The 288,358-nt window shown below is 35.5% G+C and overlaps 2 protein-coding genes across 18 annotated transcripts; one reads left to right on the top strand and one right to left on the bottom strand.

Annotated features, from left to right (window-relative positions):
* Positions 1-19,213: 19,213 nt before the first annotated feature.
* FANCL (FA complementation group L) lies at positions 19,214-97,959 on the top strand. 8 transcript variants are annotated; one of them, XM_073791364.1, is made up of 14 exons: positions 19,214-19,344; positions 27,155-27,252; positions 28,747-28,805; positions 30,805-30,865; positions 33,321-33,377; positions 38,421-38,521; positions 51,710-51,806; positions 56,785-56,853; positions 91,567-91,717; positions 93,931-94,014; positions 94,536-94,581; positions 94,659-94,740; positions 95,618-95,734; positions 97,040-97,407. In XM_073791364.1, exons 2-14 carry the CDS (start codon positions 27,172-27,174, stop codon positions 97,169-97,171), a joined length of 1,137 nt encoding a protein of 378 aa, XP_073647465.1. In that variant the 5' UTR covers positions 19,214-19,344; positions 27,155-27,171; the 3' UTR covers positions 97,172-97,407. The 8 variants fall into 8 exon arrangements, 7 of the variants coding, with proteins under 7 accessions (XP_073647465.1, XP_019798382.2, XP_073647464.1 ...); XR_002177856.3 differs by lacking the exon at positions 27,155-27,252 and adding an exon at positions 97,414-97,959 and having other exon boundaries at positions 19,215-19,344; positions 95,682-95,734; positions 97,040-97,111; XM_019942823.3 differs by lacking the exon at positions 27,155-27,252 and adding an exon at positions 97,414-97,959 and having other exon boundaries at positions 19,215-19,344; positions 97,040-97,111.
* Positions 97,491-194,489, bottom strand: VRK2 (VRK serine/threonine kinase 2). 10 transcript variants are annotated; one of them, XM_019942816.3, is made up of 15 exons: positions 194,220-194,489; positions 192,001-192,141; positions 171,840-171,911; positions 153,732-153,781; positions 152,988-153,057; positions 151,294-151,381; positions 149,566-149,671; positions 148,272-148,364; positions 124,910-125,042; positions 116,446-116,566; positions 114,010-114,068; positions 109,986-110,152; positions 106,173-106,328; positions 104,676-104,837; positions 97,491-97,862 (listed from the first exon to the last, which is right to left on the bottom strand). In XM_019942816.3, the coding sequence occupies exons 2-15, from the start codon at positions 192,134-192,136 to the stop codon at positions 97,518-97,520; spliced, it is 1,758 nt and encodes a 585-aa protein (XP_019798375.2). In that variant the 5' UTR covers positions 192,137-192,141; positions 194,220-194,489; the 3' UTR covers positions 97,491-97,517. The 10 variants fall into 10 exon arrangements, with proteins under 10 accessions (XP_019798375.2, XP_019798373.2, XP_019798374.2 ...); XM_019942814.3 differs by having other exon boundaries at positions 114,001-114,068; XM_019942815.3 differs by lacking the exon at positions 194,220-194,489 and adding an exon at positions 193,728-194,082 and having other exon boundaries at positions 114,001-114,068.
* Between the last annotated feature and the right edge of the window lie 93,869 nt (positions 194,490-288,358).

Genomic DNA, 288,358 nt, shown 5'->3' on the forward strand with positions numbered 1-288,358 from the left:
TAGGCTAGATGGGATCACTAAGGGAAGAGAGTAGATGGAGAAGAGGGTCCAGTAGTGAGCAATGAGTCACCCCAACTATTACAATTGGATGAAGAGAAGGAGCTAAAAGAGAGCTGAAAGGGAGGATCTACTTCTTTAATATCAATTCTCATAACTTTTCCCTCAGCATCTGCCCTGGACTATGGTAATTAACTCCTACACGATCTCACTGCCTCTAGCTTTGTCTCTCCTAATTCATGTTCCACAGAGCTCTCTGATAAACTTTTCTAAAAGTTAAATCTATCAGATTAGTTTCCAGATTAAAATCCTTTAATAGCTCTACGTTGTCTTTAGGATAAAGTCCAAATGTATACTGAGATTCTTTCTGACATTTTTCTTTCCTACCTGCTCAGCCTTATATCTTACCAATCCCCATCCCTTACCTGTCAGCACCTCATGGCAGTTCCCCAAACATTCTAAGCTCTTTAATGTTTCTGTAACTTTTATTCAGCTTCTTTGTGGGATAATTTATTTCACTCGGTGAACACCTAACTCATAGTTTAGGACTGAGCTAAATGTAACTCACTTATTAAACCTTTCCTGACCCGTGAGGTAGAATTGACAACAATTATTCTGCCCCCACTGTAGTGTGTGTGTGTGTGTGTGTGTGTGTGTGTGTCTCAAAATGTGACCTTAATTCACTACTCCACAAACTGAGCACAAATATGATCACATTTTATTTCCAGTTAATTACATAAAGTAGACCTTAAATGCCATACTAGGGGTAAAAAAGCATTTCCCTCTTTGATCGCTCCCTCAAATTTTCCAAGGTTCTACAGGTTTACATAACCTAAAAAGAATAATCAGAAGGATATTCACTATGTGACAGTCATTAGAGCTGTTCAAAAAAAATCCTGTTCTTCTAAACATGTAGTGCAACGCTCCCCAACGTTTTGGCACCAGGGACCGGTTTCGTGGAAAGACAATTTTTCCACTGACGGGTGGGGGGCATCGGGAGGGAGAATGGTTCAGGCGGTAATGCGAGTGATGGGGAGAGGAGGATGGAGTTTGGCCCACTCGCCCGCTGTTCACCTCCTGCTGTGCAGCCCGGTTCCTAACAGACTGCTACAGGCCTGCAGCCTGGAGGTTGGCTTCGTAGGAGGCTTTAAGGTCTGTTATTTGTCCTTACCTTCCTTCTGCTGCAGTGATTGTGCAAGCATGTGTTGAAATGGTCTTCATCAGCCTGGGTCCCTGGTGTGATAAGCATTTCAACCTGTGATGGAATGTAACATGAATAAGAAATAAACTTTTTTGGTATTCAGCCATTAAGATTTTGGAATTATTTGTTCCAGGGAATAATATAGCCATTCAGGCGGACATATACACTAAGCAGGGAGAGTGGAGAGTCTGATAATTCTAGTAAGTAAGACTGGCAACCCAGCCTAGATGCTGAAGAGTCTTACTACACATTCCTATAGAAGAGAGTTTTTCACCTTTGGCATATTTGGCATTTTGGTCTGGAAAAATCTTTGTTGAAGGGGGCCATCCTATGTATTGTGAGATGTTTAATAACATCCCTGGCTTCCAGCTACTAGGTGCCAGCGGTACCTGCCACCCCAAGTTGTAACAATCAAAATGTCTCCAAGCATTGCCAAATATGCCCTGGGGGTCAACATTGTTCCCCATGGAAAACTACTGCCTTAGACAATGTACATCTGCTTTTGATGCAACTTTTTACTCAGGCTGCTGTAGCTTTGAGAGAGAAATGTCACTTGATCAGAGCTGAATTTTGCTAGTGTGTCTTTGATGGGTTCCCAAAGTCACAATTTTTAAGTCTTGGCTCTTACAAGACCACAGGACTCAAAACACCTCCCTGTGACAACCCCAGAAATACAGCTGGTTCAGATGTCTGCTTCCTGTGATCTTGGATCTGCTATCCTTGGACATCAATACCATCAGGGGTGGGGCAGCTATCACCTTTTGATCCTGAAAAAATATATCAGTATAATTTATATATGCCCTTTCTGGGACAATGGACGTACCAAGCTCTGTTGGCCCAGCTGACATGATGGGACTCCAGAGAAGCTACACACTTCCCTTTGGGAAGGGAACTTCAGTGCATCAGAGTAACTTGTCCTCTATGGAAATCTCTGTCACTAGGAAAGTGAGAGAAAAAAAGCCACACCAGTTTAATTTTTGGTGGAACATCCTAATGACAATAGTTATTTTTAACATGATTATTACTAATAATTGCTAACATCTATTGAGAGCTATGTACTAAGCCATGTTACTCAAATCTCATTAATCCTCACAATTGTAAAGGTAGATATTTTTTATTCCATATTTTCTAGCTAAGGAAATAGAAACACAGAAGAGTTATGTAACTTGCCCAAAGTTTACTGTACACTGACAACTTTGAAAGTCTGGACTTAAATTCATTCTGTTTGACTCTTAAAGACGCCCTGCTCTTAACTACTTACATTGAAAATGTAATCAAGTGAGAGTTCCATTTCTAGAAAAGAGTCAGGAAGACCCACTGGAGACCCTTCCCCAGGGAAACAATCACAGCTGGTGAAAATTATAAAAAAATAAAAGCATTTAATGTCTCTGGGAATTGTCCTAAGGGAATACATTAAAGGAAGAAAGAGTTATTCAGAAAAATCTACTTGAGCCATGATTTGCTTGCTCTCTCTGTCCCAGCTTCCTAGCTCAGCATGATGGAATCTCTAGTTTGGACAGGTGTTACCAAGAAGATGGGGCTCCTTTTCCCCTCAGCTCACAGTCAAGGGATACGATATTTCACTGGGAGGGGCAGGCTACCGGCATTTCTTACTCCCGCCAGCTCTGAGCCACAGAGGCTAAATCCTGGCAAGTGTAGCTGAGAAGTCACAAGCTCCCTTCTTCCATCCGCCCCCACTCATAGGGTGGAGGTTGTACCTTAGACTCAGCATGGCCCAGGATATCGGCCCCTGATCACCTTCACCCCAGCTTGCTTGTGGTGTGGAGGTACCATCCTGGGAACCAGAAAATGAAAAAAAAGATATACAAATGACCAACAAGCACATGAAAAGATGCTCAATATCATTAGCCACAGAGGAAATGCAAGTATACCACAATGAGATACCACTGCACACCCACTAAAGGGACTATAGTGAATAGGAATATAATAACAAGTGTGGAGGAGAATGTGGAGAAGTTGGAACACTTATACACTGCTGGTGAGAATGTAAAATGCTGCATTTTAGAAAATAGGCTGGTAGTTCTTAAAAGGTGAAATATCTCTAGAATTACCATATGACTCAGCAATTCCACCTGGGTATATGCCTGAGAGAAATGAGAACATATATCTACATAAAATCTTATACATGTATGTTCACAGCAGCACTACGCTTAATAGTTTAAAATGGAAACAACCCAAGCGCCTATCAACTGATGATTGGGTAAATAAACAAAATGTAGCATCTTCATACCATGGAATAATATTCAGCCCTTAAAGCTGGTTCACCCTAGTTCATGAGGGCCAATTGTTAAACAGCAATTTGTGAGTCAAGTGTCAAACTGTTGGTAGCTTAAAATGAACCATTAAGAGAGTATTTACATCATTAATTTAACAAAAATTACAAATGAGCAATTTTTCTTTTCCCAAACTGCATGTATTTCTGTTATACTGCAATAAAAAAACGTTAAAAAAATATTCAGCCCTAATTGAAGTACTCATGGATGCTACGGCATGGATAAACCTTGAAAAATTAGGTTAAGTGTAAGAAGCCGGCTACAAAAGACCACATATTGTATGATTCCATTTGTATGAAATGTCCAGAATAGGTAAATAGATAGAGACAGAAAGTGGGTTAGTGGTTTCCCAGGACTAGAGTTGGCAGTGGGAGAAATGAGTAGTCACTGCTAATAGGTATGGAATTGCACAATTCAAATTGGTGAGTTATATGTGAATTGTATCTCAATAAAGCCGTTATAAAATATAATCAAGTATTACAGCATCTTCCTATACTAGATAGTGAATCCTTAAGAAGAGGAGCCATGTCTCATTCATCTATCTTCTTTATTTATCAGACAGGCCTAGTGCAGAGGTGAAGAGTATGGATTTTGGAATTAGGACAGCCTGAGTTTTGTAGCCTTGGGGAAATTATTTTAGCTACCTAAGCATCAGTTTCCTCAGCTGCATAATGGAAATGATAGAACTAACATCACAGAGTTTTCACAGGAGTTCATTGAGATAATGCATGAGAAGCATTTACTGCAGTGCCTGACACATAGTGAGTTCTCAAGAAATGTTATGTCTCATTTATAGCAGGTGCTTGAGAAACGTATGTCGAAAGGACAAAAGGAAAGAAGGTAATAAAATGTATGTGTGGGCAATGCGGTTTGGGGATAAGAGCTTGAAAAAACCTGAATATGTTTCTGGTGTTGAATTTCGTACTGCCAGGATGACTAGGAAGTTACTACATATTCTTGAATTGGCAAATAAAATAAAAACTTTTGAGAATGAGTTTTGGAGCAATTGTGGAGAAGAATCTTTTAGAGAAGGGGGGTTATAGGCAATGAAGCAAATTAGAAGAAAACATGGATAGTAACTTTTGTCTGGAATCAAGAAGCCATTTCTCTCCAAGTCTCAGTCTACAAAGCTATAAAAGGTGGATAGTAATCCTTGTGCCGGCCACCTCACAGAATTACTGGAAAGCCCAGTTGAGATAACAGATATGAATGGGTTTGGAAAACTATGTAAATGAAAGTAATCCCCCTTATTAAATTATTAGTTCTTTACAAGAATAGCAGCTATCCTGCACAAACATTTATTCAAATATTAATTGATGATTGCCACAGGTTGGATTCCCCATGAAGCAGACGCTGAGGAGAAAATTTATTAGGAGGAAGTTTATTAGGGAGTTTTCTGGGGATCAACACTTATGGGGGATGGAAGGAAGCCGGATTGGGTAGAGGGAGAAATAGGAATGTAATTCGGGCACAAGAAGGCCTCAGCTGATTAGAAGAGGAGCTCTGAAGCTGAGCTAGCCCTTCAGAGTGTCCCTCACTGTGGGGAGAGAGGGAGAGAAGACTTTGGACCCCTATGTTAGCAATCGTTAGATGGTTCGGTTTAAAATAAGTCACTACCTTGGGCCAGTCAGCTCACTGTTCAGCAGAGGGCAATTCAGAGAAAGGGCTGACAGCTGAGAGATGGCCGGCCTTCTCAACAGGCCGAGGGATGTCAGTCAGTCCTGCAGGGACATTTGGCTAGCACAGCACAGCACCCCAACAATGACAGGGTTATTGATATTGGTATTGGTATTGGTTATTGGAGAGTTGGTAGTCAATGGGTACAACCTACCAAAAGATCTCCAGTTTGGATAAATCAGGCCAGTGGTGTTGGTTTTACTCTGATTATTTAATTGAGAAAAAAAGCCACACTTTTCTTTTTGCCTCAATGACTAAGATAATTCAGCTATGTCCGTAATTGACCATTTCTAATAGAAAGACTTTCGGTAATCGGTCCGACTGAGAAGTCAAGCAGTCAAAATATCTAAATGTAATCATTAGATGATTTTGGTTGCTAAAAGAAGAATTTCTTTTCATGGAATAAGTTTATTAGGAAGGTTTGGGACAGAGGAATTATTGATTACATCAAGTACACATTTATATTTTACTGCCATTAAGTTACTTTGATGTTAAAACATTGTACACAGAATAAACTTTAAAATCATTGGAATAGCAAAACGATGCAGATTTCAAAAATATTTTGATAATGAACCAAATACAGCAAGGCACACGGAAATTTGTTTGATTATATCATGAGCAAAATTAATTTACTTTTGACACAAAGTCTTTTTCCAGACGTCTTACACAGTGAAAATATGCTGACATTTTTGTCCATTGGAATCAGACATTGTAACTGCTATTTGAAAGACTTAAAAAGTTGGTTTAAAATTTATTTTTTTCCCCCAAAGCTTAAAAACGTAACTCTTGAAAAACTTTTCACTTTTTAATGACTTTCTTTCCTTCTGATATTTTTAAATATCCAGAATTATTGGCCTTAGAAATAAGAGAAAGAAAGGTAAGAACACATTTATGTACAATAAAATGTTATTGAAATTCAGTATGGATTTGTTCCTAGTCTGTAGTACCAGCTATTCTTAAAGGTATTCAATTTTATTACTCCTCAGTAAGAAGAAGCTGATAAAATGTCTGCAAACAGAAGTTCGGCAGAAAAAAAACTTTGATAAATAGATAAAATGAGTTATAATTGTTTATCCCAGGGTAGATGTTTCAGATTTGTTGAATGTGTTTATGTGCATATTCTTCATCTGCATAGTATCACCTGGGCTTTGTCACAGATGTACAGTGAAGAATAGTGGCGCCTCAGAGAAGTGGTCTTCATATTTTCAGCTCAACTATCCCCCAGGTTAAAAATTTTAATTGCACAGATTTCTGTTGACATCTAAAATTTTTCATTTTAAGTTTAATTAGTTCCAAAGGATAAAATTTGGTATATTGTAAATATTGGACTTTCTACAGTAAAGCTTTTACTTCACTCTTTTAAATGGTGAAATGAAATCTAAATACCATAGCAATTTGCTACCCACTGTATTAGTTAGAATAATGCATACTACATGCTAGTGTAACAAATGAGCCCCACAATTGCAGTGCCTTAACTATAATAAAGTTTATTTCTCTTCCATATGAAGTCAATTGGAAGACATTTCAGACACAGCTTATCTCTACCTCATGCCTCCATCATTCCTGAGGGCTTCAGAATCCTTTGATTCAAGCCAGTGGACAGGAGAAGAGAATGTTGGATCATGCATTGAAGGTTCCATTGACTACAACTCAGTCACTTGGCCACATCAAACAGCAAAAGAGGCTGGAAATGTATAGTTATAGACCCAGGAGAAAGAGGAAATGGGTTTGGTGAGCACACATAGTAGTCTCTACTGTAGTTTGCCCTTCTTATCGTCAAATATCCTTCTTCTTCTCAGACAAAAAAACATACTCACCACCTCCCCCAAGTGGACAAGCCAAAGTTTTATCTGTCATTGCACTGGTCTGAAATTCCAGGATTTCTCAGTACACATCCTCTCTCTTAGAATCTGGATTTAGATTCCTCTGGTCACTGTCACCACCCCTTCCCACCTCAACACACACACACACACACACACACACACACACACACACACACACACACACACTACAATGGTGGAGCCCGGACAGGATAAATATAATAAGTTTACCCATTCGGGAAAGGGAGTAGAAAATAAGATCAGTTACTGTGTTCGTAAAGGTTAGGAAATCTTGCAGGATAGGTACTGTAAGGAGCCCTACCCTGGCAGCAGAAGACATTTCTTGATTGGGTTTTGATTCTGCTTTTCATGAAGAATTCCATTGTTCTCTGTGGCCTCTGGCCCTACAGGTTCATTTTTATCCATTTTCGCCTATAGTCACATCTCACATGGGTATGGCTTCATTTAGATGGCCTAAGGACTATGGGTTTTAGCTCAATATGTCCTATACAGTATATGAAGTTGTATTTGGCTAAAATGAGGTTAGTTGAAATTTAATTAAATAAAGCATAGCTAAGAGTATTTGGCAGAGGGGTTCTCTGTGGGGCTTTACCTTTGTTGGATGAACTTGTTTGCTTATCCAAGGAGACGATTCAATTTTTATATTCTTCTGAGTTTACATCTATTTTTCAGAGTCTCAGGACAGTTGAGGAAGAGAGTAAAATTTAGGTTGTGACTCCTACCAAATCATGTATACTATGGTGAGGAAAGATACTCTTTTTCAAAGAATTGAACAAATTTTAAATATAGAAAATACTTTTACACTATTACAATTTATATGAAACATACTAGTACAAAACTATAAATATATTTATATTAATGTATAAGTCTAGTGAATAATACTCTAAAGAGTCCTACAAACTTGTATGATTTCACCTTTTATCTTTGTCAGTCAGGTTTTCAAATGAAGTCCCAGCTATAAAACTTTGACTAGCCAACCTCGACATATGACACTTTTTCCTTTGTGCCTTTTTCCTTTCACAGTGTCTTTTCCTTTGTACCTTTTTTAGGCTATAAAGGAAAATGAGATTAAAATGAATCTTCCTCAGATAGACTATTTGAAGATTATAACTATTTTACAAGAAACAATTTTATATACTTAAGAGGATATTGAAATATATTTTTAAAGTCCTGCAATTTTCTATAGTTATTTAAAATGTTTTTGTCATTTTGAAATAGCTATATATGTGTATATAAAATTACCTTGAATTTTGGAATGATGCTATATAATCATTTCTGAATGATAAACACCTACAGAAGGGAGATTATCTACATCTGGATTGATAAGGTTTATAGCGCATAATTTGAACACGAGCATCTTAAGGATATGGGGAATTCTTAATTCATCAAGCAAAATAATACTTATGTAAAGATGTTTTGCTACAGCTCTTTGTTGCTGTTCACCATAGACTGAACACGAACTTCATCTCCTGCTGCGATAATTGGTTCATAACTTTCCATCATTTCCTGAAAGCATTTATTGCCTACCTAAAAGTATACAAAATTAACTTCCTAATTGTTGACAAAACAGTAAAAACGTCCAATTTCAATATTCCACTTTAGATATCACAAACATTCTTATTAGGGAGATAACTGACAATATGAATAAAATTTTCAAAGTAAGTTTATTTCAGGTTTATTATTCAGATAATCCAAACTTAATTGTGTGTAGTTTTTGTTTTTGAACCCCAAATTTCTTAGAAATCCACTTTTAGAATTGCAAAGGACCTTAGAGATCATTAGGTGACTTATACAAAGTAAAGCATTTGAACTGAAGTTTCTTGACTCTCTTTTCATTATACTGCGTTTCCTCCAGCTCAATAGATGATTTTAAATCTGACAGCATTTACTTTTATAAAAATCTTTGTTAATGCCTTCTTTTTAAAAATTCGTGGTACTGTTAAGTAACTGGCTTTACAAAGAGAAATGAAGAGTGCTTTACCTTTAAAATATTAACTAATTATGCAAGTTTCTTCTCTTTCTGTTGACATTGATTTGCTCTTTTCATATACTGGGATTTCATATACACTTTTTATACACCAATATTTTATACACACATACATACATATCTCTGTAATTTTAATGGCTTTTAGACATTTTATCATGTTATATAACTTGACTATTTCCAACTTACTGGACATTAGGTCATTTCTTGGTTCTATAAACTTTTTAAAATTACTTTTTGGGATATACTCCCATAAGTGGTACTTTCTCAAAAGAAAATAACTTTTATGGTTCCTGCTATGTATAAGTAGATTGCTTTTTAGAAACATTTTACAAATTACACATAACTAACAGCAATGGATGACTATATCTGTTTTCCCATAGACCTGCTAACATTGATGTTATATAATTAAGATTTTGAAGAATAAAGAGTGTTACTATTTCTTATTAAGATATTTGAAATGGTTTTATTTTGAAATGAAATGTATAAAATCACTTCTGAATTTTAGAGTGATTTTAATTTATTTTTATTTAGTTATTTCTCAAAATTTTATAAAATCAGCTATGTTCACATTATAGACAATTCATGTTATTTTACTTGCTTTGCCTATTGATAAAACAGCAACATTAAATAGAAACCAAATTACAATTTTAATAAATGCTATCCTATCAGCAAAGGATTCTTTAAAGGAATGGCATAAACCACACCATATATTATTTATTTTTCAAAGCTGAAAGACATTTTCTGATGGAAAATATACTTATAATTTCATGGCTTCCTCATTCTATTTGTAGCATATCTCATTACTATATAAATCACACACAAATTTCCAAAATGCGAAACTGGTTCTTTATTCCTTCTTAAAATGTTACCTATTCATCTGATTTCTAATCCTTAATACTTTTATAGATAATATTCAGTTAGCCAATAAAATATAAATTAATTTTATTATTATCATGAAAAAATAGAAGATACAGGAAAACATACTATTATATCTTTGGAAGTACACATATTTATAATAGATCTTTAGTCTGAAGATTTGTCATATAAAGTATGCATTTCATTAATAATGCGATACCAATAAGGTTCAAATCTTTTTTGTTGTTGGGGGATGAGGGTTCACAATGCTGCAGAAATGGAAAATGGCCCATCTCAACCATTCTCTTCTTTATTCTAACAGAATTCTAGGCAATGTATTTAGCTGAAAAACGACATTTCTCAGACCTTTTGCATATGGCATGGCCAATCTGACATAAGACTTGTTCAAATGAGCCTCTGGGAAAGCTATCATTGCCCTTCCATCTGATGATGGCTAGAGCTCCAGCAATGATCTTGGGACTATGAGAGAAAAGGCAAGAAAATTTCAGCTCCCTAGTATCAGACCCAATTGGGATTAATCTTTCAGCTTTAAAAATATATATTTCTCTTTTTATAATTAAAATGATCTCTGTATTGAGGGTCATTTAAATATAGGCTTGACACTAATAAACTATGTTTATTCCTTTAGCTAATATCCTCTGAGCCTTAAATATGTGGCCAGCTAACTCTGAGCCTGGAACTGTAAAACATCTGTGTGAACAATTATCCATTTTATTAGTGCAAAGACTTCAACTGGCTGCACTATAGAATCACAAGTAAAAATGTAGACTTACTAAGTCTAAGGTAATGGTTTCAAACTTTAGCTTGTATCAGAATCCCTTGTGAAAACACAGACTTGTTAACCATATGCTTGTTAAAACATGGATTGTTGAGCTCGTCTGCCAAAATTAAGAGATTCTGGCAGGTCTGGGGCGACATGTTCCCAGGTGTTGCCAATGCTGCTGGTCCAAGGACCACAATTTGAGAAACACTAGTCGAGGATACAACCTGGACACCTGTGTGTTATAATAGTTTAACATGATTATGATGGTTCAAAGCAGGATCAGAAACCCATAATTGAGAACTGGTAAGATTACAGCTGTTCTCTCTCACCCGCTTTTATTCCTCAGCTTCAGTTTTCCAGAATAAAAGTGAGAGCTTTTTTATCTTCTCTGTGTATGCACTTTTCTATTGCTTTCCTTTCGGTTTCTTAGGGTAAATGGGGTTGACTAGCTGTAGGTCAGATTTTGAAACAAACAGTCATTTTCCCTTCAGGTTTTCTTTCTGCACCCTTCATTCTCCTCTTAACAACTACGCTTTCCTAGCCCTACGTATTTATCAGTCTCTTCCTTCCACAGCCTCAACTCTGTGGCCTAAGTTTGCACCCCCTGTGAGTAGTTCTCATCTATTCTCCCAGCCTTATCTGAAACACTCATTACCTGAGTTGCAATCTTTGTTAGGTGTTAGCTATTTGAGGACGTTTCTTGCAGTTGTTCACCAAAATATATGAGCTGTTAATCTATCAGTGGCTTTGGTGTGGGGAAAATGTTTCCAAGGAAGAGGCTCTCACTGTACTTTGCTGAAGAAGAGGGTTGTCTAACAACCTGGATTCTCCTTTTTTCACAGGAATTCAGGAGTCTTCAGAGACTTTTTTTGAATAATCCATTTACTTCCTATCCTTCTTTAGATGATGACCTCATAAATTTTTTCCTGATTCTAGCCCACCCCTGTAACCCATGAACACTTTTAGCAGATTTAGCCCTTCAATGCTCCTTTTTTGACCTGAGGTTGGGTTGTGGGTGTCATTGCTCCTCAACTTTACTGCCTGGATTGAAGCGGAAATTATTATTCTGGACCGTCCATGGCTCTAGACTCCTTATTGGGCAAACCTACCTAACAAGGGAATTTGCTTCCAGAGAGTTTGGATAGGGTTGTAGGAGCTGGGATATCCCTGCCAATATATCACCTACCAAACTCTGGTCACATAATGAAGTCTTTATGGTTTATTTATCATGAACATGGTCTTCTCAAAGCTTTACACTTAAAAGTAATGCCAAAATTATTCACTACATCACCATTTATGAACTGCTTCTGCATGTTTGGATAGAAAAATAGGCAAGAACAAACTGCTCTTTAAAGTTTATCAGTACGTTTTCTAATCCAAAGGCCTCCCCATAACTCTCAACTTCTTCAGTCTTTGTGTAGCATTCCAGACTGCTGACCATGCCTTAGTCTTTTTTTTTTAATTCGTTAAGCTGAAGTTTATATTTTTTCCAGTTTCCTTTTTATTTTAATAAAGTATAGTTGACACACAATATTATATTAGTTTCAGGTGTATAACACAGTGGCTCGACATTTATACATTATGAAATGATCACCACAATAAGTCTAGCAACCACCTCTACCCACACAAAGTTATTACAGTATTGTTGACTACAATCCCTATGCTATACATTACATCCCCATAACTTATTTATTTCATGACTGGAATTTGTACCTCTTAATCCCCTTCACCTATTTCATCAATTTCCCCACACTCCTCCCCTCTGGCAACCACCAGTTTCTTCTCTGTATCTGTAAGTTTCTTTCTGTTTTGTTTCTTTATTGTTGCTTTTTAGATTTCACATATGAATCATATGGTATTTGTCATTCTCTAATTTATTTCACTTAGAATAATACCCTCAAGGTCCTTCCGTGTTGTTACAGATGGCAAGATTTCATTATTTTTTATGACTGGATAATATTCCATTGTGTATATATACATCCTCTTTATCCGTTCATCTATCAATGGACACTTAAGTTGCTTCCATATCTTAACTATTATAAACAATAGTAAACATAGTGATGCATGTATCTTTTCAAATTAGTGTTTTGGGTTTTGTGTGTGTGTGTGTGGGGGGGGGGGGAATACCTAGTAGTGGAACTGCTAAATCGTACGGTAGTTATATTTTTAATTTTAAAAATTCTGTTTTTAAATTTAAAATTTTTAAATTAAAAAATTCTGTTTCTCCATTCTGCTTTCCATAGTGGCTATGCCAATTTACTTTCCTACTAAGAGTGCACCAGGGTACCCTTTTCTCCACATCCTCATCAACAATTGTTATTTGCTGTCCTTTTTATAATAGCCATTCTGACAGGTGTGAGGTGATACCTCATTGTAATCTTGATAGGCATTTCCCTGATGATTAGCGATATTGAGTATTATTTCATGGTCTGTTGGCCATCTGTTTGTTTTCTTTGGGAAAATGTCAGTTCAGGTCCTCTGCCCGTTTTTTAATTGGGTTGTTTGCTTTTTTGATGTTGAGTTGTATGAGTTCTTTGTATATTTTGGATGTTAAGCCCTTATTTGTTGTATTGTTTGCAAATACCTTCTCCCATTCACTGGGTGGCCTAATAATTTTGTTGATAGTGTTTTTTACTGTGCAAAACCTTTTTAGTTTGATGTAGTCCCATTTGTTTATTTTTGCTTTTGTTTCCCTTGCCTGAGGAGACATATCAAAAAAATGTTGCTAAGACCAGTGTCAAAGAGTTTGTATTTTCCTCTAGGAGTTTTATAGCTTCAGGTCTCACATTTAAGTCTTTAATCCATTTTGAATTTATTTCTGTGCATGGTGTGAGAGAGTAGTACAGTTTGATACTTTTTCATGTAGCTGTCTAGTTTTCCCAACACCATTTATTGAAGAGGCTCTCTTTTCCCCACTGCATTTTCTTGCCTCCTTTGTCATGGATTAATTGAGCATATGTGTGTGAGTTTATTTCAGGCTGTCTATTCTGTTCCATTGATCTATGTGTCTGTCTTGTGCCAGCACTATACTGTTTTGATTACTGTAGCTTTGTAGTACAGTTTGAAATCAGGGAGCATTATACCTCCAGATTTGTTCTTCTTTCTCAAGATTGTTTTGGCTATTCAGGGTCTTTTATGTTTCCATACAAATTTTAAAATTATTTGTTCTAGTTCTGTGAAAAATGCCATTGGTATATTTGATAGGGATTGCATTGAATCTATAGATTGCAACAATCCCAGAGGTCTCTTAAACTATACTCATTTTTTTTTTTTTTTGCGGTACGCGGACCTCTCACTGTTGTGGTCTCTCCCGCCGCAGAGCACAGGCTCTGGACGCGCAGGCTCAGTGGCCATGGCTCACGGGCCCCCCGCTCCGTGGCATGTGGGATCTTCCCGGACCGGGGCACGAATCCGTGTCCCCTGCATTGGCAAGTGGACTCAACCACTGAGCCACCAGGGAAGCCCTATACTCATTTTTTAAAATTCTTTTTTTCTTTTCTCTGTTCAGCAGGGGTGATTTCCACCACTCTATATTCTAGTTCACTGACTGATCCATTCCTTTCTATCATCTAATCTACTGTTGAGTCCTTCTAGTGTATTTTTTAATTTCAGCTGCTATATTCTTCAGCTCTGTTTAGTTCCTCTTTATATTTTCTAACTTTTTGTTTAATCTTCTCCCCAGTTCATTGAGCATCTTTATAATCATTCCCTTGAACTTATTGGGTAGATTGCTTATCTCCACTTCACTTAGTTCTTCTTCTGAGGTTTTGTCTTGTTTCTTTGTTTAAAACATATTCCTATCTCTCCTCATTTTACCCAAATTTCTGTGTTTATTTCTCCTGCTCTTGGAGAAATGGACTTATGTCAGAGATGTTTTATGGGGCCCAAAATCTCACTCCCCTCTGTTTACCAGAGCTATATGTTCCAGAGGTGCCCCCTATGTGGGCTGTGTGGACCCCTCTGTTGTGATGGGGATGACTACCGTGGGCACAGTGGTAAGCAGGGCCGGGCTTAGGCCTGCTTGGCTGCCAGTGCCTGCCTTGTGTGGTAGCTGCTGGCCCACTGGTGGTCAGGGCTGGGTCTCTACACTGTGAACTGCTTGGCCCAGGGGGTGTGAGGACTGGTGCTGGCCCACTGGTGGATGCATAAGCTCCTTCACTAACAGGCTAGAGGGAGGACTCCAAGGTGGTGCTTGCCAACACCAGCATCCTTGTGGTAGAACATGTTCCCCCAAATGGCTGCCACCAGCATCATTGTCCCCAGAGCAAGTCCCAGTTGCCTCTTGCCTCTCTGAGAGGCTCTCCAAGGTTAGCAAGTGGGTCTGACCAGGATTCTTTCAAATTACTGTCTCTGTGTGGGAACTTAGAGCATGTGAGATTTTGTGTGCACCCTTTAAGAGCAGAGTGTCTGTTTCCTACACACCTCTGGCTCTTTAATATGCATGCCCTGCTGGCTTTCAGTGCCAGACGTTCTGGGGTTTCATCTTCCCAGTGCAGGACCCCTGGGCTGGGGAGCTCAATGTGGGGCTTGGACCCCTTGTTCCTTGCAGAGAACCTCTGCATTTGTGATTATCTTCCCATTTGTGGTTGATATCTACTCAGGAGTGTGTGTACTGACACATGGATATATCCCTCCTACTTGTCTTATTGTGGTTCCTTCTTTACAACTTTAGTTGTGGAAAATCTTTTCTGCTAGTCTTCACATTGTTCTTATCGATAATTGCTCTGTAAATAGTTGTAATTTTTGTGTGCCCACGGGAGGATATGAGCTCAGGATCTTTCTACTCGACCATCTTTGCCATCAACCTAGAGGACTCTTAAATGGCTGTTTCTACTCCATTATTCCTTAATGTTGGCATTTCCCATCATTCTTCCCATATTTTTTCAGTACTCTCAAGCAACCTCTCCCTTATTATTCTCATTAATGTTAATGCCTGGCCTCCTATTTTCTTCCATACTGATGGGAACTGGGAGAAGAAACACCTGGGACAAAGCTGAAAATTTAGGCAATAACATAGTGATAGATGCTAATTGGAATGGTATAAGTATTTAAAATTTTAAGGCTAATAATCTCCTTTAAATTTTTTTAACATAACAGATAAGGTGAAAGTCTCCTCAGGCCATTACTCCCATTCCTTGTCTCCTATCTTCCACCCCAAAAGTAACTACTGCTAGTAGTTTATTTTCCATTTACAATATTTAAAGTTTATTTCTTTATTTAAACATAAATGGTATATTAGTAAACATACCATTCTGGAACTTGTGTTTTTCATTCATGAAAATGTTTTGAGATTTTTCCATGTTAGAACGTATAGTTCTCCCTTAAGAAATAGCATTTAAATACTACTAATTTTTGCAGCAGAATATATAAAATAAGTCATGCCAAGGATGCCTTGAAGAGCTTGAACTTTTGTGAGGGTCTGTCAGAGTAATTCCATAATTAAAACAATGCTGATGGTGGTAACAGTTCATTGGCTTTCTGAGTTTTAAACATATTGAGTATTCTCCGTGAATTTGAGAGTGACGTCTTAGACTGGGCTACATGTAAACAGTGGTCCCAACATACCACATATGAGTTGATGACAGTGAGATCCATCACTCAGTCTTGAACATCTGAGGAGAATGATTGACTCATTGAATTAAGAAGACCTTATATGATATCTCTCTTTGCTCTTTGATGGTTGGTTTCCTTATTACAGACTTTATCAATGTGGAATGCTCAATTACAAATTCAACTACCATGAATCAGTAGTTGAATTTGAATATCTTTTCCTTAGGGACCAAGATGATATCTAGCAATAAATTTTGTGAAAATTTCTAAATCTGTAAGTTAGTTATGAGGATTCAGAGGCAAGAAACCAACTGTTTGGCTGTTAACTACACAGTCCAGTGTATCGATGGTAGGGGGAGTGAGTGTAATAAAGATGGCTTGTCTAGACAAGGGTGCATGTCTATTCATGGAAGACTCAACTGATATTTAGGAAGTCTCCAGAAGCTTATAAGTCCAGAAAGTCCTTTTTGAATAGGTGATATCAGGAAGCCAAAGACATTTAGGCTGTTAACCAAAAGCTCAGCGTAGTAAATTAGGACAGTAAGTTTTTTGGACTTCATTTCCCTAATGTATGTAATGAGGATGCTGGAATATAAAATCGCCAAGGTTTCTTTCATGGAAAGACTTTAGCTCCTGAGGAACCTATTGGGCAAAATGTTCTTAGCCTCTTTCCTCACAATATGTGAATTAGGCAGAAAATGTTATGATTATATTCAGAAGAAATATATTATTTTGGTAAATCTATTATCAAACTATCAAAATCAAATTCTTGAAGCCCCACTGTTAGCATGAGTCATTAACGCCTTTAGATTAACTTCTCCTGAGTTTCATGGTGGGAAGTCCATCTCTGCCATGATTTAATGGAAAGATTATTGAATCTAAAATTTAGAAGACTTGAGTTTAATCTTCATTGTACAAGTCACTAAGTCACTGTCTTGAGCAACTTATTTAATATCCCTGAATCTCAATTTAATTGCATACAAAATAGACATTATAAAAAATACATACCTAAAGAACACTGCCATCAAGACTAAATAAAATAAAATGTGGAAGCGCTTTACACATGTTGTATTATTATTATTTTTTTACTTCTAAAAAAATAATGTTGGGGGTAGGAGTTTATTAATTTATTAATTTATTTTTGCTGTGTTGGGTCTTCGTTTCTGTGCGAGGGCTTTCTCTAGTTGTGGCAAGCGGGGGCCACTCTTCATCACGGTGCGCGGGCCTCTCACTATCGCGGCCTCTCCTGTTGCGGAGCACAGGCTCAGTAGTTGTGGCTCACGGGCCCAGTTGCTCCGCAGCATGTGGGATCCTCCCAGACCAGGGCTCGAACCCGTGTCCCCTGCACTAGCTGGCAGATTCTCAACCGCTGAGCCACCAGGGAAGCCCTGTTGTATTATAATTTAAATAAATCCTATAAAGTCTATAATAGTGCTATACAGTGTATTATGATATTGTAAATGGAAACCAATTCAAATATCTTGTGAAAAATTCCTTCATTCCTCTGAATTCTTGTAATACCTATTTGTAATTTGCCTATAGGACTAGTGGATATTTATTTTAGTAAATAGTTAATGAATACCAACACTGTACCAAGAAATATACCAAGTGATTAGGGAGAGCAATACTTTTCAGCAGATAAGAAAGTTTTCCAAAAAAAGGTAGCCATTGAGAAGCTCTTTGAAGGAAGGGTAGAGGTTCCGTAGGGAATATGGTGGTGGGAAGTTTGAAATACTGGAAACAGCAAATGTCTTAAGTTGCAGAAAAGTTATAAAGTCCTTGAGGGCAGTGACTGTATGTCCTAATAATCTTTGTGTTGGTCCTATTGTTGTACAACCTTGACTTTATGCCCATCACAAAACACGTAGCCTGTCATCCTTAATAAATGAATTGCATAATTGAGTGGATGGTATGTCGTGCCTCTGAGGAGGTTCTCAAACTTCAGCCCGTGCATCGTTAACACCTGGAGGGCTGTGGTAGCACAGATGGTTGGGCCTCACTCCCAGAATTTGGGATTCCCTTGGTCTGAGACAGATGCGTGAAAATTTGCCTTTCTTAAAGTTCCCAGGTGATGCTAATGGTTCCAGGATCACATTCTGAAAACCACTGCATTATTGTAATTTTTTTTTTTTTTTGCGGTACGCGGGCCTCTCCCGTTGCGGAGCACAGGCTCCGGACGCGCAGGCTCCACGGCATGTGGGATCTTTCCGGACCGGGGCATGAACCCGTGTCTCCTGCATCGGCAGGCAGACTCTCAACCACTGTGCCACCAGGGAAGCCCTGCATTATTGTAATTTATATTTAACCACTGAGGCAACATTCTTGTTTTTCCCTAAGCATCCAGAATACTCTTATAATTCTTGTCAAACTTAAAGAATCTTCAAGAAGTCTAACCCCATTCTGAGGGCAATAAAAATGGTAGAGTGTATGTCTTATTTTTGCACAGCCTGCAGCCCCTTATAATGATGTTTTGCAAATACTTGGGTTCAAAAATGTAATGCACTGAGTATGATTGGAATCAAGTAACTGTGCAGTAAATATTAAGTTCTTTATTTAACCACCCCTTAGTAAAAGGAATGGATAATTACCATTCCTCAGTTAGAAATATGTTCAGGAAGTGTTGTTAAAGAAAAATTAACTTCGGTTCATTAAGTCCATCAGCAATTTTCCCTCCTGTTTTGCCTTGGATATTTGTGAGTGCAGTGCAGCAGAACTAAGTCTGGTGTTGACTTGAGTGTGGATTAATATACATATCCAAAAGGGTTCTTGGGACAATCAAGGCTAGTATGAGCTTGTTCGGTCAGAGCTGTGAACCTAAAAACAAGCTTCCCTCCTGCCTCCAGTTGGCGCCAATTCTGCCTCCCGCCAAGCCGCATCTATTCTGGCTGACCCTGAGCTCAGGTGTCCCGAGTAGCCTCAGACCTTCATTTCTGCCCGCGGAAGGCTCGAAGTTTCTTCCCGCCAATGGCACGGGTTTCCGCCTCCCTGCGCCCTAGGCGCAGGCAGGACTGCGCATGTGCGGGGCCCGGCGGCCGCTGGTGCGTCTCCGCGGACCGAAAGCCATGGCGGAGACGGAAGCGAGCTTGCTGCGCCAGTTCCCACTGCTTCTACCCCAGAACCGGGCGAAAACCGTGTATGAAGGATTCATTTCAGCTCAGGTACTCGCCCGGGTGTTGCTCTTTCGCTAGGAGAGCCTCCTTCTGGCGGCGCAGCCCCGGCCCTGAAGTCTGTGACCGGAGGGGTTAGGGGCTCGAGTTTGTGGGGATTGAGGGGGGCGGCCAGTAAGGACTCTTAGGAGACTAGAAGTTTGAGAACCGTGGGCCGTTGCTGGAAACCCGTTCCTGGCTGTCGCCTCCACGCCTGGGCCTGGGTCGCTGCCCGGGACAGGACGCTGGGAGGCCCGCGTACGCGCCCGGGCGGGGAGAGGACTGGGCGAAGGGCCACGCCCCCTCGTCCCCGCCACTCGCGGAGTTTTGCCTCGCTCCTAACTGTGTTTGTCCCACGTTTGAACTTTTGTTTTAATTGGTCAGTTTTTTGCTTGTCTTTATTCTAACATGCCCCACCCCCACGAAGGTTGGAGGCTATTCAGAGGGGAGTCTGCGCTCCCTCATTATATTCGTGTTTCCTGCAGAAAGAACGTTTTGGAGGAAAACCTGATTTTGGCTCTCTGCCAAGTCCTGGCTACCGGGTCTCATCAGTTGGCGATGTTTTTGTAGGAAATCTTGACAACCGAAGTAATTACCTTTGCTGATTCCAAGTGGCCTCTCTTGTGGAGTTTATTACCCATAGTAAACACGTGTAGAGCTTTGAAGCTTACAAAGCGCTTTCCAAGTACAATATCTCACTTAATCCTCAGGCCTCGGAGGCAGAAAAATTTTTTAAAAAGTCATTATTCTCGTTTTATAGTTGAGTAGGTCAAGGCATGGGAAAGTGGAGAGATTGTTACTTGTCCATGATCGCAACGGACTCCCTTAAACTCAGGCTATCTGATTCCACTCCTGGGTTTTCCCCCTCTACACTGCATCAAGCTACCTTAGGTGAGAATTTTGAGTATAGACTTTGCTTCCTGGCCATTACATTCAACATTGTGCCCTCTCCCTGAACAGCGCACTTACTTTTTGAGAATAGGGGCCATATTCTAGGAATTAACATGTGTTTTGAAGTTTCCTCAAAACACATAGTAATCTCTCAAAAATATTGAGTGAATTATTAAATTCACATGTTAGATGAAAATTTTACCTACCCCTAAGAATATTAAGTGTAGAACTAATCCTAATACACTGATTAAGGAAAGGTTAAAGACCATACACTTGGACTTCATTTGTTTTCAGATTCATTGTGACTCTCACAGAAAGTAGAGGTTAAACGTCATTGTTACTTCTGGAATAAAGTTAATCCACGTTTTCCTTCCCCAATTGGAAGTATTGATCTTGAATTACCTAGTTGGAAACTTTCACAGCATTTAGAAAAACTGAAGAGATGATACTAAGTTCCATTTTTATCAGAACCATGTTATACCTAATTTTAGGCATTTTAAGGAAAGTATTTTGTATTATATGTCTGTATCTGCTAAAGCCTCTTAGAAAATATGTGTAGCCATCAAAATTCAGATTAGATGAAATTATTTTATCCTGGCTATAGCTACAATTCTCATTTGTACTTGCTTTAAGCAGCTTGTTGAAATCCTAACCTAAAGATTTTATTTAACATTGTTTTGTTTTGGTGGAGCTGGTTTTGTCTAAAAATGTGTCTTGTATATAATTGCAAATTTATAGAAAAATAGCAAGGATGTAGGAAGAATTTGAGTATACTCTTTAAGGGGGTTCACCATTTTACATTTGCCCCTTTTGATTTATTATTCTGAGTCTGTGTATGTGGGTGGATGTGTACACACATTATTTCCTTGAACAGTTTCAGATTAAGTTGCAGACATAGTGTTCCTTTATTCCTGTATACTTAAGTGTATATTTCATGAGAACAAGGACATACCCATACATAACCACAATTGTCAAAATCAGGAAATTTAATCATCATATGATACCATTACCTAATCTGGAGTCCAAATTCACATTTTGTTAATGTTGCAATTATACATTTTTTATACCCCTTCCCAGCCCCTAACCATCTGATGTAAAATCTCACATTACATTTAGTTGTTGTGTCTCTTTAATCTGGAATAGTTCCTTAGTCTTTCTTCGTTTTTCATGAACTTGACATTTTTTGAGTACATGTTGGTCATTAGGTAGAATGTCCCTCAATTTAGATTTGTCTGATGTTTCTTCATCATTAAATTCAGGTTATGCAATTTTGACAGATATGCCACAGAAAGAATATTGTATCCTTTTTAGGGAGCGAGATGTCAGCAGGTGTCATTATTGATGATGTTCTCTCTGATCACCTGTTTAAGGTAGCATCTGCCAGATTTTCCTATTGTAATTATTAAGTACTTATAGGAAGCTACTGTGAGGCATCAAACCCCCACCTCCCCCACCCTGTTGTAGCAGCCATTGACTCTTGTTTGAATCAGTTAATTGATGTTTGCCAATGATGATTTTCTAACTCTGTCATTTCTTCTATATTTGTTCATTGGCATTCTGTGATAAAGAGTGGCTTTCCCTTTACCATTTATATCAGGCTCATGGATTTTAAAAATAATTTATCTAATGGATTATAATCCTTACTTCCCTATTTGATGTTTAAATTGTCCCAGATTTGGCCAGTGAGAGCACATTTTTATTGATATGTTTTTAACGATTTGCATTTTCCTGTCAGCACTGTTTTAAAAGTGTCCTGTAAATACTGACATGTAGTGTTTTATCATCATTTTTTAGAACTTAATTTTAATTTGTAGTTCCCCTGCACCTGGGAGTTACTTAATAGAATATTAAAATTTTTGCTCATGGAAGGTCTTTTTTCATTTTAATTTTGTCAGTTCTAGTTTTATTGCATCATGATTAGACAGTGATGTTTATAAAACGTCAACTCTTTGTAACTTAATTGATCCTTTAATTTTAAATTTTATTTATTTGTTAGTGATCTGTGTGAATAAAAGTGTTTTCTCTATTATCGGGTTCTTTCTTTTCTCTTGAGTGAGCTTTGGTAGTCTGTTTCCTTCAATGACTTTTCATTTCATCTGAGTTTTTGAATTTATTGGTTTAAAAGTTGTTTTTAATATTCTCATTATCCTTTTAATGGCTTTAGGATCTTAATGATGCTCCCTATATTGGTTACCTTTTGCTGTATTCCACACCTTAGTGGCTTAAAACAACAAACATTCATTATCTCACCTTTTTTATGGATCAGGAATTTGGATGTGACTTAGCTGGATGTTCGTGGATAAGTGTTTCTCCTGAACTTGCAGTGAAGCTGTTGGCCAGGATGTTTCTTATCTAAAGACTTGACTAGAGCTGGAAAATTTGCTGCCAAGATTGCTCATTCACATAGCTATTGACTTCAGGCCTCAGTTTTTGACTTCTGCTAGAGTCCTCAGTTCCTCACCACGTGGACCTCCATAGTGTTGTTTGACCGTCATTACAGCGTGGCAGCTAGCTTTCCCTGAGTAAGTGATAAAACAGAGATCAAGCAGAAAGCTGCACAGTGCTTTTTCTCCCCCAGCCTCTAAAGTTACACATTTACTTCTGTTTTATGCCGTTTATTAGAGGCAAGTCTCAAATCCAGTCCATGTTCAAAAGGAGATGAGGCACCAACACTTAAAGGTAGAAGTATCAAAGAAATTATTAATATATTTTATAGATATCTCCTATGCCCATTCCTGATATTGGTATTTTGTGTCTTTTTTTTCCCTGATGCATCTGGATAGAGACCTATAAGTTTATTGATCTCTTCAGAGAACCTACTTTGATTTCATTGATTTTTCTCTATTTTTCTGTTTCTGTTTCATTGATTCCTGATCTTAAATTTCCTAATTTGTTTGGGTGGAAGATTAGGTCATTGATAATGAGACCTTTTTCTTTTATAATGTAGATGTTCAGTGCTATATGTTTTCTTTCAAGCATTGCTTTAGCTGTATCACACAAATTTTGGTATATTTTCTTTTTTTTTTTTTTTTACAGTTCAAAATACTTACTAATATCTTCTTTGACCTATAGGTTACTTAGAAGAACAATATATCTCTTAATATTTGAGGATTTTCCAGATATCTTTTTGATATTGATTTATAATTTAGTCCCAGTATAATTCGTATGATTTGAATTCTTTTAAATTTATTGGAACTTATTTTATGGCCTAGAGTATGGTCTATTTTGGTAAACGTTCTGTGCATACTTGAAAAGAATGTATATTATGCTGCTCTTGGGTAGAGTGTTCTATAAATGTCAGGTCAAATTGGTTCATAACACAATTCAAGTTTTCTATATACTTACTGATTTTCTGTCTATTTGTTCAGTTAATGAAAGCGGGTGTTGAAATTTCCACCTACATTAGTCCCCCTTTATCTGCAGGGGATATATTATTCCAAGGCCCCAGTAGATGCCTGAAACTGTGGATAGTACCAAATCCTATATGTACTATGTTTTTTCCTATATATTCATACCTATGATAAAGTTCAATTTATAAATTAGGCACAGTAAAAGAATATCTAAATTGCCAGTGTCACTACTCTTGCGTTTTGGGGTCATTTTTTTTTTTTTTTTTTTTTTTTTTTTTTGCGTTCCGCGGGCCTCTCACTGTCGTGGCCTCTCCCGCTGCAGAGCACAGGCTCCGGACGCACAGGCCCAGCGGCCATGGCTCACGGGCCCAGCCACTCCACGGCATGTGGGATCCTCCCGGACCGGGGCACGAAACCCCGTCCCCCGCATCGGCAGGCGGACTCTCAACCACTGCGCCACCAGGGAAGCCCTGAGGTCGTTATTAACTAAAAGAAGGGTTACTTGAATACAAGCACTTAGATAGTAGGACAGTGGATCTTATAACCGAGACAGCTATTAAGTGACTAACAGGCCGATACCCTGGACAGAGTGATTCACATCCTGGGTGGGATGGAGTGTAGCAGCGTGAGATTCCATCATACTACTCAGAATGATGCCCAATTTACGACTTAAAAATTGTTTGTTTCTGGAATTTTTCATCTAATATTTTCAGTTGACCACAAGTGACTGAAACTGCAGAAAGTGAGACTGTGGATAAGGGGGGGCTACTTTATAATTTTTTTTTTCAATTTCTACTTTCATTTCTGTCAGTTCTTCATATATTTTGAAGTTTTTTAGGTACATAAACTTTTAGGATTGTAAGCACTCTTGCTGAACTGACTCCTTTATGATTCTGAAATGATCCTTTTTATCCTTGGTAATAATCTTTGGAATTTATATTTTTTGTACTAATGTAGTGACTCCAGCTTTTTTTTTGATTAGTGTGACATGGTTTATCTTCTTCCATTCTTTATTTTATGCTTATTTGTGTCTTCATATTTAAAGGGGATTTCTTCTGGGCCTTGCTTTTTTATCCAATCTGATAATCATTGCTTTTTACTTGGGGGTTGTTTAATTAACCCTTTACATTTAATGTGACTGTTGATATGGTTGGGCTTAAATCTAGTATCTACCTGTTTGTTTTGTATGTGTTCCATGTGTTCTTTTATTTATTTTTTATATTTTCCCTATTTTCTGCATTTTACATTAATTGAGTTTTATAATTTTGTTTTATCTCCTCTGTCAGCTTATTACCTTTTTTTTTTTTTTTTTCCCTTAAGTAGTTGCTATATTTTGTCTCTCTTTTCTGGTGTTTGCTCTAGGGTTTACAATACGTATCTTTAATTTATCATAATCTACTTTCAAGTATACCTCTTCCCTTATGGTGTAAGAATCTTACAGTAGTTTACTTGTATTTCTAGTCTCCTGGTTTTGTGCTGCTGTTGCCATATATTTTATTTCTGTTTATCTTATAACCTTCCCAATACAGTATTAATTCTCTTTGAAGCAGCTGATTAGCTTTTTTTTTTTAATTAATAGACTTTTATTTTTTAAGAACAGTGTAGAGTTACTGAAGAGTTGAACAGATGGTAAGGAGAGTTCCCATGTACCGTCTCCTTCCCCACACAAACACAGTTTGTCCTATTATTAACATATTAGTATGGTACATTGTTACAATGAATGAACTAATATTGGTACATTATTATTAACTCAGGTCTGTACTTTATTCATATTTCCTTTGCTTTTACCTAATAAGTTTTTTTCTGTTCTGGGTTCCCATCCAAGATACCATGTTATTATGTCTCTTTAGGCTTCTCTTAGCTGTCATGGTTTCCTTGTTTTTGCTGACTCTGACTTTATGATTGTGAAATGACCTGCTTCATTGAGGAATACTAGTCAAGTATATTGTAGGATACTACTCTACTAGGATTTGTCTGATGTATTTCTCATGAATAGGCTGGGGTTATGTGTTTTTGAGAGGAACATCACAGAGTTTAAGTACCATTTCATCACATCATTTTAAGGGTACACATTGTCAATATGATTTATGACTGTTGATATTAACCTTGATCACTTGGCTGAAGTTGGGTTTGTCAGGTTTCTCTACTGGGAAGTTACTCTTTTTTCCCCCCTTTCCGTACTGTACTCTTTGGAAGGAAGTCACTATGCGCAGCCCTCACTAAGGAGTGGGGAATTATGCTCCCCCTCTTTCAGGTGGAGTATCTATGTACAGTTGACCCTTGAACAATGCAAGGGTTGGGGTGCCAACCCTCATGTGCTCGAAAATCGACATATCACTTTACAGTCCGCTCTCTGTATCCATGGTTCTGCTTCTGTGGATTCAGCCAACTGCAGACGTATACAGTATGTATTTATTGTAAAAAAAAAAAAAAAATCCATGTATAAGTGGAACTGCCCAGTTCAAACCCATGTTGTTCAAGGGTCAACTTAATTTATCTGGAGTTCTTCTGTATGGGAGATTCATTTCTCCATTAATTCAATCATATCAGTATGGACGTATGGATATTTTACATTTTGAGTTATATTCCAATACTACTTTATTTGTTGCTCAAGTTGTTCCAGCTTTGGCACAGTCAGTTATCCTTTAAAGAGATTTTAAAAAATAAGAAAAAAGGTCTTTTATATTTACCTGTATATTTACTGTTTCTGATACTCTTGTATATCCAGATTTTTTACCTTGTTTCATTTACTTTCTTCCTGAAGTTCTTCCTTTAACATTTCTTGTAGTGCATGTCTGCTAGTGATGAATTCTTTCAGTTGTTTTCTGTCTCAAAAAATTGTTGATTTGGCCTTTTGAAAGATACTTTCACTGGGTATAAAGTTCTAGGTTGACTGTTTTTATTTTAGTGCTTTAGCAATGTTGCTTCGCTGTCTTACATTATTATGTATGAGAAATCTCTACTTTTTATCTTTATTTCAGGAGTTGTGGCACATGGGCTCAGTAATTGTGGCTCATGGGCTCTAGAGCGCAGGCTCAGTAGTTGTGGCGCACGGGCTTAGTTGCTCCGTGGCGTGTGGCATCTTCCCAGACCAGGATCGAACCCGTGTCCCCTGAAGTGGCAGGTGGATTCTTAACCACTGTGCCACCAGGGAAGTCCCAGTAGCTTAGTATTGATGGAGACATTATCTTTGTGTCTGTGAACGATTGCAATAGTTTATTAAATTCCTCATTCAAGAATACCCTCTTTTGTCTGCAAAGTGCAGTTTACTTTATGGATGAGTTTTTTTGGTAGTGTTGAAGGAGGAGTTGAGTGTTTTTATTTTGTTACAGAAGATCCTAAGTCTACCATAGTTGGTACTTTTTCCTCCTAACACCCAGTTTCCAAAGGATATCTCTTTTACCGTCTTCTTCTCCTACATTTCTTATCGAAGATGAGATCCTTGACTTTTGTGTTGATAATAAGTCCCCTCCCTGTAATTAGTGCTCTGATTTACCAGAAGTGTTTATTATTGTTATTTGCACATAGTCCAGTCCCCTCTTCTGTCTTCCATGTATTTTTTTTTTTCCTGAATCCCCTAGCTCTCTAAAAGGACTTGATGTGGGGGCCCCAGGGTGGAAACCACTGGAGCCCCAGGATGGAAGACACTGGAAAGTGGTTTAAATTTTTCTTCTTAGAGGTAATTTTGAAGTTTATGGTATTCTCTTTCTTCTGATTCTGCCGAAGACATGGGATTTTTGTGGTTCTGTTTGTTCTTAATTTTGATGTATATAGTTTTTTGGAATGATATGTAGAGAGATTCAGATTTAGGCAACTGTCAGTACTTTTGTTCCCTGTAAGTCTGGAAAATCTGCTTCATGAGAGCAATTAACATTTTTTCTATGGTTTAACTAAAAAAAGATAATTTTGGACATTTTCTTGAATCAGAAAAGTATTATGGCATGTGACATGGCATTTGCCCTTTTAAAATGGTTGGATTTTGCAAATAAGGGACTTTGGAATTTTATTCTTTCACATAACAGATCAGTAGAGTAGTTTTACTATTTTTCATGTAAATTTTGAATTCCAGATTGTTCTTACACGTATGTGTGGGATGTCTGTAAAGTTAGGTTAAAGTTACTACATAATACCTTTTAGCGCTTTAATGAAATAGTGAATTATTGTTACTTGACCTTTTGAAAAGGTCAGTAGTACATTTTGTTTCATTTTTTTAAAGGACATTTGAATGTAATGAAAGTCAGAACTGCAATATTACCATGAAAGTAAAGGTTATGGGGTACATTTAATTGTGTTCCTCTATTTTTGAAACTGCTTTGAGGGAGACTGCTAAAATTCTCGTGGTAATTGTTTTTCAAGAATTTTATTACTCTTTTTCATTTTATACTGTTGGAGTAAAAGATTATATTTCTGTTTGTCTTTTTCTGCTTACCTTTGCTCAGACTTCATGTGTCTTATCCTATTTAAGGTACAAAGTTTAAGCTGCTTACCCATTCACTTTCTCAAGAAAGTAAAACTGAATATATTTCTCAGAGAACTGTCCTTCTTTCCTTGGAAAGATTCTTGAGTAAAATTTGGTCTTTTCAAATGTATAGTTAATGAATATTTAAATTAAAATAACTTAATATTTTAGGGGTTTTATTAAAGTTCTGCGAGTGTGGGAGAATTAAACATACTCTGAGTTATGAAAATATTTCTGTCTATATATTTAGATTATTTAAATATATTTTCTCTTTATTGAACTCTGGAAAATTACAAATATGAAGCCTATAATTATTATATATTTATGATTTTTTCTTCTGTATTCAAAGCAATTTGAAGGAATTTCCTTTTTATTTCCTAAGAAATAACGTTTAAATTTCTTCTTTATGTCTACATTAACAATTTCTTAGTATTTCTTATTTATGTGAGTAACTTTTTCTTTAAAAACAAAATCCTATCTTAGTGTTTTGATTACCCAACAATCACAAAGTTTCTGACAGACATTTTTGAGTTATTTTCCCTCAAATGCACTATTCTGTTGCTTATATTTTAGCAAGTATTTGGATAAAGTTGATACCTTTTAGAAAATAAAGGAAAATGTTGCCTTTTTTATGTGATTCTGTTTGACTTCTCTTTAAGTGAAAGATGAAATGAACCTTCTTTTTTGAATGAACCTTCTTAATGTTTCCCACAGGGAAGAGATTTCCATCTTAAAATATTGCTGCCCAAAGATTTACAACTGAGGAATGCAAGGTGATGTGGTGTTTTGTTATATACTGTACATGCATCTTGGTGGGATGAGCAGTCGTTAATCTGGTATAAGCTGATTCTAGTCATCAGAGTTCTGCCTAAAATGCTTATTAATCAGTTAACCAGAAGCATTTCTGATTTTTCCACATCAGCGTGCTTTGTAAATGATTTTCCCTGGTGTTGAAGTGTTTTTCAGTGGTAACACATTCTCTAATTTATTTATTTTTTAGTTAAAGCAGTGAACAACAAGTGAGAATATTTGGAGAATACAAAAGAATTAGAAAACTTTGTTTCCAGCTTTTGACTGATGTTAATTATGTGTATGTTCAGTCGTGGGAAGACCCCCAGTTCGGTCCTGATAGAAATTAGGTGTCAACATGGGCTGTTGGTATGGACAGCCCTTCAAGGAATGTCAAGAGACAAAATTAGAAATTTAGGATTTAGGTAGCACCTAAAATCTCTTTTCTGCTCCAGAATATCTGAGGGTAGGAAGGGAGGAAGAATCCAGAGACAGTAGAACTGACAGGATTTTGTGACTGGTTAGAAGTGGCAGGTAAGGCAGAAAGAGGAGTGGAGGATCCTTTTCAAGTTCCTAACTTGGATCACTAAGCTAGAGAAGAGATAACAGATGGAAGAAGTAGAAGAGGAGTTGTTTTAAGACATATCAGATGTTAAATATCAAGAGGAGATTTTTAGTAGGTAGTAGTGGTTTGGTGTGGAACTTGAGCATGAAACTTGGAATGGAGACGTATGTAGAAGTCACAGTAGGCGTAGGATTTGGGGCCATGAGTATGGATAGACTTTCTAGTGGCTGCATGGATAGAGTGAGAAGAGAAGAGAAAGCCAGTGACAGAATCTTGAGGGCATAGCAGTGTTTAAAGGACTGGTAAATAAAGAGGACCTTGGAAGAAAACAAAGGATTGACCAGAGAAGTAATAGGAAAACCTCAACAGTTGTCTCTGAAGCCAAAGAAAGAGAGGCTTAGAAAGGGAATGGTTAACAGTGCTGACTGTTGCAAAGGGATCAGGTTAGATTGCATAGGTTTCATGTAGTGGTTGAAGCCAGCTTTTACTGGAGTTTTGGGAGTGGGTAAGTGGGTAGAAAGGAAATGTAAACAGTATAAACTACTTTGAAAAACAGGAGTGGCCAGAGAAGGGTGTGTAGTCAAGGAGGAGTTATAATTATGTGGTTTTTTTAAAAAATAAGATTTGCTTGAACAAGTTAATATTACGGAGGAAAAAAAAACTAGCAGAAAATAAGTTAAGGATACCACAGTAAAGGGATAATTAGTGAATTGATGCGATTGAATTGGTGGGAAGGGGTGGAAAGCACATTTGATGAAGGGGGCTGTTGAATGAACTACTCTGCCTCTATGATAGGAGATAGCAGTGGAAATGAGGGTTAGCAGACCAAAAATGGAGGGTCATGATGGTTTGAAAAGATCATGGTTGGGAAAACTCTGAGGGGCTTTCTACTTCTAGGTAAGTAAAAGCAATTCCTAGAAGAGTTACTTACCTAGTAACATTGAGAGTGCAACTGAGGTGAGCCAGTAGATAGATGAACATTAACTTATCACTACTTACACAATTAAAAGTATGTCCTTAATCTGGAATTGAAAGAAGAATAGATTGCTACATATGCTTCCGCAAATACAAGTTCTGTATATTATGATCAAAACTGTTGTTTTTATTTAACCTCTCTTGGAGAAGAATCCAATTCAAGAAAACTTTGCTTTGGATATGTTAAAATTTTTTTTAAAAAGTACTGTTTTGTTTGCATGTTGTTTGCTGATTGCAGTTATTTATATTTTGAATAAAATTAGTACCGACAGTTGGAAGACATGATTTTCAACAGTATCCGTGATAAAAATTTTATTAACTTGTCAGCATTATCTTTATGTCATTCTTTTCTGTGTGTGTACATGTTTGAGTTAGCATACAAATAAGTTTTTTCTTTTAATTCTGAACAATGAATAAACCATGTTGTTCCATTAAAATTTTAGATTACTATGTAGTTGGCAGCTGAAAGCAATACTTAATGGATATCATCATGTAGTGCAACAGGTAAGTCCTTTAAAAGGTTTGTTTTAAGCGAGGGTAAGAAGTTACTAAATATACTATTTTAAAGACCTATTTTGCAGAGTGTTACAACTGGTTTAGTAGTTGCTGAATTCTGTAAGTTTCACCTCTATCTAGCAAATATTTTAAGGATCCATATTTTATATAAAGTGTTTCCTGTCTTAGAATCCTCAGCACATCTCCAGCCAGCATTTGTGTCGAAACTTTATTTCCATCCTTGAGACTTTAGGGTCTTCAAATGCATACACCCTATCCACCTGAATAGTGGTGGTACCAAAAAATCCCAGGACCCATTTAGGAGTTGAAGGATATCTGTGGCAAAAATGCGATTGTAGTTCAAGATTAGCAACAGAAAAGGTGAAATGGAAATCACTTAGGATCATGCATGCATATGTAATGATAGTAGATGTAAAGGCAGCATAGGTGAGATATAGGCAGGATTTATTTAGTTATTCTTTATTTTTAAAAAATTTTATAACTGTAAGTTTGTACTTTTGACATCCTTCACCCACCATCCACCTTTCCATCCCAGTTCAGTTATTCTTAATGTTTACGTTCCTCTACCTGAAAATTCCTTTAAAGATTTTTGTTTGTTTCTCTAATCAATTACTGAAGGAACTGAAAATAATGAAATGCCTCTTGTAGGAAAATAAATGGAAGTAGAACTGCCTTTCTTTTAATGCTTTATTCATTTGTGTGTTTTTCCTGATTTCCTATACTTTCTCTCTTAAAGCAGGTTATTATCTATGAAACTGACAATGACAGTTACTCTCATTTTAAAGCAGTACTGAACCACAAAGAAATATAGGAAATAAACTATTTGTAGAATGTAGGCTGTCACTGCTGGCAGTATAATTACAGCAGATTTTTAAGGGGATGTTTACATTATTTCTCTCTATTTTCTCTTCACCACCCCTTCCCCATCCACTGAGACTATATTGTATACTAAAGTTTAAGAAATGAATCTAATGAAATATCTAAATAGCTTGAAGAAAAACTGTTAATGAAGACTAATAATAATAATAAATTCTATAACAGTTTTTCTCCACCAATTCGCCAAGAGAATTCCTAGAAAAAGTTCTAATTACTTATCTCCTACCTGCCCTCCAGTTGGTCATGTAGAACCCAGTATTAGTTTCAGTCTTTGTTTTATTCCAAAGTCCAGTTCAATGTTACTATTCTTTCCTTGTATCATTTTTAACTTTAGTAAATATGGGTTGGGTGTGGTCAGCAATTTTTTTCTGTGAAGGACTGGATAGTAAATTTTTCAGGTTTTGTGGACCCTTAAGATCTCCATCATAACTACTCTACTGTGCCCTTGTAGCACCAGAGCAGCCTCGACAAGAGGTAAATGAATAGGTGTGGTTGCATTTCATTATGACTCTGTTTACAAAAACAGCTATTGGGCTGGATTTAGCCTCTGAGCTGTAGTTTGCACACTTTGGTATAATTTATTATTCCTCTCTAGTAAACTACAGGGGAAATATTGTACAGAAGAAGGGAAAGTCAAAGACTTGTTCTACAAACATGTGCCCACACAAAGCTGTGTTAAGATGTGAATCATATGTGTCATGTATTGTTGAAATATCTTCGATTATTATTTTTCTTATGTAAAGACAGAAATTTACATATCCACTTCAGAACTGTGTGGTGGTAGTGCAGTGCATCAGAAAAAGTAACAAAAATAACATTTTGATTTCAAGCAGAGAAATGATGTAGAGATTTGTCTAAGAAAGCAATTTTAAATGAGAATTTTTTTTGCTTTCTTTAATTCTATAATAATTTTCTTTTAAGAATCAAAGATTTCTAGGAAATGGAGCCATGACACTTTAATTCATTATACTTCAGAAGTTATTTCCTTTTTGCCATTTTATTGTAACTGTTCTACCTTATTGAAAGATTGACTCTTTTTGAATGAATACGGGTTAATTGTGAAAGGACAAAATTAACAATTATAGGTAGTCTTTATTAAGGTAAAGGAAAAAAATTAAAATAGACAGTTTTATTGATTAGTTGTTAATTCATTGCTCTGACTAGATTCTTTTAATTGTATAGATTTCCTGATTTTTATGCTCCTCTTAACACTCCATTCGTACTTTTTTCTTTTTGGTAAATAGTGCTGTGGTTTGCTAGATTACTAAACTTGACAATAGTCAGTGCTGAAGAAATAGAGGAATGTGTGAGATTTTAAGTGACATTCTTACATAATTCAGTATATCTCACCAAAATAGATTTGAGGGCTTTAATTACTCTTTCAGAATGAAATTGGTAGGAATAATAGGGTTGATGACCAACACTTTAATTCTTATACTTTTAAGATGTAGATATAGCTAATACTTTTTTTTTCCATATTCACATGGACTTGGATTTTATTTCCATTTCAGCACGTGGAGTATTCATTGTACACATGAAATTAATTGGAAATGTTGTTTTGATCTAGAGAATGCAGCACTCTCCTGATCTAACGAGCTTTTTAGTGGAGTTGAAGATGGTTTTGGTAAGAATTTGTTTCCTAACACTGTCACCATATGCTGTAAATCTTGAATGTTTTTGTAATTCCTTTAAAAACTGAATGATTAGAACTTAAAACTTCACAACTCCCAATCATTAATGTCTTATTTTACTCTGTGCATAAATGCAGATGGTACTTTTCTGAAAGTAAAGGAGTAGGAGTAGAACTATGTGTAAGAACCAATTTGATTGTATCCTAAACTGGGCACACTTGACACTAGTCTTGCACAGGTGGTGAAGAAACAAAATGTACTTCTGGTCTGTTAGAGAATGTCACATCTACAGAGAGATTAAAAAGTCACACATAAAGATATAATACAATGTATAAATAATTTTGTATACAACTACAGATTTCTGAAAAATTTGTTAGGCTTCATTCCATACATACAGTTACATATAATTGATTATTCAGTTAACTATACATAAAATACTTGATTAACAGAAGAGGGAAGACTACAGGAGATACCCACGGGCCCATGACCTAACTTCAAAGTTTTGCCAATCATATTTCTTCCCCTGCTCTTTTAGGAGAAAGGAACTGGAGCATTTTAAAAGAAACCCTGGATGTTGTATCCATTTCTCCATAATATGTCAGATTATACGTCTAACACCTAAGTGTTTTTTTGTCTGTTTTAAAATATGCTGTTATAATGCCAATAAAGTTAGTGCTAATTCTTTATAGCTGCTCTGTTTGTATCAGTAGGCAAACACAGTCCACACGTTATATTAAGTTGATATGTCTCTTAAAGTTTCTTAATTACTTCCTATAGCAGCGTCTCCTCTTCCCCTCACCATTTTTTTTTCTTCTTCTCGTGCCATCTACTCATTGAAAAGCCAGATTATGTGTCCTATAAAATTTCCTGCATTCTGGATTTGGTTTATTAGATATTCATGGCGTCTTTTAACATATTCTTCTACCTTTTTTGTAATCTGGCAGTTAGATCTGAGGGTCTCCACAGAATTGGGTTCATTTGCTCTGGTAAGAATACTTTGTGCTCTGTACTTCTCACCCTGCATCAGGAGGTACATGGTGTCTGATAGTTCCTCGTTTAGAGGAGTTAAGATTGATCAATAGGTTTAGATCCATCTAATATAAAGTTTCCCATCAGTCTATCACCTACTGATTTTAGCTTCCAATGGCAGTCATTGACTACATCCACTATTTCATTAGGGATTGCAAATGGTGATTTTTAAAAATCCATCATCTATATTTATTAGCTGAAAATCTTTTACAGAGAAGAATTTCCCTTCATCAGTTATTTGGTTAATTTGAGGCATAACTTATACTGGAGAGATAGGATAAATGCTTGTTTCTTTTTCCTTTTTTTAAAAAGTCAATTTTTAGAATAATCAGTTGGTGCCTAGCAACTCGAAACTAATGCTTTTTTAAAAAAAATTATTATGAACCTGTGAGTTTTTTAATATTTTATTAACGTTAGTCCATTGCAGTCATTATTCAGTGCTTAAACTGTACCATTTTTGGTCAGTGTAAGCCCCTTCATGTTGGCTCCTGAGTTCTTTTAACACAACCCAAGCTTTGCTTTATGACACCATTTGCCCCAGTTTCATTAAGTCATCCTATTTTTCAGAAGACCTATGGTTTTTTTGTAGGAAATGGTATTTGAATGCCACAGTCTCAAAACTGGAGTGTTCATTGGTATTAATTCTAGGCCTTTTCAGTGGACAAAGCCTGAAAAAAATGCTTTTTAGAAAGAAAACAATCATGAGTTCATTTCAAAATTTTCATTTCAAATTTGGCATAGGGATTTTACTTGTTTGACTTTATGCTTATATCTCTTTTTAATCTGAAAAATTTCATTTCGAATATTAACAGTCATTTTATTATGTTTTTACTTGTATGTTTCACTTACGCTTTTCCCATATCTATAAAATGTTTCTTTATATTTGTTTTACAAAATTACAGTACCAATATATAGCTACTAACAACTGAAAGCAGTTTGATATTTCTTTGTGGTTCTTTTTTGAGGCCTTCTTATTGTTAGGAGCAGCTGCCACATATTCAGAGCTTATTTACTTGCTAGATTTGTCTTGAGTCCTTTATTTAATCCTCATAACAACCTGCTGAGGTGGAGCTTTGGTGAAAAGTTTGGGATCAAAATAAAGAGTATAAAAAAATATCAGATTCTAAAGTTTAAATTTTGACTAATAAATTTGTAAACCCTAATTAATAAGGATTATCAACATTCATTATCAATTTCGTCAAAGGCCACAACAGGATAACCTTAAAAAATGTAAGGTGAAGAAGTGAAGCGTATTTTGGTTTACATCTCCTTGACATTGAACAAATTTGAAAAGTTCCTTTTGTCTTTTTATCATAATTTTGATAACCTGTACAAATAGGACGAAGGCCGTGGTCCCCAACCTTTTTGGCACCAGGGACTGGTCTTGTGGAGGACAATTTTTCCATGAAGCTGGGGGGTGGGGGGGTGGGGGAGATGGGGGGATGGTTCAGGCGGTAATGCGAGCCATGGGGAGCCGCAGATGAAGCCTTGCTCACTCCCCGCTCCGCTCACCTCCTGCTGTGCATCACCACCTCCTGTGTGGCCCTGTTCCTAACAGGCCTCAGACCAGTCCACGGCCTGGGGGTTGGGGATCCCTGGAGTAAGGGAACCAGAGTAAAAACTGTATATACTGTGGCTCATTACTACTGAAGCTAACTTTTAAGCTCTATCGGTCATTTAATTTTGAAGAAATACTCATTAGTTTAAAATAATTGGAGATTGATCTCCAGTTCACAATATTCTATTTAGTACATTTGTTATTGCATTTCTGAGTAAAATGAGATCCTATACTTTAGCTTTCTGAAGAAATTGTGGACAGAGTTGGTGATGCTATTGCACATGTATGGCACTGTACCTAAAAATGTAAGAATTTGTAGTTTATTGGGTTGTATTGTTAGTAATAGCGTTCATTTAATGTAATCACTGGTGAAAGTATTGAGAATGTTGCCCAAATGAAATCAGTAGGTGTGGATCTTATTTCAGGAAATTTTGTTAAATCTCTCATGGAGTTTCCTTAATAACTAGGCGAATAGTAGGAGCTTGTACATATCTGATAAATGAACAGTTGTTTTTTTGTGGTACGCGGGCCTCCCACTGTTGTGGCTTCTCCCGTTGCGGAGCACAGGCTCCGGACGCACAGGCTCAGCGGCCATGGCTCACGGGCCCAGCCGCTCCGCGGCATGTGGGATCTTCCCAGACCGGGGCATGAACCCACGTCCCCAGCATCGGCAGGCGGACTCTAAACCCCTGCGCCACCAGGGAAGCTCTGAACAGTTGTTTTAAAAGAACTCAACAGGGTAAATTATTTTATTCCTTTTTTATGGCTGAGTCACTGAGTGCCTAAGGCCTCAAAACTTGGAAATGTTTAAAATTAGGAATTAAAACCTGTTTGTAAAGCCTGTGTTCTTTCTACTATGTACCTTTGCTTCCTTGTCCACAAAGAACACTTTGCTTCTCTGCCTTTGCCCTTTTCTCTGTTACAGTTCTAAAATAGGAATAACTTGTCTGACCCAAGGTAGAAGGCAGAGTTTACAAATGTCATATACCTAGATTAAAGTACATTTTTATTATTATCCAAGTTTATTTTTAACCTTCAGTATACGTGAATAGTAGTAATTAATATTTTTGAATTAAAAAAATTTGCAAATAAATACTGTATAGCTATTACATCTATAAGTCCAGGAACAATATTGACATTAGTAGTAGTATTAGTAACAGGATAATCTTAATAGTACAAATTTATTTCTGTGGACCATCAGGCTATCTATATACAGCATTAGGTATTTAGTTGATAAAAAAGCAGTGTCCTTTTTGTCTTGTGGGAGCTTCCCTTCTAATTCACATTGACGTTCTGGGCTTTACAAACCTGCTTTCACAGTTTGGTTTGTTTGCTTGTTTTTATCCTAAAGCAGATTTGGAACTCTATTAAAGTAGTTTCAGTAAACAGTCCTGATTTTGAAACGCTGTTTTGTAAAAATCTATTCTTTCTAGTGTTACCTCAATTTAATTGTCTCCTATCCTTGTTTAAAAAAAAAAAAGGATAAGGACTAATAAATATATACTTAAATAAAAATTTAAACTTATTATTAGGGTTACCAGAAGTATTTATAATTTTTATACGTCTTCCCATCTGGTTTTGTTATGTATTATATCTGGTTTTTAATTTCTTTATTGGTTTTTATTAATTAATTTCTGGTTTTATTATTTCTTTTTATAATAACCTTTTGATAATCCAGACCATATGAACATCTGTATAGATACATTTATTTTTACTTTCCAAATAAGATATTGGTCTAGGTTAGCACCTTTGAAATAACTGGTAATTTTCAGCCTCAGCAACTCTAGTGATATTTGTATTGCTTGTAAAAATGTAAATTTTAGTTTTGTTTGGGGGACCATAAACCATCTTAAAGATATCATAGGTGGGCTTAGCAGGGAAAGGAGCTGTGATCTAGCCAGATAGATGACAAAACACTTAGCTGGTCTGGGAGTAATACAGCATGTAAGTCAGTGAAAGAAATTAACAGGTATATATTTATTGTGATAATGAAGGGTTTTTGTAAGAATGTGATTCACAAAGGTGTGCAAATGTATCAGTCTAGGCAATATACATAGAGTTCAGGCTTTTCTTTAAAGGTACATGTTTCTTTATATCAACAGGAGTAGAAAAATAGTGAAGCCTTGAGAATGAGGAGGTTTTGTGTGTGTGTGTTTGTGTGTGTGTGTGAATTTTTTTCATCTCTGATAGGCATAATAGTCTAGGAGAACATGAGAGTCTTAAGTTTGTATGGTGTAATAACTAACAGTTTTACATGACCTTCAGTACAGTCCTTTACCCTTTTCATGTTTTTTTTTTATGAGAAGGGGAATCATTCAGCTGGATTTTCCATAAAAATAATGGATACTTTAGTTAGGCTCAAAGATTACAGAATTGTGTTTTGTAATCAGGTACTAATAATTCATTGTGTAGCATTCCGAAGCTGATTCAAGTTTTTTCTTTTAAACAGGAAGTTGCTTTAAAGAATAAAAAAGAGCTGTATGTACTACCTCCTCCTCCCCAGTTCTACTCAAGCCTTATTGAAGAGATAGGAACTCTTGGTTGGGATAAGTATGTCCATTTTAAAATGTTTTAGAAATGCCTTTGTCTTATGCATTTCAATTTAAGATATGTGCAGTTTTAGCAATTTATTTTGCACTGTTTTTAGTCAAAAGTGTCATGTAGTTAGAGTATCTGATCCTTATTGTGGCTGTGAATTAAAGGTATATCATCATAAAAAAATTGACCTACAAGGTAGCATTCTAAATATAATTTGGAAAAAAATAACATTTTTATGTACACAGTAAATTAAGATGTTACCATATTTTCACTGAACATATAACGTTATTTTCTTTTTTCTTTTAGTTTTAGTGAGATATAATTGACAAAATTTTTACATACTTAAAGTGTGATGATTTGATATACCTATACATTGTGAAAGGATTGCCACAATTGTATTAATTAACATTCATCACCTCACATATTTGCCTTTTTTTCTGACAGTTTTTTTGTGTTGGTTTTCTTGTTGCTATTATATGGAGGGGAGAATTTTAGGAACTTCTGACTGCCATTTTCACTGACATCACCCAATATATTTAGTTTTATGTCTATTATCTTGCATATATTATATAAATATATAATATATATATATTATATATATTATATATATATTATATATATTATATATATATAATATATATATTATATATATATTATATATATATAATATATATATTATATGTTTTCTATATTTGTCTCATGTATTTTGTGTTTTATTTCTTCATCTGCCTTTATTTGAATTAATCACAATTTTTATTATATTTTTCTTTCTATTAACTTTTTAGGTTTTTTTTTTTATTATTTTAGAGGTTACCTCAGAGATCACAACATACACATAGCAAAATATACATTGTTATCTTTACCAATTTTCTTATATTGCGAGGATCTAAAACTCTTGAATGCATTTTCTCCACTTTGTTGTGTTGTTGTTATAATGCATTTTAATTCCATATTTAAATTTGACAAACATTATTGTTGTTTTTAAAGTCAGTATTATACACACACAATTATTTCTCCCAGTGTTCTTCATTCCTTCCTTACTGCATTTCTCTCCTGTCTAGTTTTCCTCCTGACTAAAGAATTCCCTTTAATGTTTGTTTATTGAGATAAAATTGACACAGAACATTATATTAGTTTCAGATGTACAACATACTGATTCAATATATGTATATATTATGAAATAATTACCACAAGAAGTCTAGTTAACATGCATAAGTACACAGTTACATATTTTTTTCTTGTGATGAGAACATTGAAGATTTATTCTCTTAGCAGCTTTCACATATACAATCCAGTTGACCCTTGAGCGTCACGGGGTCTCATATGCAGATTTTTTTTCAATAAATATGTACTACAGTACTATCCGATCTGCCGTTGGTTTAATGTGTGGATGTGGAACTGCAGATATGGAGGGTCAACTGTGAAGTTATAGGTGGATTTTTGACTGTGTTGGGGGTTGGTGCACCTAACTGCCATGTTGTTCACGTCAGCTGTTCAATATTATTAGCTGTAGTCACCATGCTGTACGTTACACTCCCACTAATTATTTTCTGACTGGAAGTTTGTGCCTGTTAACCTCTTCCACTCATTTCACCCACCCTCCACACCCATCTCTGGCAACCCCCAATCTTTTCTCTGTATTTATGAATTCAGTTTTTTGCTTGTTTGTTTTGCGGTGCGCGGGCCTCTCACTGTTGTGGCCTCTCCCGTTGCGGAGCACAGGCTCCAGACGCGCAGGCTCAGAGGCCATGGCTCACGGGCCCAGCTGCTCCGCGGCATGTGGGATCCTCCCAGACTGGGGCACGAACCCGTGTCCCCTGCATTGGCAGGCGGACTCTCAAGCACTGCGCCACCAGGGGAGCCCTATGAACTCAGTTTTTTAGGGTATGTTTTTAGATGCCACATTATAAGTGAGATCATACAGTATTTGTCTTTTTCTGTCTGACTTATTTCACTTAGCATAATGCCCATTATAGGTCATCCAGGTTGTTGCAAATGGCAGGATGTCCTTTTTTATGGCTGAGAAGTACTCCACTGTATATATATATATACACAACATTTTATTTATCTGTTCATCTGTCAGTAGACACTTGGGTTGTTTCCATGTTTTGGCTATTGTAAATAATGCTGTAGTGAACATGGGTGTGCAGCTATCTCTTTGACATTGTGATTTTGTTGCCTTCGGACATATACCCACAAGTGGAATTGCTGGATCATATTGAAGTTCTGTTTTTAATTTAGAGTGCATACACATTTATAATTGCTGTATCTTCCTTGTGGACTTTCCCTCATCATTAAATGTTTCTTTTTGTATCTAGCAATATTTCTTGCCTTAATGTCTACTTTGTTAGATATTAGTATAACTCTACTAGATTTTAATGCTCTGTTGAAATTCTCCATCTTTTTCTCTGTTTTTTTTTTTATGGTTGTTTTAAAATTTTTCTACCTACTCCCATAATCTAGATCTCCTTGAGTCTCTTTATTCTTTAATTTTTTTCTTGTGGTTTTCTGTCATATAGTCCTGGATCTTGGCATTCCTAGTGCTTTTATTAATTTTTGTTAATAGGCTTAATTTTTTTAGAGTGGTTTTAGGGTCATTGCAAAATTAGGAGGGTACAGAGATTGCCCATATACTTTCTGCCCCCAGATACACGCATAGACTCCACCATTATCAGCATCCCCCATCGGAGTGGTACGTTTGTTACAATAGATGAGCCTACATTGACACATTGTTATCACCATTGTTATCACCCCAAAACCATAGTTTATATTAGGATTTACTCTTAGTGATGTACATTTTATGGTTTTGGACAAATGTATAAAGGCGTGTATCTGTCATTATAATATTGTACAAAGTAGTTTCATTGCCCTAAAAATGCTTTATGCTCTACCTATTCATCCCTCCCTCTCCCCGACCCTTGGCAACCACTGTTCGTTTTACTGTCTCCATAGTTTTGCCTTTTCCAGAATATCATATGGCTGGAATCATACATTATGAAACCTTTTCAGATTGGCTTATTTCACTTAGTAATACGTATTTAAATTCCCCCTCAGTCTTTTCATGGCTCATTAGCTCATTTGTTTTTAGCACTGAGTAATAGTTCATTGTCTGGGTGAACCACAGTTTATTCACCTACTGAAGGACATCTTGGTTGCTTCCAAATTTTGGCAGTTATGAATAAAGCTGCTGTAAACATCTATGTGCAGGATTTTCATGTGGACGTTATTTTTCAACTTTGTTGGGTGAATACCAAGGCCTAGACTTTTTTTAACAGCAGAGAGTAAGGGTTTTTCTTTATTTTCACAATTGAATCAATACAAAATTGAATACTGTATAACAAAAAAAAATGTAAAACCTTAAATCTCTGTGTCTCTTCTCAATAACATGATTACTTTTTCTTTGGGGGGAAAAAAAGGCAAAACAACAAAAAATGCAAAACGGCAAAAGGGGAGAAATGAGGAAACTGGCTTAATTTGTAGGCGTTCTAGTTAATGCCCCTTTTTTCACTGTCTTGGCTGTTCTTCTGTACTTGCCCTTGGCCATTCAGGCTGCAGTGCTATGCCTAATAGTATTTGTTGAGTGTTGGAAATTGTGTATTAAAAAGTTTGGAAGCTCCAGATGATATTTTCTTCTACAAAGGGTTTACTTTTTTCTTTGCTAGGAATATAAAGTGGGGGCAGGTTGCCATAGAGACTGAAATGGTTCAGGGTGGATTGTCATTTTTGCAGGGTTCTTATTGCTCCTCTCCCTCTCCCAGGCTATAACCCTCCAGAGCTTTCAAGCAAGAGCCAAGTGTGCTCATTTGGATTTCTCCCTTGGTCGATCCTAAACTCTAATCTTTGTCTTCATTAGGCTAGTTTACCTTTAGCCCATTAGAGGCTGGGCTTCATTTTGGGCAGTGCTTCATATACCTCTTGTTTACTTTGCTTTGACCGGTAACCCTCCAGGGGTTCCCACTGAGAGCTTAGGGATGTTCACTGGGACTTTTTCCCACTGGTGGGTTCTAAATTCTAATAAATTTCTCCTCAGTATTATGAGATTTCTAAATATTATCCTTTGTTTTTCATTGGCTTACTGCTTGGCTTTTTATCCTCTTATCCCTTGCAGTTTATTAAAAGTTTTGATGGAAAATTGCCAGAATACATGGCCGCAGTCTCTGACCCTAACTTTTCACCGGATTCTGGCCCTTTAAGTCTGTTATTTTTATTTCTCTATCCTCAAGAGATTGCCAGAAATGCTGTTAGGGTTTTTTTTTGTTTTTTTGTTGTTGGTTTTTTTTGTTTGATTTTTTTGTTTTTTGTTTGCCACTTACTAGTAGCTCTCTGCCTGCGCCATTTACCCAGATCCTCCTTTTCTTGCCCTATGCCCAGAATTGCTAAATACCCTGAAGGAAAAATGGCTGAAGTGTTGGCTTACTTCTCCTCTGTTCCCCCTTCTTCAGGACCTTGGTCCTTCAAGTCCTGGTTGCTTTAGCAATTTTTTGACATCTTCAAACTTTTTTGTTTCTTTTCCCTTTCATCAGGCTACTTTAGTTGTTCTCAGTGGAAGTTTTGGTCTTCAGTAAGGTACTCCATTTTAGCCAGAAATGGATGTTACAGATAATTTTAAATGTACTATTATGGTGATATTGAGGACCGGTTAATGCGTATTCATGAAATTACATTTTATTTGATAAGATATCATTCCTGAATAGGATTTGGGATGGATGAAACCTTTTTTAGAAAATTTAGCAAAACAATGGAGGGGAGAGACAGAAGACAAGTAATGAATTGAGATGCACTCTTAACAATTCTGCTGAAGTTATGAAGATTTTTCTTGAGGCGTTGATGTTATGGACCTGATCATTCTTTGGATTTAAAGTGATAGAAAAGAGAAAAATTATTTTGACTTATTTTCTGATGCTTAAATGTTAAGATCTTAGTGTTTAGAGGATAGTTAGGAATGGAGGAAGGGTTTGGAAAGGGAAGAAGAAATGTTCTTCTAGTTTTATTTCTGTTATTTTGATATAGTCAGTTTGAGGCAGTTTTCTAAGCAGATGTGACATTATTGGGAGAACTCCAGTAATGAAAATCAGTTGAAGCATTGAGTATGCAAATATCAGATTTTTGAATTGTTCATTTTTTTCCACCTATTATTTATTGAATGCCTGTAATGTAAGGCAGTGAAGATACACAAGCAAGACTTAAGATTCCTCATGGAACTTATATCTAGTGGAAGAGTCAGAATTTAAGTAGATGGATCCCAGTAGTACTTAATTCTAACTCAGATAGGTACTATGGTATATACTTACAGGATTTTTGAGAGCTGTTAGCAACAAAGTTATAAGAGAAATAGTGCAAATATATAAAATATTTTATGGAATAAATGTTTTCATAGATAAATAGGAAGTACTGACATTGCTTTGCTTTATATACATTGTTCTGATAGTGGAGAAAAAGGAACAGGTCTCTAACTTAGGTAATAGATGAAAGCCAAAGGTAAGGATATGAATGCCTCCACCATAGCATTCATCACAATATAAATGTTTGTCTCCTCCTTAGATTATTATATATAGGAACTTCCAGTTTTAAGTTCCTGCTAGCTACTTTATAGAGTTCTTGTTTAATTCTCAGAATAAGTTTCAAGATACATATTTTCATCCCCAGCTTTGTATATAAGATGAGCGTACATTGCCAAGGCTGGCTGCATAACAGTGCTCAGGCTTTGGCGTGAATGATGGCTCCCTGGAGTTGTGCTGTGGGGATAGCTCTGGTATGGAGCCTTTAGTAAAGTTCCCTCAAGTACTTGGACATAGCTTTTATTAGTTTTCAGCCTCAAAGTGTGACTATCGCACCACGGATAAAATTGGCCATGTGCAAAATGATAGTTTTGAAATCTGTTGCTTAGATTGATGAAAGCTCATAGTTTAATTATAGTGACTAGGATGCATGATTGAATTAGAATATACCTGCTGTTACCTAATCATTAGTTTCATAGTCTTTACAAATAAACAGTGTGTTAGCAGAAGAGAAGTTGTCTGCATGGATTGATTGTGAGAAGCCAAATAGTATGATTTTGTCCGTATTTATCCAGCACTGTCTGGCGAAGTAAGAACATCTCCTTTCAGTTTTATTTTTGTGACTTAATTCTTAAATCGGGCCTGGTATACTTGGCACACTGATAATACTGGGTTTCAGGACCCTCAGAGCTACAAATGAGACCTGAACTGTGCTGTCCCCATGCTAGAATTGTTACTTTGTGAGGTGATGCCTGAGCAGCTGTCTAGCTTCTTAATTTAAAATATCTTTTAAAATGACACACATAATGATTTGCATGACAAATTGATTTAAATGGATTTTCAGAATCTTCGTGATTCCTAGACCAAATAAAATATCTGTATTTTACTTACACTCTAAATAATAATCTTGTAGATTTGTTAGTGGAATAGTAAAATCTGATAATAAAAGAAGGATTTTTTTTTTAAGGTAAGGAAAACCTTGCTGTGTTTTTAAATTACATACTTGACATATCTAATCAGTTCTATAGTATCAAGCTTTATAAAAAATTAAGTTAGAAGAAAGGAAATGTTTAAAATATGATTGAAATCTTTCCTTTTTCCTCTATATTCGTATACCTTTTTTTTTTAATAGAAATGACATTGAGAATTAGTAGCTGATCTTAAGTTTGATTGCTATTATTGTAATTTCTATACTTGTTTCAACTTCTTTAAAAACACACTAAAAACAGCAAGTTGTCCTAAGGGTAAGATGAAGTTGTGGATGATTTTGGGTGTTATACTGGCTCAGAAAGGTGGGTGCTGCAAAAAAGTGTCTTGATGGGTTTCTATCAACTTCTGCTTGTGTTATGTTACAGAATGGCTCATTAAAACAGTAAGAATTAAACAATTCTTGGGGTTTAATAGGATTTTCTGTTTGGTATTAAGAATGTCCTGAAGTTGAAAGCTTTGTTTGCTTTATAGAATGGCTGATTTATATCCCACTTTACCTAGGATAGTCCTAACTTATGCCTTTTATCGTGGCCCCTTTTAGTCTCAAAAGTGTCCCAGTTCAAAAGAAACGCATAGTCACTTTATTTATAGGATATCTTATGTTTGTTTTAGTAATCACATGGTCCTAGATAATTCAGAGCTTAAATGATTCAAACAGGGGTAGTGACCTGATGGTTTTGTCCTTTTTAATGTAGCATATTATTTATCGCTTAGAGTGAGTAGAATTAAACTATTTGGCCTTTTAAATTTATTTTGCGAAAGAGCTGAGTTTTACTAAATTTGTTGTGCTGCTGAAAGATTGTCAACATGTATTAAATTCGATTTTTAATTAAGTCCAATATTTTTGAAATGGACTTAATTCATTGATGGCGATATCTTCTATAATTTCTCAGTGCATTTCAAAGAATTATATAACATATTGGGAGAAATGGAGATACTTGTTAATACTAAATTAATTCCAGTAATGAGACAAGGGCTTTAATTCTGGCTTATCAGCTGTGTGACCTTGGGCAAGTCACATAACCTCTCAGAGCCACATACTCTTCATTTTTTAAATGCAACCAATGATGCTTAGTAATAAGGGTTGAAAAGAAGCATAAGTTATGTGACTCAAATAATTCCTTGTGTAAAGTAAATATAAAGTTGGTGAGATACTGGTTCACCAAAAGGTCCGACTATATATGAGTTTTACAACATATAATTAGTGTTATGATTTAATTATGATAATTTTGTTGTATAACGCATAAGAATATAGATGTGAAAAGTATGAATTTCATTCTAAATGACCTTTATAAATAGAGTGCTTTTACCTCATACATATATCCAAATCACTGAATGCAAATTATATGATAGTGAAAAAATTGTCCTTCTAAACATTGGTAATATGCTTAGAGTATCTAGTTAAACAGAATTTGCATTAGTTGTTTAAAACTTACATGCGAATCAGTAAATATGAACCAGTTTGACAGCAGCTTGTTTATGTTCATATAATACATAGAGCATTGACACATACATAGAAAAATAAAACTTTCATATTGCTTATTAAAAAAAAAGCTTATCTGATTGGGAGGCAAAACTCAACACGAAAAGGAGCAGTATGAGAGTTTAGAGAAAGGTGAAGTTCTTTTGCGCTACGGATAATTTAGGAAGTTCTGAGAGGAAGTAGATATTGGGAAAGCTTGGGAGGCATATAGAAAGCCTTAAAAGGGTAGGAATGGGGGAGGCAACTTTGTAGTGATGGAAATGTGCAGTTCATTTTTGGACTTCGGAGTGGATCAGTTGCTCACATAAGAGGATTAATATTAGGGCCGGACTGAAAGGTCTTGACTGTTAGGCTAAGGATTCTTTATATGCAGGTGATGGGGACTCACTGAGTATTTTTGAGCAAGTGGTTGATATGATTAAAAAGATATTTAGGGCCACAACAGTGAGAGGCCCGTGTAACGAAAAAAAAAAAAAAAAAAAAAAAAAGATATTTAGGAAGATTAATCTAGTTAACGGAAGGCAGGATAGACTGGTGTACAGAAAACACAGGGAGGAAAAATGTTAACTAGGGAGGTTGTTTTTTGAAGTAGTTAATGCTTAAAGTTGAGAGTGGAAATGGAAACTTTGGTGCTTTATTAAAACATGAAGGTCTTCAGTCTGCCTTTTGATGTTATTAGTACATAAATGCATCTAGATATTTAATGGAAAAAACTGTATAACTTAAGCTTTTGGTCAGAATTAAGTACAGTATTTCAAGAGGTATAAAGCACATTCATTCTGTTTTTCTATACTGATAACATTCACCTATTAAGAAGAACAACAAAAACCTCTCTGAAGCTTAAGTATTAATATCCCTTTCAAATGTTTAAAAAACTTAACTCTTGGGCTTCCCTGGTGGCGCAGTGGTTGAGAATCCACCTGCCAATGCAGGGGACACGGGTTCGAGCCCTGGTCCAGGAAGATCCCACATGCTGCGGAGCAACTAAGCCTGTGCGCCACAACTACTGAGCCTGTGCTCTAGAGCCCGCGAGCCACAACTACTGAAGCCCAGGCGCCTAGAGCCCGTGCTCCGCAGCAAGAGAAGCCACCGCAATGAGAAGCCCACGCCCCACAACAAAGAGCAGCCCCCGCTCACCACAGGTAGAGAAAGCCAGTGTGCAGCAACGAAGACCCAATGCAGCCAATAAATAAATAAATAAAATTAAAAAAAACCCTTAACTCTAAGTTTAGTGCCATTTTAGTTATTGCAAGCAGTAACTTATAAAGAAATGCAGCAAATGACAAATGCAAAGTAAAGTGCGAAAAAAAGTATAGTGTTTTATTTCTTTAGATTTTTATATTTATGTTTTTATAATTTCTTAGTCAGTTTTGGAATATGTCTAGCTAAGTAGTAAATACCTAAACTTATAAGTTTTAAATGTGTTTATAACTTTTCAAAAATTTGAGCTTTCCAATAATGAAAGTTGCCCAAATGTATTATTTTAATAAATGAGTAGAAATTATTTATTTCATGTTGTTTAAATTGAGATATCCAACTTACCAATAAAAGAGAACATTTGAAATAGCCTTTTTTTTTAAGACAAACTGATTTTAATATTACTTGTAAGAGCTTATTGCTGTTTTCTTCCCCTTTAATATCTCTTCTGTAGACCAAACATTAAGATATTCCTTTCTGTTGTGAATAGATACAAATATTGATTATCTAGTTAAGGTACAGGCTGAGCTGCTGTTAACAAAGAGAACTCCAAATCCTCAGTGTTTCAAACAAAATAGAATTTTATTCGTCTCTCATTTAACAGGTCACAGGTAGGCAGGTGGTCAAGAGTGAGTTGGTGGCTTTGTTTCACAGGGTCATACAAGAGCCCAGGTTTCTTTTGCTTTTCAACCATACACTGGTTGCGCTGTTCAGCATAGTAGCTACTAGCCACATGTGACTATTGATACTTACATTTAAATTAACTCAAATGAAAAATTTAGTATTCATACTAGCTACATTTTAAGTCCTCTGTAGCTACATATGATGAGTGGCTACTGTTTTGGATGGTGCAGATATAGAATACCTCCATCATCGCAGAAAGTTCTGTTGGTCAGAGCTGCACTAAGAGGTTGTTCTTGTTGGCATGGTCTTTGCTGGGTCATATTGGCCTAAGTTCCACTCTACGGGAAGGGAGAATGGGAGGGATTGGGGGAGGGGTAGCCATGATTTTCTTATAAATGATCCAAAAGGTGCACATATCACTTCTGCTTGCAGTACACTGGCCAAAATTTAGTGATACGCTGATACCCAAGGACAGTGGAAGGGTTGCTAGCTGGATAGAGTGTACCCAGCTAAAACTCGGTTTAGGTGGAGTGCTACAGTAGCTGGGATCCTGTTACCAAAAGGAAGAAGCTGAGAATAAATGCTAGAGCACATTTGCCAATCTCAGTCACATGTACCAAACGTGATAATAATCACAATTAATTTTCTCCTTCTTCCCCAAACAAAGTAGACAGGAATCAACATGGGTAAAATGTTTAATTTTAAATGACCATGCTGAGATTAACCTGAAATTATAAATTTTTAAAAGTTTGAATTTTGTCTTAAAGCTTAACAAAATTAACCTTATGATCCTTTTGACTGCAGGGCAGTATTTTGAGCATAAGCCTGTTTTTCTCTAATGTATTATTTCTACATCTTAAACTTTGTCTGTGTGATTGCAAACAAAAGACTAGAACTTCAGTTTATTTCTGTCTTATTTTATAGATGTGCCATAATGATTTTGAAAATGTTGATGTCAAGCAGCAATGAGAAGTATGAAAAGTGCTAGTTGGTGGTTTAGTTGTTCCTTCTCTCTCCCTATTCCTTCTTGCTCTCTGTCTCTGTATATATTCATCATGCTTCTAAACTATTTAGGGCTTATAATGAAAAGCAGCAGGCTTTTTCCATACCACATCCCATCCCTGGTCTTACACTTTGAGACAAACTCTCTGAAATGTTCATGTTTACAAGTAACTTCTGTATTTCTTAAAAATATGCCTATATTCAGCGTTGCTTGATTGATCAGAATTACATACTGATTAACTACTGTAATAAAAATGGATTTAGTTTATATACTGCCTTCTCTCTCCCTTCATCACTATTCTTTTATTCTTCTATTTGCTTTAATATTTCTTAAACTTCTTTCATGTCTGTTCAATTAAAGATGGTATCTCTTACTCTCAAATTAGCAATTACAAAATTTAATGTTTCTTATCTTCCCTCCTCATATCTTTCTCCTTCTCAATTTTTGTTGTCTCTGTTTTAAATTGCAATGATCAAATATATTTACATTAGTTTCTGTAACTATAATTAAGTCTGCTAGCTTTGTCTATTGCTGAATTCTAAAAATTGTAATTAGTAAGCAGTTTAACTTTTTATGACTACATAAATATTTTTCACTGAAAAGCTAATGGTAGAGCAATTACCATTTTTAACATAGCTTTATTGTTTATGATTTAGTTTAAAATTTCCTTTTCCGATTTTTGTTTCTCGTATTTTTAAAAAATTTCCTTAATTTCTTCCCACATATAAGTAATACCCTCTGTTCTGTAGACTTCCTTTTTTTGCCAGCTGTCTCCCTCCTGGAGCCCTCTTTCTCTCTCCTCTAATCTCTTTCGTTACTCAGTGCTCTTTTGACCACTTGACATCTTTATAAAGTTTGTTGAAAATTTGCTTTGATTGATGCTATTCCTTCTTGTGCTTTTTATAACTGTGGGATTATGCATATCTTTTTAAAATTCCTTTTTTCTGTGTGTGAGTAGAGAGAGGATATAAATGCATATGCTCATCTCAACATCTTGAATCTGAAGTGTTGATGTTTTCAAAGAGTCAGATGCCCATGTATCTAACCCTTACAGTCATACTGATAAAACTTGTGATAAAGTCTCAGGTTGTAAATTTTTGAGGGGAGGGGGATATGAGACATTTACAAATAAAGCTGAAAGAAAATAATGATTAACTGTATAGAGTCATTGGTATTTTTATGTAAATAAACATTTCTAGAATAATTTTCTTTTGTTTTCTCAGACTCGACTTTTTATAGATTATGATAAAAAAAATTTTCTGTTGATAAAGATTGTTCTGTTTTACTTTTTATTCTATTATTGAAGATATGTATCTTCAGATTTAGATCTGTTTTTCATTACAAATAGTGTTCCACAAGTTTATTGCCCAGAACTTCTTGAAACTGACCCATTTTACCATTATATCTGGCCAGTGACTAAACAGCATATAGTGTTGTTAAAAAAATGTTTCCTAGGTTAGGAGGCTAATGTTAGTTTTGAACCCTAACAGGTTTACCATCAGTCTGGGTGATAAGTTGTGCAATACTGTTAGGCTACTTTTTATCTTTACAAGAGAATGGTATTGTAAAAATGTCAAAAAAATACCCACATGCCCAGTTCACTAGTAAATATACTGCTAAATTTGAACCTTTTTGGCAGTAGCTTATGCTTCTCAAGGGACCGTATTTTTACAGAATGATATATTTCAAAGGGTATTGGTTTCCACTGTAAAAAATTCATGCATTTAGAGCAACTTAAAGCCAAAACAATTGTGCTTGTGGTATGTGTTTAAAATATTAGTCATCTTGAATACATGCCCAGGTTAAGTGTCAGAAGCTATATATTGCACAAAAAGAAAATTTATTGTTAGGAGACCAGGCTGTACCTGTGCTTATACAGCATTTTCCTTAGAGGATCAATTGGAGTATGTGAACTAATACTAGCCAGGCTTTTGTACAGTAACATTATTTATAATAAAGGAGAAGTTCATTGAGGAGAAAAACAAATAAAGGAAGCATAAAAGTCTCATATTGTATGAAACTACAGAAATGGATCAAAGAGTTTGACAGGAAGTTTAATGTGTACATAAGTAGAGTCTGACAGGAACATGCTGTGTGTGCCAAAGGTTCCGGTGATGGAAAACCGAAACATAGTGCTCACTGACCACAGCATGAGCCTTGACACACATTGTAAATAATCCAGAGATCTATGACTGCATTAAGCACTGGGCTGGTGTATTAACGGCAGTAAATCTATAGCAGCATAATGGGATAGCATACACAAATTCCTCTGATTAGTTTTTGTAATGGATTAATAGGAATATAGCAAATATTTTCATTTCAAATCCTACCATCCTCCAACCTCCCCCTCCCCCCAGCCCCACCCTCTCTATTGTGATCGTTTTTTATTCTCTTCTACTCACCAGGCTTGTGTATGTGGATACTTGCTTTAGTACCATCAAGTTAAAAGCCGAAGATGCTTCTGGTAGAGAGCATCTCATCACTGTCAAGTTGAAGGCGAAGGTATGTGCTTCGTTAAACTGTTACTGTGGCCAGGAAATACTTTGGGAAATGAACCCTGTGAATGTTTTCAATGTAAACGAGTGCTGGTTGCTTCTAAAAGTATATATATGACACTTAAAATTTATTTTGGGGGACTTCCCTGGCAGTCCAATGGTTAAGACTCTGCGCTTCCAAAGCAGGGGGTGCAGAATCGATCCCTGGTCAGGAAACTAAGATCCCACATGCTGTGCGACACGACCAAATAAATAAATTATTTGGGAACGCCTCAAAAAATGTATTCACTAAGTTTCCCAAAGCCTAGCTATAATTTCATGTCACTGTTTTAATTCAAATTTGATCAAAATATAGACTTTACAGTAAAGAAATACTACAAATAAGGTTTGGCAGCCTCAAAGTACCATAATGTTATTTTTGTAACATCCTATGTAGAAAAGAGTTGGAAGTGTCCACTATTCCAAGTAAAGTTCTACTGAAGAAAGTCTTTTGTCTTCAACTCCTACTGTGAATTACCTTTGTTGTTCTTATTTCTGACTTCCCCCGACCCCTCAGACACAGGCACACACATATGCATACTTTCTTCTGTTGTCTTGGCTGAAATTTTTTTACTTCTCTGTTTAAAAATTTTGCAAAGGTTATACACTTCTATTTATAGAGCCCTTACAGGCTAGTCGTCTATAACTACTCACTGATTTTATTGGCACAAAACATAGCTGTTTCGTCTTTATTTTTTAATTATAGATTGTGAATTTTGAGAAATAAGTGGAATAAGCAAGTTCGGGTTATTAATCATTTACTTAGTAATCACTGGGGAAACATTAGACTTTGAGAAAACCAGGTCATCTAACTTTTTTTTAATTGTCCCTAGGAGTCATCAATCAACTCTTTTTCATGAGATTGTAGTGATGAAAAGATGAGTTGTGTTTATCCTTTTTAAAAATGTGCCTGGCATTTAAGCTTTTCATGAGAGAAAATTAATATATAAAGCTGTACTGGGTGACACAGAAAAGTTGGTGTCTTATAGTGCCTCTATATCAGACAAATTGAGAAATGACTCATTCTCTTTCTTACACACAGAATGTTTATGTATAATTTCGAGATTTATATGTAATAAGTTTTGAGAAAAAATTAGTGGGATAGAAATCTTCTTTGTAAAATAAGTTACATGAATATTTTTATTAAATGAAAACGTTTTTATTTTCTTTTTTAATTTTTAAAGGTGTGTTTTTTTAAGATCAAGGAGAAATCTGCCTTTATCCTTCCAGAGTCATATACTGCCAGTGGCAAGGGTTCTGTCATTTTCTTCAAAGTTTTATTTGTTTATATTTTGTACATTGATAAAAGTTGCTTTGCTGCTATGAAGACCAAAATGAAAAATTTAAAATACATCCTGTCCCGATTCTTTTTTTTTTAAAGCCTCATTTTTGGAGTCTTTTCTACTAAGAGATAATGATTTAAGTCTACATTGCCTATCACTACAGCTACAAGACTTTATTATTAATTTTGATTAATGACATTATTGGTAGTATTGAGAGGGAGGATGTGTAGCCATTAGTATGGTCCATTCTGTCTGCTTTTTCTTATAACTTTTCAAGGTAGATAAGGTGACACTTTTAACATTTCTCTAGAAGATATTTTCAAGTGTCAGTTTTTGCAGCATCGATAGCTGTGAGCACTGTTATGGATGCCCTGGCAAGAGAGAAGAGAAAGCTGTATTTGAGTTAGTAAGAAAAAGACTTGCATTTAAAAAAAAAAGAAAAAAAAGACAGGCTGAAACTAAATGAATCTTGTGTTGGTATGATTTATTAGAGTCTTTATTTGTCCGTTTAGTTTGGTTTTCATAGAGACTAAAGTTGTCTTTTAGATGTGGTCATTTCTTTCTTAGGAATATTTGGGATTGCCAGTTAAAAACAGTGAAAGCTAAAACTTACATGTTAAAGAGTACATAATGCAAAATCTTAATCCAAACTGAATTTTAAAGGGTCAGGCTCTTTTTTGACAAACCTTACAACACGCTTGTTTTTGTAAATACACAAACCTCTATTTCTTTTATCTGATATTTTTTGATACGTAGTAAAGAAATGCATTTGTTTTGATTCTTGAATACATACTCTCCCAATTCTGCCACTCTACCTCACTGTCTCCCAAAACCCACAAGGAAAACAATACCAATTTTGTCTAGACATCCCCCATTAAAAGTAAGTATATAAATCAAAAAGAAATACAATGAGAAACAGTTGAATTTTGTCATTTTTATAGGTGTGTTTTTATGCAGTATTTACAGTTCATCCTAAACCATGGGATGAAATTTTTGTCTTCCTTCAAAAAAGAAGTAGCCTAGGGCTTCCTTAGCTTTGGCCAAGATCAGAACTACTTGAAAAACGAATCATAGATATGTTTCAGAGGCTGGGCACTCTGTCTCTGATGGCTGTTTTTGTAATCTGCCGTAATTTGTGTGTATTCTTTTGCTGGGGGGGGTCCAATCACAGTTTGGGTTGGGTTAAATTTTTCCATAGAAAAGTATACTATAGAGTCTAAAAAATATTGTTTGTGACAAAAATATATACTTAATATTATATAATAATTATTTTCTCTTACAGTTATTGATTTGATTGAATTGTTTCAACTGAGACTTGTAAAACTATATTAATGAAAAATTATAAATTACTCTGTTTTTCAATTAGTTTCTTTAGGTGGAGCTTTTGTTGTTCTTGTCGCCTGGATTTCTAAAGTGAAGCTTTTGGCAGTTAGTCTCTAGTGGCTTTGTATATACCTATAACTTACTGTTGAAAAATAATCTGAATTTTGACAGTCATTTTACAATATTCAGTTATCGCTGTTGTAGTTAGTACTACAATACAAACAACTCCAAAAATGAGTATCTAGGATGCTACTGCATAATTCATGTTAAATCATCCAGAAGTGTATAAATTTGTGCTTTTTAGGTTCAATACAGTTATGTAGCATTTATTATATTATATAAACAGAATTGATCTTGGAAGTGAATATAATTAACACAATATATATACATTTAACTCATAGACAGTAAAGCCACAAACATATGGATCAGTCTCATTTATTATATACATATTTGTATGTTTGCATAATTACACCTAAAATATATATTTGAATGTTATCTCAGATATGTGGCATCATATTATATTTATTATAACCTGCTTTTTGTTTAACTCCCTGTGGATCTCTTTCTTTATCAGTACATATGTGCCATTTACTACCCTGAGCCCTATTTGAATGTAGGATCATATTCTCTTTTAACATAATGTGCCCTACGTACTTAATGACTTCCAAAGTTAAGACACTTTACTTGGTTTATCTACTCTGTATACAGTAAACATTAAGTTCATACTCTTAACTGGGTTGATGATTGTTTAAGTTAGAGAGTTGATATTGTTCATTGTCAGCTCAGTAGATGATAAATAGCAACTCAAGGTGAACTAAATATTCCATTTTTGACCCAAGGAGGTTTTAAGTGTGCATTATTATTTTTGCAGAATATTAACATTTTTTAGAGGGAAAAGAGATTTTACAGTGCTTTTAGTTGAGTTCCATCATTTTTACATATAAAACAGCCAGAGAAGTTCAGTGACTTATCCAAGGTCACAAGTTAGTTAGCAGCACTAGAAACCAGAGAAAGCTAAGATCTCTGCCTGCATTTACTTTGAGATAATCACATGCCTTATAAAAAATAGTGTACAAGTAGTTTTTCCAGTGATTGCAGCAGTTATAATCTGACGTACATCATCTAATAGTTTGAATTGTCTGGAATAGGGCTTCTTCTGTAATCCCAGCCAGACCTTTCTTTCTTTTTTTCCTCTAACTTAGAGCACTGTTATATTTCTATATGGTTTCCTGTATATTTACCTTTGTGTTATCACTTCTGCATAGCTAGATACCATTAGTCAGAGTATACCTTGATAGGTTTATTTTTAACCAGACTGTCATTGTAACTAAATGTTAATTCTTTTCCAAGCATTGATTTCAAATGGGCTGATGTTTGTGACAAATACTATAGTGATAATTTTTTGTGCCCTTTTGCTATGCAACAAAGTAGTTAAAAATAAGAGGATGAAAAAAGTGAAAGTCTAAAACTTATTTTAAACATTTTGTCAAATGAGAGAAAGGAGTTTTCCTAAAACTAATTTTCATGTTAGTAAATTTAGCTTTGTATTGGAAAGAAATGAGCACTTTAAAAATTACGTGTGACTTTCAAGAATCCAGACTGAATCTTAGAGAAATCATGTAGTACAATTCTCTAATAACAAAATTGATTTTAAGAAAAACTACCTTTTGTCTTTCTTAACTTAGAAACCTGGTTAGTCCTATGACTATTATTTTTTGTATAAAACTATTGAGTAATTAATTTTCTATTTATCAACCATGAAAAGATTTTTCTTAAAACTATTGTTTTCCCTTAATAAGCCAGAGACATTTCATTGTTTCTTTTTATTTATCTTCTGCTAAAATTAAATGCTTTTTTGTGGAAGATACTTCTTTAATTGATAATTATATGTGTTCATTTTTGTGCATTTCTTGATTCTTTTAACAAATATTGTCTCTTTTAACAAGTGTCTGAGGCTATTCGAGGTTAAATTTTCGACTGAAAGGAAATTAAATATCAACCATTTTGATCTCTCACTTTAAAGATAAAGAAACTGAGATTCAGTGTGGTTTACCCCTCAAATCACATTAGCAGCTGACCTGACACTGACTTAATTCATTAGTCTTTTTTTCAAAACCGGTTGGTTTGGCACCCCCAAATCACCAAACTTTGTACCTTTTGAGCTTAACTTGACTGTTAATCAGCTCTTAATATCTCTATAGTAATAGAATGGAAATATTGATATATAATACATTTGCATTTATAATAATACTTTTTCTAATATATTCAGTTTTTTGAAAATATTTTATGTGAAATTGTCACACCGAAGCAAAAATGACCTAACTTTATGCTTTTTTATAGTACCCTGCAGAATCACCAGATTGTATTGTGGATTTTCCTGTTTCGTTTTCTGTTTCCTGGACACCACAGGTAAATTCTTAAATTTATTTTAAGTAGCTAAAAAGCACGTTCTGTTTACTTATAAGTGGCCATTATAGATTACAAGTGATTTTTTTCAGTTTTCTTTAAGCATTTATTTATAAACAGGACTTTGAGAGTGTTAAACTTGAAGAAGCTCTATTGACAGAAATTTTACTTTAAATTTAAATCCTAAGGAACTCTTTATAAAAGCAGTGAGCAGTAGGTTAAAAATTGGGTGACATTTTTCAGACATAATGTCAGAGAATCTTTTTCAGAGAATGAGTTACGACTGAAAATATAAACCCTGCCATTTCTATTCAGTTTTTATTGTTTTAAAGTGTTTGTCCTTAGTTCATCCTTGAACTTAGACTATATTGTTTTTGTAAGTGCTTTGGAACATTCTTACTTTGAGTAAAGAATATAGGAGATTCTTCTACTCCTGTCAATTTCTCAATACATTGCTGATATTTAACAAGTTAATGTATTTAGGAATGCATTGTAAATTGTACCATTATGTGGCTAAAATATGGTATGATTATCAACAGTTCTATCATCACCATTCACGTGTGTGATTTTTAAAGATCTGGCAGAATGGTGGTTAGATTCAAAGAACAGTCTAATGATGACAGGCATAGTCCTTGTCTCACCAAGTAAATTGATACCAAAATGAAGAGAAACTTTCTGTTCTTATGCAAAGCGAAACAAAAATTCCTAGTGACGTTTTACAAATGTTCTCTAAATAGAGACTACCCTTATTTTTGTTATGAAGTTTTGGTAGGTTCAAGTGAAAATTTATACTTATATTTTAAATTATAATATATAGAGTAAAGTAATAATTGTCTTGTATATGAAGTTAGTTTTAAAAAAAAAAAGCCTAACAGGATTTAAATGGTCTTGTGAAGGGTCAAATTTTAATCATACCATATATATTTTAAAAATAGTTTTCTTGTTTTCTTCTTTTAAAACAAAAATCTCCCTCCTTCCAATGGAAATCAAGAAAACACAGCAAAATAAAGGGGAGGAAAAACCCTGTGATTTGCTTTTGATATTCTGATATATGTTATAAGTGTATAAGAAATACTGTTTTGATTGTTTTTTAAAGAATTGGAATTATACATAAATTGCATACTTTTTAAAAAACATGAATATACATTTTCTATTTGGCTCTATAAACTTTATCTTTATGTATTATGTGAGGTCATGATATAACATTGTACCTAGATCGTATTACTCTTTCCAGATATGCTATCTCTAAATTATAATTTAATATTTATTAAAATCCCAAGATCCAACCTTGGGAATATGTTTTTGATGAGTTTCCTAGTTTTTTAAATTTAGATAATCATAAAAGTTTTCCCCAGACTTTAATCTGTGAAAAAGTTTGCATCTCCACAAAAAGACTGTTTAGCACTTACCTTATCCTGCCATTTAGCAAAACTAGTTTGTGACTTTAACACTAGAAAATCTTAGAGGGCAATTTCTTCTGAATTTTCTATCCCTACTTAACACCAGCTCAGTGCCTTGCACATGTAAGTATGGAATAAGTGTTTATAATATTAATTCAAATTCAGATTTAGATTTAATTGGGTCATACGTCAAGTTTTCTATTTTGTATTAGTTTTAAGAATACAGAATTAATTAGTAGTAACTGGAATGTCATAAATTCTTTTTTTAAATTAAAAGAACATACTAAAATTCTTAGTATAGTACAGATAAAAATTTGGTCACCATTTTAACCACAACTGAAATTTGACATGTTTAATATTTTGTCACATTTGCTTCAGATATCTCTCTCTCTGTCTCTCAGAAATAAAATATTCTGGGACCTAAAACTTTACCCCTCTTTTGCTTCTCTCCTTTCCTCTTTCTTTCCTTCTTTCCCTTTCTAGAGGTAAACCACTTGACTGGAATTGGTGTGTATGCTGTCCATGCATATTTTTTGCTACATTTGTTTATGCCATATTCTATAGTATTTTTGCAGTCTGACCTTTCTTATACAACATTGTTTCTGAGATTTACCCATGATCTTATATCATTTTAAATGCTTTATATCTTTTCATTATATGAATCCATCAGTTAATTTATTCATTGCCCTACTTATATGGTTGTTCACAATTTCTTTCTTAAACAGTGCTGCAGTGAACATTCTTCTGTGTTTCCTTTTACATATGTGAGACTTTTAGTGTGGTTTATGCCTAGAGGTGAAAATGCTGTATTGTAGGGAATGCATCTCTTTGAGATTACAAAATATTGCCAAGTTATCTTCTAAAATCGGTTGCATAACTTTATACTCCTACCCAGCAATGCATAGTAATTCCTACTTTCCCAAATCCTTTCTAAGCCTTAGTCTGATTTTAGTGTGACCTTAATTCTTATCAAAAACTGATACTCATTATTATTGTGTTTATCTTTGCCTACTTAAATTTTTGTGTTTTATTATAAGCATTTCTTACATATTTTGAATACTAGTTATTTATTGGTTATATGGGATATAAGTATCTTCTCCCTGTGGCATGTTTTTTAACTTTGTATATGATATATTTTTTCAATCAGAAGTTTAACGTTTCAGTGTGGTCACATTTATCACTCTCTTCTTCGTGATTTCTGCTTTTTGTGTATCGAATGAGAATATCTTCCATATCTTGTTCTGAAAAGATATTCTCCTAAAGTCTGTTATAAAAGTTATACTTTTTTTCATATTTAAGTATGAGATAGGAATTGTATTTACACTTGCCTATTTTATATATGCGCAAAGAATTTGGATTTATCTTCATTTGTGGCGGTCTGGGGTGATTTCAGTTTTTCTTTTACATAAACCACTAAAATTCAGAAAACTTTCAAAATATACTATTTGCCTCTTGTTAGAGTCTAGCTGTACATCGTAAGCGTTTTGGTGATACTGCCAGCAAGTATGAACTCTTGAGTCTTTTTAGATGTGATAAAAGTGTTGGCAATGTTAGTTTACATTTTGGAAATATGAAGCAACATCAAACTTCTTTGCTGTGTATCTTTTATCATTGACCTATTGGACACAATTCTGCTTGTGGGAGTTCCCATCTTTTTTCTTTTTAAACAATTTTTAAACAGATGTGGTTCTTAAGCGAAATAAATGTTACTATTGTAGTCTAATAGCAAACTTATATTTAAAAGATTGTAAATAGCTTCCAGATAATTGATTTTAAAAAATTCCTTGTCTGCTTTTTGTACATTTCCTCTTTGGATTCAGTGTTTCTGGACTTTAAACTTGGAAGATCTTTATTTTCCTTTCTTTTTGTAAAATAATAGGCATGGCTTTGTGGCATCCATATTAAAAATGGGTAATTTTCCTTATGGTCCCTGTCTTCCTGCTGGGTTGATAATGTTTTGATGTATTTTTCTTTTGCTCTGATGAGAGGTCTGCTGCTGCTGCTCTGACATATTCATTTGGATGAATAATTATAACTTGCACAATGTCAAGCTGAAGATGGTAGGGTTTTGTGCGTCATGACAAGCCTAGTAGCCAGTGCAGGTGTCTCACAGCATGATCAGCAACAGCCAGTGTATTCTGGCTCAGAGGAGGCATTTAGAGTAGTAAGAAATCAGCACCAAGGGCAAGGCTGCTGCTACTACTGCTGCCGTGATATGTGCCAAAGAAACACAAAGTGCTTCTCAAAGACAAGTGACTGCACACCTCTTCTCAGATACTTACTTGTTTACCCAGTCAATTTTGTCTTATAGATTTCAGGATAGAGTGTAAGAGCATGTCATGATTTTTATCTTATTCTACTTCCCAACATCACAAATGCTCTGAAATCTGCTACCCTTTCGACTTCTATATATAGGTCATATTTGTGAATATTGTTGACTGATGAGACCATAGAATGCTCTAATGTAAGATTTTAAGTGCACTGACATTAGTGATTCTATAAAAACAAAACTAATTTTCTCCAGGTCACTGACCAGCCCAAAATGGATGCTAAAATTGCAGTTTTACCTATAAATGTGCCATTAAGTGCAGGCTTGTGAACTGTCTGTGTCACACTGGTTGGAATTTTCAGATTTGGTATGATACATAAACAGTGGTCTTTATATTTTTTATCATGTAAATCTCATATTCTTGGAGTAATGCCATGAATACAAGAAGAGCAAAACCAATGATAAAGCCTCTGGCTGATAATCTGATGGTGAATGAAGAAATTGTAATTAAAGGAAACAGTCCTATTACATAGCAGGGAGCATGATCCATTAGTTAGAGCATCAGACTAGCAGTCGGGTATCCCTAGGTTCTGTTTACAGTTCAGCCATTGACTTAATTGTATAATTTCAAACAAGTCACATGACTGCTCTTTGCCTCAGTTCATATGTATATGGAAATAATAAACTTTTTCTCTTTCACGGAGATCTTAAAATAAATTTGGTTTAAAACAAACAGAATCCTAGGGGAAGAAAACTCTCAATATCACACTGTATGGATCCTGAGGAAGTTCTCCTTTTTTGACCTACTGGATTATCTTTCTTTCCATTTTTCTCTCTGCTGTCCTTGTTGGAGAACTCATAGTACTGGATTTTTGTTCATCCTTAAATTGGTTAATTAAATATACTTTTGCCTTCTTGGCCATCTTATTATTGCTATAATGGTATGGATAAAAAGACATCAACGGAATCAAAACAAAGAAACTTAGTTCATTATTGAGATTATGTGATATGGTAGATCTGTGTGATATGGTCTGAGCTATTGGACTCATTAACCTATTAACTGCCTTTCTTTTTTTTTTAAATAACATAATTTATTTTAAAAGTACTCCTACATTGATTTTAAAAAAGAGAAAATACAAATAAGCAAAATTAAGAAAATATAAAGTCACCCATAATGCCTTCATTTAGCATTGGGATCTCACTGGATAATAGTTCTGAACCTACGCTTATCACTTAGCAAAATATTTTTTGAAACATTGTTGATAATGCTGTGCATTTATTATTCCAGGTAATCCTTAGAATAATGTAGTTTTTAGTTATAATTGGGTTTACATTTATCCATCCAATTAAGAACTGATATGTTCACAGTCTAGGAACTGCTTATCTCTACATTTATTTAGGTCCCCCAGTTAAGTAGCAGTAGTTTCTTAATCCACATCTTGTACATTTTTGTTGAGTTTATTCCTAAGTATGAAGTTTTTTTTGCTATTGTGAATGTGATCTTTTTAAAAAAATCATATTTTCTAGTTTATTTTTATAATGTGGGCAAGCTATTAATTTTTTTAAGGTTATACTTTAATAAAAGTTGTATATGAACATAAAGAGTTAGGTTTACAAGGGTTTTTGTTGTTTGTTTTCTTTTTAGACAAAATGGCACGTCCTAGCCTCCTTCTCACCTTTTTCTCCCTCTCCAGGGTCAACTACTTTTAATTGTTAGTTGATCCTTTTGGTGTTATAATAAAATTTCTATCATTACATGCTCTTGTAATTATACTACTTTTTGTTTGTTGGTTTGGTTTAGGCATTATCTGTTAACTTTCCACTGTAGATAATGGGGAATTTGCTGTTTCTTCTACCTTTCCCCACTCCATACACACATATACTGCCTATCCTTCCCAGATAGTTATCTTGTAATTTTGATTATGTCAATATTCAGTGTTTACATTATTATTTTGAACATATATGTATACTATGCAGAGATAAGCCATGTAGTTAATTATTATTTTTCCTTTGTTGCCCCAGTTTTTGTTACCACCTAGAGTTAACAGTTGTCTTTTTCATTTCCTTAGTTTTGTGTGTACTTAAAACTCATTCAACCCACAGTTTTCCATCAGTTGTCTAAATCTGCTCTTAATCATCTACGCTGGGTTTTCTATTAGCTTTACTTTCTGGTAAATTTCATCAGCTTTTCCTAATAGCCTTCCTGTTGAGTTTTTTTTTACTTATACTATCATGTTCATTTCTAAGAGTTTACTTAATTGATAAATCTTCTCTTGTCCCCAGAGATACTAATAATATGTCTTTTTTTCCATCTGAGTAGTTTCTATTTCCTTGAGTTGCTCTTTTTCTAGGCTTATCGTCTTTGGTTACCTGCTCGTGATTAAAAGTCAGCTATTTGAAAGCTCTGAGTGTGAGTGGGGCTTGTCGACTGTGAACTTCATTGTAGAGTCACCTGAGTAGCTCTCATAATGGGGAACCCAAGTGTCAGTATTTTAGGTCTTTTTGATTAATTGGTCAGATTTCTTGGAGAAGACTCTTCCAGCCTTCTGCCTAGAAGTCACTGAGCAAGCAGAAAACGCTCCCTTGAGGCGAGAGTGGAGCAACACTGTTGGGCAGGAAACAGCAGTCTGAATTAGTAACATTTAACTCTATGGCATCCTCTACGGATAGGGCTGAACACCACGCAGCTGTAAAAGAGAAGTGCTTACAGAGTGAACCTCCATTATCACAGGCAGATAGTGAGAGTAGATTTGGAGTTGAGGGGCAAAAAATGATGTCCTAGCTACCCCATGGTATTTTCAGACTTTAAAAATTTGGCCATTCTTAGTTCTATGTAGCAGTAATTTTCAGTTTTATTGTTTCTTGCTGATGTCTACAAGTAGATTTTTTAGATGATTTTTTTATCCAGTGGCTTTGTTAAACTCTTTATCTAATAATCAGTAGTTCATTGAATTTTCTATGAACATAATCATATCATTTGTAAATGATAGTTTTATTTCCTCCTTTGCCATCTTTACGCCTTTCTTTCTTTCTTTTTTTTTTTTGCCTTACTGTTCTGGCTAGGATATCTAATAAACTGTGAAACGTGAATAGTAAACACAAGCATTCATGTTTTATTCCTGTTCTCAAAGAGAAGTCTTTGTTTTCATCATTAGGTAGATTTTTGCTCTATAGTTCTTGTACTGAAATCCTTAACCAATAATTAATAGAATTTATTTCTGTTTCTGGTTTGCTAAGAGTTTTGTTATAAATGAAAGTCGAATTTTTTCAAGTATATTTTCTCTATGTTAGATAATCAAATGGATTTTCTCCTTTATTCTGTTCATGTGGTGAATTATATTGTTCGATTTCCTAATGTTAAATAAATCTTGCCCTCTTGAAATAAACCCAGTTAGGTTGTGGAGTATTTTAAATCTATATGTTGATCAATCAGTTGATTGGTCAGTAGATACACACACATACATATGTTCGTATACACATATACAATTTCCAGTATAATATATTTCCACATTCTGTTTCTTTTGCATCTATGCTCATAAGAGCAATTCCTTTGTTTTCCTGCTTCCAAAATTTGGTTTTATTGCCTCTTTAGTTCTCCTTGTTTTTGTGAGATTATGCCTTAAAGGAAAAAACAACAACAATATAGTAAGTTTGGGGCTGGGGTAAAATTAGATCTGTGTGTTCAATCCACCTTCCTTACCAAGTAGCTGTAACCCTCTTTTTGCCTAATGTTAGATGTGTAGTTTATACTTTATTTGAATTCTAATGTATAAACTAGTTGTGAACATAATGTTAAAATCCTTTTCATTGCTTTCACCCATGGGCTGCTAGCTAAAGCTAGCAGCTTTAAAAATTTTAAATAAGTATGCTAACTATGAATGGGGTTCGACATTTCGAGCTAGAGGCAAGTGATGAAAGAAATAAATCCTCTGACTTATTTTCTTGCCTTCTTGTATAATTTGGAGGGGATTAGTGTGGGAAGTTTGGGGTTCTTTGGGCATTCATAGAACTTAGGTAAGATAAGTAAGAGACCTGACTCACGAAGATCTAGTAGGGAAGTTATATCCTATTTTTAGTGCTTCATTAGATGAAATTGTGATTCTGTCATGGTCAAGTCTTTCTTCTTTTTTCAGGTTACCTTGAAAGAGTACATAAACAGAAAATCAAGAAGCAACATTTTTTTCAGTGGGAAATAGTTTAAATGCAACAGGCATTTAATATCTACAGATGGTCCCTGACCTAATTTGACTTAGGATTTTTCAACTTTACAATGGTGCAAAAGTGATACACATTCAGTAGAAACCGTATTTTGAATTTTGATCTTTTTCCTGGTTGGTGATAGGCCAAATGATGCTCTGCGATGCAGGACGGCAGCAGCCAGCCACAGCTCCCCGTCAGCCACTCTGTCACAAGGGCAAACAACCGATACACTTAGAACCATTCTGTACCCATACAGTGATTCTGTTTTCACTTTCACAGTATTCAATAAATTACAGGAGATAGTCAACACTTTATTATAAAATAGGCTTGTGTTAGATGATTTTGCCCAACTGTAGGCTAATGTAAGTGTTCTGAGTGTGTTTAAGGTAGGCTCCGCTAAGCTATGATGTTCCATAGGTTTGGTGTATTAAATGCATTTTCAACCATTTAACTGGACATAACCCCATCATAAGTTGAGGAAGATGTGTACTGTATGTGTAGCACTGAACTGGCTCCTAAGGAATTTAAGGTGAGTTAACCAGGTTCTAACATCCTAGGGTAGGCTTTCAGGAGTAACTTGTCAGTCTGATAAGGAGATAGGTACTTAAAAAGATAATTTCAGTAAAATGTGTTGAGTGATGTGTGTGGTGAACCATTTTGATAAGATGGAGAAGAGGTACATAATTTAACCTGATGTGGTCAAGCAAGTTTTCTGGATAAAGTGTTACTTGAGTTCAGTGAGTCTTGAGAAGTGAGAAATTAGGCTTGGGAGGACACATGATACTTTAGGAGAGAACTGCTGGAGGCAAAGGACAAAGGCATAACATTGTAGGAGATAATACATGCATTACACATCGTTTGGAACTCTGTAGTCAGAGATAAGACTGGAGCTTTTGCTTAGAGTTAGGCAGGGTCTGCTATACCAGTTCTGATGGTCTTGGACTTTATCCCAAAGTGATGGGGTTATAAGGAAGAAAGGTGGCATGGTCACAATTTTTGTTTTATAATAGCATTTCTCAAAGTGTTTTTTTGTTTTGTTTTAGGCTATTAATAGGAAGGTGGAGAAAGGACTCTGATCTAATACACTTATGAAATTCTAGTTTTAAGTAAGTTCTGCTATTTCTTGATTTAGGATTTCTCATCTTTCTTGGTATGCCAAGTTGTATTATAAATCTCTGGCATGACTTTTGTTTTCCTTCCTCTCAGAGCACCTCTGCAGATTAGTTTTCAGCAAAACAAGTTTTTTTTTAATAGGTCACTCTGTGTAGAGGAAGGTTCTAAATGAGAATGGCAAGACTATAGTGAAGAAGACTGAGGGGCAGCTGTGTACTTACCCATGCAGACAGTAATTAGGGTCTGTTCTAGGTTAATGGTTGCAGGGAAGGATGAAAGGGGATTGTTTGGGAAAATTCCACAGATTATATTGATAGAACTTGGTGATGGATTGGGCATGAGATCCCATGGATAACTGCCACTGCTTCTGCTGGGGGTAACTAGATTAGATAGATTGTAGTACTGCCAAGTGAGGTAGAGAATGCAGTAAGAAGAGGTTTAGAGGCAGATTCAGTTTGGGATTTGATGAGCTTGGCATGCCTATGGTATGTCTAAATAAAATGTGTTTAGTGGGCAGTTGGAGATATAGCTTTCAATCTCATACAGTCAGTTACTTGCCAGATAAAGGAAGATCAGTATAATTTCAGTTGATTGCTAAGGTTATCAAACTTAGAAGATTTGAGATAAGTGCTTTGTGAGCACATGAGATACTTTTATGGTATGGTAAAATTCTTCCATGAATTTAAAGACCCAATGAGACTGTTAGTATGGAACAGGTTTTTTTATCAGATGATTTCAGTACCAATTTAAGGTACATTAAGTAATTTACTTGCTGATGTTAATAGATCTGACTTTGTTGCAGACCTTCATGGTAGGCTTCAGAGCTAATTCTGCTGGATCACTTGTAACATAGTAAAAAGAGAACACAGAGTCTTAAAGTCTGGGTTAAATTCTAGCTTTATCCCTACAGTGCATGACCTTGGGTAAATCATTTAACTTCATAAAAAGAGGGAAGGAATATTTAAGTCATAGATTGCATGACTTTGTAAGAGTAAATTGAGTTATTTGGTAGTGCTTTTGAATTGTAAAGTGCTGTATAGGTGTACAAAGTGATTTAGGGAGGTAACACAATTTGCAAATTGGTTAGCTTTTAAAATAGCAAGACTTAATATGGGCAAAGAAATGATACCTCTGAATATACATTTGTATTATATTGTGTAATGGTATATATAAACACACCCACGTTTTTATATAACAACACGTAATTGGTATCTCTCTCTTTGTATGTTGAACTACATGTACTCTAAAGACAATGTTTCCATTTATATGCAACAATCGAGAAGTATTCTGGTGTTGAAAAATGAAATAGGGATGATAAATGCAAAATGACCGTCAATCTCACCAGGCTATCTGGTTGTGGTAGATGACTCTGCATACATCGTACCATAAGTAACATAGATGAGAGGTGTTGAGAGAAATATTGTTTGGACTATAGTTTGGAGGAAACCAATAAAATATTCTTATATAGCAAGTGTCCCACGTAAAAGAAAATATATAAATATCAGTCTCCAAATGGCTTCTTAATGTTGTGATTTATATTTTAAATACTTTTGGGTAAAAAAGATTGTCTTAGCTAATATCAGTAAAGCAATTTTTCTTCAACACAAACACAGCTTGTTAACATTCTCTACCTTATGTTTTGTCCCTGTCAGGGACCCTGTCTGGCAAATTGATGTGCATGCACTATGTCTATTTATATTTTCTTTTAATCCAAGGGATAGTTTAAAATATGTGAGTATTGGTATACTTGTGTGTGTGTGTGTGTGTGTGTGTGTGTGTGTGTGTGTGTTTTAAACCATCCTTTTGGAAAAAATAGATGCCCATTATTGAAAATAAAGATCTAGTAGATTAAAGACAAATGATAATTCAGATCTGAAAGACATGTTAATTCAAATATGATCTGCTAGAATCACTGAGTAATACTTTCACCTATGAAATATACTTACTTTTACCCTCTTTTTGTGCTAAAAAAGTTGAATATTAGAAGCCAAACTAATTTGGCAGATGGATATAATGAAGCAAACTAGAATTTTGGAGTTGGTAGATAGCAGAAGCAATGGGACAGTGTTTTTTTTAAATGATGTCACTGCTGGTAGGTAGTTAGTTCCCTGGCTCTGGCTGTGAAGGGTAACATTGGTAGCTAGCAACACACATATTCTGTCATTAGTCTTGACCTTATCTGAAAGCAAAGATTTTTGTGACTATTTATTTCCTTATTTTGTTGTTTTTAGTGTAATTATTTTATTTTATTTTTTTATTTAGTAATAAAAATTAGAGTCAACTTTTTTGATGAGGGGAGTAGCACCCTCTTTTGGTATGACTTACCTGGAACAAAAAGCTAGAAGATGAGTTTGTTTTTTACTGATTGGCTTGATTTTTTTTAATTATGTAAAACTTTATTTTAATACAAAATAAAGGCAGTTTATTTTGTATTAAACGATTAACATAGCATATTAGAAATGTACTTGAACCAAATACTAAGGGTCTTAAGTAGCAATGTGCAAGACATGGTTTTTCTCAGAGTTAACATCTGAGAGATAAAGAAGAATGGATAAACAACCACAGGAGTTTATCAGTCGGGTCAAATTGCCACAATATCTAAGCCCTCTCCTGGCATTCTTAGCATCTTACTTTATTATTTTTTTAAATTGTGGTAAGATACACAAAATTTACTATCTTAGTCATTTTTAAAGGTGCAGTTCAGTGGTATTATTAATACATTCATAATGTTGTTGCTACCATTACCACCATCCATCTCCAGAACTCTTTTCAAATCTTGTAAAACTGAAATACTATACCCATTAAACAATAATTCCCTATTCTCCTCTTCCACCAGCCTCTAGTAACCACCATTCTACTTTCCGACTCTCTGGTTTTGACTATTCTAAGTACCTCACATAAGTGGAATCATACAGTATTTGTGTTTTTTTTTGCGGTACGTGAGCCTCTCACTGCTGCGGCCTCTCCCGCTGCGGAGCACAGGCTCCGGACGCGCAGGCCCCGGACGCGCAGGCTCAGCGGCCATGGCTCACAGGCAGCCACTCCACGGCATGTAGGATCTTCCCGGACCGGGGCACGAACCCGTGTCCCCTGCATCGGCAGGCGGACCCTCAACCACTGCGCCACCAGGGAAGCCCAGTATTTGTCTTTTTTGACTGGCTTACTTCACTTAGCATAATACCCTCAAGGTTCATACAAGTTGTAGCCTATGTCAGAGTTTTCTTCCTTTTTGAGACTGAAAAGAAGCCATTGCATGTATATACCACATTTTGTTTATCTGTTCCTCCATTGATGGACTTGAATTGCTTCCACATTTTAGCTCTTGGGAGTAGTGCTGCAGTGAACATTGATGTGCATTATGGCTCTTTGAGTCCCCACTTTCAGTTGCTGGATCATATGGTGATTCTGTTTTTAATTTTTTGAGAAACTGCCATACTGTTTTCCAGAGCTGCTGTACCATTTTACATTCCCACCAACAGTGCACAACAGTTCCAGTTTCTCCACATCCTCCAAAAAACTTACTTTCTGTTAATGGGTGTGAATGAAGTAGTATTTATTATAGTTTTGACTTGCATTTCCTTAAGTGATACTGAATATCTTTTCATGTACTTATTGACCGTTTGTATATCTTCTTTGGATAAATGTTTTATTCCGTTCCTTTGCCCATTTTTAAATTAGGTTATTTTTGTTGTTGAGTTTTAAAAGTTCTCTACATATTCTAGGTATTAATTCCTTATCAGATATATGATTTGCAAATATTTTCTCCCACCTTGTGTTGCTTTTTTACTCTGTTGCTATTGTCTTCTGATGCACACATTTTTTAAAAAATAAATTTATTTATTTTTGGCTGCTTTGGGCCTTTATTGCTGTGTGCAGGCTTTCTCTAGTTGCAGCGAGCAGGGGCTACTCTTCTTTGCGGTGCAGGGGTTTCTCATTGCGGTGGCTTCTCTTTGTTGCGGAACATGGGCTCTAGGTGCGCGGGCTTCAGTAGTTGTGGCTCACAGGCTCTAGAGTGCAGGCTCAGTAGCTGTGGTGCACGGGCTACATGCTACTCCGCGGCATGTGGGATCTTCCCAGACGAGGGATTGAACCTGTGTCCCCTGCATTGGCAGGCTGATTCTTAACCACTCTGCCAGCAGGGAAGTCCCCTGATGCACAAAATTTTTTAATTTTCATGAAGTCCAACTTATTTTTTCTATTGTTGCCAGTGCCTTCAGTGCTTTATTGAAGAAGTCATTGCCCAATCCAATGTCACGAAGCTTTTTTGCCCTGTGTTTTTTTCTGAGAGTGTTATACTTACAGCTCTTACATCTAGGTCTTTGATCCATTTTAAGTTACTTTTTATATACAGTGTTAGATAAGGAGCCAGCTTAATTACTTTGTATATTGATAGCCAGTTTTCCTAGCACCATTTGTTGAAAAGATTGTTCTTTTCTCATTGAATAGTCTTGGTAACCTTGTCAAAAATCATTTGATCATGTATATGAGGGTTTATTTCTAGGCTCTCTATTCTGTTCCATTTGTCTATATATAGACTGTCATATGCTAGTACCACACTGTTTTGATTACTGTAGCTTTGTAGTAAGTTTTGAAATCAGAAAATGTGATTTCCACTTTTTTCCTCCAGCTTTGTTGTTCTTTTTCAAGATTGTATGGCTATACAGGGTCTCTTAAGATTCTATATGAATTTTAAGATAGGATTTTCTATTTCTGCCCAAAAACATATCATTGGGATGTTGAAAAGGATTGCATTGTCTTTCAGTACATGAATCTGGCTTGAGATTCCTTTTTTTGATGTCTTCTTTAATTTTTTTCAGGAATGTTTTTTTGTTTTCATTTTATAAGTCCTTAACCTTCTTGGTTAATTCCTAAGTATTTTATTCTTTTTTGATGTTATTGTAAATGAAATTGTTTTCTTAATTTCCTTTTTGGATTGTTCATTGTTGCTGTTCAGAACGCAACTAATTTTTGTGTATTGACTTTGCTGGTGGTCAAAGTGGCCACTTTACTGAATTAATTTCTTAGTTCTAACAATTTTGAGGGGGGGAATATAGGTTTTTTACCTGTAACATTATATCATCTGCAAGCAGGGATAATTTTACTTCTTCCTTTCTAGTTTGGATGCTTTTAATTTCTTTTTCTTGCGTAATTGATCTGGCTAGAACTTCCAGTATTGTGTTGAATAGAAGTGATGAAAGTCGGTATCCTTGCCTTGTTCCTGATCTTAAAGGAAAAGCTTTTAGTCTTTCAACATTGAGTGTGATGTTTGCTGCAGTTTTTCATAATATGGCTTTTATTATGTTGCAGTAACTTTCTTTGATCCTAGTTTGTTGAGTGTTTTTATCATGAGAGGGTGTGAAATATTGTCAAATGCTTTTTGTGTGTCAGTTGAGATGATCATTTGGATTTCTTCATTCTGTTAGTATAGTGTATTACATTTTATTGATTTGCATATGTTGAGCCATCCTTGCATTCCAGGAATAAATCCCGCCTGATCTCAGTGTGTAATCTTTTTTGTGTGTGTGTGTGGTACGCGGGCCTCTCACTGTTGTGGCCTCTCCCGTTGCGGAGCACAGGCTCCAGACGCGCAGGCTCAGCGGCCATGGCTCACAGGCCCAGCCGCTCTGCGGCATGTGGGATCTTCCCGGACTGGGGCACGAACCCGTGTCCCCTGCATCGGCAGGTGGACTCTTAACCACTGCGCCACCAGGGAAGCCCTGTAATCTTTTTAATATGCTGCTAAATTTGGTTTGCTAGTATTTTGTTGAGGATTTTTTAATCAATATTCATAAGGGATCATGGTTTTTAAGTTTTCTTGGGGTTTTAGTATCAGGGTAAAGATGGCCTCATGAAATGAATTAGGAAGTATTTTCCCCTCTTCAATTTTTTGGAAAAGTTTGAGAAGGATTGGTGTTAGTTCTTCTTTAAAATGTTTGGTATAATTCACCAGTGACACTTCCAGGACTTTTTCTGTCGAGATCTTTTGATTAGTGATTCAGTCTCCTTACTCCTTATTATTCTGTTCAGATTTTCTATTTATTTGTGGTTTACTCTTGGAAGGTTTTGTGTCTCTAGGAATTTGTTCATTTCATCTAAGTTATCCAATTTGTTGCCATACATACAGTTTTTCATAGTTCTCTCTTACATTTCTTCTTGTTTTTGTAAATGGTAATAATGTCCCCACTTTTATAACCAATTTTGGTAGTTTGAATTCTCTTTTTTTTCTTAGTCCCATTTATTTAAAATTTGTCAACTTGTTGAACTTTTCAAAGAATCAACCTTTGGTTTCATTGATTTTCTCTATTGTCTTTCTATTCTCTACCTTATCTCTTCTCTAATCTTTGTTTCCTTCTGCTGGCTTTGGGTTTAGTTTGGTCCTGTAGTTGTAAAGTTAAGTTGTTGATGGTGAGATTTTTCTTGTTTTTTAATGTCTGCATTTATAGCTATAAATAGCCTCTTTAGTACTTTTGCTGCATTCTGTAAGTTTTTGTATGCTGTGTTTTCTTTTTTGTCTCTAAGTATTTTCGAATTACACTGTGATTTCTTGTTTGATCCATTGATTGTTTAAGAGTATGTTGTTCAATTTCCACAAATTTGTGGATTTTCCAGTTTTCTTTCTTTTATTGATTTCTAACTACATCCTGTTGTGGTGGGAAAAGATACTTTATATGATATCTATCTTTTAAAATTTATTTTGTATGTATTTTGTAGCCTAAAACATGATGTGTCCTGGAAAATATTCCATGTGCATTTGGGAAATATGTGTACTCTTTTGTTACTGTGTAGAGTGTTCAATATACGTCTGTTAGATCTTGTTGGTTTGTTGTGTTGCTCAAGTCCTCTGTTTCCTTATTTTCTGTCTGTTATTGGGAGTGGGGTATTGATGTCTCCCAAATATTATTATACAACTATTTCTCTTCAGTACTATTAATTTTTGTTTCATGTTTTGATAGTCTGTTATTAGCTGCATAAATGCTTATAATTGTTATATCTTCTTGCTGTATTGAACCTTTTATTAATATATTATGTCCTTCTTTGTCTCTTGTAACCTATTTTGATTTAAAGTCTATTTTGTCTGATACTAGTATAGCTACTCCTGCTCTCTTTTGGTGATTATTTGAATGGAATATCTTTTTCCATTCTTTCACTTTAAGCCTGTTTGTGTCTGTGGATCTAAAGTGATATTCTTGTAGACAGCATATAGTTGGATCATGTGTTTTTATCCATCCTGCCAATCTCTGTCTTTTGATTAGAGAGTTTAGCCTATTTACATTTATAGTTATTACTGATAAGGAGGGACTTAATCTGTCATTTTGCTGCTTTTTCTATATGCCTTATAGTTATTTTGTCCCTTATTTTCTGCATTACTGCTTTATTTAGAGTTCAGTTGATTTTTTTTGGAGTTAAATTCCTTTGTTATTTATTTTTGTATATATTCTATAGCCGTTTTCTCTGTGGTTGCCATCAGAATTACATTTAACATCCTGAAGTTATAACCTTCCAATCTATACCAGCTTAACTTCAATAACATACAAACTCTGGTCCTTTACAGCTCTGTACCTACCCTTCTCAGTTGTTGTTGTCACAAAGTTATATATTTACACAGTGTATGCACCAAACCGTAAACTAATAATTCTTTTAAATGCCTTTGTCTCTTAAGTTATGTAGAAAACAAAATGTGAAGTTACAAACCAAAGTTACTGTAACACTGGCATTGAGTTGAATAATTCTTAGTTTTAAAAAATACCTTAGTCTCTTAAATCATGTCGAAAACAAGGAGTGGAGTTAAAAACCATTTTTATAATAGTGCTAGCTTTTATAATTGCTCCATGTATTTACCTTTACTGAGATCTTTATTTCTTCATAGGGCTTCATGCTACTGTCTAGTGTCCTTTTATTTCAACCTACAGGACTTCCTATAACATTTTTTGCAGGGCAGGTCTAATGGTAGCAGACTTCTTTTGTTTGTCTGGGAATGTCTTCATTTCTCCTACACTGATGAAGGATAATTTTGCCAGCTATAGGATTTTTGGTTGACATTTTTTTTTTCCTTTAGCAGTTTGAATATATCAGCCCACAGTTTTCTGGTCATCAAAGTTTCTGATGAGAAATCTGCTAATAGTTTTTGAGGTTCCCTTTGTGTGTGATGAGTCACTTCTCAACTTCTTTCAAGATTCTCTTTTTGTCTTTGTCTTTTGAAAGCTTGATTGTAATGTGCCTCGGTGTGGATCTCTTTGAGTTCATCTTAGAGTTCATTGAGCTTCTTGGATGTGTATATTTATGTATTTCAGCGAATTTGGGAATTTGTCAACCATTATAGAAATATGCTCTCTGCCATTTTCGTTCTTCTTTTGGGACCCCACAGTCCATATATTGGTCAGCTTGATGGTATCATACAGTTCCCTTAGACTCATGCACTTTTCTTCAATCTTTTTTCTTCCTGCTTCTCAGCCATAATAACTTACGTCCTATCTTCATGTTCACAGATTTTTTTGCCTGTTCAAATTCACCTTTGGATTCTCTTAGTGAAGTTTTCGTTTTAGTTATTGTAATTTTTGGCTCCAGAATTTCTTTTTTGAAAGTCTTCTCTCTCTTTGTTGTTATTTCCATTTTGTTCATACATTGGTTTCTTGACTTGCTCTACATCTTACTTTAAAGCTTACGTATCAGTTGTTTCAAATTCTCTGTCTAGTAGAGATACTCTCAGGTCTATGTTTGGAACCTGTTAGTTTTTTTCCTTTGAATCAGGGCTACACTTTGTTTTGTTTTTAGTGCCCTGTGATTTTGTTGTTGTTGTTGAAAACTGGAAATTTTAGTCATATAATGTGGTAACTTTAGAAGTTGGATCCTCCCCTCTCTCCAGAGGAAAGATCAAAATTTCCCTATTTTTTTTGGTCTATGTTTTTGTGTTCTTGATTGTTGCAGGCTGTCTCTGCATCAAGGATCAGCCTGAGGTGTACTCTTAGGGTCTTTTCTGGTCTTTGTTGAGCCTTTCCCTGGGCATGCAGAGTGACTTCCAAAATTTTCCTATAAAGGCAGTTGCCTTTTTTTCCTCAGTTTTATTGAGATACAGTTGGCATACTGCACTGTATATCTGTGAGATATACTGCACTGCACTGTGAGCTCTGCAGCATATTGATTTGACTTATATGCATCATGAAATGAATACCACAATAAGTTTAGTGACTATCCATCTCATATAGATACAAATTAAAAGAAAAAGCAAAAGATATTTTTTCTCATGGTGAGAACTCTTAGGATTTACTCTTAACAACTTCATATATAACATACAACAGTGTTAATTATATCAATCATGTACATTACATCCCTAGCACTCATTTTTCTTGTAACTGGAAGTTTGTACCTTTTGACCACCTTCACCCAATTCCTCCTCCCCCCACCCCTCCCCTCTAGTAACCACAAATATGATCTCTTTTTCTATGAGCTTGTTTGAAGTATAATTGACCTGCAACACTTTGTTAGTTTCTAGTGCACAGTATAGTGATTCGATATTTCTATACATTTCAAAATCACCACCATTATGTCTAGTTTACGATCTGTCAACATATAAAGATATAACAATATTATTGACTATATTCCCCACGCTGTACATTTCACCCCCATGACTCATTTATTTTGTAATTGGAAGTTTGTACCTCATTTCACTCATCCCAGTTGCTTTCTCACTCATTGAGTTGCTTTTGAATGTTCTAGTCTTTAAAGTCTGACACTCAAAAGGGGAAAAAGAGAAAAATGAAGGGGGGGAGGGTCAGTGGCTCCTTAAGTACGCTGCAGGTCACTTCTGCAAGAGAGGGAAGGACTTGAAACAGTGGGAGGAAGTACAGCAGCAATATCCAACTGCCTGTTTGTGTATTCCTCTGAGATTAGAAGCAGCAATCAGTCATCAGAGCATAGATACCTGATATTTGGAAGACAGCTCCTTTTCTCCCACCCTGGCTCCTATAAGCTGTGTGCAGGGTGCTCCCGAAGTGTGTGCAGGGCTGCCTGTCAGGGAGCTGTGGGGCAGGGTGATGGGTAGCTAAGAGCTGAAATTAACCAAAGTTGCAAGCCTTCTGTAGACTCAAGAGTTCCAAAATAGTTTCTGTCAGTGCATTTATTGTCTAGGTGGGGAGACAGATTCCTGGTGCTTCCTACTCAGTCATCTACCCAGAATCTTCACCTAATTGGCCTGACATTTTTTCTTTTCTTTTTTTAATGACCTATAATATAGGATAGCTTAGGACCATGTTGGAAGTGCCTACTCATTTTCAACATACACTTGACAGACATTTATTTACTTCTCCCTCCCTCTCTCTCTTCCTTATCTTTTTTATTAAGAGAGTTGCTGCAGTCATTCTGTAATGGCTACACATGGAGTGAATGTGTTTCATTTAACTTTGTGGGCATATATACTTTCCACATGACTTAAGAACAGTAGCAAATCTTTTAAATCATCAGTGGTCAGTTATAGTAAAAATAAACTGTAAGAAGAGGTGATGCATTCTTTATGGATTGTGTGACAGAGAATAGCATTTGGTTTAATAGATTTAGTTACACCTACAGAAAGAGTTGAGAAAATTAATGAAGCTTGCAAATAAGATCAAATGAACTGAACATTTAAGAGATTTATCTCTTTAAAGATATCTGATTGGGAATATTGCAATTAATGTTAAAATTAAATTTCTTTAGAAGTTTAATCTCTTGATATTTGAATCAAGCCTTTTGAATCCCTCAGAGAAAAAGACAAAAATGATTATTAGAGGATTTATGTGCGCATATTATAGGAAAGTATAAAAAATCAGAATGGAAAGCAACTGTTGCAAGTACCAGAAAATTATGCTATTAATTTAAGTGTCATCAGAGCACAAAAGATCACATTCTGGGACTGTGAGAAAATTATTAAAATACTGGAAATAATAGTACTTAAGATGAAGATATTATACTCTAAGATCTGGTTAAGTGACTGACGTTATTATATCACTTCAGGTATTATAAAAGTAACAAAATGCTTTTAAAGATAATAAGCGTTACATTTTGAGATTGGCAGTGTTCACACTTTTCTGCTTAAGTGCTTTCCTAGTTTAACATAATCTAATAACAGTTATGGGGTAATAGCTAACATCTTTGTTCCCATGTATATCCTTTCTCCTTCCTTGCCCAATATATACATATAAAACTGATAAGCTTTTATTATCTAAGTGGTGGGTTTATGAACAGTTACTCTTCTGTCTTTGTCTTTGCTGTTAGAAATATAGCTGTTTTGTAAATTTTTTAGGTCCTAAAAGTTGAGAAATCTACTGCAGATCTACTGCAAAGAAGGTACTAATGTATAGATTAATTACTGTCCAGAAATCAGAATGAGTGTTTTGTTTGTTTTTTGTTTTGTTTTTTGTTTTGTTTTTTTTGTTTTGCGATACCTGAGCCTCTGACTGTTGTGGCCTCTCCCGTTGCGGAGCACAGGCTCCGGACGTGCAGGCTGAGCGGCCATGGCTCACGGGCCCAACCGCTCCGCGGCATGTGGGACCTTCCCAGACTGGGGCACGAACCCATGTCCCCTGCATCGGCAGGAGGACTCTCAACCACTGCGCCACCAGGGAAGCCCCAGAATGAGTGTTTTTTTAAACAGCTTTTTTGAGGTATAATTGATATACCATAAACTAAACATATTTAAAGCGTATGATCTGGTGAGCATTGACAAATGTTTACACCCGTGAAATCAACCCCACAATCAAGATAATAAACATTTCCACAACAACCAAGTTTCCCGCTTCGCCTTTTTAATCTCTCCCTTCTGTTCCTCGTGTCCTTCCTCCTGATCCCCAGGCAACTGCTGCTCTCCTTTCTAGAGTTTTATATAGTTCTATATACTTTTCTATGTCAGGTTTCTTTCCTCAGCAAAATTAGAGACTTATCAGTGTTGTAGCATGTAATAATATTTCATTGTTTTTAGGCTGAGTAGTACTCCTTTGTATGAATGTAACCATATATTGTTCATTTACCTGTTGATGGACAGATGGGGTGTTTCCAGGATGTGGCTGTTACAGATAAAGCTACTGTGAACATTATGTGAATGTCATTATATGAAGATATGCTTTCATTTCTCTTTGGCAAATACCTAGGGTTAGAATGGCTAGATCATCTAAGTGGTGTGTATTTAACTTTTTAAGAAACTGCTGAACGGTTTTTTTTAAGCGGTTGTGCTATTTTACATTCCTAACAATAGTGCTTGAGGCTTCTGGTTTCTCTGCATCCTTACTGACATTTGGTATGTCCAGTCATTTTCATTTTAGCCATTCTAATAGGTGTGTAGTGGTAGCTCATTTTGATTTTAATTTGCGTTTCCTTAATGACAAGTGATGTTGAACGTATTAAATGCTTGTCATCATATATCTTCTTTGGTGAAGCATCTACAAATCTTTTGTGTAAAGACCTGAATTAATGGAGAGATAAACTATATTCATGAGTTAGAAGACTCAGTATTGTTAACTTGTTAGATCTCTCCAAATTGATCTATAGATTCAATGCAATCTCAATCAAAATCCCCGTAGATTTTTTAATTGACAAAATGATTCTAAAATTCATATGGAAATGCAGAGAACTTAGAGTAGTCCAAAAAACTGAAAAAGAACAAAATTGGAGGACTAATACCACCTGATTTCAAGACTTATAAATTTACCTTTAAGACAAACCTATCTATCAAGGCACTGTAGTATTAATATAAAGTATGAAAAAAAGATCACTGGAATAGAGAATTTAGAAGTATACCCATATAACTGTGTATGCATACAGCTGTTCCCAGTGAAGGTGCAAAGATAATTCAGTGGAAGAAAGAGTCTATTCAATAAATGGGACAAATCATTTGCTATATATATACATATATACAAAACAGATGAACTTCAATCCATATGTAAAAATTAACTCAAAATGAATCATAAACTTAATGTAAAACCTAAAACAATGAAACTTCTGGAAAAAACAAGGAAAAGCTTTGTGACTTTGGGATAGGCAAAGATTTCTTAACACAATACAGAAAACAAGATCCTTATAAAAACAGGTTGAGAAATTGGACTTAATCAAAATTAAAACTTGTTGCTCTTGAAAAATACTGTTAAAAGAGTGAAAAGGCAAGGTATAGACTAGGAGAAAATATTTGCAAATTATGTATCTGATAATGGACTTGTGCTTAGAATATATATAAAGAGCTCTGAAAGCTCAATAATAAGACAACAACACAAAATAGGCAGAATATTTTATATAGATATATATTTTGGGTATTTCAAATATATCCCTTTTATTACTATTAAAGCTTTATATAAATTAATTTCATGAGGAAAGTTTTTTCAAAATAGGTTTATTTAACTCTTGGAGAATTGACCATATGTTACTTCCCTGTTTGGCAAATGGCTTAGGAATCAGATAATTCTTGCTCCTTACTTCACTTCCTTCGCATCCACTTTTTACTCAGCCATATTGCTTCAGTTTGTTTCATGATTGTGTATCTTGACAAAACACCTCACCTAAGCTCTACCACTTCTCTCTTTCTTTGCCCCACAGCTCTTCTGATGCTAGGACCAGTGATGTTTATGGGAGCCATTAGGGATACATATGTATGCAGATCTGGAAATGTGAGAGAATTCATAACCCTCCTAGGGCAACTCGACCAGTCAGGAATAGAAGACAGTGAATAAATGCTCCTGAATTCTGTTTCTTGGGTGGCAGTTCTGAGGAGCTTTCTCTAGAACTTCTCACGGAGCTGCCATTGACCACAGTAACCATCTTGAAAGTACACCCTTATTTTAGCTTTCTCTCCTCGCTTATACTGTTTCCAGTCCCTACTCCCTCTCAGTCCCTGAGATTACTTCCAATAACCTATCTGTACACAAGCCCTGGCCTCAGGCTTTGCTTTTTGGGGGAGATCCCAAGCTCAAATTATCATTGCATATATCACTTAACGTTATAGCTACAAATATAGATGACGTAGGACAAGGGTCCAAATATACCAGTTATACTTACGGCGCAGAAATTTACCTTCTTTAAAAAAATCCTGATGGTTGCCTTTTGCTTGTTTGATTTGTTTTTCAAGACTGAACAAAACTTTTGCAGCTATACGTGACCTTCTAAGCAATATAACTTGACGGGCCTTTTTAAAACTCTGTTTATAATTCAAAGAGTGTACTAGTCTTCTCTCAAATGATGTCCTTACCCCTACAGAACTTTCTTTACAGTTGCTATCAGCTTCCTTTGGCTTGTCACCACCATTTGAAAAATTTTATGCAACTTCTATAATGGCCACAGCCACTAACTTCTTAGCTTGTACTTGTTACCCAGTTTCTTTGTCGAATATAAAAAAAATTATTAACATTTCAGTAATCGGGACTAGCATGTTTTGAAAAGAGTTTAGACTTAAGCATATAAGCAATTCGTCAGTGGATGGTGACAGTGGAAACCAGAGCACCGATTTCTTTCACGAACTATATATCCTCTAGCCATGGAGTTAATAAGAACATTTTCATCTCCTTCTCTGTTTATTGGCTGTGTGTCATGAGAAAATGTGATACCCTTCAAGATTTCTGTAGAATACTGATATAACCTAGTTTTCTGATGGTTTATTTATTTATTAAACATAAACAAGAATAACCAGCTTGACCTTCCTCTGGTCAAATATTGGGGTACTTGATTCATCACACTTGCCAGCAATAAAAATTGGCAAGCATTTCCAAAATAGACTGTGTTTCAGTAATATAAAACTAGTCGGGAGATAGAATATGCCTTGTAATATTTTTGGAAAGGTCATGATTTGGTGACATTTGACCAGATGAACTTTCTACTGGTTCAATGATCTAAAGGTTTAAATGCCAAATCTATCATACCAAACAGACTGTTCAGCATTGGGATTATTCAGAAATTTTCAGTGCATCAACACAGGGATCTCACATACAGATCTTCTCACCGAGAAGCCTATATATAGAACAGTCCAGGTATCCTGATTTCAGTGCAGAGAATTTCATTAAATGCCTTAGGTGAACCTAATATTAAATTGATCTCTTATTAATATCTTTATGCCTGCTCTTTTCAAATCATGTCGAGATGTCTGGTTTTTTTCCCCTCAAGATTAATACATTCTTTTTAATCTTCTGACCTTTGCTTTTCACACGGGAAGATTGGACTCCATATCAGGAATATCTTCCCTGTTAAACCTAGCTCTTGTGCTCCCAGTGCATGGAATGTTACAGATACAGTTTTCCAATGTCTGGTGGTTAGTCTGTGCCTTTTTTTTTAGTGATTGCCTTACCCCACATAAAAATAGACGGAAAGATACATAGATAAAATAATGAATGTTGTGGTTGTTATGCCTTCAACATGGTATGCTGCAAATCTTTGGAGTAGGTAGAGTGGAATATAGAATATACTCTTTTCTCCTTGTTTTATGTTTTCTAACTTTCTCAGTGTTTCTCCTTTTTAAAAAATTTTTTTTGGCGCTTTAAGGACAAGAGGTGGTTTAGCATCACATCCTCTCCCTTCCGACAGCAAGGCTTAGGTGAGAGGCTCCTACATTGTTATCTTGGTTACTGGGATACTTTTCTTCTCTGTAGGATAGTTTATTGCTTTTGGGACACTAAGCCTTTTCTGTGTTTGTTTTTTGTTTAATTTATTTTATTTAATTATTTTTAGCTGCATTGGGTCTTTGTTGCTGCGTGCGGGCTTTCTCTAGTTGCGGCAAGTGGGAGCTACTCTCTGTTGCGGTGCGCGGGCTTCTCATTGCGGTGGCTTCTCTTGTTGCAGAGCATGGGCTCTAGGCGTGTGGGCTTCAGTAGTTGTGGCTCGTGGGCTCTAGAGCACAGGCTCAGTCGTTGTGGGGCATGGGCTTAGTTGCTCCGCGGCATGTGGGATCTTCCCGGACCAGGGCTTGAACCCGTATCTCCTGCGTTGGCAGGTGGATTCTTAACCACTGCGCCACCAGGGAAACCCCTGCTTTTGAGGTTTTAAAATTTTTATTTTTTTGGTTTTGCTGATAATTTCTTTTGTCTTCCTTCTACAGTTTTTTTTTTCCTCTATTTTATTTCTTTAAATTATATATGTGCTAAAAAGGTTGACATTTTCCTTTGATTAATGAATTAACCAGTTTCAGTGTTCTGGGTGTAATTTTTGGATCTTCATCATATTTGAGCTGTGTAGTTGCTTTTCTATACCTGCTAGAAATTTGTGGTTTCAAACCTATTCCCAAACTCAGAAGTTTTAGAAGACTGAAATCTTGTCCCTATATTTTAGAAAAAAACAGTAGTTGTATAATGCATGTTTGACTTCTGCCCTTAAATACATGGGGATATGAAGTGTAATCCAAATATTTTGATTCTGGTATAAAAGTTCTTTTGATTAAAGAGGAAATGATTGTTCTACAGTGAATCATATAAGTTATTTATAATTTATATATAATTTGAATGAGAAAATGTTTATAAACATGATTTGGAAATAAATGGGAGTATGTTATAGTAATTGGCATCTTGAAAGGAAGTATACCTACTTTTAATTGGACAGAATCACCTACTTCATGGATTTTCAAAGTTATATTTAGAGTTCTTGACTTTTAGAGCTGGAAGTCACCTTAGAAGTTATCTACCACACACTCACATTTATAGATGTAATATTAAGTCTTTAAGAGGCTGGGTATGTCTTGATATCAGATACTTTGTTACCCGTCAAGATTAGAATGGTGACCTGTGTACTGGGTTCTTTTATCTTTGTATTGGAGTTCCTAACATAGTCTTGACACATGGTTGAAATATTAGTTTCATTGGATTGAGTTTAGTATGTTTTTCACTATACACATTCATGAAATGAAAGGATAGCTGACAGACCATTTACTTCTAGTTCTACATGTGCTCCTTTATGATTATACAAATAATATATGTTATTGTAGGAAGTATGGAAAAGTACAAAGAAGGAAATAAAAATTTTTATATAAAGTGGGTTGTTTTTAAAACCACACTACCCAGGGACTAGTGAAGCCTTGGAACAAAATCATTGGTGCTGAATTAGAACAAAACCACTCTTGATTATTCTGGAATGGATTAAGGGCATGTACCATGGTCCCATAGGACCTATAGAATGCTCACCTCTTCAGTGATGTTCTGTAATAAAGCAGTGACTAGTAATGGGAGTGCTGTAAGAAAGAAGCCACACCATGGAATTGAGCTACCTCAGTTATTAAAGGAAAAGTTACTCTGGGAAAGCAGACGCCCATCCTGTATACCTCATTATTCTCACCATCCTCTAACTCTGAGGCTTTGCTCATCTCTTCTCTTTCTGTTACCTGAAATTTTGCAATTAGAAATAATGTCTAAACTTAGGAAGTTGAGTATTTTTTATGTGATTATGTGAATTTTTTCTCTAGGAAACTGTCTTTAATCCCCTATTTTTAAAAATACATATGTATTTTTTAAATTGATTTTCAGTAACTTTTTATATTAAGGGTGTTAATCCTTTGTCTAATATGGTACAAATATTTTTTGATTTGATAGAATTTCTCTAGGTCAGGGACCATATGTCTTTTAATTATAGTGGCTATCAATTTTAAGCACATACTGTATCCTGAGCACTTAGCATTTTATATACATCATCTCACTCAAATCTTGTAAGGATTAACAGTATTTCCATATTGCAGAAGCTAAGTGAGATTAAGTAATTTGCTGAGAAAGATGCAACTAGTTTTAAGTAGTGGAACTAGGAATGAGACTAAATATTTGACTACAAGTCTATGAACTTAACTAACATACTCTATTGTATCTTATATCAATCAGTATTTACTGTAGAGCATAACACCTACACATTATACACATTTGCTGTATTGAATTGTATTAAGACATAATTCATTTTGTAGTATTACTTAGTTTTGTATAACTTGGTATGCTATAAATGAGGACATGCATTCGTTGATTCTTGACCCAGATAGTTTGTTGTATATGGCTACAAATTGACTATTTTAAGTTAAAGTTAAAACTTTTCTCCATAAGTCTAATTTTATAAACTGTGTTCCATTTTTACAAATTCATTGTATGCTTCCCTAAATCCCAAAGTTGGTTGCAAAAATAAATAAAATATTAAACATCAACAGTGAAAAAAGAGTGAAATTAAAGTTATCACGTAAATGTTCATAAGGATGCCTTTCTTTTCCCTCATGAGCTTGAATCTTTTAGAAATATGTCTGGTAACATTTAGACTGTAACAGGGATGGCTGTTGTTCATTGTTCCACCTGTGGTTCTCAACTTTGCACATTAGAATCACTTGGGGAACTTTTGAAATTCCTAGTGCTAAGGCTGCATTGTAACAAGATCAATTAAAAAGGAATGGCTGAGAATGGAATGTAGATATTAGTGTTTAAGTTCTCTAAGTGATTGCAGTGTGATTTTTATTGTAGAGAAAGTTACAGGTAGTGATACCATTTGTGTGGTTTGTTATCTATGTCCATAGTTGAGTGAAATGCTATATTTTACTTAGAGAATATAAAATGCATTTTTTTAACCCAACCTTATGATACTCTGATTAAGAACACCTATTACAGACATTTCAAAGATTATAACTTGCCACATACAGTGAGCCGATTTTCTCAGAAGGCATATTTATGTTTTGTTTTAGAGATGGTTTTAAATATATAGATTTAAAGATGTATGTAAAGAGATCAGTTGTTAAATATTTGAAAAAAATTAGTCTATAACCTAATCCAGAAAAAATAGTTTTAATTAACTTTCTTAGTTATAATAAATAACTCATATAAGTTATATAATTCCTCCCAGTATTTTATTATAAAATTTCAAACATACAGAAACATTGAAAAGGTTTATGGTGAATATTCATATATACACCACCCAGACTCTATAGTTAACATTTACTGTACTTGCTTTAACACTTATATTTCCATTTGTACCTCTTTCCGTCCATAAATCCATCTGATTTTTGAGGCCTTTCACAGTAATTTGCATGTATCAGATCTTTCCCCCAAATACTTACTTCAGTATGCATACCTTTAACTAGAGTTCAGTTCTTTGTAAAATTTGGGAATAATAAAATGCATAAATCCTAAGTGTATCATACATTTCAGTAAATGAATATACTGGTGCAGTCCATACTCAACATGCAGAACATTACCATCATTCAGTCTCCTCTCTTCCCAGTAAATATCCATTGTTTTTTTCCCAACCATACCTTAGCTATGCCTGTTCCAGACTTCATATCAACAGAAGCATATAGTATGTACTCTTTATGTACGTAGGCTTCTTTCACTCAACATAGTTTTGAAATTTCCATGTTGTGACATGTATTAGTAGTTTTTTCTTTTTATTCCTGAGTAGTATTCCATTGCATGAATATACTAGAGTTTATCATTTCTCCTATTGATGGACATCTGGACTTATACCAATTTTTGACATTTATGAATAAACTATGAACATCCTTACATAAGTCTTTTTATGGACAGCTAAGTTACAAATAAGGATATATTTAGTTTTTAAAGAAATCGCCAAATCTTTTCAAAAATGGTTGTGCCATTTTATACACTCACCCACAGAATGTGAGAGTTCATGTTGATTTACATCCTTACCAACATTTTGTATTTTAATGTTACCTCTTAAAATTAACTTTCTCACCTTTTATCAGAGTTTTTCTTTATATGATTCACATGTTATTTTACATTGCATAGTGTCTCCCCCCCCCCACCCTCTAAAGAAAGAAAGAAAACTTAAGGCAGTTGCACAGTAGTTTTGGTGTGATGTGAGACGGCTCATATTAAAAAACGAGGACTTGGCAATTTTTATTTTTGAAAAAAAAATTTTTAGAGAACTTTTCTCCTTGCAAAATACTTACTGAACTTTGATATCAAATTTGGTCATATTATAGGGTACTTCCTTGGCATTTATGGTGATGTATATAGAATATTTAATTGCACTGTTAACATTTAGACTTTTTTCCCCCATTTTCAGTAGGGTAATCAATTGAAAATTAAGAGTTTGTGAATGATTTAATAGACAAAATAAGCAGTTGTAGAAAATTTTTTTTTCAGAGGCTTATTGATAGAATAGTTTTAATGTCCACTTCATTAAAATTGCTAAGAGAAATGTTTCTGTGTCTCACTTTTCACTTTTTCAGACTTTCTTTATTTGGAACATAAAAATACTGTGTAAAATTTGATTATGACTTTTTAGAAAATTTATTTTTTTGAAGCATAGCTAATTTACAATGTGTTAATTTCTGCAGTACAGCAGATACATATTCTTTTTCATATTCTTTTCCATTATGGTTTATCACAGGATATTGAATATAGTTCCCTGTGCTGTATAGTAGGACCTTGTTGTTTATCCATTCTATGCATAATAGTTTGCATCTGCTAATCCCAAACTCCCAATCCATCCCTCTCCCACCCCGCTTCCCCCTTGGCAACCACAAGTCTATTCTCTATGTCTGTGAGTCTGTTTCATAGATAAGTTCATTTGTGTCATATTTTAGGTCCCACATATAAGTGATATTATTTGGTATTTGTCTTTCTTTTTCTGACACTCCTCACTTACTATGATAATCTGTAGGTCCATCCATGTTGCTGCAAATGGCATTATTTCATTCTTTTTTATGGCTGAGTAGTATTCCATTGTATATTTATACCACATCTTTATCCATTCATCTGTCAATGGACATTAACGTGGTGTCCGTGTCTTGACTACTGTAAAACGTGCTGTAATGAACATTGGGGTGCACGTATCTTTTCGAATTATAGTTTTCTCCAGATATATAATCCCAGGAGTGGGATTGCAGGATCATATGGCAAATCTATTTTTAGTTTTATGAGGAACCTCCATACTGTTTTCCATAGTGGCTGCACCAATTTACATTCCCACCAACAGTGTGGGAGGGTCCCCTTTTCTTCACACCCTCTCTGGCATTTATTGTTTGTCAATTTTTTAATCATGGCCATTCTGACTGGTGTGAGGTGATACCTCATTGTAGTTTTGACTTGCATTTCCCTAATAATTAGCGATGTTGAGCATCTTTTCATGTTGCCCATCTGTATGTCTTCTTTGGAAAAATATCTATTTAGGTCTTCTGCCCATTTTTTGATTGCATTGTTGATTTTTTGATATTGAGTTATATGAGCTGTTTGTATATTTTGGAAATTAAGTCCTTGTTGGTCAAATCATTGCAAATATTTTCCCTGACTCTGTAGGTTGTCTTTTTGTTTTTTTTATGGTTTCCTTTGCTGTACAAAAGCTTGTAAGTTTGATTAGGTCCCATTTGTTTATTTTTGCTTTTATTTCTGTTACCTTGGGAGACTGATGATGACTTTTAGGATTTGAAATTCACTTCTTCCGTAATTATCAACTGACTTCTAGTTTCAGGGTGGTTGTTTTATGGGTTTTTTGTGTTTTTATTTTGCTGTCATTTTTTTTTTTTTTAAAACATACCTTTTCTGTTTAAAATACAGAGTTAGCATTTTAAGCAGAGCTGTGTTTAGGATTTTATTTACATTCAAGCATACAAGAAATGGACAGTGTGTTTGGGGGAACTTACTTTCAAATGAAAGATACCATGTGACAGCATTTTATGACTTTTTTTGGTTAACTTTTCCTTGGATTTTCAATGAAATAGGTAATTATAGATTTTAAAATATAGATATAGATGGAGAGAAAGGAGAGGGACACTACTATACTGATTCTTAAAAAGAGTTGTCTTTTCAACAAACAGTGTTGGGAAAATTGGATATCCATATGCAAAAAGGTGAAATTAGACGCCTGCCTCATACTGTATACAAAACTCAACTCAAAACTAATTAAAAACTTGAACATGAGACCTGAAACTGTAAAACTACTAGATGAAAACATAGGGGAAAAGCTTCTTGATATTGGTTTTGGCAGTGATCTCTTAAATATGACACTGAAAGTACAGGCAACAAAGCAAAAATAGACAAGTGGAACTGCATCATACCTTTAAAAGGAAGCAATCAACAAAATGAAAAAAGCAGCCTATGAAATGAGAGAAAATATTTGCAGACTATCTGATAAAGGGTTAATATCCAAAATATACAAGGAACTCCTGCAACTCAACAGCAAAAAAACAACCTGATTAAAAAAATGAGCAAAGAACTTGAACATACGTTTCTCCAAAGAAGACATACCAATGGCCAACCAGTATATAAAAAGATGCTGAACATCATTAATTATCAGGGAAATAAAAATCAAAACTAGAACATGGTATCATGTCATAGTTTTGATCTGTTAGGATGGCTATTATCAAAAACAAAACAAACCAACAAACACTCCCACAAAGTAGCCAGTATTGGCAAGGATGTGGAAGAACTGGAACCCTTGTACACTGTTGGTGAGAGAGTAAAATGGTGCAGCAACTATGGAAAACAGTATGGAATGTCCTCAAAAAAGTAAAAAATATAACCACCATATGATCCAGCAATCCCGCTTCTGGGTATATTCCAAAAGAACTGAAATCAGAGTCTTGAAGAGATACCTGCACTCCCATGTTCATTGTAGTGTTACTCATAATAGCAAAGATATGAAAAAATCCAACTGTCATAAACAGATGAATGGGCAAAGAAAATGTGGTATATACAAGACAGCTTTAAAAAAGAAAATCCTGCCATTTGCAACAATATGGATGAAGCTGGAGAATATTCTGCTAAGTGAAATAAACTAGTCACAAAAGGACAAATACTGCCATGATTCTACTTATATGAAATATCTAAGTCAAACTCATAGATACAGAGAATACAGTAGTGGTTGCCAGTGGCTGGCGGGTGGGTGAAATGAGTTGGTATTCAGTGGGTACAGAGTGCTAGATGAATAAGTTCTAGAGATCTGTTGTACAATACAGTTAACAATGCCGTAGTGTGCACTTAACAATTTGTTGAGAGGGTAGATCTCATGTTAAGTGTTTTTAGGGATCTCATGTTAGAGATCTCTTGTTAAGTGTTGGCTATATCTATTACCTTGATTATGGTGATGGTATTATGGGTATATGCATATGCCCAAACTCAACTTGCACATTAAATATGTGCAGTTCTTTGTATATCTATTATACCTCAATAAAGCTGTTAAAAATGCCAACAAACTGTCCACCAGTTGGTTTATAATGTTTGCATCTAGTGATTAATGACTTTTATTGTAAGCAAAGAAATTACTGTATTAGACTTACATAGTACAAAAGTCAATTTAGTTAAAATAGGGGGCTATGTCTAAAGGAAGAAAATTCAGTTAGAAGGTTGTTTTAGTAATCTACTTAAATCTATGCTTAGATTCCTGGCTTGGGCAGTAGGGCAAGTAGTAGCCCCTTTCACTAATAAAAAAAAACAGCGGGAAGGGAATTTTTCTTTGGGAAGATGATGAGATCCGTTTGGAACCATCCAATTATGGCGTGCATCTTAGACAGCCATATAGATGTTATCTACATAGAAATGGCTGAGTAGGTTTGGAGTTCTCCATCTGGCTTAAAAAAATTTGGGAATGATCATAGGGAACGTGGTTACTGAAGCTTGGAGTAGTAAATAAACCCACAGAAAGTATTTCAGTTTACTTCATGTAAACATATCTATGTATACATATTAAACAATATTAAGCCATGATAAAGAACTGTGGTTTTAATCATTAACGATAACATAAAACATAATTTGCAAGGTACTTGTAAATAATGGTGACCAAATAGAATGGTGGTCATCAGTGATTATTTTCTTATGTCAAATAGTGCAATTTACTTAAACAAGTATTTATTGAACAGCTCTTGGGACTTGTGTTGCTTTTATTACGTGGTAGTATCACAAAGACAAAACATCACTTGGAGAAGAACTGCACTTAAAACAGTTTATTGTAAACCAGGAAATTACAGTATCAGGTTTGCAGAATACAAAAATCAGCTTAATCACAATGTAAATAATGGGCTTTAGGGGAATATGACTACAGGGGAAAAAAATCCAGTTAGAATGTTGGTTTGAATGGTTTTAAGAGAGGGACTGATCTGTTCAGGTTTATATTTTAAATAGGGTACTCTGCCGGAAGGTTAAGTCAAGGATGGCAAGTCTGAATATGGAAATAAGAATAGGGGATTATTTTAATAATATATAATAATACTAGGATTAATAGAGTTATCAAGAAATATGTTAAATATGGACTTAAGTCTTACGTTAACTTACAGAATTTATTAGGTATCAGAGGAAATCTACAAGGACCAAAGCTGCTTTCTTATTTGGGTATGTAAAGAATGGTGGTGCATTCAGTGAAAGAGGAAATAAAGTGCAGCTCACAGTTAAACAAAAAAGAAACACTTGGGTATTTAGTTTTCTGATTTCTGGATTCTGGCATCTAAACTTGTGGATAAGTATGGTATACTAGAAGAGAATATTCTACCCTCAATATACTAGTAATAAAAGGTTATTTTTACTCATTAAGCTCTAGTTCCTACTCTTAACTTTTAAAGAGTTGAAACTGCTTTGGTGAATCTGAGCTATGAATCCATCTACGTGTACACCCTGACTCAAGTGATGAGATGAAATGGGTTTTCCTTAAGTACATAAGTACAAAATACATGTTTAAGGACGTGAGTTCTTTCTTTTCATCTTACTCAGGGTGTATCATATTCTTGAGTTGTTGCCTTGTATCAGTTATTTTGGATGAATACATTTGATACGAGCCAGAAGTTTTTCAGTGACTTTTTTATATGTTTTGCTTATTTGAAACAGTAAATAAAATCCTTAATTCTTGGGCTTCCCTGGTGGCGCAGTGGTTGAGAGTCCACCTGCCGATGCAGGAGACACGGGTTTGTGCCCCCGTCCGGGAAGATCCCACATGTCGCGGGGCGGCTGGGCCCGTGAGCCACGGCCGCTGAGCCTGTGCGTCTGGAGCCTGTGCTCCGCAACGGGAGAGGCCACAACAGTGAGAGGCCGTGTATTGCAAAAAAATAAAAAATAAATCCTTAATTCTTTTTAAAACTGTTTTAGTTTTGATGGCTTTTTATATAAAATATTTAGTAAATAGTTGTATCTTTTAACCATACCACATTATTTTATAAGAAACTCTTGACTTTATGAATTGATTTTTAAAATCAATGATGGCTTTAGTTCTTGTCATTTAGTGAAAATGTATTTAATTCCCATAAAGGATTAATGCCTGAAATACTGAATTCAGAGATTGGCTAAAAATTTAACATCAAAAGAAATCCTGTTTGTAATTTCTGTTGAATTCTTTAAAAGTGTGTAAAACCTTTTCATACTCTTTGTCTAATTAAGTCTGCAAAGTTATTTATTAACAGTGTATAAAAGTAATTTAATCAAATTACAAATAGCACTGTATTTAACTTGATAACTGAGCGAAAATAAAAATATTTTCATACTAAAATTGTAGACACTATGCTAAATGTATATTGTATACGTTAATAATAGTAATTATTAATACAAGGTATACCTTTCCATACATATAGTACAAAATGCATCATAATAAATATGGTTTGTAAAAAGCAGTTCTTTCTTGATAAGTGCACAGTCCAGTGACAATCAAAAAAGAACTCTGTTAATACTAGTAGTGGTGAAGAGATGTGAAGCAGGGAGAGTTGACTGTTGTTTACTAGAGTCTAGTTTTAGCTGAAATGAAACAGAGCTTAAAACTTGTAAACTGAGTTGTATCCTAAGTGAAAGATAATCCACTATTGATAGTGTCATACAGCGTATTCAGCTTTCGTCTGTCTTTTCACAGAGCTCCTTAATAAGCATTCATAGTCAGTTTTTGGCAGCACTGGAATCACTGAAGGCATTCTGGGATGTTATGGATGAAATTGATGAGAAGACTTGGGTACTTGAGCCGGAAAAACCTACAAGGAGTGCTACAGCACGCAGAATTGCATTAGGTAGAGTAAAAAAGGATTAAAGAGGTTTTTTTTAAAGGTGTTTGATTGTATTTTGTATTACTTAGGAAAATGAATCTAAGATGACATTGGACTCTTAGATGACTTTTTTTGTATGAAGTCAACTATTAAAACTTTGGGAGATGAACTATGATTTCTTTTATTACTATGTATTTAAATGTAAATATTTCAAGTAGAAAGGGCAAGTACTGAGGTGTTTCATTACGAAAGGTGATGGTCTAATCCATGGAAGTAGCATTCAGAGATAGTATTTAATTAGCTTTCAATTAGCACAGAAATTGTGGAGTAGATTTTTCAGAACTTCCATTACTTAGGAAAAAAACTGTGTTAGAAATAATGAAGTCTTCATTCGTGAAACTAGACAAGTACGAACAAGTTTGGAAGTATTTTCTGACAGAAATATAGAGGAGGGTAAAAGAACCTGAAGTGGGCCATGCATGCCATTGAAGAGTAAAAAGAAAGCTTTACAAAATAATAATTGAATATATTTTAAGTATTTAATTTACTATAAATATATGAAATTAATAAGATGTGGAATAACCATAAATATCATCCTGGAAATATTACCATATTCTCTTTACTATGAGATGATTGTTTTATGTATTCTCATTATGAGCAAGCAATACATGAAGTCAATTTTAAAGCTCCACCTCTCAAGATTTTAGATGTTTTAAACTATATTTGAGTTCACAGTAAATACTATATAGTTATGAAGGATATTTTGATATTTTGATGTGAATCATATCTGAATTAGTTTCTACCCAGGCATAATAGATTACCTGGGGGGAAAAGTGACATGTTACTATGAGAAGAGGAAAGTATAATTGCGCAGCAATTTTACAGACAGTACTGTTACTTACCAGGTTTGAAAAAGTCTTAACAGAATTTAATTTGGAATAATTAACCAAGTTATGGTATATTTGTGAACAAGTAGATACTAAACTGTTTTCTTCAAAGAAGTGCAGTAATTTATTATCTTAATGGCCCCATTAAAATAATTATTTCTCTTAGGTTATGATTAAATATACTTCTTATTTCTCATTGTTCAGCAAAAACAACCTGGTATTTATTCACTCTCCCTATATTTACCTTTTAGCTCCTTTTTTTCTTCAGGCATTGATTTGCCCTTTTAGGACCAGGTTTTCAGCAAATTAATCAAAAGACTAGTTAATACAACCATTGTTGTTAAGTGAAAGTACTTTCTGGAGCCATTAGGTGACATAAAGGCTAACATGGAATATGTGTTCATGTAAAAAATGCATTAACCAATGAAATTATAAATTAACTTTTTGTAATTTTGTTTTTCTTATTGAATTACCTGGACTTACTTTTTTTATTTTACTTGATTACCTCTTTTTGCTAGATCTGTAATAATTGTATTTATATTGTTGCCAACCTGAGCCAGAGGATTATTCTATAGTGTATAGAATTTATCAAGACATTTTTACCATAAAAATGAAATCCAAATTAAGCTTAACCACACTGTGTACCTTCAAAAAAAGCAATAAAATTTCTGAAATTTGTACATACTCTAGTACAGTTAAAATTTATAAAAGAATTTAGTGCCAAGTAGAAATAGCTTTTCCTTAGATTCTGTAAACTGTTAGTTGTTTTTGTTATTAAATGAACAGTTTCCAAAAATTTAATATGAATTGACTCCTTTGTTAACTTATCCAGGAAAGCTTCACAGGGAGATAAAGATTTCAGAAAATGTTTTTATAAAACTCAAATCCTAAACATTTATTTTTTACCATTTATTGTATTTTTAGTCTTTTACGTTTGTTCTATTACTTTTCAAGACTATTACGATATCATTTAGATTATTTCTTAAACTTGTGACTTGTAATTTTTATATATTAAAGATTTTTCACTCCATAGAAAATTTTTATTCAAACTTTAATGCAATTCTGACCAGAAATCGTATCTAAATTAATTATATTAACTTATGGATTGGCTCTGTTTTTTGAAACTTGGGATCCCCAAATCTTTAGTCATGATCAAAATTTTCAAATTACTTCTTTTTGTTAAATTATAAATTAGTAGTATATTTACCTTTATAAAAAACTATATATATAATACAATTAGTTAATCTTTCCTTGAGTATACAATGAAATAAGTACCCAGACAAATACTCCTTTATTTTTTGTTTCATTATCTGTTCTACTTCTAAAAGCTTTAATATTCTTTTATTCTAGGGACTAATGCTTCGATAAATATAGAAGTAGACCCCAGGCATCCTACTATGCTTCCTGAGTGCTGTTTTCTTGGAGCTGACCATGGTATGAGATCTCAGGTTTAAATGTTTTTAACAGAATTATAAAATATTTGTCTACCACTGTAGACAAATAATTGTAATTACATATTATAATTAAAAATTAATTGTAATTAAATATTCTAATATATTAATGGTAAACATCTTAAATGAAAATGTCTCATTGTGAACTGTGTACTTCTGTGTTTTAATATATATGATTTAGATTTTCTAATCACATACTTAGGAAACAAATCCTGTAATTAACAAGTATTATGTATATTTCAAAGTTGCTAATAGATTAGATCTTAAAAGTTTTCATCAAGAGTAAAAATCTTTGTAACTGCATGATAGATATTAACTAAACTTGTAATCGTTTTGCAATATATACATATACCAAATCACTATGTTGTACACCTAAATCTGTAATACAGTGTTATCAATTATAGCTCAATAAAAAGAGACAAATTCTGTGCCAAATGTGACTTTACAAAATGACAGCAGCAAACCCTAAATCATTAAACTTTTTTTTTTTTTTAATATTTGAAGTGGTAAAACCCCTGGGAATTAGGCTGAGCAGAAACATACATTTGTGGTAGGTATCTTTGCAATATAATTGTTACTTTTCTATGATTTTACAAATTTAATAACAGGTTTTTTTCATGTTTTCAGGGATCCAGAAAATAGTCTGTTACAAAATTTGAAAGATGTTTTAGAAATTGATTTTCCAGCTCATGCTATCCTGGAAAAATCTGTAAGTCTTATCAGTGCTTTGATATTCCAAATAGTGTTGCATAATGAAAGTCAAATGTTCTTTTAGGCACCAGAGAAAAGTGAGGCTGAAAGGGAAGGAATTGGAAGAATATTATAATGGACTTTTGAACTGCAAGCGGCAGTTGCATCAAAGAACTTGTTAACCTTTGATTGGTGGTTATAAGTGTACTTTTTTCATGGTCATTGTAGCAGTAAAGTGATTAATGACATCTTTATTATTAAAAATAGGGGAAAGGTCCAATGTAGCTAATGAGATGTTTGGATTTTCTATACTATCTGCTTATGGATGACTGAAATAAAGTTCTAATTAGCTTGAAACAAGTGTTTGTGAAGGTTGGCAGTATAGTTTTTCAAAATTGAATAGAGACTACTACACTGCAAAAAAAAAACTAAGAATTGATTTTTGACAAAGCTGCTAAGAATGTAGACTACTAAAGTGGTGGGGATGTTTTTGTCTTTTTCCTTTAGTTGCAGAATTTTGAAGTTTAGTATAATCACCAGCTAATGTCAGTTCCTGTCTTTGCATACTGCAGTGGCATTATACTGATGTACATAGTGGGAATATTACTTAAGCCCAAAACGTCTTGTGAGCCAAAAATAGAATCTGCTTTTTGGCATATGTATATTATTTATTGGATGAAAAAGGCAGCCCTCTCTTACAGATAGCTTTTCTAAGGTGTTAAATAGTGATGTGACTGTATTTTCTGTAACAGCAATATAGTTACCTTTATAAAAACTTTATAAAAATTTAATAGCATCTAATACCATATTATTCACTTTTTAGTTTCACCTTGTGTATTCTTATAAATATTTCTTTTTTCCCACCACCCCATCCCCCAATATTTCTTTTCTCGGAGGATTTTTCTATGGATTGTGGAATTTGTTATGCCTACCAACTTGACGGTGCCATTCCCGATCAAGTGTGTGATAATTCACAGTGTGGACAGCCTTTCCATCAAATATGTTTATATGAGGTAAAAATAAAAATATCAGTAAGACTAACAGCATAGGAAATACGCATATTTGAAATCTAAACAATCTAAAATCAATAGTGATCTTTTATTGCCATTATCTCCTTTAAAGTTCATTCCAAATGTGTATTTCATTTCTTCGTGGCTACTAATGAATTTATAAATGTCCTAAAGTATCCAAGAAGTGGGAAAATGTATCTAGAATATACTCATGGACTGTTTATTGATGCATAACAAATTAAACTGATGGAACATTGGAATCTTTCTGTAAATATCTCATGTAATCACAATGCAAACTCTGTAAACTCATCCAAGTAGGAGTAATGGTGGCAATAAGGTGAAAGGGAGCTAGTACTGTAGAGTACCTATTACTTTTTCAGGCTATATTTAAGTATAGAATAAATGTAATAATACTACTTTTGATATTGAGAAGAATGCATTTTATGATCTAAATAACTCACAACACTCTTAAGTCAATGACACTTTATTTACTGTATACATGAGAAGTCTGCTTTCCTTCCTGTCTGCAGTCACTTGCTCTCTAGCACTCATCTTAGGGCACAATGGACATATGACTAACTGTATGTGCATCTATATACAAAATGACTTGCAGCTTTCAGTTTTTAAAAACTTCCTTAATATACCTCCTGATTTTTGTGATCAGAGATAGCAGCTGGTGCTAGCTGCAGTTTAACAGTGGAGAATTTAGGTAGAGATGTCAATTTACCTTATATAAAATCATAAAATACTAGGTCTAATTATAGAGATACTCTTAAGGGAACATGTGCTTTCTTTTGTAATAATGAAAATTCATTTAATTTTTAAAAATGGATTGCCTCCTGCTTGTAATTAATGGATTGAGAATTAACCCTACTATTGGTGATTAAGATCAGAATTAAGACCTAAATTTTAAAGAGCCTAGGATATCTTTTATAGCAGGAGTTCTTAATTTGTGATTAATGGATTTAGGGAGGGTCTGTGAACCCCATGGAGTTATTTTTGTGTACATCTGTTTTGGGGTAGAGAAGGTGCATACTTTTTATCAGATTCTTAAAGGGGCCTATAATTTGCATATAAATCAGTGGTATAGACCTTGAAATCCATACTGGTTTCCCCTTGTTATTCAGCATTTTAGTAGTTTGTTATTGGCTCAGGAGATGTTCCTCTTACTCTTGCAAAAGAAAATTAAGAAGGCAAACCATCTGGCATAAAAATATGATGCACTCAAAAAGAAAAATTTATTTGGAGTACCTGTAATATGTAATCATGTTGACACTGCTCCCTTTCTTCTCTTTTTAAAATCTTCAGTGGCTGAGAGGACTACTGACTAGTAGACAGAGTTTTAACGTCATATTTGGTGAATGTCCATATTGTAGTAAGGTAAGCAAATTATTAATCACATTTCATAAAATGTGCCTAGCTTTTAGTAATATATTTTAGAAGATAGCTATATAGTATATCAGCCTATATAAAATTTTTGGAAACATCTGTCAATCTATGTATTTAAACATTTTTTCTAAGATAAATTGTCCCTATTAACATTTTAATTTTCAGATTTCTCCTTTGATCAAAAAAAAGTTAACCCCTTTTCTAGATTTCCTAGGTGATCTGAACCTTAAAAAGTATTTTCCAAACTCTATCATTACACCATCTCTAATATAAAGCATTCCTCTTTTTATAAGCCACTTACCTTGAAAATGTCTGGGAGAAAAGCCTGAAATAAGAATGCAACATTTCTGTGAAGAACTGGAAACTTAAATTAGCAAAAGGATTTTATTTGATATCTTTAGAGAAAATATAAAGCAAGACATACTAATATCAAAAGAAGAAGAATGGTGAAGCCATAATAATATACATCTGCCTTTATCTCTTCACTAAGAGTAAACTGGGAAATTGTAAGCCAAAATCCTGTAGAACTGTCTAATTCTGTGACCTCCATACCAGTTGTAGAAGTGGACGTGTAGCAAGATGGAGAGCTTGACTTGTTGAACATATCTGGACTGGTAAAATCTTGATGGGGTTCATAAAATGAATTAGGGAACTGTATACAGCTGGATTTTTGTGGAGAACTTTTTACTCCATTCAGAAATTCTTGCGACTCGCAGTATTTTTGTCTTCTCCTTGTGCTTTCCTATGAGAAAATACATATGTGTTTGTTAGGTTTGAGTTATCCAAGTGTTTATTTTGTGTACTCTATAAGAATGCTAAATAAAATTTGTTACACAAGATCAAGTTTTTGTGTGCTTTTTATTTTCCTGAGAAGTTATTTTTAGGTTCTTGATTTTAAGTGTTTATGTACTTACCAGCATCAAACGATCAAATCTGGTTAATTTGATTGATTGGTTCTTTTAAACCAAGAAGTAGGCTATTTCTTAAATAATTTATAATCTAAAAATAGGATAGAATATGAAAAAATGAATTTTTTGGCAAGAAAAAGAAACAGGCTTAATCTTATGGGGATAAGAGAGTTATAATTAGAAGGACTTCTTTTGGTCAGTAATAATTAAAGATACTAGAAGCACTGGAGCAAGATGGTGGTGCAAGTGCTGTGCACCCACAGACTAGCCTTAGCTAGTGGTGGCCTGCCCCCGTAGCCTCCTGCCGGAGCACCAGAGATTGACTGACATCTTCCCATAACAGATCTCGAGAAGACAGCTGGTAAAAATCTTTATTTGTCCAGAAGCTTATCTAAGAAAAGATGCTCACCCTAAACTCCTAAGCAAAAAGGAATCAAGCAGTTTATACAAATTTCAGTTTCACTGTTTCAAAAGAGATGTCTCGAAGGCTCTTTAGCTTTTCCATTAAAAAGAAATAAATTATTGAGATAACTATAAACTACTCTTTACTGCCTGAGAGCTAACAAAGTCACATGCATGCAATGTTCCTAAAGTTTTGTCAGCTTAATTCACTAAAGGCAAAATGAGTTAATGGTTACTCCAGTAGGCCCATAAAGCATTGTTCTTGCACAAAGAAAAAGAAAAACACCATCAAATCATATTTGCAAAGGCTGAGCGCCACAAGCAAGCTAACCTAAACTGCATTTACATATAAGTTACATGTAGAAGTGGATGATCTAGTTATCCCTGTCTAGGTAAGAACAGAAGTCAAACTACTACAATTTCAAGATAGAATCATCTCTTGTGCAACCTAAATACCTTACCTCTCTTTAAGCAACAACAAATGATGTCAAATGGGAAGGCACTTCAGTTTACTGAGTGCTTCAGTTTACTGAGAGCTGTGACTGGGAGAGACAGTCTGGCTAGGGTTGGAAAACTGTTGCTCACTGGCTAGCTGCCTGTTTGTGAGTAAAGTTTTACTGGTACATAACCCTACTGACCACCATTGCCTTGCATTAAGCAAGGGACAGCAAAGGGGCAGCAGCTCACAATCCTCCTTACTAGAAAACATCAGTCTTAGTAATTAACAGAGAACTACTAGACAAAAACAGCAAGGTTAGATCACACAAACCAATGGGATCTAACTGATATTTATAGAGTATTCCACTCCAAAACAGAAGAGTACATGTTCTTTTCGATCGCAATTGGAATATTCACCAAGATAGACCATATCCTGGGGGTTATGTAATAAACCTTAACAAATACAAAATTATACAAAGCATGTTCTCAGATAATAATATAAATTAGAAATCAATAATAGAAAATCTTTAAACATTTGGAAATTAGACAACACACTTCTAATAACCAAGACATCAAAAGAAGTCTCATGGGAAAGTACAAAATTAAAATACTATGTAAGGATTTATGGGATGCAGTTAAAATGGGACTTAGTAGGTCATTATAGCATTCAATGCTTATATTAGAAAAAACAGAGGTTTCAAATCAGTAGCCTAATCTTCCACCTGAAATAGAAAAAGAAAAGGAAAATACACCTAAATCAAGCTGAAAGAAAGAAAGAACAGGAAAATCTTCAAACATTTGAAAAATTTTAAAAACTCCTGAATGGGTCAGAGACCCAAGAGAAACTTAAAAATATACTGAACTGAATGAAAATGAAAACGTATCAAAATATATGGGACATGGCTAACACAGTGTTAGAAGGAAAATCTCTAATACTAAATACTTATATTAAAAAAGAAGTCTCAATTCAATAACTGAGGCTTGTTTCTACCTCAAGCAACTAGAAAAAAAGAAAATAAATACATAGTAGAATGAAGGAAATAAAGAGCAGAAATCAATGGAATTGACAAAACAAAAATAGAGAAAACTCAAACAAAAGCTGGCTCTGTGACCAATAAAATTGATAAACCTGACCAAAAAAGAGAGAAAACTACTGATATTTGGAAAGAAATATTACTATAGGCTTCAATTCCATTTAGAGAATTTAAATAAAGGAATACTATGAACAGTTCTACAAATAAAAATATAACAGCTTGGATGAAACAGACCAATTCTTAGAAAAGCACAAATTATCAAAAATAACTCAAGATGAAATAGATTAGGGGGTGGTAAACTGTGGTCTGCAGGCCAAATCCAGCTCAACACCTGTTTTGTAGAACCTGCCACCTAAGAATGGTTTTTACATTTTTAAATGGCTGGAAAAAATACTTTGTGACACTTGAAAATTACATGGAATTCAAATTTCAGTGCCATAAATGTTCTGCTGGAACTCAGCTATACTCATTTGTTTACCTATTGTATATGATGCTTTTGCACTACAATGCATAGTTGAACAAAAGAGAGACCATATGACTTGTATAACCTAAATATTTACTGTCTGGCTCTTTATAGGAAAGTCTGTCCACTCTTGAAATAGATAATCTGAATAGTCTTAGTAAAGAACTTGAATTCATAGTTAAAAAAGGAAAAGTAATCTCTAGGCCCAGACGGTTTCACTGGAGAATTCTCTAAAACATTTAAAAAGAAACACTAATTCTATTCAATCTCTTCCAGAAATTGGAAGATGTCTCAACTCATTTTATGAAGCAAGCATTACCTGATTCCAAAACCAGAAAAAGACAATAAAATAAAAAGAAAACTACAGACCAACAGTCTTCATTAGAGATGTAAAAGTCATCAACAAAATACTAACAAACTGAACCCAATGACGAATAATATGCCATGACCAAGTGGGGTTGACTCAAGGAATATAAGAGTCTTTCAGTATTCACATATCAATCAGTGTCATCCACCATAGTAACAGTATAAAGGTGAAAAATCGTATGGTCATATTAATAGATATGAAAAAGCATTTGACAATATTCAACACCCATTCATAATAACTCTCAATACACTAGAAATGGAGGGGAACTTCAACTTGATAAAGAACATCTACCAAAAATCTACAGCTAGTGTCATACTAAATGGTGAAAGGCAAAAAACTGGAAGAAACTCATATGTTCTTCAACACTACATCCATACCTCAGAATACTACCTAGCAATAAAAAGGAATGAACTATCAATAGATGCAAAATTTGCATGGATCTCACGGGTGTTACGGTGAAAGAAATAAAGCCAATCTCAACAAGTTACATAGTGTATAATCTGATTTATACTGACATGCTCAAAATGACAAAACTATAGTGATGCAGAAAAGACCAATGCTTTCCATGGTTTACGATTGGGGAGACAGTGTCACTATAAAGCAAAATGAATAAAGTTACCATTATCAGGAATGGATAAAGAAGACATTAGAAGTATAACGAGAATATCATGAACTACACAGTGCTAACAAATTTGACAAGTTAAATGAAATGGACAAATTCCTTGAAAGATCAAATTACCAAAACTGACACAAGAAGAAAAAGAAAATCTAATAATCACTATTATCTGTGATACAGAGTAAATTCATAATTTGAAATTTTACTACAACAAAACTCTAGACCTAGATAGTTTTCTTTCTAAACTGTCATTTTTATGAAAGGCAAATCTTACTGAGACATTTTCTGAAAATAGACACTTCCCTCTAATGTAACATGTAATGACTGGAAAACAAAACCATACAAGGATATTGAGAGAAAAGAAAATTTACCAACCACTCTCTCTCAACAATGTAAATATAAAAATCCATAATGGAGAAATAGCAAATTGAATTCAGTATGACAACACATCACGACTAAATGGAATTTATTCCAGAAATAAAATGTTAACATTCAAAAATCAATGCAATTCATTATACTAGTAAAGGTGAAAAATCATATGATCATCTCGACACATCCCCCAAAACAACTTAATACCCATTCATGACTAAAATTTATTCTTCAAAAACTATAAATACAACGAAATTTCCTCAGCCTGATAAAGGGCATTTAGGAAAAACCTACAGCTAACATCATACTTAATGGTGAAAGAATGAATGCTTTTCCCCCTAAGATTAGGAACAAGGATGCCCACTCTCATTACTATATTGAGTAGTCAGTATAGTACTAGAGGTCCCAGCAGGTGTAATAAAACATGAAAGGAATAAATGAAAGGCATACATGTTGGAAAGGAAGAATACTCTATTTACAGACAACATGATTGATGATGTAGAAAATCCTAAGAATACAAAAGAACTACTAGAACTAATCAGTGAATTTTAGGAAGATCCCAAGACACAAGGTCAATATACAAAATCAATTTTATTTCTATATACCGGGAACAAATAACTGGAATATAAAATTTTTGAAAAAATGACATACAGTAGGATTAAAAACCAAAATATTGAGAAATACTTTTAATAGAAGATGTATAGGATATCTACACTAAAAACTACAAAACATTGTTGAAAGAAACACATAGAAGTCTCAGGTTCATGCACTGGAGGACTCAATGTTGCTGGGATTTCATTTCCCTTTAAACTGATCTCTAGATTTAGTGTAGTCCCAATTAAAATCCCACTGTGCTGTTTAGTGGGAACTGACAAGGTGATTCTTAAGTTTTATGGAGGGGACCAGGAACTAAAATGGCCATGCCATCTTTGAAGAAAAGAAAGGGGTTGAAGGACTTAAACTACCTAATTTCAGAACTTGCTATAAATCTACAGTAATTGATACTGTGTGGAATACACTGATAGAGAGTCCAGAAATAGACCCATGCTTATATAGTCAGCTGACTTTTGAAAAACGCTCCAAAGAAATTTAATTAGGAAAAGGAAAATCTTTTTAAGAAATGGTACTGGGGTAACTGGCTTTCAATATGGAAGGAACCTCAACCCCTATCTCACACCATACCCAACTGATTTGAGATGGCTCACAGACCCAAGTATGGAAGCTAAAACTATAAGCCTTCTAAAAAAATATATAGCAAAGTAACTTTGTGACCTTGAGGTAGGCAAAGATTTCTTTACAGAAAAAAATAATAAATTGATAAATTGAATTTCAAATAAAAACAAATACTTCCTGCTCATCAAAGACACTGTTAAGTAAATGAATAGGCAGGCTGCACACTAGGAGAACATATCTACAATGTAGACATTGGACAGGAGACTTATATGTGGAATATATAGAGAATTCCTACAAGTTAATAATAGAAAGACAATCATTCAAATAAAAATGGATAAAACTTGAAAAGACACTTCACAAAAGAAGGTATATGAATGGGCAGTCAGCACAGGAAAAGGTGCTCACAATTATTGGTCATCAGATAAAGATAAGTGGAATCACCACGAGATACTAATATACACACGTTGACTAAAATTAAGACTGACAAACACCAAATAGTGGGGAGGAGGTGGAATGACTGGAACTCACATACGTTACTGATGGGAGTATAAAGTGGGAAGTATTTGTCAGCTTTTTATAATGTTGAACATACATCTGCCCCATGACCCAGCAATTCCACTTCTCAGGACAAACAAAACATAACCATAAAAGGACTTGTGTCAGAATATTCAGAGCGACTATATTCATGGTGGCTTGAGACACGGGCAGCCCAGGTACCCACTAATAGGAGAATGGATATGCAAATTATGGTGTAGTTATACAATGGAGGGTTGAAAAAGAGCACTCAAGAATATCTAAATTTTGTCACCAAGCAACATTTGTCTTCAGTTTTATAAATGGGAACTATAAAATGTGTCCTCTTGAAGTAGATTCCTTTGTATCAATTTGAAAATAAAATAAAAAGGAAATGATGCTACTGTGGTTTTATAACAGAATAAATGCAAGAGATTCCTATTAGTACGAAAAAAAGCATTTTTCTCTCTAGATACACTTGTATGCTTGCTAGTTAGATAAGAAATGCCTAACTTGTAGGCTTCTAATTTTTGCCTTGGCTGCCAGGAAGTTCAGAGCTAAATTCAGTGCTCAGTTTAATGATTAACATCCCAGCTGCCTGATTAACCAACTGTTTTTTTGGGGGGGGGGCATGGGGGGAGATAGAAGATGGGGGCATTATCTTGTTCCATATTGTAAACTACCTGAAACCATTTGGAAAATGACGTTGAAATCATATAAAATGTTAGCCATTTTGAGAAAAATTTTTTTTCACTGCAGATATAAATACCTTGTATGCTTCTCCTTGTCAAAAAAGGTTAAATTAGGAAAGACTTTTGCTGTTGCTTGAATGAGGCATCTGCTAAAGGTGAGTCACTAACCAAACAAATGATCGGATGATATAAAAGTCCGTCATTTTGAAATACAACCACAGTGACAGGGACCCTCTCACATCTGTTTATGAGTTAGACTGGAGGAGCCAACGTAACAGTATGGAATACGGTGAGTCCCTCATGGATCGTAGACGGCATAACAAATTCAAGTGCACTTCGTTAGATTCTCGGGCTAAAGAAAGAAATCAGATCTGCACGCAAGTGTGCTCACTGTCATTCTGTTTCTATGATAACTGGTTTTGGCTGCTTTGATTTTATCCACTGGATAGGATATTTTCTGTCCTTTCTCATTTAACAAAACTGTACAACCTTGGCCCTCAGGAGAAAAATAAAAGTCTTTATTCCCAAAGGGCATATTCTAATATAATATTAAGGGAAACAACAACAAAACGCCTCTCACCTGTGCTGTTTCACTGTTGGACAACCCAGTCAGCTTCTCCTCCTCTTGCACTTTTCTCCACGTTGCACAGGACTCAGCACTTTTCTCACTGTGGCCTTTTTTTTCTAGTAACCTATTTTGCATCTGATTGACTTGCTTTGTTGCAGCTTTTCGTGAATCAACCTGTTGATACAGAGTAAGTAATAATATATAAGGAAAACGTCTGACACTTGTAAAAAAAAAAAAAAAAAATGCATTCATGTCCAGATTCTTGAAAATTTTATACTTGCCAAGCTTTGAAAAAAGGAAGAAATAAGGAGGAAACCAACAAATGGAAATTACAGAAAAGTACAGTAGTTGGCAAGATTCAGGCCTCTTCTCCTCAATAGGACAAGACCAATAAAAATTAGTGTCACTGTCATGCACTCTTTAGAAATTATCTCTATAGATAATTTGCTTACTGAAAACAGCATTTTTACAGAAAACTGTCACATATGAAAACTGCACATGAATTCATTATTAACCTTTGCTGGGAGTGGATCCAGGACATCTTTTTAGTTTAAATTCTTATTAATTAGAATCTTAGTTTTCTATCATTGAAGTGAGCCTAATTAATGTGAACATAATTAGGAGCTTATGGTGTTGCTTACTTTTTTATACAGGTAAGTTAACCTTTGAGCAGATGAATAACAGTCCATGTCATCTAATACTGTGTACCAGTATCAGAGGTTAAATTCTACAACAAGCTTGCTGTCTCTGAGGTTTCTTTTTCACACCATGCTGTTATCTGGGGGATGACTGACTCTCAATAACCTTGAAGTAGACACAGGGCAGATGCCACAATACAGTTGGAAGACTGAAAGCCACAGTGAAGATCCTTATGTGAAGTATTTGTTCAGCAGCTTCATGTTTACAGCAGCTGAAAGTGCCATCACCTGTTTTCATGGGTTAAATAGGGGGCAGAAGATAGGAACAGTACAAGGGGAAATAATGGAGTAGCCAGTGCCAAACTAGAGAATGAATTACATTGGCTGAGCAAGCAGAGCCTTAACTTGTAGTCTCTCAACTTTTAGCTTCTATTGCCAAGTGTGTTCACTCCTTCCCTTTAAAATATGCTGGTGTTTTGTGGCTAGGTTTAAGCTGTCACAACACCATTCTTTATTCATCCCTCCTCCTGGATTCCAGCTTCTCAAAGGATAGCAAAGCCATTGCTTCTCAGTAACCTGAAAATTGGAATTGCTTTCTGGTCACTCAGGGGTTCTTTATTTCTACCACTCAACTCTCCCCAACTCCTAGAAAAATTCATGTGTAACCACCTTCTGAGCCAGTTTTCCACTGAAGTTATCTTGGTAATAAATGCCCATCATACCACTTGTGTAAAACAGTGTTTCCCAAGGCTGCTGTACATAGTTCTATCTTAATAAAACACTGGCTTGGCAATCATTATGAGATGTGTTCTGTGACAGAAAGGATTAGTTGAGATACTGGGAATTTTAGTGCCTCCTATATGCTAGGCACCTTAGGTATAACAGTTTTTGGTCTGGGAGCCTCTGATGTACAAACAGAATTCGGTCTAATATATTCAGTCCTCTCTGAGGCCTCCTGGAAGAGACAATGCCTCCTGGATTTGCTGTCAGTTGGCTGGATGGTTAAGTTGTGCTGCCATGAACACGTCTATATAATAAACAAAATGATACCCAATTTATGGAAAATTTCTATTTCTAGGGAAACTTTTAAAATGGTAAGAGTGAAGTGGGATCATGAAGTCTAACCCTTAATTGTGAACAGAGTAAAACTTTTTCTCAAAGATAAAAAAGTAAATATAAAAGACACTCTGGGTATCCCACATAATCAAACAGAAGGATACTATCCAAATGTGTGTCACTTTCCAGAAAGTGGCTATTCAAATAAGGTAATTTTTGTTTAACTCTTCATTGGCACGTCATACTGTTCTACAAAATAAGGAATACTTTTGGACTCCTAAAATTCAGTAAGCAACAATGTGCTTATTATTAAGAATTTATATTCTTTTTCTCATACAGAAAAGAAATATGAAGACAACTTTAATAGAATTATTTTGAGAATTAAAGCTCAAGTAAGAATTCTGTAAGCTTTTAAGTTCAATACAAAGATTACTACTACCAGTAATAATCTATTCACCCCTGGATTTGCTATACGAACCTCAGATTCCGGGTGAATGAAGAAACAAACTTTTTCTTGTCTGAAATTAGGATAGCTTGAACATTTTAACTATGACCTACAGCTACTCCTCTGCCTTAGTAAAGTGTTCAGGAAGGATGAGTGGCTCACTGTGCTCAGGTGTCTATAAAATTACAAAATGGATTCACGCATCAGAATAAGGAGGGAGATATTGGTAAACTGATGAAAGGATCCACTGCTGGCTCTTGAGGAAATGGCTTATTCAAGGGTTGAATTGAGGCCTCCTGTAATGCTGGTTTCTAGCTTGGCTTTAGCATTGTCATCCAGGAATTCTGGAGCTTTAGCTCACCTCAATAAGCATTCTTACTGAATATGGTTTCCTTCAGTGAATTTTGGACATTACATCCCAATGGATGGCATAAATAGACTGAGGTAGCCCTGATGGTAAGATTCTTCTAATATGACAATGCCAGAGCCTTCAGAACTACTAGAGAGTAATATCAGCTATACATAGTATCATTCTGATCAAGGCAAATGTCCCAAAAGATTTGCTTTTCAGGAAAAAATATCAACATCTCTACTACCTTGACAAAAAGTTCATTTCCAATTTAACTCCAGTAACAGTATTTGAGGACTTCAAGAAGAAGGTTCAGCTTATAGGGGACAGTTTATGATGCCTAGTAAAACCCAGTATTGGATAAATCCCTCTGGGTTTTTTTGCAAAAAGATGCTATAAGTTTGCTGAGATTCTTATGGTGATGTGCTATTTTATAATACCTAACCAAAACACATTTTTGTTATCACTACTAAATTTAAAAGGCACAAACCACTTATACTGAGGGAAATAACACTTAAAAAATTAAACATTCATAACTTTCCTTTGAATACTGAATCATAGAAACGTTTTATTTATCTAACTATATATGTTTCCTGGTCCACTGACTTCAAGTATCTTTATCCAAAAATTACAAGTCCAGAGTTCATTATTTATTTTGTTAAATAATTAGATCCATGTATAGAGTAACAAGAAATATCTTTAGCTACTAATGAGGGGATTCTGTCTAAAAAGAGAGAAATTTGGGGCCATGTGATTGATATTCATTCTGGACTTAAAAATGATTTTTGTTATGGAAGCAATCAACTGTGGAAACGATCCTTGATCATTTAGGAAAACTGAGTTCAGGACAGTTTACATTATCATACTGTGCTTTTGATCATTTTCAAGTTTGGTTTTTGCAGTATTTCAAAATCTGTCAACTTAATTTAAAAATAAAAAATTTAAGGTGTGGTCACATATGGTGAACCTATATAATTATCAAATATATTAGTGTACTCAAAATACTACAGAAATAAAGTCATTATTCAGTAAATATTGATCTGCTATAAAATATATCCCCGATTCATCTTAATGTCTGTATACTGAGGCTGATCATATTGTTAACAGAAATTAGCTAAAGTCTTAAGAATGCATATTATTCTTAGTGTTTTCTTTTTACTCATAATCAAAGTGCTCTAATCAAAAGGGAAGAACAGAATATTTTTGATTGAGGCTCACTGGAAAAAAATGTTTTATGTTCTATCTCTGCATATAAAAATGGTTTCACCACAAACATCCTTTGAATTTGATGAAACTGAAAATTCTGGTGGGTAATAATTAGAATTTTATATCAGAGGATATAGCTATCAGTTTTTTAAATGGCTTCTTTTATATTTCAATTAAGTTTATGAAACTGAAAAACTACAAAAAAGGAAAAAATCTACTTAAATTAGTGTGGATTAAGTGCTGGCTGTTACTGCAAGGGAAATACTATGTCAAGGAAAATGGCTCTTTGTTTTGTTGCAAAAGTGGTAAAAACACAAAAGTCAATAAAACTGTTAAAATAAGTCTCAGTAATTACCAAGATCAAAATGCAGTGGCTTTTTATTAAACATGAACTTTTGTTCTGCCTTCTGCAATACGTAAATAGTGCTGACAATTGGTTTGTGAGGCACTTGCTACAATAAAATGTAATTGTATCATGAGAGAAAGGTGACAATCAGGAGATCATGAAAAAATTACATATTCTCACTGGTAGTTAATTAGCCATGCAAAACCTCCTCAAACAGATATTCTCTTCTATTAGGAATGATTACTATGCAGGCCTACAGATGTCAATACCACAGTCATTCAAATACTTCTTTCCCTACTAATTGAAGGTTGTAAAGCTCTGGTGCCAAGGTTTTGCTTCCAAAGAGCTAATTTATGACTAGAAGGATATTTTATGTCTTCAGTTGCAGCAGCTACAAAATTCAGCAAATCAGAACCATCTGTGCACTGATACTTGACTCACCATTCATCTAGCAGCCTATCAGTCACATTAGTTTGCATCCTGCATTCTTGGCTCATGAATACTTGTGATGATCCAAAGTTCACAAGAAATATTAAAAATGAATGACATCCTGACCCTACCTTAATGTACATGCATCAGGAAACAAAGCCCTCCATTTTTTTTTTTTTTTTTTTTTTGCACATGGGCAGCGTCAAGTCAGGATTAGACATTTAGTTGCCTGTCCAGTAATGTTGTTGATAGCAGTCTCAAGGCTTCTCCCACCTTCTTAAAAAATGTTTCAAGTTCTAATTCTTTTGTGTTGTTTCCAGTTCTAATTTTTTTAAAAAATGTTGCTGTGAGGGAGTCAGTTGGAAGATAAAGTGGAAGGTGTAACTTTAAAAAATAACTTTTTGCAAAAAAGAATTGTTTCTATAGATTGAAGAATCAGCACATACAAATATTCTGGTAAAATTTAAGAATATTATTACCACCACCAAATTATGGCCAAGAGTAAGCAAAAACAGAGGGATGGCTAAAGAAAATCTGAAGAAAAGCAGCAAAAAAGGTTTCCATGAATAAAGCTGGATTTGCCTTTAATATCTTATCCTAGTCCTATCTCTATGACATCAGTAACTGCTTTATTTCTTTAATAATACACAACAGGCCACAGATCCTACTATTTTTCTCTTGAAGACAACAAGTCAAAGGAACCTTCAGTAAAATTTCTCGGAGCTCAGGGGATATAAGAATTAGATATAAGTAAGAAACAGGACTGTCAGACTCATTTTGACACCTAAAACAACTTCATTGGGTACATAAGCTTCACAGAGGTCATCACTGGATTCCAGGGACTGTTACTTACCTTTTGATTATTTGGAGTACGCACAGTTAAGCTCTCTCCTTTAGGGGAAAATTCCAGTGGTCCTAAAGGTATTCCACTTGGGTTCAGAATTTTCTTGAGCATTTGATAGTTTGGCTTTTCATCATATGCTAAATTATGAGCACATACCAAATACTGGGCTATTTCACCTGTGAAGTATTAAATTTTTTTAATGTCATTCATAATGGGAAAAAATTTCAAAACTCCAATATTCTCAAAATCTCTGTTGTTTTTCTCTTACACAAGCAAGTGCACGCACACACATACACCCCCTTCAAAGAAACTAAGAATGAACAGTTCAACAGGAAAGTACTCTTTAAATGATATCCAAAAATGACTGAAATCTAGTGACCTACAGACTGGACAAGATGGAAGAAACTAGTGGGTTTTTTTTTTTAACATATCTTTGTTGATAATGTTTACAATTCACTCATCAAAAGAAGCATATTTTTAAAATTATAGTTAGTGATTTTGATTTATAGGATGCAACTACTAAGAACTACATGAATAATATAACAGAACCAGCCATACTTCACACTTTTTTTCTGAAATTTTAAAAATTCAGTTAAAAATACATTTTTTGAAGTTTTAAAAATTCAGTTAAAAATGTAAACAAACAAAAATACCAAACAAAAGCAAACAAAAAATACTATAAACGTCCTTACTTTAAAGGAAGAAATCATTGCAAATTGTAATTAAGGCTTTGATTTTGAGACTACAACAGTTCATTCAGAAATGACCTTGAATTCTACAGTTTTAGCCGTGACTGACTTTAGAATTTGCCGACCTCGCTCAAGTCCTGCATACCTAGCTAGCCCAGGGCAATCATGGCATAGCCTTTCTGATTTAGAGCACAAGGATGAGAAGTTGCCACCTTTCAATTTTTCTCTTCCCTAGAATGGTATAGTAACCTCCCCACAAAAGAAGTTATGAACTACAAACTTTGAAATACAGTACAAGTAGAGTCAGTAACCAAAAATTAGAAATATAGCCGCTTTACAACAAATGTAGTTTGCATTTTTGTTTCAGGTGGAGGTTCAATCTGAGATATAAGTGATAATACCATACACTGTTTAAAAACTGGCATATTTTCATTTGTTAACAGAGATGTTTATACTCCATAAACTAGCTTTTCAAGCCTTTCCTCTTCAAAAACTTATTACTGACCCAGACACAAGTACCTCTTACTTTCTCACTAAGTTGTTCATATCCTATGGTGGGGAAATTGGGGAAGCTTCGTGGCTTGTCAGAACTGACTTCCTAAATCTTTGCTCCCTTCCAGGCCTACCTCCTTTCAAGTGGGGAACTGCAGAGACACTGGGTTTCACTCCCTACAGGGAAAAATTCCAAAAGGAATAGTCATTCTCTCCGCCCCCCCCGCCCCCCCCCACCCCCCGGCACCAAGGAAAGTCAGAGAGTGACCATTTTACACTGTATTGTCCACAACTATTTTCCAGGAACATAAGGCTATTGCAGCTAAAATGAAAACTCTTGGCTCCAGAGTTTTTTTGGGTTTTTGGATACTGTGGCAATTCTGCAACCTTTTTCCTCTCTAATGTATAAGATGTCAAATTCTGTTATCTAGCACTCGCTCGACCAGATCTCTGTAACTAGGAAGTGCTGCAGCTTCATCACATTTATAACTCATGTTTCCAGAAGCCCTTTGTGGGGCATCCAATTCTTGAAGAGATGATCCAAAAGAAAAAAGATTAACTTACATCCACTACCATTTTAATATGAATATTCTGTTGTTCTTTGTTCCTTTCAAGATTGGTAAGCCCAGTTTGGTATATATTACAATTCCATTAACCAGAATATCCCAAATGAATAAGAGAGCTGAATATGTTGGGGACACTTTTCACAAATCACTGTTAGAAGACAATGGAAGACTCCTGGCACTCCACCAGCTGATAGTAGCTGTGCTGCAAAGCCTTCATGGGTCTGGGGTTTGAAAAAATGAGGTCCCAGTGAGGTAGGAGAGGGAGAAAAAGAAAAGGGCCACCTCTGTTATGAATATATTATGATAAACCTGATGCTTAGATGATTGTGATATAGTACTGGTTTAAATGTTAGCCTTTCAAGATCTGGATTTATTATATTAAGTACACCTTTTAATTTACTAGCATATTTCCAGAGTTATAAAACAAATGCTTTGAGCAGTATGAAATTATGATATTCTTGAATCATCTGCTTTTTAAGCTAGTGAAATATTAAGTATCATTACTATCGTTTCAAGAGGTAGAAACTTTTGAAACTATTATTGATATTATTACACTGAATTGGACATGCATGTTGCAAACTTCTCAGCTGTTTTCATAAAATGTCTTAGTAATAAACCTTTTGTAAATCGGATTCTCATGCTAGCAATATCCACTCTCCTAAGCATAACCAACTAACTTGAGAGACCTTAATAATAAATAATAATATTTATTATAGTTATATATTATAGTTAATATATATTATAGTTAATAATAAAGTTTCAACATTTTGTGCTTTAGAAATAGAAATCTGGATTTTATAAAAGAATAGTATAGACCCAAACAAATGGTTTGTACCGAAAAAGAGGAGCCTGGCACTCCTCCCACCATTTCTCGTACCACTCAAATATTATATTTAGCAACAGCAGTGTCCCAGAAATATACACTGGTCCATAAGCATTTATTGTGTACAATCCAGGGCACATGGGCTTTCTTTCCTAATCCTAAACTGAACAGTTACCTTTTGTGCATGAGAGACAAGAAAAGAGATACACAATTTAAAAAAATTTTTAACATCTCCTCATCTCTCTTTTTGCTGTCCTGTTGAGTAAAATGAAAGCTGTGTGACTTGGTAAAAATGCCAATAAGAATATTAGCCAGAAAGGAATACTGGCATATTGACTGAGTTACTCAGTGCAGTTACATAAATGAAAAGTTTTCATCTTTCAACCCATCCCCCCAAATGAGAATACTACTCTCCCGTTTGCCTCCCTCCATCAGAAGGAAAGAGACAACAGAGGGTGGGAAGCAGAAGACTCATACTGGGTAGACTTGTGGGATTTGGGAAATGGAGGTGGGAAAACAGAACTGGTCTGTTCATTTCCTAAGGAAATGAAAATTTTGGTTTCTGGTCAAAGAAGGGCTGTAAGTATAAGTTTAAGATGATTTAACTCTACTTTTAAACTCTCATGTGGAAACTGATACTATTTGACCTTATCTAGACACTCAGCGTACATATTTACTTTCATAAGTCAGCTAAAAGCTAACTTCGAAGTTGCCCGGTAGAAACAGAGATCAAGATTCACTCTGCCTATCGTCTTGGACAGAAAGCAAGCCGGACAGCAGAAGCAGGCTCTGCTCTGTGAGGCAGTCTAACTCGGTGGTTAACTCGGTGCTGAACAATGTGCCATGCAGCACTTGGGTAATTCTGAATTGCCTTACTATTTTTACTGATAGTACTACCAATTAAAGAATTCCGAAATGGTCTATACTAACATGAAAGAGAAACCTGTTCACTGAAATATACTCCGAATCCCAAGGTCATATGCCTTGCCAATCCAAAAATTTTTTTCTGGCTGTTGAGTCAGACTATAACCCAAGTCTAAACAGCATTCAAGTGTTTAATGGTTTGGTTTTTTAAATTATTAATTGAAAGTAGTCTTTCCTTAGATCAACTTTCTCTTCTTTCAGCAACACACATAGGAACAGAAACAGAAAGTCCACTCTGGAGATACCAGATACAGTTGACCATTAAACCTGTGCATGATTCCCCAAATATACATCTAAAAGAAAGCAATGCCATCAGCAGAGCCCAGAACGCTGCCTGCGTATATTCTTGCAGCATTCTTGTGTCCTGATGAAAAGGATCTAAACAATCTCTTCTCTAGCAACGTATCTGTAACCCTGGAGAGTTTCTTCCCATCACTATGGGAATGGGACTGGGTGCAGCAAAAGCTACAAAACAAGAGTGACAAATGTGGTGAGCTGTAAATCGTATAGGAGAAGGCAGAAGTTATCACCTGACTTACAGCAACTGCTTCCGGAAGGAGCCCATTTAAGCACCGACTCAGGCAGCTCATCCAACAGACTAAAACAAAACAGAGTAACACACAGTGAATTTGTTTGCAATCCTGTGATTTACTGTTTTGATTAGAAAACAAAACTCTGTGGGTCACCAGTAATGTGACTTTCCATACTTTTTTTTTTCACCCACCTGTAATGGGTAAGAGGGTAAGTGGATGGGGGAGATCCCTCCAATCTCACTGATCGATTTTATATCAATCACCTAGAAACTAAATGTAGAACTACAGTATAAATGCTTTAATACAAGGTCTGTACGTGGAGAAATGTAGAAGTAGGGATACGTGATTTTTAAAAAAAAAAAACCTTAAGAAAAGAATACATAGAAAAATGTTATCTGGATTTACAGGATATTTCTCCTCAGGTACTCAGCACTGCGGAGGGGCAAATTATTTAATATTTTATGTATATTGTTCTCAGTTGGGCAGTTGCTTTATGCTATGCCATGATTAAACAGGTTAACAAGAAATATCCAAAAAACAAAACAAAAAACCCATTATTCTAACACTTTCCAGTGTTTTAGACTGAACAAGTACAAATCTCTTAAGTTGCTTCAGCCACAAATATATAAACATTCAACTAAAATTACTGATATGAATGTTTGATTCACAAACTCAGGCATAGGCAGAATTGCAACAATAAATGCACTGATCTAATATTACCCTATGTTAGGAAAATAAAGGGCATATGGGATACAGTATTATGGTTAAATATACAAGCCTGCCCTTATGGGGAAATTCAGCGTTATGCCTTCTCAGCAAGTTAAATAAATTACGATTATGTATTATATAAAAAGTTTGAACATGTCTTATATATACATAAGATATATATCTGTACGTATCTTAATTATACATATGTCTTAATTATAAACTTCATAATACAATATTAGCTTTATTGGTCAATAGGTTTATATTAGTAATCAGGTCAAAATGAATATATTAATATATGCAAGGGGCCCCAAAATACAAATGGAGATTATGTTTATTAGCATTATATTTTATTATTTATGTAATACCCTATTATATTCAAATATATACATGTAGGTATATTCATTAGAGACATATACAATGACGGCATCTATATATGCATATTGATAAAAGACTAAAATAATACTAGTAGGTCTTACTAAAAGAAAAACACATATAGGATCATTGGAATTAAAATGTTAGTCTTTTAAATAAACTATTTTATTCAAATTAGGTAAACTGAGGTAGAAAATTGGAAACCAAGCCTTTATATATGCCCGTTGCTGTCCTTTGACTTGACCCATATATTGAAAAATGTTAGTCACCTGAGGGTTATATGGACACATCAGTCACCGCAATAAGTAGCTGATCAGACAGTTCTAATACTGACATATAAATGTGTTAGTTTTGGGAAAGGGACTAGGACGCTCAAGATTCCAAGTGGAGAAATATTTCATACAATATATGTCAGTATTTACCAATGTAATCTGCATTACTTTGTATCTGCAGGCTAGCCTTCCTCTCTCTTAAGAACTGATGCCACACTGAATTAGAAAGACTGATTTCTATGGATCAGCTAGCTACCCCTTTTTAAACTTCTGTTGTGACTTGCCCTATTAAAATACAGCTGCTTTTTCCAATTGCGATATTGTATCTGTGGATAACTACTGTTGAGAATATCTTGGTGCATAATGAAAACCTGGCTATGCTGTGCTACATGCAATTGACTTTTTGTTAGGCCTGATCAGTGAGAAAAACAGTAAAATAGTAACCCACTCTATTCTCAGTCTAACCTAATTCTCACCCTAATAGAGTTTAGGTGATAAAAATTGAATGTGGAATATTAAAATGTTTATGTGGCTGCAAAATGATTTCTTACATAAACACCTCATATACAAATTCTGTTTGTTTCTTCCTTAAGAAACAAAACATACACTCCCCCCAATAACAGGATTAAAAACAATGCATGTTGCTCTCACTTGAAAAATATAAGCCCTGTTTGTCCCATTTCACTTTGTTGCTTTGCACAGTTAATATCAATCACACCAAGCTCACACTAACTCCATATACTTATACAATGCTAATCTGAAAATACTCTTCCTTGAAAATACCACCACCTAGAATCTAAGTTTTGGAAAACACCGTGTGAAGGAACAAATATTTCACTTTTTATTTTGTATTACAACTCTCATACATATGATCTCATAGGTGTTAGCTTAATGGATTTTATGTCTGTAAGCTGTTTGGGTTTTTTAAAATATTTTTCAAATTTAAGAAATTTGCTTTGGCTATCCTATTGAATGAATAGGTTGAATGAATGAATAGGTTAAATGGCAGTCTTCTCTGAGATATTAACTCGCTTTAATGTGTCCCTTCAGACCTGGTGCTGTACATAACGGAATACTTGAAAATCCGTACTTTGTTTTAGCTGTCTGGACAGCCACAGGGTCCTCCAGGTTCTGCTCCCAGGGCAGTCTCCCACATAACCACCGCAGCAGGCAGTAGCCGAGGATTTCAAGGTCACTTCGTCTGGACAGGGCTATAGGAATAAGCATTAAGAGAGCAAGATGAGGGATAAGTCATTTTTGAGAAATAGAGAAATCACTGAATGAACTACCACTGATGAAATATGAAAAAGCCAAATGGGCGATGTGTTTTGTTTGTTCAGCTGGAGTAAAGCTTAAACGCCCAGGCGTTTGGCCCCGGTCCACAGAAAGGCAGTGACTTCTTGCTGTTGAAAGTAAGGGTCAGTTTCCTCACCTCCTCCAACTTCATCCTTCCTGAGTCTGGCCTGTCACATGAACTTGATCTCCATGGCCTCTGACATGATCCAGACAACCCATAACCTGGCACCGACACTTTCTCAAAGAGCCAAGCAGTAAAACAAAGAAAGAAATGTCTGCGGCTCAATTGCTAACACATGTTCCAGGAAGTCCATGGGGTCTGCATTGGTCATGCAGAGACCCTTCAAGTGCAGACTAAACACTGATGGCCTTTCCTGTTCCACTCAGACTAGCAGCACTGGAAATCGGAAAATATGACGAAACTGCCATCTAGTGTACACTATTAAAAAACGGGTCTTTCTTAAGATTTTTCAGTTAAATGAAAAAGCACAGGATACATACGCCTGCTGTTTTGGGTACACGGATCTAAAATTTCACAAATATTATTTTAGATATAAGCAGTGCTAAAGCGAACTTCTGATCAAATCTCCTGAATAAAAAATATAAAGGTAAAGAAATAATGTGCATGAGGGGTGGGGTGCAGGTGGTGGGAAGTAAATTTTAAAGCCAAAGAGAGGTTTCCATAATCTAAGATAAGATGGCTTTTCATAAAAATATACAGTAAAAGAACATTTTGAGGCCACTGTAAATATCATTTATATAAAACTACAGACTAGTGCCATAGACTAATTTCATGATAATTTTCTGTATTTTTTTTAAAGTAACTGATTTCAAAAGAAGGACAAAAATATCTAAGAAACATGTCAAATATAACAAATATTACTGAAATAATGATTAAAACATTAATAAAATCCCACAAAATAAACTCATTTTTATAACCATTCCAAACTGTTATAAAACAATAGCCTGGCTCACACTTCTACCATTACTTGAATGTTCATCTGTGTAGGGATGTAAAATCTCCTAAGTGCAATACACGGCTGTTAAACCCGCCGTAAACAGGTATCCTGGTTTTATTACCTTTCATTACATACATTCTGAAAAGTCACTCAGTAAACTTAGTTTACTTTAAAAAGTCATCTACAAAGAACAATGCTGCTAGCACATCATAACTACTTTTGGTCACCATACATAAGTTACTATAAAGCAGAAGACAAGATTAGCTCTTACACGTACTCTGTCTTAACTGCTATTAGAGTACCGGATTTATTAAAGGCCCTTCAATCAAGCAGAATGCGACGGTCCCATGGGTACTGTTTACTTTCTGCACAAGCTTCAACAATGTCCTAATGCAAGACTTGGCTCCCCTATTAAAATAAAAACACAATCTCTACCACACTGCTTTGTAGTGATTTCTTCAGTAATAAATCTCCCATTAATAATGGAATGGTTCCATTTGTACAGATGTGTTCACAAATCCCTTTTCCATTATGGCTATTCCTGATTACCACCACTTAAAAAAATTCACATCCTCTAATTTTCAAAAAATTATATTCTGGCACCTGTTTGGACGACATAGGCTACACACAAGAGGCCCTCTGAGGAAAAACAATCAGAATTAAAATGGAATGAACCTTCCCAGCCACTTCCCCCAACCCCCCAACTGAGGGATTAATTGATATGAAGCTGTAAGTAATGACAAGTCATTTAGATTTCTGAAGCCAATCTTTCATAAACTGGTCTTCATTTGAAATAGCCCTTCGAGAGTTAACTTACTTCACTATCATAGTTCAGTTTTACCTAATTAAAATACAGCACCACATTTTTCAAACTTTTATTTTCTTTTACTGCATATATACATTAATAATTATTGTTAGGTAAATGTTTTACCACTCACTGTTTCCAATAAGTTCTGCAGACATACATGTAATGTTAAAAAAAAAAATTCTATAGTCACTCTTTCCCACCATTAAACAGAGAGATGAAAGGATTAAAAATGTTTCCAAGTACACACCTTTCCCTGAAATTCCCTCTCAGGGAAACAAACTGCAAAGTGTGATGTGTTTTTGAGAAGTTAAACTCTAACACTGTACAAGCGATTATGTCTTTTCTCCATCTACTACATACAGAAGAGTAATTTTAACACTGGTTAAATTAATTAAAATATTTTGGATGACAATATTAGCATCTATGAGTGGGTATGTAATTAACACAATGAACTGATCATATATCTTTAAGTTTAAATAAAGTACATCATCAAAATATAAATGATATGATAATGATAACTGTTGAATCTAGGAATTGAATATTTGGATATTTACTATATTATTCTACTATTTCCTGTATATTTGAAAACAATTCAATAAAATGCTGAAAATTTAAAAAAAGAATTGATCATAGTTGAGGAAGACTACTAATTAACATCTAACAATGAAAATATTTTTTAATTTGAAAGTTGAAACATATATTATGGATTATTTTGGTTCTGTATAATTTGTATTTCTGTATAATTTATTGTAATACATAAGGTTTTTCAGTTGCATTTGATAGTTAACATAATCATTAGCAGCATATTTTCATATAGATTTCCTAAAGTCACACTTTTACTTATGGTACTTCTGCTTAGAAATACAGGAAGATTTACCTATCAATTTTCTCTTGTCACTTTCTAAATATAATTTAGCATCTAATTTTTATTTCGCATATTAATATGGAACAATGTAAATGAATCTTTTCACTGAAAGCCTGTGGTGTTCTCAGTTGCTCAACATTTCTAAATGATAAAGTATTGCCAAGACTAACCAAAAAAAAAAAGGCACAGGTGGGGTGGGACTTGAATTCGATTTCACTAGAAAGCAGATTCCAGAAACAGCTGACACTAGAATACATAATTAAAATAAAAACGATCAATGTGATTTATGAAGCTGCTACCGTGCCAGACACTCTACTGCTTTTATATCATCTTATTTAATCATCCTAACAATATGAGGTATCATTAACCCTGTTGACAAATAAGAAAATAGAGGCTCAGAGAGGTTAAATAACTTGCTCAGTATCACACAGCAAAAAGTCACAGAGCTCTGTATTGAAATCCAAATCTTTCAGAATCCAGAGCCAACACTCCACTCAATCTACCAATTACTTTGCCTCCATTGTTAGTTTTGCACCATTTAGACAACATAACATATACCCTTCTACAGTTAGGGAAGTATTTGAAGCAGGCATTTTAACTTAAAACACCAAAAGACATACTGACCAAAGACAGTTGTATTGGCAAGGAAGAAATAAGCAGCAGATCCTGAGGTCTAAGCTGTAACACTAACAAAATTTTTCATGCAACTATCCTTACATGACACTATTTCTGTAAAACTACTTCATTCTGATGAAGAAGAATGTTTAATTAAAACATTAATTTATAAAGTGTTAAACGGTCCTTCCAAGCTGAAATGAGAACAACAAAGAAATCACATTGGAGGACTGGTCCTTATTCTAATGACAAACTGGAGTAAAATTATCTGGGTGCAATTCACCAAATGGAATGAAAGAACTGGGAGAAAAAGAAAAGTATCAGTGTTAATCCCAAAATGGCTCTGATTATTTGCCTAAAGTGTTTCCTGTTGAGTTTTTTTCTTACATAGAGTAACATTATCAAGTAGGAAGAAATACAAGATTTGCTAGGAAATAATAAAGTGAACTAGAAAACTTTTGCCTTAAGCAGACAGGGTCTAAATGCTGAAAATACTGGCTTATATACTCAGAAATGACAATAAGAAAGCAGAAAACATCTGAGTAAGACGTTCACCTGAGAAGTGAATGGTGACTATCTGCAGAATAAATTTAAAGTTTATTCTTATTTTTCTAACTAGTAACCTATGTTATTCAGTAGTTTGTCAATTCAGATGTATAAAGAGCTAGGAAATTTTATGGTGGCCACAATTTACTGCAATTTCAAAAAGGATATTAGGAAAGTAGAATACAATGTGTCACATTTCAAATAAAATAATAAACCAGGTCGCTTTTATTTCTTCAGTACCTTTTAAATTCTAAGCCTCAGTTTTTTATGAAACACGTGTGAGGCTTAGGAAAAGTTATTCAACAGAGCAAAGGTATCTTACATTTGACCAATATGTATTCTTAACTCAACCAAATAGTTTAAGACCTATGCCAAGACTCTGAAAGTCATGTCTAAATGTCAAAATTGGGTTATGTCATACAGAAAGAATAGTGTCTTCATTAAAATTTATTTATACATCAACCAAAGACTATTTATAGCAGTGAAATTTACTTAAAAATAAAAATCAACATTGTGTTTTTCTGACTACTAATAGATTCAATAGAGCATATCAATAACTTGGTTTACCTTAATATCTTATAATTGAAAAATGGGTTCCCTTTTCTGAATTATTGTTTAAGAAGATAAATATTGTATAAACCATGTCATTTCCCCAAGTTTGGTAGCATGAAAACACATTCTCAGTTTATTTCACATACATTTTGTAAGCTGGAGTGCTAGATTAGAGTGAAATGAAGCCGTGCAAGAAATAACACAAGACTTGGATTTTATATGCTGTAGCAATTGGCAAAAATTTTTAAAAGTATGTAATATATTTCCTTCCTTGATACTGAACATATTATATAAACAAATGGACATTTAAAATGCAATTTAGATATCATATTTTATGGTCATCAATGATGTCAAATTAAAACAGGTATTATACACTCAGTGCACAAGTCTGAAGTATTTAAAAAAGCTCAGTATGTTAAATGCAGTATATCTCTAGAGAAATTAGGTATTGACTGCATGCCTCAGTGAGCAGAAAAATCTACAAAAATCTATACCACACATTGATCCAAATATTGCTTTTTAACATTACTAAGAATGTAACAAATTTTAAAACAGTATATTTGACACAGATATAATTCTCTGTAATTATCAGGCAACAAGCCCAAAATATGTCAATGTTTATACATGTTGGTTTTTATGAAGAATAAAAAATTAATAACAGATGAGATAAGCCCAAAATATATTACTCTAATTTTACACTAAATGAAGCACTTCAGCCTCTCAGAAAACACTTTTAGGTCATATATGAGAACTGAGTTTGGAAGAATAACTGCAATTTAAAAAATACAGATACATAGACGCACAACAGTTCAAGAATAGTTATCTATCCATTCATCCATCTGTCCATTCACCTCTATATATCTCTATTGATATTTTTTGGCTTATAACAGTACAAGCTACCCTCTTACACAGCTGAACTAGCAAATGCTTAGGTGAAACTGCTGACTGGCACCTTATACAAGCTCCTTCATTATAAAAACCCAACTAATCCACAGAAACATGAGAGTTAGCTTCTGTTTCTGAATAACCACCTCAGAGGTAGCGGAGACCAGATAGTTTGATCAGGTTAACAATATATCTGTTAAGTTGCTAATCCGTAAGTCACTTTTACATTGAAGGCTGAATATTTCCCAGGGCCTGATCGAGCACAGATAAACCTAAAACATAACAAATGCTTTGATAACGAGAGGTTATATTTCCTAGTGATAACTTGTTTTACTCTTTATGTTTTCCTTTGCATTATCTTCCTCAGTATTTATTTGAGCTTATAGCTGGACTGGTACAGAAAAGATTCTTCTGAGATTAAACTACATAGTGTGTACTGAAAGTAAACACATGAATATTTATGAATCTGACATTCTGCATTTACCTATAAGGATTTATGGCCTTGTTTAATTCTAGTTTCTAGATATGACTAAATGATTACTTCATTTCTAATAAAATCCTAAAGTGAAATGTTTTATTTTGGAAAATTAAATGTAAAACATGAAGAATGAATAGTATTCAAATATTTGAGGATACCAAACCTTTCTTTTTTTATGCTAGACTAAAACTGCATGTTAAAATTTCAGCAAATATATATATTTATGTGTGTATGTCTACATCTATGTATATATACATGTATGTGTATATACATGCATATATGTGTATATATACGCATATATATGTATACCTACATGTAAATACAGATATGGTGAAAAGTTTAGTGTACACTCTATTTTAAATGCATTAAGGGAATCTAATTTTTATATAAATCTTGTGAAACCCATGATGAATACTCACTCCAGCTCATCACTTTCAAATACCAAAAATACGTAATGTAGGCTCTCCCCTGAGTAGTCTTCCCAAAGAGATAATATCTTTTCCCCATCATTCTCAGTTCAATCTTCTCTCCAAAGACCTAGCATTGTGAAATCTACCCAACTCATCAACATGTATTATTATTTAGGGAGCAAAAAACTTAAATGCACTATGGAATAAAATTTTGTTCAAATCTTTCATGAAGACGGCATAATGAAAATACTGCCCTAAACTATGGAATAACTAAGGAGGACTTCCAGAATTACCACAGTCCAAACACTGACCAGACCAACATACGACAACTCGACTTTCCCATTCCACAATCACAGTGGCTTCCTAAATGTTTTTTTTTCTTTTTGCGGTACGCGGGCCTCTCACTGTTGTGGCCTCTCCCGTTGTGGAGCACAGGCTCCGGACGCGCAGGCTCAGCGGCCATGGCTCACGGGCCCAGCCGCTCCGCGGCATGTGGGATCTTCCCGGACCGGGGCACGAACCCGTGTCTCCGGCATCGGCAGGCGGACTCTCAACCACTGCGCCACCAGGGAAGCCCCTAGATGTTTTTTTAATAGTCAGAATCTAATAGGATCAGTATTAGAGCTATGGGTTGAACTAAGTGGCCCAACCATAAGTTAATATCATCATTGACATAATTGGACCAAAGCTTAAGAATCTGTATGATGAATTTCCAGTTACACCACTATCAAAAAGTACTCTCAGGTTTCTAAATATTCTTTCATACTAATATATCGGGCAAATCACTACTTTTCTAACCAAACTATCCTTGAAAAAAAAAATGTAGTGATTTCACTTATTTTGATAAGGAGTATAAAAGGTAATTTCTATTCCAGAAAATTTAACCTATGATTCTTCTTGAAAAGAAAAAGGTATACAACCGACACATTTGTTTTACTTTCTCATTGGCCTACATTAAACTACTGTGGGTTTTAATTGCTCTGGAAAATGATCAAGACCCTCTACATTACATGGTCAATGGTCCTTTTAATAGAAAAGGCAATAATATACAGTTGTTTGCACCAACTAAAACTCGTTAGAAAGTATCAGTTTAGGGTAACAGTTCAACAGCCATTAACAAGCGCAAATGTCTAACTGCCTTTTAGTGAAAATGTGATCCTTTCAAAGCAGTTTAAAAATTATTTGTATGGTTTAGCATATTTGAAAATACTTTTATAAACAAAGTTTATGAAGAATATAATTTTGAAAGACAAAGTTTTTCAATAATCACCATTTTTTTTTTTTTACTAGCATAACATTAGGATTGACTTTTTGTCTTGCTGACAGAGCAACTAAGAAAGTACAGTTGCATTGACCATATTGATTGTGAACAAAGCAACCATCAGTGGGACTCCGCACCATATATTTTCAATATTGACCTCCTACTTCCTTCTCCATGGCTTTCTGGGTCGGCTATTGGATTTAGACTGCAGTGTAATAAACAGCTAAGGTTTAATTAATGGTAAATGAATACAAGACATAGGTTATGACTTTAACTAATTAGGGAATTGTTGAATTAAGTCTCCCTTGGAATGCAAGGCAGTATAATCAATGTCCAATAAAAGGACTATGTATGTAATTTACCTGCAAATGTGTTTCCAATACCATCAAAGTGAGTTTAAATAAGTAAGATATATGAAAGGCGACTAGGAGAGATTTCCACAAGTTAACACTTCATAGATTCAGAAAAGATTTCCTTATTGTTGAGATGGTATCTTCTAAAGCTCTGATAAGGGCACAATGAAAAACAGGAATAATTCTTCACATGTGTACCTGTACCAAATCTGTAATTGTCACTACAGCATAAAAATTCAGTTGCTGACCTCCAAGTTTAACCTAAACAAACTAGTACTTTCCTGTCCCAAATGAGCATCAAGTTTTGCTTACTTGACACCTTTTATTCCTTCTTCACTTGTCGAAGTCTGTATCTCCTCCCTCTGTTAGAATATTCATTGGCATACAGGAACTCACTACTTTTGATAAACATCTCACCAATGTTCTCATTCTTCAAGCTGACTATGCAAAGGTCATTTCATGGAGCCTTAAGGCTCTTTGTTCTAATTATTCCTCTGAAATAAAAATAAGAAAAAAAGAAACCTACCTACTCCCTTGTGAGCATCCAAGCTGGTAAACTCTATTGTCCCATTATGGCTTTTTCTAGGATTTTCTTGATACTGTTTGTGGTTCCCATTGGGACAATATCTGTAGGAAAGTCCATAATCTGCAAGATAAACCTGAAAGACATGAACAGACAAATGAATAATGTTTTTATCCTCTGAAAATATAACCTTTATAATTAAGTCTTAAGAAACTGATAGGTTAAGAGAGCCTCAGATCTACATTTGATTAAACCAAATGGTGCCTTAGGATAAAATATATACAACTGGGGGCCATAACAATGAACTTTCTAACTTAAATCCTGTCTTCATCATAGGCAAGTCTTGTTTCTGAGTTGACTTAGATTTTCAGTCTTTTTATTTTGCTCTTAAATTCCCTTCCCTCCAGGTGGGCATGTAGACGTCATAAACCACAATATGTCTTTTTATCTGTACAGCGTATGAGGCTCTGCCTTTTTTGTAACCCCTTCCTGTAAACAAAACTGTTTCCAGCAGGGAGGGGAGATGAGAGCAAACAATCTAAAAATCTTAACCTAATGTTACAGGAGTGTCCATTAACAAGAAGTATAAAAATAATGAACAGACTGTAAGAGGTAATGACCCTTAAAAAAAAAAACACCATCATGTTGTCCCTATTTAAGAATGGAACATCAATGCAGTACTTTTGGCCTTTCAGACGAATCCATATCATCACTGTTATCTGTAAGTCAGTCAGAATTGCAAGCTGGGTTTCCAAACAGAATATAGATTGTTAAAAGTCAGATAGCAATTCAAGTGAATTTTTCTCAGATTACTTTTGGAGAGACAGAAGGGAGGGGAGAAGTAGTTTTACAGATAGAACATACACCGAATCAGGAACAGTTACGAATAGACATTTATTCTGACATGTAGTCAGAATATTGTACTTCCCTGTTATATGTTACCATGCTCCTCCCCCCACCCCCTGGAAAAGAAAGCAGTTTCAACGTTTAAAATGTGTTGTTTCACGTGTGTTTCTTTAAAATTTAGAGAATAAGGCAACATTTCATGATGCAGCTTTAAGACAATAGAGTATTACAACTGGTATTTTAAAAGATATCTATTAAAAGAAAATTAAATTTTAGTTTAAGTTTTTGGTTTCAGGATAGCCTAAGTAGGAGATATTTTGAATTTCAAAATATAAACAGCACAGCTTCCTTCACTTGTTGGAGGACATAGCTTGCTGGAATGTCTGAAAACATGATATTTCAGTTTTGTCTCTCACTCACAGATGCTATTTCTCAAGATGGCCTCAGGAGTAACTGCCCAAAGTAATTACACTTCAGGATCAGATGCATAACTGGTTGCTTGCTTTCACTATTTATGATGCATTTTTATCTTTATTTATTTTGAAAACTAAAGACTTCACTTTGCAAAGTAGATATCCTGAGAATGTACATATTGATAGCAAACGGAAACATATTTTAAATACACTACAACAGTTTCCTATTAAAAAAAACGATCAAGATGTTTTTCATGTAGATTAACCAAAAAAAAAGACCTAAAATTTATGGATGTTTTATGGCTAAAATATGGATTATGCCTCATATGTATCGATACCAGAGAGCATGATAAGAGCTTAATGTTCATCGACCGATGAACAGATATCCTGTAGGAAGGTACCATTATCTCCATTTTACTTATAAGCAAACTGTAGCTCAGTCAGTGACATTGTGACTTGTGTAGTAAAATGGGGCCAGAGTCTGACTCCAGAATCCTCATCTCAATCACAACGAAACTCAAAGGCACTAGACAAGTTAAACAGATAAGAAAGTACTCAAGACTACTGTAATAGGGAAGAGTGACTGATCTCAACTCCACTGAAACAAAAGTTGGGAAAGTTTTTAAGAGCTGAGGCTGAGCTAGTGAAGAGTACTGGAGAACACTGAGGGGATACAGGTCAACATGACTGGGTTATCTACGTTTGCTAATTGGTGCTTAGGCTCCTATCCCCACCTCAAAGACTGTAGAGATAGGAGAACACTTTTTAATAAAGATTACATTTTAAAGGGATGACTCCCAGGTCCTGGAGGTCCTTGAGAAAGACATGCCTGGGTTGTAAAACGGGCAAGAGGCTGGGAGAAGATTCACATCTCAAAGGAGCAGAGAAAGAATTTATAATTTCAAAGTTTCTTAAGTAAATGCTGTAAGAAAAGGGAGGACAGGAGCTTACGGTCAGGAGGAAACCTGTCTAAAGTTTAGTCAAGCTGAGGAGAACTTTAAGGCCCTCTTGGTCATCACTGAGCTATGGGCCTCAAGGTAGTGCTGCGTTACTCAAACTTTGAAGGGCAATGCAGGATCTACATTTAATATAAAGACAAGAAGCTAACAATATAGTAAAGGAAACATGCACTAACCATTTGACTCAGAATACACTAACTCATTTGAATAATGCTGCAGTGAACACGGGAGTACAGATCTCTTTGAGATAATGATTTTGTTCCCTGTGGAAATATACCAAGAAGTTAGACTGATGGATCATATGGTAGTTCTATTTTTAATTTTTTGAGCAACCTCCATGTTGTTTTCCATAGTAGCTGTACCAGTTTACATTTCCACCAACAGTAAACAAGGGTTCCCTTTTCTCCACAACCTCACAGCAATTATTATTTTTTGTCTTTTTGATAAAAGCCTTGTTCACAGGTGTGAGTTGATATCTCATTATGGTTTTGATTTGCATTTCCTTTATAATTAGTGATGTTGAACACCTTTTAATGTACCTGTCAGCCATCTGGATCTCCTCTTTGGAAAAATGTTCAGGTCCTCTGCTCAATTTTTAAATTGTCTTATTTTGTTTTACTAATTGGGTAGTATGACTTCTTTATATATTTTGGATACTAACCCTTTATCGAATATATAATTTGCAAATATCTTATCCCACTCAGTAGGTTGTCTTTTCATTTTGTTGATGGTTTCCTCGCTGTGCAGAAGCTTTTAAGTTTGATGTCATCCCACTTGTTTATTTTTGCTTTGTTCCCCTTGCCGGAGGAGACATATGTAGAAAAGACATTGCTAAGACCAATAGCAAAAAGCATACTGCCTATGTTTTCTTCTAGGAGCTTTATGGTTTCAAGCTTTATGTTCAAGGCTTTAATCCATTTTTAGTTAATTTTTGTGTAAGGTGTAAGACAAAGGGGTGTCCAATTTTATTCTTTGCCATGTGGATGTCCAGTTTTCCCAACACCACTTATTTAAGAGACTAACCTTGCCCCATGTATATTCTTGGCTCCTTTGTCAAAAATTGACCATATATGCATGAGTTTATTTCCAGGGTCTCTAATCTGCTCAATTGGTCTCTGTCTTTTTTTTATGTCAGTAACATACTGTTTTGATTACTATAGCTTTGTAATATAGTTTGAAATCAAAAAGTGTGATGCCTCTGGTGGTTTTGTTCTTTGCAGGATTGCTTTGGCTACTTGGGGCCCTTTATGGTTCACAGAAATTTTTGGATTGTTTTTCTACTTCTGTGAAAAATGCCATTGGAATTTTGAAAGGGACTGAACTGAATCTTTAGAGTGCTTTGGGTAGTATGGACAGTTTAACAATATTCTTCTAATCCATGAGCATGGAGTATCTTGCCATTTATTTGTGTCTTCTTGAATTTCTTTCATCAATGTTTTGTGGAGTTTAGTGTACAGATCTTTCATGTTCTTGGCTAAATTTATTGCTAAATATTTTATTCTTTTTGATGCTATTGTAAATGGAATTGTTTTAATTTCTCTTTCCAATAGCTCGTTGTTAGGGTATAGAAAAGCAACTGATTTTTGTCAATTGATTTTGTATCCTGCACCTTTACTGAATTCATTTATTCAAACAATTTTTTTGTGGAGTCTTCAGGGTTTTCTCTATATAATATAATGTCATTGACAGGGACCATTTTACTTCTTCCTTTCCAATTTAGATGTCTTTTATCTCTTTTTCTTGCCTAATTACTCTGGCTAGGACTTCCAGTACTATATTGAATAAAAATGGCGAGAGTGGGCATATTTGTCTTGTTCTTGATATCAGACTTTTCACTGTTGGTGTTGTCTATTTTTGTAATACAGTATAGAATTTGTGGTTCTGTCCATTTCTGAAATTTTCTTGAAGTCAAAAATAAGTTTAAGCAGAAAACCCAATCTACAGTAGGGTTTGCAGTCTAGGTCCTGTTTTTTGTATGTCCTTGAGCTAAGACTTAGTCTCAGTTAACTTTTTTTATATTATCACCTTTTTTCTGTGAAATAAAAAATAACAACTCATTAATATTTTTCACTTTAAGGATAAATACATATAATAACCCTAGTTTTAGACAAGCCTATAGTAGGAATCTCAAGATCATCAAGATCAGGTAGGGGGTTATTATTTGTATTATAATAAGACTAGACATAGGAAAATTTAAATATCTAGATCCCTAATGCATTTTAAATGATTTTCTTCTTATGCAACTTTTCTGAATTTAGTAACCATTTCCTTTCTCCATGAATAGAAGAACAGCCTTGACCACTTCTCTTTACTTTAATCATAGATCTTTCGATCATACTGTACTGCCTCTCACATTTCCACATGCTACTCTCACTTTTCTCTCATCCCTCTTAGATATGTACTATGGTTTAGTTTTGTTTGGTTTTTTACAACTTTGTGAGGTAGGTAGGGGAGATGTGTCATTATACACATTTAACAGATGAAAAATAATGTGATACACCTAAATAATGCAAGTCAGCCAACAGTCAGTCACTAAGTTCAGCTTCTACAAAAGATTTTATTGTTTTAGTGAATTTCTCAGCTGTTTCCTCCCCCTCAAAAAACACCTAATCTTCACTAATGCTTTCAAGGACTTTCAATTTTAATACTTTATTATTGAAAAGGTAATGTAGTAGCCACTGAGGTACAATCCCATCAAGAAAGAAATGGCCTAAACAAATGGGACCTAATGAAACTTCAAAGCTTTTGCACAGCAAAGGAAACCATAAACAAGACCAAAAGACAACCCTAAGAATGGGAGAAAATATTTGCAAATGAAGCAACTGACAACAGATTAATCTCCAAAATTTACAAGCAGCTCATGCAGCTCAATAACAAAAAAACAAACAACCCAATCCAAAAATGGGCAGAAGACCTAAAGAGACATTTCTCCAAAGAAGATATACAGACTGCCAAAAAACACATGAAAGAATGCTCAACATCATTAATCATCAGAGAAATGCAAATCAAAACTACAATGAGATATCATCTCACACCAGTCAGAATGACCATCATCAAAAAATCTAGAAACAATAAATGCTGGAGAGGGTGTGGAGAAAAGGGAACACTCTTGCACTGCTGGTGGGAATGTGAATTGGTTCAGCCACTATGGAGAACAGTATGGAGGTTCCTTAAAAAACTACAAATAGAACTACCATATGACCCAGCAATCCCACTACTGGGCATATACCCTGAGAAAACCAAAATTCAAAAAGAGTCAAGTACCCAAATGTTCATTGCAGCTCTATTTACAATAGCCCGGAGATGGAAACAACCTAAGTGCCCATCATCGGATGAATGGATAAAGAAGATGTGGCACATATATACAATGGAATATTACTCAGCCATAAAAAGAAACAAAATTGAGCTCTTTGTAATGAGGTGGATAGACCTAGAGTCTGTCATACAGAGTGAAGTAAGTCAGAAAGAAAAAGACAAATACCGTATGCTAACACATATATATGGAATTTAAGAAAAAAAAATGTCATGAAGGACGTAGGGGTAAGACAGGAATAAAGGCGCAGACCTACTGGAGAACGGACTTGAGGATATGGGGAGGGGGAAGGGTGAGCTGTGACAAAGCGAGAGAGAGGCATGAACATATATACACTAACAAACGTAAGGTAGATAGCTAGTGGGAAGCAGCCGCATAGCACAGGGATATCAGCTCGGTGCTTTGTGACCGCCTGGAGGGGTGGGATGGGGAGGGTGGGAAGGAGGGAGATGCAAGAGGGAAGAGATATGGGAACATATGTATATGTATAACTGATTCACTTTGTTATAAAGCAGAAACTAACACACCATTGTAGAGCAATTATACCCCAATAAAGATGTTAAAAAAAAAAAAAAGAAAGAAATGGCCTTTCACCTGTGACGAGGGCAATAATCTGACAACTTCCAGAGGCAGGGCCATTAGGAACCACCACAGCATGTGAGCCAAGGTGACACTCTTCCCAGGCAGTTCCTACTAAAGAATGATCATGGTGGGAATGCTGTGTGGCTATTTCTACCCAATTGGAGACTCTTCTAATGGAACCCTTTTGCTCTGGTGCTCCCTAATGGGTTGGCTGAGACTTTCTCAGAACTGTATCATAGTCTGAGCTCTCCCTGCCCAATCCTTCTTGTCTCCTTTCCTTTCACAGGTGTCATTGCAACATCCTACTCTGAAAGCTTTCCTTGTCCAAACATGTTTCCTCTCCTTTTGTCTTTCTATTATATAGGTACTCTACTCCCTTCCCTCAATAAAGCCCTTGCACTCGTAATGCTGTCTCAGCATCTGCCTCTCTGAAAAACAAATTTGACAAAGGTAGTCAGTAAATCATAGCCTTAATTTGAAGCACTAAACTAATAAAGATGAAAAACAAATTAGCCTTTGATGACCATGAAAATCACAACTTTCCTATACCAAACAGATCTGCCTCAAAAATTAACTTCCTATTTTACCTAGCCAGATTTGCATCCATATATGCCACATTCTCAAGTTATGCATTTAATTAAACCTTTACTTCCCTCTCCTTGCTTTCTGATGCTTGTAAGGTCTTACACCACTTTGTTTTTCCAAATGGATGGGTGAAAGGAATGATTAAAGAGCACCCTGTGATAACTCTTCTTTGCAGTGAATTGCACTGGAAGGGCCTTTGTCTTCAATTCAGCACCCCTCCACGGATACCCCAAGTGCTCTTCTCCACTTCCTAGCACACCTCCTGGATTCACATCTCACACTTCCGAGATCCACCACTAATACCTGAATTCTATTCTGGTACGTAGATCCTTTTAACCTCAAGGCAATTCATTGGGTTTTCATTTGTGTTCAGATGGATTTACCTTTTTAAAATGTACAAAGTATTTAGCTTTTATTTATGCCTTGGATCCACATTTATAGGCTGTAAAATCCTATGGGACAAGGGGCCAGGATAATGATATATACATTTTTGTATCCATGACAGCACCTACTCTGAGGTCTTCTGCACAGTATAGGCTTAAATAAAATTTCACTGATTTGACTTGATGGTAATAATTGGACAAATAGAAGTAAATTCCTTTCAACAGACGCCAAGCATGATAAAATATCAAGAATCATACATTCCAAAAAGGAAAGAAAAACAAAAATGAATGTGTATTATTGAATACTTGCTATGCGAAGGCATTATGTGCTTTACAGAAGTCTAATTATTTAACCCTCATGACACTAAGAGCAAGTTATTTTAAGATACCTTGAGGATGAGAAAACACAATGAGTGAGTTTAGGTGCTCTGTGCAAAACAACTAAACTTATAGTAACTGGCAAGGCTGAGATCCAAACCTAAATCAGCCTGACCAGAAGACTGAGATTTTTCCATACGTCCCACACAGAGGAAGGAGAGATGACCCAAGCACATCTAGAGGTAACATCTACTCCAACAAAAGTATAACAGATTTAAATGTAATAATATTTTAGAGTAGGGGGAGGTTACTTCCTAATTGGGTAACTCAAAGAACAAAATGACATTGATTTGGGCCTTGAAAAATACCTAAGATTTCCACAAATGGAGATAGGGAAGAAGAGATAAAACAAGGAAAACCAGGGCTGGGTCAGTGTGTGCTGGGAGTGAAGAGGTTATTGGAAACACAAGCCGGAAAAAAAACTGGTTAGCATGAGTTTACAGGAAGCTTTGAAAACCATGCTAAGAAGCTGGGACACAATTTTTGTATGCAAAAAGTCACCAAAGGTTTTTGGCAAGGAATAATATTATCAGCACTGGCAGCATCATAATGGGGAAATGAAAGCAGAGAGTCCATTTAGGAGAATATGACATTAGTCCAGGCAAGAGACAGTGGGAGGCTGGACTAGGGCACTGGTGAACAAAGAAGGGAGACAAAGAACAGAGTCATAAGAGGGTTGAGAGATAGAGTCAAAGATAACTGAAAACCATGTGGCTAGCTGGGTATATGAGGATTCAATGAATAGACAAAAAGAGAATAGGAGGAAGAAGAGAAGATTTGGAAAGAAAATGATTTACTCATTTCTGTACCAAAAGCAAACTGGTTGATTGATGGCTAACACCCTAATCCAACCAGTTCCTGGTTCTCTCAGTTTATGCAGAACTGAGTGATAGACTCATAGTTGATGGAAAAAATAAAAGACCTCCTTCCCATCAAGAGTCAAATCTGCTGCCTTTCTGTTCCTCAATCAACCAGGAACTAAGTATCAAACAGCCAGAATGGCTCACATGGAAGCATTTCTCAACACTTGATATGTTGGACAGGAAAATGTGAGCTGGAGAAGGGCTGCAAGAGATTATGGAGCTGGAAGAGAAAAAAGATGCTAATCTGGACAGATGTCATTGCCCACTGAGACGCGACCACCCACTAAATCACATTACTCCTTTACCGCCACTTTGCAGATTCACATTAGAGAAGAGATGCACATACACCCCAAGATATGATTCACTTTTCAAGAACTTAAAATTTTCCTGTTGTAAAATCTAATCACCTTATCATAATTTAGACTATTTTATACAATTAAACCCTTTTAATTAGCACACCCTGTTGTAGCAAGAAATGTATCTTAAGCTCTCATCAGAGACTGATAGAAATTATACAATGGAGGGAGATAGTCACTATTCGTGACTTTGTTTAGTGGCAATTTAGAAAACAGTTTCAAAACTCTAGGAAAAATATATAGACTTATTCAGCAACTTTAACAGCTTTTATGTAAAAAAAAAAAGCCAGCATTTATCTTATTTGAATAGCACATAATATTTTCCTATTCTTTCAACAAGATACCATAATGTGAAAATCTTCACAATAAACTAAATGCTTATTGACTAATGGAAACCACTACATGCCAAAAGGGGAATGAAGCATGGAATGAATAAGCAGCATGTTTATGTTCACAGAAGTTATTCATATCTACTAAAAATCTATATGTAGCCTCATGGCTGCTACTATGTTTTGATATAAATATGTGCTTTTTATTCTTTTATTATACAGTACTTTTTTTGTTTCTCCTCAACTTCCCTACCTTCTTTTTGCCAGTAACACGATGCCACAGATGACACATGTGCATTATCACTATTCAGCCCAGACAAAAGAATACGACTTTTAAAAGCTGCCAGGTTACTTTTCAAACAGGATGTTTATTAGAATAAACATGAAGATATATTTTTCAAAAATACAGTTTGACCTTATATATTGTTTTACATGTGCTTTATATGTTGGGTTTTTTTTTCCTCCTAGATCTCACAACTACCTACTCATTGAGAGTGAGAGATTTAAAGACACATCCATGGAGTCATCATACGAAGAACAAGCAGAAAGCTGTAACGTATCACTATCTCTTCACTCCATCTACTGCTCCATCAGACCCAAGTCTATGACTGCCTTAAACGGCGCCATAAATTCAAGCATTCATAACAAAATACTGAGTTATATTTAGCAGTATTCCTAACGATGCTAGCATTTTGACCCTATGACCTGCCCTTCTATTTCAACCTGGTTCTTCTAGCAATATGTGAAAGCCTATTTAATCCAAGACAGCTGGGCTCTGACTTACTATTCTTTCCAGGCTTTGGGGGGAAATTCCCTCAATAATACATAGGCTAGCAATTGCTTCTTTACTAAAAATACCTTCACCTACAAAACAAAACTTTTCCAATTACAGTCAATTTCCAATTTTTCCTTTTGACACAAGTTCTCAAAGATTATATAAAGAAACCTACAATACCTTCTCTTTCTCATTTCCAAGATGATATGAGTGCTTCACTTGTGTCTGTCCTTTAACAAAATAAATAGGCAATGGAAGAGGATAATCTAAACTGCATCCAATTCACAGGCTTCCTCTTTGCCAAATCAAATCTGAGCTTAAGACTTTGCAATATGCTGGTAAGCATTATCAGAGCTTGGTCTATCTGTTAACAGCAGATGCAAAATGTTAGCTGATATAATTTGACCGTCAGATACATTATAAAAAGTTTCACTACATGTAAGCTGTGTCTACATAAAACACAGCTATCTAACATTCAAAAGCATCTCCTTGCTCTACGTAAACTACAAATTCTACTGATTTCAAAGACAGTGTTGAGGTTGCTAGCAATCATGCCATTCTTACATGCACATCCCCTTGGGGGTCCATAGTTTTTTAACATTCCCACAACAGGCATACCTCTTAATCCAACCAATTTATACAGCTCAATGAGTTGACTCAGAATTCAGAAATGCCACTTTCCCATATTAACTGGAAAAAACAACAACAACATATATAGCCCTTTGTGAATTAGGATGCTCAAATATTTTGGTCATAAACAATTGTTTGGTCATGTATACATCTGGTCTTCAGAAATTTAAATAATATGACCAGTGGGACCCAGTAGGCATCAACAAACATGTATTGATTATGAACAAACACTAATTTTTCAAAAGCATTAACTCTCTTGGGAACTATATTCTTGGGGACAGGTGATTTGTTAAACAGACCATCCTGTACTTACACAGCATATACATTCCTAAAATGTGAATTCTTTTTCCCTTTTATAGAAAACAGACCCTGAACATTCTGTTCCTTACAACTTTTAAGGGACACCTATCATCAAACTACCCACCTGGGAGAACTACACTTATTAAATCAATTCATTACCATTTTCTTAACATCTAACCAGAACACCAAATGTCCTTTTTCATAAATCTAAACAATTCTGGGGGAGCAAAAATAAGATAAGGGGTTCTTCTGTCATAAGCTTAAAAAATAATTTAAAAAAATGTTTTTCTAGGGCTTCCCTGGTGGAGCAGTGGTTGAAAGTCCGCCTGCCGATGCAGGGGACACGGGTTCGTGTCCAGTCTGGGAAGATCCCACGTGCCATGGAGCGGCTGGGTCCGTGAGCCGTGGCCGCTGGGCCTGCGTGTCCGAAGCCTGTGCTCCACAACGGGAGAGGCCACAACAGTGAGAGGCCCGCGTACCTCAAAAAAAAAAAAAAAAGTTTTTCTAGCTCGTACTTGCTGAGGGCTTACTATGCACCTGATATTGGTCTAAGGCTTTAACGTGTCTAAATCATCTGATCCTTACAATCCCTCTTTGAGTGAGGTGCTATTATCCTTATCTTTAGAGGGAGAAATTGAAGCACAGAGAGGTAAAATACTGTGGCTAAGAATACAGAACTAAGAAGAGAGAAAGCCAGAACTCAAACCCGAGGAGTCTGATTCCAGAGTTCACACGCTGCTTCTAACCAACTTTTTGCCTGGTATTAGGAGAAGATAAAAACCCCTCTTTTTATATCTTCTTTCTGATTCAGAACAAGGACATTAAGCTCCAGAAGAAATAAGCAGACTGTTCAGGAACTAACTGCTTGGAGATCCTATGTGTAAGAACAAATCTTGTGAGACATACTGACCAATTTGACCAGTATGGAGGGGTCATACTGGAGGGGCCCTAGGCAAAATAAAAGTGCTTTCTGTTCTTATTTTTCCCCCTTTCCTTTTTCTTTCCTTTCCTTGTGTCCAAAGCTCATATATGGCCAAAATACACTGATATTCATGCCAAGACTCAAAAATATTGAATTCTTGGACTTCCCTGGTGGTGCAGTGGTTAAGAATCTGCCTGTCAATGCAGGGGACACGGGTTCGTGCCCTGGTCTGGGAAGATCCCACATGCCGCAGAGCAACTAAGCCCGTGGGCCATGCCCGCTGAGCCTGCGCGTCCGGAGCCTGTGCTCCGCAAGGGGAGAGGCCACAACAGTGAGAGGCCCGCGTACCGCAAAAAAAAAAAGTTCAAACAACTAAAATCATAGGAACAATTTTCAAAGTCTTTTTACTCAACTGAAAAAATATAGCAGAACCTCACTAGGAAGAAAGAAAATAACATGAATGTTATTATACACTTTAAGTGACTGTAAACACCACCATGTTATTTAATCTACAGTATAACCCTATACATGTGATATCAAAATATTTGAAAGTAGCCTTGCCACCTGTACCATCTAGCAATATTATGGTATCATCAAGCTAAGACCATATAATGCTACTCTGGAAATAATAAGATACAGAGGTATGTTACCAGGACTATATATGTTCAACAAAGGAAATACTCTCTCTAAATGGTAACCATATTATCTGCACATACCATGCAAAATTCTTACAAACACAAATTCACACTCCATCTTACAAGTAACTGTGATTGATAAATGGATTATGTTAGAATTCCCTCTAGCAAACAGTGAACAAGCAGCTTTAATGAGGCTTATGACCCTACCCTATGGATATCCTAGGGAATCTGAAAGTGAGTATTTTGCCACCAGATACAGGTCAGGTGCTACAATTCCTGCTCCCAGATCATTAATTTCTTTTTCTAAATTTAAACTTTTTAACTTCTTTAGCTATGCAACAATAATCAAGACACTTTGGAAACAGTATAAGAAACATTACTTTCAGCAATAAGCATTAAGTACTTGGAAAACATGTTTTCAGAGAAACACAGACTTTTCCAGCAAGAAGGAACTTTTGAGATCACTTAGAGTCCCACATTTTATACAGTAAATAGCCAAAGTCTACACAGGTTAAACGATATTCTGAAAGCTGTAATTCTGTTCAGTGTCAGAGCTGGGACCAGAACCTGGTTTCCTGACTTCCAGTCTAGCACAAGTCCCAGTAATCAAACACGTGTTTGTAAAAATCGGAGGTTTCCAATGGTATACTTATCACTCCAGATGCTGACATGAAGAACTGTTCTTCTCTATCTGTGAGGGCCACCACCTTCGACTTAGCAGGAGCTTTGGGGCAGAAACACACGGCACATGATGGGGTCAAGGAGCTGAACAATCAAGTACCACTTAGTCCTGGTACTAAGTGAGAGGTATTGGCCTCATGTCCTGAGAAGTCAGTAAAGTATTTCTTGAAGGGTTATTACAAAAGGAACACTAACCTAGGTTCTGTGAGGAATACAAAAGAAGGAAGAGAAGTATACCTTCCTATAAGTCTCAAGGAGTTCTTTCTAGTTCAGAATATAAGACAACACAAGACAAGTGAAACTTGAGTGCTCATGTGTGTAAAATACACATTAGAAGCTAAAGGAAATTAGAAACAGAGATCAGTGCAGATCAAAATCATCAAGAAAGGCTGCAGGTAAAAGCAGGGATGTAGGATTTGTGTGAAAAAACAACATGCTTCTGATCAACAAAGGGGTGGCCTTCCATAAATAAAAAGGTGGGTACAAACCCTGATTTTAGTTAAAGTGCTTCAACTTCCTTCACTAGTGACACCGGGAGATGCAGCCAAATGAACGGTCCTACTCACTGGCAAAACCATCACTCAGTATCATTTCTGGTAATACTATTTTAGTTTAAAGAATTTTTTAACCAAACCAGTACACTTGATTTCTATTTCTTGTACAAAGTACAATAATAGCACTAAAGCATTTTCTTTAATCTTTTGTCTAAAATAAAGATTTTAAAAAATATCTTACTAAAACAGAGATGATGTAAAGAAGTACCTAAAAAATCCCAGATTTTTTAAAAATGAGATTTTTCCATAGATGAAGTTGGGATTGTTTTTCTTTCAGTAAAAATGTTGAAAATCATGAAAGAAAGAAGGTAAAGGGTGTACACTTCAAGAATCTTCAAAATTCTCTATTTAGATAGTATCAGATGAATTATCAAGAAATGGCCAAAATGCTATTAAAATACAGGGAAAGTGATGAGAAGAATCAAAATAATCTACAATAGGCCATTTGGACTCTCAATGGGGCTTTTTTTTTTTTTTGCGTTACCCGGGCCTCTCACTGTTGTGGCCTCTCCCATTGCGGAGCACAGGCTCCGGACACGCAGGCTCATTGGCCATGGCTCACGGGCCCAGTGCTCTGCGGCATGTGGGATCTTCCCGGACCGGGGCACAAACCCGTGTCCCCCGCATCAGCAGGCGGACTCTCAACCACTGCGCCACCAGGGAAGCCCAATGGGGCTATTTTTAAAGAAAAACATTGCTTGATCCCACTATGAATATTATTTTGGGAAATTTTTCCCCAAAAACCCAACAAAATAAAAACATTCCAGAACATCAATTGTGCCCCCAATTGGCTATCCAGGACATGCCTTTTTTTTTTTTTTTTTTTTTGTGGTACGCGGGCCTCTCACTGTTGTGGCCTCTCCCGTTGCGGAGCACAGGCTCCGGATGCGCAGGCTCAGCGGCCATGGCTCACGGGCCCAGCCGCTCTGCCGCGGCATGTGGTATGTTCCCGGACTGGGGCAGGAATCTATGTCCCCTGCATCGGCAGGCGGACTCTCAACCACTGAGCCACCAGGGAAGCCCCAGGATATGACTTTTGATTATTATCCTTGTCAGAACTCTTCCATTCCACCGTAACTAAGAAGGCTGCTGTTTTTATCCAATACTTCTTTGACTCTACTTCCCAATTTTACCTCAATCCTAACAACCCTATTGCTTTGACAAAGGCTGTACAAATGTCAACTTTTCTTGCCTTTTTCTCTTGCCAAATATTCAACAACATCTTCCCTCTCTAATTTTGAATCTTTTTTTCCCACTTATTTTTTTTTTTTGTTCATTAAATAGCTTACTGCTGAAGTTCCTTTCTCCATAGTTTAAATTTAAAACACACATGAAGAGAGAAGTAACATTTAAAACAATAAACCAAGAAAACTTTCTGGAAATAAAAGGCTTATTTTATATATCAAAAGGGCCCCATCAGATATCTGGGAAAACTGATACACAATGATCTACTCTAAAACATATCCTGGTAAAATGATTAGACACTATTAATAAAGGAAAAGATCCTGAAGAGATCATGGCAAAAAGGACTAATAACATACAATAGTAAGTATTAAACTGGCAGCAAACTTATTAAAAGCAAACTGCAAACAAGGCAAAAATAGACCAGCCTTTTCAAGAAATTCAAGGACAAAAAGTATGAACTAAATATTTTAAATCCATCCAAGCTACCCTTCAGGCATCAATGCTATTGCAAACGTTTTATACATGCAAGGGAATGCTATACCCATGGGTACTTCTCGAACAATCTACTAGAAGATTAGTTTCAAACAATCAAAAGATGAGTAACTTTGGCAAAAGGACAGAAGGGTGAGCATTTAATATAATTATCTCTAACACTAAAAAAACAAGGCTAGGGATAAATGAAGAACATACAAATGATACATATTCTGACCAAGTAGTATGACTTCAAGACAACAGTAAGGAAAGGAGGAAAGTAAAATAAACTCACTGATAGTGAACTTATTAAAGTTGTGGTAAAAAAAATACCACAAAAGACTATCATAGTAGTACTAAAAAGTTAAACACAGAAGAGTGGGCTCAAAGCATCTTTAAAAGGTGTAAATACCAAGAGTATCACTACAACAAAAATATAAACTTTCATAAACAGATTCCTCCTCCACAAAAAAACTTAAAAGAATATAAGATCAAAGAAAACACACAAGAAACACAACAAACATAACTATGAATATTTACTAAATGACACAGCAATGATCTTTATAAAACAGAAACTACAGCAGAATCAAGGAAACCAACAGAAACACATTAACCATTGAAGGCTTAAATACCACTCTCAGTTCAAAATAGATCAAGTGGACAAAAACTAAATGAAGATATAGAAGACATAAATAATACAGTCAATAAGGTAGATCTTCTGGAAAGATATTAAACTTTACACTGTGAAAACAGACTATATTTTCCTCAAGAAAACATGGAAGACTGACAAAAACTGATCCTCTTCTAAGTCATGATAAAAGCTTCAGTGCATTCCAAATATAATTATTATAAACAATACTCTGACCATCTTGTCACAAGTCTAGATTTTAATAACCAAAAATTTTTAAGAGGTCTTTCTACATGAAAACTTAAAAACCTTCTACTGCACTGCTTTTTGTTGAAGAAATACAAACATTCTAAAAAATAAAGATAATAAAAACACTACGTATCAAAATCCATGAAGTACAATATAAAGCAGTGACCAGAGGAAAAATCATGGCCTTAAACACCTACAGAAGTAAAAAAATTTTTAATGAATATAAATGAATTAGATCCCAAATTGAAGACCAAGAAAAAAGAACAAAAGGGTCAAATTAAAAGAGCACAAGAAAAGATATAACAAAGGCAAAATCAGAAATTAATGAAATAGGAAAAAAAAACAATATATCTCATTAATAAATCAAAATCCAAGTTTGCTGAAAAATTAACATAATGGACAAACTAGCTACTTTCATCAAGGTAAAAAAAAGAAGAAGAAAAAGCAAAAATAAAAAATAACTAGAAGGAAACAATCATTGAAGGGGAAGAAATTTAAAAGTCCTAAGAGAGTACAATGCAGATCACCAAATAAATTTGAGAAACTAGAGAAAACTGCTAACTACTAAAATTGACCCAACTAGAGATTAAAGAGCTTAACAATCAATTTCCATGGGAAAAAATTGAGAGTTACAAGGAATGTCATCAGCAGAACCAGAGAATTTCACATTAAAAAAAAAAAATGGTGCCAATATAGTAGAAATAGTTCTGGAACACAGAAAATGAAGGTAAACCTCAAATTCTTTTTATGAAGCAAGTTGAATGTTGACACCTGAATCTGATAAAAAAAATAGTACAAAAACAGATAATTACAGGCCAATATCACTTATAAATACCAATAAGAAAATACTACATAAAATATTACTGAACACACTTCAGTATCATATTAAGTAAATAATATACCATAACAAAGTGAGATTTATTCCTGGAAAGTACGGTTGGTTCAATATTAGAAGCACAGCAATATATTATACTATATTAACTGACCTGAGAAAAACGTGATAATTTCCGTACATGCTAAACAATCACTGGACAAAATTCAATACCCATTCCATACAAACAAAACATCCATTCAAGAACAGAAGAACTGGTGATTATTTCCTTAATATAACTATAAAGACACACACACACTCACATACACATATTCACATATACACAGATGTGCCTTAGTCCTAAAGCCAGTATCAATCACATTTAGTGGGGTACTACTTTAGGCATTTCCAATAAGATCAAGAAGAGGAAAGAATGGTCACGAACTTCACTACAATTTACTATATGCTGGATGCATATTAGGGAAAACAAATAGGAAATATAAGAAGTGGAAAAGAAGGAAAACTATTATCTCCTTGTATATGATACACAGTTTCCTAAGGAAACCCTGGAGAATCATTACTAAAACTACCCCAAATTCAATAAATTAACAGGATATAAAATGAATGCATAAAAATCAGTAACTTTCATATACACAAACAATAATCACTTAGAAGATAAAATGGTAGACTAAAACTGCACTGACAGTACAAAAAAAAATGGTTTAATATTTAGGAATAAGTGTAGCAAGAAATGTGTAAAACTAATATGAGGAAAGCTTTAAAATACCTCAGAAGATACAAAAGTAAAAACTGGTGAAATTCAAAAACATTCCCTGTTGTTGAATAGAATATCTATAATCATAAAGATGTCAGGTTTTCCCTAAATTAATTTAACAAAATTCCAATGAAAATGCTACACAACAAAATATAGAAAAATATGAATAGCTAGAATTTCACTGAAAAAGAAAATCTACGAGGCACTACCAGTCCTACCAGATATTAAAATACACTACAAAGCCTCAGAAATTAATGCACTAGTATGGCAATGAAGCATAAATAGACAGTCAGACCAGAAGGATTCAATGGAAAGTACATGAATAAATTCAAGTATGTACGGAAATTTAGTATATAATAAAGACGGCAATAATATCACTGAAGCAGAGTTTTTTATTTTTAATAAATATTGTTGAAAACTTGGAAAATCAATTAGGAAAAGATAAAATTTGGTTGATACCTCCTGTCATGTAAAAGAATAACCTCTAAGTGAAAAAGAGATTTAAATGTAAAGAATGAAATCATATAATAAAATTCATATACACCTGTCTGTAGAACAAGGTTACTAACCACAACTCAATATCCATAGTAAATGAAAGATTGATAAATTTGACCACATTAAAAATTTATCTTCTACATGACAATAAAACAACACAAGTATAATCAAAGAAGAAAAGTCAAATTGGGAGGAAATATCTGCAAAATATATAATAGATTAATGACTAATATAATTCATATCTAAAGAACTCTTCAAAATCAAGGAATAAAAACAAAAAAATGTTAGAAAAATGGGCAAAAGACATGAGCAGACAATTCACAATAAATAAATAAATAAATTTAAAAAACTGGTCCTTTTTACTTACAGCAATGAGGGAATACAACGCCTGGATTTATGCTCGCACTTCATGTGGGATAAATAAAACAATAACTTTTAAAAAACCTACTGCTGGATATAACCACACATTTACTATAATGGCTTAAATGTTTAAAACTAATGAAACCAAGTGGTGGCAAGATATGAGAAAACTGGAATTTTCCAAGTTGCTGGTGGGAAGGTATAATGGTACAATCACTCTGGAAAACAGTGTGGCTGTTTCTTTTAAAGTTAAACATACACTTCCACACAATCTGGAAATTCCACTCCTAGCTATTTACCCGGAAGAAGTTAAAATATATACCTATACAAAAACCTGTACATGAATGTTTATACATCTTCATTCATAATGCTCAAAAACTGGAAACAACACAAATATCTATCCAGAGGTAAACAGATAAAGAAACTGCAGTAGTTTCCAATGGACTACTACCTGTCATTAAAGAGGAATGAACTACTAATGAACTACAGCATGGATAAATCTCAGAAATATTATGCTAAGTAAAGGAAGCCAGACACAAAGAGTAAAAAGCTGTAATTCCATTTATATGACATCCCTAAAAATGAAAAAAAAAAAATAGGGGCAGAAATCATTTCCTCAGGGTGAGAAAAGGGGACTGACTGACAGAATTTCTGAGGATGATAGAAATGCTCTGTCTTGATTATAGTAGTGGTTATATGATATACATGTGTCAAAACACATCAAACTATACATTTAAAAGGATGAACTTTACTGTTTGTAAATTATACTTCAATAAACCTAATCTTAAAAAAGTATGCAGACTTTTAAAGGCTTTTAATATATATTTCCAAATTGCCCTTCCATTAACTTAATTTCTTCTACTACTCCCATTTAATTTACATTCCCACTGGCATTCTACAAGTGTCTGCACCCTCATCAGCCTCAATATCATCAGATTATTATTTTAGACTTTTCCTATTTGATAAGTTCTTTTAAAATGTTGCCTCACTGTTTTGATCTGCATATCTCTTAGTTTTTAGTGATGGTGAACTTTTTTTCATTTATTTCTCAGGTAGTCGTATTTCTTTTCTGCTCATTCTTTTAAATCATTATTTTAAGAAATTACTTGGTGTTTTTCTTATTAATTTTCTTAAAGCTTGCTATATATCCTAAAATATTTGTCATAAATATCCTTCCCAGATTTTCACTTGCCTTTCATTTTTCAATTTTTTTAATATACAGATATCTTAAAATTTGAAATTTCACAATATTTTCTACGATTTTGGGGGTATTTTTATTTAGAAATTTCTTTCCTCATGTACAGTTCAGTTAAATATTCAGCTAAATGTTTTCTAATTATTTATAGACTCAATTTTTTAACTCTTTAAATCTCTGTTGATACAGTGGCTACTAGCCACATGTGGTTTTGTAAATGTAAACCAATTAAAATTAAGTTTTTTTTTTTAAAGAAGATATTGGGGGTAGGAGTTTATTAATTAATTAATTTATTTTTGCTGTGTTGGGTCTTCGTTTCTGTGCGAGGGCTTTCTCTAGTTGTGGCAAGCGGGGGCCACTCTTCATCACGGTGCGTGGGCCTCTCACTACCGCGGCCTCTCTTGTTGCAGAGCACAGGCTCCAGATGCGCAGGCTCAGTAGTTGTGGCTCATGGGCCTAGTTGCTCCGCGGCATGTGGGATCCTCCCAGACCAGGGCTCGAACCCCATGTCCCCTGCATTGGCAGGCAGATTCTCAACCACTGCGCCACCAGGGAAGCCCCAAATTAAGCTTTTTTCCTAGGTTTCTTCTAGTTGTATGGTTTCAGGTCTTACGTTTAAGTCTTTAATCCATTTTGAGTTTATTTTTGTGTATGGTATAAGAGTCCAATTTCATTCTTTTGCATGCGTATACCCCATTTTCCCACCACCATTTATTGATGAACTATCTTTGCCCCATCGAATGTTCTTGGCACCCCTGTCAAAAATTAGTTGATCGTATATGCATGGCTCTCTATTCTGTTCCATTGGGCTATGTCTGTTTTTATGCCAATAGCATACTGCTTTGATTACTATAGCATTGTAATATAGTTTGATTCAGGATGTGTAATGCCTCCAGCTTTGTTCTTTCTCAAGATTGCTTTGGCTATTCAGGGTCTTTTGTGGTTCCATACACATTTTAGGATTGGTTTTTTATTTCTGTGAAAAATGCCATTGGAATTTTGGTAGGAATTCCATTGAATCCATTGATTGCTTTGGGTAGTACAGACATTTTAATAATGTTAATTCTTCTAATCCTTGAGAACCGGCCTTGGCAATGATTTTTTGCAATTGAAACCAAAAGCATAGGTAACAAAAACAAAAATAAACAAGTAGGACTACATCAAACTAAAATGATTCTGCACAACCAAGGAAACCATCAACAGAATGAAAAGGCAACCTATGGGACAGGAGAAAATACTTGCAGACCACATATCTGATAAGGGGTTAATAACTAAAATACATAAGAACTCATATAACTCACTCACAAGACAAAATAATCCAATTCAAAAATGGGCAAAGAACCTAAAGAGACACTTTTCCAAAGAAGACATACAAATGGCCAACTAGTATATGAAAAAGTGCTCAACATTATTAATCATCAGGGAAATGAAAAATTAAAACCACAATGAGACAAAACACCTCATGTCTGTTAGAATGGCTATCAGAGATAACAAGTGCTGTTGAGGGTATGGGAGAAAAGGGAGCCCTTGTACACTGTTGGTGGGAATGTAAATTGGTACAGTCATTATGGAAAACTGTATGGAGGTTCCTCAAAAAAAAAAAAAAAACATTAAAAATTGAACTACCATATGATCCAGCAATCCACTTCTGGGTATATATCTAAAGGAAAAGAAATCATTATCTTGAAGAGATATCTGTATTCCCATGTTACTGCAGCATTATTAAAAACAGCCAAGATACATAAATGACCTTAGTGTCTGCTGATGGATAAATGGATAAAGAAAATGTGGTATATATATGCCATGGAGTATTATTGAGTCATAAAAAAGAAAGAAATATGCCACTTGCAACAACATGGGTGAACCTAGAGGACACTATGCTAGAGGATATTATGCTGAGTGAAATAAACCAAGACACACTGAAAGACAAATGCTGTATGATCTGTTATATGTGGCATATACAAAAGTGAAACTTATAAATCAGAGTATAGAACAGTGGTACCAGGGGCTGGGGTGTGGAAGAAATGGGGAGATGCTGGTCAAAGGGTACAAACTTTTAGTTAGAAGATGAGTAAGTTCTGGGGATCTAATGCCCAACATGGTGACTATAGTTAATAATGCTGTAAACTTCAAATTTGCTAAGAGTAGGTCTTAAGTGTTCTCACCACAAAACAAAACAGAAGGTAACTATGTGATCAATGTGTTAACTTGATTAATCACTTCACAATATATAGTATAATAAATCATCACTTTGTATACCTTAAATAAATCATGTTGTACAACCTAAACATATGCAATTTTTGTCAACTAAACCTCAATAAAGCTGGGGAAGAAATCAAGATGAAAAAAATTGTTAATTAGAATCAAGTTAAATTTAAAATTCAGTTCTTCGGTCACACTAGTCTCATTATTTAAGACTATTTTTTAGAGCAGTTTCAAATTCAATTTTACTAAATGTAGAGCAATTTAGGTAAAACTGAGTGGAAGGTACAGTAAGTTCTCATATACCACTCTCCCCTCCTCCCAAATATAGCCTCGCACACTATCAACATCCCACACCACGGTATTACATCTGTTACAACGGATGAACCTACACCGATACGTCATTATCACCAAAAGTCTACAGTTTACGTTAGGGTCCACTTGTGGTGTTAAATATTCTATGGCTTTTTTTTTTTTTTTCTTTTGCGGTATGTGGGCCTCTCACTGTTGCGGCCTCTCCCGTCGCGGAGCACAGGCTCCGGACGCGCAGGCTCAGCAGCCATGGGTCACGGGCCCAGCCGCTCCGCGGCATGTGGGATCTTCCCGAACCGGGGCACGATCCCGTGTCCCCTGCATCGGCAGGCGGACCCTCAACCACTGCACCACCAGGGAAGCCTGTGCTCATTTCTTTTTAATGTAGAGTACTATTGCATTGTCCAGATGAACCACAGTTTATTTAACTATTAAAGGACATCTTTATTCAAGTTTTGGCAACTATGAATAAATCTGCTATAAACATCTGTGTGTAGGTACTTCTGTGGATATAAGTTTTCCACTCCTCTGGGTAAATACCAAGGAATTTAACTGCCAGATCATATGTTAGAGTATGTTCAGTTTTGTAAGAAACTGTCAAACTGTCTTCCACAGTGGCCATAGCACCAGCAATGAATGAGAGTTCCTGTTGCTCCACATCTTCACCAGCATTTGGTATTGTACTACCCACATTGCCAGTGCTTAACAGCCACGTGTGGCTAATGGCTCCCATACTGGACAGTAACATACAGGATATTTCCATCATCACAAAAAGTTGTATCGGCAATGCTGCTCTGTTTAAAACTTCATTGTTTATACGTGGAAGAAGAACTAAGGTGACAGCCTTTTTTTTTTTCTCTGCATAAATCCATCCCTTCTCTCATTGCATTTTGATGGTTTTTGCTTATATTTGCTCAGAAGTTCAAATCCCTGCTCAGCCACTATATGTCCATTAATAAATTATTTACCCCCCGCCCCCAGTCTCAGCTTCTTCATCCTAATCATTTATCAGGTTAGTGCATTAAATTAGATAAGCAAGATAGGATAAATTACAACACTCATCATGTTAAGTCCTCATTTGCAAACTTTTGCCTGTTAGGAGTTTGTTTATTGAAGGTCTCAGTATGGCACTTTGAAGATCCTTACTGAAGGCAAAAGCTTAATACTGTATTTACCTGATGTGGATTTCTGTAACCCAAAAGTAGATTCGCTGCTTTTATATCAGCATGAACATATTCATTTTCATGTATATATTCCAGTACATCCAACTGTGAAAAGAAATATATAAGGTTATACTGATGTCTATTTAGAACTCCAGATCAACCTGAACATTGTGAATAGAGAATAACATGTATTTTTTTCACATTAACAATGACAAAATGATGTATTTCACAATTATGCATTTATCTATTCTAAAATTATCACATGTGCTGGTCGCTCATCCTGGGAGAAAGGTGAATAAAAGGATCCTCAAATATCAAGTGTTTTAAATGCACCTCTGATGGAGAGGAAGCCAAGACTCAACAATGCCTATGCTCCTGACAGCACGGTGCCCAAATCACACTGTGCAAAGAGGAAAATTATGATAAAATCAGAGACCTGAAGTGAAATAATCATGACGCCCACTCCACAATCCCTCGCCCAAGCAATAATTATAAATAAGTTTTTGGGGCTCCCAGAACAAAAGCCCACGTCCAGGATCACAGAGAAAGGCATTCTCCCTCTGTAGAGTAACAGAAAACACCTATGCTTCATCTTTGAAACCCTTGAGACTTACATGTTACCTATGCCTAATGCTCAATAAACATTTGTTGGCTGGCTAGAGGATGGATGGGAAAATTAATGAGTTCTGTTTGCCATATCCCAACCTGGCATGAGTAGTTGCATTCTATCTAAAGTGGAAAAAATAAAATGGAGCTTAGGCAAACCAAACACAAACAAGATAAGACGAATACGTGGTATAAACAAAATGTGTGCATGGGTGCTATTAAGATTTCATTGCTTTTTATTTGGCAAAGTATATATTATTCATTGCCACACTAATTACTGCCACCATCCCAAACTCATAATAAAAACGTTATAGCACCCCCTTACCACCACATGTGTAGTATGGAAAATAATATATTTTGCCATACTTTGCATTGTTATAAATATAACTGACAAAAGAGAGGTTATTCTTATAGAAATGCAAGCTTGTTCTGATATGTAAAACAAAGCTGTGAGAAAAAAAAAAAATCAGACTGTAGAACCAAGCCTAATTGAGTTTGTAGTGCCAAACACAGCACATTCTGTCACTTACAGAGCCCACTGTTATCAATTTCACCAAAATAGTATCTATGCTCAATAACTGACATTTCTAGGGCAATAATCCTTCATTCTCTGATAATTCCACAAAGGGCAACAATTTGTATGTTGTAACAAGTAAATAATCTGAAAATGGAGCATGGGAAATAAGTCATTCTTTCTTACCATTCGGATACCTAGCTGCAGGACAGTTGACTTTTTAAAAGTACCATTCTGGTCTGAGATCTTCTGCAAATCTATTCCCAGTCTTTCCATTACCATAAATCTGTAACTATAAGAAGGAGAAGTCAAAAGGAGATGTTAAAATAGCAATGCTGAAACTGTCTATTTATGAATTTGAAACAATGGAAAAATACCCCCAACTTAACAATAAAGAATGATGCAATCTGAACCATTAGAGAACGAATGTACGTTATATTGCCATTCTTTTGCAGAAACATACTAAGTATTTACTTTGCAGTTAGTTTTTGAGTAGAAGAGCATTCTGTGCCGAACCACTCACACTGTCTTAGAACATGAAAAGAGAAGTCTTTCTAAATTAGTCTTGAACTTAATTCATTTTGACTCCATCACCTTCTTGCCATATGGCCTTGAGCAATTATTTTTCCATACAGAAGATTTTATTTATATTTGTTTCTTGACCTTATAAAATCATATTTACTTTCTCTATACATTTATAAACATGTGTTTTCCTAAATGTATGTCTTCTTTTTCTTTTCTGTTTGGGACCTCTCCCCGCCCCTTTTCTTCCCTTCATATCTGCCCCAATTCTATATCTATCTATGTATACACACACACAAATACACATAGGAATTTTTGTATTTTTTTGACAAAAATGCAATCTAATTATATGAACTTTTCTGCATCATACTTTTTTCAATAATATCTCATTGAAATCCTTCCAAATCAACTGGTAGAGCTTTAATTGATTCCTTTAATGGGCTGCATAGTATTACATGATATAGATGTACCATGGTTTACTCAGCCATTCACTCCCCTATAGGTAGCCCTTTACTTTGTTTCAAGATTACTGTTTGTTCATTTTTTTAAAAAATTTATAGCATTTAAAGACCATTTAGGCAAAGCACTGACCTCAGCCTATCTTCTCACCTAGGAAAAGAAATATTATCACCTATCTTAAAAGGCTACTGAAAGAACAAAATGGGTACCTAACAAATGACATTTCTTTAAAATCACTACTATTAATTATTTATATGTGATGACTAGCCATGTTTGGTGAGTTTAAAAACATTTCTACAAATTTTTGGTTGTGCCTCTCAAATTTTTGGTTGTGCCTGGTTGTGCTTAATTAGATCTCCTCTCTTGACTATGGGGTAGACTTAATGACTTGCTTCTAGCAAAGAGAACACAATAGAAATGATGGGCTATCACGTCTACAATTAGGTTATAAAAGGACTGTGACTTTCGTTTTGGATGCATGCTCTTGTGTGTGCTCTTTCTCCTTCTCTCTCTCTTTCAATTACTGCAAGCCAGCTGCCATGCCTTTGTGACACTCAGGCACCCTTTGGAGAGACCTACATGGTGAGGAAGTGAGGCCTGCCAACAATCACGTGAGAGAATTTAAAAGCTGATCCTCTTAGGCCTGCCAATAGCCACATGAGTGATTTTGAAAGCAGAACTTTTGCCAGTCGAGCCTTGAGAAGACTACAGCCCAAAAGACATCTGACTATATCCTCATGAGAAGGCCTGAGCAAGAACCATCTAGGGAAGCCATTTATACATAGATAACTGACCCACAGAAACTAAGGTAATATTAGTTTGTCATTATAAGCCACCACATTTTAGGTCATTAGTTATATAGCAACAAATAACTAATAGACCACATGAGAAACAGTTACAGGACAATATTTGATTATAATAATTCCATTTTACCTTTTTCCCTTGAATTCAGCAATACCAGATCCATAAAACTGAGGAATTCCTAAATAATCAAGCTGTTTGAGTTCTATCCATTTTTTGACTGCAAAGACAAATTTCACAGGAAAAAAGGTATACTTTTTTAGAAAGGTATTTCTTACTTTTGCGTAGATGCTTAAACTTATTTAGCTAACTTAAATAGAAATTAGACCTTCCTAAAAACATTTTTTAAAAATCAAATGTATCTAGCTAATAGTTGCAAATTCTATTTATCACTATAATTAACATAAAAGCATACACGGATTTCTAACATTTTAAAATTTTAAATCAGTTATAACCAAAACAAAAATAGTCATAGTCACTCTACTCAAGACTCTGTAATGACCTATATGGGAAAAGAATCTAAAAAAGAGTAGATATATATATATATATATATATAATATATATATGTATATATGATTCACTTTGCTGTATAGCAGAAACTAACACAACATTGTAAATCCACTATACTCCAAAAAACTTTTTTTAATATAAAAAATAAAATATGCAATAAAAAACAGAAACAAAAATAGCATAGTCATAAAATGCATTGATATCATTTACACAAATGTTTCTATTCATTAAAAAATTAATTCCCTTTCATGTTTGTTACATTTTTGAATATAAAATATGTTAACCACCAAAGGATCAGTAGAAAGCTTTTTCTTCAATATTACTAAAAGTCTAAAGCAACAGTAGTCAAAATAAATAAATAAAAGTTGGGCAGAAAAATCATCTTACTCTGAAACTGTTGCACTGAAACTGTTTTGATTAAATTTTGTTTAAAAAAATCAAATCCACTTAATCAGGCAGCTTATTTAATTTTTCATTTTTCTACCATATATGCTTAATGTTTAAGACAGCTCTACTGATAAGCGATGAAGTCTAATGGATTCTGTTTGTCACTCTGACATAGTTTAAGCAGTTAGTAACGACTATAGTCTTAATGCTCAGAAGGTTGTTAAAGAAAACAAAGTTAATTATTGAGGTTACACTCATCATTCTCTTTCCTAAACATAATGTAAAGGACCTTAATTATACTCATATCAATTTCCTTTAAGCTTTACTAGTCCATCTATATCATACAGTATTTATAACATGCTTTTTTTCTTCTTAGCTCTGCTCATATTTATTTCATATTCCAATCCTCTAACTGGTAGTTCTTACATCTGATATCCAGCTCCAATTAATTACTCAACATACAAATATTTAACATTTTTAACTTATTTTCTAAATCATCTTAATGTTTAATCATTTCCATACACTATGCCCGAATCTATTCTATGGTCATTCCTTTTCTTTATAATCTACTGCCCATTTTATTGTCTTTTCCTTATATCCTTTTTATCCAAATGGTTTTTTGTGAAAGAAACAATTTCATTTTACTATCTTTTATACCTAGAGAACTCTTGGTAGCTTAGGTCAACAATCCAGCATTTTATGTAAAGTAAAAGAAATAACTTTTACTTGAAATATATAACCAATTATGTATATAATATCAAGATTTGTATACCATCTGTCTTGTTTTTATATAACAGTTAACTATCATTTTACAATAAAAATTCCTAATTGAAAAGAATTTTCCATAAGGCCAGAAAAAGACAAAAATATTAACAGCTACTTTAGCAAACATATATATGGAAGTAGCTTACTTTGCTAATTTTACTTACTACAGTCTCTTTTGGCCGCTCTTTGATAAAATTTAAGTTCTGAAAATAATGGGCCATTTTCTTGATATTCCTATAAAAGAAAAGTTAACTTTATTAGAAAAAAATTTTAAAGATGGAATTGGTATTTCAACTGTGAAAATGAGTATACATATGTAATATATAATAGTACTTGAATCACAAAAATCTCAGAAAAGCACTAAATAAACAAAGAACCTCATTTTTAACATTTTGTAATGCTATCTCTACAGTCTTAGACATGAGAAAGTAGTCTTCTTATGGAAAGAACTTACTAAAAACACTAAGAACTGTACACGTACACAGACACTCAATGTGTACTAACATGTATAACAGGGTGGATACACTGCAAACTACCCTGGTTCATTCATACATGAATCTTTACTGAGTGTCTACAATATTTTGTTCATAGTACTAGCCACAGGGGATACAAACAAAAATAAAACCTCATTCCTGCCTTTAAGGACTTTATCATCTAGAGCAGAGAGGAAAAGAAAGGCAGAAGATAGAGAGCTAGATAAGATACAAGGATGATAAATGTCAATGCAGAAGAACAAAATTCTCCAGTCTTTACATTTTAATAATGTGAAAATATACAATATTAGATGTATTGTTAATTAAAATTATGAAAACTAAAGGTGAGAAACATTTTTACAAAAATGAAATGAATAAAGCAGAAAATTAAAATGTCAAATATATGTGAAACACAAATTAAAGAGCAATACTTACCACTTTTATTACATGTCTTGCATCTTTATCTGGGTTATTTACGGGGAAAGCTGCAGAACAAAAGAGAATGAGGAAAACAATAGTTGTTCCCAATTACTGAATGCCTACTATATCCCAGACACTGGACTAAGAACCTCTTATGGTAGGTATCACCTCCATTTTATACAAGATGCTTCTAAGGTTTAACAAGTTGAATAATTTGTTCACTAAGTAGCAGCAGATTGGGGATTGAAACTCAAGTGTGACACCACAGCCCACACTCTTTACCATAAACCATACTCAAATATTCAAACATGGAAACCAATAGATTATATCAATCACATAGATCCAAATGTAGGGGAACCTATTTGCTGGATATATAGCATTAAACCCAATAAATGATATATACTATAATCCATTGATTGAATTTTGCTAAATTAAAATCTATGATAATTCAGAAGTGAACACTGATTCACGTTAAGTAGAAAGTTCAAAACAACTTCTACTTGGCAAAATTCTAAAATAAATCAAGTTAGAAAGAGAATAAAGTCTTTAAAAAATCATCTCCTGAGCCTAGCAATCAACTATTCCTAAATTAAAGAGTATGTATCTCATAACATAAGCTCATTTCAATTTCAAGTTATCTTACTTCATTTTATTACTTACCATTTGCATTTTAGATACAGTAATCCAACTTAAGAAAATTCCACTCTTCAAATTCTTAAATCAAATCAATCATCTCATCTACATTATCTAAATTATTAAAAGATTACTTTGTATTCAAATCTTGATAAGAGAAGTTGACATGTATATTTATTCATATTGTGAAGGTCTAGAATGTTGTCATTCAACTATTTACTCTTCATTCATTTATTCCTTTATTCATTCAACTAACCAATATTTATTTATCAAGAAGCTAGAATAGGCAAGGCACTGTGTTAAGTGTTTGTCAGGATGATGTTTAAAGGAAACTGAAAGGATTCCCTCCATCCCCCCAGCAAAGTCAGCCACAACGTCCTGTCCACTGTCCACCACAAACTGTGGGGTGTTGCTCCAGGACCTTGATTCAGACATGTATGCTCCCCCATCCATCAAACACTAATGTCTCTGTCACTAACTCCGAGCTCTATCTCCAGTCTTGAAGCTGGGCAAGTAGAGGCCTTGTAGGCCAGTGGGGTGCAGCTCAACAACCATCAAAGAAATAAGGATCTGTAACAGGCTACTTAATCTTCAGTGGAATATGCAGATAGAATCTCTCGGTTTGGCATGCAGATACCTTTGAGAGCAGTTTGTACCAATTAGCATATTGGAAATGAAAGAAAATAGTGTGTTCCTCTCTTTGCTATTGTAGAAGACACATGAAGTCCCTTATAACCATAGTGTCATAACTATGAAAGAGAAAAGCATCCCTTTGTGTTCCCCAAAACACATGCTATTCCTTTTGGGATAGACTAGCCAAGCTGAACCCAAAGCCTGCACAACCTGTTCCTCCTCCAGCTTTGAAAGAGCTGATGGAAGCTATCTGGCTGGTCTGAGGAGCCGATTTTGCAGAAATGTCCAGGTGCTTACAGGAAGGATAATCAACAGTGAGAGGTGGAAGCGCACCTTGGCTGCCCAAGGTGCCCACTGCCCCACCATGGGTAAAGCCCAGGTACAGAATGTCGCCATCCTTTACCCGATTTCATCGAACAAGCCTCTGACAGGTCTCCTATGCTCTAGCTTTCTCCTGGCTTCAATCCGTCTTCCCCAGGATGACCCAGGGGAAACGGAGTCAAGATGACGGAGTAGAAGAACGTGCGGTTCGCATCTCCTCACAAGTACACAAGTATGCATCAGAACAATTCTCACAGAGCAACTACTGGGCGCTAGTACTGACACCTAAGGGGATGGGAGGTGCCCCTGTATGACCAGGCCAGGGGTCGGGCCTGAGCTCTTGTGATGGGAGTGCCAAGTTCAAGCTGCTGGACTAACAGAGAACTTCAGGCCCCAGGGAATATTAATCAGTGTGAGCTCTCCCAGAGTTCCTCATCTCGGCACCAAGACCTGGCACCACCCAACTGCCTGCAAACTCCAGTGCTGGACATCTCAGGCCAAACAACCAGCAAGACAGGAACACAGCCATACTCATCCAAAAAAATGAGATGACAAAAAAATATGTTACAGATGAAGGAGCAAGGTAAAAACCTATAAGACAAAATAAATGAAGAGGAAATAGGCAAGCTCCCTAAAAAAGAATTCAGAGTAATGATAGTAAAGATGATCCAAAATCTGGGAAATAGAATGGAGGCACGGATCGAGAAAATACAAGAAATGTTTAACAAGGACCTAGAAGAACTAAAGAACAAACAGAGATGAACAACACAATAACTCAAGTGAAAACTACACTAGAAGGAACCAATAGCAGAATAACTGAGGCAGAAGAACAGATAAGTGAGCTGGATGATAGAATGATGGAAATATTTGCTAAGGAGCAGAATAAAGATAAAAGAATGAAAAGAAATGAGGACTGTCTAAGAGACCTTGCAGACAACATTAAACACACCAACATTCAAATGATAGGTGTCCCAGAAGAAGAAGAGAAAGAGAAAGGGTCTGAGAAACTATTTGGAGAGATTATCCTCGAAAACTTCCCTAATATGCGAAAGGAAATAGCCACCCAAGTCAGGAAGCACAGAGAGTTCCATACAGGATGAACCCAAGGAGAAACATGCCACGATACCTATCATTCAAACTAACAAAAATTAAATTCAAAGAAAAAATATTAAAAGCAGCAAGGGAAAAGCAACAAAGAACATACAAGGGAATCCCCATAAGGTTATCAGCTGATTTATCAGCAGAAACTCTGGAGGCCAGGAGGGAGGGGCAGGATATATTTAAAGTGCTAAAAGGGAAACACCTACAACCAAGATTACTCTACCCAGCAAGGATCTCATTCAGGCTGATGGAGAAATCAAAAGCTTTACAGTTAAGCAAAAGCTAGGAGAATTCAGCACCACCAAACTAGCTTTACAGCAAATGCTAAAGGAACTTCTCCAGGCAGGAAACACAAGAGAAGAAAAAGACCTACAAAAACAAATGCAAAACAATTAAGAAAATGGTAATAGGAACATACATATCAATGACTACCTTAAATGTAAATGGATTAAATGCTCCAACCAAAAGACACAGGCTGGCTGAATGGATACAAAAACAAGACCCACATATATGCTATCTACAAGAGACCCACTTCAGACCTAGGGACACATACAGACTGAAAGTGAGGGGATGGAAAAAGATATTCCATGCAAAAAGAAATCAAAAGAAAGCTAGAGTAGCAATACTCATATCAGATGAATTAGACTTTAAAATAAAGACTGTTACAAGAGACAAGGAAGGACACTACACAATGATCCAGGGATCAATCCAAGAAGAAGCTATAGTAATTGTAAATATTTATGCACCCAACATAGGGGCTCCTCAATACATAGGAAAATGCTAACAGCCATAAAAGGGGAAATCGACAGTAACACATTAATAGTGGGGAACTTTAACACCCCATTTATACCAATGGACAGATCATCCAGACAGAAAGCTAATAGGGAAACAAAGCTTTAATTGACACAATAGATCAGATAGACATAATTGATATTTATAGGACATTCCACCCGAAAGCAGCAGAATACACTTTCTTCTCAAGCACACATGGAACACTCTCCAGGACAGATCACTTCTTGGGTCACAAATCAAGCCTCAGTAAATTTAAGAAAATTTAAATCATACGGAGCATCTTTTCCAACCACAATGCTACAACGCTATGAGATTAGAAATCAATTACAGGAAAAAAAACTAGAAAAAACACAACCACATGGAGGCTAGACAATACACTGCGAAATAACCAAAAGATCACTGAAGACATCGAAGAGGAAACCAAAAAATACATAGAAATAAAGGGCAATGAAAACACGACAACCCAAAACCTATGGGATGCAGCAAAAGCAGTTCTAAGAGGGAAGTTTATAACAATACATTCCTACCTCAAGAAACAAGAAAAATCTCAAATAAACAACCTAACCTTATACCTAAGCAACTAGAGAAAGAAGAACAAACAAAACTCAAAGTTAGTAGAGGAAAGAAATCATAAAGATCAGAGCAGAAATAAATGAAATAGAAATGAAGAAAACAATAGCATAAATCAATGAAAATAAAAGCTGTTTCTTTGAGAAGATAAACAAAATTGGTAAACCTTTAGCGAGACTCATCAAGTAAAAAAGGGAGAGGACTCAAATCAATGAAGTTAGAAATGAAAAAGGAGAAATTACAACTGACACCGCAGAAATACAAAGCATCCTAAGAGACTACTACAAGCAACTCTATGCCAATAAAATGGACAACCTGGAAGAAATGGACAAATTCTTAGAAAGGTACAAACTTATAAGACTGAACCAGGAAGAAATAGAAAATATAAGCAGACCAATCACAAGTAATGAAATTGAAACTGCAATAAAAAATCTTCCAACAAACAGAAGTCCAGGACCAGATGGCTTCACATGTGAATTCTATCAAACATTTAGAGAAGAGCTAACACCCATCCTTCTCAAACTCTTCCAAAAAATTGCAGAGGAAGGAACACTCCCATGCTCATTTAACAAGGCCACCATCACCCTGATACCAAAACCAGACAAAGATATCACAAAAAAGTAAAATTACAGACCAATATCACTGATGAACATGGACACAAAAATCCTCAAAAAAATACTAGCAAACAGAATCCAACAACACATTAAAAGGATCACACACCATGATCAAGTGGGATTTATCCCAGAGATGCAAGGATTCTTCAATATACACAAATTAATCAACGTGATACACCATATTAACGAATTAAAGAAAACTATATGATCATCTCAATAGATGCAGAAAAAGCTTTCAACAGAAGTCAACACCCATTTATGATAAAAACTCTCCAGAAAGTGGGCAGAGAGGGAACCTACCTCAACATAATAAAGGCCATATATGACAAACCCACAGCAAACATCATTCTCAATGGTGAAAAACTGAAAGCATTTCCTCTACAATCAGGAACAAGACAAGGATGTCCACTCTCGCCACTATTATTCAACATAGTTTTGGAAGTCCTAGCCATGGCGATCAGAGAAGAAAAAGAAATAAAAGGAATACAAATTGGAAAAGAAGAAGTAAAACTGTCACTGTTTGCAGATGACATGATACTATACATAGAAAATCCTAAAGATACCACCAGAAAACTACTAAAGCTAATCAATTAATTTGGTGGTAAAGTGGCAGAATACAAAATTAATACACAAAAATCTCTTGCATTCCTTCCTGTACACTAACAATGGAAGATCAGAAAGAGAAATTAAGGAAACACTCCCATTTACCACAGCAACAAAAAGAATAAAATACCTATGTATAAACCTACATAAGGTGGTAAAAGACCTGTACTCAGAAAACTATAAGACACTGATGAAAGAAATCAAAGATGACATAAACAAATGGAGAGATATACCATGTTCTTGGATTGGAAGAATCAATATTGTGAAAATGACTATACTACCCAAGGCAATCTACAGATTCAATGCAATCCCTATCAAATTACCAATGGCATTTTTCACAGAATTAAAACAAAAAAATTGTACAACTTCTATGGAAACACAGAAGACCCCAAATAGCCAAAGCAATCTTGAGAAAGAAAAACGGAGCTGGAGTAATCAGACTCCCTGACTTCAAACTATACTACAAAGCTACAGTAATCAAGACAGTATAGTACTGGCACAAAGAAAGAAATACAGATCAATGGAACAGAATAGAAAGCCTGAAGATAAACCCATGCACCTATGTTCTACTAATCTATGACAAAGGAGACAAGGATATACAATGGAGAAAAGAGAGTCTCTTCAATAAGTGATGCTGGGAAAACTGGACAGCTACCTGTAAAAGAATGAAATCAACACAATACGCAAAAATAAACTCAAAATGGATTAGAGACCTAAATGAAAGAATGGACACTATAAAACTCTTAGAGGTAAACATAAGAACACTCTATGACAAATCACAACAAGATCTTTTTTGACCAACCTCCTAGAGCAATGAAAATAAAAACAAAAATAAACAAATGGGACCTAATGAAACTTAAAAGCTTTTGCACAGCAAAGGAAACCATAAACAAGATGAAAAGACAACCCTCACAGTGGGAGAAAATATTTGCAAACGAAGCAATTGAGAAGGGATTTATCTCCAAAATATACAAACAGCTCATGCAGTTCAATATCAAAAAAACAAAAAACCCAATCAAAAAATGGGTGAAAGACCTAAATAGACATTTCTCCAAAGAAAACATACAGATGGCCAACAAACACATGAAAAGATGCTCAACATCACTAATTATTAGAGAAATACAAATCAAAACTACAATGAGGTATCACCTCACAAGAATGGCCATCATCAAAAAATCTACAAACAATAAATGCTGGAAAGGGTCTGGAGAAAAGGGAACTCTCTTGCACTGTTGGTGGGAATGTAAATAGACACAGCCACTATGGAGAACAGTATGGAGGTTCCTTAAAAAACTAAAGACAGAACTACCAGATGACCCAGCAATCCTACGACTGGGCATATACTCAGAGAAAACCATAATTCAAAAAGACACATGCACTCCAATGTTCACTGCAGCACTATTTACAATAGCCAGGACATGGAAGCATCCTAAATGCCGATCGACAGATAAATGGATACAGAAGATATAAACAGTGGACTATCAGCCATAAAAAGGAACAAAACTGGGCCATTTGTAGAGACGTGGATGGACCTAGAGACTGTCATACAGAGTGAAGTAAGTCAGAAAGGGAAAAACAAATATATATTAATGCATATGTGTGGAATCTAGAAAAATGGTACAGATGAACCTATTTGCAAAGCAGAAATAGAGAGACAGAGCAAGAGAATAAATGTATGGTCACCAAGGGGGAAAGGGGGAGGTGGGATGAACTGGAAGATTGTAATTGACATATATACACTACTGGGTATAAAACAGATAACTAATGAGAACCTGCTATATAGCACAGGGAATTCTACTCAGTGCTCTGTGGTAACCAAAATGGGAAGGAAATCCAAAAAAGAGGGGATATATGTATACATATAGCTGATTCACTTCACTGTACAGCAGAAACTAACACAACATTGTCAGGCAACTACACTCCAATAAAAAAATTTTTTTTTTAAAAAAGGAAAGTGAAGGGAAAAAAGGTCAAACTAGTATTGAAAACTGTCAGTTAGATTATGATCAAATTCTTCAGGTATATTTTCAGTATATTTACCAAAATGCTATGTCCTCTCATTACTACTCCTAACATTTTTCCTTTGCTCCTAACGCTATCAACTTGTCTTTTCTCTATTAATTCACTTAATAGATGTAAAAAGTATGTTATAAATTTACTAAACTATATAAATTCTACTTCACAGCTAAGCCAACTCATGCACAATTTTCTTAAGCAATCTCCAAAAACTTTGATGTTAGCAATGCTATTAGTCAAAGAAATTACTGATACTTCAATTTTGGTTGGTATTAGATATAAACTGTGAACCCAGACCTCTTTACAGTAAAAAAGAAACTAACTTATTTATATTAATTAAATTTTTCTTTTCCTCTTTATTCATATAGTCATTTCATTTTCACCCACGCAGCTGTCCCAAGGGAACCGCAGGGGGAGTAGATTACCCATACCTAAGAAGGAGAAAACTAAAGAAAGTATAAAAAGAAGAAGGGGTCCAGTCCTAGTATAGAAGAAAGGATGAGAAGAGCCTGTCCTCCCACCCCATGGCAAACTATTTTTACCATTATGGTACCCAAGGCTGGAGAGAAACAGTCCTGCCCTAACCCTGGTCTACTCAGTACAATATTGACTCTAGGCAATGGTCTTTGCTTCCTGAGGTAGAATGCAGTAGAAACTCCCTGCTTCTTTTCTCAAAGCAAGTATCCAAAACAGCAAATACATCTTTAAACCCAACAAAATGTAAGAAACAGAAAAGCACAAAAGGAAAATGAGGGTTTCAATTAGATAAGTAACTTATTATGTTGCAAGTGGGGAAAAAAGATATCCAACCAGTCCAATGTTCTACTCCTTGCTGATTTCAATCAGTGTATCTTTACCGCTTTATAGTCTGAATCTTCCTTTCATATGATTTTACATGAATGTGTTGACAGATACTTGAAACATCCCCACACTTGTCATTTGATAGCTACACAATATTCTCTATAAACTTCCAAGTCAGATTATATTAGAGGGCCTAAATCCAAAATCAATTGACCAGAAAGCTCTTGGAGCTGGATTTTGAACAAATAAATTGTCCTAGTGACCATGGAGGTCTCTTTACAGCAATCGATCAGTTAATTAATTAAATAAATATTTATTTCCTACTATAAATAAATAGAATCCTTCACATTCTAGGTAGTGAAATTAAAAGACAGAAAACAGACCAAGACAAGGTATCTGCCTTCATAGTCTAGTGGAGAATTCAGACATTCATCAAATACTCATATGGGATGTAAAACTGTAATTATCACAAGTGTTAAAAGGAGAGGTGGACAGTATGATGAGAAAGTACAATTTAATTATACAAAAGGGAATGCTTGTGCAAAAATAGCTGAAGAGGTGATGAAGGGCCAGATGCAAATCCATCTAAGAATTTCTCTCCATGAAAGATTTTAAAAGTTTGAGGTAGGGCTTCCCTGGTGGCGCAGTGGTTGGGAGTCCACCTGCCGATGCAGGGGGACACGGGTTCGTGACCCGGTCTGGGAGAATCCCACGTGCCACGGAGCGGCTGGGTCCGTGAGCCATGGCCGCTGAGCCTGCGCGTCCGGAGCCTGTGCTCTGCAACGGGAGAGGCCACAACAGTGAGAGGCCCGCGTACCGCAAAAGAAAAAAAAAAAAAAAGGAAAAAAAAATGAATAAATAAATAAAAGTTTGAGGTATAGTTGAGGAACAGGAAACACATAATGAGATTTACATCTTGAACAGATCACTACACTGCAATGTGGAGAAAAGACTGAAAGGGAACCAGAGTAGATATAAGATAGATTAGTAAGGATTTAATATTGATAAATTAAAGAGAGAACTATAGATTGGATTAGAGTATCAATGGCAGATTAAAAGAATGAGCAGATTCCAGAAATTTCAGAAAGTGAAGCTGATAGGACTTGACCATGGAGGGAAAGGGATCTAGTCTGGTAGGTTACAGCTGACTGATCCATTAGAAGTTGAGAAGAAAGATCAATCATAGACAGTGATAGTGTTGAAAGTATAGTAGTCTCACATCCTCATTTAAATTTCTGATGAGAAGTCTGATGACCTGATAAGGAATGCATTGTACATTTACATGATATTTGCCTTTCTAGCATCTCTTTTCTATTCATTGGTAACCTCATCTGGTTGTTCCTTTGAGGAACCAAACCTCCCACTATCCATGCAGACCTAGTAGGGGTGCCTATCACAGTGTATCCTCCCTTACATTCCAGAGTTGAGCACATGACCAAGCATAGCACTTTGGAATGTACAAGCCCACAGGCCACCATAACCAGTTCAGAAAAAGCAAAGTGCCCCAACTAGGTATAAAAGTCTTCCCTAGCATTTGACATTAAAATGCTGCATAACACAAGATAGACCATAAGCTTTAAGGACACCAAAATCCTAGAAATAGCAGTGATCACTTTCCTTCGGTAAATGGAAAATAAAGCCTGATAATAAAATCCAGAACTGAGGAAAGTAGGGTTAAGGCAGGGAGAGAGAAAGAGTCCTAGTGACATTGCATAAGCCCTAAAGCTACCCATACCTAAAGCCAGAAAAGCCCTGTACTTCTCACTTACAAGAGTTAATAAATCCCCCTTTTGCTTAAATTCATTTGAATTTCTGACACTGGCAACCAAAGACTTACACAGACTGCAACAACTGTGTTCCATATGTAAGATTATTTTAAAGGTATCGTGTCATAGTTTAAATGAGCAGTATTAGGTATTACATATAAAGCAGGTCTTACATAAACACAAAAAAAAAAAAAATTCAAGAGAAGGATAATTATGAATTTTTAAGCATGTAATGGATACTTAACATACATATACAAAATAATGATGCATGCTATAATCAATAACATCTTTGATTTGAAAAAAGATGCAAGTAATCATAATAAATTTGAATAGACTAAGCTCACCCTCTAAGGACAGAAACTGTAAGGTTGTTAAAAAAAAAAATGTATACTAAAACCTAGTGTTGCAGAGAAACAAAATAAAAAGATAAAAAATAAACTAATTAGCCAAAATTAGCTGAAAGAAAGCTGGAATATATATTTTCAAAAGTATGTAAGTCTCAGGAAAGAAGAATTATTAGACATAGAGTTAGTCCACCCTAATCATAAAAGGAACGATTCAACAGAAAGACAAAAATTATGAACTTGAAAGCACCTGATAATGTGCCTTCATAATATATGTGCAAAACAAGCAGAATTCCAAGAAAAAAAACTGACAGTGAAAAAGATCATGGAAGATTTTAATACAATTCCATAATATATAAGCAAAAACAAATTAAAACAATAGAATTAACAGTGCTTATCTAAAGGCCACATAAAAAACAACAGAAGAATATATTTTCTTTTTAGCCCAACATAAAACATTGTTTTAACTGCCCATATTTTTACTGAGAAAGCAGGTTTCATCAAATATCAAAGAACAAGGATTATTAAGGCTACATTCTGTGACCATAATCCCTGGTCCCTAGGCCAAAGAAGAAATCACAATGAAAATTAGAAAATACACAGGACTATATAATATTGAGAATATTATATTGAATCTAGTTAGGATGTAGTTAAAGTGCAAATTTACTGCTTGTTTTTCTCTGATAGAATGTAAGCCTCACAAACACAGAATAGTTTGTTTTATTTAGATGTATCCCAAGCACCTATTATAAGGCCTAGTGGGCATTCTTTAAAATTTTGATGAATAATTTAATGAATGAAAGTAGCATCTAGAAAGAAATTTATATCATTAAAATTTTCATTTTAAGAAAACTGAGGAGTACCCAAAGTGGTGACATAGTAGGCTCCTGCACTTCCCTCCACCGAATATACAGCCACAAACCCAGCAACTCCCTCTGAAAGAGATTCAGAAACTAGCTAAGAAGGGAGTCCTTAAGCTGAAACAAAAGGATGCCAATTATTAAAATGAAAATATATAAAAGTATAAAACTAGCTGGCAAATATAGTTAAATTCAGAATATGCTAATATTGTAGTGGGTAAACCATTTACAACTCTAGTATAAAGGTTAAAAAACAAAAGTATTAGAAAAAACTATATTATAATTTGTTAATGAATAGATGGGACAAAAACATGTAAATTTTGACAACAAAAACATAAAATGTGTGGGGGGGGCATAAAAATGTAGAGTTTTTTGTTACTCAAAGTTAAGTTATCAGCTTAAAACAGCCTGTTACAAGCATAAGATGCTTCATGTAAGCTTTACGGTAATTCCCCAAAAACTTTAGATAAACAAGTGATAAAGAAATCAATGCACATCATTATGAAAAAATCATCAAATCATAAAGGAGGAGAGCAAGAGAAAAAGAAAGGAACAAAGGAACTACAAATCAACCAGAAAACAATTACCAAAATGGCAACAGTATGTTCACACCTATCAACAATTACTTTAAATGTAAATAAACTAAATTTGCCAAAAGACAGGGTGGTTAAATGGAGAAAAAGAATAAGACCCAACTATATGACATCTAAAAGAGGTTGGTTTCTGCTTCAAAGACACACAAGATTGAAAGTGAAGGGATGGAAAAAGATGTCCTATGTAAATGGAAACCAAAAGAAAGTAGGGGAAGCTACACTTATCTCAGACAAAATATACTTTAAACCAAAAACTGTAACAGGAGACATGACCCAGCAATCCCACTACTGGGCATATATCCAGTGAAAACCATAATTCAAAAAGACACATGCACTCCAATGTTCACTGCAGCACTATTTACAATAAACAGGACATGGAAGCAACCTAAGTGTCCATCGACAGATAAATGAATAAAGAAGATGTGGCACATATATACAATGGAATATTACTCAGCCATAAAAAGGAACGAAATTGAGTTATTTGTAATGAGGTGGATGGACCTAGAGATTATCACACAGAGTGAAGTAAGTCAGAAAGAGAAAAATATCGTATATTAATGCATATATTTGGAATCTAGAACAAATGTATGGATACCAAGGGGGAAAGGGAGGGTGTGGAAGGAACTGGGAGACTGGGATTGACATATATACACTATTGATACTATGTGTAAAATAGATAACTAATGAGAACCTACTGTATAGCACAGGGAACTCTACTCAATGCTCTGTGGTGACCTAAATGTGAAGGAAATCCAGAAAAGAGGGGATATATGTATACGTATAGCTGATTCATTTTGCTGTTCAGCAGAAACTAATGCAACATTGTAAAGCAACTCTACTCCAATAAAAATTAATTTTAAAAGATACATAAAAGACAATGAGGATCCTTATATAATGATAAAGGGATCCGTTCATCAAGAGGATATGACAATTGTAAATATCTATGTACCCAAGATAGGTGCACCTAAATATATAAAACAAATATTAATAGATCTGAAGGGGGAAATAGTCTGCAATAGAGTAATAGTACAGGGCTTCAAGACACTGCTTTCAACAATGGACAGATCATCCAGATTAGAAAATCAGTGAGGAAATAAAGGATGTAAACTACATGTTACATAAGAGGGACCTAATAGATATATACAGAACAGTCCATCAAAAGCAGCAGAATACATTCTTCTCAAGCACACATGGAACGTTTTTTAGGATAGATCATGCTAGGTGACAAAGCAAGTCCTAACAAATTTAAGAAACTGAAATCATATCAAGTATCTTTTCTGACCACAATGGTACAAAACTAGATATCAATTACAAGAGAAAACCTGGAAAATGCATAAGTGTGTGGAGATTGAACAATACACTCCTGAACAACCAATGGCTCAAAGAAGAAATTTTTTTTTTTTTTTTGCGGTATGCAGGCCTCTCTCTGCTGTGGCCTCTCCTGTTGCGGAGCACAGGCTCTGGACACACAGGCTCAGCAGCCATGGCTCACGGGCCCAGCCGCTCCGCAGCATGTGGGATCTTCCTGGACTGGGGCACGAACCCATGTCCCCTGCACCAACAGGTGGACTCTCAACCACTGTGCCACCAGGGAAGCCCTCAAAGAAGAAATTTTTTAAAATCAAGAAATAACTTGAGACAAATGAAAATGGAAACACAACATATCACTACTTACGGGTTACAGCAAAAACAGTTTTAAGAAGGAATTTTATAACAATAAACATCTACACTAAGAAAAAAGAAAAATCCAATATATATTCTAACTTTACATATCAAGGAACTAGATAAAGAAAAAAGGAAGCTCAAAATTAGAAAAAGGAAATAAAGATCAGAATGGAAATAAATAGAGACTAGAAAGACAATTGAAAAGATCAAATCAGACAAAGACACTACTAGAAAAGAAAATTACACACCAATATCCCTGATGAAGATACATGCAAAAATACTCAACAAATAATTAGCAAACTGAATTCAACAGTACATTAAAGGATCATATACCACAATCAAGTGGGATTTATTTTGGGATGCAAAGATGGTTCAACATATGCAAATCAATTAACGTGATAAACTACATTAACAAAATGAAGGATAAAAATCATATGATCATATCAATAGATGCGGAAAAAGCATTTGACAAAATTCAAAATGCTGTCATGATCAAAAACTCAAATACTGGGTATAGAAGGAACATACCTCAACATAATAAAGGCTAATTATGTGAAGCCCACATCCAACATCACACCCAAAAGTGAAAAGCTGAAAGCTTTTCCTTTAAGATCAGGAACAAGATAAGGATGCCCACTCTCGCCACTTTTATTCAACATAGTACTGGAAGTCCTAGCCAGAGAAATCAGGCAATAAAAAGAAATAAAAGGCATCCAAATTGGGAAGAAAGAATGTAAAATTATCTCTGTTTGTAGATGACATTCTATAGAGAAAATCCTTAAGACTCCAGGATACAAAATCAATATACAAGAATCAACTGTGTTACCATACACTAACGATGAAGTATCATAAAGAAAAATTCAGAAAACAATCCCACTTATAGTACCATCAAAAAGAACACATTACTTAGGAATAAATTTAACCAAGGATGAGAAAGATCTGTACACCAGAGACCTGAAAACATTGATGAAAGAAATGCAGAGGACAGAATAAATGGGAAGATATTATGTGCTCATGGATCAGAAGAATCAATAGTGTTAAAACATTCAGACTACCCAGGGCAATCTACAGATTCAATGTAATACCTACCAAAATTCCAGTGGCATCTTTCACAGAAATTTCTTAAAAATCCTAAAATTTGTATGGAACCACAAAAGACCCTGAATAGGCAAAGTATACTGAGCAAGAAGAACAAAGCTGGAGGCATCACACTCTCTGATTTCAAATTGTATTACAAAGCTATAATAATCAAAACAGCATGGTATTGGCATAAAAACAGAAGTGTAAATCAATGGTACAGAATAGAGAGTCCAGAAATAATTCATGGTCAATTAATTTTTGACAAAGGAGTCAAGAATATACAATGTAGAAAGGACAGGCTCTTCAATAAATGGTGCTGGGAACACTAGATAGCCACATGCAAAAGAATTAAACTGGACCCTTATGTTATACTGTACACAAAAATCAACTCAGAATGGATTTAAAGACTTGAGTGTAAGACCTAAAACCATAAAAGATCCAGAAGAAAACACAGGGGGTTGGCTCCTTCATATCTGTCTTGGTAATGACTGTTTTGGATTTAACACCAAAAACAGAGGCAATAAAAGCAAAAATACATAAGTGGGACTAACTAAAAAACTAAAAATTTCTGCACAGCAAAGGAAACCGTCAACAAAATGAGAAGGCAACCTATGGAATGAGAGAAAATATTTGCAAACCACATATCCAATATCAAAATATACTTACTAGGATCATACAACTCAATAGCAAAAAAACCCAAATAACCAAATTTTAAAATGGCCAAAGGCTCTTATAGATTTTCTCCAAAGAAGACATTCAAATGGCCAACAGGTGCATTAAACAGTGCTCACCATCACCAATCATCAGGGAAATGCAAATTAAACCACAGTGAATATTACCTCACACCTGTTAGCAGGGCTATTATCAAATAGACAAGAAGTAACAAATGCTGGTGAGGATGTGGAGAAAAGGAAATGCTTTGTACACTATTGGTAGGAATATAAACTGGTATAACCATTATGGAAAACAATATGGAGGTTCTTCAGGAAATTAGAACTACCATGTGATCTAGCAATTCCACTTCTGGGTATACCCAAAGGAAACAAAAGCCTGTTTGAAATGACTCCATAATGTATGATTCCAACTGTATGCCATTCTGGAACAGGGGGCAGAGGGATAAATAGGTGGTACACAGGAGAAACTTAGGGCAGTGAAACTACTCTGTATGATACTATAATGGTGGATACATGACATCATGCATTGGTCAAAACTCATAAAACTGTACTATATAAGTGAACCCTACTGTAAACTATGGACTTTAGTTAATAAATTATAACAAAATCACCACACTAATTCAAGACATCAATGCCAAAATTATACAGATTTTGGAACTATCTGATAAAGACTTCAAAGCAACTATTTAAAAAATGTTCCAGCAAATAATGTTCCTTCAAAGCAACTATTTTAAAAATGTTCCACTTTTGGAACAAATGGAAAGACAGACAATGCATCAAAGACACAGAATATACAAAGAAAAAGTTAAATGACACTTTTGGAAATGAAAAATACAATGACAAAAAAAATTTTTTTAATTCATGATTGGGCTCAGTATGATTATAGAGATGACACATGAAAGAGTCACTAAACTTTAGGATGGATCAATAAAAATGTATCCAACCTGAAAAACAGCAAGATAGAGTATGGAAAAATTGAACAGAGTCTCAGGATCCTGTAGGCAATAACAAAACATTTAACACTCATGATATTGGAGTTCCAGAGGTAGAGAGGTAAGAGTGTGGTGCTGAAAAAAATATTTGATAAATAATGGCTGAAATGTCCCAAATTTTATATATACATAAACCTACAGTTCAGTGAATCCCCATGGGGATAAACTCAAAGAAATCAATGCCCAGACACATATAATCAAACTACTGAAAGCGAAAACAAAGAAAAATCTTGAAAGGCGCTGGAGTAAAAAATAAATTAACTACAGGGTAAAATGACTCAAATTACTGTGGATTTCTCATCAGAAACCCTGAAGACCAGAGGGAAGAGTCACAACGTGTTTGAAGTGCTGAAAAGAACAGTCAATCCAATATCCAGCAAAAATATCCTTCTGGAATTAAAGCTAAATAAAGACATTCTCCAGTGAAGAATAACTAAGAGTAGCCATAGCCAGCAGATCTGCTATATAAGAATTGCTAAAGAAATATTCAGAAAAGAAAAGAAAATCATACAAGGAAATGTGAGCTATCAGGAATAAAAGAAGAGAAAAAAATGGTAAATATTGGGAAAATGTAATGGATTACGCTTTCCTTCAGTTAAAATGTGTTTGATGGTTAAAGCAAAAATTATAATATGGTCTGGGGGAATTTAAGTTAATATAGATGTAATATATGACAACTAAAACATATCAGAATTTGTGGGATTCTGTCAGAGAAGGACTTAGAAACAAATTTAGCACTGAACACTTATACTACAAAAGAAGAAAGATTCAAATAAGTAAGTTTCCACCTAAGGGAATTAGGGGGGAAAAAAGGGCAAACTAAACCCAAAACAAATGGAAAGAAGGAGACAAAAAAGAAAAAAAAAACAAACTGGTGAGATTGAAAACAGAAAAATACAGTAAATCCACAAAACCAAGAGCTGTTTCTTTGAAATGATCAATAAAATTTACAAACCCACTGTCAAGACTGACAAAAAAGAAAAGCAAAAAAAGAGAAAAATGATCCATATAAGGAATGAAAAAGGAGTATCACTACAGAAACTGCTAACATTAAAAGTATAATAAACTAATACTATGAACAACTCTATACATAGAAATTTGACAACTTAGATGGAATGGAAATGCTTAAAATTCACAAACTACTAAAAGTTACCTGATATGAAGCAAATAACCAAACAAGTCCCAGGTGAAATCAAGTTCTAAACAAACAAACAAACATCCTTTGGAAAAAGGTATCTCTAACCCCAGATGGCTTCACTGTAGAATTCTACAAAACACATGAAAAACAAGTAACATCAATTCTATATATTCACTTCCAGAAAGCAAAAAAGGAGGGAATAATTCACAACTCATTTTATGAAACCAGCATTATCCTAAAACCAAAACCAAAATCAAACAAAGACAGTAGGGGGAAAAAGAAAGAAAGAAAGAAAAAGAAAACTATAGACCAATATCCTCCCCTCATAATGCTGATGCAAAAGACAAAAAAAATCAATGTTATCCACCATATTAAGAATCTAAAAAAGAAAAACCAAATGATCCTATCAATTAATGCAGAAAAAGTATTTGACAAAATTCAATACCCATTCAGGATAAAAACTCTCAGTATAGTAAGGAGTGCTTCCTCAATTTGAAAAAGAATACTACAAACAACCTATAGCTAACATTATACTAAGTGATGAGGGCTGAATGCTTTCTCCCTTAAACTGGGAACAGTCAAGGACGTCCACTCTCACCATTCCTACTCAATAAAGTGCTGGAAGTCCTAGCCAGTGCAAGGAGTCAGGAAACAAAAAGTACACAGATTCGAAAGGAAGAAATAAAGTGATCCCTACTTGCAGATGACAAGATGACAAGATTATCTATATAGAAAATTCCAAAGAATCTGGAAAAAAAAAATCCTAGGACTAATAAGTAAATTTACCAAGACGATGGGACGTATAGTCAACAAGCAAAAATCAACTGTATTTTTATATACTAATAATCTACAACTGGAAACCAAAATTACAAAAGCAATACCATTTTTAATAGCATCAAAAATTTTAAAAGAAAAAGAAAAACTTACATATATACCTAAAAGTGCATGTACAGGACCAATATGCCAAAAGCCAAAATGCTGATGAAAGAAATCGAAGACCTAAAGAAATGGAGAGAGATACTCTATTTGCAGATTGAAGACTCAACATTAAAAATGTCAATTCTCCAAAATTTTGTCTCTGACAAAAGAGAGGCAAAAATATTATTGAAAACAAACACACAATATACAACTTTGGCAGAAAATGCAAAAAGGAAAACAGTAGGCTTCAAGGGGGAGGTGAACTTAAATTAAACACTATTTGAATATGTAGAAACTCGAGATAGAATGCAGGTCATAAACAAAACAAGCAAGACAATATTGGTATTTATTTCTATGCTTGGGTTCCAAGACTATGACATATAAAAATTCTGATTTTTCTTTACATTTACTACTAATAAACCACCACGCACAATTTTTAAAATGAGTTCCTGTACAGTTGGGGAAGAAAGATCTTATTCTCTATAATGCTGTTAAGTCCCCTCCAAATATAAATCATTTCTTATTAATTGCATATTCAACTCTGGAGCTTATTAATTATTGTAGCATAATCAGTTATCTTCAACTGTTTCAGTAACAGGATGTTTCTTGGCAGCCTGATACAAAGAACAGATCAAAGCAGAAATGCTCAGGTTGAAACATGGGTGGAGTGACCACAGCCCCTACTCCTTTCACCTGTATACCTGGGTTCCATAAAGACCAGTGTGAAGACCTACTGGTGATTGATTTGTCATTTCCTGTTTATAATACCTCTAGTTATATTTGTAACATGTTCTTATTGAACACCTGCTAGATTTTCTTTCTTCTCTAAGAAAAACGAACAGTAGCATTCTGGTCATATTGAATTCTATGATTACATTTTCACTTGGCTTTATTAACATTTTGCCATTACATAATGTCCTTGTTTAGTTCACTTAATAATTTTTACTACGGAATATAAAACAATTTTAAAAATGCTTATCTTACTCTTTGCTTACACGTGCATTAAAAAACTCGATCTTTTAGTGTCTTTATATTTTATTGTATTAGGTATTTCTCTTTTGGCAAGTGATTATGGGGTTTTTGTCAATGACATTCTTTAATAGGGGATTTCAGACAGTTTTTATCTAATGTAGTAATTGGCAATTGAATTATAATACAACACTGTACATTTATATTATTGTTATTCGTTTTTGCTCTCCTTCACCGATTACTTACTGGTTGTGGTACATATTACATATGTTATCTTATAATAGACTACCTTTCAATCCATTTATCTATTTCTTAAACACTCGTCACACTGATATACTCTAATTCAGATGTTTTCATTATTATTATTATTAACTAAACATTTCGAGCTTGCTTGAAGAGTTGATATGTACCAACCTTTCCGTTTAACTCTTAACCCTATATTTCCTAACCACAGTTCTTTAATCTACTTTAGAAATGTGAATTGCATTATAAAATTATATTCGTAAGTCCAGTTTTTACTAAACTTTTTACTTTGTGTCATCAAATCTTTTTGTAATTCATTTATTTCTTGGAAGTCTTTTTCACTTATATACTTTCAAGTCTACTTTATCTTTGTGGTAATCTGTTATAAAATGATTTCAGATTTCCTAAGTCCTCAAATGTTTCCTTCTCTCTTAAGAGGCATTCAGTTTGGCCAGATAGTGTACTGGAATGACAGCCATATTTCTCTTAGCTATTATGAAGTTATTCTATTGTTAGTCTATGAATTAAGGGCTGAAGTAGTTCCTGAACTCCCTCCCTGAAATGATATTACACATTCTGCATTTCAAACTTAACAAGCCACTAGGTAAGAACTTTGGCTCCACCCTCACTTTTTGAAACACTTGCTAATATTCATGCTGAAATTAGGTTTCAAATAAGGGAAATCTTTCTTATCTTTCATTATGGTCTCTGTTTTGAAAGTCTTTACCTTTTCATGTAATGTTCTTATTATCCAAAACTATACTACACAAAAAGATAACAGAACCATTACTTTTTCTTCTTGATGTTCTCTTTACATCATTTTTCTATGCCTTAGATTTATTTTGCTTGCTCATTAGTAGTATAGCTAATTCTTTGCTCAGCTGGGTCAATTCTTTCCTTACACCTCTATCCATGTTTCAATATCTCTCACCATCTTTCAGGATCTCACAGATCTTCAGGGTCAGAAAGAACTTAAAAGCCCTTCCCCGAATAAAAATCTCTTATTTTTAAGACAGATTCCATAATGCATTCCATTTACATTAAACTAGTTAATTTCAGAACATTTGTACTTGGTCAAAAGCTTTCTGATGAAGTAGTAATTCTGATACTATAGAAGTCTTATAATGTTTTTCTTCCCCTTTCCATCACACAGCAACAATGGTCTATTAGGTACACAACTTTGTTTTGCTTTCTTTTCATTTGTCTTGAAGTGTATTGTGTGGAGATTTTTTAGTGGGTTTTACTACTTTTCCTTCTACCACCCTCCTAAAACTTTATAAGACAGGAGGTTTACATACCTAATACTTCAGGCCCAATTGTAATACTTACATATGACACTGGAGATATATGTTAGAACTGTAACACATGATCTTTTAATAGAAACAAGATCAAGTATAATGAACAGCATTTTTCTTCACATTCTCCAGAAACTGAAATTAATAACTGTATATCACCATAAGCACTCAATAACATGTATTCTAAAGTAATATATTTTGTTCATTCTTTTCCTTGCTATGTATATACTCCCAAGAAAAAAGTATCAGCATAAAAACTAGCTTTGCAATATCTAATAACTATCTCCATTAAAAACACTTAAAGATTTGCCTCTTCATGAAATGTTATATTTTTTTCATAAAATCATCTATAGGTACATAATAAATTACTATTGTGTAATAATTAATATCTTGGCAAAACTGAATACTTTTTCAAAAACTATACTTCTATTATATATAAAATATTTTGGCATCTGAACGAATTCTATAAAGAAACATATTCTTTATCAACATTTCACTTATCCAAGTATTTATTTTTGTTTATTTTACTCTTAAAAAGACCTAGTTTTCTAAATACTGTATCTTTAAATTGTTATCCAGGACTTCACTGGTGGTGCAGCGGTTAAAAATCCACCTGCCAATGCAGGGGACATGCGTTTGAACCCTGGTCCGGGAAGATCCCACATGCCGCAGAGCAATTAAGCTCGTGCACTACAGCTACGGAGCCTGCACTCTAGAGCCCGCGAACCACAATTACTGAGGTTGCGTGCCACAACTATTGAAGCCCGCACACCTAGAGCCCATGCTTTGCAACAAAGACAAGCCACTGCACTGAGAAGCCCACGCACAGGAACAGAGTAGGCCCCACTCACCGTGACTAGAGAAAGCCTGTGCAGCAGCTAAGACCCAATGCAGCCAAAAAATTAATTAATTAATTAATTTAAAAAATTATTATCCAATGAAAAAAGACATAGTCAAAAATAATTCAACAGATAAGGAACAAGATAAAAACCAACCAGACCTAACAAATGAAGAGGAAATAGGCAGTCTACCTGAAAAAGAATTCAGAATAATGATAGTAAAGATGATCCAAAATCTTGGAAAAAGAATACAGAAAATGCAAGAAACATTTAACAAGGACCTAGAAGAACTAAAGATAAAACAAGCAACGATGAACAACACAATAAATGAAATTAAAAATACTCCAGATGGGATCAATAGCAGAATAACTGAGGCAGAAGAACGGATAAGTGACCTGGAAGATAAAATAGTGGAAATAACTACTGCAGAGCAGAATAAAGAAAAAAGAATGAAAAGAACTGAGGACAGTCTCAGAGACCTCTGGGACAACATTAAACGCACCAACATTCGAATTATAGGGGTTCTAGAAGAAGAAGAGAAAAAGAAAGGGACTGAGAAAATATTTGAAGAGATTATAGTTGAAAACTTCCCTAATATGGGAAAGGAAATAGTTAATCAAGTCCAGGAAGCACAGAGAGTCCCATACAGGATTAATCCAAGGAGAAATACACCAAGACACATATTAACCAAACTGTCAAAAATTAAATACAAAGAAAACATATTAAAAGCATCAAGGGAAAAACAACAAATAACACACAAGGGAATCCCCATAAGGTTAACAGCTGATCTTTCAGCAGAAACTCTGCAACCCAGAAGGAACTGGCTGGACATATTTAAAGTGATGAAGGAGAAAAACCTGCAACCAAGATTACTCTACCCACCAAGGATCTCATTCAGATTTGATGGAGAAATTAAAACCTTTATAGACAAGCAAAAGCTGAGAGAGTTCAGCACCACCAAACCAGCTTTACAACAAATGCTAAAGGAACTTCTCTAGGCAAGAAACACAAGAGAAGGAAAAGACCTACAATAACGAACCCAAAACAATTAAGAAAATGGGAATAGGAACATACAAGTTGATAATTACCTTAAATGTAAATGGACTAAATGCTCCCACCAAAAGACACAGATTGGCTGAATGGATACAAAAACAAGACCCATATATATGCTGTCTAAAGAGACCCACTTCAGACCTAGAGACACATACAGACTGAAAGTAAGGGAATGGAGAAAGATATTCCATGCAAATGGAAACCAAAAGAAAGCTGGAGTAGCAATTCTCATATCAGACAAAAGAGACCTTAAAATAAAGACTACTAGAAGAGACAAAGAAGGACACTACATAATGATCAAGGGATCGATCCAAGAGGAAGATATAACAATTGTAAATATTTATGCACCCAACATAGGAGCACCTCAATACATAAGGCAAATACTAACAGCCATAAAAGGGGAAATCGACAGTAACACATTCATGGTAGAGGACTTTAACACCCCACTTTCACCAATGGACAGATCATCCAAAATGAAAATAAATAAGGAAACACAAGCTTTAAATGACACATTAAACAAGACGGACTTAATAGATATTTATAGGACATTCCATCCAAAAACAACAGAATACACATTTTTCTCAAGTGCTCATGGAACATTCTCCAGGACAGATCATACCTTGGGTCACAAATCAAGCCTTGGTAAATTTAAGAAAATTGAAATTGTATCAAGTATCTTTTCCGACCACAACACTATGAGACTAGATATCAATTACAGGGAAAGATCTGTAAAAAATACAAACACATGGAGGCTAAACAATACACTACTTAATAACGAAGTGATCACTGAAGAAATCAAAGAGGAAATCAAAAAATACCTAGAAACAAATGACAATGGAGACATGACGACCCAAAACCTATGGGATGCAGCAAAAGCAGTTCTAAGAGGGAAGTTTATAGCAATACAATCCTACCTTAAGAAACAGTAAACATCTTGAATAAACAACCTAAACTTACACCTAAAGCAATTAGAGAAAGAAGAACAAAAAAAACCCAAAGTTACCAGAAGGAAAGAAATCATAAAAATCAGATCAGAAATAAATGAAAAAGAAATGAAGGAAACAATAGCAAGATCCATAAAACTAAAAGCTGGTTCTTTGAGAAGATAAACAAAATTGATAAACCATTAGCCAGACTCATCAAGAAAAAGAGGGAGAGGACTCAAATCAATAGAATTACAAATGAAAAAGAAGAAGTAACAACTGACACTGAAGAAATACAAAAGATCATGAGAGATTACTACAAGCAACTCTATGCCAATAAAATGGACAACCTGGAAGAAATGGACAAATTCTTAGAAATGCACAACCTGCCGAGACTGAATCAGGAAGAAACAGAAAATATGAACAGACCAATCACAAGCACTGAAATTGAAACTGTGATTAAAAATCTTCCAACAAACAAAAGCCCAGGACCAGATGGCTTCACATGCGAATTCTATCAAACATTTAGAGAAGAGCTAACAGCTATCCCTCTCAAACTCTTCCAAAATATAGCAGAGGGAGGAACACTCCCAAACTCATTCTACGAGGCCACCATCACCCTGATACCAAAACCAGACAAGGATGTCACAAAGAAAGAAAACTACAGGCCAATATCACTGATGAACAGAGATGCAAAAACCCTCAACAAAATACTAGCAAACAGAATCCAACAGCACATTAAAAGGATCATACACCATGATCAAGTGGGGTTTATTCCTGGAATGCAAGGATTCTTCAATATACGCACATCAATCAACGTGATACACCATATTAACAAATTGAAGGAGAAAAACCATATGATCATCTCAATAGACACAGAGAAAGCTTTCGAAAAAATTCAACACCCATTTATGATGAAAACCCTGCAGAAAGTAGGCATAGAGGGAACTTTCCTCAACATAATAAAGGCCATATATAACAAACCCACAGCCAAAATCGTCCTCAATGGTGAAAAACTGAAAGCATTTCCAATAAGATCAGGAACAAGACAAGGTTGCCCACTCTCACCACTCTTATTCAACATAGTTTTGGAAGTTTTAGCCACAGTAATCAGAGAAAAAAAGGAAATAAAAGGAATCCAAATCGGAAAAGAAGAAGTAAAGCTGTCACTGTTTGCAGATGACATGATACTATACATAGAGAATCCTAAAGATGCTACAAGAAAACTACTAGAGCTAATCAATGAATTTGGTAAAGTAGCAGGATACAAAATTAATGCACAGAAATCTCTGGCATTCCTATACACTAATGATGAAAAATCTGAAAGTGAAATCAAGAAAACACTCCCATTTACCATTGCAACAAAAAGAATAAAATATCTAGGAATAAACCTACCTAAGGAGACAAAAGACCTGTATGCAGAAAATTATAAGACACTGATGAAAGAAATTAAAGATGATACAAATAGATGGGAGAGATATACCATGTTCTTGGATTGGAAGAATCAACATTGTGAAAATGACTCTACTACCCAAAGCAATCCAGAGATTCAGTGCAATCCCTATCAAACTACCACTGGCATTTTTCACAGAACTAGAACAAAAAATTTCACAATTTGTATGGAAACACAAAAGACCCCGAATAGCCAAAGCAATCTTGAGAACGAAAAACGAAGCTGGAGGAATCAGGCTCCCTGACTTCATACTATACTACAAAGCTACAGTAATCAAGACAGTATGTTACTGGCACAAAAACAGAAAGATAGATCAATGGAACAGGATAGAAAGCCCAGAGATAAACCCATGCACCTATGGTCACCTTATATTTGATAAAGGAGGCAGGAACGTACAGTGGAGAAAGGACAGCCTCTTCAATAAGTAGTGCTGGGAAAACTGGACAGGTACGTGTAAAAGTATGAGATTAGATCACTCCCTAACACCATACACAAAAATAAGCTCAAAATGGATTAAAGACCTAAATGTAAGGCCAGAAACTATCAAACTCTTAGAGGAAAACATAGCCAGAACACTCTACGACATAAATCACAGCAAGATCCTTTTTGACCCACCTCCTAGAGAAATGGAAATAAAAACAAACAAATGGGACCTAATCAAACTTCAAAGCTTTTGCACAGCAAAGGAAACCATAAACAAGACCAAGACAACCCTAAGAATGGGAGAAAATATTTGCAAATGAAGCAACTGACAACAGATTAATCTCCAAAATTTATAAGCAGCTCATGCAGCTCAATAACAAAAAAACAAACAACCCAGTCCAAAAATGGGCAGAAGACCTAAATAGACATTTCTCCAAAGAAGATATACAGACTGCCAACAAACACATGAAAGAATGCTCAACATCATTAATCATTAGAGAAATGCAAATCAAAACTACAATGAGATATCATCTCACACCAGTCAGAATGGCCATCATCAAAAAATCTAGAAACAATAAATGCTGGAGAGGGTGTGGAGAAAAGGGAACACTCTTGCACTGCTGGTGGGAATGTGAGTTGGTACAGCCACTATGGAGAACAGTATGGAGGTTCCTTAAAAAACTACAAATAGAACTACCATATGACCCAGCAATCCCACTACTGGGCATATACCCTGAGAAAAACATAATTCAAAAAGAGTCATGTACCAAAATGTTCACTGCAGCTCTATTTACAATAGCCCAGAGATGGAAACAACCTAAGTGCCCATCATCGGATGAATGGATAAAGAAGATGTGGCACATGTATACAATGGAATATTACTCAGCCATAAAAAGAAACAAAATTGAGCTATTTGTAATGAGGTGGATAGACCTAGAGTCTGTCATACAGAGTGAAGTAAGTCAGAAAGAAAAAGACAAATACCGTATGCTAACACATATATATGGAATTTAAGGGAAAAAAAATGTCATGAAGAACCTAGGGGTAAGACAGGAATAAAGACACAGACTTACTGGAGAACGGATTTGAGGATATGGGGAGGGGGAAGGGTGAGCTGTGACAGGGCAAGAGAGAGTCATGGATATATACACACTAACAAACGTAAGGTAGATAGCTAGTGGGAAGCAGCCGCATGGCACAGGGATATCAGCTCGGTGCTTTGTGACAGCCTGGAGGGGTGGGATAGGGAGAGTGGGAGGGAAGGAGATGCAAGAGGGAAGAGATATGGGAACATATGTATATGTATAACCGATTCACTTTGTTATAAAGCAGAAACTAACACACCATTGTAGAGCAATTATACCCCAATAAAGATGTAAAAAAAAAAAGAAAATAATTCAATATCTGTAAAAATATTTTTACATGATGCTTATTAAAACTGTATCATAGGGATTTAGAGGCTTCTTCTGATCTTCCTGTTGGTTATTAGCCTTAAAACAAATGCATAAAATCCCTATAAACTAAATAAATTTACTCATTTTTTAAAAAGCAGAAAAACCTACCAAATCTTTATCATCAGTTTGTATGCACTGTTGACTATTCTTACTTTTTTTCATAAAAATATTGTTTGATCTAGGTATAGTACATTTTTTAGTGTATGTATTTTTTCTACTTCTTAACACTAGACTTGCTATAAATATCAGATGGTCTTTCAAAGATTTTGTGAACTTAATATTAAAAACGTATCACGGATGATCTACACCTCACGTTGTCAATCTGAATGAAAATGACACCATTATCAGCATCATCACTAACATATTTCTTACATTAGCTGCCAATACTATCAATTAGATATTTCACTGTTATTTTAGAAATGAGCATGTCACAAGCATGTCATTTGCCAGTATTTTCTCTGGCTAGTAATAAATTCAAAGTGTTCTTTGACAAAGGACATCAATCAGGAGAGCAAAGAAACCTGAGTTCAAATGTAGATGGAGGCAATTATTAAAACTATAGCATAGAGACAAATTGCTTACCATTCTTAAGCCTCAATAACTCCCTTATCAAGCTGCTGAGAGGATTAAATGAAATAATGCATATAAAGCATTTAACGCAGAGCATGGCACACACTAAGTAAAAGATTTTAGCAGCAGTTGATGATGATGATGATTCCTAAAAAAGATTTCAAGAACCATCCCTAGCAGTATGCCCCAGACACACTTGACTCATCTGCTACACTTTACCGGAGATTCTTGCTTTCATTCCTTTTTACTGTTCTATGTCCTATGTTCATAGCCTCCATAGTGAGGCTTTGGTAACATTACCTCTAAGAACTTCATTAGGTAGCACTCAGAACACCTACAATGGACACTATGCCCTCCATGAGCCTCTTTCACACATGTTGTAGCTTCTGATTGCTCTTGCTTGATATAAATTTGCAGGAAGCTGCCTTTACTCCACACTAAGCATAGGAGAGAAAAATGGCCAATGTCTCTGGGGAATAATTAACAAAAGACAGTTTGTTTCATCTTCATGATAAAATACAGCATCCCTATTAAAAGGCAAATTCATCATTCCCAAAAGTTAAATAGAATGACACTTTAAAAGTAATTCCAGCTGATTAAATTTAGGGTTCTGAAAAAAATTTTAATTCATGAATATACTCTGAATCTTTCATTTGATTTTAAAATGTATAAATGTTCATTTAACTTTGAGCCCTTGCCTCTCAGTGTTCTATTCTGAGCTAGTCAAACAAGTGGTAGCAGGCATGCTGGGCTCAATAATACTGCCTCTCATATTTAAATACTCTTTTTCACTTGGATTGCAAATTAAAGACAGTCTCCTGAACACTGACACATTTTCAATGATTGATTTTGCAAAACGTGTTGATTTTTCCTACACTGTTTTGCCTCTGTGTATGTCAACTTTGGCCTTCTTTTCTTGCTCCTTTGCAGTGCTGCTGTCTCTTTGAAGCCATTGTCTGCCTGATATGAAAAATGTACATTAAACCTCACGACTAATTACATACATAGAAAATTCCTGATCTCAAATATAAAACACCCATGCCCAGAAACTATAACAAAAGCTTCTGACTATGTACAAAACTCTTAATCAAATCTTTCATTCACTCGGATTAAAAGAAATTCCAATAATTTATTTTCTGTTAAAGTTGTCTTTATATCCTTTGAAAAGTGGATTTCTTATGCATGTTACATGCCTATAAGTCAATCCATTTAACATTAAACCCCACCTATTTCCTCCACAAAAGTTTATACTTGCTGTTAGGTCTACTTCAATTAAGTGCTACTCAGTAGAATTGTTTCATTCTAAACACAAAACTATTTAGTCTTAATATAATGTCCTTTTCTTTTTTTTAACTCTCTCTGCACTAAGCATTAGCAAAGTAGACTTTCCCCAATAAATCCTATAATCTATGGATTAAGTACATGGCTTCTTGTATTTAAAAAACATACTTGGAAAGAGAATGAACAGAAACTTCTTTCCCCTCGAATTCCCCAAAATATACAAAACAATGTCTCTAAATCTAAAAGGACAGTGCCTTACACACATGCTGCATGTTAAGAGTATATAGAGAACGAAATTTCATCTCAGATAACTTAATTGTTGGGAAAATTATTTTTCCTGAACAGACTAGTTTTAGAGTTAATTTAACCAATCATTTTTTTTTAAGCTATTGTATGCAAGGCCTTGTCTAAGCACTCTGAGAGAATACCTGCAAGGAGTTTAGAAGCTAGTGTTGATGGACGGTAAACAGTATACAAATGGCAATCATATGAAACAAGATAAGCACTGAGAAAGGGCACATACAGGAAGGAACAAAGAGAGAGTGAGAGGAGTTGTGGCTACTCCCCTGCTTGGCTCGTTAGCACGTCAGAATTTTCATAAGGCCTACCAGCCATCATTCGTTTCCACCAGCGATCCTAGCAACAGACTCCCCTAGCTCCCGGTCTACCGCATCTAGGTACCCTACTCGATTATGCTGTTGCTTGCCTTTTTGTGAGAACAACTCTCTTCTGTCTCTAGCTGTTGTTCATCTCATGCAGTTACCAAGTGCAGTAAATGCATCCCATGCCACCACGTGACTATTCTGGGAAACCCTGCATTGACTACCAGTGTACCAACTGGCTAGTGCAACCCTGGGTATGCAATTTTAGTTGCTTGAAAATGATGTTTCAGAATGGAAAGATGAAAGGAGGAGGAAAAGGGAAGTAGCCACACTCCTCTTCAGAAATGGCCACGATACCTAAGCAGAGCAAGTCGGAGTAAGGTCTGCACATGAGCCAAAGCTTAGAATTTCATTGCCTTTGTTGGCTCACGTCACTTCTTTAATTAATGTCACTTTCTCTGGTTTAATATCAGAGCAAGTGACAAGAGTGCTTCTGGATGAATTGTGTTTTCTGAGGACTGTATGGCATACTCTCCCGCAGTCTGACAGAGGGACGTGCCAGTTTTACTTGGCAGTTACAATGCACCAGCTTTAGTTTTAGTAGTTTAATTTGTGGCAGTTATATGTTTTGAATACGTTGAAGTATTCACAATGGTCTCATGGAATCTGCTCCATAGATAAAGTTTACACAGTGGAAAAGAAAAAGCAATGGCTATTAAGGTGATTATGAAAAAGCTTCTCTTGGCCACAGCTGGTCTTACAGGCATTCCTGTAAATTTAAGAGCATTTAGGGGATATGATTAAAGTGATCACAAGGAATGATGCCCTTTTTTTTTTTTTTGCCCAGTTCTGTAGCTGGTGTGAGACGATCATAAGGAATATGATATTTAGAACTCAATTTTATGCAAAATCCATTATTCAAGAAGTGAAGTTTATATACATGATAGACATGCAATGAAATAAATGTTAGAATAGGAAGCTTTGTTACTTATGCATTAAGTTGGTTCTAACATTTTGGTAAACTAACTTTTTATTGATATAAAATTCAGAAGAATTTCTGCATTGAGGAGAAGGGACTAAACTTTTCCCCTTGGTTTGTTAAAGATCTGTCTGTTTCAGGCTGAAGTAATCTGAAGGTTTTTTATTTAGTTTTTCCTTCATCTCCTTTATACACTTTTGTGAAGCCTCATCAGCTCAGGGTGAGAGCTGTCACCAAGGAGTTCCAAACTTTACCTGCCCTTTCTAAATTTAGGGTTCTTTACTGCAGCAGGTTGAAGATCTGGCTTTGAAGGCACCTGGCTCTGCTGGAGAACAGAAATATTCATCTCCACTGAATGCATGCTGCTTAAGTGCTGGAGGCCCTTGCGGGAGACTAACTCTCATTGGACACTTCATTACAATACTTTCTCTTCCCTACATGAAGTAGTAATTCTCATTCACCAAAGACAGAATTTTGCCTGACACAGCCACAGGAGCTCCTGTTTGACTTTCGAAATTAATCAACCTCGAAGCTGGAGTAGAAATGGCATGTCCTTTAACCTTAAGCACAAAAAGCTCTCAACAGACTGCAGTTTTTATATCCCTGGATGGGAGTTTGGGCCCCTGATACTTAAACTTGATGCACATACTGGGTTTCTGGCATGCTTTTGCCCATACCCATCTGCTAGGCTGGCACTGTGCCCATTCAGAAGGTGTGATGCCAGTTTCAATAGGGCATAGGTGCCAATCAAAGATGGGTTTGGAGGGGCAGCATGCAGAACTCAGCAAAAGTCAGCTCTTCTGCCAGAAGATCCTCCTGTTATCATATAATGCCAATGAAGGGCCACATGCTTCATTGCCTGAGATCACATTGCATCTGTAGATGTTCCTGGCCTTCAATGGATGTCTTTCTACGGAACCTTTTTCCTCAAGTATTACTTGATTGGAGATGTTAAAGAAAAGTCTACCTGACTAAATGAAGTCCACCTCTTTAAAAGAAACAATGGAAATCTTCAACAATTTTCTTGAAATAATTGCTGAGTTTTGTGTCTTTCCTCCTAAAATACCCTTTCACATAGAATACTGCATAGCGTATTCAGTTCACATAATGGAGTTATAAGGGACAAACTTTCTGAAGGACCACTAACTGCAAAACTATGTAAGCAGTATAAGACCCACAAACACTTTGATCATTGTTAAATGTGGATGGTGGACAAATTTTTATCATCCAAATAGCTAATTTCTAGTGAATTCTTCCATTTAGAGCTTTAGAGTTTAATTTTCTTTTCATTTATTTTATAAACATAGATATTCCTGTTTCTTCAAAGAAGGACCATACTTCCTACTCTTCATCCATATCTAAAGAAAAAAAAAACCCTAAAACACTTCAGAAGCAAAAGTCTATCCTTATTTCATAATGAAGCCAGAAGCTCCCAAAAGCTGGGAGTTTTTTTATTGTGTGGCAATAGAGGTGAACTCATTTCCTGAAGAAGACATTTCCCTATAGCAAACAGGTTTCAAATTTAAAAACCTTAACCACTGTAAAGTTATAAGATAGTAACAGGTGCAGTGAAAGAGACATAATATATAAATCATTGAAGAACAGAGCAGTTTGTAAATCTTCTCTTAAGGCAAAAGAGTTTGAGAGAAGAAATGTTGAAAATGAAGACCCACAATATAAAATATGTTAAAAAGAAGATCAGACACTTACAAAAATGAAAGAGATAAGAAAAGGCTAAGTAAGCCTTAGAAAAACACTCTCTTTTTATACAAAGAATCCAAACTTTTGCAGATACTTAGATTTCTTAACTGATAAGTAAATGAACACTCTATTAAAACTCAAAATTAATAGCCGATGGACAGCACATACAAAATTAAAATACAACTTCTAGGGAGTTTAAATATTCTTGTGAAAGGTACATCAAGTTTATTAAACTCACAAAATCCCAAGTGATCTCTTCCTCTGTTGAGATAATATCAACTATTACCTATTACACCTTCATCTGAGAACTAATTTATCTTATATACTATAGTTTCTAGTACAAGTTATCCTTATTTCATATTTATTTCCTTCTTCTTTTCACCCACACAGTATCATCTGCAAAATTTCCTAGTAACAACTGTGGTTCCTAGTAAGCACTGTATCAAATAAGACTAACTGCTTATCTCAAAGCCTTCTCTATAAAACACTGCCAAAATAACATTTAACACAGCAATATATAATGAAGCAATATATGTTTCAGTAACTCTACTTTGTTGCTAGCATTATCATTAGGATCTTCCGAACACTACTTAAAAATCAATCGATTGAAAATCAATCCATTAAAAATCAATCCATTCCATACCTTAAAAATCAATCCATTCCAGCTTACTAGAAAGTACAATAAGTAAAAACCATACAGGTATAAATAACCTTTTCTATTTCTTCATAAATAGAAGTCTGTTTCATCAATAAAATATGTGAGTTAAACTTTGATAATTTCTAAAACTCATAGTCATCCTATCCTCTTCCCCCTGCCCTACCACCCCCCCCCAAAAAAAGATTTCTTCTGTTTCTAAAGAGCAAAATTGAGCTGATCTGAGAGGATTACCCAAAAAATGCATGGCAGTCACTTGAAGTCTAAACATTTATCCATGAAAACATGATTGAGCTTAATGCTTCAAGAGAGCTAATTTTAGTTATAATAACATATTATTTAGAAAAGATAATGCTATTGATTTACTGTCAATAAAGCATATATAGATTTTTTAAGATGACATCATGAGAGTTAATTTGTCTCAGTTTTTCTTGTGACTAAGAGTACATCTCTAAGGTTACAGGCTGGAGTTAAGGGTAACATCTATAATTATGGAAGAGAATAAAGCAACTGGCTTGTGTGGATTAAGCAGCCCAGTCTATCTCCATCTCTCAGGCAAATAACCGTTGAACATCTAGTCTGTGCTTGATATTCCAAAGATGCTAAATTGTCATGGTTATGCTCAAAATCAAAAAACTAAAACTTACACAGATAAATCATTTCCATTTGTACTAATATAAGAAGACTTCATGAGCACATGAAGAATTTGGCTGAAGTTTATTACCTGTAATTCTGTTTTCCTAGATTTTTTTTTTTTTTTTTTTTCTGGTACGCGGGCCTCTCACTGTTGTGGCCTCTCCCGTTGCGGAGCACAGGCTCCAGACGCGCAGGCTCAGCGGCCATGGCTCACGGGTCTAGCCGCTCCACGGCATGTGGGATCTTCCCGGACCGGGGCACGAACCCATGTCCCCTGCATCGGCAGGCGGACTCTCAACCACTGCGCCACCAGGGAAGCCCTGTTTTTCTAGATTTTTGACTAATTTCTGAAACACGGTATCTTTCATATCTGAAACATAAGATGACAGCTTAAATGAGAACTTTTCACTATGTCATCATGGCTACTATTGTAAATTTTAGTGGGAAAAATAGATAGAGGTTGGTAAGTAAAATGTCATTCCACTGACATTCTCTTATGTTCTTAGTTTTACCACATTTAGTAGCTAAATCCATCACAGTCCATGGCAGGACAAATGGAAAAACCCTCCAGTAGATGTCTTTGTCACCATCCTAATCTCCTGCGGCACCAGACACTGAATTTAGAGTTCAACTATCACTGAGAATGGGAAATTCTAAATAAATAAATAAATTAGATTGAACTGCTTATCGAGTTCCAAGTTTTTAAAAACCTTATCTTAATCATCACTATTATTATTACCCCTAACATACAGAATAGAAACAAAGACTCGTGGATAGGTGAAAGTCACTCAAGTTTGCAAAAGGCTTAGTCAGGTCAGAATTCAACCCAAATTTGCCTAACACCAAAGCCCATGCTTTTATTTGTGCAATTCTCCCTCAGTTTGCTTAGTTCTATGTTATACCTAGCAATAAAGTAGAATTTAAACTCTTAGTTCTCTCTCCGGAAATTTTAGAAATTTTTTTTCACTTATTTGATCCCAAAATAACAGCAATTTTTTCCACCCCCTAAACCAGTTTCCATTCTCCCTTTTCCCCTCCTCTCTTTTCATATACAAAGAAAGAACTCTGTCTTGTATTCAGACTTTTCTTTTCCCTCTTATTACTATTTCTATTAATGCTACAGGCACATTATTTCTCCAAGTCAAGAGTAAATATAAAATATTTCTGCCCCTTCCCCTTTTCTTCTTGCTGACTACTGAAAGGCCTTGGATATTGATCTCAAAGCTCGAGGACAGTTGTACACACACAATGAGTTAGACACAGCGGTTAGCTTCTTCTCAGCCTTTGGTAACAAATGCTGATGAAGTGTCTGCTGAAAGAGTACATCTGGCAAATATGATGCTTAAAAAGAATGTAGCTGGACACAAAGGACACAAAAGAAACCTGAATTTACCTACTTCTTCATTTATATACAGGAAGTGATGAGAACCATGGTAAAATGCAAAAGCATGATATAATTTCATATGGACTTGCTTAGCTTTGAAAATAAGTAAAAGCTAATTTTAATGAAGTTGTTGCTGATGGCAACTCACTGAAGAGCTGATTTTGATTTATGAATGCCACTTCTGATAAAACAATAACAACACTTGGAACACACAGCTTTATTATATATTCTGAAGTATGGAGACTTTTCCTCAAAACAGCTAAACATTTCTTTAAAGTCCTTCCCCCAACGTGTGCACTTGCTTATATTTCCAGGATCCAGGTTCTGAAATTCAGATAGTAGGGGGTATTTCATAACATATGAAACCTTGAAAATTGTTGCAAAATAAATCTTACTGAGAAAAAAATAAGTAAAAAAATATGTGCAGTACTTGGACTGAAAGAAGCAAAGATTTTTCTGTATTTAAATAGGGACAAATAAATCACATGCCTAAGCAAATAAATTCCTTTTTCACAACAGGAACCACACAAGTAGTGAGTATGTATACACATATATGTACACATACATTATGTATATGTGTGTAGACATATAATTTAAGTTTAAACATGCACTTAAATTTAAATACATATAACACATACAATATGTACATCTAAAAAAGAGAAAACAAGATCATCACAATCAATGCTTTTCTGTAGTTCTTTGAAATTATTCAAATAATTCAAACATTAGAAAACTGAAAGTATAACTGATAAGCTGTGCAATCCAAGGCTATAGCTCAGCCACATCAGAAATAATTTATTCAACTCCATTTCTCTGACCTTGAGTCAAGACAATGTACTAGAGATCCTTACTCTCTGCCATACAAGAGAATTCACTAATTCAGAGTCTCAGCCAACACTTATTCTACAAAGAATTCTATTCTCTGTAGATCCCAAGTACTCTCAGGGTCTTCATCTGCACCATCTAATGTGGTAGCCACTACCTATACGTAGCTATTGAGCCCCTGAAATATGACTAGACAAATCCTGGATTTTAAAGACTTTAAAAAAGTGAAATATTTCCTTTTTTTAATATTGATAACATGTTGGAATTGTAATACTTTAGATAGATTGTATTTAATAATACATACTATTTAATTAAATTTCACTTGTTTCTTTTTACTTTTTTTTTAATGTGGCTCCTAGAAAATTTTACTTTACATACATGGCTTGTATTACATTTCTGTTGAACAGTGCTGTCTGTGTCACTCAATCTAGTACTTAGAATCATAGCATTTTTCAAGCAAGTTCAAATCCTTTAAATGGGGAAGCTGTTCTTTATTTAACCCATACAATAATTTTGTGTTGGTCTTATCTTTCCAACTAGATTAGACACTCAGGTGATTAATAAGTTACTTATTAACTGGATTTCATCCATTTGTTCAAAACTACAATCTTAATTTTATCAGAAGAGAAGCTTTATCCTTCATGAGCCATGAAACATGCTTGTGTGACAAGGGTGGCAGAATATGCCACCCTAAAAGATGCCTCTTTGGCATAAGGATTATTTTGAACTAAAGGCATTTGAAAAATAACAAATGTAGGGAGAGGCTTCCTCTGAACTCCCTTTATTTGCCTAAAGACAGAGCCTCCAAAAAAAAAAAAACCTCCATTGTTTTAAATGCCCTCCAGGAGCGCTTCATTAACCAGGAAAGACTGACTCATCACAGAAGAGATGAGAAGTTGACACCACTCCCAAACTTTGTTATGAACTATCATAGCCCACATCTACTCTTCTAAGGGCTATTAATCTTTCCTAAAAATCATTTACTGTCCCTTAAGTGGCCTGTATCCCGTCTCCCCTTCCCTTATTAAGACGGTATGTAAGCTCTCAAATCTCACCGTGTTTTAGGGTATTTATTTACTTTTTTTCCCTGATATTACTGTGCGTGTAACATTAAAAAAATTAATAAATTTGTATACCTTTTCTCCTGTTAATCTGCCTGTTGTCAGTTTATTTCATAAACCCAGGTATCCAGCTTAAGAAGATAGAGGGAAAGTCCTTCCTTCCCTACACTTTGAAATGTTTAATGAGGAACCCAAGATTCCTCCAATGAAGGTCTTTTACCAACTTCTTAAATTCCTACAGACACACATATAATGAGTCAATATATTTAGAAGAACTGCTCCTTGAGGGCATTTTTTTTTTTTGCGGTACGCGGGCCTCTCACTGTTGTGGCCTCTCCCGTTGCGGAGCACAGGCCCCGGACACGCAGGCTCAGCGGCCATGGCTCATGGGCCCAGCCGCTCCGCGGCATGTGGGATCTTCCCGGACCGGGGCACGAATCCGCGTGCCCTGCATCAGCAGGCGGACTCTCAACCACTGTGCCACCAGGGAAGCCCGAGGGCATATTTTTAATCACTAATATTTATCTTATTTTATTCATTAAATCTGATCTCCTAATGGATATTTCTTGATCATTAAACTACAGATGCAAGGTAGCCCTGAATAATCCTTTTAAAGTCAGTGTAATTTTAAAATGTAGTGTAAAAGTATACTCAACTCAGGCTCCTTACCTGTACCAAAGAACACAAAAACTAAATGAGTGTCTAATTTCTTAATTATCCCAAGATGGGGGCTTCCCTGGAGGCGCAGTGGTTAAGAATCTGCCTGCCAATGCAGGGGACACGGGTTCAAGCCCTGGTCTGGGAAGATCCCACCTGCCGCGGAGGAACTAAGCCCATGTGCCACAACTACTGAGGCTGCGCTCTAAAGCCTGCGAGCCACAACTATTAGCCCGAGTGCCACAACTACTGAAGCCCGCGCTCCTAGAGCCTATGCTCCACAACAAGAAGCCACAGCAATGAGAACCCTGCACACCGCAACGAAGAGTGGCCCCCCCCTTCGCCACAACTAGAGAAAGCCCGCGCACAGCAACAAAGACCCAATGCAACCAAAAATAAAAAATAGTGAATAAAATAAATTAATTAAAAGAAAAAAACAGGGGCTTCCCTGGTGGCGCAGTGGTTGAGAGTCTGCCTGCCGATGCAGGGGACACAGGTTTGTGCCCCGGTCCGGAAGGATCCCACATGCCTTGGAGCGGCTGGGCCCGTGAGCCATGGCCGCTGAGCCTGCGCATCCGGAGCCTGTGCTCCGCAATGGGAGAGGCCACAACAGTGAGAGGCCCGTGTACCGCAAAAAAAAAAACAAAAAACAAAAAACACAATTATCCCAAGATGGCATGTAACTAGTACCATTCTAGATGTACAGGAGAGAAGTTAATTCATTCCATGCAATAGATGCCTTGAAGTATGAAGGCCCAGTTCTCTAGTGAGGCCTAGTTAAGAAATGACCAGAACCTTGTACTACTTAAATATTAATGATTAAGATTCACAAATGGAAAGTGTTTGTATTCATACAGTTGCATTCTCTGAGCTGTAAAAAGCAATGTTTCCAGGAAAACACTCTCGAAAAAGAACATTAACATTTTGTCTGGCAGACTGTGTAATTATGCTCTGAAAAGACTTCTAAGAGTCATTCAGAAAAACATGGACAACAAGGACTGGGGTCAGTCATGTCTTGAACCCATTCTACTAAACATTATCTTCATACGACTTAGAAAAGTACATTTATGGATTATATCTTATTTCAAAGTTTCAATTCTCAAAATATTATTAAGAAGTCACAGGTATAGTCACATATATAAGAATATTTGGTGATTTATACTTTACCTAAATATATCAAACCAAATCCTCCAGAGCCAATCATCTTGCCCAGCACCCACTGTTTTCCTTCCACATCACCCAGGACCTTGCCTTCTGGAAGTGGAACAGGAAGTCTGTATTTCTCTTTTCTTCTTGGTGGCATCACTTCTGTTGGCAGAAGGGGTGAGATAGTGATTAAAAATAAAAACAACAACTAAGAAAACTCCAGTTAAAATACATTTCTCAAAATGTCTTCTATGGGGCACTTTCCCAGGTTCCCAGAAATTAGGATTCTGAAGTCAACTGGGTTTAGGAAAGCCCACACATTTTATTCAAATTGGAGATTCACCAACATTACAATATTGAAATCTAAGAGGCACTGATGTTAAAAAAACAAACAAACCTGCTGAACCTCACTTAACATTTCCGAAATTCAGTTAGGCAGTCAAAATACCTATTAACAGTGCAGAATACACCTTAAGAAATGAGTTAACAATATCCAATTACAAAGAGAAAATAAATTTCATATATATGAAAATACTCCTTTCACTAAGAATGCTACGTGTCAAAGATGAGAAGGTCTTCAGTCACTAGGAAAGAAAATACAGCTTTTGACTGGGAAAACATGGATGACGGCAATGTACATCATTACCAAGCCCAGCAACTGACACAGAGTAGGTACTCAGTAAATATCTGTTAAATGAGCAATGCATTGGGTTTTCATGGATGTATAATTAAGCAGAGCACTAGGCCACTGTGCAGTTTTAGGGCTGGCACACTACTCTTTCAGCTACTTTCTGTTCCTCTATATCCTGTCCCTTCCGCACCCTCACCAAAGTGAAAACTGCCCTGTCTTAGAGATTAATACAGTACTGCCAACAACAGAAGTATGGACTCCAGGGCTTCCTTGGTGGTGCAGTGGTTGAGAGTCCGCCTGCCGATGCTGGGGACGCGGGTTCGTGCCCCGGTCCGGGAGGATCCCACATGCCGCGGAGCGGCTGGGCCCGTGAGCCATAGCCGCTGAGCCTGCGCATCCGGAGCCTGTGCTCCGCAACGGGAGAGGCCACAACAGTGAGAGGCCCGCGTACCGCAAACAAAACAAGAAAAGTATGTACTCCATAGTAGAGCCATCCAACTTTACCCAATTAATTATAATTGTACACAGGTTAGTGAAATTCACCAGAGATTTTTGAGTCGGAAGAGAAAATTTCTTCGGAAAAAACACACACAGCATATAGGCCTGAAACTAACTGTGAAAGTAACTGCCGTCTTCTAAGTATTTCCAAAGAATTTTTTAAAACTGGTGAGTGCTTTTGAAATGAAAGTTTTCATTGTATACGCTATCCATCTTCAGAATGAGAAGGTTTCTGTTCCTTTTAGTAGGTTTTCCCTGCTTCACTTAACTTTAATCAACGCCCTACCTTTTACTCAGCAGCAACACCCCAGGTAGAGCAAAGGAACACAGCAGAAATCTTTAACAATATTCACCTGTCCTCCTCCTAACGCGAACACAAGGGAAGCCAGGAATTTAAATGAACAATGCCCAAAACAGGAAAAGTTTTAACCAGTACTTTATATATACTGACCAGTACTTTATGTACTGGGGCCCAACATTTATTTGCTGATTTAAAAACTAAAGTCTACAGAGAACAACTTTTCAGCAGGGCATAAATTCTCAATCAGTATAAAGAAGACAAACACAGTTTGGGGGCAACTCTGTGGCATCAGAACTTGAGACCTGAAAGGTGACTTACTATACAATGCGCATTCTGGGCATGGATGCGGAGTTCAAGTTCACAGGAGGAAGCGCCAGCCTCCTCTCAAGGCCAGTACCGACACAGACGTCCCTGCTGCTTTGGGGTCCCCTCCCAGAGCTGCGATGAAAAGTGCTCAACACGAGTTTCCACTACCCAGAGACCTGAACCCGAGCCAAGACTGGGCTTGGGGGCGGCCATGGCGGAGGGCCATGAGAGCGGAGGCAGGGGCGGGGCAGCGCGGCCCGCGGCCCACCGCCCGCCCGCCCGTCCTGCTCGGCGGCCCAAGACACCCCCACGCCCGGCCGGCCCGAACCACCCGAAGCTCGCCGGCGTCTGGAGACTCACTTCCCGACTCAAGCTCCCTCTAGACCGACAAAAAGAGAAACCCAATCTCCTTCCCCGCCTCACTCCTCCGCCCCGCCTCTGGGCGAACGGGAGTTGAAGGGGGGCGAGGTTCGCGCACTGAGTTAGAAAAAAGTCAGGACCAACCGCGAAAGCAGGGACCGCTGCCCGTCCGGGGCTGAGGCGCGGCCCGGAGGCCCCGGCGTCTCTCTCCGACCGCAGCTCCTCCCCGGGCTGGGGCGCCACGCGGGCCGGGCAGGCGGAGAGCGGGGCGCGGAAGTGTGGGGTCCCGACGCGACCCCCAGGACCCGGGGACGAGAGGAGGTTAACCAGGCCCTCCGCGTCCCCGCCGCCAGACCGCGAAACGCCTCCCGCCGGCCTACCAGGGCCGGGCGGGGCCGCGGGCCTCCAATCCCGCGGGGAGGCGGGCCCGGAGCCGGCGCGGCCCGCGGAAGGGGCCAAACTAACTTCTTGCACCTGGGCCCGCGGCGTTGCGCGCGCCCGACACAGCTCGCTCTGGGCGGAGACTGCGGCCCCGGGCCCACGGAACCTCGCCTAGGCCGCGGCCAGCGTTCTCTTTAAGGCGGCCTGTAAGCGCTCGGGGACGCAGAGACGAAGAGGCGGCGGCGGGTCTACACCATCAGATCAGTTTGGTGTGCATTTGTGTAGAAGGAATTTCAGGCCTCTTGTACCATGATCTCGGTACCCAGAGTTTCCAAGTCAACAGGCCGGTCCTTACTGAGCATTTACTCGGGCAGCCAGTCACACTGGCCGGGCCTCTAGAGCAAGAAGCCTGTGTGAGCAGGAAGGCCTATAACACAGCGTTTAAGTTCTCAGAGGCATATTGGCTCAAGATCCATTTACTAGTTGGATAATCTTGACTAAACGTAATTACTTTACAAAACTTTCATTTTTTTCTTTTTTTTTTTTTTTGATCTGTGAAATGGAAATAACCCTAGTTATTCAGGTTAAGAAGGTTTGTTAAAGAAAAAATTATTCCGACATTTCTTAAAATGGTAAGGAAGACTATTCAAAACTCTTGAAATAGCAGAAAGAGCTATGCTAAATTCCAAATACAGCAAAGAAAAGCGGGAATTTATAGCCGAGGACCTGGGTGGGGGTCAGTGGATGGAAAATTACTAAGAGGAAATATCAGGGGAGAGGAGAGGATTCCGGTTAGATGGTGCTAACAGAATCAAGGTGATCAGACATCACGGTGGGGTGGTGGAGGATGAGGAACTGGATTAGATATGGAGAATGGAGAGATTCTGGCTAAACTTAGCAGGATGTTTGCTAAGATTGGACAGTATAGAGAGAACATGGAAGTCCAAAAGTCAAGGCCTATTTGAGGAAGAGTTCAGGGGAGTCTAAGTAGAGTTTGGTCAAGAAGCCTAAGTAGAGTTTGTCAGGTTATTGGTTATAAGATTATGATGATAATTAAGTGAAAGACATAAGTAGTTTTCTAACATATAATAAGGACTCATAGTTAGCTTATAATATTTTAGGTTAGGCAAAACAAATGCTCAGAAAGCAATTCTTAAACAATACATCAACATCTTATGTGGGAAGTCAGTAATTGCTTGGGATGCAAATACTGGAAGTCAAAATCCTTTAATGACTTTGATGGAATAGGGTTTTAAGACTTCCTGCATCTATCAAACTGTCACCAAATGAAAGATGGCATGAGAAGACACTTTTAAAAAATCTCTCATGTGGATAAAAAAGCATTTTTAAAGAAACTCAATAGTCTATACATAGAATAATCATGCCCTTTAAGATAGTCACTCACTAATCTAACAACATCCATTCTTATTTCTATAAGATATATACGTAACAGATGCTGTTGTTTGCTTGCCCAGACGTTTATATGGGCATTAAATCTGCCATTCCAAATTGGTTCAGGTTTCTACCCAGTCCCCAGGTTACTATCTTTGGGAAGATACAACAATAGCACCAGGCACAACAGATTACTCTTAAGGGGTCATACATGGCTCCTCTGTTTCATACATATATATACCTAGTATGTTAGTATCATAGCCCTTTCCCACTGCTATAATAGAATACCACAGACTAGGTGGTTTATAAACAACAGAGGTGTATTCCTCACAGTCCTGAGTCTGGCCAAGTTCATGACTCAGTCACATCCCAAAGACTCCTGCCTCCAAATACCATCACCTTGGGGATTACGTTTCAACATACAAATTTTAGGAGGACACAAACATTTAGTTCATAGCAGTTCGTAAATCCTGTTAGCTCAGCCTTCAAAATATATCCAGAATCCATCACTTCCTACCACTCCTACTTCTATCTTTCTGGTCCAAACCACCATGTCTTTCCTGGATACTGGTAGTACCGTCCTAAAAGCTATCGTATTTCTAACCCTTCTACCCCTTCAGTCTATTCGCAACAAACAGCTTAAAAGCTTAGATCATTTCTCTGCTCAAAACTCTTCAGTGACATTCTCATTCAGTCATTGTCAGCCAGTCCTCACTATGACCTAAAACAGTGTTTTTCAACCTTGGTACTACTGACATTTGGGCCAGATAATTCCTTGTTGACAAAGGGGAGGATAGTCAAAAATGGATTCTCCTGTGCATTATAGGTCATTTATCAACACCCTGGGCCTCTGTAGTACTACAGGTTGTGACAACCAAAAATGTCCCCCAGACATTTCCAAAATTTGTAAATTTTGCCAAAATTGCTGCTGGTTGAGAATGACTTACCTACAATGATCTACATGGTTCTGTACCTCCCCCATTTCCTGTTACTTTCTGCAACCACTGCGGCCTCCTTGCTGTTCTCAGGACTATTGCACTTTTCATTCTGTCTGGACCACTCTTCAATCTGATATCTGTATGGCCTACTTTATCACCTTCTTCAGGTCTCCTATGCAAAAGTCAACTCCGTGAGCCCTTCCCTAACTATCCTATCTAAACTTTCAACCTACCCACAATACTTCATAGTCCCTTTTCCTTTTTCCCTCCCAGTGCTTAATACTGTACAACAACATATTATACTGGTTACTTATTTATTTTGAAAATAGGCAAATAGTATTCTTCAGTAAATTGTATGCTCCATAAAAGCAGGTAACAATTTTTACTCTTCTCATCACTACTGTACTCCTAGCCCCTAGAATGCATATAGAAAACATGCCATTTTCTTGTTAAAAGAATAAATGAATAATGGTGGTCCCATTCCCCTTTCCACTGATTGATTTAGACAGGAAGCATGTATGAAGTGTAGGTAATAAGAAGATGAATAAAAGTTTCCTGTACACTTCTATGAAGAGATGGTCTCTCCTGCATGTCATTCCAAATGTGATGCCTGGAATTTTTGCAGTCATCTGTGACCATGAGTATAGAACAAAGTACAAATCTAACACACTAGAAATTGCAGAACATTCAACAAATGAGGTTAGAACACTTGGAACATCTATCGATCATCCATCTATCTATCACATCTATTATAGAAAGAAAGAAAGAAAGAGAGGAAAAAAGAAAAGAACCTCAACCCTTAATTTATACCCCACATAAAAATTAACTTGAAATTGATCATAAGCCTAAATCTAAATACAAGAGTTAAAACTATAAAACTTTTGGAAGAAAACCTGGGAGAAAGATTTTATGATCTTGGATTTGGTAAATCTTTGTAATCTTTGAATTTGTGTAATTAGAATGTACCCCGGGGTGGGGGGTGGGGGAAAGCTGAAAACCTAAATGAAGAAACTGATAAATTAACTTAATAAAAATTAAAAATTTTGCTCTTCACAAAGCACTAAGATACCCAGTTTTAGTAAGTATGTGGAGTAACTGGAACTTTCTTACACTGGTAGTAGGGATTCAAAATAGTACAGCTATTTTGGAAAACAGTTCATCAGTTTTTTGTAATGTTAAACATATAGTTAGCGTATGACCCAGCATTCATGTTCCTAAGTATTTACTCAAGAGAAACGTAAACCTCTATGTACACAACGACTTGTATGTGAACATTTATAACAACTTCCTATGTAATAGTCAACAACTGGAAACAACTCAAATTCCCATCAACTAGTGAATGGGTATACAGATTGTGGTGTGCAATATATCTCCTACACAATGGACTGTCACTCAGCAATAAAAAGGAACAAACTATTGATATAAGCAGCAACCTGGATGGATCTCAAAAACATGATGCTTTGTGAAGGAGAGAAGATGCAAAAGAGTACATACTGTATAATTCCATTGAAATTGGCAGGGCCTAGTTTGGGAGGGTGGGATTGACTGCAAAGGGGCTAACTGAACTTTTTGGAATCATAGAGGTGTTTAATTTCTTGATTGTGGTAGTGATTATATGATTATACATTTGTCAAAATTCATTTAATTGTACACTTAAAATTCATGATTTTTTTTGGTAAGTTATGCTTCAATAAAACTGACTTAAAAGAAAAGAATGACTGAAGAGAAAGACAGGAAGAACCTGAGTCCTTGAGACCATTATTACTCATTCAGCTAACCTTGAAGCCACCATACCTTTCATATTCATGTATGAGGTATCAAGTACCCTTGTTGTTTAAGCCACTTAACATTGGTTTTTATGTTTCTCATAGCCAAAATCTTCCTAACAGATAAAATAGAGTTTCAAGCACTAATGAAATTAAAACGTTAATAAATTTGTACTAAATAAAAATGAGAACAGAAGTGCAGGTAAACCTGTATTGAGAAGATGAGGGGTTTTTTAAGTGTTGGGATTTAATGCAGAATTTTATAATTCCGAGCATATTGCTGTGTGTATGTTTCAAGATGAAAACTGACAGAATATAGAAATACAAATTTTGGAACTAGTGAAAGAACATCTTCTGAATGAACATGATGAGAAACAAGAAAGAAAAAAGAATCTAGGCATGAAAGCACTGAAGTATGAGTCATCAGAAGAAAAAAAATAGGAAAACAAGGTTTTCAGACAACACTATTTTGATAGATCTCACAGACTATGAATGATTCACCACAAACACACACAAACAAAAGGACTTTCTTGGAGGTGTTCCAACTTGTAGGTATGGCATGGGTTTTGCTTTTCAAAGAACCAGGTGCTGTAGAAATGCTTACACTGGTCCAAAGAAAGAAGAAAAACCTAACCATTTAGAGAACATACTTTACAAGGCCAAGATCATTTCAAATCAATTAAAGTGTTAAAGATGTTGCATAGACAAAACATTTAGAAAAATCCAATCTTTGTTATTTAATGTGAGAAAAGGAGATCACTTCACTGGAAACATTTTGCCTGCCAAAGAAGCTAGTTTTGTTTTATAAAAATCAGGAGGCCATTTGCACTCATAAATGCGCAATCCCTGGAGAGCTAAGCAGTTACTGACACAGAAATTTTGAAAATAATATTATTCAGATAAATGGAATCTCAGAGCTATCAGATAAACAATCAGACCAAATAGCTATGCTCTTTGCATTCTTCACATACAAGACCCTTACAGAGTGTGAACGTGTTTGTCCAAAAGACACAATTCTTGATTGTCCATATAAATGAAAGACAATGATACAAAAAAAATTTCTTTGTCATTTGTCAATATGTCAACGTCTCCATAAAATATTTTCCAGAGATATTATTCAGTAGAGCCCCGCTGCTAAACAATTGGAAGTAAATATGTATTGAATTATCTCTCAAAAAACTGAATGTGGTAAAACCTAAAATTGGTTAGTCAAAAGCGGTGCCAGTCCTACTGTATCCATTCCCCTAATACATGCATCATAAAAGGTTAATTAATCATAAGACTATATTCACCCTTTACATCCTCTTTCTCCCCAACTAACATGCCTGCAATAATCAAAAAGATGAACTGGAAAAGGAGGAAGGGAACTTGCTGAATGATTTTTAAGCAGAAGCTGTGCTTTCAATAATAAAGTTGATGATATATTCAAAGCAGAGGTAAGAACAGTATTCCCATGTGTCCTGTAGGCCACGCTTTTAGGCTTTCCTTCGCTGTGTTTGCAGCACCACTATCTTTCAGTTTTTATTCTAAGGCCTTGATCTCAGGTCATCTGAGATAAAATTATGGAGGATCTTAAATGCTTGATAAGGAGTTTGGGTTTCACATTACAGATCTGCGCTGTCCAGTACAGTAGCTACAAACCACTTGTGACAATTTACATTTCAATTAATTGAAATTAAGCACAATTAAAAATTCAGTACCGGGCTTCCCTGGTGACGCAGTGGTTGAGAGTCAGCCTGCTGATGCAGGGGACGCGGGTTCGTGCCCCGGTCCGGGAGGGTTCCGCGTGCCGTGGAGCGGCTGGGCCCGTGAGCCATGGCCGCTGAGCCTGCGCGTCCGGAGCCTGTGCTCCACAACGGGAGAGGCCACAACAGTGAGAGGCCCGCGTAACGCAAAAAAACCCCCACAAAAAACAAAAATAAAAATTCAGTACCTTAGTTCCATGAGCCATGTTTCAAATGCCCAGTAGCCACATGTAGCTAGTAGCTACCCTAATGGATAAAACAGGTTACAGAATATTTCCATGACCATAGAAAGTTTTGTTGGACAGAACTACTATAAACAATGGAGGGTCACTGGAAGCTTGAGCAGGAGGCTGACATTAACTGCCCATGTGTGATAGCCACTTAGAATATAGTGGGGTGTGTATGTGAAAGGTCTATTCCTCAGTCAATACCATATTCTTTTTTTTTTTTTTTTTCCCCGGTATGTGGGCCTCTCACTGTTGTGGCCTCTCCCATTGTGGAGCACAAGCTCCGGACGTGCAGGCCCAGCGGCCATGGCTCATGGGCCCAGCCGCTCCAGGGCATGTGGGATCCTCCCAAACCGGGGCACGAACCCGTGTCCCCTGCATCGGCAGGCGGACTCTCAACCACTGCGCCACCAGGGAAGCCCCATATTCTTCTTTTGATTATAGTAATTCTATAATACAAGTATAGAATAGAATTAAATAAATATAATTTATTTTTACATTGTCTTGGATATTTTCACATCACATATACATATTTTGTATTAATTTTATCTGTATAAATATAGAAAATGATGTGGAAGATAGACATCATCCTGATACTGATTACACCGGGTTCTCTCGGGATGTGGAATAGGAAACGTGGGAGTAGATTAATATTTTATGTTAGACCTCTGAAATGTTTTACTTACTATGACAAAGAAAAATGCATGAGTATTATCTCTATAAAATGAAACTAATGATATACTCATTGCCTCATCACATTTGTTCTTGAAAAAAAAGTCCTCAGGGAAGATAATTAAGTACCCAGTTGAATGTGGATACTTTATAGTTTAACGAGATATATATTCTTTTTCTCAATATAAAGGGTCTAAAATAATATTATTATATCAAATAGACTCCCTTTCTTAGTGGAAAATAAAATACAATGTTGCTTATATTCCGCTTTCTGTAAATGAACTATATTAGATGAAAAAAATCATATAATTGGGGCCACTTCAGGAAACAATTGGATAAAATGAATGATATACGGTGTTGGTATCATTTCTGGAAAGACCATGCTGTATTTAGCTGTCTCAAGCACGTAAGAGAGAAATTATTCTCATTCAAGTATGTTTAAGGGGATATTTATGAGCCACTCTTATGAAGTCATTCTAATGGATTACAGCCACAACTAGATTTAGAAGTTCTTCTTTCCAAGATTATCCTCCAATAATACCATTCAAAAGAACAACTCTATTTGAGAATAATGATCTCATTTTATGTCTGAATGTTATCCACACCTTAGTGTTTCATATTCGCACATATATGTGGTTGGGTTTCATCTGATGCCACTTGAATTCACTTATAAAATGGAGGAATTCTAGCACTCTTTCATACCTCGTGGAGCTTTCTCTTTTCTCTTCTTCCAAGTTATGGAGAAGAAGGCTACAAAAATCCATTCCCTAGAAGTGAAGTTAGTAATGCTGAATTGATTTGATCGTGGTGATGAACATTCAAATGTCAATATACTGGAGTGATCCAACAGAGTGAAGTATTCATGACAGTGCTCATTCATTTCACAAGGTACTCAATCAACTATGAAACGCAAATGTTACTAGAGTCATGAAATTCTTCCTCTGAGGCTATCGGGACAATCTATTACAGGATATTTCACACTATATGGATACTCGTGAGTTTTTAATATACATAGTAATTTCCTAGAATGTAGTTCCTATCCATAACAAAAATAAACTGATAAATAGACAATAGACAAGATAGAGGGTAAGGAGATCATAGTTTGGTGAAGAAATCACTGGCAGCTTTTGGGCAAGATAATAACAAGGGCAGACTTTTATCTCCCTGCTTTCATATTCCGATTGCAATGCCTAATAAAATATTTTTTTAAATGGGAAAGAGGAAAAATTTCCACATTAGCACCAGAAAGTAAAGATGAATACTGGCCATATGCAAGAAACCTTGATGCATTTCTTTTAAAAGTATCAATAATATAGATATACATAGAATTGTTTTGAAGGAAGGCATGCAGTGCCAATGTCAAACATCCTCTTTTAAAAGGGTAATATATTCATAATGCAGTAGAGAAAACACTGGCGAATTAATACCACCACCCTCTGAAATTCAGAAGTATTAGGGTGAAACTTGAAATCCAGGCATTGCATCCTCAGGAGGAAAACCTCACATATACGGACCAAAACATTTGGACCATATCAAGGGCAGCACAAGGCCTCATAGAGCAATGAGCTGGCAACATTGCATCTTGTTCCCCACACCAAGAAAGAATCACTAAATGTTTAGAATAGTGCCCCGTGCAAATATTTTGAATGAATAAATGAAGTTTAAAAATTAAAACAAACCTGCAACCTGGCATGAGCCTTCATTTAGCACAGACTTGGGGACTGAAAAACAAAGATGAGAGGTGATGGTCATGCTCTGAAGCTAAGATAGATTAATGAAATAGAACAGAGGATGAAATGCAATGACCAGAAATCACCATGGAGAAGCCAGAAACAGCAATTCAGATTCATTCATTTACTCAAATGTTACCTGAGCTTGGCTCTGGAGATAGACTGTAACGAAAGACATAGTCTTTGCCATATTAAAACTTACAGCTTTTTAGAGGGGACAGACATTAAATAATCACTGAGAAAATTTATAGGATTCTATTAGAAGCTGTAACAGGAGGAACTAATTTTAACTGGCAGGCAAGGTCATGGGAAACCTTTGAGGGAATGACACTTAAAATGAAATCTGAAGGATGAAGAGCTGTTAGGAGGCAGAAGGGGTGGGGAGGAAAAACATTTCATGGAGGAAAGGATTTATGCAAAGTCCTGTGGTAGGAAGAAACTTGATGTATTTAAGGCCTCAAAAGGATGATGGTGAGAGATGACAGCAGCAGATATCCTGGCGAGGTAGGCACAGGACAGATAACACTGAAGTTCGTGAGCTTAAAGATTTTTGTCTTTCCCGAAGCGAAGTGAGGAGCCACTGAAGGATTTAAACAAGGGAGTGACATGATACTATCTACATTTTAAGATTACTCTTGCTACTGAGTAATCATTCTCTAAATGATTCATAGTGGGAAATGGCAAGTGGTTGTTAAAATTTGTAAGCACTTACTTAGACTTCAGAAATTATTTGGGAAACAACTACATTATCTTCACTCTCATTAGATGGGAGCCTGAGTTACTTTATTTCTATGATAGAGGAAAGAGTTATTTCAAAAACCTTGAGATTTGGGAAGACATCAGAGTTACACTATTAGATTGTAACTTTTTCCACTTATCATTTGATCTAGACTGGAGAGATACTAGTGAGAAAATCATATCCATTTCAATTTAGCCATAAGACAAGACTAGGAAAGCATAGATAGCCCTCTGTGGATGACCAAACTGAGAAAACTTACCATACTTAAGGAAAAATCCTATAATTTACACTACATTCCTTTTTAAAAAAATCAAAAATACCTTTTATAAAAAATAAAATTCCTACAATAAACAGAAAACCATTCTAACATTTTTTGATTCATATGTGCAATAAAATTAAAGAAGACTTTTTTACTATGAAACTAATGACAGTAAGCATTAATTTTCTATTACTGTTTAACACATTACCATAAAATTATGACTTAAACAATATAAATTTATTCTCTCACAGAGCTGGAGGTTAGAAATTCTAAAATCAAGACGACAGTAGGGTGTGTTCCTCTGGACACTGTAAGGGAGAATCCATTTCCTTGACTTTTTAGCTTCTACAGGCTGCCTGCACACTTTGGCTTGTGGTCCCATGCTCTGTCTTCAAAGCCAGCAGTATAGCATCTTCCAATATTTCTCTCTGGCTCTTACTCTCCTGATCTCTCTTATAAGTACCCTTGATAATACATTATCTGAGCTCACCCAGATAATCCAGAATGATGCTCCCTTCTCAAGATCCTTAACATAATCACATCTGCAAAGTATCTTTTGTCACGTAAAGTAGCATTCATAGTTTCCAGGGATCAGAACATGGACATCTTTGGTGGGTGTTCAGCGGTGGTGTCCCATTATTCTGACTACCACAAAGCATTCTAGAAAAAAATTCTCTTGGATCAAAAAGAAAAAAACAAATAACATAATTATTTTCATCAAAAGATGAAAGTAGGGCTTCCCTGGTGGCGCAGTGGTTGAGAGTCCTCCTGCCGATGCAGGGGACGCGGGTTCGTGCCCCGGTCCGGGAGGATCCCACATGCCGCGGAGTGGCTGGGCCCGTGAGCCATGGCCGCTGAGCCTGCGCGTCCGGAGCCTGTGCTCCGCAACGGGAGAGGCCACAACAGTGAGAGGTCCGTGTACCGCGAAAAAAAAAAAAAATGAAAGTAACCCAATTTGTTACATCTGAAAAGGCAACATTAGTTATGTAGAAGATAAACTTATAAAAATCTCTTTGAATTCAAAAGAAAGGATAATAAGCTTCAGAGATAAGGGAAAATATCCATAATATAGCAGGACAAAAATCTACTCACCAGCAAAATTAAATGGGTCTCAAGGATTCTTCTCTAAGACACTAAATAAAAGAAGAAAAAGAATCGACCACAGAGCTGTAAATAAAATGATTGTGACTTAAGAATGCTAAACACAATCAAGTTATTCTTATGCATGATGACAAAAATAGAGATATCTTCAAACGTATAAAAGTCAGAACATATACTAGCAAACCTACTTGAATACAGTGTCTAAAATCCTGGAGGAAATAAAACATTAAAATAAGTCAAAAGTAAGAAGAGAGCTTCTTTTCTATCTATTCATAAACATACCACCACTAATGGAAGAGAATTTCATTTGCTGGACAACTTGAAGGGAAAATTGCTCTATAGAATTTAGAAAAATGTGAAGTTCTTACTTTTCCAAGAGTAAGAGAGGAGGAAGCAAGACAGAACATAAAAACCAGAGAGATGGTATGAAGCTGAATGTTGGATGAGGTAAGAGATCACTGTGGAGACATTGGTTGTAGGATTGACAAAAGATCATTCAAGAATGATGTCTACTGTTTCACTCAAAAGTTGTTTTGGATGGGCTTCCCTGGTGGCGCAGTAGTTGAGAGTCTGCCTGCCAATGCAGGGGACACAGGTTCGTGCCCCGGTCCGGGAAGATCCCACATGCCGCGGAGCAGCTGGGCCCGCGAGCCATGGCCGCTGAGCCTGTGCGTCCAGAGCCTGTGCTCCGCAACGGGAGAGGCCACAACAGTGAGAGGCCCGCTTACCGCAAAAAAAAAAAAAAAAAAAAAGTTGTTTTGGTTGCTATGGTTTCAACTCCTCTTCTACCTTCCTCCCATTTTTTCTTCAGTGTGTTTGAGTGTGTAAATTGAAGAGTCCATGTCCATATCTGAGCAAATGTAACTCAAATCTGAAATGGCACATGAAGAAGCCAGACGTAGCCATGAGAATGCAAGCCCCTAAAAATCCATAGAAAGTTTAGGAAACGACCTTGAGTTCATTTTGTCTAGATCTTGAAAGACTGGAAAGCACCCATTTATCATCTGGATTTCATGTAAATTATGGAAATTACCGTTGGAAGATACTGGTGGTAAACACTGATGAAGTCTAAATAAGTATTTTAAATATCATTTCAAAATGTATTTTAAAGTTTTCTTTATTTGACCCCTCAACTTCAGTGATTTTTTTCCTCCACTCCTACTGAAGTCAATTGTTGAAGTCAAATCAACTGAAGTCAGTTACTCTGAAGGAAGGGAGGAAACTGGCAATCATACCCTTGGTCCCATCACCAAAAAATGCATCCCTTCCAATCTCAGGTCTCTTCCAACATTCTCCCGGTGCTCCTTCTAGCCCACTGGCTATTCCTTCTAAATCTACTTTGCTTAATCTGTCTCAGCTCAGGCTCTATTCAGGGCACAGACACTGATCATCTTTCATTCCATCTAGTCCCAAGGTTTTAATGCAATGTACGTGTTGTGGACTCCAAAATTTATATTCTCAATTGTTTCAATTACCATTTGAAGTGACAAACACTCCAAACTTAGTGGCATAAATCAACGGCTCTCTTACTAAGCTCACGTGTTCTGTGGGTCAGGAGCTTAGCGAGGTTACGGAGAGGATGGCTTGCCCCTGTTGGGATGATTTGCAGGCTGGGGGTGACTCGCAGCCTGAGGGCTAGCACCATCTGAAGGTTTGATCACTCAGGTGTTTAGACTAGAAAACGAGACCAATGACTCTAGAGCTCAAATAATGCTCAAAAAGGGCAAACAACAATGATAAGTACTGTGTGGGATGTTTCTTTCACAACATCTGAAAGCATTGTTAGCAGCCAGAGGGGAATGTGCCTTCTTCATCCAGATACTCAAGAAAAGTCAATTGACTGTGAAAGATAACAGTCAACAGTCAAAGGTAACTGTAGACCAGAAGTTCAACAGAGCCCAGAACCAAAGGGGCCATTCTGATACGAAACCAAAGCCAAACAAAAACTCCTAAGGACCTCGATAGGACAAGGAAAGCAGCCTATGCATACCTTAGCCTATCAACCTGAATAATTTAATCTGGTCATGAGAAAAGACTGTGGCTAAGAAAAGAAAATAGGGGAAGATCTTGCAAACTATGCCAGCCATACTACTAGCTCTTGGTTAAGTCTACATTTGGTTAGTATAGAATCACTTAACTTTCCCCTTAAATGTTAGTAAAAGTTCTTTTGTAAACGTCAGTTTCTACTTGAATTGATGCAAAGCAAAAAGTTCCCATCTAAACAACATTAGAGAGGGAAATCAGACCTCTGAGAGTTTAAGTCCAATGGTGCCTGTGAGGAAATTGGTCTAAGACAAAATAATGGTGGAAGTTGGCCAAACAGGTAAAAGATATTGAAGGTGGAAGAAAATTGGAGATGCAAATTATGTAGATGACTTCATGCCGGAGGTTTGTCTTTTATTTTTCCCCCTCAATTTGGTTTGTAATAGAAATAGAAAACAGTTAATCAGCTTCCATAGAGCTCTTTAGGCTTTTAAAAGACTTTATAAATAGACTTCTCAGCTAGCTTTTTTAGAGTTACTGGATGACTAAACTGCAATTAGATGTTTCATCTTCCAGAAAGTCTACAGGTATTTTTCAAGAGAGATCAAATTGCTAAGTGTTTTAATGTAACTGTCAAGAGTTTCAAGAACCCAAAAACTATTCTATTGGATTACTTTTTGGAAAAAACTGCTTCCTTTTTTGTATATTCCTAACCCTTGTTATAGAGCTATAGTAAACAGGAACTATGGACCAAACCAGGAAATGATGTTACCGGTTGTCACTCAAAGTGTCACCTCTCTCTGGGTGTACAAAGAACTAAATTGGGATCAATAGAAGTCTAAGATGAAAACAATTTCCTGAATCCTAAAAATAGCTGGTGAGTCCAGGTGCAGTAGTCAGACATTCTCCATCTGGATTAAAGATGTAGATTAAGAGCTTGTTAGAGCTCTATTTAACAACAGACAGTCTCTGTCTTCCTTACCAGGCAATTCTTCATTTGAAGCAAGCCCCAGCCATGGTATTTCGCTCCTCCACCAGATAGAAGAATATTGCAGTGCTGTCACATTTTACTAGACTATGTCATTTAACCAAATCAAATTCTTCTTTTAAGACTTCTGTTTTAAAATATTTAATCATGGAAATACAAGCACATTTCTGTTCAGAGGGCAGCATTTTTTTCTCTTTATTTATGTAAGCATTCCTATTATCCTCTCTGACCTCCCATGTTGGATACTTATACTTTTATAAATTTCGTAGATGGAGCCAGTATTATTTTTCTAGTCTAAAACACTTACAAATATTCTGTCAATCATTCTCTCTGTTAGACTCAGTATTTATTTATATACGTATATTTATATACATTGAATTGGATATACAAAAAGCAATTTTTATTTATACAGTTGACTAACTCTACAATTGACTATTTTCTTAAACTCTGAGCCCCCATTTACACAGATGGCTACCAAACCCACCAATCCCTTTCAGACTCTTTCCACCACTCCCTCCATCACTACCACAAACATGTGACCCAAACAAAAATCATAATTTTGTTAAGTAGGGGAAACCATGTCTCCTGTTGTTTAAGCGACTCCTTTGGATTTATGTTCTGTGATCTTAGAGGTTATACTATCCATCATAGCTGTTGTTCTCACTCTGTAAAAGTTGTCTCACCACTACCCATTCCTGTTGCCTTTCCCTGGATGTAATTTGAATACTATGGGATTTTATTTGTGTTCATGGATTTGGATGGAGAGGTGTTTTGTCTTTACATGATACCCTGGATTCTCACTGGCCTCCAGTGAGGTTTTTCTCATTCTGCTACCTCACTGGGCATCCTGAATTGGTGTCCTTAAATTTGGAATATAAGGGGATAGAGGTTCTAGAAGATTAGGAAGGGAAAAGATTAAAAAGGGAAGGGCACCCTTAATTTGCATTAAATGGTACTATTATTTAACTTATTGCTACTTTTTTATATAGAAGTTTAAAACTATATAGCCATAGGTTAGCTAAAACTCACTAAAGTTTGCAGATTCATATTTCTTCAGCAGTCAACAAAGAAAGATTTCCCTTTTGCCACCAGCCTATAAGAAAAATTATTAAATGGTCTTTTAGTCCATTAAGGTCAATATATTCTAAAAATTATGCAGAACCATATTCACTCTTGTAAAATGCTACACATGTCAGTAATGACAGGCTTAATTCATGACCTCCAAATTATTTGAAAACCTACTTTTCATGGTTTCATATTTATAGGAAGAGTGTTGTGGATCTGTTGTCTTCAGGAGTCATTTCAACTTCCCTTAGCTAAATATATTAAATGTTTTCATGCTACAGAAATTAATTACATAAATTACATATTAAACTGTCCCCCTCCCTCCCTCTCCATCCTTTTCTCTTTCACACACATGCCATTGATCTCACTGGCAACACCCACTCTTAGGTAATAGACTTTCCAATAATTCTCAGCAATGGCAAGATGTTCCATGATTCTCTCAGAAGGGAAAATGTGCTAGGCACATCTCCATGATGTCATGGAAGAAGCAAGACAGAGTACACTGAAAGAGGGAAGACTTGAAATAGTTGAAGTATTAAAGTCCTCCAGCAGAGTCACATTTTATTTCATTTACACATAGTTTTACAGAACACTGTTTAATGCATGAAGAGTAGTCATCTATGCTGAAATCCAGGGAGCATTACAAACTGATGAATGCTTTGTACACCTTATAAATTAGATGATAAGGGATTAGAAGTACGGGAGCAAAAATTAGATAAAGGAGGCACAACTTGGAAAAGCTAATACAGAAACCAGTGATCTGCAAAGGTCAGGTGAAAGGTTTTTGAGTATCTCTAACAGAAGCTTACCTTTTCTAGAAAAGCCACCCAACTGGCATCCTTTCTCTGGTAAACAGAACCAACCTTGAAAAACACCAGGTTAAACATTCCAAAATAGAAGGGCATCTTTAACCCAGGTAGAGAGATCATAATCCAGCTAGAGAGATAATTCTGTCCCTGAAAAAATAGTTCGTGCCAACATTCCTGGCTGTCCCTCAGCTCTGAGACAGGTAAGAACATAAACCATGACGTATGCATAAGCAGAATCCACTTAACAGCCCTGAGCAATGAACATAGAGGTAGATAAAAGACTTAGAAATGGTCGAGATATAGCAAACATTTTAATTAAAAAATTAGCCTATGATTTTCTCCTTTTGTCTGATTCCTCAATTTGGGCTTTCTCTAGAATTGGTTTTTGAATTCTTGTTAGAAAGTCAAATGAAAGGAGGAAACCACAGTGAGAGCAACAGTAATGGCTTACCACATATTAAACTATTAATATGTCCCAGGTCCTGTTCTAATTGCTTTCTAGGTATTAACTCATTTAACAGTTAAAAAAAGAACAAAAATGAAATATGTATATTATTGTCCCTATTTTATAGTAGATAAACCTGAGGATCTGAGCAGTTTAGTTACTTGCTTACAATCACACAGCAGGGAAGAAGCAGAGACAGAATATGAACCCAGACAGTCTAGTTGCAGAACCTGTACTCTTAACCACTCTGCTATACTTCATACAATGTTCAGTGTAACATGGGATTAAGGACAGAATGACTCAATTAAATAGTGGCCAAATGAGGTGTCCTTTGCCCAGAAGAGAAGTCTTACCACTCAGTCCTTCTGCCTTTATTCCACAAACTAACCCTTAGGCAGATAAAACAAGGTCCATCACCCACATTTACATTTAGTTTCTAGAGAAGGTTTTTTCCCTTTATTTTTGAAGCTCTATAGATAACCTTATTTCCAAAATTATTGATCCTTCTCATGAAGTTGCTGTCACATTAAGCAACGAAATTCAGCACCCTCAGCATGCACTGTTACTCAAATATTACATAACACTTTAAGAGCTTAGTACTTTATGAGTCAGGTCTTTATGAGAGCATGAAAGCCTTGAAATAAAATGTCTTTAAGGTATTTGGCCCTTATTTAGGTAATAGATTTGCTTCAACAGGATCAGTGGATAGGCTAGCTAGGAATAAATTTGGACAGGTTCAATTTTAGAAGAACAAACAATTCCAAAATAAAATATCAAGAAGTCCATGATTCTCTTTCTGACCAAAAATAAACTTAGAACTGTTAAAGCCAATGGGAGTGTCTTCTCCATGGACTGACTGTTGAACATCATACATCCACTGAATTTATATTCCAACTAACAAGTGATATTACTATCAAGTGTTTTAATACTTCTAACAGAATGAAAAAATAAAACACGCACACACACACAAACTGCTACTAATTCCCGATTTATTCTGACTTCTAAGCCTGTTATTTCAACTTTAAATTGGAAATATCTGTCCAGAACTCTAAAGCTATTCACAAGTATGAATGGTGCTTGTCAAATCTGAGACCTACTCACACTGACCACACTTCCAGCCTAAACATAGGTTCATTTCAGAAGCTGTTCCTGTGTCTCCCCATCTCTAGATTTTAAATATTTAAACTATTTCTTCCTAGCTAGTTATCTGTTCATCATTCAGCTGTGGGATTACAGACTTCTTTCCTTTTTCCAGAAAACCTCCATATGTCAACAGTTTGGTTGTTTACATCAACCTGAGCATGACCACTCCCCTCCAAATCTTCCATATTGATCTCGCAATAGTGTTTAGGTGTTGTCCCCGGATAACCCACTTCAGCAGCTCTGATTGTGCTAACCCTTTCGTATATATCTTAGAGCCCTAAGAACAGAAATTTTTGATTTCTAATGTTTATCTTTGGCTGTTAGGTAAAGAAACCAGAAAAATGAAAGGAACTGGTAAGCTTTAGGGAATTCCTCTGTTTCATTTTCAATAGCTTAAAGGTGGAAGTAACTCAAGTGTCCATCAACAGATGAATGGATAAACAACATGGTATGTGTATGTATGCATATAAACATACAGGAATATTATTAATCCTTAAAAAAGGAGGGAAATTCTGATATATGCTATAACAGAGATGAACCTATTAAAGATATGCTAAGTGACACAGGCCAGTTACAAAAGGATAAATATTGTATGATTAAACTTATATGAAATACCCAGAGTAGTCAAATTCATAGAAACAGAAAGTAGATTGGTAGTTACCAGGGGCCAGGAGAAGGACGGACTGGGGACTTCTTGTTTAATGGGTACAGTTTCAGTTTTGCAAGATGAAAAGTTCTGAAGATGGATGGTGGTGATGGTTGAAGAACACTGTGAATGCGCTTAATGCCACAAAGCTGTACACTTTAAAATGATAACTTTCATGTATATTTTACAATATGAAACTTTCAGTTATTTAAAAAAACAACTCTTGTTCCCCATCCCCCCAAATATGTGAACTTCTAAACTCCCACATTTGTTTTGTGATATCATCACAGAATTTCTCATAGACAACATAATTTTTACATTTGCTCTTTTCTCACTCCTTTTTTTTTAAAAAAAAATCTGCCTGTTGCTTAAAATACTATTCAAAATTTATATTAGAAACATAATGTCTAAAAAGCATCAACAGTAAGATATTCAAATTTTCCCACTTTCAGCTCTGGCCCATCTATTCATGATTGTCAAGCACTGTAACACTCCATGCTTACTTGATTCTCAAGACTGTTTCTGGCATTTCTCAGAAGTTTTCAACTAATTACTGTTTGGGTATCAAGGGACTTATAACAACCAAAGAGCATGTTGCTCATCTCAGTCATTGTCTGGGTGCGTTGACACTCATTCTAAAGGCACTGACACTATTTTGTGAGCTTGGCCTCATGATTGAGATCACATAATTGCAATAATTAGGAAACTCACCTCAGGATATTATCAAAATGACCCACCCAAACCCAACTCCATATGGTTTGAAATAGCTAATGAGTCAGTTAATGTGCTATGTCCAGGAGTAATGGGTACTCAATATGGATAGCATGAAGGTATAATTTACCAACTTTCTGACTGATTAAGGTTTTCAAGTGGCCATTTTGCAACTTAAAGAGGGTTCAAAGTATTAACAGCTTTGACTGTTGAGACAAAAGAAGAAGCAAGGATTGTTTAAAAGGCAGGGGCATTGGAATTTGAGCAATTTCTTTCAATCATATACCCGAGGCTAAAAAATGCGATGCTATATAAAATCAAATGAAGATGTAGGTTTTAGTAGCAATCTGTCATGGTGTGGAGAGGTATGGGAGCTGTTACAGGCTGAGTCCTGTGCAAAAAGTAAAGGAAATGTAAAAAGCTGTAATTCACTGACTTTAGGGTGGGCTGGAGAAAAGTGAGGAAGTTTAATTACCAAAAAAAAAAAAAGGGCTAGAATCAGTAATAACAGATGTCTACATAGAAAGGAGTCACTGGGTAACTGATTGATGTATCTTTCATTTCATAGGTTAGTATAAACTCAAAATTGTCACAATATCTCTGACTGAGTTGTTGACTGTGGTATCTTAGAAAAAATTAATATCCCAAGCATATTTATAAGAGGGAATTAAGAAAAATTCTACAGTTAACACATTAGCTACTCATCTGAAACCCTCATGACAAAGATCTGTATATATATTTTTTAATCTGAAAGAATTTAAGCCCAGAGAAATCTTATAAAGAAAATGTTCTTAATTTGGAGCCCATAGACACTCAGTGAATCCCTGGATAGACCTTAGGAGTGGTCTGTGAACTTGGAAGGGAGGAAAAAAAAAATCACAGCTTTATTTTCACTAATTTTAACTGGAAATTAACATATACTGTAATTATATAACAAACTATGTAGTATTAGCATTATTTATGATTTTTCCACCAAAAGAAATTGAAGATGTTTTCATATCATAATAGAGCTCAAAATATCATTTATGTTCATCACTATTACAAAAGTCTGACCCACTGTCAGATCTAGGTTTTAAAAATATTTTGATAACTAATTTTAATACATTTTATTTCCTTTATGATCCTAAGTATTTTATTTTATTTCATCCACTTAAAAAACATCAAAGATTTATGAGGAGTGAGTCTAAAAGCTTTCCTGGACTGTCAAAGAAGTCTATGACACAGGAAAGTTTATGAACCTCTGCTACACAGTGGCTTTATTAAGGTCTAAATGGTTTATACTAGACCAGTGGCTTTTAACTCTAAGTATTAGAATTACTTCAGAGATTTTACCTATTATTTAAAAAAACTTAAAAGATAATTCATGCACATCTTTCAGTTGTACAACAAATTATACAATGAAAAGCAAGTTTCTTTCTTACCCCGAATACTACTCCCCAGAAGCAACTAATATTTCCTATGAGGTTTTGATTCAAATTTAAGCATATATGTAATATATTTGGATTCTATTGTATATGCATATGTTTACATAGGACATTAATTTGTCTGCATTTTACCCAAATAGTAGTATACTTTACACAATAATCTATACCTTAGCTTTGTCACTTAACAGTATATCTTGGCAATAGCTCCATATCTGTACAAAGAAAAAAGAACATTTTTAATTTTTAGTGGCTAGGTAGTATTTGATTGTAAGTACTCCCACTTTATTTGACCAGATCTTTGTTGATTGCTACTTAATTAGCATTCAGTATTTTACTATTTCAAACAATGTCCCTAAGTACAGTTTAATATTTTCTGTGTATAGATCTTCCACATGTTTTGATATGTTTACTCTTGGTGATGTTACCTTGCTTTATGCTTTTTTGGTTTATTTATTTATTTATTTTTAATATTTACTATTTGTTGAGAGCTTATATGCCAGGTTCTGTGTTAACCATTTCATTCATATTCTTTCTTTCTTTTTTTTTAAAACATCTTTTTTTGGTTTATTTTTAATACTTCTTTTTAACCCATCCCTAGTGGTCTGTGTTTCTTTGTTTTGCATGTATATTTGTATTTTCCTTCTAAATGTTTGAATTGTTTAAAAAGTTGAAGCATATAGTTTTTCTAGTTCCTCTAGTTATTTCTCTATAACTATAATTTTGTATATTAGACTCAATTTTCTCTTTTTGAAATAATATATATGTTTACTCTTTAAGCATTAAGGGGATTAGTATACTTCTGAGGAGTTGTTAGAAGCCCTCGTCCTCCTCAGATATGTAGCTCTATGAACAGAATCCCAAGGTCATGTTGATGAGAAGCACTTGTTTAGAAGGAAAGACTGCACTAGAACCAGGAGGCTAAGGAGCCTGAAAGATCCTGAATTAACTGGAAGGCTACCCCTTTGTCTGTCATAACTGAAAATCAAAGCTGAATTAAATTATACACTCACTGTCATTTAGGTCAAAGCTTTCTACTCCCATCACACACCCCAATTTCCTGGATAATTGTCTCATTTCTCTCTGTCACATTTGCTATGAAAATCTGGTATGAATATGAGTCATGGCTAAATTTTAGCTCATGTCAACATTACATAATGCTGTCATTTACATGATGACTGCCAAATTTTTACAAAATAAACTCAGAGATACTTATTAATTAGTCTTAAAGCATATAGGACCCCCACATTTAAAGTACTAGTACTGATATTCTTAGTGTTGCCAGCTCTGTGAGAGCCGTGTTCAAATTTTCTCTTTATCATTCTAATGTTTAACATGGTAACATTATTTAGTAATTAGTTCCACAAATATTTTTGAGAGCGGATGCTATGCTTGGTACTGTAAATAGAAACTTGAGGAAGGCATAGTTCTTGCCTGCTAAGCTTATTTATTTGGGAGGAAAGGCATTTAGAGTGGTATTTTCAATACTGTGTGAAAAGAACTATAATACTGATGAGCATAGGCACGTAGTATAAGCCAAGCTTGTGGTTCAGGAAAACTCCCAGAGAAGGGGGCACATAACCCATGGTTACGCAGAGGTTGGATGAGATGAGGGTGTAGACTAGGTAGTGTTGAAGCCCTGGGGTTGGAGAAGCATTTCAGGCAGATGGAATAAAACCAGCAGAATGGAGAGAACCTGTTATTTGTACCTTCATATTTGGAAGTGGTCAGCTATACCTTGATCATATAGAGAAGAGTTAAAAAGAAAAATCAGAGTCTGGTTCTTAGTCAGACCATACCTCTACTATAAAAATAAATAAACCAGATTAGGAACAAAGATGGTGGAGTAGAAGGACGTGCTCTCACTCCCTCTTGTGAGAACACCAGAATCACAACTAGCTGCAGGACAATCATCGACAGGAAGACACTGGAACTCACCAAAAAGGGTATCCCACATGCAGAAACAAAGGAGAGGCCACAATTAAACGGTAGGAGGGCCGCAATCACAGTAAAATCAAATTCCATAACTGCTGGGTGGGTGACTCATAGACTGGAGAACACTTATTCCATAGAAGTCCACCCACTGGATTACAGGTTCTGAGCCCCACGTCAGGTTCCCAACCTGGGGGTCCAGCAACAGGAGGAGGAATTCCTAGAGAATCAGACTTTGAAGGCTAGTGGAATTTGATTGCAGGACTTTGACAGGATTGGGGGAAACAGAGAGTCCATTCTTGGAGGGCACACACAAAGTAGTGTGTGCATCGGAACCCAGGGGAAGGAGCAGTGACCCCAGAGGAGACTGAAGCAGACCTATCTGCTAGTGTTGCAGGGTCTCCTGCAGAGGCGGGCAGTGGATGTGGCTCACCGTGGGGACAAGGACACTGGCAGCAGAAGTTCTGAGAAGTCCTCCTTGGTATGAGCCCACCCAGAGTCCGCCATTAGCCCCACCAAAGAGCCCAGGTAGGCTCCAGTATTGGGTTGCCTCAGGACAAACAACCAACAGGGAGGGAACCCAGACCCAACCATCAGCAGTCAAGCAGATTAAAGTTTCACTGAGCTCTGCCCATCAGAGCAACAGTCAGCTCTACCCACCACCAGTCCCTCCCATCAGGAAACCTGCACAAGCCTCTTAGATAGCCTCATCCACGAGAGGGCAGATAGCAGGGGCAAGAAGAACTACAATCCTGCAGCCTGTGGAACAGAAACCACATTCACAGAAAGATAGACAAGATGAAAAGGCAGAGGGCTATCTACCAGATGAAGGAACAAGATAAAACCCCAGAAAAACAACTAAATGAAGTGGAGATACGCAACCTTCCAGAAGAATTCAGAATAATGATAATTATTAGATAAGATGATCCGGGACCTCTGGAAAAAGAATAGAGGCAAAGATCAAGAGGATGCAAGAAATGTTTAACAAAGACCTAGAAGAATTAAAGAACAAACAAACGGAAATGAACAACACAATAACAGAAATGAAAACTACACTAGAAGGAATCAATAGCAGAATAACTGAGGCAGAAGAACAGATAAGTGACCTGGAAGACAGAATGGTGGAATTCAATGCTGCAGAACAGAATAAAGAAAAAAGAATGAAAAGAAATGAAGACAGCCAAAGAGACCTCTGGGACAACATTAAATGCAACAACATTCGCATTATAGGGGTCCCAGAAGGAGAAGAGAGAGAAAGGACCCGAGAAAATATTTGAAGAGATTATAGTTGAAAACATCCCTAACATGGGAAAGGAAATAGCCACCCAAGTACAGGAAGCACAGAGAGTCCCATACAGGATAAACCCAAGGAGAAACAGGCCGAGACACATAGTAATCAAATTGGCAAAAATTAAAGACAAAGAAAAATTATTGAAAGCAGCAAGGGAAAAATGACAAATAACATACAAGGGAACTCCCATAAGGTTAACAGCTGATTTCTCAGCAGAAACTCTACAAGCCAGAAGGGAGTGGCATGAAATACTTAAAGTGATGAAAGGGAAGAATCTACAGCCAAGATTACTCTACCTGGCAAAGATCCCATTCAGATTCCATGGAGAAATCAAAAGCTTTACAGACAAGCAAAAGCTAAGAGAATGCAGCACCACCAAACCAGCTCTACAACAAATGCTAAAGGAACTTCTCTAAGTGGGAAACACAAGAGAAGAAAAGAACCTACAAAAACAAACCCAAAACAATTAAGAAAATGGTCATAGGAACATACATATCAATAATTACCTTAAACGTGAATGGATTAAATGCTCCAAACAAAAGACAAAGGCTGGCTGAATGGATACAAAAACAAGACCCATCTATATGCTGTCTACAAGAGACCCACTTCAGACCTAGGGACACATACAGACTGAAAGTGAGGGGATGGAAAAAGATACTCCATGCAAAAAGAAATCAAAAGAAAGCTGGAGTAGCAATATTCATATCAGATAAAATAGACTTTAAAATAAAAAATGTTACCAGAGACAAGGAAGGACACTACATAATGATCAAGGGATCAATCCAAGAAGATATAACAATTATAAATACATATGCACCCAACATAGGAGCACCTCAATACATAAGGCAACTGCTCACAACTATAAAAGAGGAAATCAACAGTAACACAATAATAGTGGGAGACTTTAACACCTCACTTACACCAATGGACAGATCATCCAAAATGAAAATAAATAAGGAAACACAAGCTTTAAGTGATACAATAGACCAGATAGATTTAATTGATATTTATAGGACATTCCATCCAAAAACAGCAGATTAGACTTTCTTCTCAAGTGCGGATGGAACATTCTCCAGGATTGATCACATTTTGGTCACAAATCAAGCCTCAGTAAATTTAAGAAAATTGAAATCATATCAAGCATCTTTTCTGACCACAACACTGTGAGATTAGAAATGAATTACAGGGAAAAAAACATAAAAAACACAAACACATGGAGGCTAAACAATACGTCACCAAATAACCAAGAGACCACTGAGGAAATCAAAGAGGAAATCAAAAAATACCTAGAGACAAATGACAGTGAAAAAACGATGATCCAAAACCTATGGAATGCAGCAAAAGCAGTTCTAGGAGGGAAGTTTATAGCTATACAAGCCTACCTCAAGAAACAAGAAAAAATCTCAAATAAACAATATAACCTTACACCTAAAGGAACTAGAGAAAGAAGAACAAACAAAACCCAAAGTTAGCAGAAGGAAAGAAATCATAAAGATCAGAGCAGAAATAAAAACAAAGAAACAATAGCAAAGATCAATAAAACTAAAAGCTGGTTCTTTGAGAAGATAAACAAAATTGATAAACCATTAGCCAGATTCATCAAGAAAAAGAGGGAGACTCAAATCATTAAAATTAGAAATGAAAAAGGAGAAGTAACCACAGACACTGCAGAAATACAAAGCACCCTAAGAGACTACTACAAGCAACTCTATGCCAAAAAAATGGACAACCTGGAAGAAATGAACAAATTCTTAGAAAGGTATAACCTTCCAAGACTGAACCAGGAAGCAATAGAAAATATGAACAGACCAATCACAAGTAATGAAATTGAAACTGTGATTAAAAATCATCCAACAAACAGAAGTCCAGGACCAGATGGCTTTACAGGTGAATTCTATCAAACATTTAGAGAAGAGCTAACGCCCATCCTTCTCAAACTCTACCCAAAAATTGCGGAGGAAGGAACACTCCCAAACTCATTCTATGAGGCCACCACCACCCTGATACTAAAACTAGACAAAGATACTACAAAAAAAGAAAATTACAGACCAATATCACTGATGAATATAGATGCAAAAATCCTCAACAAAATACTAGCAAACAGAATCCAACAACACGTTAAAAAGATCATACACCATGATCATGTGGGATTTATCCCAGGGATGCAAGGATTCTTCAATATACGTAAATCAATCAAGGTGATAAACCATATTAACAAATTGAAGAATAAAAACCATATGATCATTTCAATAGATGCAGAAAAAGTTTCTGACAAAATTCAACACCGATTTATGATAAAAACTCTCCAGAAAGTGGGCATAGAGGGAACCTACCTCAACATAATAAAGGCCATATATGACAAACCCACAGCAAACATCATTCCCAATGGTGAAAAACTGAAAGCATGTCCTCTAAGATCAGGAACAAGACAAGGATGTCCACTCTCACCACTATTATTCAACATAGTTTTGGAAGTCCTAGCCACGGCAATCAGAGAAGAAAAAGAAATAAAAGGAATTCAAATTGGAAAAGAAGAAGTAAAACTGTCACTGTTTGCAGATGACATGATACTATACATAGAGAATCCTAAAGATGCCACCAGAAAACTACTAGAGCTAATCAATGAATTTGGTAAAGTTACAGGATACAAAATTAATGCACAGAAATCTCTTGCATTCCTATACATTAATGATGAAAAATCTGAAAGAGAAATTAAGGAAACACTCCCATTTACCACTGCAACCAGAAGAATAAAATACCTAGGAATAAACCTACCTGTAAGACACTGATGAAAGAAATTAAAGAGGATACAAACAGATGGAGAGATATACCATGTTCTTGGATTGGAAGAATCAATATTGTGAAACTGACTATACTACTCAAAGCAATCTACAGATTCAATGCAATCCCTATCTAATTAGCAATGGCGTTTTATGGAACTAGAACAAAAAATCTTAAAATTTGTATGAAGACACAAAAGACCCTGAATAGCCTAAGCAGTCTTGAGGGAAAAAAACGGAGCTGGAGGAATCAGGCTCCCTGACTTCAGACTATACTACAAAGCTACAGTAATCAAGACAATATTGTATTGGCACAAAAACAGAAACATAGATCAATGGAACAAGATAGAAAGCCTAGAGATAAACCCATGCACCTATGGTCAACTAATCTATGACAAAGGAGGCAAGGATATACAATGGAGAAAGAGTCTCTTCAATAAGTGGTGCTGGAAAAACTGGACAACTACATGTAAAAGAATGAAATTAGAACACTCCCTAACACCATACACAAAAATAAACTCAAAATGGATTAGAGACCTAAATGTAAGACCAGACACTGTAAAACTCTTATAGGAAAACATAGGAAGAACACTCTTTGACATAAATCACAGCAAGATCTTTTTTGACCCATCTCCTAGAGTAATGGAAATAAAAACAAAAATAAACAAATGGGACCTAATGAAACTTCAAAGCTTTTGCACTGCAAAGGAAACCATAAACAAGATGAAAAGAGAACCCTCAGAATGGGAGAAAATATTTGCAAACGAATCAATGGACAAAGGATTAATCTCCAAATTATATAAACAGCTCATGCAGCTCAATAGTAAAAAAACAAACAACCCAATCCAAAAATGGGCAGAAGACCTAAATAGACATTTCTCCAAAGGAGACATACAGTTGGCCAAGAAGCACATGAAAAGCTGCTCAGCATCACTAATTATTAGAGAAATGCAAATCAAAACTACAGTGAGGTAGCACCTCACACCAGTTAGAATGGGCATCATCAGAAAATCTACAAACAGCAAATGCTGGAGAGGGTGTGGAGAAAAGGGAACCCTCCTGCACTGTTGGTGGGAATGTACATTGATACAGCCACTATGGAGAACAGTATGGAGGTTCCTTAAAACACTAAAAATAGAATTACCATATGATCCAGCAATCCCACTACTGGGCATATACCCAGAGAAAACCTTAATTCAAAAAACACATGCACCCCAATGTTCATTGCAGCACTATTTACAATAGCCAGGTCATGGAAGCAACCTAAATGCCCATCGACAGACGAATGGATAAAGAGGATGTGGTACATATGTACAATGGAATACTACCCAGCCATAAAAAGGAATGAAATTGAGTCATTTGTAGAGACGTGGATGGATCTAGAGACTGTCATACAGAGTTAAGTAAGTCAGAAAGAGAAAAACAAATATCGTATATTAACGCATATAATTGGAACCCAGAAAAATGGTACAGGTGAACTGGTTTGCAGGGCAGAAATGGAGACACAGGTGTAGAGAACAAACGTATGGACACCAAGGGGGAAAGTGGCATGGGGTGGGGGTGGGGGTGTGATGAATTAGGCGATTGGGATTGACATGTATACACTGATGTGTATAAAATTGATGACTAATAAGGACCTGCTGTATAAAATATAAATTAAATAAAATTAAAAAAAAAAAGAAACTAACACACCATGGTAAAGCAATGATACTCCAATAAAGATGTTAAAAAATAAATAAATGAATAAATAAATACATAAATAAATAAACCAAACAAAGATTTCAATGTGGTTTCTCCACATAGATCAGTATCTTTTTTTAGACCAGTATTTTTATTCAGAGGAATTAGGGAGAAGTCAGATGTATAATTAAGTAGCCTGGAGGGCATATCAGAATTTCTTCAGGGGTGCTGTAATTTGAAAAAGTATAATTCAACATTACAATATTGCACTATATTTATAAATGAAAAAATTCCTTTTGAAACATAAATTTTAGGAACGTAAGCCTTTAACAAATAATTGCTGCAAATGAACATGAATTTTAGAAAGGAGGAAAACACTCACGTACATGAGTCATAAAATAAAGATCTTTTAAAATTAACAGGTAAGATGAACCAAGTTAAAATTTTCTCTCATTGAAGAACTGGACTTAATTTAATGGATATAAAGCTTTTGTTTTTAAAAATATATTTTCTAATATTCAAGTGAGATTATCTTCTACATATTTGTTGTCTCTATTATGTTCAACATATTCTATGAATATTTTCATATAATTATCAAGTAGCTGTTTAAAAATTCACATTATTGTGGTTAGTTATTTTTTTAACAGAAATTCAACAACAAATCCAAGAAAGTGCCTTGACTATAATTAACAAGAAATAAGGTAACTGACTTTTTCAAGGAGCTGTATTACATAGTTAATCCCATACTTGAAATCTGGGTTCGTTATACACTAATATCAGTGCTTTGGAAAAGTAATGATGTCCCCCCAAAAAAAAGAAAATAGGAGATTTGTAATTCAGGATAGTAATGTGTGCACATATATTTAGCACTGGTCCAAGAAATTGATCAAAGAAATATAAATAATGGGAGAAATTAAAAAAAAATTATTAACAGTGTTGCATAACAGGAAAAAAAGGCCATTAAGAGGCCCATATTAGAGGACTGTTCCTACAAAAACTATTGCAGATGGGAGCAGATGGAGAGCCATAAAAATTAGACTGTGATAAGGCACTTACAACAAAAAAAAAGTCCACCTGTGAAATAAGAAAACAAGATTGCCTAACACCTCTTGTACATAATCCAATCTCTGAGCAGAGGCTGAGGATTGACTCCGCTCCAGTAGTGAATGGAGGGCAAATAGAGGGCACCAATAGAACAACTGGCTGAGTGAGCAGTGTCACAACAGACCAACAGTGAGATTAATAACATTAGGTGGAGAAGGCAGGGGCAGGAGATCAGCTAACTTGGGGTTGTTCAACTGTGAAAGAAAACCCACTTACCAAAGCAGAGAACGTTCTGTCATGTGAGTCCTTCCCCTGGAAACTCCTGCACTGCTCACTGCCAGCACTTGCGACTCTCAGATCCAGCAAAATAAAGCTATAGAAAATGAAGATATTTCCTTTTCTCCTTTAACTGTAACTAAAGCAGAAATGAAACCTACGTAACTGCTGACTGATTCGGCAACAACTTCGCCAACTGAGAAAGTGTCTCACTGTAAAGCTGAACAGACAGAAAAATAACCAGGCAAATGGAAAATGTAGTAGTTCAGGGAAGGAAAACTATTGTGAGGAGATAAAGCAAATGCCTTCTGGGGGAAATAAAACAGATTCATTCCAAGAAACAGGAGCAAATTTTCAAAACTCTCTAGTTTATGTTCCCCACAAGAGTCTAGAAAAGGTGGTATCTATACAAATGCAGCAATTTAAAAGTTTTAAAAAGATTGCATTTAGATGCAAACTCTATGCAAAATTAAAACACAATTTTAATTTTGTGGAGAATCTGTAAATTAGAAGATTTATAGGAATATGATGATTAAAATACTATCAATAATAATTAATGTTTGTTAAACTCTTATTATGTGCCAGAGTTTTTTATCCTTTACATGCAATAAGAGATGTTATCCTCACAACAACAGCATTACAAGGTGAATACTAATATGCTCTCCATTTTACAGACGAGGAAACTGAGGCACAGAACATTTAAGTAACTTGCACAAAGATCGAAGATTTGTTAAGTGGTAGACCTAGGCAATGTAACTCAAAAGCCCACAGACTTGATTCTAGAAAAAGAAAAAGGAGTAAACAGAGCACCAATAATTGAAGAAAACCTCATAATAGGAATTGAAATAGGTACTTAAATGTAGCAGAAAGGACACTGTATTAATTGGAATTATTCTTGACCATATAGTGCTGATGATTTACACTGCTGTTGTCCAGTGTACATTGTATAGATTTGATGGTTTATCTCTTTGGGAAGATAGAAAAGGACACTAGCTAGAGCAAATTATAACATAGTACATTCCCAAGTTTGTGCATAAATTTTTTAGTACATGTATCAATTTAAAAACTGATGAACCAATTAGCAAAGAATTATCTCTGCTAAGAATAGCTGTTATTAAATCCCTGCTATGAGAAAGTAGAAACATTGTGATATCATTATTGTCTAGGTGATATTTCTTCCGAAAGTATTATTAAAGGATTAACCTATAACGTGCAAAATTTGAGTAAATTGAGAAAATACTGCAGTTCAATATAAAAATAATATGAGAAATTTAATCCGTTTGTATTAAGCAAGGTACTATACCTGTCTCTTTTTACAAAACTCTTTAGCAAGTATTACTTATTTTAAAACTATAGGAAGGGAATTACATATTCAAAAGTTTTTAGATAATTGAAATTAAATTCTTTACAAAGTTACCACTGGAAGAACATTTTAACTTATTTCTTTCTTTCAGCATCACATAGTGTATTAGCAACCAGAATATGTAAATATATTATCTAGAGCAAATATTCTGCCACTGCTCTCTCAGTATGCATTTTTGATGGCCTTAGTAAATGTGTAAAGAACAGATACAAGTAAATGTGGCTGGAAGTTACATAAATGCCTTCTGCAAGTACACTTATACAGGTTATCTCGTGGTGATGATCAAACTTTGGTTATAATATTTAAAGATATTTTTATATTATGTCTATTTTCATATGTCACCATTAAAATGTGTTGGCATTTAAAGAACAGAGACTCTAATTTTTTTGCTTCTTGATTTCTTTTGGTTTAATTTTATTCATCTAAAACTGGAATTAAAATAATTTATTTTTAAAAATGGAAAATGGAATACATTTAAAGTTAAAGTTTTGCTTTTTTTTTTTGGAAATATTATTCTTCTCCATAAGCCTACTTCCTCCTAGTAATGATTTAAAAACCTAGCATAGTTTGAATTTTCAGATACCGGAATGTTTAACAAAGTTTTTGCTACTTTAAAACACACCGGAAGATTTAAATCTTATTTATTTCACTCAAAAAAAATTCAAAGTACCTGGTTACATAATAGTAGTTAAAATATTTAGTATTATTTAGATATAATATGCAAAATATCTTTGTCAGTAAATATGATTTACCCAGTGCTGTATAACGAAAAAAAAATTGGTTTTTATTTGTGGTTCCTGGCACAGAGCTCCTAAAACCCTTGGAGTTTCCTGAGCGACTGGAGTGTCTTTTGCTATTCATAATAATGAGCTTTTTTTCACTATGAGTTTATGCTAATGAAGTGACTCAAGGTGGCCCCTTAGATAGTTTGAAGGGAGAGACCGGCCACACTCATTGGAGGGGAGAGTGGCTGGAAATAGAGTTTAATCACCAGTGACCAATGATTTAATCATATGGGTCTAAAGAATAAGACCTTAAAAAACTCACAAACAAGATTCAGGGAGCTTCGTGTTGGTAAATGCATCAACGTGCTGGGAGTGTGGTACTCCTAGAGAAGGCATGAAAGCTCTGCTCCTTCCTCCTAATACCATGCCCTGAACATCTTATCCATTTGGCTCATTTGTACCCTTTATAATAAACTAGTAATCCAAGTACAGTGATTTCCTGAGTTCTAATAATGAATCGTTCTAATAATTATTGAAGCTGAGGGTGAGGGTGGGTTGTGGGAGCTCCTGACTTTTAGTCAAGTCTGACAGAGTGCAGGACCCAGGAATTGTGACTGGTGTCTGAAGTGAGTGCAGTCTTATGTGACTGAGCCCTTCAATCTATGAAGTCTGATGCTAGCTCTGGGTAGTTAGTGTCAGAATATAAATGAATTGTAGGACACCCAGCTGGTATCAGAGAATTAGAGAATTGTTGGAAAATGACCTATGCAGATATTGCTCTCCGTATAGTAAGTGATATTTAGTTCAGATAATAGCATTTATGTAATAGCAAATGACATTATGAATTTGAATCTGTGGCATAACAATGAGAACCCCAGGATTTCAACTATTACAGTTTCATTTTGTTGAACTGGTTTTAATCTCCCAGTATATTAACAGGACCCCAAAATGCAATGTCAGTAGGATTAAATGCCATGATTACATCTCTTACCATCTTAGCAATTTAAGGACTATGATTTGGAAGAAAAAAATCCATCAAGAGGAAAAGCACACCAGACACAACTTGTGTATCTCTTCCATGATTTAATATGGCTTATTAGATAAGGGACACTAAATCAGTGTTTACAATACTTATTAATAGAAATTCCAGTTCAAGTATCTTCTCAGCTAGCAGCTTTGGATAGAAGCTTTTTTGACTGGCAGTTGGAATCATCATAAATAGAGGCAGAACTTCAGAACTGAAAAGAATTGGAAGAAACCCAAAAAAGGAATGCCATGAGTATTACTAACCAAAACCAATTTCATTGGATGATATATGTAGAGAAGTGCCTGTGACCAATCAGGTTTTTCATCCCTGTCTAGCCAACAGTGCTGAAGGTTTGCCCTTGCCCTAAGGCAGCTATTGTTGGAGGGGAGGTTGCTGCTCTTAATGCAAATTCAGTGACTTCAATTGTCTTCTCTGACACTACCAAAGAAAAGATGCCCTAGGCTGTTAAATACATATTTTTTAAAAACTGATATGCATTGGAGAAAGTCCAGATGATTGGCTCTTAAAATAATGCACTTGACTTCCAAGTTATGGTGGTCAGCTAAGCTTTGCTGATAGAGTTCCCCACTGAAAAGCCTCTGAAAACACAGGAACACTTGTAGAGTTACAATTGTACTATAAGGTAAAGTGAATAATGTGTTAAATATTATTTAAGGGCCTATTCTGGGCCAGGTACTGTTTTAGGTAAACATACAGAGACAATTCCCTGTCTTTTTAGAGAGATCATTCTAGATAGGGTAGAGGCAGACAGTATACACATAATACATTAGAAGGTAAGGAGTTCTGTGAGTGGGAGGGATACACGGAATTGCCAAACTCTGAAAGTATTAATTTTGTAAACGTATCAGATTGAGAAAGAATGCCACTCATGTCTGGGCCTCTGAGAGTGTTTCACGGACAGGCAGGTAGGAGATGGGTGAGAGTCCCTGCGTACCTCTATTCCCTATCCCTATAGCAGAAATGGAGGCCTGTGTTCAACCACAAAGAGCGGTGATTATTCCCTTGTTGGGGCAAGCAAAATTGTCCAACACACTAAATTCCCTTATCCATTGAGTGTCCAAAAGTCACAGTATATAAACTAACCAGAGGTGAATAGGGACAGGTGGACCCCATAATGCCTGGATATTAAATCAGCTGTAAGTGAGAGTAGAAATAGGAAAAACATAGGGAATTAGTACTGTCTAGAGATTTTTATTTTCATCTGGCATTTTTAGTAAAAAATAGATCCAAACATAAGTTAATAAGCAGTCACACTATTTGCCATAGAATTATAACAACACTGTGAGGTAAAGATTATCAACTCTATTTTAGAGATATGCTAACTAAGGTAGAGACAAGTTAAGTGATTTGCCCAAGATCACACCTCTAATAGGTTGTAGAGCTGGGTTTGAACGCACGCAATATGATTTGAGATAGTATGCTTTTAAACAATATACCAGACTGCCTCTCATTGTAAAGGAACCAGGTAGTGGAGTTAAATAAAATAGCCCTGTCTCAGCTGCACCAAATAAGCATTTGCTAGAAACCACAAATTTGGGAGTACACATCTATTGTTCTCCAGATCCAGGTATGAGAGGAGAATTTTAGCAGCATCCTGGTGGACACTGAGTAGGAGAAAGTTTGGAATCTGTGTTCACATTGTCAACTTACAACGTGTAGGCCTGGATATACTGGTTGTTCCTCATTAAAGAATGAGTAATCCAGGAAAAAAATCATCATGAGGAATCAATGAAAATATTATCTCATATAGTATAAGTCAACATGGACCTAAACACAATGGGCAAAGCATATCTAAATACTACTCAACTTAGGGAAAAAAAGTTAGTAAGTATCTATGCTGTACTCTTTACAATTTCAATAAAATTAGGGGCTATAGGAATAAAATGACAATGGAGTAGTCTGAAATATCAGGTGACATACAAAGAGCAGTAACGATCAAAACTGACACTGCAGAAAATCAAATTAGGAATTAAATAAAATGTGCATACAATTCTAGGTGTGAACGTCACAGGTGATGTGAAAACAAAAGTGATCAATTGAGGTATAAGAAGACATAGTAGATCTATTAATTATTTTAAAACTAAAAATAAGAAAGAAATCAACCTTTACTAATACTTACTGTACAGATTACACTGGTGGCTTCCCTTTGTTAATATAGCACATGGTCATGGATGACATTCAATACAAGTGGTATAAAGACAGAAGAGGAGAGAAGGCTCCATGGTACAACCTGAGAGATTGGCAGGTTTTTTGTTGGTTTTTAGTTTTGTTTTTGCATATAGCAATGTGTATATGTACCTATACAATGTATTACATGCCTAGGTAAAAAGATTCAGAGATTGCATTTTCCGGAATCATAAAATATTTTTTTCCAGTACTTGAGATAAGTCACTATGAAAAGCTTTTGTACTGGTTACCTCATGACAAAAGACTTAAGAGAATTGTTGAACTTAAATATAAGCTAGAGTTTTGTGGGGTTTTTTTGTGGTACGCGGGCCTCTCACTGTTGAGGCCTCTCCCGTTGCGGAGCACAGGCTCCGGACGCGCAGGCTCAGCGGCCATGGTTCACGGGCCCAGCCGCTCCACGGCGTGTGGGATCTTCCCGGACCGGGGCACGAACCCGTGTCCCCTGCATCGGCAGGCGGACCCTCAACCACTGCGCCACCAGGGGAGCCCCATAGATATATTTTATCTGTGCAACTGAGTATAAAACTGAAGAACCACAAAACTGAAATGGCTTCTTGGAGAAAGAAGTTTCCATATCCATTGTTCAGAATTTGTTATCTTCACCCAAATTATCCTAATGCCAGAGAAAGGGATATTTTTGAAAACTGTAGCTAAAGGATTTGGCCTTTTCTAGAAAGAAATGCTACAGTTCTTGCCTGTATCCTTTAAATCATTAGTAAAGTTTGTTTATATCTTGGATAATATCTATTACTAGCTGGAGTCTACTTTGACAGTTCAACCTACTTAGTAAGCTATTAGCTCAATTTTTTCTTTTTTTACTGATAGGGTACAATATAGAAGTATAGATAGACACTAGTATAGAGGACAATACAAATGAAAACAATGAAATATTTGATTCTATAGAAGTTTATAAGAACAAGCTGAAAAAATGTATTTTTACAGAAAGAAATAGTTACACATTAATAGAAACTTTAGCAATGAACACAAATAGCTGTCTCCAATTCAGGGGTCTCAGTAACCCTTTACTTTGCAAGTGACCAAAGAACAGTTCAAACTGGCTTAAACAGTATGAGAAATATTTAGCTCATGTAAGTGCAGAAACAGTCTTCACACTGAGAGTCTTCCATATTGTTTTTATCCAGAAGTCTAATGGCGCCTCAGACCCTGAGTTGTTTCCACAACTCTACTTCTTTCTGAGGTGTCAGCTTTATCCTGACCCCAGCTCCCCTACTGCTAACTAATTAAAGCTTGTGTACCTTAGTGCCTGCCATTCTATGCCTAGTTTCCCTCGTCAGAAGCAGTGGCTGCCAGAAGCTCAGAGGGCTACATATTTCCTTGCGTATGTTGCGAGAAAGAGATTGACTGAAAGACGGTTTTGGTCTTTCCTCTGATTGAACCATCTGTGGTGACTTTGGTCACCTCAAAGAAGTTATCTTGGTCAGGTAATTCTATTTGGTGATGTGCCCATCCTAGAACTAAATATGGTGGCAAGGAGGTTTGTTGGATTCTGTTGACAGGTTTACAGTCCATCCTGGGAGCTAGAGATCATATAGAGTCAATTTTATATAAACTTCAAAGCTAAAATTCTCAGAGGTCAGATCTACCAGAGGAAAATCTGGGAACTGGGTGTAATGGATGCTGTGGTACACTGTCTGTATCTTTCCTTCAGGACAGAGGGACTGGATTCACCAGTTGCTGGGGCTTTTGGTTGATGATGGATACAACTGAGGCCTTCTCCAGGAATTCTTCAGTCAGAGGATGCTATCTCACCTAAGATCTTACTCCCTTCTTGGGACAGCCCACATCACATAACCAGTTTGTGTGGGAACACAAAGGCCTGTCCCTTTTCCTCAATGTGGACAACTTCCATGGACCATACTAGTCCTAGAAGCTTTGCTGTGACTATAGTAAAGTCCACTTCTCTGCACAACCGGACTTCCTTCACTCCCCTCACTGGTGGTGTTCCCAAGAGTATTCCCTATGATGGTTAATTTTTTGTGTCAACTTGACTGGGACACAGATTACCCAGAATACACATTATTTCTGAGTGTGTCTGTGAGGGTTTTTCTGGATATGAGTAGCATTTGAATGAGTGGACCAAGTAAAGCAGATTGTCCTTCCAGTGTGTTCTAGTCAGGGCCTGAATAGAACAAAAAGGTGGAAGAAGGGGAATTCACTAGCTCTGCCTGACTGTTTAAGCTGGGACCGGTGTCCTCTCCTGCCCTTGACTGGGATTACACCATTAGCCCTCCGGTTCTCAGAACTACACCACCAACTTTTGGCAGATAATGGGACTTCTCAGCCTCCGTTGTGAACCATGGATAACTTTTTCATCTGTTTACCTTTAAGTTTTATGTATTCTTATATTTTAGATGCCTCCTATAATTAATTTATAGGTTTTTTCAAATTGAGTCAAAAAAGCTTTTGTCTTTTTTGGATCATTTAGTTCATTGGCATCAAATTAAAAAGTCATTGGTAAAGGGTTCATTTGCAAATCTTAAAAGAAATAGATTAACTCGTTTTTCCATTGATCCACTAAGTAATAAAAAACATTTTAAGTCATACAATTTATAAAAATCATATCACATCTTCAGATAATATACAGAGTAACTTAATACTTCTATGGTTTCAAACACTATCACAGTTGAAATAATTTCAAGTTTATTATAATCCCATAGGTATGTGGTGGTCAGGAGATGTGTGTGTGTGTGTGTGTGTGTGTGTGTGTGTGTGTGTCTGTGTAAGAAAAAGAGAGAGAGAAAGACAAAGAGAAAGAAAGAGATTGAAAATGAACAGGAAGAAAAGAGAGACTTGATTCTATGACTATTAAACATACACTTCTGACTAAGTTACAAAAGCTTTTAATCTTTAAAGTAATATGGAGAGAAAATGTCTTTTCACATGAGTAAAAGATGACAGTATAGAATTAGGAATGTTGCATATCTGGTCTATATAGGGCAAAGATAAAGGTAGCTCTAAAAATCTAATCTACAAGAAGGTCTTAGTAATATGATCTAACAAGTTAAAGTGAACAATTTATTATGTAACATAACTTTGAGCAAATAAAAATGTATAAATCTCACTTGCATTGATTTAGCCTAGATTAGAATTATAGCTGAAATCATAGGCCACAAGACAACATTTGATGAGAAGAAAAAAAGGTTGCTGAAACAATAGATTTTGATAATGTGATGCACTGGGGTTTTTTTGTTTTAGTTTTTCTGGCTGTGCCGTGCAGCATGTAGGATCTTAGTTCCCTGACCAAGGATTGAACCCATCCCCCCCATCCTCCCCACCCCACCCCCCAGCATTGAGAGTGCGGAGTCTTAACCACTGAACCACCAGGGAAGTCCCCGTGATGCACTGTTTTAGACTAGCATCACTAGGTAAAATACACGCCATTCAGCTAAATTTGAATTTCCGACCAACAACAAATAATTTTTAGCAAAAGAATGTCCCATGCAATATTTGGGACATACTTACACTATAAAATTGTTGTACTTACACCAAATTGTAGTTATGTTAAAAATTATTTGTTGTTTATCTGATATTCAGATTCAAGTGGGCATCCTATATTTTTATTTGCTAAATCTCAAAACCCTATATTAGGCATTAACTAATATTATAAAGAATAATAGAGTATATTGAAAGATATGTATGAATTTTTAAAAAATAAAAAGAATTAGACAGGTGGTATAAAGGCCAGATAAGAAAAAATGTTGAAATATAGTTTCTAATCAGTAATTATTAAGACCCAAGATATAAATAGTATTAGACAGTCAGGTTTTATAACTAGTATTTATACACTGTCTGTATTTTGTCATCATAAAGTTGAATTTCTGTGTAGTTTTTGTTTTTTACTGAGCTTTTCTGTGATCTACTGCTTTTTATTATAAAACAATTATATTATCTCTTACAAGAAGTAACATTTACTCAAGGCTTTAATTATTGTAAAATTCATTTTACGTATATTTGTTATGTAAAATTGTAAAAATGTTATAAGAACTATTATTCTTGGAGAATATACTTGTTGGAATTTGAGTTCATTTACCTAAATTGTATTGTACGTACTAGTACCATGATTATTAACTCATTTTCTGTATTCTAATTTACTTAATCTCTGATGCAGTTGTATTTAAGTGGCATGAGTTTACTTGCATCATCTTAGACTTGGCTTTCTTCCTACAGGAGGTCTGCTTGAAAACCACCTATTTTGTGATTCTACTAGATTTATTTCAGGGTACAATGTAAATCATGTTTCAACAACTGAAACAACATTACAGTAGAACCCTTTATCCACAGGGAGTATGTTCCAAGAACCCCTGTGGATGCCTGAAACCACAGCTAGTACTGAGCCCAAAATATACTATATTTTTTCTATACATACATACCTATGATAAAGTTTAATTTATAAATTAGGCACAGTAAGAGATTAACACAATAACTAACAATAAAATAGAACAATTATGACAATATACTGTGATAAGAGTTATGTGAATGTGATCTCTCTCTCAAAATACCTTCTTTTACAAATTCAATGCCCTTGACATTTATCATACATTGTGGCTGTAACTTTTGCATTTTGAGATGCTATAGCAAAACTAACACAAATTTCTTTTTCCTTCTTACAATTTCAAGGACAGATTCGTTTTTTTGTGTTCTTTTGGGTTTTTTTAACATCTTTATTGGAGTATAATTGCTTTATATTGTTGTGTTAGTTTCTGCTGTATAATAAAGTGAATCAGCTATATGTATACATTTATCCCCATGCCCTCTCCCTCTTACGTCTCCCTCCCACCCTCCCTAGAAGATCCGTTTTTAACTGTAGTTCTTAGCAATCTCAGCATACAATTTCTTCTTTCCTTATTAAGTCAAGAACCTTCACCTTTTCACTTAAAGGAAGCGCTTTATGGCTTCTCTTTGGCATATCTGAATTGCCAGTATCACTGCTCTTGCACTTTGTGGCCATTATTTAGTAAAATACGGGTGACTTGAACACAAACACTGCAATACTTTGACAGTTGATCTGATACTCCAGGCAGCTACTAAGTGACTAACTGGTGGAATACGCTGGGCTGGACAAAGGTATGATTCACAGCCTGGGCTGGATGGAGTGGGACAGTGTGGGATTTCATCACGTTACTCAGAATGGCATGCAATTTAAGACTTATGAATTGTTTATTTTGAAATTTTCCATTTAATATTTTCAGACCATGGTTGACAACAGGTAACTAAAATTGTGGAAAGCAAAACCTTGAATAAGGGGGACCACTGTATTCTGATGTCTGAAAATAGGTAGTGTATATGTGAAAATATCTTACTTACAAACTTTAAATATATTGTAAAATAGCTATTGAAGACATCATCAATATTTTGTATGCTCATTTCTACCTCTAAATTTAGGCCAGTTCTTTTCCCTGCCCTAAAATATTTTCTTCCCAGCTTCCACCTATCCAAATTCAGTTCCTCCTTCAGAGCTTGGAAGAAGATATAACCAACTAACAAAAAAAATTCCCCTGCAATATCAACTTATGTTGATTTCTCGTTTTTCTGTATTCTCAAAGTAGGTGTGGTCTCCACTACTCATTCTCACACCTTATAAATTACTGATTTATTTTACTTTAAAATTATCTCTTAAGACTCACTTTTCCACCAGAATTATAGGCAACTAAGGGGCAGATATTGTTGTCCTCTGTTATATTTCTCACAGTATTCATTTATTAATTCATTCAACAAATATTATTGGGTTCCCACCATGTCCTATGCTTACGACATGTGGTAGGAATTCAATCACTATTGAGATTCTTTGGAGTTTATAATCTGACGGAAATGGCAAAGTGTTGTTAAATACTGGTTGCAAAAAGTATGAGTATCATGGCCTCATAACCCCTGGGATACTGTGAATACCTAAAAACTGGTTGTGAAACGGAACAGAATAAGGTCTCTTGTGACTCATATATTTTAGGAATTGGTTAATGTAGCTTTTTCTTTATTTTCTATGGAAATATAAGAGGAGTTAACAATTGACTTTCTTACCTGAAGCAAAGCACTTTAGATTTCCCTAAAACATTTCTGGTAAGCAGGAGTAGTCATTTCATTTTGAATTTGTGTGTTGCATTTAGGTGATTTAGGTGACATGAATCTAAACAAAAGAATAACATTTGAAAGTCTCTTCTTTTATTATATGCAGTGACACGTAGCAATAGCCACAAGGAGTTCAAGTAAACAAACAATTGAATATCAGAAGAAATGATTAGGTACATTTTGAAATCTGAGTCATCCCCATGGATTAAGGCATAAATGTATGAAAAATATGAAATGTATGAAAACAAATTTAGTCTATCTTGAGGTTAAAAAAAGACCTCAGACTTGTTTTTTATTCAATATGGTTATTTAGATGAACATTTCATTTCATCTGTGTAGTAGGAAGTGCTTTATTATTTTGGAAATTATGCCACTCATTAAACTATTGCATTGTGTGTATAGAATATTGTTGTAGACAGAAAAACAGAGAATTCAGTATTTGAAAACCTTGATTATCTGCTGTGTATATTTATCTTTTTCTAGCCTAGATGATTTCAGAGGCCTTTTCCTATACAGAGTCATCAGAGAGGCAAATAGAAGTCCAGCTCCTGAGTTTCTATTTGTATTATTACTATCTAATGAATTCTATTGTACAGCAGGTGTCAAATCATATTGGGTGTTTTGCAATCGAGTATGAACAGAAGATATATTGCTATTGCAAATGAATCTAATATGAAACTAATGAGCAGTAATGAGCAACTGTTTTGTCATTATTGAGGCAACCACTGAGATGCTAATAAACTCTCATTTTTGCTCTTTAGAAAAAGCAGTGACCAGGATTTATAACATGGCCTTAATGTCCCCAAAGCCTGAGGCAAAAATAAATAAATAAATAACTAAACAGTGAAACCCTAAACTGAGAATAATTTAGTCATTTTCTGTATGATTGTCCTCTCTCTTATTAAAATGAACCTGTTATAATGCCTTTTATGTATTTCTATAACTGAAAAGATGAAGAATGGGTGTCCATTAAATGAATATAAAGTTAAGAAGATAGGCATCTTGCCTAATTTTCCTTAATGTAAATATAATAATTCTAGAGTTTTCCACTTGCCAGTTCTTTTATAGTATAATGAAGCCTAATGTAGGCAACTTTTTATTTTTAAACCCAGTTACTTTGGAAGTAACATTTTTGAGGGACTTTTTGTAATTAACTTATTTGTTCTCATGAGTGGCCTAACTTGGTATATAACCCAGTGCACTTATCACACAGTATTATGGCTGTATGCTTTATGCCTCTGCCTTTCCTACAGTAGTGTAAGAGCTGGGAGCTCAATAAATATTTATGAGATGAATGATGAATAAATAATTGAATGAATGAGGAAGAAGCTAGTGCATTAAATTTGCTTTCTTAGGTAGAAATAATGTGCTTTAAAACAGTTTTTAATACAGGTTCATTTATTATGTCCTAAGACTCTTAAGAACTCTGCTTCAAATACTTTATACTACAGGATAAAAACGCTTTAGTACATACAACATAGGTAACCTTGTTGCTTTAGCTAATGAACGTATACTAACTCTAAGACTAATTTTGGTATCTTCCTACAGATGTTTGCTAGAACTCATGGTTTTAACATATGACACAAGACTTAATCAGTACTTTAAATAACATACAGGCCTCTAGTAATATTCTTTCAGACTTTTTATATATTTATATACTTTATTTATTTATGTATACATGATTTCTATAGCCTCAAAAGTCCACCTATTTGATTAAAGATAACCAAAGCTTTGAATTATTAAGTTTCTACTTTGTTGTTGATTAGGCTGTTGTAGACTTACGTGTACAGGCAGAAAGCTATTCGATTTGAATAATTCAATATTGCTCACTATAATAAGACTTCGTTTCCATTTCTAATAGTTATATCATGTGCCTACATGTAGAAATTCCACTCTTTTTTGATATGTATTACTAAAGTATGTATAAATATTACATTTCTATTGCATCCAACCTATAAAAATTAAATAATAAACATAAGTAAAGAAGGAACTACAACTTGAATGGTGAAACATACAAAAGAAGAATGCCACGTGGCCTGATATGCTATTTTATTTGACCCTGGAGAGCCAAACTACTACACAAAGAAACTGTTATATAACACAGTGAGGAAGTTGACTCAAGATGGAGGTGTTGGTTTAAATGGACCGCAACTTCAGATCTGTTCTGTGTCAAGTCCTCCTCCAGATGAACCCAAGCGTTCTGGTACCTTGACTTGCTACTTCCCATACCTCTATACTTACTCTGTAAAGGAACAACTATCCAATAATAGGAACAATTTTTCATATCTATAAATGTACACAAAAGTTTACAGAATTCTAGGTTTTGAAACATATGTGAAAGTCGCAAGTAAGTTTTATGTTTTGATAACTGCTGCTAACATAATTTCCTTTACTGACTTCATATACATTCAGAATGAATTAGTCCAACATGCAAATAATTCTTAGCACAGGCTCTATGTTATTTGGGAGACTATTTTTCGTGGACTTATTTCTTGTAGCCAACAATATCTGTGACTAATCGTACTACTCATAAATTAAAGTAAAGCAATGTCCTCGAAATACATCTTCTAGTAATTATTGTAGGCCTCCTGTTCTCTGTGGTGATCTAAAGAACAGAAAGGATAGTTAACTGTGCCATATAGATATAAGTTACGGGTCTTTGGGGCCTATTCATTAAAGTAAAATAAAATCCCCAACATCATCTTTAATTTTGGTAAGGAGAATCTCCTACTATTTAAAAGCATTGATAACTTTTAAAGGAATGTGCCCTAGAGATAAGCTATATGCTTTAGGAAACTGTCCATTGCTTCCCCGTCATCATGAGAAAGAAATAAAATTATGAATTATCTCCTAAATTAAAACTTGAAGTAATTCCATTATATATCCTTGAGAATATATATGAGGACCCATTAAAAGGTCTGCTACTAAACCAAGGAAATGTTTACCAAAGAAATATTTTATTACATTTATTTCTACTGGACATCAATTGCTTATAGACTTTAAGGAAAATGATAGCACAATATTTAAATAGTCCTAACAACTAATAGGATGAAAAATCCCTTTTATATATTAAGATTATTTCTCTTCAAAGTAATACATGCATATAGTAAACATTAAAATAACACAGAAAGGCTTTTAATAAAAAACAATAGTTTCTTACCCCAGCCCTGACTACCTTTTGGCCTGCTCTTATCTTTATTTCTTGTAGTTGTTACCTCCCTAATTCTGTTTTCAAAACAGAGTTGATAAAAACAAACAAACAAACAAAAACAGAGTTGATATATAGCCAGTGTGTCCCAGTGTCTCCCAGAGGTTGACTGAGACACCTCCATTCTGAATATATAGACTTCTGGTCTGATCATTATGTGTCAGTGCCATAATAGTTATCAAATATTTTTAATATTAAGGCTGTCTAAATAATATAATTTATATCCTACTTTTTGGATTTATCATAGTTAAACATTATCTCTTGAGTCAGCACTGTCAAAGAAAATTTAGTTCATTCACAAAACCTATCTCCCCTACTTTTCCCTATTTGCGATAGTTGTATGGTTTTCTAAATCTCTTAGCTTTAACTTTATAATGTTGAATAATACTTTCTTATTCTGTCACCTGTCAATTGCATCCCTCGACTCTCCATTACTGAGGATATTCTTAGGGCTTCTACCATTCCCTCTACATCTCTTCTGCCCTCCATCTATAATACTGATAACATTTACATGTTCTACAACCATATTGAAATCTGTAATTTGTCTTTTGGTTATATATATAACTAAATATATATGTAAATAACATATATATTTAACTGAAATATATATAGTTAACCTAAAATTGTATATAGTTATATATAGAGAGAGAGTAAATAGTATTTATATTATTATAAGCTATGCAAATATTTCCTTCTCTACAAATCCAAAGTCAACATCTCTGAGCAACTGAAAAGAAAAATTTCCTGGCATCAGTAAAATGGATTCTCTCTTCCTTCCTTCCATTGATTGCTCAAATCGTACCATCCTTTGTTTGCATCTTATCTGGATCAAGCTTTCTTGTATAGTTTTTGGTTTTCTTTTAGACCTGGAGTCATCTTTCTTATTGAGACAGGGAACATGTTAGCCATCTTTATCATATCACTAGCTTGTTCCTCATTCTGTCTGTTGCTTAGCATTTCTCTTTTTTGGAAGACATTCTTCTTAGAGTTCAGAGATTTCTTATTCTAATTTGGGCTGAAATTCTTCCTAGGCTTTGTGGATACAGTTATATCCAATCAACTGTAGCCAGTTCTCCTTCTTCCCACTCAAGACATATGTTTTGAAAAAGGTTAGTTGTGTATGTTTGCCTTCTTTCAGGATATGACGAACACCTATTGTCCGCCAAATTCCCTCCCTAATTGATCAGTATAAAAATCAAAAAGTCAGGAGCTTTTCCCTCTGCTCTTATTACAGCCTCTCATAGTACTTGTTTATTCCTTAGGCTTTAGCCAACTTTTCTCTATTTCATCAGTTTTCAAAGTATGATTTATAGACCTTTGAGAGTCCACAAGACATTTTAGGTGGTTTGTGAGATAATAGCCAAGATATGGAAAAAACCTAAGTGTCCATCTATACACACACACACACACACACACACTCACACGCACACACACGCACACACACGCACACACACACACACAAATACTACTCAGCCATAAAAAATAATGAAATCTTTCATTTGGGACAACATACATGGACCTTGATGGTCATTGTGCTAAGTGAAATAAGTCAGCAGAGAATGACAAATATCTTATGATTTCACCCATATGTAGCATCCAAAAAACCAACCAAACAAGCAAATAAAACAAAAACAAACTCATAGATACACAGAACAAGTTTAATGGTTGCCAGAGAGGAAGGGGGTCGGGGGGTGGACCAGATTCGTGAAGGGGGTCAGCTGTAAGGTGATGGACGGCAACTAGACTTGTGCTGGTGATCATTGTGTAGTGTATACGGATATCAAATTACAATGCTTTATACCTGAAACTTCTATAATAAAAGAAAATATTTTATGATAACACTAAGACATTGTTTCTCTGTATTGGCATTTGCACTGTTGATGCAAAAGCAAAGGTGGTGGATAAAACTGCTGGTGCCTTAGCATGAATCCAGTCAGTAGTACCAAACTGGACTCACAGTTTTTTAAAAAAGCCAATTTCACAGAGAATGTTCTTGATGAAAAATAAAACTTATAACTGTATTAAATCTTGACCCTTGAGTACATGTCTTTTTAATACTGTGTGACAAGGCAGGAAGTATGCATAAAACATTTTTGCTGCATACTGGAACACAGTAACTGTCTTGGGCAAAAGAACTTAGGTGATTATCTGAGAAGTGAGCTGAACTAGACACTTTTTTTCCATGAAACGTTTTTATTTGAAAGGATGACTGACAGAAAAACTATGATTATGTAGACTTGCTAATATTTTCTTGATAATGAATGGAGTGAAACAATCACTTTAAGGAAACCACTTACAGTATTTATCACCAAGAATAAAATTTATCACCAAGAATACAATTTTATTGTCAAGGAGGGAAAAGTAATTTCCCCCTCAATTAATAAGCTTAAATTTTAGCTTAAATTTTTTTACAAAAATTAAGTTTTTGTAAAATCCCTACATAGTTAAAATGTTTTTCTTGCTGAGATTAGTGATGATATTAATGAATGTGATTTTTTTTTTAAAGAAGATGTTGGGGGTAGGAGTTTATTAACTTATTAATTTATTTTTTTTGCTGTGTTGGGTCTTCGTTTCTGTGCGAGGGTTTTCTCTAGTTGTGGCAAGCGGGGGCCACTCTTCATTGCGGTGCGCGGGCCTCTCACTATTGCGGCCTCTCTTGTTGCGGAGCACAGGCTCCAGATGTGCAGGCTCAGTAGTTGTGGCTCACGGGCCTAGTTGCTCCGCGGCATGTGGGATCCTCCCAGACCAGGGCTCAAACCCGTGTCCCCTGCATTAGCAGGCAGATTCTCAACCACCGCGCCACCAGGGAAGACCAATGAATGTGATTTTAAAAATAGATTTTGTAATAGAACATCTATGTAACTCAGCAAACTATTATTTTTTCCAAATGACAAATGCATAATGTTGCAAATCATGCATAGATGAAAGATCAATTCAAGATATCTTATTGACCAATGCATTTCACTGTAACAGAGTATGGAAAGACCATTGGTGTGGTTTCAGATTCTATACTGCAACTAACCTTTGAGAAGCTATCACCTGTCAGATATTAGTGTAGTATCAGAGAAGAGTCCCCAAATTTATCTGAAAAGGCTGTTAAAATGTTTCTTCCTTTTCCTACTATGTTTCTGTGTGAGACCAGATTTTCTTGATATTTTTAATTAAAATTAAGATTTTACAACAGATGGAATACAGAAGCAGAGAAAATTCAGCTGTCTTTATTAAGCCAGATATTAAAAGAGATTTGCAAAAGCGTAAGATAATGTCACTCTTCTCAATAATTTTCTTTGTTTGGGAAAACATAGAGATTTTTGGTAAAAATACATTTTATTTATGTTAACAGAGAATAAGTTTATCGTTATTATTTTTAAATGAATATATAAACCTTTTTCAGGTTTAAATTCTAAAAGAGCAAATATTGAAATATGTAATCCATATACAAATGGTCTTTGGGGGGGTCTTCGAAAGGGGTCCTGAGCCAAAAGCCGCTACTCTTGACTCCTTGCCTGCAAAGAACTGAAGTATTTGCCATAGTCTTTCTGCTGAGTTTTTGTTTCTGGATCCTTTTCAGTATTGCTGTCCTTCTATCACTCATCCTAGTGGGACAGTAGCAGAAAACTGGCCAGTTATTTTATTGCTTCAAACAACCCACCCCCTCCAATCTATACTTTGGGAAAATAATTACCTAGTTTACTTATAGATTATTAAATTTACCATATGATTGACACTGACTCATGTCCCTATGTCTTTGAACTGATGCAGTTTATGTTATGTTATGTCAGCTTAACAATTTCCCCCTCAATTAATAAAGGCTGTTCTCCTGGGAAAGTTAGATTTTATTTTCTTCCCAGAAAGCGAACCATGACCTTAACACCTTTCTGATTTAAAGAGGTGGGATCTCTTTAAATTTCAATGCCTGTAAAGTTTTCTTTAAGAAACTCAGATAGAATCATCTACCGACATTTCTGATAATTTTCTGAAGCAATAAGAAGAGGTCAAAGATGGACACATCCTTTAAAAAGGGGAGCCTTTACCGTGGTAGCATTGCTTCATCTCTTTCTATAGAACTTGAAAGCCTGTGCTCAGTAATTTATGTTAATGCTTTATTTTCGAAGTTTTCTTTCTTCCATAAGCTCTTCATACTTTGACCAAGAACTGACCTTTCCCCTCTTTGAAATTTACCCTCCAACCTACCCCACTCTCCAGGCTAGCTTTTCATTAGGGAACATGGGAGACAAACCCTCACGTTGCTATGCATTGCGCTCTAGTGGCAGGCCTCCCTGACAAAAATCAAAGAGCTGCTAGTGCCAGAAGGATGAACTCTGTGATCTCAGCCCCCGTAAAGAGAAGCATCCCCAGAGAGAGGTTCAATTCATGTCAGAGTTAAATCTTAATTCATCTGAGAGCTGAGAAGCAGTCAGGCTTTTGAATATTTTTATTGAGAGACATTTTCCAAATCACAGATCAGATTAATATTTCAGTAACTTCTTTGAATGAGTCTGGTGCAGGGCAACAAACAAAACCAATGGCTCATGTGCAGTGTGATTTAGAAAGAAGTTTTTAGAGTGTTTAAACAGCTTCTGCTACATTTTCTTCCAGGCTGAGTAGGGACAAAGCCTAAACTCCTCCTCTTTCTTTTTGTTTTCTTTTTCCTCATCCACCCTTCCCTGCATCCCTCCCTCCCTCCCTCCCTTCCTTCCTTCCTTCTCACTTTTTCTAGGGATTTATTGCTTTCAAGAATAACCCATTGATTAACACAATCTCATTCTAATGCAACTGTATTTGGGATTTTTGAATGCCATCAATGAGAATGAATGGGGTATTCTCAGAGGAATTAGTCTCCTTTGACCTTCATGATGTTAAATACCATGCTACCCTAAATAGGATTGTGTTGTTAGCACTGGAAACTGTCTTAAAGTGGCAGTGAGTCACTATAATTCCGAGTTAGAAAAGACTGAGTTTAATTATTCTAAATGTTGAAAGACGTACATCTAACCTTCATGGGAATGTCTGGTGTCTTAAATTAAATGATAATATTTATTGAGCATTTAAGTGTGCTAGTCACTTAGTGACTTGCATGTATTAAATTATTTAACCACTAGAACCACTTTGTGAGGTCAGTACTTTTATTGTACTGAAGCCTTTTTATAGATGAGGAAATCGAGGAACTGAGAGTCTTAAAACTTTGTCCAAGAGTATTTATGTGTCAGAAATGAGATCAGAAAACAGGCAGACACTGGCTTCAGAGAACATGAATTTAACTCTAATGCTATGATTCCTCTCCAGGTAGTCAAAATATAGTGATCGAAAATAAACAGTAGTGAATTCTGTTAGCAGCTTATGGAATTTTCATTATTTCTTGTATTTAACTTTACTGATTCATTTCCCTTTCACTGTAAGACAACTGAAATATTCCTGCCTTGGTACATGTTATTCCCTAATATGGAATGCCCTTTCTCTTTTTACTAGTCAAATGCAATGCATTCTTTAAAGCTCATTTCAAATTTCATTTTCTCCATAAAACTGTATCTGTTAAAAACCAGAGGCTCCCAAAATTTAAGAGTTGCAATGGAATATAGGGGATTTCTAGTACAATTTCTATCCAAACCTAGAAATCACTGAACAACTCTAAGACCATTAGCTTTTGATTAAAAACATGCTTTTACAGGACACCCAGTATCTTCTCTTCATAAACTTCTATTTAGCAAGTAATTCTTACTGTCTTAAGCTAGACTAATATCTTATTCTTTAAATGAAATTTAGCATTGTTCAGCTATTTTCATTAACCCTCTCATTTATTCATATATTTGCACTTTCAATCAATATTTATTGGAGTTTTTTAATGTACACTCTTATAGATGCTAGAAGGTAAAATAAAAAAGACGCAGACCTTGTTTTAAAAAAACAGATGCTTTTCAGATGTCTAATATAGACTAGAAGACCAGGGAATGACAGTAAACCCTGTGTTGAGATTTAAAGAGAGAGTAGGATTTAGCTATTTTGAAAAGAGGAGGAAAAACATTAAAAGCTGAGGAATGATCCCTATTTTACAGTTGGAGTACCTGAGGCATAGAAAAGTAAAGTAATTTTTTCAAGATTGTAAGGCTAGTTATTGGAAGAATTGAAATTCGAGTTGGCATTTTCACTCCATAGTTGATGCTTTTAAATTAGAGTAATGAAAGAGTAGCATCATATTCAAGGAGTTGTAAGTAATTACTTAAGGCTAAAGTGTGGGCTGTGCTAAGTGAAGGGTTGAGATGGTGATAAAATGAAGAGTCAGGCAGAGGTCAGCTGGTAATGAATTTTGGAAGCTACTCCAATGCATTAGGATTGTATTCTCATTATCCATTTCTTCTAACACTAGAAGAACCTGTTGAGTTTGTCCTCATTTTACTGGTTTGGTTTTCTCTAATGACAATTTTGGGTTCTCCTGGTGCAATTATTGATTTTTATTCTGTTGTTACTTTTAAAAGTTAGTTGTTTCTTTGACTATTTTGTAGCCAGCTTCATTTCTTTGTCCTGTTCCCTCTCATAATATGGCCCTCTCATGACCCCCTGCTTCTGCTTCATAGAACTTATCTTTTAGATATTTTTGCTACACCAAATAAATGTTTAACATGGTATTTTTATGTTTTGCATAGGAAGCAGTTTCAGCAATATGCTTTTATTCCAAGTTTTTTCTTAACTTTCAGTATTTTTTACATATTTATATTACATATTTATGTGTTTTAATGTAATATGTATTTATATATGTATTTGTTTATCTATCCTTGCACTCAGGGACATCTAGACAGGTGCTACATGCCTACACACAGCTATATCTTTAGTCCTCTTAACTGTATATTTTAGCTCTGAGAAAATTTGCACGTAGATCTGTCTATGATTCAAAAGTCAGTATTTTATGGTCTCTAGACCAGTCTGTGCTGCACAGCAGTTTTAATTTCGGGGACTTAACCATTCTGGAGGATCAGATTAATCTCTGGTTGCCATTTGATTGCCAGAAAATTTCATATTATGTGTTAGGAGAAAAGTGTTCAACGGTCAAATAAATTTGGGAAATACAATGTGCTACTTCCCACTTTTGGAAATGCACCATGAAGCACCTGGAGAAGTCCTGTACCAAAGAAGTTTGTTAAAAACTACAATGAGGTACCACCTCACACCGGTCAGAATGGCCATCATTAAAAACTCTACAAATAACAAATGCTGGGGAGGGTGTGGAGAAAAGGGAACCCTCCTACACTGTTTGTGGGAATGTGAGTTGATACAGCTACTATGGAAAACAGTATGAAGGTTCCTCAGAAAACTCAAAAATAGAACCATATGATCCAGCAATCCCATTCCTGGGTATATACCCAACAAAACTATAATTCAAAAAGTTACATGCACCCCTATGTTCATAGCAACACTATTCACAATAGCCAAGACATGGAAACAACCTAAACGTCCATCAACAGATGAACAGGTAAAGAAGATGTGGTACATATATACAATGGAATACTACTCAGCCATAAAAAAGAACAACATAATGGCATTTGCAGCAACATGGATGCAACTAGAGATTACCATATTAAATGAAGTAAGTCAGAAAGAGAAAGACAAATACCATATGATATCACTTATGTGTGGAATTTAAAATATGACACAAATGAACTTATCTATGAATCAGAAACAGACTCCCAGACATAGAGAACAGACTTGTGGTTGCCAAGGGGGAGAGGATTGGGGAAGGGATGGAGGGGGAGGTTGGGGTTAGCAGGTGTAAGCTATTATATAAAGAATGGATAAACAACAAGGTCCTACTGTATAGTACAGGGAACTATATTCAATATCCTATGATAAACCATAATAGAAAAGAATATTAAAAAAGGAATGTATGTATGTATAACCGAATCACTTTGCTGTACAGCAGAAATTAACACAACATTGTAAATCAACTATACTTCAATTTAAAAAAAGAAGCTCGTTAATCATTCTTTTAAAAAATTTGTTAAACTTATTTTCAAGGAAAATGTTATATTTATGTCTATTCACCATCTCTGGACGCTACTTTGGTAAATGCTATGGAATAAATAAAGTCTGCTTCCCGTAGACTTTGTGGGCCTGCTAGCCTCAATCCGGCATGACACTTACTTGCAATGCTTCTTCTTAGGTAAGTATATCCAAGTTCTACAAAGCAGCGCCCCAACTTCCCATCACTTTGTATCATATTGTACACATTTTAACTTCTTTTTTTTTTTTTTTTTTTTTGCTGAGATATAATTTACATAGATTAAAATTCACCCTTTTTAAAAAGAGTAGTCCTATGTTTGGCAAATGCATATAGTCATGTACTTACCTCTACAATCAAAATACAGAATCGGTCTTCCCTGGTGGCGCAGTGGTTGAGAGTCAGCCTGCCGATGCAGGGGACATGGGTTCGTGCCCTGGTCCGGGAAGATCCCACATGCCGCGGAGCGGCTGGGCCCGTGAGTCATGGCCGCTGAGCCTGTGCATCTGGAGCCTGTGCTCTGCAACGGGAGAGGCCACAACAGTGAGAGGCCCCCGTACCGAAAAAAAAAAAAAAAAATACAGAACCATGGTGAATATTTAAAAACTTTAGTACCTAAATGGGTGTGTAAACAGAGGCGCGGGTGAAATTTGTCGAACTCAGAAGGTATGCTTCTTGCAGTTGACAAATGCTCACCAGTTTACTGGTAAATACAGACTCTGAATCTATATGTTAGAGCCTGAGAATAGGAGTAGATTAAAGTCTTTTTGGAAGTGATCTGTGTCGTTCTGTTTAAGGGAGTGGATTTAGGGATATTCAAGCATGTATTTTTTTCCATCCATCCCTATGGACAGGAAAATTCATAAAATTCCTCTTTTCAACTCTCCCCTCCTCATACACTTAACATATGGTTTGTGTTCTCAACTTCTCTTTTGTTTAATTTGTGGTGTGTGTGTGTGTGTGTTTGTGTATTTGTTATAATCAGAAAATTAGAGGAATGGATTAGATATTGTGACCCTTTTCCCATGCTAACAGCAAAGTAATTTATAAATAACAAAGTAGTATTGAAATGTAAGCTATTCTTATACATCTCTTATCCTCACAATAGTGCTCAGTAAAATACGGATAAAAGTTTATATGTAACGAGTATTTTTCTTTTTTTTTGCGGCACGCGGGCCTCTCACTGCTGTGGCCTCTCCCGTTGCGGAGCAACAGGCTCCGGACGCACAGGCTCAGCGGCCATGGCTCACGGGCGCAGCATGTGGGATCTTCCCGGACCGGGTCACGAACCCATGTCCCCTGCATCGGCAGGCGGACTCTCAACCACTGCGCCACCAGGAAAGCCCATGAGTGTTTTTCTTTGACTGAGTGGTTGGTTGATGCGTGAGCAACACTGGACAGTGATATTGGAGTGAAGTTTAATTTTAGACTTAGAGCTGTCTTCTAATGAAGTTTTTGATGATGAGTATATAAAAATTGCTGTGCCATTTTGAAAGGTAAATCTGAATGCACTTCTGCCTGTGATCTGGTCCTATCATCTGGACCACATTTACCTGTCTAATTCTCTTCTTTCAGCTCAGTATGACATACTCGTTTTTAGTACAAGACAGGTCGTGTTTATCTGTTGCATTGTCTATGGTCCAGTGATCTCTTTTGTAGTCTAAAGGGAACTGTATGAAAACTGAACTGGGTCAAGGAGTCTGAGAGTGTTAAAGTTCACCAAGAAATCAAGATGAGGCTTTGCAGAAACAAGAGGAAGTTAAAATTAGTATGAATTGATTTCCCTACCCCCTTTTCAGAAATTGTTCTCACATGTTGCAAGCCCCTTGGCCATTTATGTGATGCTCTGTGTTATGACTGTGACATGACTATGCCAGAGGATGGCCAAGGTCAACAATGTGACCTATTTTTATTTTTTCTTAATAGGAAAAAGTTGCCATTCTTTTCCCACACTGGCAGAGTCTTTCTGTGTGTGTGGCTTTGCAGACTCCTTTTTGTGAACATTTCACATCTTTTCCTTTGATTAAGCTTGTTAGATTTCAGACCTCCTTGAACTTTAAACTTCTCATTTCCAGCTTTTCCAGTTAGATGTTCTAAATCTAGTGATCCATTACACAGTATTATTAACTTATCTATCCTTTGGCAGCTTTATAAATTATTTCAGAAATGTATTTTTCTTAAAACAGAACAACAAACAGGGGATAAAACTACTCTTTTAAACTACTTTCTATTTAAAATTGGATAATTTTATTTACAAATCTGAATCCTCTGAAAGAAATAAGAATGTATTCATTATGTGGATACTTCATACATCTCAGCTTTCAGGTTTTCTTGAACTCTGAGGCTGGGTTACAAAGAAGTCTGAGTTGTTTGTTGATTAAATCAGTGCTGTTTAATTGGTTTAATCATGAATCTACCTAAATGAATTCCTAATATATTAAAGATAATATATGCTTACTATGTAAACAACAACAAAACTTTTACTAAAACATGAAATATTTAGTAGAAAATTCAGGTCATATAACAGGTAATTAAAATATAAAATATCTAAAATCAAGGTGAACATTTCTTTTCCAAAATGTACAATTAACTTAACGTTCCAACTCACTTTTTGTGTATATATAAAAAAAAAATAAGTGATGTCAGAATTGTAAGTTAGGGAATATTGTTGAGAGACTTTCAGTCAAGATGGCAGCCTTAAGTGATGCAAAATTCCACCCAATCACTTTCTGGATCCAAGCACAGAGTATGTTAGGGAAAAAAAATAATTTAAAAGCATATTTGAATGTGAATCTGAGAAATGGAAAACTTAGCTGCCAGAAACAAAGACTGAAATTAGGTAGCATAGTGAGGTGTTACTGAAGTTGAATGTCTCATGGGGGAATCTCAGGACCTTGATGCCTGGGTTTTAATAACTATGTGGACATGTGATAAGAAATTAAATCTGTGCAAATCGGGATGCTGAAACTGAGCTAGAGAGAGTTGCTATGTTCAGGAAACTGAGAATAGGAACAAACTATCTGCTGGCTTGGAAGCAATAAGAACCCAGCATTTTCTAGTGCCATAGGTAGGAAAAGTCAAGAGCTAGAATATACAATCCCAATCTGTGCTTTGAATAACTCTGGAGTCCAAATTCACATTGACTACAGTAGGAGGTAGAACCACAGGTTAAATTATTAAGAAAAATGTTGAGCCATTGCTGAAATAAAATATCTCGAGGTAGAAATCATAAACAACATGAAGAGATTTTGATATAAATATGTCAAAAATGTAAAAGGCACAACAGAAAGAAGAAAAACATAAAGCTTGGGTAAGACAGTATGAAAGAAGAGTGAGCATTTTTGTTTTGGCAAACATGTACAGCTGTGCAACCAGCACCACTATAAACAAGACATAAAACAGCTCCTTTGCTGGAGGTTTTCCATGCCCTCCTTTATAGCCAATCCTTCCTCCCAACCCCAGGCTCTGATAACAACTGATCCATTTTCTGTCCCAGTAGCTTTGGCTTTTCCAGAATGTCATTCAAGTGAAGTTATACAGTATGTATAGCCTTTTGAATGTAGCGTCTTTCACCTAACATGATGAATCTGAGATTCCTCCATGTTGCTGCATATATCAGAACAGGAGTTCATTCCTTTTTATTACTAAATATTATTCCATTTTATAGAGATGCCACATTATTTTTGTCCATTCTCTAGTTGAGGAACATATGAATTGTTCCCAGGTTTAGCAATTATGAATAAAGATGTTATAAATATTTATGTATAGGTTTTGGTGTGAATGTAAATTGCCATTTCACGTAGATAAATACCTAGGCGCTGGGCTGTTGGGTCATATGATAAGCGTATGCTTAACTTCATAAGAAACTTCCAAACATCTTCCAAAGAGGCTGTAATAATTTGCATTCCCACCAGCAACATAAGAGGGATTCTACTTATTCTGCATCATCATCAGTAATTTGTAATGTCAGCTCTGATCATCTATATGGTTTTGAATAGGAGGGATGAAAGTAGAATATCCTCGCTTTATTTCTGCTCTTAGGGGGAAATCATTCATTGTTTCACTAGTACATATGATATTTGCTGTAGATTTTTTGTAGATATCCTGTATCAGATTAAGGAAATAAGGAAATTCTCTTCAATTCTGAGTTTGGCAAGAGTTTATTGTTGTGTTGAATCACTTTGGTGGTTGAATTTTAACGATTTCTTTTTCCGCACCTATTGAGATGTTAATATCTTTTAAAAATCTGTAGTCTATTGATACGGTGAATTACAATGATTGATTTACAATGATTAACCAGATTTGCACTCCTGGGATGTCTCATTTGGTCATGATATTTTGTCCTTTTTGTTCATTGCTAGATTCAATTTGCTAGTATTTTGTTGAGGATATTTGTATCTAGGTTCAGAAAGAACATTAGTTTGCATTTTTTTTTTTTTTGTAATCTATTTATATGACTTGGCTGGCCTCATAGTAAATCTTCTCTCCTTTTCCATATAATGGAAGAGTCTGTGTAGAACTGATATTAATTATTTCTTACTTGTTTGGTAGAATTTGTCAGTGGAGGCGTCTGAGCATGGAGTTTTCTTGGTTAGAAGATTTGTAACTGTAAATTTAATACCTTTAATAGATATAATAATCTTTAGTTTTACCATTTCTTCTTGAGTGAGCTTTGGCAATTTGTGTCTTAAAAATAATCTGTCCATTTCATCTATGTTGTAAAATTTATAGGAAGAGTTGTTCATAATATTTCCTTATTATCTCTTAATATTTGTAGTTATGACCCTTTATTTGAAATAGGTAATCTTAACAATCAGCCAAGTAGAAATTCTGGAAACTAAAAATATAGTAATTGAAATTAAAAGGTTAGACAGCAAGTTAAATACAGGTGAAAAAAAGCTTAGTGAATTAGAAGATAGGAGATAGGAGAAAAATCACCAAGAACATAACAAATGTAAGTCAAATATGGGAAGTATGAAATAGAAGTTGAAACATAGCGGACAGAATGTTAAACTTGCATATATGTCTAGTAAGAATTACAAAAAAGGAGAATAGATAGAATGGCAATATCCAAATAGCTAATATTCAATAATTCTCTAGAGGTGATAAAAAATGAGTCTTTGGGGGCTTTGAAGCCCAATGAGTCCTGAGCAGGAAAAATAAAAACAAAATACATACCTAGACCAATTAATGCAAAATGTTAGCACATCAAAGTACTAAGAAAGATAAAACAACTTTTTCATCTTAGAATTTGTAACTCTGATAAATTGTCAACCAGGATTAAGTATGAAATACATTTTCACATAGAATTAATATGTGTAATACACACGTTCTTGCAGAAAGAACAATTACAAGAAGGAAATTGTATCTAGAACAAAAACATGTCATGTATGAAGAAATTATAATCAAAGAAATTTGTAAACATATTAATTTGTAATAATTAAAGATTAATTTGAGGAATTATTTTAAAAGGAGAAAATAGCAATCACTTGGACAATGGGAGGAAGTATATGGAGCTAAAATAGTCTAAGTTTCTTGCATAATTTAAGAGATGGATAGACCTATGGACTACTTAGGTCTCTAGTAGGCTTAGAATAAGTATATATTTTAGAAGAGGGGAAGATGACCACTAAGATAATGGAAATAGAAGGTAAACTTTTCAGACAAGGAAGGGAAATTTAAAGAATAAATAGAATTTGATAAATCTAATAGGAGGCAGGAAGAAAAATATAAGTTGGATTTAATAAAAGATATGGTAAATAAAAAGACAGAAAGTAAAATTAAAAATTATTGAACATATATCAGCAATAACATTAAATGTTAATAAAATAAACTTCCCTATTAAAAGAGAAATATATTTGGATGGTATAAAAAAAAATTCTTAAACAAAGATAAAGGTATATCTGGCAAGTATTAAAAGAAAGATGTTGTTATAATTTTAAATTGGGAAATCCAGGTTTGAAGGAAAGCATTAATGAGTTTATCAAGTACTGTATTTGCCTATTGTCTCTTAATTCCAAATCTGCTCTTGTACACTTTGCTCTGTGATGCTAGTCTGGGATTCAGCAAACTACATTTCCCAGTTGTTTTTCCAATTGGTTTCCATTAAGTTCTGTCAATAGGTGGCACTAGAGAGAGTGAAAAGGATAAGGAACTTGCTATTCTTTCCTCTCATTGTTGCTCCTTTGGGCACACCCAGAACCAGTCTTGTCCTGCCTCTTTATTAGCAGTCTAAGCAACATTTCCACAGGGCAGCTTCTCTGAGCTTATAGGTTCTAGGAAGTCCATTCCTCCCCTTTTGCATCCTCAGTTCTAGAGATAGTAACTGCTTCTCACAGTTATTATCTCTGAGTGACCTCAAATTCTTTCAACCCTCCAACATTTGTGCAAAAAATTTTCTGTATAGTGTGATTTTTCCTTCCTGATGGAATCCTGACTATATAGATCAGAATAGAATAAAAATAAAGAGACTTATGCAGTGATTATCCACCTGAAAGATATATGTCAATATTCTGTATTTAGTTAACAATACTATCTGAAGATACATAAAGAAAAGCCCTAAATAATCATGAGGTAAAAAGCAAAAATCCATAATTGTAGTGAAAAGATTGTAAACTTTTTATGTTGAAGTAATTCTAGATTTTAAAAAAGTTGCAAAAATATTTCACAGAGTTCCCACATACTCTGTTTTCGTCAAATGTTTACACATTACCTAACCATAGTACGATGATCAAACTGGTAATTAGCAATGATAAATACTATTAACTAATATATAGATCTTATTCAAATTTTTTCAGTTATCCCACTAATGTCCATTTTCTGCTCCAGGATCCAATCAAAGATCCCATGGTACGTTTAGTTTTCTGTCTTGGTCTCCTCCAGTCTAAGATAGTTCTTCAGTCTTTCTTTGTCTTTCATTTGCTTGACATTTTTGAAGAATACTGATCAATTATATGTAGAATATCTCTCAATTTGGGTTTGTCTGGTATTTTCTCATGATTAGATTGAGGTGATACATTTTTGGCAAGAACATCACAGAAATATCTTGTGTTCTTCTCAGTGCATCATATCAGGAGATACATGATATGTTTAGTCACAAATGATGTTGACTTTGAGAAGTCTGCTAAGATTCTTCACCGTTACAGAGGATATTTTTGACACTCCTATCTAAGAAACTGTTAGATAACAGAAATCTAACAAAATTTAAGTATAGAAGAATTTTAAAATATTAAAATTTCAAGCTGGTAGATATATAGATACTGCCCCCTAAAAGAAGGTACACTCTATTCAAATGCACATTAAAAAGTACAAATATTGGCAATATATTAGGCTACTAAAAAGCCTCAGTAACTTCCATAGACATGTACCATATGAATCACATGGCCTAGTCTTAATGCAATGTAATTACAAGTCAAATATAAAGAGATATCCAAAAGCTTGTGATTGAAAACAAACCAAAAAATACACTTCTAAATAATTCATAAGCTAAACATCTTATTATAATTTACCTTACAATATATTTAGAAGCAAACAACAATAAAATCACCCTGTATTATACTTGCGTGATGTACCTGGAGGGTAATTTATCATGTTAAATAGATATTTTAGAAAACAAGGAAGATTGAAAGATTCAGTTGTGTTTATTTCAAGAAGCTAGGCTACAATTAAATTTCCCTTCTCTCCAAATAAAAAGTGGAAATAATAGAAACAACCAGAAATTAATTATGCAAAAAACAAACAACATAAATTAGCAATAAAAACAAATCATTGGTTTCTTAAAACAATAATAAAATAGAAAAATACTGACAAAATTGATCAAAAAAAGAGAGAAGGTACAAATAAATTGCACAGAATGAAAAAGCAGCATAAACAGGTTTTATAGAATTGAAGAAAAGCATACGGAAATACTAGAACAACTTTATGCCCAATAAATTTTAAAACCTAAAATAGAGAATGTTTTAGAAAAAAATACAAATTCCAATTTTTCTTAAGGGACAACAGAAAACAAGAAATTGAATTGGTAAAAAAAGTCCTCACCTCCTACCACCTAGGTCCAAAGGAACCAAGCTGAAATTGTTCTATGAATTTTGCTAAACTTTCAAGGAACCTGTAATGCTTATCTCATAGAGTTTCAGAAAACAAATTAAAAGAGACAAAGCTATCCAACCTAGTTTGATACCAGTATAAGCTTGATACCAAAACCAGATACAGGCAATACACAAAAATAAAATTAAAGATTAATGACAAAATGGAAGCTAAATCATAAACAAAATGCTTGCAAATCAAATCGAGGAATATTTTTAAATAATTTACTTTGGCTAAGTATGGTGTGTTATAGGAATGCAAGAGATAATTAACATTATATTTATTAATGAAATATCCCACATTAGCAAGTTGTAAAAAATGTGATATCTCAACAGATTCAGCAGAGCGTTTACTCATGATAAGAAGACTAAAATAACTAGTTGTAGGAGATAATGTCTTCAAACATAATTAAGAAGGTAAAATATTAGAAGCAGTCTCTTTGAAACCCACAGAACAAGGATGCCTCCAATATCTGTTCTCTCCTTCTTCAGTAATATAACACTGATTTTTAAAGTGGGCCCATAGCTGCCTTTATGGCCCAGTCTCTCTGATAATTGGATATAACTTTGTCATTTTGGAAGTGTTTTGGAAGCAATGTGTATTAATTTTAGGGTGTATCTTTAAAGGAAGGGAGCACATCCCATTTTTAACACCTCGGCTTTCTTGCCTACTCAGCTGGACACACAGCTATGAATCATCTTGGACCATGTGGATGAGGACAACATCCTAAAAATGGCAGAGCAACCAGATACAGCCACCTTGGTCTCTGACACCATGGAGTCACTTTACCAGTCCTGGGAAGTATTCTATTTTATTCAAACCACTGATTTAAAAAAAAAAAATCACTGTAATAGCTGTTGAACTTAAATTCTCACTAATGTGCCTATTTTTTACCTCTTCTATTCACTGTTTTACTGGAGGTTTTGAGCAGTGAAATAGAAGAAAAAGAAATGTGGTATAACTTCTAGTAAGAAAAAATCTAAGAGGATCTACAGACTACAGTTAAACTAGTGAGAAAGATCAGCCAGGTAACTGTTTACAAGACCAATTATGAAAACATTAAAATTATACCATGAACCAGTAACAAGGCAACTGGAAAATGTTATTAAGAAAAAGCAGTTTCATAATAAGAGGAAACCCAAAAGTGACCTAACACTAAATGTAATAAAAATATCTATTATTATTATGTGAAAACTATAAAAGAATACCAAATTATTTTAAAGTACATAAAAGGAGACAAATGAATGAATAAGTAGAACATATCCATGAATGGAAAGATTAAAAATGGAAAAATGCTAGCTTTTCTCCAAGTAAGCAATAAATTCAACATAATTTAAATAAGACCTCTAAAACTCTATTTTGTGGAACTTAATTAGCCAAATCTAAAAGTCTTTTGAAAGTTCATGGTTATATGATATACTAGATATATAGGAAAGTATCACAACATGTTTGGAAAGAAAACAACACCAGGATAGTAGTTGACTCTGGGGAGGGGGAACGAAATTGAAGAATATTATGGGATTCCAATTGTGCCCATAATATTTTCTTTTAAAAATATCAGTAGAAAATGTGTCAAAATATGTTTATTCATTCCAGGTGCTGAGTTTATATGTTTGTAATATTACTCTCTCTCCTTTTCTGGATATTTGAAATATGTCATAAAGAAAGAAATTCTGGCTGCAATGTATGGATATCTTAATAAAAATTCCATTAACCCCAAACCTTCTGGGTTACATAACTGAATTGCAGAAATCCAACTTTTTAAATACAAATCAAAATTTAACTCTTAAATGTGACAATTTGGGGGTCTGTCACGCATCAATTACATTTCTCTTTCCACCAATTCTTCCAGGATTAAGATGGGGAATCCAAGAGTAATTAAGTCCCCCTTTTTTATTTGTTATGTCTATTTGCTATCACTGCAGCATAAATCACTGTCAATACATGCTTCTTTACTACACTGGAATTTAGATAAGAGGCAACACTCTGTTTTGATATATAATTTCAACTTTTTTTTCTTTTTAAAAATCAGGCCTACATTTCAAGTCCTGCCAGTTTGTCTGGTATTGTGATTTTAGTTGATATTTGGGTTCCTTCTAGTGTTTTGTAACTAACTCTGAAATAAACATATATGTTTTTTATGTGTTTTCTGCATTCAGGAGTACTGCCTCAGCTACGTCTCAAAAGTGGATTTATTGGCTCTAAGGTTTGCATACTCTTAAAACTCTGTATTTGTACATCCAAATAGCTTTCTAACTGAAAATATCTAATTTATGTGTCTTTCTCAAATGATTGATATTATTAACTTCATTATACAACTGCTGACACAGTATATTAGTATTTGAGATCTTTGATAATTTAATAAACTATATTTTTACTATTTAAATTTTCATTTGCTTAATTGAAAATGAGTTGATCATTTTCATATATTTATTAGTTGACTCAATTTTTATGAATTTTCTACTTGTTGCCTTTAATAAAGGATTAAGCAGGATTAATCAGTTAATTAATTAATCCTTTAATAAAGGATTAAGCAGTTAATTAATTATACAGTTAATTAACAATTGTATAATTTATTTATATAACAAAGTTATTAATCCTTTGTTATGTGTACTGCATGGTTTTTCCAGTTTTTACTTTTGTTATGTTATAGTTAAAATATTTTACAAATTTTACGAATTTGTTCATTTTTTTCCTGTGATTATTTTGTCATCTTCGAACTTATACAGTCCTTTCCTTTCTGATAAGTATTTACATATCTTCAAAACTTTCATGATAGTTTCACTCCCTAGATTTTATAATTTGTTGAATATACAATTTATCTTAAAGTGAGATATAAAGTGAAATTTTTAAATTGACTTTTTGAAAATAGTCAAGCAATTGATCCAATACTACTGGCTGACTAAATCACCTTTTTTTCATTAACACATTTTCTAATGAAAATTTATTGGGGTTTTTTCCTGATTATATAAGTAATAAAGCAGATATTACTTTATTTTTCATACTATTTCTATGTTATTAAGTGTTCTATAGAGGTATAGTTTTGCCCAGTCTTTGTCTAGCTAGCTAGTTATACAGCAAGAGATTTTTTAATGATGTGCTTCAAATGTACAGAAAATTAGAACATAAGATAACAAACAAACATATGACTTGATGACTTTTTAATGACTTTTAAAATTACTTTTTGATTACTTTAATTTTGTGAAATATTTAATGTTTTAGTTTTCTTTATGTATGTTCCATATATTTTTATCTTTTAAAAATGTTTGTTCTTAAATGCTATGTTGTTTTGCTGCCTTTAAAATGCAAACTTTCAGGGCTTCCCTGGTGGCGCAGTGGTTAAGAATCCACCTGCTAATGCAGGGGACACGGGTTCGAGCCCTGGTCCAGGAAGATCCCACATGTGGCGGAGCAACTAAACCCGTGTGCCACAACTACTGAGCCCGCACTCTAGAACCCTGGAGCCACAGCTACTACACGGGCGCCTAGAGCCCGTGCTCCGCAACAAGAGAAGCCACCGCAATGGGAAGCCCCCACACCGCAACCAGAGAAAGCCTACACACCGCACAGAAGAGTAGCCACTGCTCACCACACCAGAGAAAGCCTGTGGGCAGCAACAAAGACCCAACACAGTCAAAAATAAATAAATTTTTTTATAAAATGCAATCTTTCAAATATATCTTCCCACTTGCTTTTGTTGATAGGTAAAAAAGCTATTGAATTTTAGATGTTTATTTTATAATGATCCCTTTTAATAATATTAATACTTTTTAGTTGCTTTTCTTGGGGTTTTTATGACAAATAGTTATATTAACTAAAAAAATAAAATTATTTCCTTCTTTTCAAAATGTATGTGTCATTATTGTCCTCCTCTAGTTGGATTGATTGTAACTTCAAGGACAGTGTTAAATATTGTCCTGAGCCATCTGTTTTCTCCCTGACATTAAAGGGATTTAATTCAGTGTGTCTCTCACGGGGTATATTGGGTGGAGATAGTTTTATTATATATATATATATTTTTTTTTTTTTTCGGTACGCGGGCCCCTCACTCTTGTGGCCTCTCCCGTTGTGGAGCACAGGTTCCGGACGCGCAGGCTCAGCGGCCATGGCTCACGGGCCCAGCCGCTCCGCGGCATGTGGGATCCTCCCGGACCGGGGCACGAACCCGTGTCCCCTGCATCGGCAGGCGGATTCTCAACCACTGCGCCACCAGGGAAGCCCAGTTTTATTATGTTAAACAAGGATCCTTTCCTTCCTTTTCTAGTTTAGTAAGAAGGTTTTACCAAACTTTAAAAAATGCTTGGCATAGTTAACTATTAATATAATGCCTTTTAGCGCTTAACAACAAAATTATATGATTCTCTTCTTCTTAGCAGAGATAAATTATATTACCATATTTCCCACTCTTGTATTCTAGAAATGACCTACTTGGTCACTGAGTATTTTTCTCGTAACACACTTAAAACACTTTGCTAGCTTTTTATTTAGGAAAGCTTTGTTTTGTTTTGCATTTACAGTGATATATAGGGCTGTACTGTAGATTCGTTTAATTTTCTTTTTGTTGGGTTGTGATATCAAGTTGTTCTTGCTTTTATGTATATAGGTATGTAGCCTAGAGAGTCCTCTCTACTCTTCAACTATACATACGGAACTATTACGTTCATTTTCACTTTTAGCATTGTTAGGGGAACCACTGACCGAAACCTCTCACCCTGGCCAGGCGTGATAGTAACTACCTGCATGAGTTAACTTACAACAGGAGGTCTTGGTAAGGAATGCAGAACTAACAAGCTACCACCAACCGGAAGAATTTGGGAAAGCTCAAAAGGAGAGAGGAGACGCCAGTCCATATGTCCTAACGACCTCCCAGAATCATTCTTGCTGAAATCTATCTTGGTTGAGTGATGCGTATGCTACCAGGAAGGACCCTGAGTCAGAACGATTGGCCAGAGAAACCCAGAAACTAACCCCATTACCACGAAACCTAAGACTGTGAGCCATGAGGCAGAGTAGTTCTTCTGGGTTCCCTTACCCTCCTGCTCTCTACCCAGGTGCCCCTTCCCAATAAGGTCTCTTGTTTTGTCAGCACGTGTGTCTCCTCAGACAATTCATTTCTGAATTTTAAACAAGAGCCCACTTTGGGCCCTGGCAGGGGTTCCCCTTCCTGCAACAGTATTAGGGTCTGAAAAACACATTTAGATAATACACTGGCGCCTGGTCTCTAGTTGCTTTAGTGCTACAGCAACAGAATGAATAGTTGTGCCCGAGACAGTATGGACAGTGCGGATAATATTTACAACCTGGCCCTTTAAAGAAAAAGTTTGCCAGCTCCTGCCTTAGAGGACCATCCAAGCAGGAGTCCCGTGGCCACCCCAGCGATCTCTTCTGATGTTCCCTGTTAAATTAATTAAACAAGGAGGCTATTAGACTGAGGTGGCTCTAATCCTATGGAGGCCTTTGTAAGCAAACCAAAATCTAAGGCGTAAATGCCTCAAGGTTCCAGAAGAAATCTAAACGCTACGGACGACCAATCACAAACAGCCACTTGGGCTTTAAGCTGCAGCCAATCAAATAATTTCCTCTGTCTGCTTCCACACGCTCTCTATATTCTTTCCCCTTTAGCTCCTGTCAGCGGAATGCTCCAAACCAACTACCCACTTGGTGCTGCCCCATTTGAACAGAGTTTTGCTCCAATAAACTCTTAAAATTTTAAATAGACCTCAGTTTATTTTTAACATGCCTCAGTTCCCCATCTCCTAATTAATCCAGCTCCATCCATGCTGTTATATTAGATGACTTTATCTTTGCTTGGCTGATTTTGTATTACCTTATGATCAGAGAAGTAAGGGGCTAATGATTATTACCTCGACTACCATCTAGTGGAGGAAGATAGGATTTAACATATTCCAGACAACCAGAAGTTTAGAACACTTTTTCTACAAATTTTTTCTTCTTTAATATTATTATCACAGTTAGTGTCACTGTGTTTAAGCTTCCAAATTTTCGTTATGATGGTTATTATCATAATTATTATTTCAGTCAAGACTTTTTTGAATAACCAACATGTTTTTGTATAGCATTGCATATACCCTCTTTTCCAGGTTCTACTTCCCTCTTTTTTATTTAATTTTTATTGAAGTATAACTGAATTACAATGTTGTGTTAATTACTGATGTACAGGAAAGTGACTCAGTTATACATATTTACATTCTTTTTCATATTCTTTTCTATTATGGTTTATCACAGGATATTGAATATAGTTCCCTGTGCTATATGGTAGGACCTTGTTGTTTCTACTTCCCTCTTGACAGTAAACTTTTCAGTAGCAGCAAGAAATGCCAAGACAGAAAGTATTAAAAGGAGACAAATACCATCAATTTAGAATCCTATGTTATTAATAGTTTTTTTCTATTTTCTTTTCATTTTCTTTATACTTATATGATAGGTTGGCAACATATGTGGTGGTCAGCATAATGGCTTTACAAAGATGTCAATGTCCCAATCCCTGAAATTTATGAATATATTATGTGGAAAAACGGACTTTGCAGATGTGATTAAGGCTCAAGATCTTGACACAGGAAAAGTGTCCTGGATTATCCAGGTGGACTCAATCTAATCAAACGAGTCCTTACAATGTGGTTAAATGAAGAAGTAACTATGAAAGAAAGGTTAAAGAGGTGCAATATTGCTGGCTTTAAAGATGCAGGAAGGGCTTCATGAGCCAAAATAATAAATTTGTATTGGTTTAAGACTCAAGGTTTGTGGCAACTTGTTGTGGCAACTTGTTATGACAACAATAGAAAACTAGTATACAGAGTATATAAAAACCTAACCTGACCTTTTTTTTTTTTTAATCTTAGCACAAAAGGCACTACTTCATTATCTTTCTGCACTTACAATTGCTCCTAAGAAGTTTACTGTCACTCTGATTTTGTTTAGCACTTTTATATGTTTGGAGCATGGTTAATTTTGGGAATGAGTCAAAGATTCAGCTCAGCTACTGATCTTATGTAGAATACCTTGGTTTAAAAATATATAACTTTGTTATTAATTTCTTGGTAGCAGTGTATTTTTCTTATTGTGATTAGAGAATATTGCTTGTACAAATTCTACTTTTCAAATTGTTAGAGGTTGTTTGGGCTTAAAATATGATAGCATAGTTTGCAGATAATTTGAGGACTATAATATACAAATAACATATATTCTCTATAATTTATGACATTTTGTATAACTCATAAATTACATTATTTAAGATATCTTTATCAGTGTCTTAGTCCTAATCTCTCAAATGTGATGGATGTTCAATGCCTTCACTGTAAGTATTTATTTTTTTAGTTTCTTCATGTATGTGTAGTACCTTTTGCTTTGTATATTTTGATGCCATTGTTTATCAAGTAAGAGTTGACTGTTATATCTTCAGAGTGGATTTCAATTCATTATTTTCTGCCTTTATCTTTATTAAGTCCTTTACCTACTTTTTAGTTCATTTTGTTATTGTTTTCTAGTTTCATAGATGACTGTTTACTTAAAAACTTTCATTATTATTGTTTAATAATAAAGAATATAGAGCCATGAATTTTCTCTAAGGTGATTTTGCCTTTATCCCATATAATTTCATATGATATGCTCATTTTTCCTTGAGTTCTACAGAGTCTGTGCTTTTAGCTGATTTTTATAAGAAACTCTTTTCTATTCCCAAGAGATTTGATTTGTATTTTTTATTAAATTCCTTGTCCTTTGAAATGTAGTAAGAAAATATGACGCATCTGCTTTTTCAATTTAATGGGATTTTGCTATAGGTCTTAATTTATAGAAAATTGATTAAAAATATCCCATGGAAATTTGAGAAGCATGTGTATTCTATGTTAGTTGCTTACAGAATTATCAATATATTAATCAAGGTAGTCATTTATGATTAATTAAATTTATGTATCTATTTGATCTGATCATTTCTGAGAGAAAGGTATTATAAAATATTTCTTCATGATTAAAGCTCTATCAGTCCTTTCTCTGATCACATTTTCTTCACAGCAGAAAATATAGTTTAAATAAATATAATATCCTTCTATGTCTTTTTATCAGACTTAGAATAAACTTGTTGCTGTTACCTTACCCAGTGTTCTTTTAGTCTACAGAACACACTTAGTTACTTCTTTCCTCAGAGCCTCTGCATATGATACTTCGATTTTCTGAAATACTTCTACCTCCTCACCTCCCACCCATACGCCTTGTTCTGGCATCTTTGCTCCTGTGCCTCCCTTTCATCCTATAGTTTCTGGTACTTAAATGTTTCTTCATCATAAATCCCTCCCAAAACTAAAATGGGTTCTTCCTTGAAGAAGAAGAATGGTTTTCATAGTAAAATTCTTTTTTTTTTTTTTTTTTTCCGGTAAGTGGGACCCTCACTGTTGTGGCCTCTCCCATTGCGGAGCACAGGCACTGGACGCGCAGGCTTAGCGGCCATGGCTCACGGGCCCAGCCGCTCCGCAGCAGGTGGGATCTTCCCGGACCGGGGCACGAACCTGTGTCCCCTGCATCGGTAGGCGGACTCTCAACCACTGCGCCACCAGGGAAACCTGTAAAATCCTTTTTTTAAAAAAATTTTCCTCCGCTACCTATTGACGGCAGCTATTCTGAACATAGAGGTTCCTCTGTGACTTTTAGGAATATATATTTGCCAAGAAATGAGAAACTATCTGGGAGTTATCCTTTCTTTATCTTTAATTTTCAGCACTTAGGACCAGCATACATACTCCTTTGCAATTTTAATCACATCTGCATGATGTCTTCCAGAAAATCCTAAAATTTATTATTTCTTTGATGCCCATTCATAGTTTTACAGTGGTAAAAGACAACTATTGTTTCATATTTCTCTTCCTTTTATTTTATTAAGAGGTGAAAAGAGAAATAAATATGTGAACAGAATTCATTATATAGAAATTCAAATTTTAAAACCTAAAAAAACCCCTTAAGGAACGGGTATTGAATGATACATGGGCAAATGCTTTTCAGCCTATTTTGAGTAAATATATTTAAATTTGATACACTTGTATTACATATTATATTGATGTGTTTCTTATTTATCAATACTTGTTTATTTAAAATACATTTACTTGTTAATAGGAGATCATACATTTTATATATTTTTGACTTATGTTTGCTGACCCTTAAAGATATGAAAAAGATGTTCAAATTTATTCATAATAAGATAAATACCAATTAAAATTACACTGAGTTACTATTTCTCCTCTATCAGGTTGGCAAAAATCCAAAAGTTTGACAACAGTTGGCAAGGCTGTGAGAAAATACGCACTCTTATATATTGCTCATGATAATAAAAAGTGATACAATCCCCATGGAATAAAATTTGGCAACATCTAACAAAACTACGTAAGCATTTACCCTTTGACCCAGAAAGCTCATTTCTAGGAATCTATCCCAAAGATACTCTGGAAAAATACGAAAGATATATGCATAAGCCTATTTACTAGAGTTATTTATAGCAGCAAAAATTAGAAAGAACCCAAATACTCATCAATTGGTGTTTGATTGAATATGAACTATTGTACATTCATACAATGGAAATATGTAGCTGTAAAAAGAAATGAGGAACATTTTTATATACACATATGGAATAATCCCCAGTGTATGTTTTTAAATGAAAAAGAAAAATAAGTTGGAGAAAACTGTGTATGCTTATCTATAGTACAGGAAAAAGGAATAAGATCGTAGATATTGAAGATTAAAAAGTTATATACCTTGTTTTATAGATTTGACTTTGTAATTATGAACATATTTTATGTAAATGTAAAAAATCAAATTAAAATGAAAACCTGCAAACAGTTAAAAACAAAAATTAAAAAAATGAATCTAACTCTGTAGTAAATTGGTGGCATAACCACCCAGAAAAGAATTAATGCAAGAGACTGAAATATAGTGAATCAACTGAACTTTCTTAGTGGGTTACATCATGAAAACCAAAATAACAGAAAAAAATTAAACTGTTTTTGGTAATCTACTCTTGGTGTTGTTATTCTATAACTATTACATATGTGTAGTAGGATAAAATACATTAATGTCACTAGGAACTAAAAGTTTTGGTATAAGAGAGAAGAGAAATAGATATAAGATTAAGGGGATTAAAGGCTCAAATTCTACATTTGAGTTAGACATATTGATATGATGTCATATGTATTTTATCTTAAAACAAAACAAAAATGCAAACAAACATATTTCCTAGATTTGTCTACTGAACAGCCTAGAAACAATGACTAACCCAATAGTAATGAGCACCCACATGCCCAAAGTATGGTCTCTAAGTATCATTTCCCAGTAAACAAGCCAAGGCTCCTTGAAGAAATGTCTGAATACAAGTCTGAGGCAGGAAAAATACAAGACAATCCTGGAACACTGTGTCCAAACGGAAAGCAAGGTAATTATTAAAAAACTACAGGACATGGGCTTCCCTGGTGGCGCAGTGGTTGATAGTCTGCCTGCTGTGCCCCAGTCCAGGAAGATCCCACATGCCACAGAGCGGCTGGGCCCATGAGCCATGGCCGCTGAGCCTGCGCGTTCGGAGCCTGTGCTCCACAACAGGAGAGGCTGCAACAGTGAGAGGCCCGTGTACTGCAAACAAACAAACAAACAAAAAACAAAAAAACAAAAAAAAGCTACAGGACTCAAGAGCCAACCCAAAGAATCTCTTACTGACCAAAGACAATTCAATTTAAGCAGTAATAAGAATAACTGTAAGGAGGTGGAACATATGCAATATGTTTACATACATGAGTATATCATAATAATTAAAGAAAAAAATCTCACTGGTTGCCTTTGAGATTGCTAAGGAATCAATATAAGCATTCTTTTGTCTTTTCTATGTGAAATAAACTCTCTGCCTTTCTTATTTTAGGAAAAGGCTTCTTTTAATATAATTGTTCCAGCTAATAAATGAGAAAATAAGTGATAGAATTAGAATATCATAATTTTTAAATCCCAAATGAAATAATGGATTTAAGTATTGATTATAAATGGATGCTAACATAAAAAATGAACAGAAGCAGGAATTATGAACTTTCTGGAGGAAGATTCTATTTATAAAGCAAGCAAACAAACAAAAAACTCAAAAGATACAATCATATCAAGACTGCATAGATAATAGTTAACATAGGAGGCCCAAACCTTCTATCCTCAGAAAGTCCTGCTTATAAGGTTGGTCCTTGACTGGTATCTGGAAGCTTGGATTTCAAGAGAGTTACCACCATTCGCTGATAAGAATGTCTCACTGTGCCTTGACTGTTTGAACAATGTGGTTTACGTTTAACACCCTTTCCTTCTGGGAGTCTCAAATTGTGGTATGTGCCAGGCAGAAGGTGCCTGCATGACCAGCACCCAATAAAAACCTTGAACACTGAGTTTCTAGTGAGCTTCCCTAGTGTATGGCATTTTATGTGTGTTGTCACTTGTTGCTAAGTGAGTACTATGTGACCTCACTGGGAGAGGGCTCTTGCAAGCTTGCACCTGGAGTTTCCATGTGTATTTACCCTTTGTTGACTTTTCTTTGTATCCTTTTTCTGTAATAAATCATAGCCATGAGTATTACTATATGCTGAGTGCTGTGAATTTGTCTAGTGAATCATTGAACCTGAAGGTCATCTTGGAGACCCCAACACAAAGACTCTATATGTTACCACCAGCCTACAGAAAATCCATGGAATAAAGGAACATGTAAATGATACCAAAGGGATGCATTCAGCAGAGTACAGAATGTGGAAAGATCTATAGTCTCTTTAACACATAAATTGCAAGAGAAACAAAGAGGAAGAAAAAATCTATTAATTAAAAGAAACTTATGAAACATTTAGAGATGAAATAACCCAATGCCTGGGATTGGTTTTAAAGTAATTCAATAATGATAGTGGAAGAGAGCACAGAGTAAAAAATTATATTACTTAAACTTATATTTCAAGAATTTAGAAAAAGCACTTTGAGGAGTCCTAAAAAAAATCAAGAGAAAGGAAATAACATATATCAAAACAAAATAAATGAAATGTAAAACAGGAGAACTGAGGAAGGTATAAAAACAAAAGACTTGAGTTGATTACTTTTGTTGGGGTCAGCTGGGGCTATGCTTAAGCAGTTTAAGAAATCTCTCCTCTTATTCTGCACTCATAACACTCTCACTTTAGCTTGGTAGCCCCACTGTCCACCTTAACAGCTTCAAAAATGTTTTCTGTCCATGTGCTGAGGTCTTTCTGCTTCACTGTAAAAGAATCCCATTGACCCCTTGGTATGAACATGTTTCAATTTCAGTTTTCCCCTTACCTTTTACCTTTTTTTTTTTTAATATAATCCTAGTCTACATGCTGTGGCGAAGGCCAGAGTATTAGGTTTATGTGGGAGGGAAGATAGAACAATTACATATGATAAAAGAACATAAAATGTATATATACACATACATATATATTTATATGTCTATATGTATGTGTGTATACATATACACACTTATACCAAAATATGTTGATTATATGACTATATTGTGTATTTCTCTAAAATCAGAATTTTTGAAATGAATTTTCTCTGTTAAAATAGAAAACATTACATAGTTCCAAAAGAAATATCAATGTAAAACAAAAATAAACAATGAAAATATATATACAGATATTAAAGAATTATTTAATTAAACAGGACCCTGGAGGTTTATTGAAAAAGACCATGGCTCAAATGCTTTACGGATTAATGCTTTAATCTTCAAGGAACAGATTCTTCTTTTAATATAGATTTTTCTTTGAGCATATAGGAAATATAATGCAGATATAAATTTAATATTAAAAGCAGTTAACATGATAAAAAAGGAAAATGAAGAAAATCTCATATAAACATATATGCAAAGATGCTTGAAATAGTAGCAATTTCAAATCTTTATTTAGTTTCTACTCTTTCTTTAATAAAGGTTGTATATAAGATGTGAATTTACTTTTGATGCAGTCATAGCGTCATCCCCAAAGTTTGGATATATAAATAATATTCAGTCTCATGATTTCCTAAATCATTATTTTTAAAATTAATAATGTGAATGAAATAGTACTGAACTTATAATTTATGTCCTCCTTGATCTGTAATTAGGCAAATTTAAATTTTCAAGTGTTTGATTTTCAAAACTGTTGTTAAACATACATGTATTTGTAACTCAGAAATAAAATAATTTGATTTCATCAAATAAAAGACGAAGACTGTTGTGTGTTGCTCTCTCTACTTTGTTAGTTTCCTAACCATGATTCCTCCCATTCTTTGTCATCCTGATTTTTGTCATATTGCTCCCTCTTTTCCTTTATAGTAGGCATCTCTTTGTAAATTTTGTCCTTTTATGTTTTATCTTTAGGTACATTTATCAAATTATTTAGGATAATATTTTCCAATTTGTGAGCTCCAAAACACTTTGTTTTATAAAACGTTAATAAGTATTCTGCAAAAAGAACTCTTCCATGGTAAGGCTAGCTTGACAATGCAGAGGTAAACACAATTACACTGATATCCTTCTTATTTAAAGGCATCTTAAGGGAGACTAACCTAATCATAAGCATTGTGAATTTTCCCTAGGAAGTTGTATTATGTAACATTTCCCCCCAATTTTCAACTATAGGACCCATTTTAAAGTCTAGAACACTTTTAGCATTCCATAAATTCAGTGTTTTTCCAATAGGCCAATATTGTTTTGGACTATCTCTAGATTTTTAACCAACAGCAATACTCACTGGCAGTCAAACTTGCCATTTCTTCCTTATTATTCACTTTTAAATTTAGTGGTAAAATTTTTACCACTGGTAAAATTTTTACCTGGTAAAAATTTAGAAGTGAATAATAACCTGGAGCAAATTTTTAATTTTTTCTTTGGTGAAAAGGTACAAAATGGTATATTCTTCTGATACATTGCTTATCTTAAGATGACATTCACATGATAACAACAGCTTGATTGGGTATAAAATCTTGAATCATAACTGTTTCCTCTCAAAACATCACAAAGGTTTATTTTCTTCTGGCAGTTTAGCTGTGTTCCTCTTCAGTGAATCTAGCTTTATGCCTAAGAACCAAGCATTTCACCAGAATATGTCTAGGTAAGTATCTCTTTCATTTATTTTTCTTGATACATGGTGAGCCTCCTCAGTTTCTAGATTCGAAAGTTTTTGGACGAGAAGTGTTTTCTTCTCCTACACGTTTATTACTTAACTTGTTTGGATTTCTTCCATCCTATTTCTATTTTTTATAGTTTACATTTATTCTTTTTCCTTAATTTTTTTTTCTTTCATGATTTACATTGTCTTATCCATTTCTTCAGCATAGTAAGAGTACTTTTCTTGTCTGCTCTATACTCTGATGATTCAAATTTTCTGCAGTTCCAAGTAGGCTGCTTTGGTGTCTCTGAGATTTGGGAGTAATTATTCAACCTTGATTGCTTTGCCTTATTTTCTCTGAAAATATTTTGTACATTTACATTCTATAGTTATTCAATTTGATAACGAACAAAGCAACTTAGAGAATTCCAAGGGAGTTGCTACCATGAATCATAGAGAATAATATTGTCTAGAGGGGAAAATTTTCATTTTGGAACTGGACATATGCCAAGTGAACCAAACCAGAAGGCAGTCTTTAGGGGGTGAGACTTTCTCCTCCATACAATTTATTAGTTGTATACTTCCTTCCTTCTTCTCTCTGTCTTGTGATACTGAGCAAATTCCGCAGATGGCTGTGTAGGGTAACTAAGTCGGTCAAGGTGATTACAATGTGACTATCAGCTTGTTTGCTGCTTGCTACAAAAGATGCTGAGCCCCTGACCTTATTTTCCTCAGCTGCAACACAATCCACAGTGTTAGAGCATTCATATGGCCCAGTGATGCCCATGGGATTTGAGAGACAAGGGGAACAGGTGATAGCATGATGACACACCCTCTGTTCGCTGAGTACTAAACTGTCTTATTCTGATGTAGTAAGTTTCGTTGTCTACTTTTGGTATCTATGGAGTAGTAACAGGTTGACTCCTTGCCATCTTTTGTGAGGCTAGGGTTGTTCTCTGTCAGAGATTTTAATGCTGCTGAATGTATGTCCATTGTCTTAACTCAAAATAACTTGGAAATAGTAAAAAAAGAAGTGGAAAACAGAAGGCCTCTATAGGGATAAAAGTTTTGTATCTATTTGAGCATAGATTGAAATGTACTTTACACTAATTAAATTAATGAATCCATTCGTGTCTGCTAGTAGGAGTGTGGCCGGTGAAAGCTAGCTGGCTGGCTGGTCACAGTTCTGACAGGCCTCTATGTTGAATCACCTCAGTCCAGAGTCTAGAGCTCAGCCTTAGAATCTCATGAAATGGATGTTGTCATATACTGAGGGTGGGGTAGTCTCTCAGAGATGAGCTTAGAATAATAAAGGTCATGTCTAAATCAGAGATACGCTTCATTAATTTATCATCAGAGATCCCCTCTCTGGAGAAGGTAATGCTAGTATTTGCTAAACAGGGAAGGCCCCTGCCCCCTCATCAGGAAGCCAATTTAAAAGCGAAGGACTGCTCTGTAAGTCTGGAATCAGGGGAAAGGTGTATGGTAGTGAGCGAGGCTTGAGGAATCACCCTGTTTTACGCCTCTGGTGCCCCAGGTGCTCTGGTTCCTATGCATTCCTGACAGGCACATTTACCAACTTTAAAATTTCTGGCTCCTATTTTTCTGTATTTCTACTGCCTTCTATTCCTGTTTTCTTAACCTACCATTCTTCTTGGATGTGTTATTATAAAAGATTCAGCTATTTCCCCATTAAATATTTTTTGGAATGAGCCTGGGCAAATAAATATCTCCAGGTCTCACCCTTAGCTATGGAGACCTTCAGTCTCTTTAAGATGACTTTGCAAATATCCAATCTCACCTTTATGTGTTTATTATATTGGTATAATTATCAGCCTTAGAGATATTTTAATGTTAAAAAATATACTATGGGTATATGCCTAATGTATCAATTTAATGTTATGTATACATGTTTACAAACACATATAAATGGTCCAAAGTTTAGTTATTTATTCAACAAGTATGAACTTTGTATCTTCCATGTCCTCAACACTTTTGTAGGTGCTGGAGGTACAGTGATGAGAGTCAAGCTTTCCGCATTCAGGGAACTGACATTCTAGTGACAGTATGGATATATATTTATGGCATAATTTCAGATAGTAATAAGCTTATGAAGCAATATGAAGCCAGGTAAAAACTGAAGAAAGATATGGGTGGCTATTTTAGATGGTACCATGATAGTTTAAATAGTTCTTAGAGCACAAAAGCTATATTGGGAATGTCATTAAACAAACAGATGTATTTGCTAATTCTGTTATTTCCACTTTGATCATAAAAACATTGTAATAACTGTAATGTGAATATGCAACATCTGTCAATAAATCTGACATTCTCTCATCTTTGTGATTCAGACATATTAGCATTGATTGGTTGTAAAAAGAAAATATAAAAAAATCTTATTCAAATGCAGTCAACATATAAATACTTTGAGGACCCTGTTAACGTACTGACATTTGAATGTGTGATGAAATGGAGTAGATGCCATAGAAATTCAGATAATGTTGAGAAATTCTTAAACTTCAGTTAGTATATTAGTCTTCTGTTCTTTCATAATCCATAAAAAGCATGCAGCATACGGTAATGTGTCAAGAATTTTTTAAAATCCTATTTATGTGTATAAGTTCACATAAGATGCATCTTCCTTTGTGTATTATATAATGATGCTAAAATGTGAGGTCATTTAAGGATTTGCCAAACATGGAAAAAGAAATATATTTGCAGTTTTTACATTAGGATACAATTATGCTTTGGAAAAGCACTCTTGCCTAAATACATCTTAGAAATACGCTTTTGAGAGGGACTGAATAGCACACAAATTCTGATCTCTTTTAAGTCATCTTGAAAAACGGACTACAGAAACATGAGCTGAGCTTTAATAAAGTGCTAATTAGGCGTGCATGCCACAATTTGAATGGTGATTGTATGAAATGTACAGAAATCTCAGCAGCAGAGGAATGGTATGTGGCTTTTGGGGACAAGTTGTGACAGTGAGGTGCTAGTCCTTTGATGGCATGAATTTAAAACCTTTAATGCTGACAGAGACTTTGAGATTATCTATTCAAGCTCTCAATTTGCACAAGAGGAATCTAGGGCTTAGCATCCATAAGTGACTTGCTCAAAATCACGTAACACGGCAAACAGGTCACCTGATGGGTGAGTCTGTGCTACGCCTCCAGCCCTTACTGCCTCAGCTCCCCCCTCCCATTCACTTTTCAGCCATTTTATTGAACTTCACAGCACAAGGGTTTAGAAAGAAAGTGAAATTCACATGTGTACATTGTCCTTTTGTTTTCTAGCTGTTCCAGTGAAATATTTTGAAGAAAAGGACAGTAAAATGAAAACGAGGTTTAGGGATTTCATTTATTCTCTTTTTCTTATATCCTGCCATAAGAAATTTTAAAAATTCATAACGTGACCAAGATGATATCAGAAATGGGAGTTGGAGGAGAGGATTGAGGCAGAGTTAGTCAGAAAGGGAGGAGAGAGTGAAAAGGGGCCGTGCCAGACACTGAGGTAGAAAGTCACAGTTCCTAGATCAGTGATCATCTCCCTGGTGGTTTACTTTTCTGAATTTGAAAAGGAAACTATTAACCACTCTAGGCCTTTTTTTTCCTTGACTATGGGATGCAAAGCATTGCCTGGTTAATCTCTGAGGTCCTTTTCAGTGTCACTAGTCAAGGACTGGGTCTGTATTCAGCCTTTCGGAAGTCTTATGGAAGACATATATGTAATTCTTGATTAAGCCTCTCAACTGCTCCTTATATACAACTAGAAAGCACTGATGTTTACTTTCAGGTGGAGATATTGTTGTTGATCTGTTAATAAGTCTGCTCATTTAGAATTAAAGTCAACTCTTAATTAAGCAGAAGGGAGACAGCATAGATGACTGCAAATCAGGTATAAAACAAAACTCCAGTTTGAGGGGATCAGTACAGTATGGTGGTTAGAAACAGACAGTTATTCTTGTGTTCAAAGCCCACCTCTGCATTTACTAGCTATGTGATCCTTGGAAAGACCCATCAGGCCTTACATGATCTGGCCCCTGACTATATCTGTGACTTAAAGTCCTGCTTTTTTCTCCCATGAACAATTTGCTTCAACTACAAAACCCTCCTTGCTCATCTGTGGTCAGGACAAGCATGCTCAAACCTCAGGGCCTTTGCACATGCTACCTTTGCCTAGACAACTCTTCCTCCAGATATCTACATGGAACTTTACTCTCTTTTTTTTCAAAATTTCCTCAAATGTTACCTTTTTGAGAAAACTTACCTGACTGTGCTAGAAGGAATGATAATGATAGAAACTCACCTTTTTATATTCTTATATTCCTGCTCAATGTTTCTTTATAGTCACTTCCTGATATATTATATATGTGTTTTTGTTTGGTTGTCTTTAGTCTACTCACATTACCAAGTAAACTCTTTGATGGAAGTCCCTGTTTCGTCCTTCCTTTCTCTCTTTTGTCTTTCTTTCTTTCAGTTGCCTTTTCACCTGGGTGTAAAAAGGTACCTGGCACACAGTAACTGTTCAGTATGCATTTGTTGAATAAATGCATGCTGGTGCTGATAGAAGAGCTAGTAACAGAAGTAGTTACATGCTACAGCTCTGGGAGATAGACTGGTGATGGGTGAAGAGTACAGGACCCTCATCGTCATCGAAGATGATTGTTCTTACTCTGTGTTACAGTTGTTATAAGTTGTTTTAAAGAGATCATGGTTGGATCCTGGTCTAAAATATACCACCATCCTATGCACATTTAATCTGTATTTAATTTTATTTCTTCCACTTCAATCTACTTGGCTTCTGATCATAAATGGAAATGAGCCAGCAGAAAGGAGACGGCATCTACCCGTGCTGTATCCTTGCAGGAGTTCACTGTTCTGGAACCTGAACGCCATGAACTCTTACTAATGACTGCAGATATGAACCTAGGAAAATACTTTTATATCAATTAATTGAAATGATACAAATTTTTAAAATGTAGCTAATGTGAATGCGAATACAAGTAGATACAATCAATTTAAATGAACGCACCAGACCATACCTGTGGCCACAATTCTTCAAGCCCCACTAACTTTAAATATTTTCTGTATCTGGCTAACTTCATTTATGTCTCCTCGGCCACTTGCCTTAGCATGGAAGAACTGTACTAGGAGAAAAGACCCATGGCACGGTGGACAACTCCGGAGGTGAGGGTTTGAGTATAATATAATGATAAATTAACTTCTTTTTCTTGTTACCCCAGCAGGTGTTTTGTCTTCCCAAATAAAATATTTGGGGGGGTGATGTAAACTATTTTCAGATCTGTTTTTTTCTTAGTTATATGATATTATAGACATGAAAAACAGACGATGAACAAGAGGATATCTTTAAATAAGGTCACAGAAGCATTTATATCAGTGAAAAAGTGAAAAATGCTTTTGCTCCCACACACACAGATCATACACACACACACACTCCTCACACATCTAATTTACACGCACATCTACTTCTCTCTCACACACACATATAACTCACACACAACCACATGCACACATACATGCACACACACCCCACCGCCTCACCCCAGGACTCAGATGATCAATGCCCAGGCCCAGCCTCACTCCTGCTGAAGTCTCATGTGAGTTCTAACAAACCCCCCTCTAAAGCGGCCTCCTATCACATGCTCTTCAGGACAGGATGAACACATCTACCGAAAATCATGTTTTCTTTGCATCCTAACTGAAACAGCATTAAAGGGGGAAATGGGAATTCAGCACTGCCAGCTACAGTATCTCTCCTATCAGTTCACCAAGAAGGCCTGGTAGGGACCTGCCGAGCCTCTGGATAAATTGTATTTTCCAAGGGTTAATTAAGCTGTCTTGAGCTTCTGCATGAAGAGGAACACACTGGCACTTGCAGCGCCTTCTGAAACCTGCTGTCGACATTACAGTCCCTGCTGCTTTTAGCTGTATCGATCCGATGCCTGACCTGTGAGATCCTTGATGGCTGCTAACACTAGAAGCTTACTGGAGCTTTCCAAGGGAGCTTCGGGACAGCTTGTGTAGTCAGGTACAATTACCTATCCCTCCAGGAGAGCCAATTAGTTCACAAAGAGCTGGAGCAGAACAAATGTTTTGTATGTGATTTAGAATCCTAAAAAAGAAAGGAGAAAAAAGAAAAAAAAAAGGCTTTGTTCCGTCTGATTCTTTTGTTCCTAATTTTATGATTATTGTTCGATTCACAGTGGTCCTCACATTTCCTCACATGTTTCTGAAAGAAGTAGAAGAACATGATAAACCAGATTTACTGTCTTCTCTCTTTAAACTATGAAAATTGCCTTGTGCCATTTAAGATCCGGTTTCTGGACTAATTGTATGAACTCAAAGGTAGGAAACCCAAGTTTGTTCTACTTTCTGCATTTCAGAAACTTTTTCTCTAAATGGTACAATAAAATTTAATCATAATGAAATGCTCCTTTAGAAAAGAATGGATGGCAACTATTTCTGAAACTTGGCCTTGCAGATAGAATGTAAGAAGAAGAGATTTCTAGGTAGAACTATGCTACACATAGCCAGATATATATCAACATTAATATGATTGATTCCAAAACTACAGCTAATCTTTGCAGATTGTCAAATAATAAAGTGTGGTGTCCTTTGAATAAAAAGGTGGTATAACTGATCTATCATCTGCATGCCCTGAGCCTAAGACTCCTTTCCCAATCATAAGTATTAGTATTACTAAGACTTTTATATTTCCTGTTTCATTTTCCTTTGTGACCAGTGATATTCACTTCTGAGCTAGCTGCAGGATGTGGTTTGTCCATTAAATACATTTTTTTCTTTATTTTTGTCTCTGAATACTATCTTAATCATGCAGGATCAATACTTAGCCCTCAAAAAAACATAGTGTACCAATAGAATTAAATGTAAATGGAATTTAATGCATTTTAGTACCAAAAAGCAACAAAATGAGGGGAAAGGGAAATCGGTTATTACTTTTAGTAATGGAGACAAAATTTTTAAAAATCTGCCTTCCAATATTCTTTCAATATAATATAATTATGTATATATGTGTGGTAGCTATGAAATGAACTGGGAACAGAAGTTCAATGTAAAAAATGGTATTAGGTATTTATCACAGAAACCTTTGGTCCCAGCTTAGATGAAGATAATGTAAACATTTGATTCCTGTTTCTGAAAGGCAGTAAAATTAAACTGACAAAAAGATTTCATCATATTTTAGAAATAAGGCATCTAAAGTAAAATCAGTCTCTGCACCTAAACCAGAGACGAAAGTGCAAAGACAGTAAAAAGAAAATTTAAAAAATCAGTCAACTGGGTTTACCTTAGCTGCTTTTAGTAAAATATGGTTTTATTAACTTGTAATAAAGTAATAATTGCACAGAGTCAAGTAGGGGCCTAACATGGACTTGAGGTAGGTGGGATTATAAGCCTGCTTACACGGAAGTAGAGGGCAGATGTTTGTCAATGTCTCTGTGTCTGGGAACTTTCTGGGTTCTGAGCAGGCCTGATGTTTGTCCCACTGATGCAGGCAATGTCCATGAAAGTAGATTCATGCTGCCACAACTTCTCCATCTGAAGACATAATTGCATGAAGGGGGAGATGAAAGAGCTCAATCTTTTGTTGGTCTGTCTGTAAAATGGACTGGGAACTTGACATTGATGGCTTTCTGCTGCTTCAGATGTTTTCCTCTCTCTTTTATTAATATCAAGTAGTGTTGAGACCATTTCATTTGGATGTTGGAAAGGAGTTGATAACAGTTTCTAGTACTGGAGAGTCCTAGCATACACAATTTTGTAACTGGAAAAAAATGACCCTGCATGATTCAGAGCTAAATTCACTATTTCAGTTGCTAAGAGGCAAGCAGATGGTCCATTCCATTGGAGGTCAACATTTTGGTTTTGGAATAAATGTTGTGAAAATGAGATCAAAACCATTTATTTAATTCCTCCAGAGTTCTCTCTTTGGCTGCATGGTCACTAATCATAGCCTTTTCCTATCCAGGTGATTTGCATGTGTTGTAAGTTGTGCTCTGAGAAAGCATTGGGTGGGGCATGCAAATCCTTCACTTTCACTGGAAAAGCAAATCAAAAGCTGGTGTCTGTAGTGTAATCCTGAAATATGATGATTACTTATTTATTAATGTGTGGTACCTACACCTTATTTATTCTTCAAATATATCTTTTACAAGAGAAAAAGAATTTTCAAAGTACCAGTGAAAATTCTAATGACAATTTTTCTTTGCAATCATTCTTTGAAAGAGATAGTAAGAGTTCAGTAAACTCCTTCTCACTGTATAGGCCTTCTGAATAGAATATGACTTTAGTTTTCCTTCAGTTATAAGGGGCTATCATCAAACGTTAACCTGGAACCTGCAGATATGAATTAAAGACCATCAATAGCGCTGACAGTTTTCCTATTCTTTTTTTTAACTCCTTTTACTAAGTCGTCTATTAAGAGGGAGAATAACTTCCTAAGGATTCAACTTGAAAGCTTTCAAACTATCTAGCAGCATAGAGTACACGATGATCTTGTTTTTCTAAAACATAACAAGCCTTAGAGCTACATGCTGAAGATAACAATGTACAAAGAAGATACCAAATGACATTTTAATGTTTGAAATATCAGTGTTCATAATCTATAACACAATAGCAAAGATTTTAAAACTGTTTTTATAAAGGAGTAGCAAGTTGGTGAAACCTGGAGAATTTGCTAAAGCTTCATTTCTAAGGTATCAAGAATATTCTTCTCATTGGAAAATTGCCGCTGATATTCATGAAGTGCCTGCTTCCTTTTCCAACCAGAGCATAAAGAGTCCACGTTTTACCCTCTGAGATGTGGCTCTAAGTAGAATTAAGTGTGATTCTTCATATGAAGGCCTCAAGGAAGAGAAAGAATGGATTTCCCAGACTTCATAGATGGAGGTGTTCAAATGAGAAAGTGAATAAAGTGTCAGACTCAAACATGGAAAAGGATAAAGGAATTAAAGAGTCAGATAGAGGGGAGAGTGCTTATTCAAGTCTAAATGTTTACTGCCTCACGGTCCATTAGGGCATCCTGGAAGGAGGCTTAGTGCAAAATAAATGAATACGATTCTTGACAAATAATGCCATTAATGCTACAGGATGTTCATTTCTTTTTAAAATCTATTGTTAGATGCTGAATGATATATTTATTATTAACGGCGAAAACATGACACTCTTAGTCTTAAGGTTACTTCTACATCAATCCAAATTCAACTCTGTAGAAAAATTTCCCTTGTTTATAACCCTTATTTGGAACAGCTAATAAAAACTTCTCAAAGGTAAGAAACTTGCCAAAAGGATATTTGTCATTGTATCCAAATGACGTTTTAACTTTTGCCTTCTAAATATTCTCTTCTGTCTTTGATTATTTCATTATAGACATAGAGGCCAAAATCATCTATAAAAGCTAGTAAATACCATAGCATTCCCATTGCAGCTCAACTGTTCTTTCATTAATCAATTATTTAGTACAGGCTTACTATTTACTAGGCACTGTGCTAGGCCCTGCATTGATAATGATTAACAAAAGAGACACATTCATTATCTCCTTATGCTCACAGGTTAGTGGGAGAGATTATTAAACTCAAATTGTAGCAAGTGATTAGGAAGGAAAATTACACAGGTGTGTGAGAGCATGTAATGGGGTACCAAGTATGAGAATATATCCAGGAAGAATTCTCTAAGGAAATGATGTTTGGGCTGTGATCCGAAGGGTGAATGGCTATTAATTGGGGGATTATTAGAGGGATAGGGTGACAACTAGAACCTTCTAGGAATAATATTATGTGAAAAGGAGAAAATATCTGGTAAACTGAAAGGAGCCAGTAAGTTTGAGCACACTGGACCAGAAGGAGAGAGGTCAGAGACAAGGCTGGGTCAGTAGTTAGTGCAGGTCATGAAAACCATGCGGTACATTAAGGTTTTGGTCTTTGTTCCTACAGTAGTAGGAAGCCATTGCATGGTTATAAATACTAGTGACTTCATGAAATTTGAGTTTTCAAAATATCACTCCGTTAAGCTGTGGAGAATGAATAGGAATGACATGTCAGGCAGGTTAACTAGTTAAAGGGTTATTGCAGTGGCCCTTCCATCCTGTATTCTCTGTACTAATTGTAAACTCATGCCTGTTATTGCCTGGAGATAAACATGTCTATCTAAAGACCCAGAACTGCCAGGTTTCCAGCTATTCCCACTTCTCCTAGTATATTAGAAAATGTGGCTGCATGGGTCTGACTTCCTACATGGTGACAATTCCTACATGATGACAATTGGCTGGAGCCCTGAAGTGGTTGCCCTTCCCCTCCAAGATGACACGCCTGCCCTCCAGTTTTCCAGAGTCCTTACCACCTGCATCACTCACCTGTCTTGTCCTGTAGGCATTTATATTTTTGGCCTTGTCATTTCATTTGTGACGTAGCCTGAGTGTTGAACTTAGATTTTAAAGTAAAATTTATAATTTAGAAAATAATGTGATGATAATAATTACCTCGAATTCTGTGTTTTCTGAATACGGTAAAACTAATTGACTAGTAAAATAATGAAAACATATCTACATATAAAAGCTAATGGACTTGTTAATTGATTTCCCCTAAATAAGAGTAACATATTAATAAATAATTTTTTAAAACCCTTATACTGACTAAACTAGAGTCATCCCCAAATATTCAAAATAGAAAAATTACAATGAGAATATGCAAATATATGGAACTGGCATGTCAATCTCTTGTCAATCTTTTTGACTGACAAACTGAAGTTAAGACATGTCATAAAAGCATAATGCATCCTTGAACAGTATTGCCAGCTTCCATTTCTTTGGGAATGGGAAGCTACTGAAATTTCTTTAATATTGTGTCTTTTTTTCCTTTTTTATCATTTCGCTTTTCCTAAAAGAAAACTTGTTAAGTTTATACATTTTCCTGAGTATTATTACAATATATTACATATATCCACTCAGACACACACATATCAAGCATGTTGATTATGTCGTCCAGATCCTCTGTATTATTACTCGTTGTGTGTCTTTGAGCTGTCAGCTTCTGTTTCATTTTAGTTATGTCGAATTCTACTTGTTTTGCCTCCTATAGTTTATTTGCTGAATGGTGTATTAAATATCATAACTTTTATAGATTCTTGGTAGATGTTTATCTCTCATCAATGTGAATCATCTTGATTCCCTTTAGTTTATTCTGCTACACATTCGAATGTGTCTAATGCCAAATATTACCACTCCTGCTTTCTTCCTTTTCCTTCTCCCCTTCCTTTTCCTTCCTCTCTTTCTCTTTCTATATTAGCATACTTCTATTATTTTTCACATCAGTTTATTTTCAAGTTTTGGTGTCATTTTACCTGGACCTCTCATGAGGAAAATTCCACTGACTTTTATTTAATTAGCTAATAACCAATTTGAGTATTATTGTCTTTTGTTGGGGGCATATCTCTCATTCACATTAGTATAATCGTTGATATGTTTGGTGTTATTTCTGACAACGTACCATATATTTTCCAATTTTTGTTGTTGTTTCCCTTTTTCTTTCTACATTTTTACCAAATTAATCACATTTTATTTCACTTATTGTATTTCTTATAGAGCTTTGGATGTTCTGCCTTTAATTTCTAGTCTGTGATTGTGGGAAACGTCAGCAGTGGTCACCGACATTTCCTTCCTGTAAATAGGGGACATTATACACCCTTGCCCTTTTGAAGGTGAGCATGATGCTGTGACTTGATTTGTTACGTAGGGGCTGTAGTATTTGGGAGCCAGTATGTGGTTTCCCATGGTGTCCTTCTCTCTCTTTTTCCGTCCATGCCCTCTCCATCTGCAGCAGTGAACCCTGATGTCTCATCTTGACGTGATGGCTTCAGGGATGATGTCAGCCTGGGTTCCTGTGTGACTATTATTATGCTTATGCCCCTGAGATTTGGGCCTGCTTTTTTTTTTTTTAATTAATTTATTATTTATTTATTTATTTATGGCTGCGTTGGGTCTTTGTTGCTGCATGCGGGTTTTCTCTAGTCACGGCGAGCGGGGGCTACTCTTCGTTTCGGTGTGCGGGTTTCTCATTGCGGTGGCTTCTCTTGTTGCGGAGCACGGGCTCTAGGCGTGCGGACTTCAGTAGTTGTGGCATGCAGGCTCAGTAGTTGTGGCTCACGGGCTTAGTTGCTCCGCAGCATGTGGGATCTTCCCGGACCAGGGCTCGAACCCGTGTCCCCTGCATTGGCAGGCGGATTCTTAACCACTGCGCCACCAGGGAAGTCCCTTGGGCCTGCTTTTTACCACTACATTGCCTAGCCTCTCCCAACTGATACAACTGACTGCATTCAAAATGTTAACAAACATTGACACATATTTTCCATAAGGGCTCAGAAAATAATCAGCATTAGTAGCCTTTCCTTTCAGCCAGATAGGGCCTTTATTGTAATTTAATGTTTTCCTCTCACGTTTTCCGTCATCAAACAACTGTGTTGAAATCAGACTGGATTTTCTCCCAGTGGCTTTTCTTAATATTATACCTTATCTGGTCTCTGAATCTTTATCTAATAAACTATATTCACCACCATATTATCAACACTTAGTTTCACAGTGTCTTTGTTCATCACAAGTTTTTATATATTCGATTTCTACTTCCTAGAATTTAATTTTCACTTAGCTGGAGAACATTCTTGAGAACTGTAGAGGGTGCATAGATAGTAAAATATCTGAAGCTTATTTATCCTTAAAACGTATTCTTTGCCCTTATATTTGAATGGTAGTTTTTTTTTTTTAATGCATATTTGGGTTTGGCAGTTTTCCCCTCAGGAGTTCTGGGCAAGTGCTCTGATATTTTCCGTATGTAACTGAGAAGACACCTGAAAGTCTGGGTTTTTTTTGTTTTTTTTTTTAAATTCTTTGCACGTAACTTCTATTTTTCTACTGAATTTGTGATAGTTTTTGTTTACCAATGATGTTGATAGATTTTTAATGACTCCATTTTTATTCTTCCAGAGCAATCAATAGACTCTTTTCTATTTGACAAATTGTCTTTTTTAAGTTCAGAGAAATGTGCTTCTATCTTTTCCTTGACTAGTTCTTTACTTCTTTATGTCTCTGCTTCTAAAAATTTTTTTTGATAAGTATTTTCTCTTACTTGTCTCTCATAAGTTTATCTTTGTCTTTTTGCCCTGCATTTCGGGAATATCCAACTTGATATTCCAGACCCTTTTTCTTTAGCATAACTAGTAAAAAATTCAGCCCCTCTATTGTTTTTTGTTTATAAATCATGATACTAATATTTCTATTTTTTTAAAATAGATCTTTATTGGAGTATATTTGCTTCACAATACTGTGTTAGTTTCTGTTGTACACCAAGGTGAATCAGCCATATGCATATATAAGTCCCCATATCCAATCCCTCTTGAGCCTCCCTCCCACCCTCCCTATCCTACCCCTCTAGGTGGTCACAAAGCACCGAGCTGATCTCCCTGTGCTATGTGGCTGCTTCCTACTAGCTAACTATTTTACATTTGGTAGTGTATATATGTCGATGCTACTCTCACTTTGCCCCAGCTTCCCCCTCCCACCCCATGTCCTCAAGTCCATTCTCTATGTCTATATTCCTGCCCTGCAACTAGGTTCCTCAATACCATTTTTTTTTTTTTAGATTCCATATATATGCGTTAGCATACGGTATTTGTTTTTCTCTTTCTGACTTACTTCACTCTGTATGACAGACTCTAGGTCCATCCACCTCACTACAAATAACTCAATTTCATTTCCTTTTATGGCTGAGTAATATTCCATTGTATATATGTGCCACATCTTCTTTATCCATTCATCTGTCGATGGACACTTAGGTTGCTTCCATGTCCTGGCTATTGTAAATAGTGCTGCAATGAACATCGTGGTACATGTCTCTTTTTGAATTATGGTTTTCTCAGGGTATATGCCCAGTAGTGGGATTGCTGGGTCATACGGTAGTTCTATTTTTAGTATTTTAAGGAACCTCCATACTGTTTTCCATAGTGGTTGTATCAATTTACATTCCCACCAAGAGTGCAGGAGGGTTCCCATTTTACCACACCCTTTCCAGCATTTCTTGTTTCTAGATTTTTTGATAATGGCCATTCTGACTAGGTGAGGTGATACCTCATTGTAGTTTTGATTTGCATTTCTTTAATAATTGGTAATGTTGAGCATCTTTTCATGTGCCTCTCAACCATATGTATATCTTCCTTGGTGAAATGTCTATGTAGGTCTTCTGCCCATTTTTTAATTGGATTGTTTGTTTTTTTGATATTGAGCTCCATGAGCTCTTCATATATTTTGGAAATTAATCCTTTGTCTGTTGTTTCATTTGCAAATATTTTCTCCCATTCTGAGGGTTGTATTTTTTCTTGTTTGTGGTCTCCTTTGCTGTGCAAAAGCTTTTAAGTTTAATTAAGTCCCATTTGTTTATTTTTCTTTCCATTACTCTAGGAGGTGGGTCAAAAAAGATCTTGCTGTGGTTTATGTCAAAGAGTGTTTTTCCCATGTTTTCCTCTAAGAGTTTTATAGTGTCTGGCCTTACATTTAGGATTTTAAACCGTTTTGAGTATATTTTTGTGTATGGTGTTAGGGACTGTTCTAATTTCATTCTTTTACATGTAGCTGTCCAGTTTTCCCAGCACCACTTATTTGAAGAGGCTGTCTTTTCTCCATTGTATGTTCTTGCCTCCTTTGTTGTAAATTAGGTGATCATATGTGCATGGGTTTATCTCTGGGCATTCTATCCTGTACCATTGATCTATATTTCTGTTTCTGTGCCAGTACCATACTGTCTTCATTACTGTAGCTTTGTAGTATAGTTTGAAGTCAGGTAGCTTGATTCCTCTAACTCCGTTTTTCTTTCTTAAGATTGCTTTAGCTCTTCGGGGTCTTTTGTGTTTCCATATGAATTGTAAAATTTTTTATTCTAATTCTGTGAAGAATACCATTGGTAGTTTGAGAGGGATTGCACTGAATCTGTAGATTGCCTTGGGTAGTATAGTCATTTTCACAATATTGATTCTTCCAATCCAAGAACATGGTATATTTTTCCATCTGTTTAGGTCACCTTTGATTTCTTTCGTCAGTGTTTTATAGTTTTCTGAGTAAAAGTCTTTTGCCTCCTTAGGCAGGTTTATTCTTAGGTATTTTATTCTTTTTGTTGCAATAGTAAATGGGATTGTTTCCTTAATTTCTCTTTCTGATTTTTAGTTGTTGGTGTATACAAATGCCAGAAATTTGCGTATTAATTTTGTATCCTACAACTTTACCAAATACATTGATTAGTTCTAGTAGTTTTCTGGTGGCATCTTTAGCATTTTCTATGTACACTATTGTGTCATCTGCAAACAGTGACAGTTTTACTTCTTCTTTTCCAATTTGTATTCCTTTTATTTCTTTTTCTTCTCTGATTACCATGACTAGGACTTCGAAAACTATGTTGAATAATAGTGGTGAGAGTGGACATCCTTGTTTTGTTCCTGATCTTAGAGGAAATGCTTTCAGTTTTTCACCATTGAGAATGATGTTTGCTGTGGGTTTGTCATATATGGTCTTTATTATGTTGAGGTGGGTTCCCTCTGTGCCCATTTTCTGGAGAGTTTTTATCATAAATGGGTGTTGAATTTTGTCAGAAACTTTTTCTGCATCTATTGAAATGATCATATGGTTTTTATTCTTTAATTTGTTAATGTGGTGTATCACATTGATTGATTTGTGTGTATTAAAGAATACTTGCATCCCTAGGATAAATCCCACTTGGTCATGGTGTATGATCCTTTTAATGTGTTGTTGGATTCTGTTCGCTAGTATTTTATTCAAGATTTTTGCATCTATGTTCATCCGTGATATTGGCCTGTAATTTTCGTTTTTGGGGGATGTCTTTTTCTGGTTTTGGTATCAGGGTGATGGTGGCTTCATAGAATGAATTTGGGAGTGTTTCTCCCTCTGCAATTTTTTGGAAGAGTTTGAGAAGGATTGGTGTTAGCTCTTCTCCAAGTGTTTGATAGAATTCCCCTGTGAAGCCATCTGGTCCTGGACTTTCGTTTGTCGGAAGATTTTTAATTATAGTTTCAATTTCATTACTTGTGATAGGTCTGTTTATATTTTCTAATTCTTCCTGGTTCAGTCTTGGAAAATTGGACCTTTCTAAGAATTTATCCATTTCTTCGTGGTTTTCCATTTTATTGGCATATGGTTGTTTGTAGTAGTCTCTTATAATCCTTTGTATTTCTGCACTGTCCATTGTGATTTCTCCTTTTTCATTTCTAATTTTACTGATTTGCATCCTCTCCCTTTTTTTCTTGATGAGTCTGGCTATGGGTTTATCAGTTTTGTTTATCTTGTCAAAGAACCAGCTTTTACTTTTATTGATCTTTGCTATTGTTTTCTTCATTTCTATTTCATTTATTTCTGCTCTGATCTTTATGATTTCTTTCCTTCTATTGACTTTGGGTTTTCTTTGTTCTTCTTTCTCTGCTTGTTTTAAGTGTAGGGTTAGATTGTTTATTTGAGATTTTTCTTGTTTCTTGAGGTGAGATTGAATTGCTATAAACTTTGGTCTTAGAACTGTTTTTGCTGTGTCCCATAGGTTTTGGGTCATCGTGTTTTCGTTGTCATTTGTTTCTATGTATTTTTTAATTTCTTCCTTGATTTCTTCAGTGATCTCTTGGTTGTTTAGTAGTGCACTGTTTAGCCTCCATGTATTTGTGGTTTTTATCGTTTTTCTCCTGCAATTGATTTCCAGTCTCATAGCATTGTGGTCAGAAAAGATGCTTGATACGATTTCAATTTTCTTAAATTTTCCAAGGCTTGATTTGTGACCCAAATGTGATCTATCACGCAGAATGTTCCATGTCCACTTGAGAAGAAAGTGTATTACTCTGCTTTCGGGCAGAATGTTCTATAAATATCATTTAAATCTATCTGGTCTATTGTGTCATTTAAAGCTTGTGTTTCCTTATTTATTTTCTCTTTGGATGATATGTCCATTGGTGTAAGTGGTGTGTTAAAGCCCCCTACTATTATTGTGGTACTGTCAATTTCTCCTTTCATGGTTGTTAGCATTTTCCTTATGTACTTAGGTGCTCCTCTGTTGGGTGCATAAACATTTATAATTGTTATATCTTTGTCTTGGATTGATCCCTTGATCATTATGTAGTGTCCCTCCTTATCTCTTGTAACAGTCTTTATTTTAAAGTCCATTTTATCTGATATTAGTATTGCTACTGCAGCTTTCTTTAGATTTCCATTTGCATGGAATATCTTTTTCAATCCCTTCACTTTCAGTCTGTACGTGTCCCTAGGTCTGAAGTGGGTCTCTTGTAGACAGCATATATATGGGTCTTGTTTTTGTATCCTGGACAGCTGTGTGTCTTTTGGTTGAGGCATTAAAGCAATTTACATTCAAGATTATTATCAATATGTATGTTCCTATTACCATTTTCTTAATTGTTTTGGGTTTGTATTTGTGGGTCTTTTTCTTCTCTTGTGTTTCCCGCCTAGAGAAGTTTCTTTAGCATTTGTTGTAAATCTGGTTTGGTGGTGCTGAATTCTCTTAGCTTTTGCTTGTCTGAAAAGCTTTTGATTTCTCTGTCAAATCTGAATGAGATCCTTGGTGGGTAGAGTAATCTTGGTTGCAGGTTTTTCTCCTTCATCACTTTAAATATGTCCAGCCAGTCCCTTCTGGTTTGCAGAGTTTCTGCTGAAAGATCAGCTGTTAACCTTATGGGAATTCCCTTGTGTGTTATTTGTTGTTTTTCCCTTGATGCTTTTAATATGTTTTCTTTGTATTTAATTTTTGACAGTTTGATTAATATGTGTCTTGGTGTGTTTTTCCTAGGGTTTATCCTGTATGGGACTCTCTGTGCTTCCTGGACTTGGGTGACTATTTCCTTTCCCACGTTAGGGACGTTTTCCACTATAATCTCTTCAAATATTTTCTCAGACCCTTTCTTTTTCTCTTCTTCTTCTGGGACCCCTATAATTCGAATGTTGGTGCATTTAGTGTTGTCCCAGAGGTTTCTGAGATTGTCTTCAATTCTATTCATTCTTTCTTCTTTATTCTTTCTTTGTTCTTTAGTTCTTCTAGATCTTTGTTAAACATTTCTTGTATTTTCTCAATCCATGCCTCCATTCTAGTTCCCAGATTCTGGATCATCTTTACTATCATTACTCTGAATTCTTTTTCAGGTAGACTGCCTATATCCTCTTCATTTATTTGGTCTTGTAGGTTTTTACCTTGCTCCTTCATCTATGACATATTTTTTTGCTATCTCATTTTTTTTTTTTTTTTTTAATGAGGTGGATTGTGTTCCTGTCTTACTGGTTGTTTGGCCTGAGGTTTCCAACACTGGAGCTTGTAGACTGTTGGGTAGAGCTAGGTCTTAGTGCTGAGATGAGGACGTCCGTGAGACCTCACTCCAATGAATATTCCCTGGGGTCTGAGTTTCTCTGTTAGTCTAGTGGTTCGGACTCAGAGCTCCCACCACAGGAGCTTTAGCCTGACCCCTGGCTCATGAACCAAGATCCTGCAAGCCGCATGGAGTTGAAAAAAAAAAAAAGAACAATAACAAAGTAAAAAATAAAATTAGACTAGGAAACTAACAGACATGTTAGATAGAATATAAAAATAAAAATATAGATGAAACAACAACCGGAAGGTATAACAGTACCACAGTAGTAAGAAAGAGGAGGAGGGAAAAGAAAAAAACAAAGGGGGGGGAGGCCTTGGCTGTGGAGGGCGGGGCCTAAGCAAGAATGAGGTTTGGGCAGTAGGTGGGGCCAATGCTCAGAACCTACAGGGCTGGAAAAGGCCATGGGGGCTGTGGGAGGTGGGGCTTAGGCTCAAGGAACAGAAGAGGCCCAGGCCTGTCCCCCACCCCTGGTCTCAGAGGTCAGGGGACCTTACCTGGGAGTCCAGCAGGCTTCCTGGGCTCGAGTGGGTGGCGCAATCACCCTCCACCCCTCTCCTGCTCCTCCCAGAGGGCCCTTCCCACCTTCCTCTCCTGATCTTCCCAGCCTCAGGAGCACTGATCCTTTCTGACCTCCACTTCTCCTCCCCTCTCAGTCCCTCCACGTCCTACCGGTTCACTTGGGGATTTCTCTCATATTCTTGGGCATCAGGGTCCCCCACCAGCAGCCAGCAGGTGCCCTAGCTGTGGGGAGATGCTAACTCAGCGTATTCCCACACCACCATCTTCTCTAACATGTATTTTTAAAAAATGATACTAATATTTCTAATGTCCAAGAATTCTGATTGCTTCTTTCTCATAGTAACCTTTAAATTTTTTCTTTTAGCAGAGGAGATATTCCTTTATGGTTTGGAGTCTTGAGTTATGTGGGAAAATTAACTTTTTATTCTATGCGTATCTCTTCTTTTTCAGCACTGTTAGTTTTCACTATCAATTAGATTCCATCTACATTGTATCTTCCAGAAGTTCATCAAATATGATGATAGTATTTTTTTTCTATCAAGTTGTCTTGAATGATTACTGATTCATTCCTATTTTTACATTTTGCTATCATTTCAATGGCTACTGGGAGTTGGTAGTGATGAATTCATATGTCTTCAGGTATTTTGACCCAATGTAGAAACTTCGTATTTATAATATCTTCATATTCTAAAATTATTTGGATATACAGGCCTCTTATAATATGCCTCATTTTTACACATGCTGTCAAAAATTATATTATGGGGTACTTAATGCTACAAGATGGTTCTGAGATATAATCCTCTTCAGTTAATATTAGTGAAGTTTACTCTGTGCAGGGGACAGAATTGAGACAAGAATTTTCATTTTTACTCCTAATATTTGCTGTCCCATTTTAGACCATGAGATGTTCTTCTTCAATCCTTATAGACTATATTCCTTACCCCATGACCGAGTCTTGGTAGATATGTTCTGAAACACATTTTTGATAGTCTGCCCTCTCCACGCTTTATAATTAGGTGGGGGGAATGATCAGGTTAATTTAACATTTCCAATAATCTATGTAAGTTCTAAACACAGATAGTGCGTGATTTCTTTTCTCTGTGAGATTCAGTCTTTACATATGCTGAACTTTGTGCCGAAAATTAACGGCACTTTCAGCAGGCAGTGTCTTGTCTTTTCTTCCCCACTAGTGATGATGAACTCACACTTATACCTTGAGAATCACATGTCAAGTCCCATCAAGTCCATGATTTTAATATGCATAAGTTGGCCTAGAGATACTCAGACTGTGACCAGGAAATTGAACCTATAATCATCATCATCATCGTATTGTTATTCTGAATTCAATAGCACTAC

Source organism: Tursiops truncatus, chromosome 14 (assembly GCF_011762595.2).
Source record: "Tursiops truncatus isolate mTurTru1 chromosome 14, mTurTru1.mat.Y, whole genome shotgun sequence".
Lineage (NCBI taxonomy): Eukaryota > Metazoa > Chordata > Mammalia > Artiodactyla > Delphinidae > Tursiops > Tursiops truncatus.

What these genes read in the sequence shown, in the direction of transcription:
- VRK2 (XM_019942814.3), bottom strand. Translation starts at nt 192,136, where the DNA reads ATGCCACCAAGAAGAAAAGAGAAATACAGACTTCCTGTTCCACTTCCA. An exon ending in ATTTGGTTTGATATATTTAG is followed by an intron (nt 171,912 to 192,000) that starts GTAAAGTATAAA and finishes CCATTTCTTTAG; the next exon opens with GTCTTCGATTTCTTTCATCA. An exon ending in TGCAGCTAGGTATCCGAATG is followed by an intron (nt 148,365 to 149,565) that starts GTAAGAAAGAAT and finishes TTCTTTTCACAG; the next exon opens with TTGGATGTACTGGAATATAT.
- FANCL (XM_073791363.1), top strand. Translation starts at nt 19,249, where the DNA reads ATGGCGGAGACGGAAGCGAGCTTGCTGCGCCAGTTCCCACTGCTTCTA. An exon ending in CTGTTTCCTGGACACCACAG is followed by an intron (nt 56,854 to 91,566) that starts GTAAATTCTTAA and finishes GTCTTTTCACAG; the next exon opens with AGCTCCTTAATAAGCATTCA. An exon ending in ATCAAATATGTTTATATGAG is followed by an intron (nt 95,735 to 97,039) that starts GTAAAAATAAAA and finishes TAAAATCTTCAG; the next exon opens with TGGCTGAGAGGACTACTGAC.